Below are 239894 nucleotides of genomic sequence, written 5' to 3' on the forward strand. Positions count from 1 at the left end.
ATCAGCATCGGGAGCCGACTAAGAAGACAGGGAGCCTCGGTTAACTATTTATAGTCAACAAAGTGTATTTTTAATTCCCAAGGCAAAACATGCAAAATCACAAAAAAAATTTTTTTCTCTACTTAATATCCAAAGAACTTGAAGAATCCTGAGTTAGCTAACAGGTTATATACTATGAACAATGTTCTAATGACTGGCATGACTTAAGCTTATTGAGTGAATGGAATCTTTCCTTCATGTTTTTCCTAGTAAGGAATCAGACATGGATTTCAAAGATAAAAGTAGAAGGAAGGCGGGAGGGAGAATAGAAAGATTCCTGGAATCTTACTTCCCAGCAATAATAACTGGCAAAAAAATTTTTTTTATTGGATGGTAAATTAAAGTTATCTTTTCCATATCATTTTTTTTCTATTTTCGAAATACATCTTAAAATATTTCATATTGGGCTGGAGAGATAGCTCAGCAGTAAAGAGCACTGTCTGCTCTTCCAGAGGTCCTGAGTTCAATCCCCAGCAGCCACTTGGTGGCTCACAACCATTCATAATGCAATCCAATGCCCTCTTCTGGTACATGAAGACAGTGACAGTGTCCTCATGTACATTAAAAAAAAGTCTTGGTAAAAACATTTCATATTGATGAGGAAAACAGAGAGAGTGAAAAACAGTAGCAGTCAAGAGACCCTATGATGTCATACGAAGAACAACAAGGCATGAACACTGCAATCAAGTTCTCCATGCAGCGTGCTCCAGTTAATGCATAGTTTTGAAGATGAACCACTGTGGCAATACTCTAAACTAGGAGAAGAAAAGAAGCTGTAACCACAGATATGGAGTTGCTATTCACATTGTTGTTAATTGAGACCACAATTCTATATTGAATATATCCCTATGATTACATACTTCTTAATACATTCCACTCCATTTTCCCCATAGACCCAAGGAACATTTATTTTACTGAATAAAGTGAAATATATAGTTACCTTTTCAGATTTACTTTTATTGGGTATGTGTGTGTGTATGTGAGTGTGTGTGTGTGTGTGTGTGTGTGTGTGTGTGTGTGTACATGTATGCATGCATACCTGTGCATCCCTGTGGAGGCCAAAAGAAGACATTGGAACCCCTGAGGCCAGAGTTGCAGGCAGTTGTGAGCAACCTAATCTGAGTGCTAAGAACTTCTGAACTCAGGTCCTCTACGAGCATTCTCAACCGTGTGCCACCTTTCCAGACCCTACACAAAATCCTTAATCTGCAATAAAAGGGCGATCAGTGGAATTGTGCAAAGGCAAGAAAAAAATTGCTGCCACTTCAAGGGACCATTCCCACCCAAGCATTCTACATGTTGTTTTATCAGAATTCTCTGTTCACGTCTTCTTGTCCCACCAAAGGCATCTGTTGCTTCGGGCTTCTTCAGCTGTACCCTTCTCACAGTCTTCCTATATATTTGGCAATGGAAGATTGTCTGGATAAAATCTTGTATTGCTTTTCTGATTCCACAGAACGAAGTGCCTTTTGGATTGAAGTTCTATGGAATTTGTAGGTTTTTTTCCTTGTGAGAACTGGCTTGCCACTGAATCGATCCTTCCTGGGACATGTGGAGCATATCATCCCACTTCTTCTAGGCTTGCCTTCCCATCTGGTTTCCCCCATCTGTTAAGGCTTGCAACTGGGAGCTGAAGAAATGGCTCCATGGTAAAGAACACTTACTGCTCCTCCTCGGGGAGCCTGCGTTCAGTTCTCAGCATCTACACCAGAGGCTCACAACCACCTGTAACTCCAGCTTCAGGGGATCTGATCCCCTTTTCTGGCCTCTATAAGATCCTGCACACATGTACACATACTCATACACACAAATATACATACATAAGCATAAATAAGTATAAAATATTTTTGAAAAGATTTGTATTTGACAGTATTTGTTGGTGTTTCATATCTAAGTACTTTGTGATATCATAATTAAATGTGTATATATGTACCATGTACATGCATACATGCTCCTGTGCATATATACTTTAAAATTTGAGTTAGAATCATTTTTTTAACCTTCCAAAATTATATTTTAAATAAAAATGGATGTTAAATTTTGTTTAAAGACATGCTAATAACTTAAAGAAATAGCCATATGGCCTTTTCCTTTTGACTTATTAATATGCTGAATTAAATTCTTTACTTTTGCCTCATAAAACAACTATTACAACTTGGATAAATTTAACTTGTAATATATTTTAATACACAATTTCCTTCTACTTGTTAATAATTCTTTCAAATATTACCTAGTACTCTTCAAAACAATACTGTGTGCTTTTACTGTATTCAATTTGACATTATTCAGCAAATAATGATGTGATTGTAATATAATACATGATTTATTTCATTATTATAAAGGCATGTGCTTATTTTTCTTAAATTACATATGGTCTATTGAAACAAATGTTTTTGTTCAGCTCTGTGTGGAACTTTACACTTTCTCCCTGTAGGCAGATTTAGAAATGAGATTTATGGAACTAGAACTATAACTTTATGGTAGAGTGCAAGGTTCAAGTCCCAGCACTGTGGGGGCTTGAGCAGAAAATACCCAACGGTGCCCAATGCTCACATATAAATATAAAGTATAGAGTCTCATCTCACTTTTCACATACAATTTCAATTCTATTTTCATTACTTTGACCTTGGGTCATTTTATCTCTTATCATCTTGTGCATACACAGTCTGTCAGGTGCCCTGGAACCAGAAGAGCAGCCACAGGATCAGGCAGCACATGGACAGTGGGTTAAACAAGCCTCAGGAAACCAAGTCTATGGGCAGCATGTGAAGTCCACTGCTGTGCACAGATGAGCACACGCTCAGTGTGTGTCATACTTGATTCTGAAGAGTGTATCTCAGCCAGATACAGGGCAAAAGGAAGGTGTCTAAAGATGGGCCATGTTTGAAGGATTTGTTTCTGAGCAAAGTCTTCATGCCTCCATTTTCATTGTTTCTTGGTCAGATTCATCGGTTCCTACTTCCATTGCTGCCACACCATGCCAGTTTACTGATGGAGTTTCCTAAAATGGAGGAAGAAGAAAATATGAATTCACTAAACTAAACTAATTCACTAAAAGATTTAAGGGGGAAAGAAGACAAAATGAAAGAAAATATCATACATTTCCCCCATGGCCTCTCCATGGATATCGTCTGTACTTTGCATCTCTGCAACTAGAATCTGCTCTAAAGTCCCAGAGAGGCAGCCTCCTGCCAGCCCAGACATGGGAAGGAGCCTCCTAGCTGTGTAAAGCAGAGACAAGAAGGAGCACCTCATGCTCCAGAGGGATTTTCTTAGTCTGGACCTTAGGTCCTATCCCAGTCCTACCTGCAATAGTGAAGTTGTCGATTAAGATTATGCACAAGACAAAGTCGGACGGAAGCCTCCCACTGCTGAGTTCCTCTGGGATTCCAGGGTAAATCTCGTCTTTTCTATCAGCAGCCCCTCTGTAGGCATTTCAGTTTTATAACTTGGACTGGTCCTCATAACTACCACTTTCCACCATTTTATATGCACTCTCCATCATCTTCCCTCTCCATCTCCGGCCTTTCCAGTTTTGTTAGTCCTTTTGGGATAAAAGCATATTAGACAAATCCTTGTTTGTTTAATTCATGCTAAGGTCTGAATGCCCCTTCCAAGGTCCACATTGAGGCAGCAAAGCCCCTCAGGCTGAGAGGCTGAGGTGTTCTTTTCCTCCTGTGATCTGTAAAAGCAATCATTCCTTGTTGCGTTCTCTTGGCAGGCATGGTGACTGCTGTACACTTTCTATTGTCTTGAACTCTGATTTAAAATTTAAGTGCTTAGTTTTCTTTTAAAGGTGTTGAACTGTATTCCCAACGCAACGATATTAACGGTGTGGCTTAGGAGTGAAATTATGAGTTTTGACACCACAGGAAGGATTAAATACCCTTCTTTAAATTATCTTGCCTTCAACTTCGTGCCGTGGAATGGAAGTGTCCCCACAAGAGGATACAGAACTCAAGGTGACAGCTTAGAAACAGAGAAAGGACTTTCCCTGGACAAGGAACCCATGGACATCTTTTAGCCTAGAGAAATATGAGTCAACATCTGTTCTGTGTAAATTAGTTCATCTTTATCATTTTCTTACAACAGCAAAAGCAAACTAAGACAATCGGACTTAAGAGGCGGGTACCACTTTTGCTCTACAAAGAGTAAGCTGTAAAATGTGTAAGGGCAAGTTGGCCATGGAGACACTGTGCCAGGGATCAGAACGGAACAGGGAGCAACTCACAAACTTCACTATCAGGGACAGAGTTCTTTAGACCTGAAACCAGATCAAAGGTCATGAGATCCAAATCAAGTCTCGGTACTTCTGGAGTTTCCTGGGACCTTCCCTATGATTCTCTCCACGCCCTTAGATCTTACTCTAGAAGACAATCTTAGATCAGAAAAGTGCTTGGCTCCTCCTACCTCTATTTGTTATTAACAAGAGAACAATACAGATTAGGTCACAGTGAGCTGCTATAAAATAGTTAAGAAAAGGATTTGTGGTATATATATATACATACATATGTATATATATTTATTTACAGTTGAGACAACTTCATACTTGTATGAGACAATGTTCATTCACCATGTGCTCAGATTTTTCAGGAAATTATTCTTTAAGTGTTTTTAATGCCTCAGGCTCACACTCTGAACTATAAGACTCAGTCTCCATTTCTTGCACTATTCCATTATGCCTTGGACTATGTCTTTAATACACACTCTAGTCATAAGACCATTTTAAATTAACACGATGAAGTAAGAAATCAATTGGCATATCCACTCAATTTGGCAGGTGGCTTAATTTTTAAATAGCTACTGAGTTTACTATTTTGGAGAACCCACCACATGGCTAAAATTTAATCATCCCAGGGCTCTTCCTCCGAAGTTCTTTTTTTTTTTTTTAATTGGAAACCATAAACATACCTGTAAATACTAAAGGCCTGGGGAAAGGCTGACAAAGTCAGAGGGTATTATGTTTAAATGTCATGTCATTTTCAATTCATAACTATGTTTCCTTCTATACCAAGTGGCTTTCATTTCTAAGAACCCAGCCTCAGATCTGGGGCTGCTTCCCAACCCACTACTTGGAGTCCTGATTGTGGCACTCAGCTGAAACATGAGTTCAGTTACCAAATATAGCCGAGTAGAGTAAGAGAACAGATGAGAGTCTCAGGCCACAGTTGTCTCAATCCCACAGACCAAGCAGTCCTTAATGGACAGGCAAGGCAGACCTCCTCTCACCAGGAGAGAGAAGAAAAGCTCCTGGGAAATCCATCGCCCTTGCGAAGGCTTCAAACCAACCAAGCATTGAAAAGTTCTGTACACAGCTTAACACACTTACTGGTAAGACGACACTTTTAAGACTTTTAAACTTGGAAATATTTCAATAGCTTTGCCTGGCACTGTGATACTATTTGGAAAATGCTTGAGTTTCTTCCTTTCATGAGGATAAGAAATGTAATGTTAATTTTGTATTTTTCCCCCAAAACAGGTAACACATAAACTTTGCTGGATTTCTTTCTGCCCACACTGTCAGACAACTACCTTAGGTTTATAATCTTAGGTGTGCTAAATCATTCTGATCAACTCCAAAAGGGTTAAATAAGTTTGTGTTGGAGTCAAATTTGTCAAGAGGGTGTATGTGTTATATTTCATAGTAAATGAAACTGTAGCCATCTTGACTGTCATCCATGTTTAAGCTAAAAACTGATGGCTTAAAATAATAAACCTTGATCTAAAATAAATAAACATTAAGGTGTCAAAAAATAAACTTTAGGTTTTAAATATTTTGAGTTATTTATTATCTCTTGAAAGATTTGAAATTAACCAACAGGACATAAGTAAATTAGTTGGGCATAAAACCAGGTAATATAATTTTAATGGATACATGAATAAAACATTTTTGACTGTGGATATCTACAGTGCAGTCTGTCAAAGATCAATATCAAAACCCAGTCCTGTATTGTGCTGTTTTTAAGCTACTGAGGAAATTGTCTTGAATCCAACACATGATGTTGGTGAAGAATTATTTCAGTCTCATATTACTTTTTAGCATTTTCTAAAAATACTGATTAACTTCTAGTGTAAATACTACAGCCAAATACAAGGTCTATTACTTGGCAATAGAAAACCATTCAAAATCTGTTCCACTTCTCTGTCTATCAAAACCATGCCCTTTTTACACGATGAAGATACTATCCAACTTTTTTTCGCAAAGAAATTGAGTACTCTGCTCAAATATTCAGAACTTTGTAACTGCTAACTGAAGAGGAGGTCAGCGGTCCTATCTAGCCATAACCGGTTCTGTAACTACAGGATTGCACATTCCTGGTCCTGTTGCTCTGGCATTGGGTGTGGGCTGGGGTCCCTTTCTCTGGCTCTATGTCTGCTTTCTGACCAGTCTTCTTTGTTCTGCAGCTAAAAGTGGATATTTAAATTGCCACAGGTCACACTTCTTCTCACGAGAAGGAGTAAGGATCACTCTGGGAAGTTACCACCATTGTAACTTCTTGGCTTTGGCTTTGTTGGTTTTGTATTCTCATTTCTAAAGGTGCAAAGAGGAAATATTTGTGTGTGCAAAATAAGTTGGCCTAATTCTTTAACATAAAGTAACTGATAGTCATGCAAGGCCAGGACAAGAGTCCCCACTGCTTAAACAGGGTAGTCAGGGGCCTTTGAAGGACACTGTGATTCTGGAGTTCACCTATGAATCAAGTCCATGCAGAGTGAGTGGCCAGGGCCTGGTAAAATTCCAGCCAAGAAAACAAAAAATAATCAAAGCATTATGACAATAATTTGCAAGTGACACAGCATCATAGCAGAGACTATAGGAACATCTTGGGTAAACAATTTTACTACACACAGGAATAAAACCTTTTTGACTGGATATCTACAATGCAGTCTGTCAAATGTGATTTTTGAATGAAAGTGATAAATGAACAAATTACAAGTAAAAACTACAGTATTCCCAGTGGATTCAATATGAAGATGATAAAATGAAGAGGTTACCAGGAAAAAACCTTCAAGTCCTCCTCATTAAACACAGTCTATGGCTGTGTCATAACTGGATGAACTGTCAGCTTCCGTTTACAATTTAGATAAAATATCTTACTTTGACAGGGTGGATTGTGTATAAAATCACAGGGTGAATTTGAGATACCTTTTCACAATGGCAATTATCTGATGATCAAAAAGAAAAGAAGCTTGCACATTGTTAAACCATGACTTTATAACTAAAGTCATTTTGCATCAAACATAGGATTTTTGTGAATGTTTTCACATTTGGCTGTTGTTGCCCTACAGGGTTCTTTATAATGACCAGAAAAATTACTGAAATGAGGAAAGAGAAAACAGAGATTTAAAAAAAAAAAAGGAAGAAGGAAATAAGAAGCAAGAAATTAGTCTAAAATTAGCCATGATTCTAAAACAATAAACAAATAAGCAAACAAACTTCAAAGCCTCTGTTCTTAGCTTTGACCTTCATAGATAGGTTTTCTGAAAAACATCAGCAATATTGAATGGTTTAATCAAAAGCAATTAATCCTTTTTCTGTGACTATAAACAAACAAATGAGGGTGCTTAAATATCTAAGTCACTTACACTAGAAAATTTCCGCCTAAGCTTATGACTTGAATTTCCTATTTCCTATCTAAATCCCACCATAGAGCTGATTGGCTTACACTCTTCCAACACTTGACATTATTTATTCTTATGCATATGTGCATTTTCAGGGGACTATTGAACCATCTCTCCCTGTCTGAAACCTCCAAGGCACCAGAAGAGTGCTTCTTTCGCCCTAGTACACACGATTAAAGGATATAAGATTCCGTCTCCTTTCTAGCATCAGTTTTTCTTTCAGACTTCTAGCAGCTCTGTGGAATGTCTTGGCCATGGTGTTTCTTGACATATTCTACAGAAACCAATTATTCTCCTCTTTGCTAAACACTTCCAACGATTACCCATAGTACCAGCAGTGGGAAGAGAGAGCTCTGTAGTTACACACAAGCTTCGATGCTGAGTCTGCCAGCTCCGAATGCTACACATTGAGCCAAATATTTCGGCCTTTTTCTTTCAGTCTTGGATAATAGAAATACTAAAGTAGAAACATGATGTGTGCTCCATCAGGGTCCGATGATTTACTGTGAGAATGATTAACTCAGAGGCAGTCAGTCATAGGAAGCTTTGGTTTTACTCTGCTATTCTTATACTCTGCACTGGCTGTGTGTGTCAAGCTTGTCTTTCTTGCATTCTGTTAAGTTTAAGAAATAATTCTTAAGCTGAGTGTGGTGTCACATGCCTTTAGTCCCAGCACTCAGGAGGCAGAGGCAGGCAGATTTCTGTGAGGTCCAAGGCCAGCCTGCTCTACAGAGTGAGGCTAGGACAGCTAGGGCTGGTTATACTAAAAACTATGTCTCAAAAAAAAAAAAAACAGAAAAAAAAACAAGAAAAGAAAGAAGGGGGGAGAGATGGGGAGAGAGAGAGAGAAAGGGAAATAACTCTGGAAGGTTTCTCATAAGGTTTCATATGTGTGTGTGTGTGTGTGTGTGTATGTGTGTGTGTGTGTGTATATATATATATATATATATGCACATATATTTTACTCACAATATAGAGGATTCTCCTAAGTGTCATGAATGTAATTTTTCTGTGCATCAAAGTCAACAATTGTAAAAGTCACGGTTATTTATAACATATAGATGTGCCTATCTTTTTGCTGTTTTCATATTCATAAAGCATTGTGAAATATATATATATATATATATATATATATATATATATATATATATATTACAATTTCAGGACCTCAAAAATAAATGCTTCCCCAAATACTAGGATAGCAATACTAAGATTTCATTTTTGTTTTACTTTTTTTTAACTTTTTATAGATTCCTCATGACTTTCACACCATTTACTCCAGTTCCACTCATCTCCCTACCACCTCATAGTCACCCTTTGCCCTTACAACTTCCTCTCCAAAATAAAAAACACGAACAATCAAAGCACAGAGCGCACCTCGTCCTGAAAGCTGTAGTTTGTCACAGTGTGTACCGAAGTTCACACACCTTCTCTTGTAAACGTTCACTGCGATGAGTCATTGGTCTGGTTTGAGATCTCCGGCTTCTGTGACAATATTGGATCCTCACAGGGCCTCCTCCCATTTATCCTTTCATTGCTCTGTGTCATGGAGATTCTGCAGCTTCAGATAGCACGACTGGCCCTTTCATGTGTCCCAGCCATCTGCAGATGATTAGATGGTAGAGTGGCCAACTCAAAGCTGTGGACCTGGGCCTGGGTGGTGGCTGAGCTGGTCAGCCTGCCAGCTCTTCCCTACCCAAACTACCAAGGTGAGCCCTCCAGACTGCTCTGACTAGGCCATCCAATGTGGCCATCAACAGGAGGCAGAGTCCTGATCTCATTCCCTCACCTCCAGATGCTGACTCACCAACACTCATGCTTCCAGGGCCAGCTCCACTGTGCTTCCCAGTCAAGGCATGAGGCCCTCTCCCAAGTGCTGTAGCCTTGGATGGGCTGGACCACCTCTCCTGCTCTCACACCCTCAAGGCTCACTCACTTGAGCCTTCTCCATCAGGGCCAGCTCCACTGTGTTGCCCAGGTGAGCTGCAAGGTCTGCTCTCCCAGGTGTCATAGCCAGTGAGGGGGCAGGGCTATCGTGCCCTCAGGGCCAGCTCTCCCAACTACCATAGGTGGTGAGGAGGAGGCCATCAGTCCCACATCTAAGCCACCTCAGCTACCACAGGCTAGATGAGTGTTAGGGCCAGTTCTACTTTTCCCCCAGGATTGGCTCACCCTGTCCTCCTTGACCAAGTCCAGCCCTACTGTGTTGGTTCTCCTGAGGGCTGCAGGTAAGGGACAGAGCCAGCTCTCCTGCTCTCATGACCTCAAGGCCAGCTCTCCCCAGTGGCAGTGCCAGTTTTCCTGAGCTCTCACCCGGGGGACCGGGTTACTTGCACCCACTATCAGGGTCAGTCTTGCTGTGCTCTCCTCTCCAGAAAAGGTACAGGGTCAACACTAAAGTGCTGTGGCTGGTGAGGGACGTGGCTATGCTAAGATTTCTTATGTTAGGATGTATGATACATATACAAAATCCAAAATCTTCAATATAAACACCATATGCTCTTCATTTTATACTATAATTTCACAGAATTCAGATGATATTAACTCAAGAAGAAACTGTGAGCCATAAAATTACACATATAAAGAACCGACTAATTGAGGGGTATAAACTTTACAAAATGAGTGAAATATGCACAGAAAGTTAAGAAAATGTGTGATCATAGGAGTTTACACTTGGAAGCAATATCTGTTTAGAATAAGCAAGAATTCTGATAGGTTGTGTGCTCATATCTGGAGGTAGTTGAGCGTCTTGGTTACCTCGCGGTATTGGCTGACCCTCCCAAACCTTTGCAATACCAAATGTTTACTTATGAGCAGGAAATTGACAACATGAACACATGTCAAAATGTACCTGCAAGAATTTGCCTGCAAAGCACTGTGGGAAAATATCAGCAGCTTCTGTTTCTCTGGTAGTTTAAGGGAGACGAAAGCCTGAGCCCAATCTCAGTGTGTGGCAGTCATCACCCATCTCTCCAACAATTGAGAGGCTTCCAATCAATCATGGTCTATGGACGTCATTAAAAAAAAAAATGCCCAAAAGTCAGCCAATCCAGGAAGGATAAGAAGGCATTTAAGTATAAGAAATACAGAACCTGGAAATTATTTCTTAGTTTACTACTCTTACCTCTTCTATTAAATGTTAGATTGTAGATGTGAAGAGCTCAGTGGTGGGGCACTTAGTATGAGTTCTGAGCCCTAATTCTTGGACACAACAATGAGCAAAAAGTCAAAGGAATGCTGAGATGTTACTCCTTCAGAAGGTTATGTCCTTAGGCTTCAGAAGAGAAGCATAACTCATAGTAGGTACCTTTTTAACCATGTCCATATTACATGTCTCAAAGAGTTAGCAAACTTTACACAATTCTGTTGAATATCCTTTATGGGAAATGTTTAGAACCAAAGATGTCTCAGATATTACATTTTTTCAACATTTGTATATACATAATGGGGCACATAGGAGATGGGAGTCCAGACTTATTAAGCAAAACTGTTTTATATATACTTTACATATGAGGCCTGAAAGTATATTCTCAATGGTATTATTAATAATCACTTTTAACAATTTTCATGCAGACAACAGGACTCGATGGTGGAGAATTTTCTACTTGTGATGTCATATCAGCCAGTACTTTAAAAAGCCTAGGATTTTAGACCATTTGGGGATTTCCGGTTTTGGGATATGGGGGCTCAGCATGTACTAGAATTGCTGGCAAACAGAATGGGTGATTATTTTGCTTCTGATTTTTTCCCAAGACACTTTCCTTGGCTGTTGATAAGAAATGTAAAAGTCAGAATCATTAGAGATAAGTGTTTAATATGCTATCTTTTTTTTTCCTTTTTTTCTTTTTTCTTTTTTTTGGAGCTGGGGACCGAACCCAGGGCCTTGCGCTTGTTAGGCAAGCGCTCTACCACTGAGCTAAATCCCCAACCCCTTAATATGCTATCTTTAACGTTTCTAAATGAGCGAGTGGTGTACCTCTTCCTCGCAAATACCCGCGGTTCTGTCACGAGCAAGTCCACTGGTGGCATAGTTGGATGTGTTTTAGTCTTTCCAACATGTGGGAATTTATGAAATAACAAATGTACAAGCCAAACCAATTTCTCTGGCTTTAACTGAGAAAGCACTCCTGATTCCACTTAGTATTGATGGTCAATAGCAAACACAGATACTTTGAGTTTTCATTTCTTAGTGTTTGTTGGTTTGTTTGGGGCTGGGGCTTATGTGTGCCATAAGATGAGTGTGGAGGTCTGCATAGAGCTTTCGAAAGTTGGTTCTCATCTTGTGAAGGCGGCTCTCATTTCTCCTTCTGCACTGCATACTCCAGGCAAGCTGGGCTACAAGCTTCCAGGTGATTCTCCAGTCACTGCCTTCCATCTTGCCATGGGAATGCTGGCATTGTAGTGTGCAGCCGTCCATCCAGCTTTCTATGTGATTTTCAGGGATCAAATACAAGTCACCAGGCTGCGCAGTTAGTATTTAACCTCTGAGTCACTTCGACAGCCGCGCTGATCCCCAATCTTAATTACTACAATAATTGTTGGATCATGCATCATACTATATATGTGAGTATTGTGTACGTGTATTCTGCCATGTATGTGGGACACAATGGCTCTTATAAGAGGCTGAAGAGGCTACCCTGTTCAGAGGAACTACACTGAAAGTCAGGGCAGGAAGTTGATACAGATGCAAGGGGGATACTCTATAGAACTGGATCAGAACCGCAGGCACAGAACTGCTAAGAGTGCAGAGCTGTCAAATGCGGGTCTCAATGACAAGTAACTTTAAATGTCAGTTTCAAGTGGCCCATGTGTGTCAGAGGTGAGAAAAACTATTTGACCCGGAACCTGGAACAGGGGCAGAGGTCTTTTTCAGTAACATTTTTTCAGTGATGTAATAAGTGAGACAGCTCATTATGAGTAACCAGGACATGGGTTAATGTTCCTGTCCTATCTTAGTCTTGTGCCTATCACGCCTCCTTCTTTTCCCTGAATCCATGTTTCCCATGGAACTATTGCCAGATGACATACAGACCCAGTCTCTGGGCTTCTTTTCTAACTAGCATCTCCTGTGATTGGTTGTAACAATCTATGACCATGAGCTTACTCTCAGCAACTTGGTCTCAGTGGTGTATTGCTTGCTCTTAGAAAGCTGCTTCTTCAGGGATGGGCATAATTTGATGACTTTGATGGCATATGTGTATGACACAGACCCCTGTATATGATCCATGCACTGCTTAAAGATGAATAGAATTGCCCAGTAGTGGTGGTGGACGTCTTTAATCCCAGCACTCAGGAGGAAGAGGCAGGCAGATCTCTGTGAGATAGGCCAGCTTGGTCTATAGAGTGAGTTCCAGGACAGCCAGGGCTACACAGAGAAATCCTGTCTCAAAACAAACAAACAAACGAAACAAAATCTGAACATTATTCTGTGATGCCTGACCACCACAGAGGCATAACCATGGGTGCATCTGGATTTACCTTAAAGAAGTTGGGAGAAAGGGGATGCTCTTGAAATATCAGACTACTCTTGTTGTTTCTTTCTGAACAATATATTAGGAACAACCCTGGGTTTTGATTGTCCCCATGTTCTGAGACTGCAACAACACAGTAGCTACAGGCCCTGCAAATTCTGGACCTGGGTGCCATCCAGTGGTGAGATCCGGAAGTAATTATAGACGCATAGAAAATAGGCAGTTGACTTAGAATTCTTAGACGGACACACATAGCAGGTTAGGAAGACAAAAGTAATACTTAACCTTGAGACAGTATTGCATGACAAGCATCTTGAGTGTTGAAAAGAAAATCATCCCCTCACTGGATAATCAGAATGAGGTCAGGAAGCTTGTAGAATGAGGTGTCAGGCAGGAGTCAATGTGGGGAAGGTCTTAGAGAGGTTTTTTTTTCTTTTTTTTTTTTGGGGGGGGTGCTCATTGGGCTCGAAGAAATAATCATTTCAGTATTCTAAAAAGAAACCAAAAGACACAGAAGAACTTTTTGTAAAAAATAAAGCAGTAATTCTTGAGCTTCAAGCTACACTCAGTAAAATTTAAAGTGCAAAAGAGGCATCCACAGGGGGCAGGCGGTGGGAACAGCAAACAGGAGGAAAAATACAGCAAGAGGAATGGCTGCTCAAACATTTCCGGTTGGCATAAAGGAAACTGTGAGGAGTGACCTGTGTGGCTTTGGGTACAGTGCAGACAAAGGGCAGGCAGTTGTGTGGGTTCAAGGCAGACTTGAGAATGCCAAGGAAAGGAAATAAAATAACAGAAAACTTCATGAACTGAAGAAAGGTATGGATATATAGAAGGTCAGGGGTCACAAGTCAAATGTAAGTCAATGAGATCTACACCATGATGGGTTATAATGAAAGCATTTTAACATGATTCTCAAGGGTGAAAGAAAGTGAGCACTCAAGGATGTGAGAGAGGGGGACAGGTAATTATGTAAGTGAAGCCCAATTTACCTGACAACCAATTTCCCAACAAAATCAAATAGTCTAGAACAGTACATCTCAACCTGTGGGTTGCAAACCCTTTGGGGTTGAAGGACCACATATCAGATATTTACATTACAATTCATAACAGTAGAAAAATTGGAATTCTGAGGTAACAGCAAAGAAAATAATTTTATGGTTGGAGGTCTTCACAACATGAGGAACCCCACTAAAGGGTCAACAGTTTAGGGAGATGGAAAACCGCTGTTCTGAAAGAAAGTAGCATGAGTTTGTTTTTTCACAGTACTAAAGAAAAATTATCAAGAAATAATTCAGTGTTCCAAAAACCTATGCTTCGGAAATGGCAGAGACACTCCCAGACAAAGAAAAGCTGAGAAAAAAATTGTATTTTCAACACACTTACAAAACAAACTTACAAAGACATACAAAAGGAAGAACTACAAACTGGAGGAAAGGCCATGATAATAGCTAAGAAGAGAGCATAGAAAATCGCCAATAGAGTAATTACACAAATTCAGAATATGCTAATATTTAAACAAGATGCATAAGACATCCCTAATATGTGAAAGGCAACAGAGAAAGGAAAAATGGGGACTGGAGAGATGGAACAGTCAACTAAAGTGCTTGTCTCAAAATTATAGCGCCGATCCCCAGGATCTGTGTGTAAAAGAGGAGGCCCCTGGCGTACTCCTGGAATCTCAATGGTGTTAGAGGCAGAGACTGGAAGCTTGGCTATGTGGTCACTTCCACACCAATGAAAGACTTGTCTCAAAGGGAAGGAAGCGCCCAATCTTCACATATGCACTGTGTTGGGAGCTGGAGGGTAGGAGCATCCATGAGTTTACCAACAAGTCCCAACTCACCTGGAGGAAAAAATGCAAAATGAAACACTAAAATTCAAATTGTGGGAGAAATGAAGTAACATCGTATAATCATCTTCTATTAGCTCTTTGTTTAGCCTCTTCTTCTTCGTTTCCTTTTGTATCTCAATCAGCTTGTTAAGTTGCTGTTGGTAAAAAGTAGATTTCTATGAACAAAATATTTTTGCCTGTATTTGAGGTGCTATGCTCCCATGCATGAACATGGGTGTGTGTGTGTGTGTGTGTGTGTGTGTGTGTGTGTGTGTTCTGAAGCTGACATGGACTGTCTTCCTCTCCCTATCTCTACTTTTATTGATTGAGATTGGGGTCTCTTAATTGAATCCAGAACTCATCGATCAGCTAATATAACAAACCAGCTTACTCCAGTTATCTCTGTTTCTTGGGTGCTGGCTTCGAGGTGCCAGCCACCACACCTGCCTCACTTGTACCTGGGTCCTGAGAACCTAAACTCCTGTCCTCAAATTTGCACAGCAAGCATTTTATTTGCTGAGTCTTCACCCAGTCCCAGAAAGATATCTTTGGTAACCCTTAGGGTACTGACAAAGTAGTCTACTCTCAAGAAACAATCCAAGAAATCAAACCACACTAACACAGTGACTAACGTGGGCACCAAGGAACACTATGAAAGAGGGAGAAAGAAACCCTGGAAACATTAGGAAACAGGTTTAGCCTGATAAAAACATTAATCAATATATGAATATATCAAATATGAACTGGTATCTATTAAATGGGCATTTTTGTTTTATTTTGTTTTTATTTTTTTCAAGATAGGGTGTGGGTCTCCCTAGAGATGGTAGCCAATTTGGTCCAAGAAGGCAATGAGAACAGAGACAGCCAGCAAGGGTGTTGGGAAGCCCTGTGAATACATACAGCAAATGACCACCCAGAGACCAGCTATCAGGGGGCAGATCAACTTTACATGGGGGGACTCAAGATTTATAAAGTGTTGGGGGCCTGAGGGTAGGAACATCAAAGATAGGCAAAGGTCCTTTGTTGAGTGCTTAGGGTACCAATATGCCTCATTAGCACAGGGAAGCATCTCAGGATACTCAAGTGCTAGCTGAACAGGTTTTATCAGGATAAAAGACATTGATCCTGTAATCAAATTGAGGCTACATGACATTCTTCAGGTAGAGGCATAGGTGTGTGTGAATTCTCCAGACAAGGTCAGAGAAGAAGCCCTGCTAATGAAGAAGTCTCCCTTAATGCGCTGAGCCTAGATGCTATCTGGTCTTGGTGCACTTCCACCCTACCATAATTAGCAGTTTTCCCACAAACAGGACTTCTCTGAGCAACCTTGGCTGACCTGGAACTCACTCTGTAGTCCAGGTGGGCTTCCACCTCAGAGATCCACTTGCCTCTGCCTCCCAAGAGCTAAGTCAAAAAGCATGTGCCACCACTGCCTGGCTAAATGGACACATTTAATGTTTGTATATGATGTTGAAGTAAGTTTTTAGGCCCAGTGACTGGCTCGGTGTTCCAAGGCTGCTGATCTGTTTAATTCGCAGAACCCACATGGAGGAAACAGAAACTGACTCCCTCACACATACACACTTCACACTCCAATAAATAAATGCAGAAAAAAATCATGAATTCTTACAATTCAAGGTTGACAGCAGAACATTTCAGTGGAGAACATATATTTGAAATGCTACGGTGGGTCTCTGGTTCTGAGAGCAGGGGAGGTGATAACAGATTTCAGTTCCTACCTTTGTTTCTGTCACTCCATCTCCTGACAAGGCCTGAAAGAAAGTGCAAAACATGTTTACACTACTAGAGATTTCTGAGTATTTCTTTAGTACAGGCTGTGATCCAATGTGATAAGCAGTAACCATATAAGACTCCACTCACATCTCCTGCCTTCATGGTGCATACAGCTCAGTGGGGAAACAGTCTCCACGCACCCCCCAAATCTATATACATTTATTTGGGGCTAGGGTTTTAAATCACTGATAGAATGCTTCCTTAGCATGCCGAAGGCCCTAGGTCCAACACCTAGTGCTGAAAGAAAAAATAAATAAATATGTATTTTTAAAAAGATAACTGCATTGATAACATACTACTCAAAGGACTCAGAATCAAATTGCATTAACCAGGGAATTCTAGAAATTCTCCAAAGGAAGTGGACAGGTGAACTGGTTAGACAAGCAGGATGGAGAAAGACAAAAGGGGGCATTTTAGGCAAAACGGACAATATATGCAAAGTCATGAAAATCTAAAAGAACACAAAAGGTCTAAGGAACAGAGAGGCAGAACCTGGGTTGAGAGCAGTCTGTGTTTAAGAGGGTGTGCCGGAGAATTGTCAGATCGGCAAATTGTCTATAGGTAAACAACCCAGATAGGCCGTGAAGCTTTTCATACCAGTCAGGAAGTACAAGGAGGAGGCAGAAGGCATTGACCAGACTGTCTGTGTAAAAACGGTCTCACTTAAATTTTTGATCCCTAACTGTAAATTGCTTAAACTATATTAATGGCAGACAATTGCCATATTCCTCTGTATGGTTATTTCTTTATGTTTGATCAATCCCTAATATTGGACTATTAAAAATCACAGAAGAAAAACTACCTGACATACCTCATCTTCCGTGAACTTTCCTTTGCACTGGTACACAACTCTCATTAGCTGCATGCTCTACCATTCTATGACAGGAAGTGAAAAAGAGGATCATGAGGTTGACTTACATGGGCAGACCCAAGGAGCAGCCATTTCCCCTGGGGGAAGAAGCTAGAACCACACATATTCCAAGAATCAGAATTATGGCTTGAGGCAGTTTTAGGAGAGATGACATTTAAGCTAAACTGAACTGAGGAAAGATTAAAAAAAAAAAAAGGGTTTTCAGGCCACTCAAACTACTGGAGAGGAAGCAGTCAAAGATCAAAAGCTACAGAGGATCCCTCTATTCCTCAAGATGCTTGTGCTGCTTCCTGAAGGAGAAATATTTTCCTTCTGGCGAGTTGCATGTAGTTTTAAAAGCTTCTGTGTTTGCCAGGGTTCAACCATGCTCTGGCTCCTTCTGGCTTCCCTTTTGCTCTACTGGCCTTTGCTCTGGGAAGTGGACCATACTACCAGTCCCACCAGAGACCCTTGAATCCTCAGATAACACACACACACACACACACACACACACACACACACACACACACACACACACACACACTCACACACACACAAACACATTTCTTTACAATTTACCTCCTTGCCACAATTACTGGGCATTACTTTTTCTCTCCTAGAAAAGTGTGCCCTTACCAATTTATTATCTCTGTCTCTCCACCTTCCCCAAATCTTGGTGGCTAGTCCCACCTAACCCCTGCCAAACATCCTTGGCCACTCACTTGTAGCAGAGGCGGCAGGTCCTAGCTCCCCTCGAGACCTTACATGGTTGCTGCATTCTTACTCCTCCAATGCGTGGCAGGAAAGACCCTCTCCCATTCCTTCTCTGCCTCTGCCTTTTCCTCCTGGGACCCAGAAGTCCCACCCTGGCCTTCTTTACAATCAAGAACCAATTGGGGAACAGGACATTAGAATCACACTTCCCCTTACACTGTCATTTCTCTCATTCCTTCTTTACAGACCAAAAGCAAGATAAGTTGTACTTTTTTTTTGCTTCATAGTCCACATCTCTCACAGCATCATTAGATTAGAAAAAGCATGATTTAGCATCCAACAGGAAGTCTCAGGGAAATAATGGAGATGTTTGCAGTTGTGTATCATTCCTTTGGAAGACGGTCTTTTCATTTTTGAAGTGTTGACTGACACAAAAATCTCTGAAGCGCAATTTTCCAGTAACCTCAGGCCACCTAGAAACCTTCTTGTTCATCGCACATTGAGTGAGTGTTTTACTTAGCCTGCGTGCATGTTCCAGCAGCAATAACTGAGCTGAAAATTAAATCTAGAGCAGGTACGCAATCATGCTATTAATTCGCTTTTCACTGTGCAAGCAATTTTTAAACCTAATCCTGACGACTGAATCCTATAAGATGGCGCCTGTTGAAAAGCTAACACGTGAGTTAGTAAGCAGGTGAGACAATATATGCCTGCAGCAAACACTCCCAACTTAGCAGTAAGAATCGGCTGTTTCCCATCATTCACTTGGCTTAAGCTCCCTTATACAATGCTTTTCCTGAAGCTTTAAAACATATCATAGTATGTTCATCTTATACTAAATTATAAAGGAGTTAGTGATGTATTGAGCTTGTTTCTGATCTTGTTTTATTAATATGATGCATGGTTTAGGAATCTTGCTTGTAAAACTATAATGTAACAGTGCTAAAGTACATGGTTAAGACAACTATAGATTAACTGCCTGGACCTGAATCTTGGTTCTTCTCTGTGCGGAGGGTCTCACTGTGGACCCTGGCTTGCTGGGAGCTTTCTTCTTAGAACAGGCTACCTCCCAACACCTGGGTCCTGGATTATAGACATGTGTAACCATGCAGGGCTGAGTGTTTCCCAGATATACAATTTTTTTCTAGTGAAAATAATACTGACTTGGATTCTGTATGATTCCAAACACTGTATTTTATTGTTGTATAGATCTTAACCAGTTGTAAGTCTACCAAAAAATTTAAACACTCATAATCACTTACATATGTGTGCAGTCTTCAGTGCCTTCTTCGAAATGGGGTTGTAAACTCTTAAATGGTTTCATGATTAATTAGCTACATAAAATTTTATATGCATATTTGTTTTATAGTTGTTTACTTTTACCATGATTCTGGCATCTCAAAATTAGAGTTGAACTGCCTGTTGCTCATAAACAAAATATATTTACATATTAAAAGTGATCTGAGTACAAACTTCCTTCGTGAAGAGAACAATTAGGAAGGTTCCATGCTACAGAAGAGTCAAGACAAAGAAACTAGAGCAGCGGCTCTCAACCTTCCTAATGCTGTGACCCTTCAATACAGTTCCTCATGTTTCAGTGACCCCCGACCATAAAGTTATTTCATTGCCACTTCATAACTATAATTTTGCTAACATTACAAACTGGAGTATAATATCTAACAGAAGGATATCTGATGAACAATCCCTGTGAAGGGGTTGTTGGACCCCCAAAGAGGTTGTGACTACAGACTGAAAACCACTGAACTAGAGAACCATTGAGTTGATAAAGGTAAGTACGATGATAGGAACAGGACAGTGGAGCTCATCAAGCGTAGCTCATCAAGCTAGATAAGCAAGCAGTTCCAATGCCAAAAACCAGATGTTCTTAGATGGTAAACTGCTTCACTTGGTCCAATTGTCATACTTCTGGGGAATACCCCACCAGGTTACTACTGGCAGAATGTGTTGAAATTCACCATGTTCAATATCTTCCTTTGATGACTTCTAAATGCTATCTTGGGGACTTTCTAACTTTTCCTCCTATGATGCTGTAAACAACATCTAGTAAAAGAACACCACAACTAGAGTGACAGAAGACTCATTGCTTCAGTGAGCAAAAGGGGAGTTTAAACTGATGCCCAAATGATACTATCATTTGATTCCAATGATATTCACGGATAAATGTCCTTTACAGAACACCTAGCTGTCTTCTACATCCTTTAAGACAAGACTGCTCCTCCCCACATTGTTCCTATGGTTCCTATGCACTTTTCACATTCTTTTGACACTCTATCAGATGTTTAGATTACCTTCACGTCATTTGTTTAATGGCTCCAACTTCCCTATTTTATTACCCCATGTGGTGGCTTTTTAACCCTTGAATGGAAGGACTATGTCATGATTCTAGATCAGAAAGCAGTCAGCAAACATCATCCTCTGGAGTTAATCCATCCTATTGACATTTTATGTACAGAACTATGGATTTTTTTCCACTGCAAAAGAAAAACCCTTTAGGGCCTTGGCATATGACTCAGTGGTTAGGAATCTTTACTGCTCTTTTAAAAGACTAGTTGAGCACCAATATAGGGTGGTTCACAACTTCCTATATAACTCTAGCTCTAGGAAATATGACACCCTATTATAACAGGACTTTCTCAGACCTGTCAGTGGTATAAATAATGACACAAAGTCTTTTTAATATTTCAAAGCTTAGGCCTTTTAGTTAGGGCAGTCTCCCAGACAGCTATCTAGCTTGAACTGACTAATCCTGGCATTATGTCCCATCATGTGCCTAGTTCTACCTCTCTGCGACACTCTGGTCCCTCAGTTCACCTGTGTGTCTCCTGGTGAATCTTTGAGTCTCATTTCTTCTCCCAGCATCCCTCTTTCAGAAGTTCCGCCCTCTACTCTCTGTGCAGCTATTGGCTGTCAGATCTTTATTACAGCCAATCATATACCATTGTAGATTGCCTCTAGGCTAGTGAGGAATGACAATACCAAGATCCTCATGGCATTTAGCTTGCTGCCAGTAAAGAATGAACATCGAATATACAGAGACATACCTTCACATAGTGTACCCCAACACTCTAGTTCACCTATGAGGCCACCTGCATGTGCTCATAAACAAGTGTGTGCACATGTGTGCACACTGCACAGGTCTTTAATCCCAACTCCTTTCATAGACTGAGGCTAGAGAACTGCAAGTCCAAGGCCAAAGTCAACCCGAACTACATAGTTAGGCATGTTTCCAAATAAAAACAAAACAGGAATGCTATGACTTTTAAAAATTAACATTTAAGAATCGGTGTCCACAAAGTTTGTGGACATAGTCATGCTAATTAATTTATATCTCATTTATGGCTGGCTTCATGCTGACATACCAGTTAATAAATATAACAGGAATGCTTAAGCCGCAAAGTTAAAAACACAGTACATTTATACATCCTTTCTCTCAAGAGAGAGAACAGTTTGGAAATACTTAGTATGGAGTGCACATTTACTCTCAGCACCTGAAAGTTAATACGTGATTATTGCTAGCTGTTAGAATTATGTTGAATGAATGAATATACACGATGATGACTGCACACAAAGAAATGTTGAAACGGTTTATTAGAAACATAAATAAATAAATACATCATAACTCGTAAACACACAAATGCTTGATCTTTCTATTTATACTTATTAAATGGGTGAAATCTGAGATTATACATTTGCCCTTGGTGGATTCGAGCCATGTGAACAAAGTCAGTGTTCTATCAGAACACTGCCTTTGTCATCATGACACAAACCAGAGTCACCTGCAAAGAGCAACTCCAATCAAGAAATGGACTCCGTCAGATTGTCCTGTGGCCATGTCCAGGGTCATGTTCTTGTTTTATGATTGATGTGAGAAGACTGAGCCCACTCTGGACAGTGCTACCACTGGGCAGGTGCTCCGGAGTTGTATGAAAAAGTGAGCTGAGCACGGAGAGCAAGTCAGTAAGCAGCATCCCTCCACGGTCTCTGCTTTAGTTCCTGCCTCCAGGTTCTTGCATGAGGAAGCTTTGGCTTCCCTCCATGATGGACGGTAACCTATGAACCAAGTAAACTTTTTCCTCCCAAAGTTGCTTCTGCTCATAGTGTCGATCTCAGCAACAGAAACCAAACTAGGACAGTCAGAGTTACTAAAATTCTCAAGCACTTATCTGAAAATATTGCTGCATTGAGACGACTGGTAAACTCTGTGATGAGAGAGGAGAGGGCACGCAAAACGCCCCCTATGTGCCCACTGTGGACCTGCCCTGCCGAAGACATCCTCTCCTTGTATCATTTGTGAGTAGTTGCTCACTTACAGAGTGCATGTCAACCTGAAATTACAAACCATGCCAGACATTTTAATCCAACCTCTAGCTCTTAGATCTGGAAGCAGAGATAAGAAGATTATGTGTTCAAGGCCAGGCTGAGCTACATAGCAAGAGGTTACCTCGAAAACCTAAAATAAAAATTTAATGGATTGTAAGTTGTAAGCACACAAATATTTGGTCTTTCTTCCAATTTATAGAATAAAGAAGATTGCTATAGTGGCTCATCTTAAAGTTTCTTTCAATTTCTTGTTACTAATGATATGAAAAAAAATCAGGGGAAGGGTTATTAACACTGATGAAGATTCTGTGTTGTCTTTCAGAAAGCAAGAACACAGGTTTCCTGTGCCTCCAGCTTCCTGCTACAAGTAACAAGTGTGTGTAGACTGCTCAAATATGTCAGAGACTTCCTCCCACGACTCCTTCTATGATTCCTTATCAGACGTGCAGGAAGAGGGCAGAAGTGCTGACTTCTTCCCAGGCCTCTCTGCTTTCCTCAGCCAGGAAGAAATAAATAAAAGCCTTGACCTGGCACGCAGAGCTATAGACAACTCTGAAACTGAAGATTTTGACTCCGAAAAGGAGATCTCACAGATTTTCAGCAAGTCTCCTACGAGCCTCTGCGAAACTCCTTCCTATGAGGAGAAGAAATCAGGCGAGCAGACTTCCTCAGAAGGACCTCGGGATAATAGGCGAGCATCTGTCCAGCCTCTAGCAGAACAAGCTGAAAGGATCACTTCCCCGGTGGCTTCAAAGAGAAAACCTGGGGTATCACCCCTGCTGGCCAGCCCCAGCTACATCCGGAGCCTACGCAAGGCTGAAAAACGAGGTGCAAAAGTTCCCAATCCAAGTGCAAAGCCCAAGGCTGCCCAGCAAAGCAAGGCTGGCCCCCAGAGCCAACTGTGCGACAAGGCAGCTAGTTTCATCGAGGAACTGACATCCATATTTAGAGAGGCAGCCAAGCCAAGAAACAGAAGCCCTAATGGTGAGTCCTCGTCACCAGACAGTGGGTATCTGTCTCCTAAAAATCAGCCATCAACCCTGATGAGTGCCTCAGCCAGCCAGAGCCCCACTGCAGACCAGCTAGACCAACTCGAGATGGACGCAGAGGTCAAGCAACCCCAGGGCAGCCTTTGCTACCAGGCCCACAAGGCTCCAGAAGAGACCTTGCCACACACTCACATCCCGCACCCACAGCCCCAGAAAGCCCGCCACTTGCCATCGTCTGCACCTCGCTTCATCCAGAAGCTGAGGAGCCAAGAAGTTGCCGAAGGAAGCAGAGTTTATTTGGAGTGTAGAGTCACTGGAAACCCAGCTCCCAGAGTCAGGTAAGAACTCTTATTGTGAATGTAAAGCGACTTTGTTGACTTCTGGTGTTACTTCAAGGGAGAAGAGGAGAGATTTCTTGGGTTGTTTGTCCTCTGGTCTCTGCAGTAGAATTTTCTCAAAAACCTGCCAGACAAAAAGGAGGCCAAATAGCCAACACCACTAGGTACCCCAGGTGGGGCAGGTAAAGAGGCCATGAGAAATACCAGCAGGCTGTTATATAGGAGTGCAGATTTTACAGAGCCTAGGCAGTGTAAAATGCGTAAATGGTTTATCGGAAGTGAGGAGAAAGGTGTGTGGTTTTAATCCTGAGTCACTGAAGAAGGTAAAAAAAAAACTACCCCAAAGCTAGAGGTACAGAGATGACAGTGTACAGAGATCAAGTAGAGATAAACCCTAAAATAAACATCAGGCTTAAGGAATGGACCAGGTTGCCTTATTAATTAGAGAAAGACACACACCCACATCTCCCAAATGTGGCAGCCAGAGTAGGCAGAATTTCTGTGTCAAAGACCAATAAACCAAGTCCGTAGCACAGCAGGCTGGTTTCCTATGGTTAGCGACAGGACACAGCCAAAGATGAGACAGCGAATTGAGTGCAAACAGAGAGCCAAAGAAGAAGGCTACCTCTATGTCCATTGTAACTCCTATAAATTCTTCTTATTAAGCTACAGGGTGTATCCCTTCTGTGCAATAAAAGTTTAGGAGAGGGCCCTTAAATTCATATCGCGGGGCTTCCAATCAGGGATCTTCCTTGGACTCGCCTCTTAATTCAAGACACTTTTGGGACTTGGTGTCTTTAACCCTGAGATGAAAAGTGTAATAAGAAATCACATTCTGTTTTATAATGTCTGAATTGAATCGTATGTAAAAATAACAGCGCCTTACTGTGGCCTGTAGCTAGTGTTACCCAGGCTCCTTAGGGTGTCTGATTACTTAGTTGCGAGTCAGGTTTACACTATAAAGATGGGCATTTGTTCAGTTATTTGGAGGCTTCATCCCAACGATGCAAATGTTTAAAAGCAAACTCAAGTAATTTTTTTTTTTCGGAGCTGGGGACCGAACCCAGGGCCTTGTGCTTACTAGGCAAGCGCTCTACCACTGAGCTAAATCCCCAACCCCCAAACTCAAGTAATTTAACTTACAGAAAGAATGGAGTGGACAAAGTCAGCCACGTAAGTCAAAACAGCCGTTGTACGTGCAAGCTCACGCACGCGTCGCTGGCCTTGGTTTCTTACTTTACAATCATCGCTCAGAAGAAAGCATCGGGATGATTCACAAGCTCACCCTGTCAGTTTTTACTGTAATGTTTGATATTTTTAAGAAATGGACAGCAGGGGGCAGTAAAAACCTTCTTAATGGGTCTTTCAGCCGCTGTGTTCTTGTGTTCTACGATTATGTGTTTTCCATAAGAGTAATGGTTTCTTTCAGATTCTATTTTGTTTTTTTAAAACCCACGGATTTTAGGAGCAAATACTCGGTGAGAAATATATTCATATGCAAAACAGTGTTACTGATTTTGAAGCTTCGTGGTTCGATTTACATTTATGTGCAAAATAGCCTCTTCCAAGTGTAATTCAGTGGCGAATGCATAACTTGTCAAAACTGACCGAAAGCACTCCACTTAGCACCAAAGGACCCAATCAAATGAGCAGGCCAGGATCCCTTATTAAAGTTCAGTTAGTTGTCTGGTAACATAGGGAAGCATCAAAATCATGCTTGGGCTTCTTGGGGACAGTAGGTTTAGACATTTAGTTAGTAGCATAGTATTGTTAGTTATTTTCAAAGTACTAAAATCAATGACCGATGTTCGTTAGATATGGTAAACAGTCATTAAATCTTCGGTAAAAAATACTCCATTGTCCATTCTCTAGTTAACTGGCCATTTTGTATCCTTTAGGGTTCATTTTTGTTTTAATTTGCTTTAAGAAGAAGGATATAAATCTACCATGAGGCCAGGAGTTTTGTTTTCATTCCTGTTGAGGGATCTTGGTCACCTTGATCATACATTTGGAAGTACACCAAACTTCATGATCATTAAACTTTATTGACCACATGAGACATGTGATGGATGGTCCTAGTGGAGAATCTTCTGTGAAGACAATTTTGTGTCAGGAAGAAAACCTTTAATAAAACAGTGCTCACACGGGTACATGAGAAACTGGCTCAGCTTGCGTCAGTCCAGGGACACTGGCCTACACATTAGCGACACCTAGTTCATTGGCAGGATACCTTCTAAGGATCTAGAAGTCGTTGATTGTCTTAGGGAGAGGAAGGGAGTGTCAAGGAATCTGAAGCAATCAGTGGGCAAAAGCCCAAGAGATACTGCTTGGCAAACACAGAGACACATAGTATTGGGCGGTTGGCAGCTGTCCTAGGAAGGGGCAGGGTGTGGCTGGGTGGGGGGCAGACCAGAGAAAAGAATGCACTGTTGCAGGTATGGCAGCAGGTGGTGAGATCCTGAGGGACTAGAACACAGGGAGAAACTTCACTTGTCAATAGTATACGCAAGCAAGCAGCCAGACCAGGGTTCCAGGAGGACACAGGAAGAGCACAAGGAATTTGCATTCAGCTCTGATGAAATGAGGCCGACGTTTAGTGACTGCCTTTGTGCTGGAGCCAGGATGAACGAACAACTTCCTACAACAGCATGGCTAGGCTACTTACTGCTAGCTTAGAGATCCTTAAAGAAGGCCAAAACCGAGGCTGCTCCAAAGCCTCAGACCAGACTTGGTAGCACAAGCCTTTAATCCCAGCACTAGGAAGCAGATAGATCTCCTTTGAGTTCAAGGCCAGACTGGTCTACATAGTGAGCGGCAGGCCAGCCAGGGCTATATGGTGAGTCTCTGTCTTAAAAAGATCAAAACAGAAGAAAACCCTGGGTATCGTCAAACTAATAAATTAGATAAAGGAGCTCCAGTTAAAAGGAGGAGTGGGAGGAACAGTAATGAGAAGGCAGGCCAGTCATTTCATGGCATTCCTACTTTAAACACGCTGTTCCCACTGGTGCAATGTGAAAGCAATGTTCTTTCCTCCCTTTATTCTTACTTCTCCAGACAAAAATCTCAACCATTAAAGGAAAGAGAAGTTGTGTGTACGTAGCATTAGAATTGTATATAAGGGTCAGGAGAGATGGCTTAGAGGTTAAGAGCACTGACTGCTCTTCCAAAGGTCCTGAGTTCAATTCCTGAAACCACATGGTGGCTCACAACCATCTGTAATGGGATCCGATGCCCTGTACTGCTATGTCTGGAGAGAGAGGCAGTGTACTCATATACATTAAATAAATAAATCTTTAAAAAAATAAAGAAAAAATTGTATATACGTTATTTCTTAACAATTTTAGCTTAAAATTTTTCAAGATTTTTTTTATTTGTGATTGTGTTCTTATGCTGGTGAATGTGTGTCTCTGTAAGTGTATGTGCACATGTGTGTGCAGTTGCCCCCTGGGCCAAAAGACAGCATTAAAACCTTCTGGGCCATTTGATGGGATGTGAACTCTGGTCCTCCTGATTGAGCCGCAAATACTCCTAACCTCTGAGCTGTTTCTCCAGTCTCATACAAGTTGAATTGTTACATCATCTGTTTCTCCATTCTGTCCTGTCCTAATGGTGCTCCTTTCTCAGCCTTCAGAGGAGCATGGGGGCGGGGTACCGGACACCACTCACCATCCTTGGTCCTCTGCACTCTCGAGTGGATAACTAGTTCATAGAAGGTTGTGATATATACCTATAATCCTAGCACTGGGAGGATAGAGGCAGAATGATCTTGAGTTTTAGATCAGTCTGGACTAGATCTGAGTCTAAATTTAGTCCCAAAACAACATGACTTTGTTATTATAAAAGAAGTCTTCCTCCTCCTTCTCCTCTTCTTCTTCCTCTTCCTCCCCTCCTCTTATTTGTTCTTCTTCGACAGAGTGCCACTGTGTAACCCTGGCTGACCTGGAACTCACTATGCAGGGCTACATAGGACCAGACTGACCACAAACTCAGAGATTCATCTGTCTCTGCTTCCTTGGTGCTGGAATTGAAGCATATACCACCAGACCTGACCCAGTTTCTGCATTTAAAAATATTTTTAATGGAACTTGTATCTTTTAAACCACTTAAATTTAAGAGGCCCTAGATATGAAACTGTACAGTGATGTATCAAATAGTAAAAAAAAAAGTTAATTAATCACAGAGCCTAGAATGTAAGTCAGGTGGTTTTATTCCATATCATTCGGTCTGATCCATAAGAAGGTCCCGCCACTGTCCTTCTTACTGAACTGCTGTGTCTGGTTCAGTGGCAACCTCCAGAAGTAGAGAGGAGGAAATCATATTCCAAATACTTTCAAAGAGATGGTGGCGTGATATTTTCTACACAAAGAGATCCATAGTTCCTCATGATTGTGTCTCTTTCTCTTCAACCCATTAATGATCATCAGTCAGCACAAATGTTAAAAGAGCCTGCATATTCTCTGCATAATAGCTGTAAAGAAATCTAAGTCTTCTAGTTGTGAGCAGCGATCTACACACTTTCATATTCAGAAATAGTAAGGTGAATGCCTACATTTATGAAAGGGAAAATACTTTCAAATACTCAACTACTGAAGTAAAAAGGATCCAGCATACACTTTAATATTCCAGACACGGTTCCTCAAACAGATGCCTATTAGGCCATACTTACCAGTCTTGTAAAGTTTTATTTAATATATGTAATTGCAATTAATTAAATTCTTTTTATAATTAAAACTCAGCACCTTCAGTGCCTCCACATAGTTTACATGAGCAAGACCTTGATCCTCATCAAAACAAAGCAATGAGAGTGTCCATATGAAATCAATACAGCACTGTCTGTGGACATTTATGTTCCCTAAGGATAATCATAATAAATAAAACATACCATGGATATTTATCTTAGTAAGACCATCTGTATGGACTGTGGTGGTTTGGGACAATATGGCAGTCACACCAAAGCCAGTAGATTATAAATGTGAATATACACATGGCTTAGCCCAAGATTATTCCAAGAATAGCCAACATTGAGAACTCTACACGCCACCAGATTATCAAAATAAAAATAATCGACAATTACATTTGGTGTTACTACAATATGACACATGGTTATACGTAATTTGGAGCACAGTTTTAGGATAAGCAGTGCATTTAAGATGTACACACATGAAGCCTTTACATAACATCTCTGTAGAGATCTAATGTAAAGTGTCAAAACTTCCTTTCTAGAAGTTCTAGAAAAAATTATCGCAGTCACCCTTGAGTGTGCTTGTTCTCAACCCCATCTCTGGTCCATCCAACAATCTCCCTTTCAGATCTCCAAACTGGGATTCTTCATTCCGTCACCTCCAGTGTGCTCCCCTCCAAGCTTCAAGCTCTCTCTCAGATACTAGCACTGCCCTCTGATAGACTTCCTTGGGCCTACATTTGTTCATCCATGTCCCCATGACTCCCATCAGAGTCCTTTTCAGTGAACTGTCATCATAGCACTACATGCAGTGACTTTTTATATGGAATAAAGTGGAATAAAATACACTGTCCTAGCAGATCCTAATAAGGTCTCTTCTGTTTGATTTATCCCAGCTTCTTACCGCCGAAGAGTCCACATCAGCCTAAGGGACCTTACTGCACCTCCTTCATAGGGGCCCTCTGTGCCTTCTGCTCTTTCTCCGTGGAATGTTCTCTCTTCATATTTTTCCATAAAGTATCTTTGGGGTATGTCTTGCTATATCTACCCTATGTTAAAAGGGGGTGGAGAGAGGTCCTGCCCATACCGCACAATTGTAGTATCTGGCAGTTTTCTCCATAAACTTTTATGACATACTGTGGATTACTGGTTCAATTTTACTATCCATTTCCTTCAACAGAATTAAAAATCCTTGAGTATAAGGACCTACCTTTTTTTTTCATTTATTGGTGTCTGAGATCTAAAATGGCATCTGACATCTAATATGTGATCAATAAATACATGTTGAATAACTCTGGGAGTAAATTCCACTCCAAGGTGGAAGAAAATGTTGCCCTGGTGTTCTCAATAAAACTGGAAAAGCTATAAAAGTAAGTGAATAAATTAAATCAAGATATATACATAATGAATAAACCAGAGGTGAATTTATCAGATCTGAAACTCAAAAATAAAATACCAATTAAGAGTAAGCAAGTTAAAAAGAAGTGCACAGGGCTGGAGAGATGGCTCAGCCGTTAAAGGCTAGGCTCACACCCAAAAAAAGAAGTGCACAGTGGCTCAGTTAGCAAAGTGCTTGGTTAACATGCACAAAGCCCACGGTCTGATACCAAGCACCTGAAAATGAGCAAAGAAGCCAACAAACACTCGAACAGTGGAAGCAGGGGCCTTATCCATTCATAGCAAAAGGGGGATTGAGGACAGCCTGGCCTCGTGAATATACACAACTAGCATGAATAAATGGTTTTCTTAAAGTTACTTTCTAAAACAACACCATCTTAAGCCTACTGAGGTTGTCAGAATACAAACTAGTACACAAGAATGTCAAATGTTACATTAAATATGCCAGTAACCACAGAGACAAAGAACCAAGGGGCTTCGGTTGTGGTCACAGCATAACCTTAAAAGCATTGCCTTTTATCTTCCTTTACCATCTATACTATCTATGCACTGGTACTGTGCATAATTTAGTACAGAAAAACCACCCAGAAGAGCCAGGTGCATATAGCTCAGTGAAAAATCATCTGCCCAGCACATTCAAGGCCCTGGATTCAGTCCCCAGTACCAGAAGAAAACCATCATTAAAAACATCTTGACGTCTCTAGTAACATGAATTGAATAGGGTGGATCTTAGTCATTTTCCATTATAAGTTATTTGTTAACCACTTTTCTGGGTTGTGTCAGTGATATTTTAGGACTTTAAAAATCACTTTTTTGTTTTGATTTTGTTATGTTCCAATAAAATATTATGTTTTCAGTCTTATGGCAAAGACCTTTAATGAAATAGTCTACCCAGGTTTTTGGCTACAGAAGATACAAGAAAAAGTCAAAATGTAGACACTTGAATTCATGCACGTGTGTGGAGTTTCTTACTCTTTTGTTATTGAGTTCTTTTTTTCTTCTCCACATGGGCCTTTTTGTGTAACAAATGTCAAGAAATGTTCCCTAGAACAACAAATTACTGTTGAACTAGAAACCAAAAGATCTCAGCAATGGAGTAGTGCCCTTCGGTGATGTGGAAATGGAACCTTCTCTCTGCCTTCTCCGGACATACTTGTCTGTGCCCCACAGACTAAAAGTGTATGGTGGTCTGCTTGATGCTCTGTCTTCCTTCCCACACCTCTGTTCTTTCTCAATCCACTTGTCTCCAGTACCTGCCCACTTGGAATTCTTCCTTTAAAACACTGGGTTTATCTCTATGGTAGTTTAAACAGAAGGCTATCATTGATCAGACTGTTGAATCTTTTGCTTCAGATCTTGAGAAAATGGAGTTGCTCTGTACTGCTGACACAGGAGGTATCAGACCTGTTGGCTGGAATTGCTGTTTCATAGTTTGAACATTTACAGATGGCCAGTTGCTACCTCACCTCCTTTCCGGGTTTCATTTCCTCTTCCCGGGCAGCACCAGGGTGTGTGACAAGCACATTCATGATATCCACAATAAGGCTGCTCACAATGCTGTTTCAGGGAGTCAAGAAGCAAGCTTCAAGGCCTGGAAGATGGCTCGGAAGCAAAGGCATTTACTGTCAAGGTTGATGAGACCTAAATTCAACCCAAATGATGAAGCAGAGAACCAATGGCTACAGTTTGCCCATTGACTACCACATGAACAATGTGGTACATGTGCAGCTGTGCAGGCAAGGATCTTCACATGCACACAACACTATATAGATGATGATGATGATCATGAGGAGGAGGAGGAGAAGGAGGAGGAGAAGGAGGAGGAGGAAGATATAGATGATGGATGGATGGATGGATGGATGGATGGATGGATGGATAAGTAGGTAGGCAGGTAGATGATAGATAGATAGATAGATAGATAGATAGATAGATAGATAGATAGATAGAAAGAACATTAAATAAATAAAAAGCAACCTCTGTGTTCAAGAAGAAGAAGTAGTATTACTGCATTGAGGAATTTTTGTTGATGAAAACTGTCATTGGTATCAGTCATCAATAGTAGGAACCAAACTGGGAATTCATATCAATTTATCTCTCATTGGGCAAGTTTCCATTGTTGACAAGAAAACAAATAAACAAACAACCATTAAAGTAAATTCACCCAAGAAATAAAGACATGTATAGCGAATCCCTTCAGAATTAAAAATTGGCTTGAGAAAAAAAAACCTGTCAAAACAGCTGAGTACAGTAGATTGTAGAGTGAGAGAAATTCTGGTTATGCCATGTATCAGATAGGCAACTTGGTAAGTTTAAGCTTTCATGCCTCAATAGCCTTCCTAATAAAATAAAATAATGACCGTACATACTTATAGGGCAGTGTTTAGGTCAACCAAGACAGATAAAGAATTTAAAATTGTGTTGGACATGCAGTAATATGCTAACATATATTAACATCTCACTTGTAAAGTTATTTTTTAGTGGTTTCTTTGGAACTGGAGAGATGACTAATTGGTTAGTAGTGCGTGCCGTATAATCACAAGGACCAGAGTTTGGGCCCCAGCACCCATATGACAAGCCAGGAGTCCCACCAACACCTGTAGCTACAATTCTGATGAACTCAACACTGTGGGTACAGCATGTAAGTACATGCACATGTGCACACGCACACGTGCACACACACACACACACACACATGTGCACACATACAGAGAGAGAGAGAGAATAGACACACACACAAAATACAATAACATAATTTATTAAATAAATGTTTTAAAAAGTTCTTACTTTTATTACTGTTGATTTGGTATAAGATCCCCCATATTCTATCTGCTCAAAAGTCATTGTTCTTCTTTTCTGTCTTTAAAATCTTTGCACTTCAATTTCCATTTTTAAATCCTAAGCATGCACAACACTATGGGGATAATGGAAAGAAACTGCCTCCCTCAGCAGTATAGGACAAACAATGAGCTTGTAAGAATCACAAACGCATGCTTACAGGCATTTCCGTGTCTATTTCCTCAGAATCCTAGGTTTGCCTATCAGGGTCAGACTCCACTAAGAATTCCCTGGAGTCACTGTGTCGAGTCTCTGTATATTTCTACTTTCTAGCAACTTTTTACCTTACTTGGCCTTCAGTTTCTTTATGGCTGTGGGGGATGGGAATCAAGTCAAGAAAAAGGGATTTCTTCCAATCCCCCACACACACCTAATGGTCTCTCCATCCTCTTGCTCCATCCTTCAGAGCTGTGGAGGTCAGCCATGTATCGTGACTTACAGTCATTGTGGAAAACTTTCCTGACCCAGGCCTCTTGACTATTGTTTTCTTGAGGTTCTTTAAATTGTCCCTTCATTTCCTCAGCTTGTCTCAGAGGTACCCGTTAAATATTTGCTAAAGTCCATTGAAAGTAGCTTCCCAACACTTTGCTCCTTGTTTTTGTATTCCAATAATTTTAGCAGGAAAGAATCGTTAAATAATTTGAATAACAAATATACACTTTTCCCAAGCTGGCAGGTTGGCTTTGATTTTGTACTGTCTTGCTTAAGTATTAGAAAATACGGCAAAATGCTCACAAGGAAATGAGTGAGCCTCTGCACACTTAATGGTACAAAATCGTAGTTTCCCAAGAACCTGACTGTGAAGTTTCTGCTGCTTCCACAGCAAGAGCTGCTCATGCTTTCAAGTCTTTCCTATGACGCTGATTTCATTTCTTCGTGACCCGCTTCTTCATTTGCCTGGGGCAATGCCTCACTATGAAGCACGCAGTGTGTGCACGTATAATTACAGCTATTACAAGCTCTCTGTAAACACCACATTCTTTTGACTGTTAGGAATGACATTATAAATGTAACTGTGGCAAATAGAATTATGCCTGAAACCCACCATGGCTTGCTGCGTTTAAAGCAAGATGCAAAACTCTCCTTCTCGTTGCCGTATTCAAATGGCGTGTTGCTATAGGAATACTTTTCCTGCTTCATTTTAGTTCTTTGAGCCAAAATTTAGTGATATGTTGAATAATCTGCTGGAATAAAAGTGAACCACTAGCCACCTGTACACTGATAGGGAAACGTAACTGCCAGCATTCCATGACAGAAAAGTCACAAACGCACAGGAAGTCACTTTGTTCTCTTCTGTATGAGTCCCAACAGTGAAGGCTACCTCTGTATAGCTGCATATGCTCTCAGCAGCCAGTGTCTAGTGAGTCTGTAATCATCAGCCCCAAAGCATAACCAAGGACACCATAGGAAATAAGGTTTCTTCCTAAGGGGACGGCATTGAACCTTGGCTGCCAGAATTGGAAAAGTGTATCTTCTGAGAGAGAAAGAGCTTTGGGGAAAGGGTCTGACAGTTAATAGAGGAGAATGTTCCAAAAAGAAGGTAGAAGGACAAGGAAGAGAAAACAGGGAAAAGAAAAGAAAAATGTTAATAATAAAAAAGAAAACTCCCGTTATATTAAAATGGATTCTTTCTTTAAAAGAAAGAGTTTCAAAATCATTTTTTACCAGCATAGAGGTAATTCCAGTCTGCATGTTGATTGCTTCTCTAAAAGCAGGTGCCTATGGATGGCTTCCTTCCATTCCCCAAGGCAACATCAAGGAAACCCGAAAAAGAAGGGCACCATGATCAATGATTTCATGGTCCTCCTTAGAAAATGTCATACCGTGTGCACCCCTGGCCAACTCAGTATTGACACGAGGGAGCATCAACAACATTTTTACTGGTAGAATAAACACAGTTGATGCAGCTTTGGGGAGCAGAGCAATGGTGCCATGGGCCAGGCCTCGTTCGCTCGCTCTCTCACAAACAGAGAAGTAATGCCAAGAACAGAATAAATATGATTTGTAATCCAGCATGGTACTATTTAACTCTTATATTCCATTGCCAGCATTTTAATTAGGAACGCACTGGCCTGTGTTAGCCAGAACCCTGCTACATGGAATTACTCTGTGTGCCAAGGGTAAGGACAAGTCCTCATCACTGCCTGGAATACAGTTGGGAAGGGCCATTGCAACAATGACAGCATTTAGTTCCATGATTGTGGATAGGCTTTTGCTATGAAAGACCACTATGACTCCAACACAAGACGGTAGCTTTTACGACACAAATAACTTTAACCTTGGACAGGTAGCTATTGGAAGGAAGAGACAAGATTAAAGAAACTGTCTTCTGCACCATGTATGAGCATTGTTAACATGGGGAGTCACTGAGCATATCAAGACGATAGGTAACCTCCGAGTTGGCAGAAATAATGTCAGGTGCCATGGGGGAGTGGTCAGGTAAGCAAGGAGAGTCTCTCAAATGCTGTTGTGTCCCTCTGGGGACAATTTCACTAACTAGAAGTAGACACCAGTCCTTTGTACACAGTCAGCTTTGTGACATCCCAACCAAATCATGTCTACTCCAGATTTTAACATTTGGGTGAAATGTTTAATAGAAGTAGATTGGAGCCTATGGTGTGACTCTATTTTGCCATTTCTTAATGGAACCTACTAATGTACCACCTCATTAAAAAGTCACCAGTCTTACTTCTATAGGAAAAACAATAGTTTAAACATCAAGTACCCCACACAAAAAAGAACAAGTGTCATCCCTCCAGTGTGAGAGCTGTTGTATTTGGATTGATTTTTTTTCCAAACCCTAACAGGTTATGCAAGACAAATAATGAATCTGTTAACAAGGCGTGTCTGTCTTACTACAAATCAAAGCAATTTTATAAGCACTGTATCATCTATAATATATACCTGCAAGAGTTATGTTACCAATTAAAAAAAAAGCTTACTACATCCCTAGTCCCTTTCATCTTCAAGTCTGAAAATCTGAACATTGATTGGTCCATTGTACCATTGCACAATGCCTTTAGCTCCTTGGAATCTGAAGGTGCGTTTCCAACAAGGTCTAAACACGGCTCTCTGCCTTCCAGCTGCTTCCCACACAACCTCAGGTGTCCGGACACCATGTTCTCGAAAGACAAGGCTAGTTCTTAGCTACCTTAGGTTCAAACTGGGTTCTGTGGCCCCAGCAGCTTCTAGACTCTACATGGGGTCTTCCTCAAGTTCTCAACTGTCACACAGGTGTTTTTTCACTCCTTCCTTTGATAGGTTTCTGGCTGTCAGATTTTGATAAATCAGAAAAAGATTAAGCCCAACCAAAGCCTGTCTTTTATTACAGTTTGCTCTGGTTGAAGCATGCAATTTTCTCACTCATAGCCATGGAATTAGAATAAACTATGGTCCAAACTGTAAGAGCAGTTTGTTTTGCCTCCCCTCTCCTCATTGGCATTGTAACCAAGGCCTGTTTCCCTGACACTTATAATTTTCTTCCTCCTCTCCTCCTCCTCTTCCCCGTCCTCCTCCTCCTCCTGCTTCTGTTAGGCCTGCTTACACTCCAGGTATGTTTATAGAAACAGAACTTGGTTTTCATTTTCTTTATTCCAGCATGACATATATCTGAACTAATCATCTGTGCTTGAGATGACAAACATGAGAGGTAGTGACTAGGACGCTAGCACCTGACTGTGTTCTCAGGGCCTTCCCTACATGGATATATTTCATCAGTTGGATAGAGTAAATGTATCATAGATGATCAGAGTGGTAAGGGAGACACGAGTCGGAGGTTATGAAACTACAGGATACCACTGAAGGCTCCAAGAAGGGACTCAGAAAGAGACAAGGTAGAAGGTTAGAAGCAGATGACATGAAAAAGTGTTCTGAGAAGAAATGAAGAAGGCCAAGTTGGAAATGGCTGAGTGCTAGAGACCACAATGACATCTATATCCCAAGTGTTTCCAGACCAAACATGTCAGGAAAAGAAATCAGCAAGCGAGAGTTTCCCCCTTTGCCAGCCGCTCCTGGAATTAGTCTGAGCTACTCCTGCGCATGTGGTTATGCGACCACGATAACAAACATTTAATATTGACGTGACAGCAATCATTCTGAAGGGGCATGAGTCATGTTTTAAAAGATGCTAATAGGATTAGCGTAATGAACTCGGGATTGCTTCCTTATGATTCTGCAGATGGGTACTGCACGGAATGAAGAGAATGCCTAGTGGTGTCTCTTTCCGTTTGCCTTCATAAAGCCATTCATAACAGCTCAGAAAGAAAATTCAACAGAGATCCCTTTGGATCAGGCTGACACAACACTGTATTAGGATTATTAAATCCAAATCCAGCCGTATGTTATTTAATAATAGGGATGCACTCTAAGAAGCATGATGATTTTGGTATTACACAAGCATCTCAGTATGTTGGCACAGTTCAGATGGCATAGATCAATGCTGTGGTGTGGCCCTGATCTGTAGGGTCTAAAGGATGATCTACAGTGGCTGTCATCTTCTGGTTTGAAATGAATAGTATAGCACGTACATAAAAGCTAAAGTAACAATGAATATCAAGAGCTGGATAGATACCAAAATATTACCAAGTCAGGTGCTCAGAATATTCTGCAGAAATACTAAGAAACACTCTCTAAGGGAGCCAGCTGGAGTCCCTAGTAGAGAATCCTGGGCAAAGCAGGTGTCCCCTTGGTTGGGGCTCCCAAGTGAAAAAACTAATAACAGTGTGTAGAGGTAACACCATCAAACTGAGTGCTCGCAATGCCTAACACAAATGGACTGGGGAAACTGAGTCAGCCAGCTGGCCTTCCCCACTGAGGAGGTGCTCCCTACTCTTGCTAGTGAGCTTCCCAAGACTGAAGTGCTCATTCCTCTCTGCCATGCAGGCACGGGGACTGGGGTGAGCAGCCATAAGTTTTGTTAGGAATGCTTTCCTGTTCGGCTGTTTTCAACGATGATATGTTTCCACTTACGCTTCTTTTTTTTAACTTTTTGTCCTTCTGTCACACAATGAGGGGGACCAGCCCCAAACAATATGCTTGGAAGACATTTAGAATCAAACAGGATCAGATCTGAAACAGGGAAGGAAGCAACTCTAGTTTCCAGAACCACTTTCACAGTGGGTTTAAACAACACAGGGCAATTTATCTGTATATATTGCAGGCCTCTTGATGTAATTGTGAGATATGAGGCAGCTGACAACATAACATGGCATACTATTTTACAGGGAAGTTTTTTAAAAACTTAATTTTAAATTATGTGTGTGTGTATGTCTGTGTGTAGGTATGTGTGAGTACAAATGCCCGAAGAGTCATCAAGTCCTTTTGGCTAACTCTATAGTTATAAGCAGTTACAGCCACCTGACGGCACGGGTCCTGGGAACTGAACTTGGGTCCTCTGTAAGAGTAGTGTGCTCTCTTAATGACTGAGCCATCTCCCTAGCCCCACTGTGAACTTCTTATATGTACATATAAGAAGAAACTTGAAAAAGTGCCATAATGACCAGAAAGATGACCAGAAAGATGATGCATCTTGTACAGGCATTTACTGCCAACCTGATGACCTGAGTTCCATCCTTAGGAGTCACTGGTAGAAGGACAGAATGGACTCCCAAAAGATGTCCTTTGACCTATACATGGGCATAGCTGAACACACAAACAAACATAAAAATCCTGAGGTTGTAACATGTATTTATGACATTATCAAGTATTAGGATAAGTAAGTAATTCCGTGCGCTAGCTGTTCTTTGACGTGACAGGCAGAATGGTCATTTGTTTACACAGTGTCGTCACAAGCATGCCAGTATGCATGGTGCTGCATTATGACAACTGTAATTAGTGTCTTAGGGCCACAGAAGTTCGTAGCTGCATTACAAGTTTATAGAACCACCATTACATACAAGCAATCTGTTATCTAAGGAGATGTCATTGACAAGAGCATTACTGCACTTCATGGCTCACCTAGAACTAAGACAGGAGGGCTGCACAAGGTGAAAGTCATCCTAGCATTTGTGCTAAGTTCAAGGCACCCTCAAAACAAACAGACATATCCATCAACTAATCTGAGGATCCATACATTCTCTGTAACCACTTTTTCCTCCATGATACCCTGACTGATCGACTTTCACAGTCCTCTACAAAGTTGTCTCCACTCTTCTTGCCCTGAGAGGTTCTTCCGCCTAGACAACATCAGCAGACATCTGTAGGCCTGTGGTTGTGTGGAGCCCTTCAGACACTGAACAAACTAAAGGAAAGGGAACTTGGGATATTTAGTATATCACATTTTTTTATGGAAACGGCGTGTGTGCATACAGTTTATTCGGGGTGAACCAAGGGCTATATATATGAAGCCTGGAGAGCAGGAAGTGGTTCTTCTTAGGTTGGAGTTTCATTTGGTGAGGCTTATGATTCTGGAGATAGCTCATTTTCAGAGAAGCATTCCAGGAAGCTGAACCCAGAATCTCCCAAGGCTTACCTGAAATTCCCTAGGTAGGAGATTCAGGTTGGGCTCCCCAGATCAGGCAGAGAAGAGGAAGCCCTGCTAAGAAAATGGATTCCTTTTTTCACTGAGCTCAGGAAAGCTATCAACATGGTAGACTCAAGCTTTAGTAGCGGGTTCCTGAGATTGAACTCTGATTATGCGCCTTGGAAATAGGTGCCCTTTACCTGTTCAGCCACCTTACCAGGCCAGAAACCTGCATTTTAAAAGTTGGGTTTTGTGTGTGTGTGTGTGTGTGTGTGTGTGTGTGTGTGTGTGTGTGTGTGTAAGCATGCACCTATGTGTTTCTATGTGCTCAAGGAGGCCAGAAGAGGGAGAAGATCTTCTAAAACTGGAGTTACAGGCAGTTCTGAGCCACCTGACTGAGCACCAAACAGAATGGAAGCGAATGTTCTAGACTGCTGAGCCATCTCTACAACCCCAAGGTGTTCATAGCAGTATTTCCCACACTTGCATGTCCAAGTGTGATTTTTTTGTAACAGGGTCTCATGTAGCCCAAGCTGGCCTTGAACTTGCTATGTATATTACTTTCTTATGGATCCCCGACCCTCTTAGACAATACAGGTCTCCACTGTGCTTGCTAATTCACGACACTGCCGTCATCCTTTATCCTTCTAGAAGGAGCAATCTGCCTCAACCCGCAAAGTTGTCTCTAATCTCTTATGATTTTCATATGTTTTGAGGCCTTTACATTTAGTCAGCTGATTTCACCAAATCACTTGCTGTTTGAGACTTGCTCCTTCAGTCTGTCCTCAGGTTACACTTCTCTCAGCCATATGCTCCTAGCTCATCCTGTCTAATGACAACCTATTGCTCTCCCCCACCCCATTCTCTTCCTCTCCTTGTGCTCCCTACCTGTAAACCCCAGCCCCATAACCAAAGCTCCACCTACCTCTGTTCTTACCTGTAATTGGCTGTCAGTCACTTTTATATAACCAGTCAGAGAAGATTGTAGAGCAAAGTTTACATAACATTATTTTCTCATTATTCATGAGAAAGTGCTCCTCTGGACTGCAGCCAGATTTTGGGAGCCAGTATTTAACATTTGAATATATAGCAGCACCAGACCAGCCCCCGACAGATGTCATTTATGCAATAGCCTTACTCTTGAGTAGTCTGGCATCTTCTGTCAATGCGAAATAGGATGAATAATGCTCATTTTACACATGAAGAAACTAAGAATAGAAGGATACATTTACAGTGTTTGAATGAACATGTCCTTCATATGCTCATAGGATTGAATACTTGGATCTGAGTTGGTGGGACTCCTTGTTGGAGAGGGTGTGTCACCGGGGGTAGGCTTTAAGGTTTTAAAAGACTCACGCCATCCCCACTATGTCCTCAGGTGACTACTACTTGTGACTCAAGATGCGAACTCTCAGCTGTTCTTGCCACTGTGCAATTGCTCCACCATCACAGACCCTGAAACCATGATTCCAACTTCTCTGAGTAGCATTGATCGTAGTGTCTTCTCACAGCAATAGAAGAGTAACTTAGACATATAGTTAAGACTATATCTGAATTACCAACCCCAAAGTTTGTTTTTTGTTAATTTATGATCATTACTAAGGTATACATTTGAATAATTCCCAGTGGACAAATTTCCAATGTATTAATTTAATGCAATTTATTGTTTTCTGATCCTAATCTTTGGAGACTCTCCACCACAGCAACCCTCATAAGCATCTCCTTCTATCTAATATAGTCTTGGATGAAGAAATTTCTAATAAAGATAATGAATAGAGGATAGTGTGGAATGAATAGTGTAATGAAAAGGGTGATCGTTTGAGTTAAGTCAAAAAAGGGGGTAGGAAGACAAGTCCAGACTAAACGAAAGGAGAAAGTCCCTGGCATAATGTCAGAGGGACCATTAACAATCACGTTCTGCCCTTTAAGACCTGACGCCTTTCTTCAGCGTTGAGCCTGAGGAAGAGAGAAAAAGGTCTGTCTGTTAAGCACTCACTGTCATGGGATGAAGTTAAGAAAGGCAGAACCTTCGTTCATCACTACATGAAAGAGGGAAACAGGGACATTTTTATATCCAGGACCTTACGTTTTGTTTGCTTTACTAAAAATCAAGTACAATCATCTCATAATCAAAGCTTTGGCCGATTTTATTCTCAAACCCTGCCTAAAATCTAACTCAACTGTGGTTTCTCTAATAGAGCATCTTTATAGAGAGAAAAAGACTATCACAAAATTATATACAGTTGGTATAACTCTAATTCAAGTAGTTGCTTGCAAAAGTAGCAGTTACCGATATTTTTCAAAATGAATAGTAGGTTAAAATGAAAATAAAATGCTTAATGAAGCAATTCCTGAAGCTCAAGTAAAACACCTTCTTTCATCCCCTAAATTATTGGCCCATTTATTTTCATTTTATGTATATCTGGTATCTGTGCAAAAATGTAAAACCTCAAACTAGTTGCATAATTATCTATTATTTTTATAATCATATTTTATTACGTCATTGTAGCTGGCATTCAGGTTCTATGTACAAACAGTTTGTTATTACAAATAATTGAGAAGACATAAAAGTAGTTCAGTAGCCAAGTGCACTCACTGAGTAATCCTGAGAGTTAAGTTTGGATTCCAGGACCAATATAACAAGCCAGACATCTCACACATGCCTGAAGTACCAGCTTTGATGGATGAAGACAAGAGGATTTTCCGGAGCTTGATTTCTTCTAGCTTTGCTGAGGATGTGAATTCCAGGCTTAGGGAGACCCTGCCTCAAAAGCATAGCTGGAGAGGAATAAAGAAGGATAGTGATAAAGAGGCCTATTCTGACCTCTGTGCTTGTGCACAGGAATGCACACACATACATGTGCATACATCATATCAACACATATGCACACAAATAAAAAATATTTTGTAGAAAGTTGGAAGAAACCTGTGATGTCAACTAAGTCTCTAGAATTGGTAGAATAAGTAATTTGACAATAACAGGGTAACAGAAACTAAATCTCACTTATCTATTACAACTAGGAAAAGGACATGTGGCTAATTATAATTAATAATCTCAGCTTTCTCACTAAACAAAGTATTTTTTTACAAGTAGATTTATGAGATTTTCACTCATACTGTTTCTGTATACCAGCGGTGGAATTTTGAAATCTGTTGTTCATGTGATGAGATATTAGAGATATTAGAGAATACGAAGACGGTGCCAACCATTTCAGTGTGAACAGACAACATAGATATTTATAGTTAAAAGTCTCTGCCTCTCAAGACAGCAATGCAGTTATACCCTGCCCTTTTTTTAAAAAAATTAATAATAATGGCCATATGTTCAGAGACAATCGTTTGTCATTACAAAATAAAATATTGATATGTTATACTTTTTGATAGAGTGTGGCTAGTGCTACCATTATTCTAAGTATTGAAACTATAATGCAACGTGATGATTCTGGAAGAATATGTAAGTGCTCAATTTCTTTCCCGACTTCCGAAGAATTACATCCTGTCACTCAAATTTTTCCTTGCTCTCTTCCTCTCTAGTTGGTTGTGTTCAGGACAAACCAAGCTACTTTGCTTATAAATTATACAGGGCAATCCATGTAAGTATAACACATACTTTTTTAACTTATTTAAAATTAATATCTACTATTTTTATTCCAAAGAAAATGTGTTCAAGTAAAAGGAAGCAAGTTAAACACCAAAAGTGAAATTCATTAAATGCAGATATTCTCTGCTTTCTACAACATGTGTACTTAAGACACCTGAGACTTAGAGTATATTGACCTCGTGCAGTTTAGAATCTTAATATTTTTTATTTATTTAAACTGATCATTCAAATGCACCATGACGGCAACAACAGCCTAATGCCTTCCCTGTGTATGACCTGGACAAATAATCATAGTTATTCTGATTCCAGCTGTGCCCTGATCCCAGCTGTGCCCTGATTCAGGGAACTTGGTCAGAATTTTGGTTGTTGTAATCTCCCCAAATTATGAAATGTTAGTAGATTTATACTCAAAAATATTCTGATATAAAGCATTAGATTACGTTGAGTGGCCACCAGATGTCACCATTGTTCCACTTGAAAGACGTTTGAAACTTCCGAGAAGGGAGGCCCCAGGCATCCCATAGCAGTGACAGCAATGTTTAAGTCCTGTGGACCCACAAGCAAATCGCTACTGAGAAGGAAGCCCTTCCATGCTGAACAGGTCTTAAAGTACTGTTTTCTCTACCCACATTTCTGCTGTTTTTAGGATTTTGGCTTCCATAACAAAACTGTCATCAGGATTCTAATCGCCAGAAGTGAAATAGATCTAATGACCATAAGGAAACGTTACAAGGAGAGATTCGGAAAATCCCTCTTTCATGATATCAAAGTAAGTCTTCTCTTCATAATTGAATTTACCTCACATATTATTCTTTCTGAGCCGTAAATAAAAGCTTCAATTGAAACAACTTGCTGTGGGTATCTAAAAAGCTACATGTCTCACAAGGATGGTTGACTCGAAGAGCTTAGACAGCGTTCAGTGCTTTAACAAACATCAACCTGGAAAAGTCATTGCACCACAGAAATACTGATCTTTGCTTTTAAACAAAATTCTTTATGTAATTGTATAAAATATTCCCTTCCTATGACTGTGGTTCCAGGGTTCCCTTCTGATGTGAAAAGCACAGGACCAGCTGGGTGTGGCAGTTTGCCTGTGATTTCACCTGCAACCCCGACACTAGATCTACTGAGGTTGCAATAGGAGAACCGACACTTCAAGGTCTCCCTCAGCTCCAAAGCAACTTAGAGGCTAGGATCCACTTCTTGAACCCTCTCGAAACACAAGCAAGCAGACAAGCAAGCAAGCAAACAAACAAACAAAAACAAAAAAAAACAGTATTTTGCCACCGGAATGTATTAACTGCTGCCCAGCACCACTCCTCAAAGCCTCATAGAAAACAAGGCAGCCAGTCAAATAACATCAACTACCAATTTGGAGAAATTTATTACTGAATACGTAAAACTCTACATGACCAAACACTTCACCAATCAGAGGGCAAGGAAATAATTCAAAAACAAACAGGCCAATTTCTTATTCTGGTCTCCCTAAAACATTTTAAATGTCTTCTATAACTTGGCAAAAAAATGAAATATATGGTCCATCCATGTAATCTGTGGGTGCAGTATAAAATCATTATGTTTAGTTTCTTCAGCAAAGAAAACCAAAATGGTGTTCAGGATGGAGAGAGTAGAGCAGGAGAACACGCGCCATACTTGAGACTATGTCTCAATTTATACCTTGAAAACTCACATTGTTTTCAAGTGAAACTCCCAGTCCAAGCAAAAACAGTTCAGTTCCTTGTATTATTCAAGACATAACTCCCAGCACCTCAGAGATCGAAGCCATAAATTCCAGAGTGCTTTCGTAGCCTTTGTAGGAGCCAAAATGGCTCTAAGAAATTGATGCATCAGTTAAAATCAACTTTATGTTTTTTTTTAATCTGTGATAAAATGGTTTACTATGCCTTTCTCGAAAACCTAAAGCTGTTAGTGGTGATCAACTCGTACCACTGAGTCAGAACTCAATTTCTAAGTGAATAAGCTAGCTTGTTTATGCTCTTTGTAATTATTTCTAATCATATTGAAGACAAGTTAAAATAACGCGTTGCTAATCTGTGAGTCTTAATTACACAGCCTTATGTAAAGGAGCATTAATACAATAAATGGTTTTTATGAAGATGGATTCTATAATGACATTCGTTCAGCTACCTATTCTGGAATCTTTAGACCTGATGGAAGAAGATAAAAAGAAACATAGTTGCCCTGGTTCTCTACCACCAACACCTGGGAGTGAAATACCTAGAAAGGTCCTGCTGTGGCTGGAAAGCTTGTTTCTCCAGATTCCTACACTGAAACCCTAGCCCTAAGGGGATGGTGCTAGGAGATGGGCATCTGAGAGGTGCTAGGAGATGGGCATCTGAGAGTAAAGTCATGAAGATAGAGTCCACAAGTAGGGCTAGTCTCCTTGTTGGGAAGACAAAGCTCCAGGATGTTCCTTTGACCCTCCTGCCATATCAGGCTGGAGTCAATAAAGAAGTATTCACATAACGCTTTGTCACCTAGATTTCCCATCTGCCCTAACTTAGACATAAACTTCTGATATTTTAAGTCACCTCGATTGTGAAAGCCCCAGTGGACTAAGGTGGATCTTTTTTCACACAGACATAAACAATAACATTTTGCTACCAAAAGAAAGGATTTTATGAAAATAAGACATCCTTTTTATAAAGTACGTTGTGAAATAGAAAAACTGTCTCACATGATTGAATGCCTTTCATTGTTATATGTAACATTAAAGGGCAGATGTTGCTAGCATAAATCTGGTACTCATCCATAATTGATAATATTTTAAATGTATTTCCTGCTATAGGATTTACTGAATTAAACAGTATAAATATTTTCAAATCTTTTGAGACACATTGGCAGTGTCCAGAATCTACACTGATTTACTATAGTAGTGACATTAGTGTGTCAATTCCTAAAGCTGAAGAAAAGATTCACTGTAAAACATGTTATTAAACTTTCATCAGCTCTATACAAAGCATATCATTTCAACTACAGCACAGCACTATTTTAATAAGTTTCACTTCGAATAGTACTTAGAAAATCTTTAGACTAAAAATAATTTTAGTGAAGGCTAATGGTCCATGAATCTTTTATACTGCAATTATAAAATGTACAGTTGACTTTTAGAAACAGGGAGAGATTTGAGTTTTATGTGCCTTTATTTTTCTCTTTTCAGAATTTTGCTTCAGGACACTATAAGAAAGCATTGCTTGCCATCTGCGCCGGTGATGTGGAAGACTATTAAAAAGAGGGAGGGTTTGAAGATAATGGAATCTTCTTTATAGACACCAGATATAGACGGCTGAACGTGTGCTGTCATTGACACTGAAACAAAACCATAAAATCATATCTTCTTATATCTCTACAATTATTCTGAGACAAAAATAAATCTACTATTGAAAATATGTAATCCTGGATTTGTAGCCCTTATTCAATTAGTAACTAATTAAACTGTATATGGTGGGATAAGAAAAGCATTGCATTGGACTCGATTTTATTTAAATATGAACTGTCAGTTCCTACAATAAGAAAGTCTGATCATAACTGTCTTAATATCAGTTTGGAATCTATAAAATTGAAGCATCTGACCACTTTCAGTGTGAACACCCTCCATGTGTGACAACCCTCAATGTGTGTCCACCATCAGTGTGCGTCCACCGTCAGTGTGTGTCCACTCTCAGTGTGTGACCATCCTCAAAGGTATTTTCTGGACTCAGGCTATCCCACCATCAATGGAGGAGTGCTCCTCTTTCTCCACATCCTTGCCAACATGTGATATCACCTGAGGTTTTGATCTTAGCCATTCTGACTGGTGTAAGGTAGAATCTCAGGGTTGTTTTGATTTTCATTTCTCTGATCTAAGAAATTTGAACATTTCTTTAGTGCTTCTCAGCCATTTGAGATTCCTCTATTGTGAATTCTCGGTTTACTTCTATACCTCATTTTTTGACTGAGTTGTTTGATTTTTTGGTTGTAAACTTCTTGTGTTCTTTATATATTTTGGATATTAACCCTCTATCAGATGTGGGATCAGTGAAAAAATTTTCCCAATCCGTAGGATGCCAATTTGTCCTTTGCCTTACAGAAGCTTTCCAGTTTTGTGATGTCCCGTTTATCAATTCTTGATCTTAGAGTGTGAGCCATTGGAGTTCTGTTTAGGAAATTTTTGAATGTGACAATGAGTTCAAGGTTCTTTGCCACTTTCTCTTCTATTAGATTCAGTTAATCTGGTTTGTGCTGACGTCCTTGATCGACTTGGACTTAAGCTTTGTGCATTGTGATAAATACGAATCTATTTTCATTTTTCTACATGCAGACAGCCAGTTGGAACAGCACCATTTATTGAAGATGCTTTCTTTTTTCCATTGTATATTTTTGGCTTCTTTGTCAAAGATCAAGTGTGCATAAGTGTGCAGTTTTATATCTGGGTCTTCAATTCTATTCCATTGATCAACCTGTCTGTCTCTGTTCCAGTACCATGCAGTTTTTATCACTATTGCTCTGTAGTATAGCTTGAGGTCAGGGATGGTGATTCCCCCAATCATTCTTTTATTATTAAGAATTATTTTCACTATTCTGAGTTTTTTTCCATGTAAATTGAGAGTTGCTCTTTCCATGTCTTTGAAGAATTGTGTTGGAATATTGATGGAGACTGCATTGAACCTGCAGATCGATTTTGGTAGGATGGACATTTTTAGTATGTTAATTCTACAAATCGATGAACTTGGGAGATCTCTCCATTTTCTGAGGTCTTCTTTGACTTCCTTCTTGAAAAACTTAAAATTCTTGGCACACTGATCTTTCACTTGTTTAGTTAGTGTTACTCCAATACATTTTATATTATTACATCTCTTGTGAAGGGTGTTGTTTCCCTAATTTCTTTCTCAGCCCAGTTACATTTGTATAAAGGAAGGCTACTGATTTGTTGGAGTTAGTTTTATATCAGGCCACTTTGTTGAAGTTGTTTATCAGTGGTAGGTGTTCTCTGGTAGAATTTTGGGGGTTGCTTTTGCATATCGTCATATCATCTGCAAATAGTGATACCTTGACTTTTTCTTTGTCAATTTGTGTCCCCTTGATCTCATTTTGTTGTCTTATTGCTCTGACTAGAACATCAAGTACTATACAGAATAGATATGAGGAGATGTTGCTGTACAATTATAAAAAATGCTGTCTTTTACCCCCACTAGGTCCGGCACTGTAGTGCCCCAAGATATATGGTAGATATCTTCATCTCAGTCAGCAAAGCATCTCACCTGCTCTGCTCCATCCCATATCACACTGCCAAAGGCTTCTCTCTGAGACTGGCAACAATCTCTCTACCTATCTAGTTCCCAAGTCAGGTTGCCTCCATGCCAGAAATATACATCTCAATTCCATGCCAGTCCAGTGTCTCCATCACCACAAATTCTCTTAAATGTAAATTAATAAAGAGCCATAAGAAAGAACACACAGCACAATAACCTCTGATCCAATTGATAAGACATAATTGCCCACCTAAACATTAAAAGCCGTGTACACATCATCCCTTCAGAATATTCATGCCCACAGCTCCCTTCTCCAAAAACCGTGGGAGAGAGAGCTCATCACCCAGACATGTGGGCAATCCTGAGACTGCAGGGCAGGAGAGACCGCCACTTCTGCCCACCTTTGCCCACATCCCTGGCCCAAGAGGAATCTGTATAAGGCCTCTAGGCACAGGAAGATAGGGGCAGTCAAGCTTCAGGAGCTCTGTGGTCCAGACTGCACCCAGATCTGAACAGACCGGGTCAAACAGCTCCTTGCACCCAAATCTCGTGGGAGGAAGAGCTAGACCTTCAGAAGGACAGACATGTGGAAAGTCACGATAGCATTTGCCATTACAAGATGGCGCCGGCTTCCACTGTGCCCCACGTGGAAAGTCGCGATAGCATTTGCCATTTCAAGATGGTGCTGGCTTCTGCTGTGGACACAGCCCGACTTCCTTTCAGGAAACTAGCTGTGTGCGCATGTGCAAGAGTGTGTTCGCGCCAAGTCTTTGCCCACCCTGGGGCGTGCCAGTGAGACCATGGGTAAGCAACCAATCAGGCGTGGACATGCCGTGTTAGGGTTTTATAAGCAGCGCCTTTCTGGGCCCCGGCTCTCTCCTCTTCAAGATGCAATAAACGCTTTGCTGCAGAAGGATCCTGGTGTCCGCGCGTTGTTCTTGCTGGCGAGATGTTGGGCGTGCGATATTTGGTGCCGAAACCCGGGACAAACGCCTCACCATCGCCAGCGCCAAGGAGAGCCTCCGCTCACGAAGAGGGTCCAGAACTCCAGGTTGAGAGGTAAGCTCTGAGAGGCATGTTTGGTCTTGATATAACATGTCAGAAACAGAGCACGGTGAAAGCTTTAAGAAGGAAAGGTACACCTAAGAAAAAAGACCCTTCCAAGGACCTTGGATCCGAGGAAGCGAGTGATAAGGGAAAGGATGCCCTGGGAGAGAAACAGAGGAAGGAGAAGAAAACCCCGAAAAAAAACCTTTATCCGGTAGAGGAGTTAGAGGCTTTGGGGCTTGATAGTTCAGAAACAGACGAGCTTAGCCCCTCTGAGGAAGAGGATTTAGAAGATGAGGCAGCTCGCTATGAAGAAGAAAGATATGGGCCTAGGTGGAGAGCCACTGTGAAGAAACCGAAAGTTATGGATCCTTTGTGGGCAAGGCTGGTAATTTTGTTTATTTTTTTCTTTGTGTGGGAAGCCGTTACAGCCGTTAGGACAGGTCAGAGGGTCCTTGCAGAGCAACAGGAAAGTATGTCAGAGGGAGAAAAGGTCTCCAAAGAAAAAAAGAAAAGAAAAGGAGATAAAAGGAACACAGTATTTTGGGAGAAAAAATTTTGTCTTTGTGCTTGTAAAAGGTGTGCTTAGGCTCTGGAAACTTCACAGAGTCATACCGATCAGATTTGATAGAGGTAGACCGCCTGAAAAATTTATTCAGGAGAATCAAACAAAAAGATATCTCAATTCTATCTAAGGAAACAGGTCTAAATTGAGATAATATTTTTATGGAATTCTTACTCTAGAAACCAGGCTTCTAAAAGAATTTAGGGCAATGTCTCTTTGTTGAGGTATTGGAGACCGCACCATCATGCGTTCATATGTAGGTATTGGCAGTCAAACTTGGTAGCATGAAGGATAGACTTGGTGTTTTGGAGACTGGATTTTGGAGACTAGATTGTTGGAGGTTGAGTTTTGCTTTCCAATGTTGTGGTTTGCCCTGAAGTTATCTGTATTTTAATGCTAATTCCACTGCCCCAAGAACAGCTGCCTAGTCACGTACTCAGAACTCAGGTGACCTTGTGGTTGTGCTCTGGTGTTACAAGGAGAACTTAGGAATGTGATTAAGGATTGCCAGTGTTGCATTGACTAACTAAACTTATTTATAATTGAGAAAAAATCAAACAGGTAGAGATTGTTATAGGATTTACAAAGGATTGATGAGGTTTTAGAACTTGTGAGAGCATTACAGCCAGTTTGCTTACTCCAACTGCCATTTCAAGACAGATTTAGAAGATTGATTTTATACAATTTGTTTACGTCATAGCGATTGTGAGTTTTCATTTTGTGAGCTTGCTTATAATTTTAGAGAGCCCATGAAGTGATATCATTAATAATTTTTACAAAAGAATGGCTAATAGCCTTATATTATGTAATTTTGTTGCTTCTTCAATGTAAGAAGTTAGAACTTTGAATCTTTCAGTGTATATGGAAATTTTTACTGCAAATCTTTGCTCTCAAAATGAGCTTTAATATTTGGGGAGTAGCTGTTACACTACTCCAGAAAAGAATATTTGAAACTAATTTTAAGCTACTAAGGATATGTTAATAGGCTAAGTAACTCACCTTACCAGAGGACTTAGGTCTTTCTTTGCTATCCACATTGGAGATAAAGCTTCAGTTGTGTTAATACAGAATTGTAGGCTAGAGTCATGGAAGTATTTTAAAAAGAAACTGTATATTTGTGCATACAACCCATAGGAAATGTGCTTACTCTATTTATAGGTGGTTCATCTAATGAAAAGGCTACATGTATGATTCGATCACTTGTTTATTCTCTTGAGTTTCTGCTGCTTCAGCACAGATTATTAAATTTTGTGCTTTAGCCACTGGTTTTAAATCAAGCTTTCAATTCTTATACTGATAGCCAATGTGTGGCTTGTGGTTTACAATTGATTTCAATTACTTAATGCTTTACTAGAGACAAGTTTTCTACATGAAATCAGTGAGTGATGATTTCAGTATAAATGTCTGACAACTCACTGTCCTTTCAGTGCTCTGGCTCAGGCAACTAAACAAAACCATAGATCCAGCTCTTTGAAAATGGTAATGGAGTTGATAACACACCCTTATGAAAAGAGGAAGACTCCATTTGCTTACTTTAAATTCCCAGCCTCACCCTGCCAGCTCAGGGATTTCTAGTACAACTGAATCTGGACAATATTTACAGGATTTGGCATTTCTAATTAATGCTTATGTTTAGGTAAATAAAGTTTTTGAGGTGCTAGAGAGATGGCTTAGTGGTTAAGAACACTAAATACTGTTCCTTTGTAGGCCATTTGGGAACTCAAACTGGATTGCCTAGACCCCTTAACGAGGGAGGACAATGATACTAGACAGTTTATATCTTAATAAATAAAAAGGGGAAGTTATCCCTGTATGCTATACAATTATTTAATAATACTCTTTTTATTTCAATTTTAAAATTTGGATGCCAAGGTTTATGGCACCCTACAACTAGGCATACTTCTGCCTAGGTGAAATAGAAAGATCCACATATTGACATGATCCTGTCCAGATATTTTATATGGGGCAGAGGGAATGCTTGTGTTTTTTCTACAGGATGCTACAAGAGTATGCCAGCTGCCAGAGGTGGTTGCTGAGACTTGCTGATCCTGGGAGCATAAAGATTCAGCTCTCGTGGTTCGGGTCCCTGGAGTCATTCCTCTGCCCTGAGAGGAAGATGGAGGATTCCCCCTCATCTTTTCTCATCACAGAAATTCTGGCGTTGCTGCAGTCATTGTGTCCCGTCCCATCGCGGCCTGCGCTCCGACCCTCTGTGCACTGCTGCTTTCTGGAGAAGCTGGACTCCAGCTGTTACCCCTGCCCCCCTCATTCCCCTGGTGACTCTTGCTGCCTTAACTGGTGTTGTCATTTTGCAGTCTGTAGCTTCACAGAAATGTCACCTGTGTTAAGCTGCTGTGGACTGGGGAACTCTGCCCTGGTTGTGCAGATCTCAGACATGGTTCCATTGCCTGCTGGTTGTTCCAGAGAAGAATGACCGATCCTAAACTGTCCTGGGAAAGACATTGTTACTTTCGCTGCTATTGTGGCAGCCATTACTGCTGCAGCCATTGTGTCTGCAGTGTCTAGAGTTACCCTCCCCCAATCTATTGTTAGGCAAGCACAGTGGGTGAACTTTCTGGAGTAGTTGCTAACAATTGGGAATTCTAAATTTTATTATAGGAGTGGCTTGACTACGGCCCTTGGTGGTAGCAGCTGAGGAGAACCAGATGAGGTGCCCACTACTTATCGGGAGTGGCTCTGTTTGGTGCAGCCCTATGCTGTGGATTAGTGTTCATGCTATGGTTGGTTTGCAAACTCAGATCTCAACAGAAACGTGACAAGGTCGTTGTCACTCAAGCACTTGTGGCCATTGAACAAGGGGCCTCCCCTGGAATTTGGTTATCTATGCTCAGGAATTAGTCGGTATCTGAGTTCTCTGCTCTTGCACCCCATGGATTTGTGGATCCACTGTACTGGGATGATAGAGACTCAATGATTCTTTGATCAGTCCTTCTACATCGCTGAGGTTTCCTCATTGCATGCGATAGGCTGATCATGATTTCCCCACTAACTCATTTTCTGGCTGGCCTCTTTTGTAGAGTTCGCCCTAGGTCGTTTAGCAGTTACTGTCACACAGCACTGCGGTATCCAGAGACGGGCAACTTTCCTCATGCACAGACCAATCTAAGACATGGGGCCCTGTGGCGATAGGGTTACCCTACGACGGATAAGGCTGTGACATTAGAGGAACGACCTAAGACAGGAGCCACAGCAGATGGACGTAACTGCAGAGGCCTAGACCAGCCTCATTCTAGTAAAACAGAAAGGGGGAGATGTGGAAAGTCGTAATAGAATTCGCCATTACAAGATGGCGCTGGCTTCCACTGCGCCAGCCCGACTTCCTTTCAGGAAACAAGTTGTGTGCGCATGTGCAAGAGTGTGTTTGCGCCAAGTCTTTGCCCATCCCGGGGCGTGCCAGTGAGATCATGGGTAAGCAACCAATCAGGCGTGGATGCACCGTGCTAGGGTTTTATAAGCAGCGCCTTTCTGGGCCCCGGCTCTCTCCTCTTCAAGATGCAATAAACGCTTTGCTGCAGAAGGATCCTGGTGTCCGCGTGTTGTTCTTGCTGGCGAGACGTTGGGCGCGTGACACAGACACACCTGGGAAACTAGAGGAGACTACTCTCTGCCCAAATTTCTGACTATAGAGGAAAACAACTAGCACACAGGGACCCAGAGGTAGGGGCAAGCCCTTCAGGTTGCTACCCTCATGGAGAGCTGAAACCCAGCCCAGGAGCAACTTCAGGCCCGAGACCAGAGACTTATCTTACCAACGTTTCTGTCAAAAGTGACCTGCCTATTGGACTCAGGACACACGTCCAAAGGAACAGCTGAAAGCCAGTGGACAGAAACAACTACACATCTGAGAACAGAACACTCTGTTCCCATAATTGGCTAAAAGAAAACAGGAAAACAAGTCCACAGCACTCCTGACACACAGGACTATAATAGGAAGGTCAAGCCACTGTCAGAGCAAAACAAGGTAACACCAGAGACAACCTGATGGCGAAAGGCAAGCGCAAGAACCCAAGCAACAGAAAACAAGACTACATGACATCATAAGAGCCCAATTCTCCCACCAAAGCAAACACTGAATATCCAAACACACAAGAAAAGCAAGATCTAGATTTAAAATCACATTTGATCATGATGATGGAGGACATTAAGAAAGACATAAAGAACTCCCTTAGAGAAATGCAGGAAAATACAAGTACACAAGGGGAAGACCTTAGAGAGGAAACACAAAAATCATGGAAAGAATTACAGGAAAAGACAACAGGTGAACGAATACAAAATGGAAATAGAAACAAGAAAGAAAGCACAAAGGGAGACAACCATGAGTAGGGAAAACCAAAGGAAGAGACAAGGAGCCATAGATAAAAACATTACCAACAGAATAAAAAAGGAGAGAATCTCAGGAGCAGAAGATTCCATAGAAATCATCGACATAACTATCAATGATAATGTAAAAGGGAAAAATCTACTGGTACAAAACATACAGTAAATCCAGGACAGAATGAGAAGATCAAACCTAAGGATAATGAGTATAGAAGAGAGAGAAGACTCCCAACTCAAATGACCAGTAAAGATTTTCACCAAATCATAGAAGAAAACTTCCCTAACCTAAAGAAAGAGATGCCCATAAACATACAAGAAGCCTACAGAACTCCAAATAGATTGGACCAGAAAAGAAACTCCTCCCATCACTTAATAGTCAAAACACCAAATGCACAAAACAAAGAAAGAACATTAAAAGCAGTAAGGGAAAAAGGTAAAGTAACAAATAAAGGCAGACATATCAGAATCACACCAGACTTCTCACCAGAGACTATGAAAGCCAGAAGATCCTGGACAGATGTCATACAGACCCTAAGAGAACACAAATGTCAGCCCAGGTTACTGTATTCCGCAAAACTCTCAATTAACATAGATGGAAAAACCAAGATATTACATGACAAAAACAAATTTACACAATTTCTTTCTACAAAACCAGCCCGACAAAGGAAAATAAATGGTAAAGCCCAACACAAGGAGGCAAGCTACACCTGAGAAAAATCAAGAAACTAAATGTTTTGCAACAAAGCAAAGACAAGAAAGCACACAAACATAATCTCACCTCTAAATACGAAGATAACATGAAGCAACAATTACTATTCCTTAATATCTCTCAACATCGATAGACTCAATTCCCCAATAAAAAGACACAGATTAACAAACTGGATGCATAATGAGGACCCAGCATTTTGCTGCCTACAGGAAACACACCTCAGAGACAAAGACAGACACTACCTCAAAGTAAAAGGCTGAAAAACAGCTTTCCAAGCAAATGGTATGAAGCTGGAGTAGCCATTCTGATATCGAATAAAATTGATTTTCAACCAAAAGTCATCAAAAAAGATAAGGAAGGAAACTTCATGTTCATCAAAGGAAAAAATCCACCTAGATGAACTCTCAATCCTAAATATATATGCTCCAAATATAAGGGCACCTAAATACATAACAGAAACCTTACAAAAGCTCAAAGCACACAGTCCGCCTCACACAATAATAGTAGGAGACTTCAACACCCCACTCTCATCAATGTACAGATCATGGAAACAGAAATTAAACAGAGACATAGACAGACTAACAGAAGTTATGAACCAAATGGTCTTAACAGATATTTATCGAACAGTCTATCCTAAAGCAAAAGGATATACCTTCTTCTCACCACCTCATGGTACTTTCTCCAAAATTGACCATATAATTGGTCACAAAACAGGCCTCAACAGATACAGAAAGATAGAAATAATTCCATGTGTCCTATCACACCACCATGGACTAAAGGTGGTGTTCAATAACAATAAGGAAAGATCGCTCACATATACATGGAGGTTGAACAATGCTCTACTCAATGATAACCTGGTCAAGGAAGAAATAAAGACATTAAAGACTTCTTAGAATTTAATGAAAATGAAGGTACAACATACCCAAACTTATGGGACACATTGAAAGCTATGCTAAGAGGAAAACTCATAGCTCTGAGTGCCTGCAGAAAGAAACAGGAGAGAGCATATATCAGCAGCTTGACAGAACACCTAAAAGCTCTAGAACAAAAAGAAGCAAATATACACAGGAGGAGTAGAAGGCAGGAAATAATCAAACTCAGAGCTGAAATCAACCAAATAGAAACAAAAAGAACTATACAAAGAATCAACAGAACCAAAAGCTGGTTCTTTGAGAAAATCAACTGATTGATAAACCTTAGCCAGACTAACGAGAGGACACAGAGAGGGTGTACAAATTAACAAAATCAGAAATGAAAAGGGAGACATAACAACAGAATCAGAAGAAATTCAAAAAAAATCATCAGATACTACTGCAAAAGCCGGTATTCAACAAAACTTGAAAATCTGGAGGAAATGGACAATTTCCTTGACAGATAACACGTACCAAAGTTAAATTAGGAACAGATAAACCATTTACGCAACCACATAATTAATGACTGCTCCTAAAGAAATAGAAGCAGTCATTAAAAGTCTCCCGACCAAAAAGAGCCCAGGTCCAGATGGGTTCAGTGCAGATTTCTATCAGACCTTCATAGAAGACCTCATACCAATACTATCGAAACTATTCCACAAAATCTAAACAGACGTAGCACTACCGAATTCCTTCTATGAAGCCACAATTACTCTTATACCTAAACCACACAAAGACCCAACAAAGAAAGAGAACTTCAAACCAATTTCGCTCATGAATATTGACGTAAAAATACTCGATAAAATTCTTGCAAACCGAATCCAAGAACACATCAAAGCAATCATCCATCATGATCAAGCAGGCTTCATATCAGGGATGCAGGGATGGTTTAATATATGGAAAACCATGAATGTAATCCACTATATAAACAAACTGAAAGATAAGAACCACATGATCATTTCATTAGATGCCGATAAAGCATTTGACAAAATTCCACACCCCTTCATGATAAAAGTCCTGGAAAGAATAAGAATTCAAGGCCCATACCTAAACATAGTAAAATCCATATATACCAAACCAGTAGCTAACATTAAACTAAATGGAGAGAAACTTGAAGCAATCCCACCAAAAACAAGGGACTAGACAAGGCTGCTCACTCTCTTCCTAGTCATTCAGTATAGATCTCCAAGTCCTAGCCAAAGCAATCAGAACACAAAAGATCAAAGAGATACAGATGGGAAAGGAAGAAGTCAAAAAATATCACTATTTGCAGATGACATGATAGTATATTTAAGTGATCCCAAAAGTTCCACCAGAGAGCTACTAAGCCTGATAAACACCTTCAGCAAAGTGGCTCGGTATAAATTTAACTCAAATAAATCAGTAGCCTTCCTCTACACAAAAGAGAAATAAGCTGCGAAAGAAATTAGAGAAATGATACTCTTCATAATAGTCCCAAATAATATAACGTACCTTAGTGTGACTTTAACCAAGCATGTGAAAAATCTGTATGATAAGAACTTCAAGCCTCTGAAGAAAGAAATGGGAAGATCTCAGAAGTGGGAAAGATTTCCCATGCTCATGGATTGGCAGGATTAATATAGTAAAAATGGCCATCTTACCAAAAGCGATCTACAGATTCAATGCAATCCCCACCAATATTCCAATCCAATTCTTCATAGAGTTAGACAGAACAATTTGCAAATTCATCTGGAATAACAAAACACCCAGGATAGCTAAAACTATACTGAACAATAAAAGGACTTCTGGGGGGAATCACTATCCCTGAACTCAAGCAGTATTACAGAGCAATAGTGATAAAAAAAAAAAAACTGTATGATATTGGTACAGAGAGAGGCAGATAGACCAGTGGAATAGAATTGAAGACCCAGAAATGAACCCACACACCTATGGTCACTTGATTTTTGACAAAGGAGCCAAAACCATCCAGTGGAAAAAAGAAAGCATTTTCAGCAAATGGTGCTGGTTCAACTTGAGGTCAGCATGTAGAAAAATGCAGATCGCTCCATTCTTATCACCCTGTACAAAGCTTAAGTTCAAGTGAATCAAGGACCTCCACATCAAACAAGATACACTCAAACTATTAGAAGAAAAAGTGGGGAAGCATCTCGAACACATGGGCACTGGAGAAAATTTCCTGAAGAAAACACCAATGGCTTATGCTCTAAGATCAAGAATCGACAAATGGGATTTCATAAAAGTCCAAAGCTTCTATGAGGCAAAGCACACTGGCCTTAGGGAAAAAATGACAACCAACAGATTGGGAAAAGATCTTTATCAATCCTACATCTGATAGAGGGCTTATATCCAAAATATACAATGAAATCACAAAATTAGACTGCAGGAAGACAAATAACTCCATTAAAAACGGGGTTCAGAGCTAAACAAAGAATTCATAGGAGAGGAATGTCAAATGACTGAGAAGCACCTAAAGAAATGTTCAACATCTTTAGTCATGAGGGAAATGCAAATCAAAACAATCCTGAGATTTCACCTCACACCAGTGAGAATGGCTAAGATCAAAAACTCAGGTGACAGCAGATGCTGGCGAGGATGTGGAGAAAGAGGAACACTCCTCCATTGTTGGTGGGATTGCAGACTGGTACAACCATTCTGGAAATCAGTCTGGAGCTTCCTCAGAGAATTGGACATTCCACTACCTGAGGACCCAGCTATACCTCTCTTGGGCATATACCCAAAAGATGCCCCAACATATAAAAAAGACACGTGCTCCACTATGTTCACAGCAGCCTTATTTATAATAGCCAGAAGCTGGACAGAACCCAGATGCCCTTCAACAGAGGAATGGATACAGAAAATGTGGTACATCTACACAATGGAATACTACTCAGCTATCAAAAACAATGACTTTATGAAATTCGTAGGCAAATGGTTGGAACTGGAAAATATCATCCTGAGTGAGGTAACCCAATCACAGAAAAACACACATGGTATGCACTCATTGATAAGTGGCTATTAGCCCAAATGCTTGAATTACCCTAGATGCCTAGAACACATGAAACTCAAGAAGGATGATGAAAATATGGATGCTTCATTCCTTTAAAAGGGCAACAAGAATACCCTTAGGAGGGGGTAGGGAGCCAAAGTTTAGAACAGAGGCTGAAGGAACACCCATTCAGAGCCTGCCCCACATGTGGCCCATACATATACAGCTACCAAACTAGATAAGATGGATGAAGCAAAGATGTCCAGGCTGACAGGAACCGGATGTATATCTCTCCCAAGAATATGGCAAATACATAGGTGAAATCCATCAACAAACCACTGAACTGAGAACTGGACTGCCGTTGAAGGAATCAGAGAAAGGACTGAAAGAGCTGAAGGGGCTCGAGACCCCATATGAACAACAATGCCAACTGACCAGAGCTTCCAGGGACTAAGGCACTACCCAAAGGCTATACATGGACGTACCCTGGGCTCCTTATTCATAGGTAGCAATGAATAGCCTAGTAAGGGCACCAGTGGAAGGGGAAGCCCTTGGCCCTGCCAAGGTGAACCCCCAGTGAACGGGATTTTTGTGGGGAGGGCAGTAATGGGGGGAGCATCGGGAGGGGAACACCCACATCGAAGGGGAGGTGGAGAAGTCAGGGTGATATTGGCCTAGAAACAGGGAAAGGGAATAACATTTGAAATGTAAATAAGAAATACCCAATTTAATAGAGATGGAAATAAATGTTAACTTTAAAAGATGGGGAAAAGAATATTCCATTATGTTTTACCCTGGCGTTACTGATCTTCATAAAATTAATTCCTTTTGCTTTAGTTATGAATCTCCAAGTTTTTTCCTTTTGATTATCTTGCTCCTCAGTTTATAACTTATTTTCCATTCTTCAAGAATTGAGTTAGAAAATACTTCTACTTTCTTCCACTGGATGGATTTTAGTTTTAGATCCTCATTGTCAAAGATTATTTACCAATCAGTAAGTTGCCATGTTAGGGAAAGACCTTGTCTCAAAGCAAAGAGACAGAGAGTGATAGAGGACACAATAAATGTCTCATGTGCCACCTGCATGTGCTGGCATACATGCATACATGCAACACACACACACACACTGTCAATCTCTCCCTCATGCAGACACACTCATGTGCACACACACATACATTCACACACATACTCTCACAAATACACATAGACACACATAGATACACACAACACACAGACTCACAGCTACATACACACAATGACATGCACGTATATTCTCTCAAACACACATACTTACACTCACACATATATACTTACACACTTATACATTACTTATACATTTAAACACACACTCATATACAACTATATACATGCACACTTACATATAGGCTCACACACATGTACACACATACACACTCAACCACACACATTCACATGCAGTCTCTCATTCACACACACACTTAAACGCATACTCTTATACACAGTCTCTCTCTCTCTCTCTCTCTCTCTCTCTCTATCTATCTATCTCACACACACACACACACACACACTCACATACACACTCAACCACACAGATTCACATGCATACTCTCACACACACACATTCACACATGTGCACACACATGGATAAACACACTCTCAAATATGCATACACACACACACAGAAAAAGAAAAGTCAATTTCAAAATGTCTTTGATGTTGATTTTTAAAGCATGCAGATAAAGATCAATGAGAAATATCAGGACCAGTGGACAAACATTTTATTTTCCTCTCATCTTCTTCAGCTTCTACAGTTCATTGCTTTGTTGATCTGGGGCATTCTGACTGGGATAAGTTAGGTCTCAAAGTTGATTTCATTTGCATTTCACTAGTTGCTATTGATTGCAAACATATTTTAAGGTATTTCTTAGCCATTTTATTTTTTCTTTTAAGAACTCTCTGTTCAGACACCACCCAGTTGTTGAATGGATGCTTGCTTGGTTTTTGAATTATTTATATATTGTAAATATTAATTTTCTATCAGATGTACAACTAGCAAAGATTATCTTTCATTCTGTGGGCTTCTTTTTTAAAAATTTTTATTATATATTTCTTTATTTATATTTCGAAGGTTATTCTCCATCCAAGTTTCCTGTCCATAAGCCCCCATTCCCTCCCCTCCCCATCCCCCATACAGGTATTCCTCCTATACATCCCCCTTATTGTCCTCCCCCATATTCCCCTGCACTGGGGGTACAACTTGGCAAGACCAAGGGCTTTCCTTTCCACTGGTGCCCCAACAAGGCTATTCTCTGCTACACATGCAGTTGGAGCCCTGGGTCAGTCCATGTATTGTCTTTCGGTAGTGGTTTAACCCTGGAAGCTCTGGTTGGTGGGCATTGTTGTTTTAATGGGGTTGCAAGCTCCTTCAACTCTTTGAATACTTGCCCTATTTCCACCCAAGGGGTCCTGTTCTCAGTTTAGTGGTTGCTGCTATTATTGACCTCTGTATTTGACATGCTCTGGAGGTGTCTCTCAGGAGAGGTCTATATCCAGTCCCTTTCCACATGCATTTTTTAGCTTCATTGATCTTATCTAGTTTTAGTGGCTGTATATCTATGGGCCACATGTGAGTCAGTCTCTGAATGGCCATTCCTTGTGTCACTGCTCTAAATTTTGCTTCCATATCCCCTCCTATGATTATTTCCCCCCTTTTAAGAAGGAGTGGGAGCATCTGCATTTTGGTCATTCTTCTAAAACTTCCTGTGGTCTAGAAATTGCATCTTGGGAAATTTGATCTTTTTGTCTAATATCCACTTATCAGTGGGTGTATACCAAGTGTGTTTTTCTGTGATTGAGTAACCTCACTCAGGATGATATTTTCAAGTTCATTCCATTTGTCTATGAATTTCATGAAGGCATTGTTTTGATAGCTGAGTAGTACTCCATTGTGTAGATGTACCACATTTTTTTAATCCATTCCTCTGTTTAAGGGCATCTGGGTACTTTCTAGCTTCTGGCTATTATAAATCAGGCTGCTATGAACATAGTGGAGCATGTGTCTATGTTGTATGTTGGAGCATCTTTGGGTATATGCCCAAGAGAGGTATAGCTGGGTCCTCAGGTAGTGCAATGTCCAATTTTTCTGAGGAACCTCCAGACTGAATCCAGAATGGTTGTACCATTTTGCAATTTCACCAACAATGGAAGAGTGTTCCTCTTTCTCCACATCCTCGCCAGCATCTGCTGTCACCTGAGTTTTTGATCTTAGCCATTCTCACTGGTGTGAGGTGGAATCTCAGTGTTGTTTTGATTTGCATTTCCCTGATGAGTAAAGATGTTGAACATTTCTTTAGGTGCTTTTTTTGGCCATTTGATAATCCTCTGCTGAGAATGTTTTGTTTAGCTCTGTACTCCATTTTTTAATAGGATGATTTGGCTCCCTGAAGTCTAACTTCTTGAGTTCTTTGTATATTTTGGATATTAACCCTCTATCAGATGTAGGATTGGTAGAGATCTTTTCCCAATCTGTTCGTTGAGTTTTGTCCTAATGACAGTGTCTTTTGCTTTACAAAAGATTTGCAGTTTTATGAGATCCCATTTGTCGATTCTTGATCTTAGAACATAAGCCATTGGTGTTTTGTTCAGGAAACTTTTTCCAGTGCCCATGTGTTCAAGACTCTTCCCCACTTTTTCTTCTATTAGTTTGAGTGTATCTGGTTTGACGTGGAGGTCCTTTATTCACTTGAACTTAAGCTTTGTACAGGGTGATAAGAATGGATCGATTTGCATTCTTCTACATGCTGACCTCCAGTTGAACCACCACCATTTGTTGGAAATGCTCTCTTTCTTCCATTGGATGGTGTTAGCTCCTTTGTCAAATATCAGGTAGCTGTATGTGTGTGGGTTCATTTCTGGGTCTTCAATTCTGTTCCACTTATCTACCTGTCTGTCTCTGCACTAATACCATACAGGTTTTTTATGACTATTGATCTGTAATACTGCTTGAAGTCAGGGATGCTGATTCCCCCAGAAGTTCTTTTATTATTGTGTATAATTTTTGCTATTCTGGGTTTTTTGTTATTCCAAATGAATTTTCAAATTGCTCTTTCTATTTCTGTAAAGAATTGAGTAGAAATTTTGATGGGGATTGCATTGAATCTGTAGATTGCTTTTGGCAAAATGGCCGTCTTTACTATATTAATCCTGCCAATCCATGTTCATGGAAGATCTTTCCATCTTCTGAGAGCTTCCTCAATTTCTTTCTTCAGAGATTTGAAGTTCTTGTATACAGATCTTTCACTTGTGTGGTTAAGGTCACACCAAGATATTTTATGTTATTTGGAACTATTGTGAAGGGTGTCACTTACTTTATTTCTTTCTCAGCCTCTTTATTCTTTGAGTAGAGGAAGGCTACTGATTTGCTTGAGTTGATTTTATACCCCGACACTTTGCTGAAGTTGTTTATCAGGTTAAGTAGTTCTCTGGTGGAACTTTTGGGGTCGCTTTTGTATACTATAATATCACCTGGAAACAGTGATATTTTGATTTCTTCCCTTCCAATTTGTATCCCTTTGACCTCCTTTTGCTGTCTGATTGCTCTGGGTAGGATTTCGAGTACTATGTTGAATAAGTAGGGAGAGAGTGGGCAGCCTTGCCTTGTCCCTGATTTTAGTGGGATTGCTTCAACTTTCTCTCCATTTAGTTTGATGTTAGCTACTGGTTTGCTGTATATTGCTTTTACTATGTTTAGATATGGCCCTTGAATTTCTCATCTTTCCAGGACCTTTATCATGAAGAGGTGTTGAATTTTGTCAAATGCTTTCTCAACATCTAATGAAATGACCATGTGGTTCTTACCTTTGAGTTTGTTTATATAGTGGATTACATTGATGGATTTTCACATATTAAACCATCCCTGCATCCCTGGGATGAAGCCTACTTGATCATGATGAATGATAGTTTTGATGTGTTCTTGGATTCAATTTGCAAGAATTTTATTGTGTATTTTTATGTCAATATTCTTAAGGGAAGTTGGTCTGAAATTCTCTTTTTTGTTGGGTCTTTGTGTGATTTTGGTAGAAGAGTATTTGTGGCTTCATAGAAGGAATTCGTTAGTGCTGCATCTGTTCCAATTTTGTGAAATAGTTTGGACAGTATTGGTATGAGGTCTTCTATGAAGGTCTGATAGAATTCTGCACTGAACCCATCTGGACCTGGGCTCTTTTTGGTTGGGAGACCTTTTATAACTGCTTCTATTTCTTTAAGAGTTATGGAGTTGATTAAATGATTTATTTGCTCCTGATTTAACTTTGGTACCTGGTATATGTCTAGAAAATTATCCATTTGCTCCAGATTTTCCTGTTTTGTTGAATATAGGCTTTTGTAGTAGGATCAGATGTTTTTTAATTTCTTCAGATTCTGTTGTTATATCTCCCTTTTCATTTCTGATTTTCTTAATTTGGACACACTCTCTGAGACCCCTGGTTAGTCTGGCTAAGGGTTTATCTATCTTGTTGATTTTCTCAAAGAACCAATTCCTGCTTTTGTTGATTCTTTGTATTGTCCTTTTCTTTTTCACTTGGTTGATTTTAGCTCTGAGTTTGATTATTTCCTGCATTTTACTCCTCTTGGGTTTATTTATTTCTTTTTGTTCTAGAGCTTTAAGGTGTGCTGTCAAGCTCCTGAAATATGCTTGCTCCTGTTTCTTTTTGCAGGCACTCAGAGCTATGAGTTTTTCTCTTAGTACTGCTTTCATTGTGTCCCATAAGTTTGGGTATGTTGTATCTTCATTTTCATTAAATTCTAATTAGTCTTTAATTTCTTTCTTTATTTCTTCCTTGACAAAGTTGTCATTGGGTAGAGAATTGTTCAACTTCCATGTATATGTGGATTTCTCTCATTATTGTTGTTATTGAAGACCAGTCTTAGTGCGTGGTGATCTGATAGGATGCATGGGATGATTTCTATCTTCCTGTATCTGTTGAGGCCTCTTTTGTGACCAATTAAATGGTCAGTTTTGGAGAAGGTTCCATGAGGTGCTGAGAAGAAGGAATATCCTTTTGTTTTAGGATGGAATATTCTATAAATATCTGTTAAATCCAATTGGTTCATAACTTCTGTTAGTTTCTCTGTCTCTGTTTAATTTCTGTTTCCATAATCTGTCCAGTGATGAGAGTGGGGTGTTGAAATCTCCTACTATTATCGTGTGAGGTGCAATATGTGCTTTGAGCTTTAGTAAGGTTTCTTTTAGGAACATAGGTGCCCTTGTACTTGGAGCATAGATATTTAGTATTGAGAGTTCATGTTGGTGGATTTTTCCTTTGATGAATATGAATTGTATTTCCTTATCTTTTTTAATGGCTCTTGGCTGAAAGTCAATTTTATTTGATATTAGAATGGCAACTCCAGCTTGTTTCTTTGGGCCATTTGCTTGCAAAGTTGTTTCCCAGTAATTTACTCTGAGGTAGTGTCTGTCTTTTCCTCTGAGGTGTGTTTCCTGCATGCAGCAAAATGCTGGGTCCTCTTTACGTATCCAGTCCTTTAGTCTATGTCTTATTATTGGGGAATTGAGTCCGTTGATGTTGAGAGATATTAAGGAATAGTGATTGTTGCTTCCTTTTATTTTCTTTTTTAGAGGTGGAATTTTGTTTATTTGTCTCTCTTTTGGTTTCATTGCAAGGAAATTATATTCTGGCTTTCTGTATGGTGTAGTTTCTCTCCTTGTGTTGGTGTTTTCTATCTATTGTCCTTTGTATGGCTGGATTTGTAGAAATATTGTGTACATTTGGTTTTGTCATGGAATATCTTGGTTTCTCCATCTATGTTATTTGAAAGTTTTGCTGGATACAGTAACTTGGGCTGGCATTTGTCTTCTCTTAGGGTTTGTATGACTTCTGTCCAGGATCTTCTGACTTTCATAGTCTCTGGTGAGAAGTCTGGTGTAATTCTTCTAGGTCTGCCTTTAGATGTCACTTGACCTTTTTCCCTTACTGCTTTTAATATTCTTTATTTGTTTTGTGCACTTGGTGTTTTAACTATTATGTGACAGGAGGAATTTCTCTTCTGGTCCAAAATATTTGGAATTCTGTAGGCTTCTTGTATGTTTATGGACATCTATTTCTGTAGGTTAGGGAAGTTTTCTTCTATAATTTTGTTGAATATATTTACTGGCCCCTTAATTTGGGAGTCTTCACTTTCTTTTATACCTATTATTCTTAGGTTTGATCTTCTTATTGTGTCCTGGATTTCCTGTATGTTTTGGGCCAGGGGCTTTTTGCATTTTACATTATCTTTGACAGTTGTGTTGATGTTTTCTATGGGATCTTCTGCCCCCGAGATTCTCTCCTCTATCTCTTGTACTCTGTTGGTGATGCTTGTATCTACAGCTCCTGTCTCTTCCTCTAGTTTTCTAAGTCCAGGGTTGTCTCCCTTTGTGCTTTCTTTATTGTTTCTACTTCCATTTTCAATTCCTTCACATGTTTGGTTGTTTTTTCCTGTCATTCTTTCAGTGATTTTTGTGTTTCTTCTGTAAGGGCTTCTACTTGTTTACTTGTACTTTCCTGCATTTCTCTAAGGGAGTTCTTTCTTATAGTCCTCCATCACTATCAAAAATGTGATTTCAAATATAACTCTTGCTTTTCTGGTGTGTTTGGATATCCAGTATTTTCTTTGGTGAGAGAACTGGGCTCTGATGATGACAAGTAGTCTTGGTTTCTGATGATTAGGTTCCTGCGCTTGCCTCTAGCCATTGGGTTGTCTCTGGTGTTTGCTTGTCTTGCTGGTTCTGGGAATGAATTGACCCTGCTGTAGGCCTCTATATCAGCACTCCTGTAGAACTGTTTTCCTGTGTTCTTTCATCCTTTCCTGAGAAGAGGTGCTCTGCTCTCAGCTGTGGCAGCACTCCTGGAGACTTTCTTCCAGCCTTAGGCATGGGCAGGAATCAAAGGGTCCTGCCCCTGATTGCTTGTGTAGGTCCTTGTACCCAGCGGGCACAGTTGGCACTATGCAATTCCCTCTTGGGTCTGGACTGTGGGCAGAGGGTATTCTCCTCTGACTTCTCAGGAGTATCCACACTTCTGAGGTTCCAGCTCTCTCCTCCATGGGATTTGGGTGCAGGGAGCTGGCGGGATCAGTTCGGTCCTGGGTGCAGACCAAAAGCGTGGGTACTGGCGGCTGTCTGTTCCTATATCCCTCTGTCCAGAGGCACTGTGCAGTTTCCCCTTGGACCAGGGATGTAGTCCAAGGTGTACAGAGATAGCCGTCTGTCCTGCGACCTCAGGATTTCTGTCTGTGGACTTCTTAATTCAATAGTTTGTTTCTCTAGCTATAGAGAAGTTTTTGAGTTATATGAAGTCATGTCAATTGTCACCTCAATTCCTGGGTAAGTGGGGTCCTACTTAGCATGTCTTTTCCTACAGCTATACTATGTAGGGTGCTGCTGATGTTTTCTTCTAGTAGTTTTAGGCTTCACAGTTAGGTTTTGAGTCACTGGGAACTAGGTTTGTGCCTAGTGATAGATACAGGTCTAATTTCATTCTTCTACAGACATCCAGCTTTCCCAGAAACATTTCTTGAAGATACTTTCTCTTCTTTCATGTGTTTTTGGCATCTTTGTTGAATATTGGATGGCTATAGTTATGTATACCCATGTTTAGGTCTTTGATTTTATCCCATTGGCCTACATGTCTTTGTGTGTGTGTGTGTGTGTGTGTGTGTGTGTGTGTGTGTGTGTGTGTGTGTGTGTGTGTGCATTTGCAACATATTTGTTTTTATTACAATGACTCTGTAATATGTCTTGAAGTCTAGAATGTTATGGAGTCCCTCCAACATTGTTCTTGTTATAAAGAATCTTTTAGTTATCTTGGAGTTGATTGTAGTTCCAAGTGGATTTTAGAATAGTTTTTCTATTTCTCTGAAGCATAAGATTTGGATTTTCACTGGAGCTGCTTTGAATCTAAAAATGTCTTTTGGTAGAATGATCGTTTTCATAATATGAATTCTACCAATCTACTAGCATGGGATGTCTTTTCATGTTCTAGTGCTTTCTCTATATCTTCCTTGAGCAATTTAAAGTCCTTATTGTAGAAGTTTTTCTAGCATTTGGTTAGGTCTATTTCTACACATTTCTTTTTTGAGGTTATTGTTAGGGGTATCTATGACCTCTTTCTCTGTATATTTACTGTTGGTATATAGAAAGTTTATTTTATATCTCTCATTTATCTGTCTATATAGAAGATCTGTGTATAAGTATAAAAACTGCTAGGAGAAAACACAGGCAGTACCATACAGGATGTGGGTGTAGGAGAGGACTTTACAAATAGGACACCATTTGCTTGGGAATTTAGAGCAATGATCAATAGGTAAGCCTTCATAAAACTAAAAAGATTTTGTACAACTAAAGAAAACAATTAATTGAGTGAAGAGGTAGCCCAAGTTGGATGATTGCAAACTGGTCTAAGCATTTTGGAATTCAGTATGAAAAACCTTCAAAAGCTAAAAATAAATCTTCCATATGACCTAGTTATCCTACATCTCAGTATTTTCTCAAAGGATTGACATTGGACTCCACAATTACATGCTTAACTATGGTCAGTGCTACTCTATTCACAGTAGCTAGCAAATGGAAACTACTAAAAATCTTTCAAATGATATATGGAAAATGAAAATATATATGTGTGTGTGTGTGTGTGTGTGTGTGTGTGTGTGTATTATGGCTGCTTCTCAAAAGACTTCACAATCTGAAGGCCTTACAGGAGCTCTGTTGCATGCAGGGTAATAGGTAAGGGACCCTCCCAAACATAGCATCTGGGTATCTGGAAAAGCCCAGCCGACTTGGGACCTATCACCTCCCAAGCATACCCCCACCCCACATACACCCGATTACACCCCAACTCCTGATCTGCATCTTCTGCTGGGTCAAATCATCAGTATGTCTGCTCCTCTTCTGAAGGCCTCCCAATAATTCTGCTGCACACAGGGCAATAAATAAGGTACGCTCCTAAACAACCACAGCAGCTGGGAATGCTAAGAAACCCAGCAGACTCAGAACCCATCATCCCTTACCCCCAAATTCTATATCCCTTCTGGACTCTTCCTTCTACTGGGGCACATCACTAGATGTGGGCTCCTTTGAAGACACCAGAGTCTGAAGGTCTCCCAAGAGATCTGCTGCAACCAAGGCAGTGGGTTACTGGCATATATGCCCCTCAGCAGACCCCACAGCCTGAAGGCCTAACAGGAGGTCTGCTTTAGCGAGAGACACAGGCCAACCAAAAGACTTCCTGCAACCCAGTGACACAGGAGACAAGCTCCAGACAGAGTCACCCAGAGATAACACCACCAGCTAATACCAGAGATAACCAGGTGGTGAGAGGCAAGCACAAGACCATAAGCAACAGAAGCCAATACACTTTGGCATCATCAGAAACCAGTTATCTCACCAAAGCAAGCCCTGAATACACCAACACACCTGAAAATAAGAAAGCTGACCTAAAATCCTATCCCATGATGATAATAAAGTCCTATAAGTAAGATATAAATAACTCAATGAAAGAAATATAAGAAAACACAGGTAAACAGGGAGAAACCCTAAAAAAGGAAACAAAAAGCGTAAAGAAATACAGGAAAACACAATCAATCAAGTGAAGCAAATTGAACACAGCAGTCCAAGATAAAAGTGGAAGTATAAACAATAAAGAAAACACAAAAGGAGGAAATGGAAAACATAAGAAAGACGTCATAAATTATACATGTATAACCACAGAATACAAGAGATAGAAGTGAGAATCTCAGGTGTAGAAGATACCATAGAAGATATTGACACAACTATCAAAAATATTTAAAACATAAAAAACTCCTAACTCAAAACATCCAGGAAATTCAGGAAACAATGAAAAGACCAAATCTAAGAATAATAGGAATAGAAGAGAGGGAATATTCCATGCTCAAGGGACCCGAAAATGTCTTCAACAAAATCACAGAAGAAAGCTTCCATAGCCTAAAAAAAGTGATGGCCAAAAATATACAAGAAGCCTATAGAATATCACAGTCTGAAGGTCTCACACGAGATCTGCTGCAATCTATGTGTTACTGCCCATAGATTGGATCAGAAAAGAAAGTCATCTCATCATATGATAATCAAAACACTAAATGCATGGAACAAAGAAAGAATATTAAAAGCAGTAAGGGGAATAGGCCAAGTAACATATAAAGGCAGTCCTATCAGAATTCCATCAGACTTCTCAACAGAGACACTAAAGGTCAGAGAGTCTGGACAGAAGTCATGCAGACTTTAAGGGAAGACAATGCCAGCCCAGACTACTATACCCATCAAAACTCTCAATCAACATAGATGGAAAACCCAAGATATTCCAGGACAAAAACCACATTTACACAATATCTATCTACCAACCCAGCCCTATAGAGGATTCAAGAAGGAAAATTCCAACACAAGGAGGGTACCGCCACCAAAGAAAACACAAGATATTAATCATCTCACAACAAAGCAAGAAGGATAGAATCTCATGCATATAGTGCAACCTACAACAACAAACATAACTGAAACTAACCATCAACTGTCTTTAATATTTCTCAACACCAATGGACTCAATTCCCCAATAAAAAGACATAAACTAACAGATTGGATATGCAAAAAGGATCTAACATTTTGCTGTATACAAGATCACACCTCAATAACAAAGACAGACACTGTCTCAGAGTTAAAGTCTGGAAAAAAATTTCCAAGCAAATGGTTGCAAGAAACAAACTGGAGTTGACATTCTAATATCCAATAAAATAGACTTTTCAACCAAAAGTTATCAATCGAGATGAAGAAGGACACTTCATATTCACCAAAGGAGGAATCCATCAAGAGAGTGTCTCAATTTTGAACATCTATGCGCCAAATGAAAGGGCACCCACATTCATAAAAGAAACTTTACTAAATCTCCAAACACACGTTGAACCCCACACAATAATAGTGGGAGTCCTCAACACCACATTCCCATTAATAGACAGCTTATTCAAACAGACACTAAACAGAGACATGTTGAAACTAATAGAAGTTGCAAACCAAATGGATTTAACAAATATATACAAAACATTTCACTCAAAACCAAAAGAATAAATTCTTGCCAGCACCTCATGGTACCTTCACTAAAATTGACAATGCAATTGGTCACATAATAAGCTTCAACTGATACAAGCAGATAGAAATAATCCCATACTTCTTATCAGGTCACCTTGGACTAAGTTTAGACTTCAATAACAATGAAAACAACAGAAAATCCACATACCCATGGAAACTAAACAACTCACTACCCAATGATAACTTGGTCAGGGGAGAAAGAAAGAAAGAAATTACAGACTTCCTGGAATTCAGTGAAAATTATGACACAGCATACCCAAACTTATGGGATACAATGAAAGCAGTGCTAAGAGGAAAAATCATAGCACTAAGTGTCCTGGTAAGGAAATTGTAGAGATCCTACACGAACAACTTAACAGAATACTTGAGAGCTCTAGAAAAAAAGAAGCAAACAGACCCAAGAGGAGTAGAGGAAAAGAAATAGTCAAGCTCAGGGCCCAATTCAATCAAACAGGAACAAAGAGAACAATAAAAAGAACCAAGAAAACCAAAAGCTGCTTCTTTTGAGAAAATCAACAAGATAGATAAACCCCTAGCCAAACTAAATTAATGACCCAGAGACAGTATCCAAATTAACAAAATCAGAAATGAAAAGGGAGACATAACAACAGAAAGGGAAGAAATTTTTAAAAAATCATCAGATCTTACTATAAAAGCCTATACTTAACAAAACTGGAAAATCTAGATGAAATGGATGGTTTTCTAGAAAGATACCACATGTCAAAGTTAAATCAAGAGCAGGTAAACTAGCTAAACAGACCCGTATCCCCTAAGGAAATAGAAGAACTCATTAAAAATCTCCCAACCAAAAAAAGTCCAGGGTCAGATAGTTTTAGTTCAGAATTCTACCAGACCTTCAAAGAAGAGTCAATACCAACACTCCTTAAAATATTCCATAAAATAGAAAGAGAAGGAACAGTACTTAATTAATTCTATGAAGCCACAATTACTCTAACACCTAAATCACACGAGGACACAATCAAAAAAGAGAACTTCATACCAATTTCAGTTATGACTATTGATGCAAAAATACTCAGTAAAATTCACAAAAATCGAATTCAAGAACACATCAAAAAACCATTCACCACAGTCAAGTAAGCTTCATCCCAGAGATGCAAGGTTGGTTCAATATATGAAAATCCATTAATGCAATACACTATATAAGCAAACTCCAAGAGGAAAACAAATCACATGATGATCTCCTTAGATGCTGAAAAAGCATTTGACAAAATTTAACACTTCTTTATGTTAAAAGTATTGGAGAGATCAGGAATTCGAGGCCCATATCTAAATATGATAAAAGCAATACATAGCAAACCAACAGCCAATATCCAATTACATGGAGGGATACTTGAAGCAATCCTACTAAAATCAGGAACAAGACATTCTCCCTGTAGGATGATGTCATCACGCAGGTATAGGCAGGTACAAGATAAAACGAGGCCTGTCATTGGATGAGAATGAAGGATGGGCAGGAGAAAAGTATTAGAGGGAGCAGGAGACTAGAGTGAGTCAGAGAGGCAGAGAGATTATGGAGGTTGATGTTAAGATTCCTCTCTGCACATTTACAGGTTGTTATAAATATTCTTTTTTTCTTCATCTTCATAAAATGGGTATTTCTTGTTTACATTTCAAATGTTATTCCCTTTCCCAGTTTCCAGGCCAAAATTCCCTAAACCCCTCCACCTCCCCTCTATATGGTTGTTCCTCTCCTAATCCTCCCCCCCCCATTACTTCACTACCCCCAAGAATCCCATTCACTGGGGGTCCACCTTGGCAGGAACAAGGACTTCGCCCTCCAATGGTGCTCTTACTAGGCTATTTATTGCTACCTATGAGGTTGAAGCCCAGGGTCAGTCCATGTATAGTCTTTGGGTAGTGGCTTAGTCCCTGGAGCTCTGGTTGTTGGCATTGTTGTGCATATGTGGTCTCAAGCCCCTTCAGCTCTTTCAGTCCTTTCTCAGATTCCTTCAAAAGAGGTCCCATTCTCAATTCAGTGGTTTGCTGATGGCATTCGCCTATATATTGTCTGCATTCTGGCTGTGTCTCTCAGGAGAGATCTATATCCAGTTCCTGTCAGCCTGCACTTCTTTGCTTCATCCATCTTATCTAGTTTGGTGGCTTTATATGTATGGGCCACATGTGGGGCAAGCTCTGAATGGGCATTCCTTCAGCTTCTGTTCTAAACTTTACCTCCCTATGCCCTCCTAAGGGTATTCGTGTTCCCTTTTAAAGAAGGAATGAAACATTTGCATTTTGGTCATCCTTCTTGAGTTCCATGTGTTTTGTGCATCTAAGGTAATTCAACCATTTGGGCTAATATCCACTTATCATTCAGTGTTTTTCTGTGATTGGGTTACCTCACTCATGATGATATTTTCCAGTTCCATTCATTTGCCTATGAATTGCATTAAGTCATTGTTTTGGATAGCTGAGTAATATTCCATTGTGTAGATGTACCACATTTTCTGTATCCATTCCTCTGTTGAAGGGCATCTGGGTTCTTTCCAGCTTCTGGCTATTATAAGTAAGGCTGCTGTGAACATAGTGGAGCATGGGTCTTTGTTGTATTTTGGAACATCTTGGGGTATATGCCCAAGAGAGGTATAGCTGGGTCCTCAGGTAGTGCAATGTCCAATTTTCTGAGGAACCTCCAGACTGATTTCCAGAATGGTTGTACCAGTCTGCAATCCCACCAACAATGGAGGAGTGTTCCTCTTTCTCCACATCCTCAACAGCATCTGCTGTCCTTGGAGTTTTTGATTGTAACTATTCTGACTGGTGTGAGGTAGAATCTCAGGGTTGTTTTGATTTGCATTTCCCTTATAACTAATGTTGAACATTTCTTTAGGTGTTACACAGCCATTCGGCATTCCTCAGCTGTGAATTCTTTGTTTAGCTCTGAACCCCATTTTTTAATAGGGTTATTTGTCTCCCTGCGGTCTAACTTCTTGAGTTCTTTCTATGTTTTGGATATAAGCCCTCTATCTGTTGTAGGATTGGTAAAGATCTTTTCCCAATCTGTTGGTTGTCATTTTGTCCTAACCACAGTGTCCTTTGCCTTACAGAAGCTTTGCAGTTTTATGAGATCCCATTTGTCGATTCTTGATCTTAGAGCATAAGCCATTGGTGTTTTGTTCAGGAAATTTTCTCCAGTGCCCATGTGTTCGAGATGCTGCCCTAGTTTTTCTTCTATTAGTTTGAGTGTATCTGGTTTGATGTGGAGGCCCTTGATCCACTTGGACTTAAGCTTTGTACAGGGTGATAAGAATGGATGGATCTGCATTCTTCTACATGCTGACCTCCAGTTAAACCAGCACCATTTGCTAAAAATGCTTTCTTTTTTCCATTGGATGGTTTTGGCTCCTTTGTCAAAAATCAAGTGACCATAGGTGTGTGGGTTCACTTCTGAGTCTTCAATTCTATTCCACTGGTCTATGTACCTGTCACTGTACGAATACGATACAGTTTTTATCACTATTGCTCTGTAATACTGCTTGAATTCAGGGATAGTTATTCCCATGGAAGTCCTTTTATTGTTGAGTATAGTTTTAGCTATCCTGGGTTTTTTGTTATTCCAGATGAATTTGCAAATTGTTCTATCTAACTCTCTGAAGAATTGGATTGGTATTTTGATGGGGATTGCACTGAATCTGTAGATCGCTTTTGGTAAAATGGCCATTTTACTATATTAATCCTGCCAATCCATGAGCATGGGAGATCTTTCCATCTTTTGAGAACGTCTTCAATTTTTTCTTTCAACTTTTTTCAATTTCTTTCTTCAGAGTCTTGAAGTTCTTATTGTACAGATTTTTTACTTGCTTGGTTAAAGTCACACAGAGGTACTTTATATTATTTGGGACTATTATGAAGGGTGTCATTTCCCTAATTTCTTTCTCGGCTTGTTTCTCTTTTGTGTAGAGGAAGGCTACTGATTTATTTGAGTTAATTTTATACCCAGTCACGTTGCTGAAGGTGTTTATCAGGTTTAGTAGTTCTCTGGTGGAACTTTTGGGATCACTTAAATACACTATCATATCATCTGCAAATAGTGATATTTTGACTTCTTCTTTTCCAATCTGTATCCCTTTGATCTCCTTTTGTTGTCTGATTGCTCTGGCTAGAACTTCAAGATCTATATTGAATAAGTAGGGAGAGAGTTGGCAGCCTTGTCTAGTCCCTGATTTTAGTGGGATTACTACAAGTTTCTCTCCATTTAGTTTAATGTTAGCTCCAGGTTTGCTGTATATGGCTTTTACTATGTTTAGGTATGGGCCTTGAATTCCTGTTCTTCCCAGAACTTTTATCATGAAGGGGTATTGAATTTTGTCAAATGCTTTCTCAGCATCTAATGAAATGATCATGTGGTTTTTATCTTTCAGGCTGTTTATATAGTGGATTACATTGATGGTTTTCTGTATATTAAACCATCCATGCATTCCTGGGATGAAGCCTACTTGATCATGGTGGATGATTGTTTTGATGTGCTCTTGGATTCTGTTTGCCAGAATTTATTATGTATTTTTGCATCAGTATTCATAAGGGAAATTGGTTTGAAGTTCTCTTTCTTTGTTGGGTCTTTGTGTGGTTTAGGTATAAGAGTAATTGTGGCTTCATAGAAAGAATTCGGTAGCACTCCATCTGTTTCAATTTTGTGGAGTAGTTTGGATAGTATTGGAATGAAGTCTTCTATGAAGGTCTGATAGAATTCTGCACTGAACCCATCTGGACCTGGGCTCTTTTTGGTTGGGAGACCTTTAATGACTGCTTCTATTTCTTTAGGGTTTATGGGGTTGTTTAAATGGTTTATCTGTTCCTAATTTAATTTTGGTACCTGTTATCTGTCTAGGAAATTGTCCATTTCCTGCAGATTTTCAAGTTTTGTTGAATATAGGCTTTTGTAGTAGGATTTGTTTATTTTTTGAATTTCCTCTGATTCTGTAGTTATGTCTCCCTTTTCATTTCTGATTTTGTTAATTTGGACACACTCTCTGTGTCCTCTCATTACTCTGGCTAAGGGTTTATCTATCTTGTTGATTTTCTCAAAGAACCAACTTTTGGTTCTGTTGATTCTTTGTATCCTCCTTTTTGTTTCTACTTCTACTCAGGCTGATTTCAGCTCTGAGTTTGATTATTTCCTGCCTTCTACTCCTCCTGGGTGTATTTGCTTCTTTTTGTTCTAGAGCTTTTAGGTGTGCTGTCAAGCTGCTGATATATGCTCTCTCCTGTTTCTTTCTGCAGGCATTCAGAGCTACGAGTTTTCCTCTTAGCACAGCTTTCATTGTGTCCCATAAGTTTGGGTATGTTGTAGCTTTATTTTCGTTAAATTCTAAGAAGTCTTTAATTTCTTTCTTTATTTCTTCCTTGAGCAGGTTATCATTGAGTAGAGCATTGTTCAACTTCCATGTATATGTGTGTCTTCTTCCCTTATTGTTGTTGATGACCAGCTTTAGCCTGTGGTGGTGTGATAGGACACATGGGATTATTTCCATCTTTCTGTATCTGTTGAGGCCTGTTTTGTGACCAATTATATGGTCAATTTTGGAGAAAGTACCATGAGGTGGTGAGAAGAAGTTATATCCTTTTGTTTTAGGTTAGAATATTCTATAAATATCTGTTAAGTCCATTTGTTTCATGACTTCTCTTAGTCTGTCTATGCCTCTGTTAAATTTATTTTTCCATGATCTGTCCATTGATGAGAGTGGTGTGTTGGAATCTCCTATTATTATTGTGTGAGGTGCAATGTGTGCTTTGAGCTTTAGCAACATTTCTTTTATGTATGTAGGCGCCCTTGTATTTGGAACATATATATTTAGTATTGAGAGTTCATCTAGGTGGATTTTTCCTTTGATGAATATGAAGTGTCCTTCCTTAACTTTTTTGATGACTTTTAGTTGAAAATCGATTTTATTTGATATGAGAATGGGTATTCCAGCTTGCTTCTTCAGACCATTTGCTTGGCAAGTTGTTTTCCAGCCTTTCACTCTGACGTAGCATCTGTCTTTGTCTCTGAGGTGTGTTTTCTGTAGGCAGCAGAATGCAGGGTCCTCATTGCATATCAAGTTTTTTAATCTATGTATTTTTATTGGGGAGTTGAGTCCATTGATGTTGAGAGATATTAAGGAATAGTGATTGTTGCTTCCTGTTATTTTCGTGTTTGGATGTGAGATTATGTTTGTGCTTGTCTTTTCTTTGTTTTGCTGCAAAACGATTAGTTTCTTGATTTGTCTAGGTTGTAGCTTGCCTCCTTGTGTTAGATTTACCATTTATTATCCTTTGTAGGGCTGAATTCGTAGAAAGATATTGTGTAAATTTGGTTTTGTCATGGAATATCTTGGTTTCTCCATCTATGTTAATTGAGAGTTTTTCTGGATACAGTAATCTGGACTGGTATTTTTGTTCTCTTAATGTCTGTATGACATCTGTCCAGGATCTTCTGGCTTTCATAGTCTCTGGTGAGAAGTCTGGTGTAATTCTGATAGGTCTCCCTTTATATGTTACTTGACCTTTTTCCCTTACTGCTTTTAATATTCTTTCTTTGTTTTGTGCATTTGGTGTTTTGACTATTATGTGACGGGAGGAGTTTCTTTTCTGGTCCAATCTTTTTGGAGTTCTGTAGGCTTCTTATATGTTTATGGGCATCTCTTTCTTTAGATTATGGAAGTTTTCTTCTATGATTTTTTTATTTATTCATTTATTATATATAAGTACACTGTAGCTGTCTTCAGACACACCAGAAGAGGGCATCGGATCTCTTTACAGATGGTTGTGAGCCACTATGTGGTTGCTGGGAATTGAACTCAGGACCTCTGGAAGAGCAGTCAGTCCTCCTAACCGCTGAGCTATCTCTCCAGCCCATTCTTCTATGATTTTGTTGAAGATATTTACTGGTCCTTTGAGTTGGGAGTCTTCACCCTCTTCTATACCTATTATCCTTAGGTTTGATCTTCTCATTGAGTCCTGGATTTCCTATATGGTTTGGACCAGTGGCTTTTTCCCTTTTACATTATCTTTGACTGTTGTGTCAATGATTTATATGGATTCGTCTGCTCCTGAGATTCTTTCTTCTATCTCTTTTATTCTTGTCTCTTCCTTTGGTCTTCTATATCCAGGGTTGTCTCCCTTTGTGCTTTCTTTATTGTTTCTATTTCTGTTTTCAATTCCTTCACTTGTTTGATTGTGTTTTCCTGTAATTCTTGTGTTTCCTCTCTAAGGTATTCTACTTGTTTACTTGTCTTTTCCTGCATTTCTCTAAGGGAGTTCTTTATGTCTTTCTTAAAGTCCTCCATCATCATGATCAAATGTGATTTTAAATTTAGATCTTTCTTTTCTGGTGTGTTTGGATATCAGTGCTTGCTTTGGTGGGAGAATTGGGCTCCAATGATGCCATGTCATGTTAGTTTCTGTTGCTTGGGTTCCTCAGCTTCCCTCTGGCCATCAGGTTGTCTCTCCTGTTACTTGTTTTGCTATTTCTGACAGTAGCTTGACCTTCCTATAGGCCTGTATGTCAGGAGTGCTGTAGACATTTTTTTCCTGTTTTCTTTCAGCCAGTTATGGGAACAGTGTGTTCTGCTCTCAGATGTGTAGTCATTCCTGTCCACTGGCTTTCAGCTGTCCCTGAGGATGGGAACCAGAAGGGCCCGCTGCTACCTCTCCTTGATCCCTGTGCACAGTGGGCCCAGATTGCACTAGGTGTTTTCCTGTAGAGTCAGAAATGTGAGCAAATAGTAGTCTCCTCTGGTTTCCCAGGCGTGTCTGCCCCTCTGAAGGTATAGCTCTCCCTCTCACGAGATTTGGGTGTAGGGAGCTGTTTGACTGGGTCCCTTCAGATCCGGGCACGGTCTTGACCGTAGGGCTCCCGCCTCTTGACTGCTGCAATTTTCCTGTGTCCAGAGGCTCTATACAGTTTCCTCTTGGGCCAAGGATGTGGGCAAAGGTGGGCAGAAGTGGCTGTCTCTTCTGCCAATGTGGTTTTCAGTGGGATTGCCATGGTGATTAGTATGAGACAACAGTACAATTTCAAGTTTCCACATTGTGAATATTCAGTTTCCCCAAGATGTTCTATTGAAGCCACTGACTTTTCCACAAAGTATATTTTTGACAACTTTGTTGAATTGACTCAATGAATCATATATGTGTAGGCAGGTTTCTAAGTTTTCTGTCCTGTTCTTTTAGCCCATTCATGTATTCCTAGGCCTGTGCCATACTCTTTTCCTTGCTACAGCTTTATAGAATATATTGAAAGCAGGAAGTATAATGCCTTATGATTTGTTCACGTGTATATGTGTATGTGCATGTAAGTATGCATGCATATGGAGGTCAAAATTCAATGTCAAGTGTTTTCTTTCTCAGCTGCTTTCCACAGTATTTGGCAGCTCCCACTGGTGCTGGAGCTCCAATTTATCTAGACTGTCTGACCTATAAGCAGCAGCCATTTTCCTGTTTCTTCCTCCCCGGCATTGTGTTTACAAGAGTGTGCCTCCATGTCTCTCCTTTAGATTACGGTTCTAGAAGATCAAATAAAATCCTCTTGCTTGTACTGTAAGTACTTTACCAACTAAGCAATCTCCCAGCCTAGGCTTTTCTCTTTAAACTTAAAATTCAGTTGGGTTTCCATATAAACTTTAAGATTAATATTTAGGAAAAATATTATTAATTATTTTATTTGTTTACATCACAAATGCTACCCGCCCCTACTTCCTTGCACAGTTCTTCCCCTACCACCTCCTCTTAACCTCTGAGTGGGTACCCCTCTGGGGATCCCCCTCTGGGGCATCAAGTCTCTACAGGATTATTCACATTCTTTCCCACTGAAGCCAGACAAGGTATCTCTTTTCTACATAAGTGCTGTGTATATTCTTTGGTTGGTGGTTCTGGGAGCTCTCAAGGGTCCAGGTTAATTGATACTGTTGGTCTTCCTATAGAGTCTCCATCCCCTTCAGTTCCTTCAATCCTTTCCCTAACTCTTCCATAGGGGTCTCTAACCTTAGTCCAGTGCTTGGCTTTAAGTATTGAAAGTATCTGCATCTGTCTCAGTCAGCTGCTGGTAGAGCCTCTCAAGAGGACAGCCATGCTAGACTCCTGCCTGCAAGCATAACAGAGTATTATTAATAGTGTCAGGGATTGGTACCTGCCCATAGTATGGCTCCCAGGTTGGGTCTGTCACTTGTCAGCCATTCGTTCAGCCTCTGCTCCATTTTTGTCTCTGCATTTCTTTTATACAGGAACAATTTTGAGTCCAAAGTTAAGTGGGTTGATGTGCCTGTCCCTCCACTGGGATGAGGGGCTGTTTGACTACTATAGGGTGGTCTCTTCAGGTTTCATAACCCCCCATTGGGCATTTTATCTAATGTCACCCACATTGAGTCCTGGGAGCCTTCCCCATCCCAGGTCTCTGCGATTTTCCAGAGGCTCCATCCAACCCCTACCTGCCCCTGACAGTTGCATATTTCCATTTATTCTCCTGGCCCTCTGGAGCCTCTCTCCTTCACCCCATCAATTATTTGCAACCTTTAGATCCATTTGCATATCTTTAATATTTTTAAAAGTATTATTCTAATCTATTAGCATGGAATTCTTTTCCATATGTTTGTATCTATTTCAATATCTTGCATATTTTATGCTTTTCACCATAGAGATTCATTATTTCCTTCACTGAATTTATTGCTACTTGTTTTCATGGCTAACATGACAGAATTTTCTAGGCTTTTTTTTTAGCAGAACCTTAACATAAAGAAATGCCAGTGGATGGGGCTGGAGCAATAGCTCAGAAGTTAAAAGGACTTACTGTCATAGAAGAGGACCTAGATCTGGGTCTCAAAACCTTCATGACAGTTCAAAACTATAACTGCAGTCAAAGAAGATCCAACATACTTTTTTGTCCTCTGCAGGCACTTGGCACACATGTGGAATACATACAAACTTCAAGGCAGACAATTGTACACATAAAATAAAAATAAATATATTTTAGGAAAAGGAACATGCTGATGTTTTAAATGTAGTTTTTAACTGACACATGAACATAAATATAGAATACAGTGTGACATTCATTGCAATATGTCACAATCTGATGGGACAACTGGTGTGTCCATTATTAAGCATTTATCATTTCTTTGTAGTGGGAAAATTTAACATCATGCTTGCTATTTTGAAATATGTAATTAATTGACACCAATCACAGTCTTACCATGCTATAGAGCATTAGAAGATAATTGCTCCAAACAACTGCATCCTCTGTTAGTCCCATAGTCTCTGTGCTCTGCTTTGCAGATCCTTCCTATCCTCTAATAACCACTAATGGTTATTTTTCCATAACTCTCTCTACTTCTATGCAGTCATATGAATGCATTGGTGTGTGTGTGTGTGTGTGTGTGTGTGTGTGTGTGTGTGTGATTTGTTTAACACACTATCCTCCAGCTCCATTCTTTATTCCTACCTGTGACATATCCATTACCCAACACTTGATGTACTCTACATCTGGCTTATTGTGAGGAATGCTATAAGCAGCCTAAAGGTACAGATGCCTAACTTTCCAGCAGCTGAATCTGAGAGTGATATGATGAGTTTCTTCTTATTTTCCTTGAGAAAAATCTTTTTTTATAATAACTGTACTCATTTACATTTCCACCAAAAATGTACAAGATCCTTTTGTCTGAAATTCTGCAATATTGTATCTTACTTATTCTAGACATTTTAAACATAGCGAATTGGGATGGAATCATATGTCAGTGTAACCCTAATTTGCATTTTCTTAGCTGTTACTGGAGTTGAGTATTTTTTCATTTCCTTGGACACATTCCTTTGATAAATACCCATTGAGGTCATCCATTCCTTTTAAAATGATTGTTTATTTTTCTCTTTGAGGGCTTTTTTAGTTTCTCGTGTATTTTTTATTTTATCCTCTTTTCAGATATATAGTTTACAAGGGTTTTCTCTGTTGGTTGTTTACTATGCAGAACTTTAAAAAAGATATAATCTTGTCAATTTACAGTCTCGTTGCTTGTAGAATTACATCCAAACCTTCTTTGCCTAGAACAACACAGACACTGGCTCTACTTCCATGTATGGTGGTAGGAGTGAATGCTATGCACAGACCTGGGAGACATGGAATGCTTTTCTGCCTTGAACTCACTTTCTCCAGTGTAGAACCCACTTAAGCCTGGGGCATTTTTCTGTGTGTGAAAACTGCCAATTTGGAGGAACCAGCACCATGGGTTAAAGACCTGCATTTCTCTTACTGCCTGTTTGGAGTTTTTATTTTCTTCTCTGAGTCCAAGGAATCATCATAATTTCTACAATCCTCAAGTATTCTAAGTAGAAACCTTGGCAGCACATAGTTTTTATAGGCTTTCTGAGTAAGCAAATCAAGATACCAGCTTTACCCTTTCACAATGTATCTCTTCTAAACAAGGGTGTAATTGTTTGAATTTAATTTAATTGTTTAATTTAATTGTTGAGAAATTGTTTCTTAAGAAACTGTTCCTGCTACTGTAGAACTAGAGTTTTAAAAAGGTTACTCATTGTCAGAGTCTGGATGTGCAGGGCCGGACGTGCCTGAGGGAGAGCCAGAGATAGGACTTGCCAAACCAGCTATCAGCCCCAAGGACATTGACCATCTGTAGCCACTCCCTCCCCTTCCTTCACCCCCCTGAGTGAGATGAGCCACCCTACCTGCCTGCCGAGCTGCTAGAGAGCACGTACTCCTTGCTGATGTAATTTCACGCCGAAAGTAACTGTGCACCATTTGAATTGACCAATCATGTGTAACCGCAAGAATGCCCCTAACCTCCCCTATATAAACCCCCGAGTTTGGAGGCTCGGGGTTGATTCCTCTGTCTCCTGTGTGGGATACGTATCGACCCGGGATCCGGCTAATAGGGATCTCGTTAATAAAAGCTACCTCTTGCTATTACATCAAGACAGCTACTCGTGATTCCTGGGGGCACCCCACCCCGCGATTGGAGCGAGAGATGCGGCTCCCCCTTTAGGGGTACGCTCTTTCATTTGGGGGCTCGTCCGGGATCGGAGCGTGACCCCCCAGAACCCCGAATGCCCCTTGGAGGTACGTTAGTGTGAGTGCTGGAAAGCGGCCGCTGTGTGTGTGAGTGTGTGTAAATTAAGTCTTGTAGTCTGTGTTTTTTTGGTACCGGTTTAAGGTCTTAGTGCACTGTCTGGGCAGATGAAGGATTCCTGCCCTTTGCACGGGTGGAAGAAGGTTCCCCACCCCAAATAGGTGCCTGTGAGTAGATGAAGGATTCCTTCTCCGAATAGTCTTTTTCTTTCTTTTTTTCCTTTTTAGGAAGCGCACAGGGGGATGCCCCAATCGCGCAGGTTCTGGGACGTGTGAGAGACGTTCCGCGAGCCAGCCTTTGTCGGGAGGACCCGGCAATGGACAGTCAAAAAGATCTGACTGTGACTTGACTTTGGAGGTAGCGTTCGGCTGCCTATTTAAGTATAGGCACGGACAAGTGTGCTTAGATGTGTTAGTGTCTGTTGTCTGTATTCTGTTTCTGTGTTTGGTATCCCAGAAGCAGCTAAGGTTAAGCTGCAGTTTGGGCCAGGTACTGAAGGTACCAGGCATCTGTGGAAATTGATTATAGGATGCTTTGTCTTGGTCTTGTTTGTCTGGATTGTTTTCTGTGGTATTGTCCAGTGTCTTTTTGACTTTTGTTTCGTGTTTGAATTTGGACTGGCGACTGTGTTTAAAATCTTGGACCGACAACTGTGTTTGAAATCATGGAACTGTTTGCTTTGTTTGTCGAAGAGTTTTACTTGGTCCCCTTAGTGCTTAGTGGTAAGAAACTTAATCTTATGGACCCCGCTCTAGTGGCGGTGTGTTGGTTGATAGCCAAAGTTAATTTTTAAAGCATAGTGTTTTATCTGTGCTTGTGCTCGCAGCCAGCTGAGATAAGCTAGAGAAAGATTTAAATTTTGCTTGGGAGTAAGGAATCTTAAAGGCAGAATTTCAGCCGGTTTGACACTTAGTGCGTAGCTACCTAAAAGATCAGAAATGCTGTCAACAGGCTATAAAAAAAAAAAGGGACAGACAGGCTGTGTTAGAAATGCTACAGGAGGAACTATCTGAAAAGGCTGAGAGCAAGGTGGGAGAGGACTCTAAGGAAAACAAGAACAAGAAAGGAATTTCTGACATTTGCTCACAGAAGGAGAGTGCTCATTAAGAGAAGTTCTTTAAGGAAGCCTGCCTTATCTGCTGTCCTTATTCCAAGGGAGGAGCCAGTCTCCAGCATTAAATTACTTTTCTCGTTGATCATCATTAACATGGGGAGTGCCTTTGGTCCTATCCCCACAGCAGCCAGTTCCTGCCCCTATGGTTAAAATGCCCCAGGTTAGGGGACAAAAAGAGACCCTAAAATAGTTTCAAAGAATCTACAACAAGCTGTAAAAAACTTTGTTTTGTTTTGCCAGTCAAAATTTAGAATTCAGGCTTTGGCGGTGGCCAAGGTCAGGATTAATGTTTTCTTTTCCATGGGCCTTTAGCCCACTGAGACAGTTTGGTAAAGGGCTGCTACTAAAGTCCTGATAGCCCCAGGTGAACTGGTTACAATTCTTTTGTCAGCTGCTTAGTATCTAACACCCAGGTTCTAACCACCTCTCCATCTTTTGTTATTAGTTGTTACTAGAAGCCTAGTGTCATTTGGAGGCTGGTTCTCTTGAGAGACAAAGCCACGGAGCTGACACTGAAGAGAGATACTCCTTAAGGGAAAATCTAAGTCTAGAGAGACAGCTGATAACAGATAGGCTGCCACTCTGCTCACCTTTCTGTTTCATAGGCAAAGCTTGTGCTTATTTTTACAATGGCCTTTTTGTCCAAAAAAGGCCTCCTGGTTTAGCTGTGTGACTAAATGCTATTTGTCCTCTTCAGTGGACCTCTCTCCTTTAGATTACCTTCTTGTTTTCTCACCATCCCACTTGAGATGCTTGTTAGTAACTGTTACAGGTCTTCTTTACAACAGAGGAAAGACAGAATCCTACTAGAGGTCAGAAAGAATGTTCCAGACATGGATGGAAGGCCCTCACTCCTGACTGTTGACTTCAATACCCCTGAAGGTAGGGAGTGCTCCGGGTCTGCCCCCAGGCTCCAAGGGTGGGTCTCCTAGGGGCTGGAAAATGCCCCACCAATCTGGCTAAGATAAGGAAAAGATATGAAGAGAAAGTTACAGAAACTTGAAGGGTTAAGCTAAGTCACTGAGAGAGTTATTGTAAGTTGCAGAGAAAATAAGTTGTGTGGTTCAGGGTCTGTGCACAAAAGTGGACAGCACCTAATAGCTGTAGAAGAAAGAAAGAGGTAAAAAGAGCAGGAAGCTAGGGAAGAAAAGAGACAAAAAGAAGAGGAAGTTAGAGAGCTAAAGAGAGATAAAAGATGAGAGAGGAACATATACTGGCCACAGTAGTTAGGGAACCTAGGAAGACAGTACCTTGCAACAGAAGAGAATTCCTGGCTAAAGATCAGTGTGCCTAATGCAAAGAAAAAAGACACTGGGTCAGGGACTGCCCCAGAAAGAACAAGAGGGGACACTGGAGAGCCTCTTGGTCCTAGAATGCTGGCTATGCACAGAGATAGAAGGGAAGCCCGCCCAGTTGTTTTGTGGATACAAGAACCCAATACTCTGTGCTCCTATGCTCCAGTGGGCCAATATCCAAAGACTTTGAGTGCAAGGGGCTACTGGCAACGAACAATACTTATGGACTGCCTGAAGAATAGTGGACCTTGGCATGGGCCGGGTAACCCACTAGTTCATAGTCATCCCTGACTGCCCCTATCCCTTGCTCATGAGAAAATTGCTCTCCAAAATGGCTTGCGTGGGCTGAAATGGCTGGGTGAGGCCATGTTATGCATATCTACAGACTGTGTATGTGGAGCTTAAGACCTGTCTCAGTGCACCAGTACCTGATGCTGGGAGATGAATGGCTTAGCGCTGTTCTGCTTGGAACATATCACTCCTGCCAGCCGGGCACTAACAATTATCACCCAATCCAGGACTTAAACTGTGATAGAGTGGCAGATGTTTTGCCTTTGAATAGAGTGTCCCAAAAGATGGGACCACTGGCCAGCTGCCATGGACTAGATTCTCCACCGGTTGGGGACAATCTGGTCACCAATCCGGACCTGGAGCCACCACAGCACGAGTGACAAGCACTGGCAGAAGCCCATGGGTGGAGGAAAGACCTCTGCGACTGGTTGATTGACCCCTGCTGAAGGCCGAGGCTACCTTGTCTACAGACGGGAACAGTTCTCTTCATGAAGGTCAGAGATAAGTGGGTGCTGCCATGGTGGACAACACAATGTCATCTGGGATGGCTGAACATCAACCCCCCAGTACATCAGTGCCGCAGATGCCTTTACCATCTCTTGGATGCCCTGGTGAAGCCAACATCTGTGAGTACTATTCATTGCTCAGGATATCAGGAGGGAAGAGATTCAGTGGCATGGGGCAATAACGAAGCAGATCAAGTGGCTCGAAAAATGGCTATGCAGAAGCCTATCCTGGTTGCAGGCCTGCAAGAGACAGCCACTGAGAACTAGGATCAGACTAAGGGATGGCCTCACTTAGAAAAGGCCCAAATTGCTTAAAAGATAAAGGACAATGGCACACTTGAGGGGAAAGCTATACTCCCCAGAGAACAAAGAAAAGACTCACTTTGCCAAATACAGAAATGGACTCATTTAGGAGATAAGAAGTTTGTCCAAGTAGTTAAGGTGTATGTAATAGACTTTAAGATTTTAGCCAGAGAGACAGTAGAAAGTATAAGGTATGTCAATAAGTGAATGTTTAGCAAGCAAACAGGGCAAAGAGATCTAGAGAGTTTAGTGAAAAGTCGAAGTGAACTTCACTGAGATAAAACCAGAAAAATATAATCACAAGTATCTCCTAGTGCTTGTAGATACTTTTTCAGGAATAGATAGAAGCTTTCCTCACCAAATGAGAGACGGCCTCTGCAATCATCAAGAAGATACTGGAAGAAATCTTCCCCCGATTTGGAATGCCCAAGGTAATCTGTTCAGACTAAGGCCCTACTTTCGTTGCCAAGGTAAGCCAGGGTGTGGCCAAGTATTTAGAGGTCGATTGGAAATTACATTGTATCTACAGACCTCAAAGTTCAGGACAGGTAGAGTAAATAAATAGCACTCTAAAAGAGACCGTGACCAAATTGACCATGGAGATTGGCGCAGACTGGGTGACACTCCTACCCTCTTGCTCTCTTCAGAGCAAGAAATACCCCTTCCAGATTCAGCCTTACCCCCTTTGAGATCTTATATGGGGCCTCAGCTCCTCTGACTGTATTAGATGATGTTACTGAACCAACATGTCATAGTAATAACGATTTGTATGCCAGGCTAAAAGACCTACAGGTGATACAGAAAGAAATCTGCTCAGAGCTGGCAGCAGCCTATGTCCTGGGGACCCCCGAGACATTTCATCAGTTCCATCGGAGACTCGGCTACATACGATGGCACCGAACCCAGATACTCGAGCCTCACTGGAAAGGACTGTACCTGGTGCTGTGACCACCCTGACAGCCATCAATTCTCAGCCCTCACCAGCCATGTACTAGCTGTTGGGGCTGAGAGCTGGGACCTAGACGGAAACTCAGATCTTCAAAAAGCTCCCTAGACTTAATTTCATGTTTGCCCTGGGTTCTATCAAGATAGGTGTAGGGATAGGCTTGATTTCTATTATGAATGATGTAACATTACTTATGTTATATTTCTTGGGACTGTGCCTCAGGAATCACAGTCTGTATAAGTTTAGAAGTTCTAAAAGCTAGTCATGACCTTGGTGTATAGGCTTGGATAGTGTCCAGATTAGAATCCTCATGTTAAGACAACAATACCAAGCTGTTATGCTAGATGAAGCTGAGTTCTCCATGTAGTTCTAAGGTTAGAACTATTAACAAAAAAGGAAGGGAATGTAGAACTAGAGTTTTAAAAAGTTTGCTCATTGTCAGAGTCCGGATGTGCAGGGCCGGACGTGCCTGAGGGAGAGCCAGAGATAGGACTTGCCAAACCAGCTATCAGCCCCAAGGACATTGACCATCTGTAGCCACTCCCTCCCCTTCCTTCACCCCCCTGAGTGAGATGAGCCACCCTACCTGCCTGCCGAGCTGCTAGAGAGCACGTACTCCTTGCTGATGTAATTTCACGCCGAAAGTAACTGTGCACCATTTGAATTGACCAATCATGTGTAACCGCGAGAATGCCCCTAACCTCCCCTATATAAACCCCCGAGTTTGGAGGCTCGGGGTCAATTCCTCTGTCTCCTGTGTGGGATACGTATCGACCCGGGATCCGGCTAATAGGGATCTCGTTAATAAAAGCTACCTCTTGCTGTTACATCAAGACGGCTACTCGTGATTCCTGGGGGCACCCCACCCCACGATCGGAGCGAGAGACGCGGCTCCCCCTTTAGGGGTACGCTCTTTCACTACATTTCAGATTTAGCTAAAGATTAAAGAAACAGTGTACACCGACACAGTAGATTCACCTCAACAATGTTAGGTATAATTCTGCGCTTTTAAAAAGATTCCAGATGTCAAACAAACAACCTCAGCCTTGTAAAAACCTGGGAGCCAGATTAACTCTTGCATATCTATTGAGGTGGATTTTCACTTCCCATCTGATTCCTAAGTACAAGTTGAAACTAACATGATAAGACCTTTCACACTGTATAACATTCCATTAAGAGGTGCTAGACTGGGTCCGGTTATTCTAAGTGTTTTGGGGTTATAGCATTACTGTAGCATTTAAAGAATGGAAACACAGGCCAAGAGGTGGTGGTGCAGGCCTTTAATCCCAGCACTTGGAAGAAAGAGGCCAGTGGATCTCTGAGTTCAAGGGCAGCCTTGTCTACACAGTGAGTGCCCGCATAGCCAAGGCTACACTAACTCTGTCCCCTCAAACAAGAAGAATGGAAACAGTTGAAACTGCACCTCCATCACCAACAACAATGTAGAGATTTCTAACATGGAGCATGGAATGGTAAATCTTTTCCAGCAACTGGAATTTTTCTGCTTCCCAAATGAATGAACTATAACTGTTTTTAAAGCCACAAAACAAAACATAAAGTTTTAGTGAGATACCTGACTCATAGAAAAACCACATCCTTTGTTTTGAAGTTTAACCTCTGTAAGTTCAAGTTGAGAGCTTAAAATTCTAGAGCTGAGAATTATTGAGAATTCTAGGCTAAGAACTCAATTAGAGAATGATCCCATCTAAATAATTATATTGAATGAATGGCAGTGCGCAAGTGGATTAAGAGAAGAATATATTTCAAACAAATGAAACTAAAGACATCATTATTTCAACAGTCATTTACATGCAACTAAAATGAAGAAAAACATTAGCTACCTGTTTTCTTTTAAAGCATCACAAATACTAAATGAAAACATTCATTTTTTACAAGTAGGTTATTTATCAAGATATATTGTTTCAATAGCTACCTATCTAAGCAGTGAAATCCCTTTATGTTGATTGAGTAGATTATATTACACTTTCAGGATACTACAATCATTTTCTCTATCTTCAAAAACATTTTTACATATTAACAATGAAAATATTTAAAATGCAATGCTTTGGGTATCAAGGAACATAAAATCTGTCTTCAAACATACATATATGCAAGACCCTTGTATTTTTTTCATTCAGTTCTCAATAATTTGGAGAAATAAGTGTTTTTTGTCAACGTTTTGAGGAAAACACCAAGTATGTTGGCCAAGGGTGCTTAGAGGCAAACATAAGAAGTTTGATGGCAACTCTGTTTGTTCATTCCATTTCATCATGTATGATTGCTTGATCAAGACATAAGAGTAAAAATATGTAATTTACAAAGCTTCTGTAGTGATAGTTTAAGCGGTTTACATAGTTTTTCTTTTCACACTAATTCAAACTTCTCATGAAAAGACTTAGACAATTGTTCAAATGCTAAAACAACGTTGTCTTCTTCATTTTCACACAGTTCACGCAAGGAGACACTACAAATACAAAAATACAGATAAATAAATTATATATTCAATTAAGTGACATTGAATATTTTTCAAATGGTTGTTCTATAAAGTTATGTTCTATAAAGTTAGCAAATTATAAAAATGCTGGCAAGAAACAAATTTATTAACAAAATAATATTTATACAAAAAATAAGATGAGTGTCATTTATCAGGGCCATATCAGGGTTATTGAAAGAATTCCATGTACTTTGATCCTTGATCCTTTCAGCAGTACAACACAAATTTCGTTTCTCTACATATTTCATGGAGGCATTTTGTGGTTTTTCTGCTACTGTGTCTAGCGTATACTGAAAACTGCTATGGAGAAAGAAAGCTTCCTTTCTTTCTTTAGGTAGGAGAGAAAAAATGAAGGTGGGATGTTGTCAGCAGAATAAGAGTCCTCATCTAATTCAGATGACCTCACGTAAATCCCCAGAAACCTGGAATCATGTTAGGCTCCATGGCAAAGGGGAATTACCATCACAGATAAACCCACAGATGATAATCTTCAGTGGAGGTGATTATCCTGGATTCTCTCCTTAGGACTAATGGAATTCTCAAAGGTGCTTATGGGTGTGAGGAAGGTTAGGATGGGAGTCAGAGAGGTGAAATGTGGATATTTAATATATAACCTTGGATTATATCTCTCTATTGAACATTCCTGACCTCCAAGACAGAAGGAAACTTTGACCCAAAAATACAGACAACCTCTAAATTTGGGAAAGATCCAAGGTTTTCCCTTAGAACATCCAGACACCTAATTTTGTCCAGTGAAACACGCTTTGATGTTTGACCTCCGGAATGGTAAGATGATACATTTATATAGGTCCATATCATTGAGTGACAATTCGTTACAGCAGCATTAAGAAACTTGTGAATGGCTGGCCATAGTAGCTGACATCTGTGAGGTCCCTGCTAGAGAATTGGAGGTATGAAGACCCTTGGGGCTCTTTGGTCAGCCAGCCCATCCCAATTATCGAGACCTTGACACAAAAGAAGTAGATAGTGTTCCATAGGAAGGCTCCTGAGGATGTCCTCTGGTCTTCATGTGTACATGCCTACTCATATATGCCCAACTGTACACATACAACTTCCTGTCTTTATGCTTAGGTTTGATTGTTAAAAAAAAGGGGATGGGTTGGGTGGGGAACAATTGGGTAGAAATATGAACAAAACAGATATGAGTTAATGCCATAGCCTGAGGGGTGCCGGTCCTGTCTGTGGAACGGCCCCTTATCCTGGGTACTGGCAAGGCCTCCTTGGAATGAGGATCTTATGACTTATTAGATGAGAGCAGGTCAGAGACTTCTTCATGGTTAGAGACTAGGTAGGGAGAAAGGGAAAGGTTTAAGCAATAATTCTAGTTTTTATAGCTCGCTTTGGGGGAAAAATAGTTTCACTTTTTATGACTTGCTCTTGTCTGGGGAGGAGAGATTCTGCTTTGAATAGATTGCCCCAGAGAGATGGAGGGGCAAGAGAGCAGTGGGCAGAGAAAGACAGAGAGATCTTGACTTTGAGATTGCTTCCAGGCCCTCCAGTTCAATGTTCTCAGCGTGCCTAGTGCCCTGCTTTGGGGCATACATTTCCTGAGTCCCAACCTCTCAAAATCCTTTGTTATTCCTCTGCTTTGTACAATACCAGTGTGGAAGTAGCTATTTATTTTTTGAATGCATGCTGTATTTTTATCTTTAAAAAATCAAATCAGTAGAAAGAAAAGTATCAGGAGAAAAACTGAAAGAGGCACGAACAGGCAATTCGCAAAAGTACAAAGGAAACAAACTGTAAAACACAAATGCCCAATAAATATCTTTTAAAATGCTAGCTTTGCTGTTGACAAGAGCTTACAGATTAAATTTGCGAGGGGATAATGGTGATGCACTGTCTCTCATCTACCATTTGGCAAAGATGAAATAAATCACATTAAAATGAAAAGAAAAAAAAAGAAACTTGTGAACAAGCATGAAGAAAGGGAAAAGTGACCTTTCTATTAATGGGTCCCAGCATTACAAAGGTTGAGAGCCACTGCTATAGATGAACAAAGCTATTCCCTTTTGCTCTCATATGCTCAAATTAACTATGTATAAAATAACAAATAATAAAACTATATAAAAACAAATAAGTCAGATAAAAATAATAAAATAAATAATAAAGCTCTCTGTATAAAAAAAAAATCCGTATAGGTCTGATTCAGCTCTGATCAAGGAAATAAAGTAAGGAACTGTTTGTAAGGACCCTATAATGCTGAAATCTATGGTCACTTGAATACATATGTGACAATAATAAACACTGTTGAAGTGTTCAAATGCATATAGAGACAAGAGGTTAAGATGATAGTCGTTTAACTAGGTGACATATTTGGACAATGAAGCCTTAAGTTTGATATTGTTTTGTGAGCAACTGGCTTTGTTCCAGATCAGAATAGGAAGTGACTATGAATTTACAGTCAGACAAACCCTGAAAAAATATTGGCTGTAGCAGGAGACTCCAGAGGAAGCAAATGCTATAAACTGACCTGCTGGCACCTCAGAGAGAGTTCTGAAACATCATTTGCTCATTGAGAATATCTGGGACCAAGGATGCTCTGGAATAGTTTTGAGCTATGTGTACTGCCTGAGTCTGAGGCTCTATCTGGATGGAACTTAATGTCAAACATATTTTTGAATTAATTATATTACAGACCATGACCAGCAGGTTGTAGGGATGGCGAACTGAACAGACCTCTGAGAAATTGAAATGCATGGAATGTAACAGACTCAGTGATACTTTTACATACTTGGATCATGGGGGAAACTAATCTCAAAATTTCAAAATGACAATTAAATTTGAGAAAAATATGAAAGTAACATTTAGACATATAACATACCTGATAGATTTAATGGTAAGGTAAAAATCTTTCAACAGATTATATGCATCCCTTGGATGTATCCTGAGTGACAGAAAAAACAGAAATTAATGATACAAAAATTATTTACCATTGATGTTTATATCCACAAATTAGGGCTGATTCAAACATGGTCAAAAAACACTGTTGTTGTTGTTGTTGTTGTTGTTGTTGTTGTTGTTGTTGTTATAATGAGTGGCTCACAATTAATCAGACTACTTAGAGTAAGTGACTGCTGAGCACTGACACTTATATGGAATATCTGTGTCACCCCAACAAGACTCAGAGAAGATCACAAAAGAGGAGACAGAGAGAATTAAGAGCTAAATGTGAAGCAAGTCCTGTGAAATGCTGTCCTCTGGACCTGATGTGACTCCTGAGTCTGCGGCAGCTAAGGCTGCTTGCATGGGGTCTACACAAGGCTGGACCCATTAATATCACTCAAGGATGAGAGGCGGGGTCCTAAGAAACTAGTTCCCAAGGGAGGCAGGGGCCCTATGGGCTGAAAGAGCCATTTTTCTTCAGTATTGTTTTCAGTGTTTGAGTCTCCTGACTTTCAGGAGATGGCACCACACTCATGTAGACAGCCCTAGTAAAACTTAGTGAGGCTCAAAATGAAAACAACCCAAAATTTAAAGACAATGCAAAAATGGGAGGCTGACTTGCTGGGGTTAGGGGTTGAAACTAAGAAGATACACAAGAATATGTGGGCGTGGGGGATGTGGTCTTAGTGTGTTATACACAATTATGAAATTATCAACATACAACTTTTAAAAACAAACAAAAAGGGATTGGGTATTTAGCTCAGTGGTAGAGCTCTTGCCTAGCAAGCGCAAGGCCCTGGGTTTGGTCCCCAGCTCCGAAAAAAAAAAAAAAAAAGAAAGAAAATAATGTCTGATTCTATTTATATTTATAGAAATGGCTTCCCCAGCAACAAGCTTAAACAATAGTCTCAAACCCAAATATGTAAACTAGACACTATATTCTGTCAGGCACTAAAAAATACCAGGTTGCTATTATATATTTGTGTATATAGTTGTAGATAGATTTGCAATTATATCTAAAATACCAAATGATGCCTAAATAGAACTGTAATGTAAAGATAAATTTAATATATACAAAGACACATTTAGAGTATATATTTAGACCAACTGAGTTGGCCCAAATGCTAAAGTTTTGCTGCAAAACTAGAAATAATTGAATAGGATATATCATCATCTGTGCCATCAGTCTGGAAATGAAAGTGTAATATGCCTGTCAGAACTATTTTTGGAATTTTCAAGATAGAACATACCTATTGTCCTGGTCTAATCCAGCAAGGGATCCATACTTATAGAAATCAAGTGCATAGGCATCAAGTGGCATTTTTCTTCCTTGACTGTCCAATCTGTGTGGCCACAGCACTGGGGCTTGTGCATGATTGATACAAATTGTGTGTAGAGTGACCTAAAGAAATATAAGTTTTTGGTTATTCACACGGGCAGATGGTTATGACTTAGAACTTGGTATTGTTTGTAGAGAAATTTTAATCCAACAATATGGCTGATCTGGCAAGGGATTATATGGAAAGATCTTCTAGGTCAGTGTGATCCAGTGTGAATGCAGATCGTGGATTACAGCATGATCTGGCTAGAATACAGATATGCTCTTTGTATACACCTTTAATTCTTAACAATGAAGGTAGGATTAGCCTGTACAAGGAAGTAGCCATGTTTGAAAGTAACATCCAAGCAAGGGGCATACAAAGTGACAAATCAGAGAAATATTTGACAGAATGAGTTAGAGATAGGATATGCCCAACTCTCATGAAAACAGAGGAGACCTAAAAGAGCAGGTGAGAGAGAGATGGTGGAGGAGAGGGGAGGAGGAGGAGGAGGAAGGGGCACAGTTTCACAGAGATAGGTTGCAGGAGAAGACAGAATGAGGCAGAAAATGAGAAAGAGCCAGAAGATTAGAACATATTAAAAGTTATTATGAGGCCAAGTGGAGCAATTCAGTCAGAACCCCAAAGAAGCTTGGATCAGTCAGCTTGGAGAGGACTTCGGCCTGGAAGAGCTGAGTTGAACCTTCCAGCCCCAGTTCAGAAACAGTTAGATAGGGTGAACTTATTCAGCAGTAAGCCTCCAGAGCAACACTTAGAACAGGAAAATGAAAGTTACATTTACAGTTGTTCATTATCAGTGCCTTCAAGCACACTCTTGCCTTCTGCACACACTGAAGCAGTGTATCCTGGAGTATGGCTTAGCCCTGCTTGTGATGATGACTGAAGCAGCTGATGTCCAGGCTACCAGTCTTGCTGGAATATAGCAAGAAAGACTAGGAAAAAAGGCAAATGAAAAACTATAAAGTCTCCTTAACAATTCAGAATGGGATTTCAGGGGCAGGAGGATTCCCTATCATAAGAGATTATTCAACTGAAAAAAAAATCTAATGATCTTCAGAATAAACAACCAGAATAAAAAGAGTAGAGAGGAGATAGAACAAAAATCAGAATAATGAAGAAAGCAAATCAGTAGTTTTCTATGCCTGTTTGTTTTTGCATACTGCCTAGTGTCATCAACAGGAGCTCTGACGAGAAGGGTTAATGATGCTGAAAGATAGCCCAACTACCTTCTAGAGTGGGTTAAGAGTCATGGGTAATAGACTTGAATATTTTAATATCCCCATTTTCTTATGACCCAGAAAACCCACATTCAAGATAAAGTTGCGCACATGTAACAGACACCAGCCCTGATTGTAGCAACAAAGAACTAAAGCAGGCAAACATTGACAGAGTAATGGAGAGTTTTGTGTTATGAACTACTGTGGCACAGGAAAAACGAACTAGAGCTTCACGTCAAAACATGGATGGACCTTACAGGCATAAAACTAAACATAGGAAGAGATACTTTCATGAGACTACAACGAAACATCCCTTCACTTCTGTAGAAATAAAATGCTAGCATAATCAAAAGTCATGTGTAAAATGAAAATTTTTGGATGAATTTAAAAACTTAGGTCACTTTAGTGGAATACAAGGAAATGAAATAAAGGAGAGGCTTCTGAGGCCTCAGTTCATGGGTACTTACTATGTGACTACTCTTCATAAGCCATCTAGAAGCATTAGAATTAGATTCGATTAGATTGTAATTTAATCAGAACTAAACTGTAACAAGTAATATAAGGAAGTGAAATTTAGGTAGAGTGAATCATGTCAAGCAAAAACCAGACTATAATCAAGTAACATGAATCTAAATACTGATGACAGCTGCTTCAAAATGAAGGAAGGGAGAGCAAAAATTGCTAGAATTCTGTGGTCAGCAAGGGTGAGTAGGAATGTGTTTGTACACACACACCTGGGTACCTCCTAATTGGTGCTGATTTTACAATAACAAGAAACTTTCTAGTCTTTTCTCATTGTATTCATATCCCTCTGAATCCCCATGAAAACTTTACATGTAAAAAGGAAATAAAAGTGATGGTTATATTTTATAAATTCAATTAATTACATAATAAATGGAAAAGGAATTATTTTGCTCTCCTCCTCTTCCTCCTCCTTCTCTTTTTGAAAAAGGATTGTTGAAACTCTTTACATAATACTTAAATTTCTATCCATCCTCCTGTCTCAGCCTCTCCAGTGCTGGAATTGTAGGCATGAATCATCACGTCCAGCCTGGCAAAGGAAAACTATAATATGTAATAACTATGCTTTTTTTTCAATATACTTAACTACCAATTTCTTGGACATGTCCAATTAGTCACATATAGACATACAAACCAAAAAAAAAAAAAAAAGAAAGAAAGAAAGAAAGAAGGAAAGAAAGAAAGAAAAAGAAATCAAAAGTTTCAAAAATGATTATTTTTCTTTAAATGAAAAGCATAATTTTTTAATCTCGTGTATGTTAGCGTTTCACAGCTTCTACGGTAGTCTGATAACACACCACACATACTGGAGCAAAAGGCCCACGGAGGCTGACTAATAAGCATTACTTTTTACTTACATGATTTGGAACTCCCGGACTAAGCAAATCCACATCAAAGTTTCCAGACAAACAAACGAAGGGCGAAACCGCCATCCTTCCTTCCTTGCAGCTCATCAAGTGAGACACAAGTGGTGAATCCTCACATTCTTTACCTGCGAACTCTGAGCAGAATGAGTTGACATACAACCACTTTTATTTTAATTCTTGCTATTTTAATTTCTTATTTGCTTGCTTGCCTGTTTGAGATAAAGTCTCTATGCATCCCTAGATGCCCAGAACTCTCAGTGTTTGCCAGGCTGACCATAGAGATTCCCTGCCTCTGAATACTGGAAATTAAGGCAGGCCCTATCATGCCTGGAAGATTCATTTTTAAATGCAGCCACAGTGTTAGACCTCATGTCCTTGTATAAGAGCTAAACCATGCAAATATGGAAGGCACTGAACCTAGCAGGGTCCACACCATGGAGTAAGATTGAATTGGTACATACAGCCTAGACAGTGTGTGATGAAACCATTCATTAAAATAGACAATTTGTGCCAGAGGTACTATTGTAACTATGTACTATACTTTTGACAGTCAAAAGTTAATTAAACTAGAAAGTTGTCTAAATTAACTCTGACATTTATAACATTTTCCAAACTGAATTGAGATTTGGCCTTAGAATCTTCCCAGACACTAACCGTACTGAACTTTGCTTAGCTTTCCAGATCAGACAAGATTAAGCATGCATAGGGTGGCTTAAAAATAGACTCAATATGCTACTCTAAGTGTCCACTATCAGTAAGTGTGGAAATGGTTATGAGAACATGTTCATTATCCATCCTTGTTCATAGAAAACGCCAATGTGGGCCCTAGGGTGTCCCTGAAGCAGACCACGCTCCTGCTCCCACCGCACTTACCCCGAGAGGTACATGCCTATCGTTACCACCTGCTGTTGTCTTGGCCTCTACATTTATAGAGTCTAAGAGAGTACATACTCTACTTCTGTGAATTTCTCTAACTGAGGATATTAGGGTACCGCAAACCACAGACATTTCTCCCCACCTCAAAATGTTATATCTCAGTCACCCATTTATTCTGTTTATGCTCTTTTAGGAAGCTTCCATCTATTGGTAAGAACAACAAAAGTGAAACATTTGGTAATATGTTAAGCCCTCCTTCAGGGTATTTCTGTGCACTGATGATCTGAAACTAGCCTTTTGAAATGTACTAATGCAAAACAATACTCTTCTCTGTTTCCAGTGTCCATTGATAAAGCAAGGTCATGATTAGGGCATCACTTCTCCCAATTCCAGAGGTCAGAAGTAGCAGAGTCAGGGAATCTGACCAAGGTCTATGACAATCAGCAACAAGCCTGCCCTACAAATACTCATAGATTTCCTCTTGTCTTGGAGTCAGACTTCCTCAACTTTCTAGAACTCTCCCAGAGTCAGTGCTGAAAATGGTTTATAAAGAATAAAACTTGGTTTTAGTTTCATTCTCCACAGTCCTTTAACCACAAACTTCCATTTTTATTAGAAAGAATCCAATTGTTCTCAAGCAGGCTGACTTTTCTACCGTGTCAGCCTTCAGAGGTAAACATGGGAGACATGGAGCTCTACCACTGACCTAATCCCTAGGACCCACCTGACATGTCCTTGGGTGAGACTCTTATTAAGTTGACTCACAGTAGGACTAAAATATACTTGCCGATTTTCGACAAGGGGAGTTGATACTCCTGTTTCATATCCGCCAATCGGGACACAATGAGCAGAAAGGAAGCAAAGTCCCTAGTCACTTGCATGTTGTACTCAAGCAGGGCGTCACTGAAGTCCTGGGGGAGGTCATCAAGGAACACCTAAAAGCCAAAGTTTTCCAGAGAGAGTTGAATACCTTCCATAAAACACTGAATATCTACAGCAATGAAGGCAAAAGACCACATACTATAATTTATTGTTTTCAACAAAGCTGTACTTCTCTTCTTAGTTGAACTAGGGTATAAAAAATGATTCTTGTTCTTCTATGCTTGTGTAAAAAAATACTCTACTCACAACATTTAGTCTGATGCAACTTAATCAAAATGATAGGATGTTTGTAAAAATAGACGCATGCCCTCAAATGCCATTGGACTCATGAGTAATTTCAAAGGACCTAGGGATACATTTGGAGAGCCAAAAAGGTGAATCAGATTTTCAGGCAGGGAATCAACTGTGCCTGGTTGAGAAGTTTGGGAACCTTCACTTGTGTTCACTGTACTAACGCTGCTAATGACTTTTACCTGGACACATGAAAGTGCTTTGTATCTAATTTTGTTTTGTTTTGTTTCTCCTTTTTTTTGTGGTAGTTTTTAATAGTAAACAAGAACCTAAAAGCATGCACCCACAAAGCACCTTTGTTTAAGACTTCTGTACCTGAAGAGCTGGGAAGAAAAGGAATTCTGCCTCTGTCAGCCATGCCATAAAGGGTCCATCAGGAATATTATGGAGTAATATTACTTGAAGCATCAAAGAGTGGTAAGGGTGCTATAAATATGATCTCATGCACAAACATGCATGTTTAATTAATTCATATAACTGTTAATATTAATGAACAAATGCACCTCTTGACAAAGCAAGATGAAAATATTAAAATTGAAAAAAAAATGTTTCTAAGATTAAGACACTAGGAGTCAAAAGACAATTTCCCAGATAACTCTGCAACACTTCCTCAGAAACGGCACTGTGACATATGATCCTATCACAAGACACACATTCAGCAATGAGGGTAGCATTGGGATTTCAATATATAATTGCCTACATTGTGTGCATATGCACATGAATACACCTGTGGGTGCTCCCCGCCTTATTTTTTGAAGCAAGCTCTCCCACCATACCTGTCACTCTCCCAGTAGGCTCTCCTGCCCTAGCCAGGTCCAAGGAGCCATGCATTTTTGGCTCCCTAGCTCTGGGAATGCAATGCATGCCACTGTGCAAATCTCGTCATGTGGGTACTAGGAATCCAAATTCAACTCCTCATGCTTGCATGGCAAGAATTTCAACCAAGTCCCTTTTCATTAATGCTACATTTTGATGAAATCAACTAAAATGCTGAATGTGTGTTCCTGCTATTTATTCTCAAGGCATGTAAACTTTGAATAGAGATGCTTGGAGTAGCAGATAAATACAATAGTATTTCTGGAAAGAATAGATTAATATATAAAATACATTCATGGTCCCATATCCATAAAATCCAATTGCCTTTAAAACATTTCTGATAGAATCTGTGTACTATTATTAATTAATTTAGTCAGAAGATTTTTACCTTTGATTGATAAAACTTAGGGTGAGCCTCGTGGAACTTGGCTGGAATATATCTTCTTCCAAAAAGATTTGCTAATACTAAAACTAGCTTCTCCATTACATCTTCAGAAAAGCATTTTGAATCTGTTCAAAAGGAAGTCCATGTCATTCATTTATATATATATGAGTTAGGTTAAGTTGCTGCGTTTAAATTCTTATGTTTACTTCATAGCAACTGTAGACTAACTTTTCCTGCAGCTGCTTCTCTTCTGAGCTTTTGCATTCACACTTATTACCTTCATTAACATCCTTCTCTTTCCAGCTACGAATTACTTCATGGTCAGATTTACATTTTGCTCAATTTGGCCCATCTCCCAGTGAATGACCAAATTTATAACACTGTCTCTGTGTTGGTCAGTGTGCTGTGACCAAGAGACAAAATGACCATGGCAACTCATAAAAGAAATTGTAGCTGTCTACAGTTTTAGAGGTTTAGACCAACCCCAACATGGTAGGGAGCATGGTGACACTCAGGCAGACATAGTGCTGAAGAAGCAGTTAAGAGTTCAACATTTGAACGATCAGGCAACAGGAAGAGGGAGCCCGAAGGCCTGGCTTGAGACTTCAAAGCTCCAAAGCCTACTCCCAGTGAAATACTTCAATAATGATACACCTCCTGATCCCTCTCAAGTAGTGCCACTCCCGAATGACCATGCATTCAAATATACAAGCCTGTGGGAGCCATTCCTATTCAAGTCAGCACATAGATCCTGCTACTGCCACTTGCCAAGCTAATGAGGAGCAGCATCAGATCTATTAGTACATTTACTACATGCTAATCCCAGTAGTATCTTTCCCTTATGGATTCTAGAGAGTGCAATCCCTATAAAGTTCTTCAGGAACAACCTAAAATCCTGCTCACTATTCTTGGGGTCTCCAACACAATCCATGCTTCACCTTCAGAGGTTCATGTGATGGCCTGGATGAGCCTCTGTGTGGTAACACACCCCTGACACATGCCTGGCTTCAAGAGCTTTTCTTAGTCTCAGAGGTTCCACAATCTCTTTCTTGTATTCTTGACTTTAAAGCTGAGTTCTACTACCTGCTAGGGCTAGAACGTTGCCCTCTTCTAGAATTATGTCTGTGTTAGCTTCCAGCTGCTGTTGGTTCCCTTCACTGCTTAAGTGTCTCTTTAATTCCTTTTCACAAGTTAAAAGCTTGGCAGTGTAGAGTATTTCCCAGGGTTCACTGCTCCCTTTATCCCATTTAGCATCAGGCTTTTCTTTAAAGTCTTTATGTCATTGAGCACTAGATCTAGCTCCATTACACTTCCTGGTGCTCCTTTTCTCCTCAAACTGTTTATTTTGTCTTTCTCTTTGTGAAGCTTGCTCCTTTTCTTTATAGATCTGCAGAAAAATGAAAAAAAAACCACAAAATACAGTCAACGCTAGGTTGCACTGACATCTCTGCTAATGTCAGTAATCCAGAATTCTTCAATTTAGTCTCTGAAATATTTTTTTTGAATAAGAGCAGAAAATTCTTTGCCAACATATCACAAAAATGGTCTCCAGGCCACTAATATTTGTCTCCCCTGAAACTTCTTGAGCTGAGCTATTATAATCTACATTATTCTTAGCACCCCTGTCTCTCCCAGTCCTACTACTATGGCCTATTAAGGCCCACTTAAAATGCTACACAACTTTCCTAATCCAAAGTCCACAGCAATACCACACTCTGGTTCCCACTTCTGTCTTGGCTACTGTTTGATTGTTGCAAAGAGACATCATGACCATGGCAACTTTTATAAAAAGAAAGCATTTAATTGGTGCATGTTTGCAGTTTCAGAGGTTTAGGCCACTGTCATGATGTTGAGGAGCATGGTGGCACTCAGGCACACATGGCGTTGGAGATGTAGCTGAGGGTCCTACATCAGATTCACAGGCAGCGGGAAGGAGAAAGACTCTGGACTTGCCATGGGCTTTTGAAACCTCCAAGCCCATTCCCCACTGACATACTTCATATAACAAGGCTATACTTCCCAATTCTTTCAAATACTGCCACTCCCTGTGAGCCAGTATTCAGCATATGGGGGCCATTCTCATTCAAACCTTCTCAGCCTCTCTCCTCTTCAACAAACTCCTATGACATCGCAGTGCCTACCAACAAAATATCCAAAACTAAACCCACAGATAACCTTCCTCCACTCAAATGGAGCCACAGCTCACATGAGGCCCTGCACTCCAACCACACATGAACAGTGTGAGTGCTTAAAAAGTTGTGATGGTCCCAAAAACTTAGAGTCTAGCATCGGGTTAGTTATGTTTGAGTATTAGCTCGGACTTCTTTTTTTTTTTTTTTTTTTTTTTTTTTTTGGTTCTTTTTTTCGGAGCTGGGGACCGAACCAAGGGCCTTGAGCTTCCTAGGTAAGCGCTCTACCACTGAGCTAAATCCCCAGCCCCTAGCTCGGACTTCTTAAAGGGTAAGAACCAGTCTGTTTAACACCTCGATGCATCCTTTATAAAGTTATCTATTTTAGACCCCCCCCATCAACAACAATAAACACAACCACATTTCCGGTTGCCTGAAATGACTTCTTTAACAAATTTTTGGGGAACAGAACTTTCTGAGTGGTCACAACATGATACATTTTTTTAAAGCATAAAGACATTAAAAGTATTTCCATTACTTAGTGACAGAAACCAAAGTAAGAGACATTGAAGGGACCATTACACACATACAAGCACACATATTATGAAAGGGCAATATTTACTTCAAAGATGTATAAAAATTTTATTTTGAAATGTAGGATTCAAAGGTTTTTCATAAAACTTTATGGAATTCATTTTTAAAATTTTGTCCAATTTGAGAAAAAATTTAATATGTCTAAATTGACCTAGATCACATAATGAATTCAATATTAGTTATTGACCTACTATACAACTATATTCAAAGAAAATTGTGTCCCAAATAATGTTCACAGATATTAATAGTGATTATTTGTGGGTAGACTTTTGCGTTTTCTATTTTTTTTTCTTTTTTCTTTTTTTTTTCGGAGCTGGGGAACGAACCCAGGATCTTGCGTTTGCTAGGCAAGCGCTCTACCACTGAGCTAAATCCCCAACCCCTGCGTTTTCTATTTTTAACAATGCTTTCTTATATTGTTACTCAAAACTGATCATATATTATATTTAATTACAAGGAAATGCCTTATAATTATTATGTATCATTCAATATATTCTGAATCCTAGTGACAATGCACTTTTCAAGTTACATTTGTAGTACTGAGTACATTAAAATTATTGGCACAAAATGAAACCCCTACTAATATTTAGTTAACTTCACTTATCTTAATTTTGTAAGTCTATAATTTGTCTATAAAATTATCATTCTCATGTTCAACATCTTTAGTCATAAGGGAAATACAAATCAAAACAACCCTGAGATTTCACCTCACACCAGTGAGAATGGCTAAGATCAAAAACTCAGGTGACAGCAGATGCTGGCGAGGATGTGGAGAAAGAGGAACACTCCTCCATTTTTGGTGGGATTGCAGACTGGTACAACCATTCTGGAAATCAGTCTGTAGGTTCCTCAGAAAATTGGACATTGAACTGCCTGAGGATCCAGCTATACCTCTCTTGGGCATATACCCAAAAGATGCCCCAACATATAAAAAAGACAAGTGCTCCACTATGTTCATCGCAGCCTTATTTATAATAGCCAGAAGCTAGAAAGAACCCAGATGCCCTTCAACAGAGGAATGGAACAGAAAATGTGGTACATCTACACAATGGAATATTATTCAGCTATCAAAAACAATGACTTTATGAAATTCATAGGCAAATGGATGGAACTGGAAAATATCATCCTGAGTGAGGTAACCCAATCACAGAAAAACACACATGGTATGCACTCATTGCTAAGTGGATATTAGCTAAATGCTCAAATTACCCTAAATGCACAGAACACATGAAACTCAAGAAGGATGACCAAAATGCGAATGCTTCATTCCTTCTTTAAAATAGGAACAAGAATACCCTTGGCAGGGAATAGGGAGGCAAAGTTTAGAACAGAGGCAGAAGGATCACCCATTCAGAGCCTGCCCCACATGTGGCCCATACATATACAGCCACCAAACTAGATAAGATGGATGAAGCAAAAAGTGCAGGCCGACAGGAGCCGGATGTAGATCTCTCCTGAGAGACACAGCCAGAATACAGCAAATACATAGGCGAATGCCAGCAGCAAACCACTGAACTGAGAATGGGACCCCCGTTGAAGTAATCTTAGAAAGGACTGAAAGAGTTTGAGGGGCTTGAGACCCCATATGAACAACAATGCCAACCAACTAGAGCTTCCAGGGACTGAGCCACTACCCCAAGAGTATACATGGACTGACCCTGGGCTCCAACTGCATGGGTAGCAATGAATAGCCTAGTAAGAGCACCAGTGGAAGGGGAAGTCCTTGGTCCTGCCAAGATTGAACCCCCAGTGAACATGATTGTTGGCGGAGGGAGGTAATGGGGGGAGGATGGGAAGGGGAACACCCATAGAGAAGGGGACAGGGAGGGGTTAGGGGGATGTTGGCCTGGAAACTGGGAAAGGGAATAACAATTGAAATGTAAATAAGAAATAGCCAAGTTAATAAAGATGGAAAAAAAGAAAATACTTTAATAATGTATTTTAAAACTCACAACTACATGTATAGGAGCTCAATAAATATTCACTGAAGAAATAAAAGAAATTATCATTCTCTTTTATATCATTAAACTTTTACTTTAAATACACAATAATAAGACTCTCACACATACATCATTATTTTAAACTGGTGAACCCTTAAGTAACAGTTGAATAAACATTTTTCTGAAATATTTACCTTCCACAAATCAGAGAAGATTGTGTGTGTGTGTGTGTGTGTGTGTGTGTGTGTATGTGGTGTACCTATATGTACCATATTATATACTATTTGATATATACCCATATACTAATAAGATATATTATTTATATGCTAATGATATGACAACATTACTTTGATTCTACACTGACACACAGACAACACAGACCTCAAACTTACCTTTACTTGTTGGCTGACAAAGTTTATGGAAAAGGCCTTTTACAAGAAAACTGACGAACACAAGATTAGAAGGTTCATGGTAATGTAGATGTGTGACAAGGCCAGCAAACCCTGTAGGATTACCTTCTTGATCTATATGTCCCTAAAGAACAAAGATAATTTGTTAGCTTGGCTCAACTCACAGAACTAATAACAAGTCAATTACTCATTGTCAGTTTAAAATAGTTCATAATAATAGTTATATGCATGACAAGTAACAACAATTCAATGGGGTTAAAACCCCAAAATCTAGGGCTGGAGAGATGGCTCAGCAGTGAGGAGCACATTCTGCTCTTCCAGAGGACCTGACTCAGTTTTCCACATCAAGCTTCAGAGTTAGTTGTAAGTCCAGTTTGAGGCTTCTCATATCCCTCTTCTTGTGTCTACAGGCGCGTGCGCCACACACACACACACACACACACAAACACATTTTTAAAAAATAGATGTAAAAATCAAAGGTCTGCTGCTTAAAAAAAAATCTAGATAATAGCAAATCTATTACACACAGAGGATGGGGAGGGAGAAAGGCAGGGTCGGTCCATACCTCTTTCACCAGGAACTGCAAAGAATATAAAAAGTAAAGCTTTAACATGTCTGTGGCTCGGGGTTGTTTGAAGGATAACAACGAGTGTTTCAGCACTGACAGTGCCTACAAAAAAAAGCAATTTAATTTAGCAACATTAAGTGAATGAAATATCTTTAAAAAATAACATAGGCTAAGTTACACATATCACATATTCAAACACACAAACATTATATATCTATATATGTGTATATATCTATAAATATGTGTGTATATCTGTGTATATATTTGAATAATAAGATCTATACCTCTAGAGAACAGAGAAACATTGTGAGATCTCCTTTTTACTACTGTACTCCTTCAAATGTTGTCTCCCCCTGACTACAACACACAAGGAAAAAAGGATGTCCTTAAAGGCTCCTTTTTGTCCCCCTGTCCCCAACAGTATAGGATATGAATAATACCATGAAGCACAGCAGCAGTACACAAAATCCAACCAGATTTAGTACAATTTCCTTCATTCTACAGGACATTCTCAAACCCAGAATCTATTTCCTTGAACACACAAAAGACCAGCGTGGCGGTTTGAATGAGAATAGGCTCATGTACTTGGATGCTCACTCCCCAGGGCATGGAACTGCTTTGGAAGGAAGCTTTGAGTTTGTAAAAGCCCAGGACAATCACAGTTAGCTCTCTGTCTCTACCCTGTGATACTGTCTCAAGATGTGAGTTCTCCGCCATTCTCCGGTGCCATGCCTGCCTTCCTGCTGCCCTGCTCCTGCCATGATGGTCATAGACTCTGAAGTCCCCAGTAAACTACTGTCTTTCTATGACTTGCCTTCATCATGGTCCTATCACGTTGACAGAAAAGTGACTAAGACAAAACTGTCTCCAAACAGTATGAGCAGAAAAGACCATTTCAGAGCTTGCAGTGAGCAAGTTACGAGGGTTGAGTGGTGGGAGGAAGCTAGATATAATATTTTGTATCAGTAATATTCAAGTGCTTCATTTCAAGTGTCAAGCAGCATGGTGTGTGTGTGTGTGTGTGTGTGTGTGTGTGTGTGTGTGTGTGGTATTCAACTTCTCACTTAACTACCTGTGAAGTCAGAATAAAGGCCAAGGTTCTTAGCCTCAGTCAAATGCAAACCTGTCTGCCTTAGATTGGAGTTTCTAGAATACAGGAAGAAGCTCAGCTGTCCTTTGGTAAAACACACGCACACAACCACACACACACACACACACACACACACACACACACAAAACAAGAAAGAACTATTTTATTGGTCATCTTGTACATACATGTGTGTGGGACAGAGGGAGTACTGGAGGCAAAAGAAAGGTGTGAGCTCACCACCTGCTTGACAATGTGTTATGGAGGAAACCAAAGTTACCTCTATTCCCGCACCCTTCTCCATGTGTGCTGGAATCAGAGGAGCAACAAAGAACCAAGGGAGTGTTGGGAGAGGAACTGTGTTCACTGTGTCCATGGGCCTTATCATTAACATCATACTAGCATGACGCATTCATATTTTCACTGCTACCACAAAATACCTGAGCAGAGCAACTTAAATGAGGAGCAATTTATTTTTGGCACATGGTTTTAAAAGTGGATGCCTGGTTTGGTCTCAGTGGGAGAGGATACGCTTAATCCTGTTCTGGCTGGATGTTCTGGGGTAGAGTGGTACCCAATGGGGGCTTACCCTTCTCTGAGAAGGAGGGAGCGGGTAATGGGAAGAGAGATTGGGAGGCTGTGATTGGGATGTAAAGTGAAAAAATAAACTAATGAAGGAAAAAAGTAGTTTCAATGCATAGCTTGCTTCGCTCCATTACGCTGGGTCTGCAGTGATGAGGCTGCTCCCCTCACAGCAAGACTGCATTAAAAGTTTCCTCTTATTCTATCAAGAACCTCCGCATACTGGATGATGCCACCTGCATTTCAGAACATTACTGTTCTGTATGCTAATTTTCTCTGGGGAGGGCTCCTTGGATGCTCTCAGAAGTAAAATATAATCAGAATCTATGAGAGTGCTCCTAAAGAACAGAGTCGATCCAGACACGGTGGCACATGCTTATAATCCAAGCATACTCAGGAGGTGGAAGCAAGAGAATCAGGAGTTCAAATCTGAAGTGAGTTCAAAGCCAGCTTAGACTACATGAGACCCTTCCACAAACAATGACAATAAAATAAATAGAATTGACAATATAAAGATCTAAATTAGTAATCCAAAAGTCAAATGTTATGTTCTCTCATAATAAAAAAGTAATTGAGGAAAAAGGGAACCAGAACTTCATATATATATATATATATATATATATATACACACATATATACATATGTATATATAATATATAATGACTTACTGAAAAAGAACCTGAATAAAATGAGGCCATTGACAAACATATAATCTGAGAGCTTTGTAGTCCAAAAACTACTTGAAAATAGTTAGGAAAAGGTTACATATATTCTCCACATTGACCCCATTGTACGTAAAATTCAGTAGTGAAGAACATATGTAACCGACTCACTGTAAAACCAACTGCAGAGCCAGACAGAACCGTATCATCCAAAGCAGCTAAGTAGTCATGTATAAATTACTTTTCAGGAAGTAGAGCTTGGGGAAAGAAATAAGCCAAAACAGAAGACTCGCATTACTATGTAGGCAGGAAGAAAACAGACAAATTAGCCGTGTGAGGAAGGAGACTAGCCTGATGGCCACAGCTAGGAGATGGACCACATGTCCTCTAGGACACACCCAACCCTAAGGGCTAAGACGTAGCCAAAGCAGCACAAGAGATGCTTCCTCTTAGTGAGTCTCTAGATTTAAACATGTATGTGTGTGGCAGTCAAAGAGAGTGTTTACGATGGGAAGGAGACCAAGCAGTGGTAGGAAATTGAGGTATACAACAGACAAATGGAGAGAGTATGTAGTCAAAGCACATGACACACACAGTCATGAAATACCATGATAAAAGGATACATAGTTTAGAAAGCATGGTCTGAAGAGATTATGTCCACGCTTAAAAGTGGGCGCAAGCAAGCACAGACTTCACGTCAGACTTTTCAAAATTGCCAAGGCACAGAAAATGCACCCTCCCCAATAATTGTCTGAAAAATAATAAGGGGTCAGAGAGATTGCTCAGTGGGTAAAGGGCTTGTGTACAAGCCTAGAGATGAGCGTTCAATCTCTTGAATCCAGGTGAAAGCCATGAGCCTCTGAACTCCACGAGGGCTCTCGGACATCTGTGTGACAGTTACATGTATACACACAATCATACATATACTATAAAAATAAGTAAAATAAAATATTTTACTTTATAATAAGTAAATGAGTGAAATAAAACATTCTGTAATATTAAACTATTATTAAATTAATAATATGTCTTATTAGAAGATGTTTTTTAGAACCGAAAAACAGGCCAATATGGTGGCTCAGTGGGTAAAGGCACTTGTGTCCAAGATGTACAACCAGTTAGATATCCAGGACTGGGGGTCCCAGAAGGAAAGAGGAAAACAGGTTCCTTCCTGCAAATTGTCCTCTGCTTGTTCTCTGGCCTGCCATGTCTGTGCCTTGACATGCACACACACACACACACACACACATGAGGGGGGAGGGAGAAAAAGGGGAAGGAGGGAAGGAGGGAGGGAGGGAGGGAGGGAAAGAAGACATTTTAAAAAACACAAAAATGAAGAAACTTTCCAAAACAACGCTTTGCAAAACCAGCAGACCCTTTGGGAATATCCAGGAATTCTTAGTCCCATAAGCAATCTCTGACTAAACTGGTTATAATATTTCATACACAGAATTAGGAAGTACAGGTCCTGCTGTGGCTTGAATGTGGTCCCTAGATCATGATGAAATCTACTCTCTGTGCTGGCTACATATTGAGAGCTGGGACTTAGGAGGTAAATAAAAATCAGAGGAAGTCTTAAGATTAGAGGGCTCCCATGTTGAAATCCTCATGATTTTTCTAGAGTTAGAACAGGGGCTGGGGAGAGGGGAGCAAAGAGGCCTGCATGCTTCCTGTTTAGTATGTAATATTTTGTGACTTGGGATACTTCAAACAAAATGAATTTCAGTAGATGCCACCCTTCAGCATCAAACCCCCAGAATCATGAACTAAAACAGACCTCTCTTCATAATTCACTCCACGTGTGGTATTGTTTCAGCCAACAGAAAATGAGCACACGTCCTTTAGCAGTGCCTTGTTACTAAAGTGGAAATCAAATCATCTAATTGTGAGTTTCCAATTCACAGTCTCAGACTCTCTGTTACCTGACCCTAAAGCATCAAGACAATGTTCTGATAATATTTTGATGTCCACTGCCTTATAATATGTGTGATCATGACTTTGAAAAATGTCTGTAAATCAAGAACAACAAAATAATAATCAGGGGACCATTTGGTAGAACCAGGCATGGGATCTTTTGTTTTCTTTCCTTTTTTTTTTTAGTTTTCTATATTTCCTAAACATTCTGAATGAATTGGAATTTTGTGTTATAAAAAAATCTGTTACTTTACACTTATCAAAAAAAAAGAATCTTTCTTGCTTCTGAACAGCAGAAACAGATCATAGCTGGAGTCCTTCGGTACAACGTAATGGTGTCTATCATACATGAAGAGACTGACCATGGCCAAATCTTTGTGCCCACCCGGTCATAAACTTTGTCTGATCATGGAAACACACAGAATTTGTCACTCTGCTCCCCAGTTTCCCCCACTCCCCTCTAGAGAACGCTGAAGGCATGGAAAGCCAAATAAAAGCACAGTCGAGCTGATTTCAGCCAGGCCAGCAGTGAAGACAGAGGCCCAAGCAGGGGACACAGAACCTTTGCCTTGCCATCCTCTAGGTCATCTGCCTTGGTAGCCAGCAGCATGAGTCTTAGGATGAGTGTGATACTGAGAGGAAACTGTCCTCTCAGGTCAGGAACTTTGGATTTTATGAGTTTTCCTATTTTGGGCAGTGGAATATCAAAGAAGTAGACGTCACCCAGCAGGTCTTGCCCTCGTCTTCCGGCCCGGCCAGACATCTGGAAATATAGCAGAATCATGTTGTGAGAATCACCTGAGTATTTTTCCTACGAGGGTGTAAAGAGATTAAGCCTTTTACATTCCTTTTGAGCCAAGTATGCTGCTTATGGAGGTTAACTATGAATAACCCATTTTAAACCTGAGAAATTCATCAAATCTGAAGCAGAGCTATTTTACATAATATATCTGTCATCCCGTGCATCATTAATCATACCATATATTTGTATAATGCTGTACAGAACTATATCTATTTATAAGATTATATATCTAATACAATGGATATATCATATGGTGTATAATAGATATAATTGCTACTTTCTGGCAATTACTTGATACAGTATTCTATGATATATAATATGTTCTCTAACATTATATAACAGTATATGAGAATGTATTGTTAACAATAATGTTACACACACACACACACACACACACATATGTTATATACAATTTGAATGTTAGGGGATATCTCTAAATTTCAGTATTGAAGAACAAGACTTTGTAGTGAAAGAAAATGCATGGGGAGCTGAGGAAGCCCTGAGGGAAATAAACAAAGTCCTATGTGAATATATACCATTGATGTAGGAACAGATATGTCAAAGATACTCAATGCCTCAGCCCCGTGGGAATGGCAAAGCTCCCTTTATTCCATAACAGGGATTGAAAATCCTTCTTCGGGTTTCTGTTTGGATGTTGATAGTGTGTCAGAAATGGTCTACTCTAGCTTTCTCCTTCCACACAGTTATGCCTGTAGACTGCTTTCCTAAAGAGACTGTTCCTAAGGAGATCAGTTAAAGCTGCCTGCTCATTCAGCTATATGCAATAACCATATTTCCCTGTTCAGCTATATATAATAAACACATTGTGCTTCCAAGTCATACAGCTTCGCCATCAAAAAAGGCAAGTCTACCTGACCCCAGCTCTTCTGTGTGTCTGTGTATCTGTCCTTTCTTACTACCTTGCTTCCCTAGTTAGGTCAGTCCCTGGAGCTAGTCAAAGTGTGGCAATAATGGGTTGTGTGCAAATTGTAGAGCAACCAGGGAGTGTGGAAGATGGTTTGGAAATAGAGTGTGTATCAAGAGTCCAGAAAAGTATTAAAGAGAGATCTAGACTAGAAAACCCATGCTCAGTTGTCCTGAAAGTAAATCATCTTCAACATGGAACCTCTTTTAAAAATCACTTTATTTAGTTTGGGATGTTGTTATGTGGTAGAGATGGTCACCCACATTCTGCGGATAGGAGAGGAGATTGGATATCATAGCCAAGATCACACACATACTTGCAACACTCACATAATCTCACAGCCCTGAGATTCCTCAATACCAGACAAGTAGCCTACAGTGCTCTCCAGAAACTGGAGCATGTTAGGAAACTAGTGACAAACTAACTTTTTTACTATTTCATGGCTATATAGTATTACTATATTGAGTAAGTTAATATATTATAATACCTGTCTATAATTTAAAGCATCCAGATAGACCGAGTTTTGAGCAAAAACCACAGATTTACAGGGCATGTTGATTCCCAAAGAGAGTGTTCTAGTAGCTGTCACCACCTAAAAAGGAACAAAACAGTGGTTCCTCATGCTAGCATTTTGGTAGAATGCAGGTATTTCCATGTGATTGCTAAAAACTGCTTGAGATACCAATTAAATTACAATGGGCAAACTAGGGAACAAGACACACAGTGTTTCTTCCTATTCTGTAATTACAAACGGCACATTTTCTAATGGAGTCCATTATAATACTAGTTGCTTTGCAAGAAATTATATATATATATATGTATATATATATATATATATATATCTTAGTTGTTCTGGGTCACATCTAAAATAATTATCTTCTCCCATCCCCAACTATCTCTCTGGATTTGTACCTCAGTGTCCCTCAATATTGTGTTTTTTTTAACCTTTCCAATATAGAAGGGCAAGCATCATTTACAGTTATCTCCAGGGTCACATAGAACATCCAGAACAGGATAAGTATCGCAGTAAAGATTGTAAGTAGAATATGAGAAGAAAGATTTCTCTGTGAGAGGGCAATAAATCTTTTATAAACTTACTTCCTGGCAAGTATTTGATCTACCAAAGTTCATTGAGAAATTATATAAATAAAGTGCGTTCTCTTTTCCTGCTGTGAAATAAGAAACAGATGAGAATGCGAAGTTCATTCATACCATGTAACGTCTTGTTCATGTCTTCCTGATGTAGTTAACATTTGCTGACTTGTGCTGTCTCTTTATGCTGAACGCTGTTTTGCTAAGGTTTCTGATGATACTCAAAGGTATAAAGTGATGTTTTCTAATTGTTTTGTAACCGAGGCTTACACGTGTCAAAACAAAACACGCTACTTATTAAATGTATCTTTTCAAATCCCTTTACCAAGCACACACATTGAAAGAGTAGAAGCTTAGCATGTAGAAAAGGAACAGCCTTAGATACCTTCCTAAACTGTGCTCGCTGATGAAGCTACATTTCCCTAGTATCTTTCCTAAATCTGTTTAGTTATTCATCTCTTTATTAGTGACTAAGAAGTTACTGATCAATATTATTTTAGCCAGGCCTCTTTCTCTCTTTCTCTCCCTTCCATTCTCCCTTTCATTTACTCTATGCCACACAAAATTTAAAGTGGATATTTTGTAGAAGTCAGGATCAATGTTTAAGTACTAGTCAAGATTCAGATTAAGTTAATAATGATCTAAAGGCCTTCTGTATACTTGTCTGGATCATTGTCATGAGCCTCCCTAGGATGTATTGAAAGGATGTGGACTGAAACTTATTTATGTCCACCTTCCTCTTGTCCCTCATCAGTAACAGGAGAAACATCAGTAGCTATTGCCATACCCACAAGCTCTGCTGGGATAAGCTGAAGCCCCGAGGAGGCAGATATCTGTGCTCTTATTTTGGCTACCACGTTAGAAAGGATCTGCCCCAAACCTGTATATAAATCTCCCCCAACTAGCAAGACCACATCAACCAACCTTCCACACGATAACTAAAAAGTAAGACACAGCGCTAAGACCAGCATGGAGATACTTTCCCAATTAAGTGATACAGGGCATGTGCAAAAACATCACATTCAGGAAACCAAATCTACAGTCCAAGAGACATAGCTACATGAGAAAAAATATAAAGGGATAGCTGTATTTCCTTGTTTCATTAATATTCTGCTTTATATAATCACATTCTCAACTTTTACAATGAAAAATTGACCCACCCTGATGAATCCTTTCCTAAAGAGAATTTCGACCAACTGTTTTTCTTTGTTAGTCATGGAGCTGTGATGATAGCCAATGCCCCTTCTTGCCAACTTCTTCAACGTGTCACCTTTTCTTTCATATTTCACTCGCTTAAACACCATCTGCAATGCCTAAAAGAAATCAAAGATTTACAGTATTGCTTCTCAGATTCTAAAACAACCCAACATTTAATGAAAACAGTAGACATATTATATAATAACTTGCCCAAATTATGTAACCATTGGGCCTTTCTTCTATACAACAACAACACTTTGCAGTAACAACAGTCACCATAAGAAAAATATTTCAGGTCTTGGCATGGACCAGCCCAGTCTCACCTCGGTTTTGGGACTGAAAATTTGCCAAAGTAGTAGACCAAAACTCCAAGGGAAGTATAAGAGGGGTCCACTCCCACCTGAATAAGATCAAATGACTATGGAATTTTTCTAAAGGTTCCCCCCAAAAGTAAAGCAAAACCTTTATAGAATAAGGTCACATAATGCCTTCCTTCCAATGTTGACTTTTTAAATAACCATGTCTCAAGCACCAATCCCTGACACTATTAATGATACTCTGTTCTGCTTGCAGGCAACAGCTTGCATGGCAGACTTCTGAGAGGCTCCACCCAGCAGCTGACTCAGACAGATGCAGACACCCACAGCCTAACAGTGGTTGGAGCTTGGGGACTTATGGAAGAATGGGATGAAGGATGGCAAACCTCAGAGGGGATAGGAACTCCACAGAAAGACCAACAGAGTCAACTAGACAGGACTCTTGGGGCTCTCAGAGTCTGAACCATCAACCAAAGAATATATACGGGCTAGACCTAGGCCTCCATGCATGTATGTAGCAGATATACAGGTTAGTCTTCATGTGTGTCCTGAACACATGGGTTGGGGGGTAATCCCAAAAGCTGTTGCCTGTATAGAAGATATGTTTTTCTAGCCAGGCTGCCTTGCTTGGCCTCAGTGGGAGAGGATGAGTCTAAGCTCCCAGATATTTAATGTGCCAGGATGGGGGACTACCCATGGGACCCCCCTGCTCAGAGGAGAGGGGAGGGGGAAAGGATTTTGGGAAGAGTTAATGGGGAGGAGGTAATAAGCAGGATGTAAAGTGAATAAATATTTTTTTTTAAAATACCCATATCCTAAGGAGGAAACCCAGTTGTGTCCAGTGTTACAATAAATATAAAGATCAATACCCAGAGAGAAGGGAGAAGCTTAAGTCTCTAAAAGTAAAAAGCTATACCTAGTAATTTTGATTATATAGTTCCTATAAGACAGAATATCAAGGATCGATTAAAACAGTGGTACATACACTTGGTCGTGAAAATAAATTATGAAGCTAACAAATTCATGATACAATGAACACATGTAAATGTGTGTGTGTGTTTGTATACGTGTGCACGCGCACACAGGTGCGCGCGTGTGCCATTGCTGTTATTGAAAGTGGTTGTGCTGTCAAGTATGTCATTTATAAACAATAGCTCAAAGGGCAAAAAGTTTAAAGATAATGGGGCAAACCAATTTTAGATATTTTAGCAATACTTTGAAAATTTTTAGCTGAAATATAGAAAGACTCTAGTTTTAAGAAATGCTATGAGGATCTAAATATATTGTTTTACAGGGATCTAAGTTTTCAATGGGGTATAAGACACTAAAGTATAGAATTCTGACTACAATATACAGACTTTTATACATGACATAATGCAAAAACAGACATGGTTTAGAACCCAAGACACAAATCAACCAACAAGTTCTATGCCTATCCTTCCTGAGTGTAGATTATAAGGTCTTTGAGAGCAGTATGAAGCACAGTGTACTTCCTGATACATTTCCAGGTCACAAGGACTTCCTGTCAAGATTGCATGCAATGTAGCCAACACTGCCTGCCTAGGAGAGGCTTTTCTGATGATCAACACACTCTCCAGGAGCAGTGGTCCCTCCTAGGTACTGACCTCTTCATCTATTGCCTTCTGATCAGCATACGTGCAGTCCTTGGGAATCTCTAGATTCTTCTCCAGACTCTTCAGGAGGTAATCGTGTTCAGCTTCATACATAATGCTTTGATCCAATCTTCTGGAAGATTTCTGACCCTTTTCATCTCTATAAAAATACAGTTTTAGGAAATCAATATTTGTATCCAACCGCTACAGGAAGCCCATACTAAGTCCTGCTTATCAACCAGAATCACAGTTTTGAGCATTTGTATTACCATGACCACAATGTGCTTGCTTGTCAGTCTGGAGACCATCCCTCCATAATGGATCACTTAAGATAAATCATTATGAATGTGATTTTTTTTCCTCCACTCATTGCCTTTCCCCAGATGAGCCTTGTTCCTCTTACTAATGCAGCAGTAGTTTTCTCTCCTTTAGCCTGTCTGACTCTCAATTTGGAGGTAATGTGTTCTTCCCAGTCTGCTTTGCCAGTTCAGGCCATTCTCCTTCCTCCTTGAGGTGGACACTGGAGCTGCTCTAAAAGTTCCCTAAAGGTGCTTAGCTGTGCTATTCTTTAGAGAATTAGCCTCAGTTGATGGAAGCTCTTCTGAAAGATTGCCTGCTGTGAAGCATAACCATCAGCTGGGAAGGGATGGGAACCCTCTGGAGCTCTCAAAGGAAACAAGTTCAGTCTTTCTTCTAATAGAAGCTACATTTTAATTGTGCTTTCCTGTCTCCCTCCTGTTCTTCCTGGACTCTGACCTCATAGGTAGCAATGAATATCCTAGTAAGAGCACCAGTGGAAGGGGAAGCCCTGGGTCCTGCTAAAACTGAACCCCCAGTGAACTAGACTATGGGGGGGAGGGCGGCAATGGGGGGAGGGTTGGGAGGGGAACACCCATAAGGAAGGGGAGGGGGGAGGGGGATGTTTGCCCGGAAACCGGGAAAGGGAATAACACTCGAAATGTATATAAGAAATACTCAAGTTAATAAAAAAAAAAGAACTATAAACAAACAAAAAAAAAAAGAACACATTCCTTCATAAAGGCATGTACAGCCCTTCTCAGCATATGCTATGAGGGAATCTAGCCTAGGACAGACCTCCATAAACCTGGCTGACACCCTTAAATAATCCTATTCCCCAGGATCCCTGAATGTGCCAGGTGTTTACATTCCCTAGGGCCATGTACACTTCCTTCACAGTCTTTGTCTCTTAAATATGTAAAAAAGACATATCTGAATATAAGAAGATGAGGTTGCTTGCATTCTTACCACACTGTAGTATATGTCATACACCCAGAGTGTACCACCTCCAGCTTGCATTTAACAAGAAGGAAACGGCATGACAATTTAAAGGCCCAGCCATATGGTTTCAAAACATCTGCTAAAGTATTTACAAGGAAATATAGGTTACTGTCTAGCTCTAATTTTAAACTATTAAATAAAATAATTGTGTTAATAAAAACTGCTAAAGAAAATAGCCAAAATGTCATTCCAAGCTCAACAAACATGACCCCCCCCCCTCCCTGTAAAAGTGAGCTCTTGGTGTGCATGTTTCTTTAGGGGTTCCCACTGTTATAGAAAAGGATGCAGATAGAGAAGAATCAGAATGTTAGTTTCCAATGCACGGGGCCTGAATCAGGCTACACATCCTCCTTACAATGAGAGTGTTGAAGACAGCAAACACCTTTCATTTGACACAGAGCTATCCTAAAAAGGATCATTTATCAAGAAATCTTATACTCCCTGCATATATTCCCCTTGGAGTTCACTGCCTACAAAAAATTATACTGCTCAGAAAACAGCAGAACATGAAGAGGCATTATGCATAAAAGGATATGCAGCAAATTTTAGCTTGCTCTAGAATTTGGAATATTTTTGAGTGAGAGATTCTCTAAAAGTTTGTTTCAACTTCAAAGTGAATCTGATGTCCTTACTTAAAATTATCTCTAGACCTCCCTAGGTAGTGGCTTTCATAGCACTTGAAGGTGCTACACAAGCTGTTAAGGAAACAAAGCAATGGAGAGATTTGCCCAGCTGTCAAGCCTACAAACTGCAACAGTAGCATAGCAATATATCCCCAAGGGTGCAACAGTGGCAGTTACCTTTATGGGATAATTAACAACAACTCATTAGACCTAAGGATATACTCAAGGGAAATTCATAGCTGGTTCTGTAAACCCAGAAAATGACATGTGACTGGTGAAATAACAGGTCATGGGGAGACATGACTACCAGTATAACCAACCACTAACTGCCTTTGAAATTCTTACTCTTACATACACTGATACATATAGCTCTCAACTTCACCGAAGAAGCTTCTTTTTGCAATAGACAGAGCCTATCACAGAGATCATCAGCTCGCCAAAATGCAGAGAACTAACCATGGGGTGCATATCCCCACTTGACACATCTACAATACAACTCCTAAGACTCAAGGAACACTGAGGAAATGGGGCATACAATCTGTAAAAGCCAGAAGACCAAGACATCTGCTACCAGACAGTGCCTTCTATACACAACAGGGAATCTACATCCAGGAAATCTTTGCAATATGGTCACCCAGATGCACAAATGACAATGCCAGCTGATAACAAGCATAGATGAGGAAAGTCTCATAAAGACCCACCCCTAGATAAAGAGCTATAGGCAATTAATTTTCTGAGAAAAGAGGGATACTCGGTAGTAGCCTTCTGATAGGTTACCCAATCACAAGTAGTCATAACTAAACATGTATTCATATAACCATATTAAATAGAACTGATAGGATATATTCATATTCTTGTAGTGTGTGTGTGTGTGTGTGTGTGTGTGTGTTTAACTAATTCAAAAGGAAGAGATCATGATTTGAGAGAGAAGGAACAAGAAAGGAGCCAGAGGAGAAAGAATGTGGGGATGAATGACACAAACTCATGCATAAATTTTCCAACCACCACCACCACCACCACCACCACCACCACAATAGTTTTAAAGTAAAAATCCCTGGAACAACAATCCTCTGATAGACTATGGAGATATAAAGAAGGAAATAAATGTATGCCTCTTGTTGCAAAGAAGCTCAAAATTTAGAGAAACTGAGAAAGACTTAGCAACACTGATCCAAAGTGCTTGGGAACCAAATTTCACCTTTAGGATTTTGAAATACTAGCCATTAAATAACAGCATACCTTGAGATGGCACTGAAGTCTAAACAAGAAATTTTATTTAGGTTTTATCTGTACTACCACCTACATATAGCCTGAAGGCAATTTTTATACATATTTGAAATAAATTTATACACAAAACAAAGTTTTATCAAGTAAAAAATTCTATATAGAGTGTCACATGAGCACCCAGAAGTAGAGATTTTAAATGATTTTGGATTTTGGATTTCTCAGATAAAGGATGCTCAGTGTGGAAATTTTTTTAAAATACAGATTAATTTCCTAACTAACCAAACTAGAACATGCAAGAAAGTATAAATCTAAGCTGAGGAATCAGTATAAGATTCAGAGACTAGATAATGAATTTATTAGTATCCACTTTGGGAGCAATGAGGGGGATGGTAAGGAAGAAGCAGCTAGTGGGGCTCAGGAAAAGAAAGAGATGGAAGAATGAGTGAAATGAAAAGAGCCATAAACATCCTAAAAGAAAGTTATGGAGAATGAGTGGGAAAAATAAAAACAAAAATGAAACTTGTTACTAGAAGTTAGCCTCCATCCACAAATAACCCTATTAAAAAATGGGGTTCAGAGCTAAACAAAGAACTCACAGCTGAGGAATGCCGAATGGCTGATAAACACTTAAAGAAATGTTCAACATCTTTAGTCATAAGGGAAATGCAAATCAAAACAACCCTGAGATTTCACTTCACATCAGTGAGAATGGCTAAGATCAAAAACTCAGGTGACAGCAGATGCTGGCGAGGATGTGGAGAAAGAGGAACACTCCTCCATTTTTGGTGGGATTGCAGACTGGTACAACCATTCTGGAAATCAGTTTGAGGTTCCTCAGAAAATTATATGTTGAACTACCTAAGGACCCAGTTATACCTCTCTTGGGCATGTACCCAAAAGATGCCCCAACATATAAAAAAGACACGTGCTCCACTATGTTCATAGCAGCCTTATTTATAAGAGCCAGAAGCTAGAAAGAACCCAGATGCCCTTCAACAGAGGAATGGATACAGAAAATGTGGTACATCTACACAGGGGAATACTACTCAGCTATCAAAAACAATGACTTTATGAAATTCTTAGGCAAATGGATGGAACTGGAAAATATCATCCTGAGTGAGGTAACCCAATCACAGAAAAACACACATGGTATGCACTCATTGATACGTGGATATTAGCCCAAATGCTTCAATTACCCTAAATGCACAGAACACATGAAACTCAAGAAGGATGACCAAAATGCGAATGCTTCATTCCTTCTTTAAAAGAGGAACAAGAATACCTTGGGAGGGAATAGGGAGGCAACGTTTAGAACAGAGGCTGAAGGAACACCCATTCAGAGCCTGCCACACATGTGGCCCATACATATACAGCCACCAAACTAGATAAGATGGATGAACAAAAAAGTACAGGTTGACAGGAACCGTATGTAGATCTCTCCTGAAAGACACAGCCAGAATACAGGAAATACATAGGCAAATGCCAGGAGCAAACCACTGAACTGAGAATCCCCGTTGAAGGAATCAGAGAAAGGACTGAAAGAGCTTGAAGGGGTTTGAGACCCCATATGACCAACAATGCCAACCAGAGCTTCCAGGGACTACTATACATGGACTGACCCTGGGCTCCAACTGCACAGGTAGCAATGAATAGTCTAGTAAGGGCACCAGTGGAAGGGGAAGCCCTTGGTCCTGCCAAGACTGAACCCCCAGTGAACATGATTGTTGTGGGGAGGGTGGTAATGGGGGAAGGATGAGGAGGGGAATACTCATGTAGAAGGGGAAGGGGAGGAGTTAGGTGGACGTTGGCCTCAAAACTGGAAAAGGGAATAACAATTGAAATGTAAATAAGAAATACCCAATTTAATAAAGATGGAGGAAAAAAAAGAAGTTAGCCTCCATCCACCGGGCAATAGAAAAAGAATGCCTAGCACGTGGTGTAATCTAACCAGTTTCAAAGTTTATAAGCATCTATCAGTTAGGTTGGAGAGGAGTGAACCTGGAGACTCTTCAGTTAATAAAGACCTGCGAAAAATATGGCAAGTTTTCAACCCTCACAATCACCGAAGGTGGAGAGGAACAAAAAGAGAACATCATCATCATCATTATCATCATCATCATCATCATCATCATCATCATCATTGTCGTCGTCGTCGTCGTCATCGTCATCGTCATCATTATCTCATCATCATCATCAACAACAACATCAATCATCATCAATCATCATCATCACCATCAATCATAACCATCATCATTAGTCTTTGGCCCTAGAGTTGACAAAATGACATGCTAAGAGCACTGAGCTTCCAGGTGTGAAATTAGAATTGTCATCCAGTCCCAAACACACTCTATGACTCGCCTGGCAGTAGTATGTCATGAATCAAGACAAAGTGCCTGGACACCATCGGATGATCGAGTCAAGTTCTGCAATACACAAAGACTGATAGACTCTGGACCTGCTTCTAACCATCATAAATTTAAATGATCTAAGTAGGTAAAGAATACGTAATGCTTGTCACTTGTCTTCACCCAATTCTCCCACTGAAATTTAAAAACGAGAACAGTCCAAGCATTAATGAGAACTTCATTACAGAGCATTTGCAATGTATGCTTCCTACTAGGACATTTATGTTGTATGAACCCATATGTTGCCAATTTGCCTGGCAAAATACTTACATTTTTTGTTTCTCCAGAGATTTTTTAACTTTTCGAAGTTTGTTAGTCATGGTATAAGCTACTTTATCAGCTTTGGGAGGTCTTTTCTCCTCCTGTTTTTCCTCTAGGAATTCACAAACACTTTCAGCGCATTCTTCTACAGTATCTAAACTAAATCTGGAAGCAAATGAACATGTATTAAAATTATCATAAGATTAGGTCTCTCTGTTCTGGTTGTGTGTTACATTTCTCATGGTTGTGAGCAAATGCCTGACAAGAAGCAATTACAGAAGTGTTTAAACTGATTTACAGTTTGAAAGGATACACACTTCCTTATACAGGGACAGGAATAAACATGGTAGCAAAAGTAAGAAGTGACTAGTCACACTGTGTCTATAATCAGGAAGCAAAGAAAAACAGGAAATAGAGCTGGGTATAAAACTTCTAGGCTTGACCCCAGTGACCCAGTGTGGTAGTCTGAAAGAGAATGGCCCCCATCAGCTCATGTATCTGAATACTTAATCTGCAGTTAGTGAAACTATTTGGGAAGGATTAGAAGGCTTAGGCTTGCTGGAGGAGGTATGCCACTGGGGTCAGGTTTCTGACTATATGATGTGGAAGTTCCTGAAGAAGAATCTATCATACCTTGTGAAATACAGTCATTTCCATCAGAGTGTGACTTTTTAAAACATCTACATCACTTGGAAACAACTGTGCCTCCTAAGTCTCTCTGAACTACATATATTGAAAGTGACCTTGAAATTCCACATTAGCTATTAATACTTTATAGCACTGGATTACACACTCATGACTTTTGGATTTTAGTCCTATGTATGATCACACAGTCATTAAGTGGTTGTCAACCTAAAGAAGAGAAAAGTAGAATTTATGCTTAGGCCTAGCCTTGAAATGCAAGACCTTAAACACGTATCAACATTTCTTACCTTTGAACGTGTTCTACACACTCTTCCCCACTCAGGGTACAGAAAGTTGGGGCTATTACAATTAATGTGGTAAGTAAGCTCTGACCGGTAAAGCTTGGTCCCAGACCAATCTTTGATCTCTTTATGATCTGGTGCTAATAAAGACAAAGACAGGACCCCCATTGGAGGAATTAGAGAAAGGATTGAAAGAACTGAATGGGCTTGAAACCCTATAAGAACAACAATGCCAACAAACCAGAGCTCCCAGGGACTAAACCACTACCCAAAGACTACACATGGACTGATCCATGGCTCCAGTTGCATATGTAGCAGAGGACGGCCTTGTTGGGCACTGATAGAAGGAGAAGCCCTTGGACCTGCCAAGGTCAGACCCCCCAGTGCAGGGGAACATCGGAAAATGGGAAAGGGGGAGTGGATGGAGAAGGGGAACACCCTTACAGAAGAAGGGGAGGGGGTAGGAAAGGGAGCTTATGTTCAGGCAACCAGGAAAGAAAATAACATTTGAAATGAAATCTAAATTAAAAAAATATAACCAATAAAAAAAGAAAAAAAAAGACAAAGATGCACACTGCATGTAAGAAAGGATTTTCACAGTTTGTCTTACAGATAACCCATTACTCATTTAAAAGGTTCCAAGATGGAGATCCCTGAGTAGAAGACTGACTATGATATTTATTAATACTACCTGTTTCAGATACCTTTGGAACTCACAGTTCAGAACATGCCACCCGTAAACCAGAAGGAGAATGGCCTTCTTTTATTAAGGATGAGAAGTGGGAATAAGAAACATCTGCACAAGCCTGTCCTTCCCAGCCATTTTTCCTCTTTGTTAACTCGATGGCATGTGCCCATTTACTGTGTCACAGATTTACGTCTTGCTGTTCTGTTCCATTCAGGATTTATCCACTAACTAAATTATCACATCACATTTTATCAGAACTGGATCCATTAAACTAGTATGCTCAATTTTAAACTACTGCATTCTACCTGAATTTGGCAAGATATCACTGGCTCTGGGTCATATTTCTATTTACAATGAATATGAAAGACCAAAGTATTTTACATATATAAATTATAGCATATTATTAAAATTTAAATTCTGGGGAGGAAGGCAACATTGATGGATAATGCGGAAAAAATCAAGATCTGTACTGCAAATTACTAGTAAGACCTAAAAGAAACAAAAATGACAGTTTATAGTAAAAAATGAGAATCAAAATTAATGAGGAAAAATTTAATAGGACACTAAAAATATTTTTAAGAATATATCTAAAACTGGGCATAATGATGGACGCCTATCTCTAATCCCAGCACGAAGGAGACTGAAGCAGGAAGACAGCCTGGGACACATATCAGGATTCTGTTGTCTCAAGCAAACAGAAGCAGGACAACAAAAAATTGAACTAGAAAATTTTATGACTTAAATAAGCCATAAGATCTTTACAAATGAATGAGCATCTGGAGTAATAATCAACACTAGATCATAGCAATAAAGTCTCTATGACTTCCTCTACCTTAAAGGAATAGCCTAACACAAGTTACCTCACAAAGTTAAATAACTTACAAAAAGAATACTGCAGGCAACTTCTCCATCTTCCTTAGCTTCTCAACGAGACATGGGAAAAAGTCCAGCATCTGCCCTGAGTAGTCATGGTAATCAGGACTCAGGTTTTTCAGTACAAGTCGGGCCTGTGAGAGCGAAGGACAAGCATTTCTACTAAATTCTTCATAGCACTGAAAGGAATGGGCATTCTGACTCAAAGACTTCCACGGTCATCATCCTTTAAAATAAAGTCCCATGAGAATATGCCACAGGACTGTGTTAAGCACAAGGGCACATACACACCACACACTTGATAACAGACTTCTAGTGTATTGTATGCACACACCTGCACTTGTCAGAGACAGTGTGAGCCCAGCAGAAAAAGGGTGACTCAGTCATTGGTGCTGTTTCCATGGCAGCAGGAGAAAGGAGCCCTCTCTATGCCTCATCAGAAATAAGACTCTAACCTGACTAAGAGGTTTTAAGGGACAAGGGGGGATGGGTAGGGGAATACAACTTTACTATGTTGTTTCCAAATGAAATAAAGACAAATCAAGGTACAAAGTGAGAGAGGGGGAAATCACATGGTAAAAATATAATGCATACTAGCAGTTTTGAATCTGTGGGTCACAACCCTTTTTGGTTGCATATTAGCCTGCATGTTGGGTATTTACATTACAATTCACGACAGTAGCAAAATAACAGTTATGAAGTAACAATAAAAATGATTTTATGGTCAGCACAACATAAGGTACTGTATTAAAGGGTCGCAAAATTAGGGAATCCTTTAAAATACAGTCCTATGAGATTATGCCACAAGGCTATGCTAAGCACATGGGCACATACACACCACACACTTGATAACGAACTTCCAGTGTATTTCCTAAAAATAGAAATCAGGAATCACAATTTTTCATGACAAAATAAGACCGTAAGATGTGTAAGCATGTAGTAAGAATGAAGTACTTAAATAGTTCTTACAATTGAAAATATATTTAGAACCTTGAAGAATAAAACCCCAGGGACTGTTGCAAACCAGCGTCTCTAGATACGACAGGGACACTGAAGCCATGAACTTACAGCCCCTGTGGGTGGGGGTGCTCATAAGGTCAAGCCTTACAGATTTCAGCCTGAATGAGGAAGGGCTATGAAGTCTCACTCTTGGCTGGGGAACTGTTGCCACATGATGGTTGATGTAGGAGGGAAAACAGCAGTGTCCTTACTGATAAGGTGGCCCAGTGGATAACCCCACACCCTGGCACACACTGGTGGCACAGACTGAGCACATGAAGTTAGAAGGAGAACATGGTAGAGAAGGGATATGGAAGAAATTGGAGGGGGAGGATTCAGGAGTGGATTTGAAAACACATTACACATACGAACATGATATCCTCAAACAATAATTTAAAAAAAATTTTTTTAAATCTCCAAAACTACAAAAGAAAAGTAAAATTTGTTTCAGCTACTTGAGTCACATATCTATGCTGCTCCCCACCCCCACCCCTAAATCAATAATTCCAAACATGAACTCCATGTTCTCCCTTGTCCATCATCAAATCCATGAGGAACTGGTAGACTCTTCCCTATGTTTTAGGAGACACTGTAGAGAAGAATTTTAAAAGTCAAGTTTCATTATTCCTTCCTTCCTTTCTTTCTTTTTTTTTGTTCTAGCTCAGAATCACTGCACATCAAGTCAAGCTTAAAAATCAAAGGTGACCTTCCTGGTTGCTGCCGCAGCGGAGAGCTCATAAGCAACACCCCACGAGCAAACTTGAGCCTCGGGACCACAAGTAAGAGCAAATTTTCTGCTGCGAGTGACCTGCCTGGTGAACTCAAGACACAGGCCCACAGGAACAGCTGAAGACCTGTAGATAGGAAAAACTACACGCCCGAAAACAGAACACTCTGTCCCCATAACTGGCTGAAAGAAAACAGGAAAAGAGGTCTACAGCACTCCTGACACACAGGCTAGCCACTGTCAGAAATAGCAGAACAAACTAACACTAGAGATAATCTGATGGTGAGAGGCAAGCACAGGAACCCAAGCAACAGAAACCAAGACTACATAGCATCTTTGGAGCCCAATTCTCCCAACAAAGCAAACACGGAATATCCAAACACACCAGAAAAGCAAGATCTAGTTTCAAAATCATATTTGATCATGATGCTGGAAGACTTCAAGAAAGACGTGAACAACTCCCTTAGAGAAACACAGGAAATCATTAATAAACAAGTAGAAGCCTACAGAGAGGAATCGCAAAAATCCCTGAAAAAATTCCAGGAAAACATAAATAAACAAGTAGGAGCCCATAGAGAGGAGTCACAAAAATCCCTGAAAGAATTCAGGAAAACACAATCAAACAGTTGAAGGAATTAAAAATGGAAATAGAAGCAATCAAGAAAGAACACATGGAAACAAACCTGGATATAGAAAACCAAAATAAGCTGTACTCCTCTGTACAAGGAGCTGTAGATACGAGCCTCACCAACAGAATACAAGATATGACAACAGAATGTCAAAGATAATGTAAAGCAGAAAAGGCTACTGGTCCAAAACATACAGGAAATCCAGGACTCAATGAGAAGATCAAACCTAAGGATAATAGGTGTAGAAGAGAATGAAGACTCCCAGCTCAAAGGACCAGTAAATATCTTCAACAAAATCATAGAAGAAAACTTCCCTAACCTAAAAAAAGAGATACCCATAGACATACAAGAAGCCCACGGAACTCAAATAGATTGGACCAGAAAGGAAACACCTCATGTCACATAATAGTCAAAACACCAAACGCACAAAAAAAGAAAGAATATTAAAAGCATTAAGGGAAAAAGGTCAAGTAACATATAAAGGCAGACCTATCAGAATCACACCAGAGTTTTCACCAGAAACTATGAAAGCCAGAAGATCCTGGACAGTATCCTGCAAAACTCTCAATTAACATAGATGGAGAAACCAAGATATTCCATGACAAAACCAAATTTACACAATATCTTTCTACAAATCCAGCACTACAAAGGATAATAAATGGTAAAGCCCAACATAAGGAGGCAAGCTACACCCTAGAAGAAGCAAGAAACTAATCATCTTGGCAACAAAACAAAGAGAAGAAAAGCACACAAACATAACCTCACATCCAAATATGAATATAACAGGAAGCAATAATCACTATTCCTTAATATTTCTCAACATCAATGGTCTCAACTCCCCAATAAAAAGACATAGATTAACAAACTGGATAAGCAACAAGGACCCTGCATTCTGTTGCCTACAGGAAAACAGCTCAGAGACAAAGACAGACACTACCTCAGAGTGAAAGGCTGGAAAACAACGTTCCAAGCAAATGGTCGGAAGAAGCAAGCTGGAGTAGACATTCTAATATCAAATAGAATCAATTTTCAACTAAAAGTCATCAAAAAAGATAAGGAAGGACACTTCATATTCATCAAAGGAAAAATCAACCAAGATGAACTCTCAATCCTAAATATCTATACCCCAAATACAAGGGCATCTACATACGTAAAAGGAACCTTACTAAAGCTCAAAACACACATTGCACCTCACACAATAATAGTAGGAGATTTTAACACCCCACTCTCATCAATGGACAGATCATGGAAACAGAAATTAAACACCGACATAGACAGACTAAGAGAAGTCATGAACCAAATGGACTTAACAGATATTTATAGAACATTCTACCCTAAAGCAAAAGGATATACATTCTTCTCAGCTCCTCATGGTACTTTCTCCAAAATTGACCATATAATTGGTCAAAAAACGGGCCTCAACAGGTACAGAAAGATAGAAATAATCCCAGGCGTGCTATCGGACGACCACGGCCTAAAACTGGTCTTCAATAACACTAAGGGAAGAATGCCCACATATACGTGGAAGTTGAACAATGCTCTACTAAACGATAACCTGGTCAAGGAAGAAATAAAGAAAGAAATTAAAGACTTTTTAGAATTTAAAGAAAATGAAGGTACAACATACCCAAACTTATGGGACACAATGAAAACTGTGCTAAGAGGAAAACTCATAGCGCTGAGTGCCTGCAGAAAGAAACAGGAAAGAGCATATGTCAGCAGCTTGACAGCACGCCAAAAAGCTCTAGAACAAAAAGAAGCAAATACACCCAGGAGGAGTAGAAGGCAGGAAATAATCAAACTCAGAGCTGAAATCAGCCAAGTAGAAACAAAAAGGACCATAGAAAGAATCAACAGAACTAAAAGTTGGTTCTTTAAGAAAATCAACAAGATAGATAAACCCTTAGCCAGACTAACGAGAGGACACAGAGAGTGTGTCCAAATTAACAAAATCAGAAATGAAAAGGGAGACATAACTACAGATTCAGAGGAAATTCAAAAAATCATCAGATCTTACTATAAAAGCATATATTCAACAGAACTTGAAAATCTGCAGGAAATGGACAATTTCCTAGCAGATACCAGGTACCGAAGTTAAATCAGGAACAGATAAACCAGTTAAACAATCCCATAACTCCTAAGGAAATAGAAGCAGTCATTAAAGGTCTCCCAACCAAAAAGAGCCCAGGTCCAGACGGGTTTAGTGCAGAAATCTATCAAACCTTCATAGAAGACCTCATACCAATATTATCCAAACTATTCCACAAAATTGAAACAGATGGAGCACTACCGAATTCCTTCTATGAAGCCACAATTACTCTTATACCTAAACCACACAAAGACACAACAAAGAAAGAGAACTTCAGACCAATTTCCCTCATGAATATCAACGCAAAAATACTCAATAAAATTCTGGCAAACCGAATCCTAGAGCACATCAAAACAATCATCCACCATGATCAAGTAGGCTTCATCCCAGGCATGCAGGGATGGTTTAATATACAGGAAACTATCAACGTGATCCATTATATAAACAAACTGAAAGAACAAAACCACATGATCATTTCATTAGATGCTGAGAAAGCATTTGACAAAATTCAACACCCCTTCATGATAAAAGTCCTGGAAGGAATAGGAATTCAAGGCCCATACCTAAACATAGTAAAAGCCATATACAGCAAACCAGTTGCTAACATTAAACTAAATGGAGAGAAACTTGTAGCAATCCCACTAAAATCAGGGACTAGACAAGGCTGCCCACTCTCTTCCTACTTATTCAATATAGTTCTTGAAGTTCTAGCCAGAGCAATCAGACAACAAAAGGAGGTCAAGGGGATACAGATCGGAATAGAAGAAGTCAAAATATCACTATTTGCAGATGATATGATAGTATATTTAAGTGATCCCAAAAGTTCCACCAAAGAACTACTAAAGCTGATAAACAACTTCAGCAAAGTGGCTGGGTATAAAATTAACTCAAATAAATCAGTAGCCTTCCTCTACACAAAAGAAAAACAAGCCGAGAAAGAAATTAGGGAAACGACACCCTTCATAATAGACCCAAATAATATAAAGTACCTCGGTGTGACTTTAACCAAGCAAGTAAAAGATTTGTACAATAAGAACTTCAAGACTCTGAAGAAAGAAATTGAAGAAGACCTCAGAAGATGGAACGATCTCCCATGCTCATGGATTGGCAGGATTAATATAGTAAAAATGGCCATTTTACCAAAAGCAATCTACAGATTCAATGCAATCCCCATCAAAATACCAATCTAATTCTTCAAAGAGTTAGACAGAACAATTTGCAAATTCATCTGGAATAACAAAAAAACCCAGGATAGCTAAAACTATCCTCAACAATAAAAGGACTTCAGGGGGAATCACTATCCCTGAACTCAAGCAGTATTACAGAGCAATACAGAGTGATAAAAACTGCATGGTATTGGTACAGAGACAGACAGATAGACCAATGGAACAGAATTGAAGACCCAGAAATGAACCCACACACCTATGGGCACTTGATTTTTGACAAAGGAGCCAAAACCATCCAATGGAAAAAAGATAGCATTTTCAGCAAATGGTGCTGGTTCAACTGGAGGTCAACATGTAGAAGAATGCAGATCGATCCATGCTTATCACCCTGTACAAAGCTTAAGTCCAAGTGGATCAAGGACCTCCACATCAAACCAGATACACTCAAACTAATAGAAAAAAAACTAGGGCAGCATCTCGAACACATGGGCACTGGAAAAAATTGCCTGAACAAAACACCAATGGCTTATGCTCTAAGATCAAGAATCGACAAATGGGATCTCATAAAACTGCAAAGCTTCTGTAAGGCAAAGGACACTGTGGTTAGGACAAAACGGCAACCAACAGATTGGGGAAAGATCTTTACCAATCCTACAACAGATAGAGGGCTTATATCCAAAATATACAAAGAACTCAAGAAGTTAGACTGCAGGGAGACAAATAACCCTATTAAAAAATGGCGTTCAGATCTAAACAAAGAATTCACAGCTGATGAATGCCGAATGGCTGAGAAACACATAAAGAAATGTTCAACATCTTTAGTCATAAGGGAAATGCACATCAAAACAACCCTGAGATTTCACCTCACACCAGTGAGAATGGCTAAGATCAAAAACTCAGGTGACAGCAGATGCTGGCGCGGATGTGGAGAAAGAGGAACACTCCTCCATTGTTGGTGGGATTGCAGACTGGTGGAACCATTCTGGAAATCAGTCTGGAGGTTCCTCAGAAAATTGGACATTGAACTGCCTGAAGATTCAGCTATACCTCTCCTGGGCATATACCCAAAAGATGCCCCAACATATAAAAAAGACACGTGCTCCACTATGTTCATCGCAGCCTTATTTATTATAGCCAGAAGCTAGAAAGAACCCAGATGCCCTTCAACAGAGGAATGGATACAGAAAATGTGTTACATCTACACAATGGAATATTACTCAGCTATCAAAAACAATGACTTTATGAAGTTCATAGGCAAATGGTTGGAACTGGAAAATATCATCCTGAGTGAGGATCCCAATCACAGAAAAACACACATGGTATGCACTCATTGATAAGTGCCTATTAGCCCAAATGCTTGAATTACCCTAGATGCCTAGAACAAATGAAACTCAAGACAGATGATCAAAATGTGAATGCTTCACTCCTTCTTTAAAAGGGGAACAAGAATACCCTTGGCAGGGAATAGAGAGGCAAAGATTAGAACAGAGACAGAAGGAACACCCATTCAGAGCTTGCCCCACATGTGGCCCATACATACAGTCATCCAATTAACAAGATGGATGAAGCAAAGAAGTGCAGGCCAACAGGAGCCGGATGTAGATCGCTCCTGAGAGACACAGCTAGAATTCAGTAAATACAGAGGCGAATGCCAGCAGCAAACCACTGAACTGAAAATAGGACCCCCGTTGAAGGAATCAGAGAAAGAACTGGAAGAGCTTGAAGGGGCTCGAGACTCCATATAAACAACAATGCCAAGCAACCAGAGCTTCCAGGGACTAAGCCACTACCTAAAGACTATACATGGTCTGATCCTGGACTCTGACCTCATAGGTAGCAATGAATATCCTAGTAAGAGCACCAGTGGAAAGGGAAGCCCTTGGTCCTGCTAAGACTGAACACTCAGTGAACTAGATTGTTGGGGGGAGGGCGGCAATGGGGGGAGGATGGGGAGGGGGATAAAGAAGGGGAGGGGAATGGGTTAGGGGGATGTTTGCCCGGAAACCGCGAAAGGGAATAACACTCGAAATTTATATAAGAAATACTCAAGTTAATAAAAAAAAATCAAAGGTGAAAACTAAAAACTGAAAAGAAAAGAAATGGTATGATTGATTGAACAATACAACTCAAGGAGATAATACAGAATGATTGTGGAAATTACCTCCTTCTCGTTCCCATTTTTAACCCAATTTGTGAATTCTTCCTTTAAGCTCTCTTCATATTTTCTAGCATCCAGCATTTTAATGACTATTTTATTCTTAAATTGAGTGAAGTTCTCTGGACATAGGTTCTGGGAAAGGAAAATCATGCAAGTAATGAGAGATAAACTAAAGATATTTCTCAATTATAGTTTTCATTGACAGTTTGATAGGCTCTTATGGTTGGAGATGTTTAGACTTCTTATCCTTCCCTAAACCTTTTTTAATATAAAACTATAGAGGAACTCTCCAAAGGCAAGCAGACAGAGGAAGCAGACCTCTGAGATGAGCAAACAGTACTGAGGATACAGAGTAATGGAGAGGAAAAGAAACTGAGGACTAAGATTCCAGGATGGGAAAGGAGACCCAGATACCACAGTGTCTAGAGAAAGATAGGCCATTTTCAGACATTGGCATAACACGTCATTTCTAGCCCATTAAAGTTCCTTTTGGGAAATGTCTGCTAGTCTTTTACTACTGGTCATTTTATTTATTTACATTTCAAATGTTGCCCCCCTCCCCGGTCTCTCCTCCGAACACACCTCCCATCCCCTTCCCCATCCCCTTTGCTTCTAAGAGGCTGCTCCCACCAAACCTAAGTGGTGTTGACAGTGTGTTTCTGACCAGCAATGGTGGGCTCTAGCAAAATGGCACAAAATCCATGAAGATTCTTTACCTGGGCCTGAGGCCAACTCTTCCAGACCTGGCACATAGTGTCATATAGCTGAATGCTTTCTCGGGGTGACAAGGCAAGATCAGAAGGAAATCCATACTTTTCAATCTACGATTAAAGTAACATCAAACTTCTTAATATTTTATTTTATCTATAGGATAAAACATTTACTAGAAATGGTTACTTTGAGCATTAAAAGGTGGGAAAATGATGAAGTTTGCATTGCACCTACTGTCTTTTGAAAAGGAATTTTTGAAACTTTGTGTATGTACAGGAGATTCTGTCCCCCAGATGACAAAAGAGGGCCACAGGTCTGCTATCTAAGTTCTTGTGAACCAACCAGCATGAGTGCTAGAAAATGAAATCAGATCTTTTTGGGGCCTTCTTAACTGCAGACACAGATCTGCTCCATTTCCCAGTGTTAGCTCTGTGTTCTCCCTTGAATTATCATTTGAGAGTGTTTTTTTTTTCAGCCAAACTACAATGAAACAAAAGCAAGTCCAATAATCCCCATAAATTCTATAACACAAATCTTCTGTTCAAGTCACAGACTTGGGATTTCTTAAGTCTCCGACCCTTTTTAACATGCTCAATTTTCTTGTTTCTAAAAATAAAATAATTAGTGCTGTCCATGCCGTTAATTTATTGTGCAAAATCAATTAGATAATAGATACGAGTCTTGGCCAAATGCCTGGCACACCATTGGTGCATGACCCACCAATCTGCTTTATCAATTAATAAGTTCATACTTCATAACTTTCGAGGAATAACAATTCTGTGGCCCAAGATGGGATTCAATCTAGTTGTTTTCCACTACAAACTGGCAAACTGCTAAAACTTGGACCACTCTAGGCAGAGAAGGAAGAGAAGCAACACTGAGTCACTGTACCATGGTATATGTTATTTTGCAAATGCAAGTGTCCCTACTCCCACAGACCACATTAAAAATCAATCCACGCTGAGCAAGAGATAGCATTTCTTTCAAGTGTTTCCCGGGGCTGACAGCTCTCCAGACAGCACCAGCTGTGCCTAGATGGCTTGATAATTGATGACAAAGGTCAAACATTTACCAGAAACAAGACATATAAGACCGAGGACAGTCCCTCACTGGTGATCCCTTGCTTCTGTTGGGTTAAGACCAGCTTGTTTGTACTCTCCCATGATTGCCCTTTGGGAATTGTTTCTCTGAGATAGCCATAAAGGAAACAGCTACTTAGATGATTCTTCCTTTTCTATGTTGCTAAAATTGGTCAAGTTTGGAGGAGTTCTTAAAGCACTCAGCTCTTTGATTTAGTCTAAGTATACTAAACAATGTTTAGAATTATTTACTCATTTAGAAGTTCCACTCATTTTGATACTTCTTTAGGAAACGGCCTATGTGAGTACATGCCATACAAGTGGTGGTAACAATACCCAAGCCAGCCTTTGCTATGTATCCTTGCTACTAAGTTCTAAAAGTCCCAAGAGACGTAGGACAGCATGACCTTTTCAGAAGTCACACAGGGTTAGAACACACAGGGACTATTCTCCGGCTTTTCGGCTACTCCATTAATAGCAGCAGAGAGGAGAGCGAAGGCACCTGGAGCACCACAGAACCAGAGACTGTTTAAAGATAACCTGCCTTGATCACTTTACACAAAACAAATAATTTTTAAAGTACTATGTCATTTTTAAAGATACTGGATCATGTTGAAAATGTCTGACATTCTGAGGATATCAGAAAGGGCGTGGGACTAGGGGAGGGGATCAGGAAGGGAAAGGAGGAAAGGAAGAAAGACGGGTAGGAAACAAAAGGATTTCTTTATTAAAGAAAATCCCATATTCAGTTTCATTTCATCACTTTAGGAAGTCATTGCAATATACAGCCAAATCTTGCCACATGGTGCTGACTCATTCATATAGATGGCAGGCAAATCTTTCAGATCAACATGGAGTCAAGCAGTGGGTCTGAATCCTTTACTCAGTACTGTAGTAGTGAGTTGGCTGTCTATGTCTCAATTCTATTACTTACGAAGAAAAACTGCAGTAGTACCACCACCATACAATTCTTGTGATGCTCAAAAGAAAGGAAATGGGTGAAATATTTTAAAAATGCAATTCCAATCAGCTATCCTCTAGAAACAGCCAGTAAACAATGGAGTTCACACAGCAGTGGCTAGTAACTGTAAACATGTAAAACTCACCTACAAGTGGTTATTTCTGAACACTCAAAGACACATGTGTGAACGTTCAGGGGTGATCAGACTTTGCTAGCACTTAAACACAAAGTGCTATGGAGAAGTTTACAAAACAGTTCAGGAAGCCACAGAAGGGTTATAAATAAGGCTTCACATGATAAGACCTTCAAAAGAAACATCAAGGTCCAAGGCACTACCATTTGGCATTTGGAACCAATGAGGTGTATCATGACGGCCTCCAAGTAAAACACATTCATTCAGCACATGCAAAGTAGGACAAGCTCCTGGAAGACTTTAGTTGTTAAGGGCTGTATATTTACCTATTTCAAAGAAGTCCAATAAAGCCTTTTAAAGACTAGAATTATAATTAACAAACCATAATATAGAATCAGAATGTTGAATTTTTCAGGTCTTGGAAGGAAGAAAAAGGAGTGACTGTCACTTTGAGGGCCAGTGGGAGTTTAAATGAACCTTTCAAGGGAGTGGAAGGAGAAAGAGAGATAGATGCAGGGAGTATTTAAAGGACTATCCCCTCTAACCACTCAGCAGCCCAGCTGCATTGTTTCAAAGTCTCTACTCTGCAGAGTCCCTATCAAAGGGTCATACCTTGATTGGTACAGAGACTGAGAGCCTGTGTTCCTGGCTTAAGAGCATACACATTAGCCTTGTCCTCATGTATGAGCAGGAACCACACAAAGGTGCACAGAGAGGAGAGATTAAAGCCTGTCCTCAACACTTCATTACTGGTGCAGAAGTGAGCTAGTTAAGAGATACATGCAGACATAGGTCCTTCACAGAGAAGGTGGATGGAAAATGGCAGAAATAACGTCCCCAAATAATACAGTCATCAAGTTAAAATATTTAGTAGTTTTTAAGCTTTGACGACCCTGGTAACATCCTAACATTGAGAAATTAAGGAATAGAACATTTCCATTCCTTAGAAAATCCAACTTGTAGTGTTTCCTCTGCATTCCAGCATCAGGCTGCGCTCTGGCTTCATTCTGCATAGTATTATATTCTTGGTTATAAGCCAAACAATGCCGTTACTTGGAACAGCTGTGAAAGCCATTGCTACTTACGTGATCTGTGGTTAGTGCAGCGCATGGGTGAAAATGATCAAAGCAAACATCGCCCTGTCTCACAGAACACAAATACTTCTCTAGATCATTATATCTCTCTTCATAGAGCACTGGAAGGAGAAGAACGAGATTGTCCAAATGATCAGAGATGTAGTGAGTAGCTTAATTTTAAAGCAAGTAACAAAACCAAACAAAAACATGGCAGTAGAAGTACACAGAGCATACATACCAAGTCTAACTTTGTAGGACTGTCTGGCTTGCACTCGGTCTTTGTGATAGCTGCTACACGTGGCAGCATTTCTTTGGGAAACAGATCCTTGTTCCATGGTACTGTCTATTTGTTTCCAGTACCTCTTTACTGACTGGAGCCACCTTAAGGGAAAACAGACAATATTTCTGATTTTAACCAGCAATAGCTATGACATTTCATGTTTTGAGTGTGTGGTCCCCAGTCTTTGGTATTACTTTGAACTCTGTGGAGCCATTAAAAAGTGGGAATGGCATAGCACAGGTCAACCACTAGCAATGGAACTTTGTAAATGACAATCAATATGAGCCATTGCAAAGTTTATACTCGCCATTGTTTCTTACCTGTGCTCTCTATTTCTTGTCTGTTGCCATGTGAACAAGCTCCCCCCCAGGCTCCCACTTCCACGAATGAATCTTCTCATCCCTGCCTTCCCCACTCTGATGAGTAGAAATCTTTCTAAAACCATAAATCTAGGAGCTCCCTGCCTCCAGCTCACTGCTCCCAAACCCCGTGGGAGAGAGAGCTCACCACCACAACAGGTGGGCACTCCTGAGACTGCAGAGCAGAAGAGACCACCAACACTGCCCACCCCTGCCCACATCTCTGGCCCAAGAGGAAACTGTATACGGCCTCTGGGTTCCCTTGGATAAGGGCACAGGAGCAGGAAATCCACTGCGCCTGAGACACCACTGGAACCTGAAGGGACCGACCAGATAAACAGTTCTCTGCACCCAAATCCCATGGGAGGGAGAGCTAAACCTTCAGAGAGGCAGACACGCCTGGGAAACCAGAAGAGACTGCACTCTGCACACATCTCTGACGCCAGAGGAAAACACCAAACGCCATCTGGAACCCTGGTGCACGGAAGCTCCCGGAAAGGTTGGCGCAGATCTTCCTGGTTGCTGCCCCCTCGGAGAGCTCATAAGCAACACCCCACGAGCAAACTTGAGCCTCGGGACCACAAGTAAGAGCAAATTTTCTGCTGCGAGTGACCTGCCTGGTGAACTCAAGACACAGGCCCACAGGAACAGCTGAAGACCTGTAGATAGGAAAAACTACACGCCCGAAAGCAGAACACTCTGTCCCCAAAACTGGCTGAAAGAAAACAGGAAAAGAGGTCTACAGCACTCCTGACACACAGGCTTATACGACAGTCTAGCCACTGTCAGAAATAGCAGAACAAACTAACACTAGAGATAATCTGATGGCGAGAGGCAAGCACAGGAACCCAAGCAACAGAAACCAAGACTACATGGCATCATTGGAGCCCAATTCTCCCAACAAAACAAACACGGAATATCCAAACACACCAGAAAAGCAAGATCTAGTTTCAAAATAGTATTTGATCATGATGCTGGAGGATTTCAAGAAAGACATGAAGAACTCCCTTAGAGAAACACAGGAAAACATAAATAAACAAGTAGAAGCCTACAGAGAGGAATCACAAAAATCCCTGAAAGAATTCCAGGAAAACATAAATAAACAAGTAGGAGCCTATAGAGAGGAATCACAAAAATCCCTGAAAGAATTCCAGGAAAACACAATCAAACAATTGAAGGAATTAAAAATGGAAATCGAAGCAATCAAGAAAGAACACATGGAAACAACCCTGGATATAGAAAACCAAAGGAAGAGACAGGGAGCCATAGATATGAGCTTCACCAACAGAATACAAGAGATGGAAGAGAGAATCTCAGGAGCAGAAGATTCCATAGAAATCATTGACTCAATTGTCAAAGATAATGTAAAGCAGAAAAGGCTACTGGTCCAAAACATACAGGAAATCCAGGACTCAATGAGAAGATCAAACCTAAGGATAATAGGTATAGCAGAGAGTGAAGACTCCCAGATCAAAGGACCAGTAAATATATTCAACAAAATCATAGAAGAAAACTTCCCTAACCTAAAAAAAGAGATGCCCATAGGCATACAAGAAGCCTACGGAACTCCAAATAGATTGGACCAGAAAAGAAACACCTCCCGTCACATAATAGTCAAAACACCAAATGCACAAAATAAAGAAAGAATATTAAAAGCAGTAAGGGAAAAAGGTCAAGTAACATATAAAGGCAGACCTATTGGAATCACACCAGACTTTTTGCCAGAGACTATGAAAGCCAGAAGATCCTGGACAGATGCCATACAGACCCTAAGAGAATACAAATGCCAGCCCAGGTTACTGTATCCTGCAAAACTCTCAATTAACATAGATGGAGAAACCAAGATATTCCATGACAAAACCAAATTTACACAACATCTTTCTACAAATCCAGCACTACAAAGGATAATAAATGGTAAAACCCAACATAAGGAGGCAAGCTACACCCTAGAAAAAGCAAGAAACTAATCATCTTGGCAACAAAACAAAGAGAAGAAAAGCACACAAACATAACCACATCCAAATATGAATATAACAGGAAGCAATAATCACTATTCCTTAATATCTCTCAACATCAATGGTCTCAACTCCCCAATAAAAAGGTATAGATTAACAAACTGGATAAGCAATGAGGACCCTGCATTCTGCAGCCTACAGGAAACACACCTCAGAGACAAAGACAGACACTACCTGGAAGTGTGGAAGGCTGGAAAACAACTTTCCAAGCTAATGGTCGGAAAAAGCAAGCTGGAGTAGCCATTCTAATATCAAATAAAATCAATTTTCAACTAAAAGTCATCAAAAAAGATAAGGAAGGACACTTCATATTCATCAAAGGAAAAATCAACCAAGATGAACTCTCAATCCTAAATATCTATACCCCAAATACAAGGGCACCTACATATGTAAAAGGAACCTTACTAAAGCTCAAAACACACATTGCACCTCACACAATAATAGTAGGAGATTTTAACACCCCACTCTCATCAATGGACAGATCATGGAAACAGAAATTAAACACCGACATAGACTTAGCCACAGAACTTTCTGCACTATGAATGCCCTACCTTTCAATCCCTCTTGCTCTCTCTCTCTCTCTCTCTCTCTCTCTCTCTCTCTCTCTCTCTCTCTGAAAGCATCCTCTTCTCTGTTGTTTTATGTACTGTAATATAGAAAAGAACTTACTTTGATGATCGGGGGTCTTGGCGACTTGCCATATACCCTGAAGAAAAGAGGTGTGTGTGTGTGTGCACCTGCATTCTACATAAACTCACCCCCAACACTAGGCCACTGCCGAACTGTCCTCTTTAAGTGCCCTGGATTCTGCTGCTCTGAAATAATGTCAAGTTTCTCAACAGTCAAGAGCCGTTACTCAGGGCAGTCTCTTGCCCTTGGAGTATCACCCTATCAGAAAAACCACCAAAAAAGAAATGGCTGGAAAGTGGCAGCTGATCTTCAGGCTCAGGGAAGAAGATGTAACAACTTGGTTTCCTGTTTGTTCATGTGCTGGTTATCCAGGAGTGCCGTCTTGCCATAGACTGCGGGTCTGGCCAGCTGACCTATTTCATCCCACCATTCCACATTCCACATGGCTCATGGTCTTTCCTTCCATTTAAGGAAAGCGTTGGAAGGAAAAACCAACTCAGGCTCTGAGCTCAACTTTTAATCTTCTGTGGAAAGTTTCGAAGCTGGAAAAGCATACCTCTGATCAAGAAAATGGTGAACACATTTTATAGAACTCATTTCCTTTGGGTCCATCATCCTTTTCTGGGACAGAAAATAACCAAAGTGATTTATGGAACAGCCAAATATTTTCTTTCACCTTAGAGTTCTTAGAGAAATGTATTTTTCTACAACTCCTAGCTTTTAGACCTGAGCAACTAGCATGATAAAGCTGCCATTTCCTGAGATGGGAGTGCTCCCAGGGCAAGTTACTGTACCCAAAGCTAAGCTACATTTCCTACATTTTTCCCTCTAGATCTGTCCACTGTTGTATGGACTGATAGCCTCATGAGTATGCTACAGTTCTAGGTTAGGGGTGGTCAAAGTAAAACCCAGTGAGATCTGGAAGGCAGAATTGGAGCATCAGCTGTTACACCTTGAAGATTTATGCCAGGTACCAGGCACTGCTGCAGTTCACACACACTGTTGCTGACCTGGTACCTCGCCCTGTTAGTCTCCAGTGATGATGCCAAACACAGATAGCTATAACATCAGCTCTCACTGGATCTCTTTCCCTCAGCTTTCCTGAATCCAGGGCCAGGTTTCTTTCCAGCTCAGTGAGAAGGGAATTAGAACCTTCTGTATGTTACCTCTGTCATCCAGGTTCAAGGCAGTGAGCCCCAGACAGGATAATCCTCACTGGTTCCATTAAACTTTGTGATTCTTGATTTCTTTTTCTTCATCCTCTACTTTTCTTGCTTTCTTATCCTGCTAAACCACCATGAATCAGGCTCACTCTCTGAAACAGAAGCAACACCCCCCCAATCAATCCCAGTAACTTCCCTTAGTGATTCCTGATGAATAATGACTTTGCTCTTTTCCCTCAAATGTTTTCTCCCACACCCTACTTCCCTAGCCTCTGCCATGATTGTATGGAGCCTGATTCCTATAAATAAATGGTATTCCATAGCACAAAAAAAAAAAAGTTCTGTGGCTTAGTCTGTGACACAGACTAAGAGGAGTCATGAACCAAATGGACTTAACAGATATTTATAGAACATTCTACCCTAAAGCAAAAGGATATACATTCTTCTCAGCTCCTCATGGTACTTTCTCCAAAATTGATCATATAATTGGTCAAAATACGGGTCTCAACAGGTACAGAAAGATAGAAATAATCCCATGCGTGCTATCAGACCACCATGGCCTAAAGCTGGTCTTCAATAATAATAAGGGAAGAACGCCCACATATACATGGAAGTTGAACAATGCTCAACTCAATGATAACCTGGTCAAGGAAGAAATAAAGAAAGAAATTAAAGACTTCTTAGAATTCAATGAAAATGAAGGTACAACATACCCAAACTTATGGGACACAATGAAAGCTGTGCTAAGAGGAAAACTCATAGCGCTGAGTGCCTGCAGAAAGAAACAGCATATGTCAGCAGCTTGACAGCACACCAAAAAGCTCTAGAACAAAAAGAAGCAAATACACCCAGGAGGAGTAGAAGGCAGGAAATAATCAAACTCAGAGATAAAATCAGCCTGAGTAGAAGTAGAAACAAAAAGGACCATAGAAAGAATCAACAGAACCAAAAGTTGGTTCTTTAAGAAAATCAACAAGATAGATAAACCCTTATTAGCCAGACTAACGAGAGGACACAGAGAGTGTGTCCAAATTAACAAAATCAGAAATGAACAGGGAGACATAACTACAGATTCAGAGGAAATTCAAAAAATCATCAGATCTTACTATAAAAGCCTATATTCAACAAAACTTGAAAATCTGCAGGAAATGAACAATTTCCTAGACAGATACCAGGTACCGAAGTTAAATCAGGAACAGATAAACCAGTTAAACAACCCCGTAACTCCTAAGGAAATAGAAGCAGTCATTAAAGGTCTCCCAACCAAAAAGAGCCCAGGTCCAGACGGGTTTAGTGCAGAATTCTACCAGACCTTCATAGAAGACCTCATACCAATACTATTCAAACTATTCCACAAAATTGAAACAGATGGAGCACTACCGAATTCCTTCTATGAAGCCACAATTACTCTTATACCTAAACCACACAAAGACCCAACAAAGAAAGAGAACTTCAGACAAATTTCCCTTATGAATATTGACACAAAGATACTCAATAAAATTCTGGCAAACCGAATCCTAGAGCACATCAAAACAATCATCCACCATGATCAAGTAGGCATCATCCCAGGCATGCAGGGATGGTTTAATATACAGAAAACCATCAACGTGATCCATTATATAAACAAACTGAAAGAACAAAACCACATGATCATTTCATTAGATGCTGAGAAAGCATTTGACAAAATTCAACACCCCTTCATGATAAAAGTCCTGGAAAGAATAGGAATTCAAGGCCCATACCTAAACATAGTAAAAGCTATATAAAGCAAACCAGTTGCTAACATTAAACCAAATGGAGAGAAATGTGAAGCAATCCCACTAAAATCAGGGACTAAACAAGGCTGCCCACTCTCTCCCTACTTATTCAATTTAGTTCTTGAAGTTCTACCCAGAGCATTCAGACAACAAAAGGAGATCAAAGGGATACAGATTAGAAAAGAAAAAGTCAAAACATCACTATTTGCAGATGATATGATAATATATTTAAGTTATCCCAAAAGTTCCACCAAAGAACTACTAAAGCTGATAAACAACTTCAGCAAAGTGGCTGGGTATAAAATTAACTCAAATAAATCAGTAGCCTTCCTCTACACAAAAGAGAAACAAGCCGAGAAAGAAATTAGGGAAACGACACCCTTCATAATAGATCCAAACAATATAAAGTCCCTCGGTGTGACTTTAACCAAGCAAGTAAAAGATTTGTACAATAAGAACTTCAAGACTCTGAAGAAAGAAATTGAAGAAGACCTCAGAAGATGGAAAGATCTCCCATGCTCATGGATTGGAAGGATTAATATAGTAAAAATGGCCATTTTACCAAAAGCAATCTACAGATTCAATGCAATCCCCATCAAAATACTTCAAATTCTTCCCCATCCAATTCTTCAAAGAGTTAGACAGAACAATTTGCAAATTCATCTGGAATAACAAAAAACCCAGGATAGCTAAAACTATCCTCAACAATAAAAGGACTTCAGGGGGAATCACTATCCCTGAACTCAAGCAGTATTACAGAGCAATACAGAGTGATAAAAACTGCATGGTATTGGTACAGAGATAAACAGATACACCAGTGGAACATAATTGAAGACCCAGAAATGAACCCACACACCTATGGGCACTTGATTTTTGACAAAGGAGCCAAAACCATCCAATGGAAAAAAGATAGCATTTTCAGCAAATGGTGCTGGTTCAACTGGAGGTCAACATGTAGAAGAATGCAGATCTATCCATGCCTATCACCCTGTACAAAGCTTAAGTCCAAGTGGATCAAGGACCTCCACATCAAACCAGATACACTCAAACTAATAGAAAAAAAACTAGGGCAGCATCTCGAACACATGGGCACTGGAAAAAATTGCCTGAACAAAACACCAATGGCTTATGCTCTAAGATCAAGAATCGACAAATGGGATCTCATAAAACTGCAAAGCTTCTGTAAGGCAGCAAAGGACACTGTGGTTAGGACAAAACGGCAACCAACAGATTGGGAAAAGATCTTTACCAATCCTACAACAGATAGAGGGCTTATATCCAAAATATACAAAGAACTCAAGAAGTTAGACCGCAGGGAGACAAATAACCCTACTAAAAAATAGGGTTCAGAGCTAAACAAAGAATTCACAGCTGAGGAATGCCGAATGGCTGAGAAACACCTAAAGAAATGTTCAACATCTTTAGTCATAAGGGAAATGCAAATCAAAACAACCCTGAGATTTCACCTCACACCAGTGAGAATGGCTAAGATCAAAAACTCAGGTGACAACTAGTGCTGGCGAGGATGCAGAGAAAGAGGAACACTCCTCCATTGTTGGTGGGATTGCAGACTGGTGGAACCATTCTGGAAATCAGTCTGGAGGTTCCTCAGAAAATTGGACATTGAACTGCCTGAGGATCCAGCTATACCTCTCTTGGGCATATACCCACAAGATGCCCCAACATATAAAAAAGACACGTGCTCCACTATGTTCATAGTAGCCTTATTTATAATAGCCAGAAGATGGAAATAACCCAGATGCCCTTCTACAGAGAAATAGATACAGAAAATATGTTACATCTACACAATGGAATATTACTCAGCTATCAAAAACAATGCCTTTATGAAATTCATAGGCAAATGGTTGGAACTGGAAAATATCATCCTGAGTGAGGTAACCCAATCACAGAAAAACACACATGGTATGCACTCATTGATAAGTGCCTATTAGCCCAAATGCTTGAATTACCCTAAATGCATAGAACACATGAAACTCAAGATGGATGATCAAAATATAAATGCTTCACTCCTTCTTTAAAAGGGGAACAAGAATACCCTTGGCAGGGAATAGAGAGGCAAAGATTAAAACAGACACAGAAGGAATACCCATTCAGAGCCTGCCCCACATGTGGCCCATACATATACAGCCATCCAATTAGACAAGGTGGATGAAGCAAAGAAGTACAGGCCGACAGGAGCCGGATGTAGATCGCTCCTGAGAGACACAGCCAGAATACAGCAAATACAGTGGCGAATGCCAGCAGCAAACCACTGAACTGAAAATAGGACCCCCGTTGAAGGAATCAGAGAAAGAACTGGAAGATCTTGAAGGGGCTCGAGACCCCTTATGAACAACAATGCCAAGCAACCAGAGCTTCCAGGGACTAAGCCACTACCTAAAGACTATACATGGACTGACCCTGGACTCTGACCTCATAGGTAGCAATGAATATCCTAGTAAGATCACCAGTGGAAGGGGAAGCCCTTGGTCCTGCTAAGATTGAACCGCCAGTGAATGTTATTGTTGGGGGAAGGGCGGCAATGGGGGGAGGATGGGGAGGGGAACACCCATAAAGAAGGGGAGGGGGAGGGATTAGGGGGATGTTGGCCCGGAAACCAGGAAAGGCAATAATATTCGAAATGTAAATAAGAAATACTCAAGTTACTAAAAAAAAAAATAAAATAAAACCATAAATCTAAATAAAGGTATAACTCTCTGAAGGTATATTTTGGTCACATCAATACAAATTAACTCATACTAGTTAAGCAGAAAATAAACATAAGCTACATGAAATTAAATAACCAAATTTATTGTTATTTATTTAATTAAATAATCAAAAAGAAAATTTTGCCTGTCTTAAAATTTTCACATAAGGGAATTACTTCCAGAGTCACATAACCTGAAATAAAATTCTAGCTGCCTCACTATTAACTCTGAATCCTACATGAATCTTTAATATTTCTGTGCCTTGACTTTCATGTTTAAAAATTAATATAACAGTAAAAGTACTATTATCTAGGGATGACAATAGAAATACTAGTGCATCAAATACAAATAAATAAGCCATAAAGGATGTATGAAATTGAGACTTTCAAAATAGATCCAAAATGGAACCAAAGTCATACTCAGTGAGATGCTGAGGGTTACTAATGGTAGCTGAAAGGGCCAAAAAGGGACATCGGATCATGACAAGGAGATGCTCCCAGATTTCTGCTCTAATTTCTCCACCAATACAATGGACCTATAAGAGAAAAGAATGAGTTAGTTTTAAGAATGGCAAATGAAAGTAACATATGGAATCTTAAACTGGTCATGAGTATTTTTTAATCACCTTTAATGGACCATGCAAGCTTAAATAATTATTGGGAAAAAAAAGATGTAAGGCATCTTGGCATTTGAATTTCCCTTAATATTTTTGACCAGTCACCTGGGACTCCTTTTATTTTGTTTCCACTGTCTTTCAGACATATGTATTCCTTGCCATGTCTACTGCCGATAAGGCCTTCTGCATCTCAATCACAATTCAAAACCTTTGTGACCACTGCCTTAACTGGACATCTATACTCTTGATGTCACAGACAAAATGATATGCTTCAAAGACAAGCTATATCTAGTTGAGTCACTAGTCAACAGTTTCCCATTGATTGTAGAATAAATTTGAGCATTTAATGGGATCCATAACGCTTGGCACAGTTGGTCCATGTCTGCCCAGCTGCATCCGAAGTCACCCATCCCCAGTCTTACTGAGACCCATACACATCAGCCATTTCTCTGTTCCTCAGCACACACACTTCCTGCCCCAGAGCTTTCACATGGCTGTGTCTCCTGTATAAATATTCTCACCAACAAAATTAAAAGCCAACAAATAAAACCACAGCCTCTTAATCTGTGAAGCCCATCTCGCTGTCACTAGTTTTCAAAGATTTCCAGAGTATCCATTCCGAGTGGTCCTCAAGCCTGCCTTCTGCCACTGTTGCAATTTTGATTGACACTCTGGATCTCACTGGAAGCACTAATGTCAATTTATAAGCATTTGTGTTTTATCTGCCTTATCTAATCTTTCTCGCTTCATCTGTGTCTTCCAATCTGCATTATTCTAGCATTGACACCAAGCCTATCTCTAGGGCAGCATTTCTCAAAGGAGACTGAATAAATGAATGCATGGGCAAGTTAAGATACAAGAAAGATTCTTGGACATGATCTTAAATAAACAAGCTACATTTGACACCTGAAAGATATCAATTAGGCAGTTTTCCAGATATGTGCCGAGAGTTGTATATACATATTTTCTTCTGCCCATCTGACTTCGTCTTGGTCAAGTGGCTAACCTGCTAAATATTAACTTTAAGCTTTGCAATATTTAACAATTTTACCTGACTCTGGCAGAATAGATGCTAACCTTCAAATCCTTTAGTGGTTTCCCTCATATAAACATAATTGGAACAATCGAGGTGTTCAGTGTTATATCATTAAAGAGTTTGGTAGCCAAGCTAAAACTAGGTATGATAGATTGCCTTGTACTTTCAAAGTTTTAAATTTTCATAGGTATGAATGTTTTACCTACATGCAGGTATGGCTTTATATTATTTAAATAAGACCATCCAAAGCCCCCAGGATACAAAATATACAGGTTAACTAAAAGTAAACATAACAAATCAGTGTTGAATAAATAAAAAAAACCCAGCTTGTTTGGTATTTTCGAGTTTATAATATGGAGGGAAAGCCTGGGGGTGTAGATCAGCAGTGGACTCCTTCCAAGACCCGAAACCTCAAATTGTTGTTGTTGTTGTTGAAACATAGTAAAGATAAGGTAAATAAGGGCTTCTTTTTTCTTTTCACTTTAAAGTCCAGGAATCAAAGAATCTATTTTTTTCTGTGAAGCCTTAAGTCCCTATGCTTAGGTATACTGAAAGATGCTGCCATCTACATTGATTGGGTTTTACCCGACTCTTTCTGCCCAAGGAAACTGAACCACAGATAGTATTGCAGTGGGACTCCCATATTCTCTGGATCTCTAGATTTGGCCAACATATTCCATTGGCTACAGCTCAGAAGAGGAGGGAACACATCGAGATCAGTTTCCCGTTGGCCCCTCCCAGGTAGCCTGAGCCAGCACTGTACCTCAGCAAAGGCTCACTCCTTGAAATGTAGCCCATTTGATCAGACTCTCCTTTGGAACCTGAAGTAAATACTTCCTTATCTCGTCTCTTTAAGACTAGTAATAGGTCCCTCTCTCTGGATTTCCTCACATATGTCTTTTTAAAAACATGCTTAAACCATACTTTGAATAGGTCATTTGTTTTCCTTAGGGATTGTGATGGACAACATTGTTTGTACAATTGGCATCACTTGCTGGAGCATAAAAGCCTTTCCTTTCACTAGCCCCTGGGTCATGAGAACTGGAGAGCCGTCCCTACTCCTCTGCTGCTACAGCATTCAGGAGAGCAGGCCCTGGGTATGGTCTGAATGAGCATCCAAGAGGGCATGAGAGGAGCAGGAAAGCTGTCTCTGCCCCTTGCTGACTGCAGTACTGGATGGGGCAGCTGGGGTAAGGCAGGAGTGCTGATGGTGAGGGTGTGGGAGAACTGGCAGACTAACCAGCTCAGACACCTCTCAGGCCCAGATCCAGGGCTTTAAATTGGCCCATCCCAGCATCAGTGAACTACTGGAGTGTATAAAGGGGCTGGCCCTACAGATCTAAAACTACAAGACCTCCACAACACAGGGCAACAACAGAATACCTATGAGGAGCCCCAGTTGGCTTCCAGTATCAATAGTGTAGCAGAAGTCAGAGGCCTCAAACCAGACCAACAACTCATTGCAACGAACATTTGCAGGCTAAGAAGTGTGAACAGACAGGCATACTGTGGGACACACTGTGACACACTACAGCTTCTACAAGATTTTCTTCCTCTTTTTAGGGGGAGGTTGAAAGGCTGGACGGCAGGTATGAGGGGACAGGGAGATGAGTGGGATTGTGTTGTATGATGTGAAATTTAAAAAGAATATTACAAGTTAGAAAAATCTTTTTTTAGAGATCAAGTTGGATTGTCTATCAAGGGAAACTTGGGTTATGAAAGGCTAATTCATTCCTCTCCACAACAGCATCCCCAGTGAAGACCCATTCCTCACACCAATATACACTGTTTGGGTTACAACAGAAGAAGCAAGCCCAAATGATCATTCAGCTGGGGTAAATGCTTGGAAGAAAATTGCCTCCCAATTTGAACTTCATCCAAGGAACAGATGTCCCAAAGCTGCGAAGATCTTCATATAGTTATAAACACTAGGAAGTTAGTCTGAGAAGTGATACCAAACATACCTCATCAAATATAACGTATCTGATCCTCTTCACCCAGTTTTGCCGATGAGGAGCTAGTAGCAGAATTTCAAAGCAGGCAGGCATGGTAATAAGCACCTGAAAGTAACAATACCATGTGACATCATCCTTAGTATGTGCACAGGTATAAAGCCAGCTGAAGTAAAGCTACTGAGTCCTGAATATATCTCCTACTAACCAAAATGCTGATGCTACTTCTACGAATTGGATTCGTTACCCGTGTGATGTGTTTACCAGTTTACCACATGAAACTTCTATTTTCATGGGACCAAACTGTAAAATATAAAATCCAAATGGCATATTCTTGTTTATGAGTATTTTAACTGTGTCTAGCACTAAATGCAACGTCTATGTTAATGTCTTTCCTAACCCCTTCGGGAACCATGAGAAATGGAGATGGAAAGTGTAGAGTATTGTGAACTGCTGCTGTCTTCTGACCGAGACACGGCAGTTCCACTCATGAGCCCCCAGTCACTGTGATCATCTGTGTAAGAGCTGCAGAACATCAAACCAGTTGAAATTCCAGCAGGAAGCAGCTCACAAGGCCCCACCCGAGTAGAGGAGTCTAGGGCAGCTCATGGTTGCTGGGAAAGAGAGGTTGGGGGAAGAACAGGGAGGGAGGGAGACGTGGAAAATGGAAGTGAGTGGACAGGGTTGTCATACATCTCAAGCATGTATGAAGTTAGCAAAGAAGACATAAAATATTTTAACTAAATAAATATTTCAAAATAAGTATAAGAGTCACTTCCTCTTATACTTGTTGATTGTTCCTCTTATACTTATAGATGTTGATTCCTTCAAATCTAACACTAACAGAGCTCATATTGGAAGATGCTTCTTTGAAAGGCAATCCAGGCACCATATCACCATGCATACTACATAACGCTCTAAAAACATGTCTTGGTTGATTTTTTTTTCATTTTATCCTAATCACTGATCTGAAAATTCAATAAGAAAACAGTAACTTCATTAACACTAGGTTTGCTTGCTACAACACATTTTTAGCTAAAAGAGTGTCTTTAACAAGAGGAAGTAATTATGATTCTAACTGCTATTCACTTAGTATTTGTAGCTTGTAAAGATCTGAGGGTCATTGTGAATCCCATTGTAAAGCAATACAATGAGTGAGCTATAAACCAACAATTTAAATCAAAAGCATCTTTACAGAAAACGACCTTGATTTATCACATTCTTTAACACATGTAACAAAATTATATTTTCTCGGAAGCGGTTTTTGTCTCTCACAAATTCAAGGAAAATATTTTCACGGGCCTTTTGAAGATGCTAGATTTCTAGTCAAAAGAGTAAAATAATGTTGTATAATTTGATAACAATTTTATTAAATAGTATATCAAACCTGAGAGTTGAGGGCTTCATGATGATAATCGCTAGTAAAAACACCACAGAGAACTTCACCAGCTGGCATATTTTTGGTGTAACGATTTTGAACTGTTGCTGCCACTTGATTAACAAGAGCCTGATTGACAGGGAAACAGATGTGTCAGTTACCTCATAAAGTGCAATTCTATTTGTACTCTGTAAAGAAATTTTAATGGAATGACAGAGATGTCAAAAACTGTTTTGCTATGAATACAGAAAACAAAGCCTTTCCTCCAAGCACTGCACACAAACAAGCTCTCCCTTTGAGCAACTGAACTAAAATTCTGAACCTCTTGATCAACAATGGCCCAAAATAAGATAGAAATGGCACACATTCATCTGAAAGTAAAATGGCAAACGTATCCTTCACAGCAAAAAACTTAACATGCATAGCACAACAACTGGAGAATCACCACTAATAACCTGAGTCTCACAAGGACGCTCAAACAGGATGCTGTGACGCTGAGTCACAGAAGGATGCTCAAACAGAACCTCTCCCAGGTGTCAGAAGTTTGAATACATACGTAATTCCATACAGTCTCAGTTCATAGGTCCAGCAGGTAGTCTGGTCAGTGGATTCTATAAACCTTCAAGCATCTATTTCATGCTTTTTTTAACCCCGCCCAATGGAAACACCATACAGATGAAAATGCAAAATTTATAATATAACCATGAATATATTTTCAAGTAACATTTCAGCCATTTAAATGTATCTGAAGACACAACCCTTTTGTGCTGGCTAGTTTTACATCAGCTTGACCAACTAAAGTGTGAGTCCTTTGGGAAAAGGAAACCTCAATGGAAAAACTGTTCCCATCAGATTGGTCTGTGGTGCATTTTCTAAGTCGATGCTTGATGTGGGGGGAGTGCAGTTCACTGCGGACAAGGCCATTTCTGGACGAGTGGTCCTGGCTGCTATAACAAAGCAGGATGAGCAAGACATGAGGAGGATAACCCGTATCCAGCACCATCCATGGCCTCTGAATCAATTCCTGTGGCCAGGCTCCTACCCAGTTTGAGCTCCTACCCCGATTCCCTCAGTGACAGACTGTGTCATGTAAACATAAACTGAAGTCATTCCTTTCCTCCTCAGGTTTCTTTTCGTTGGTCAGAGTATTTATCCCTGCAATGGGAACACTCAGGAACAAAGTCTCCAAATGAAAATGAGGAAAGTAGTGATTATACAAAGATTTAATATTAGCATTGGACTTAATAACCTTAATAAGTTAAAAATATGATCCATGGATATATATTTTCTTGTGGGTCAGAAAAAGATATATGTATATTATGAATTATACATATTTTGATGAACAATAAAAAGACCAACTCCTCCATTATAGAAGTAGACATGTGTATCCTCCAGTAGATCATGAATAAAGAAAAACTATAGATCAAAAGTCTATGTATATCAATGCATATCAATATTACCCAACTCACTAATCAGAGAAGCATACATCTAAATACAGACAGATGTCACCTCTGAGTGTAGCAGATACTCACTGAATAACAGCAGAAACACTGAGAAAGATTTGAGATTCCATCTCATTTGAATTAGAATAGTTAAATGAAGAAAACAAAACTAACATATGGGGAAGTATGTGGAAAGAGGAACCCTTAATCACTACTGGTGAAAATATAAACTGGGATACCCACTATAGAAACCATTATTGAAATTTCACAAAATAATTTTTTAAAAAAAACCAACCTCAGGATATAGCTATATCACTCCTGAGTATATGCCAAAGGTCTTCCCATCTTACTATAGAGATACTTATACATCCATGTCCATATTTTCACTATTCTAATAGCTAAGAAATTGAAGCAGCCTCTACATCCATCAGCAAATTAATAGATAAAGAAAATGAAGGACCAGGAAAATTGTAAGTTAGTCAGTTCAGTGACTCTATTCCAGGAACTTGACTGACTATAAAACTGATAATTATACCAGCCAGTTCGACAACTCTCTCCCAGGAACTAACTGACCATAAAGTTAGATTAAAATCTTAAAGAACAATCTTGAGAAGCAGGAAGCTTCTCCCAGGAACAGGCACACCATAAAGTTAAACAATCTTGAGAAACAGAAAGCTTCTCCTTGTGATTTTTCACTGGTATTCTCGACATTTTCCAATGATGCCCTCCCTATCCCCTTGGGTTGTGGTTTCTTCCTTTAAATTCCCCTTCTCTTAGCTACTGGTGGTCGAACTCCTCTGCCCCTGCGTAGGATATGAATGTTGACCCCAGTGCACTGGTTCCTATCAATAAACCTCATGTAAATTACAGCAAGGACGGTCTTATGTGAGTTCTTGGGGGGTCATGTCATCCCAAGACTTCAGTGAGGTCTCCCCGCTCTGGGGGTCTTTCAAAAATATTGTACAAATATAAGATTCTATTCAAATATAAAGAAAAATTGTTCACAGAAAATGAATGGAACTGGGAATTATTGTATTAAGCAAGGTAACATAGATTCAGAAGGATAAATAGGACATATCTTCTCTCATACTTGGGTCATAAATTTTATTTTTATGTATATATGTATGTGCATGTACTGTATGTTTATGTGTATGTGTACTGTGTACATTTGTATCTGTATGTTTACTGTGTGTATATACATATGAATGTGTACTGTGTATATGTGTATGTGTATATTATGCATACTGTGTGTATATGTATGTGTACTGTGTGTATGTGTATATGTATGTGTACTGTATGTATGTGTATATGTATTATCCTGTGTGTATGTGTATATATTCGTTTACTGTCTGTATATGTATGTGTATGTGTATTATATGTACGTGTATGTACATATGTATGTGTACTGTGTATATGTGTATGTGTACATGTACTGTTGGTATAAGTATGTACATGTGTATTCTGTGTATATGTATGTGCACTATATGTGTATATGTTTGTATACTGTGTATATGTATATGTGTATATGTATGTGTACTCTTTGTATATGTATGTATACATGTACTGTGTATATGTATATATACTGTTTGTATGTATATACATATGTATATGTATACTATGAGTATATGTCTGTGTACTGTATGTAAATGTATGTATATGTATACTGTGTGTATATGTCTGTGTATGTGTACTATGTGTAAATATATGTATATATATAGTATGTATGTGTACTATGTGTATGTAAATGTGCATATATATGTGTACTATGTGCATGTGCATGAATACATGTACTGTCTGCATATGTATGTGTACTATGTGTATATGTATGTGAACTGTGTGTATGTGTACTGACTGTGTATATATATATGTGTGTGTGTACATGTATGTGTATGTATATTGTATGTATGTGCACTGTGTGTATATGTATGTATGCATGTATATGTGTATATGATAGATACTATGTGTGTATTGTACTGAGTGTATGTGTATGTATATATGTATGTGTATGAATACTGTATGTATGTTTATTGTGTGTATATATATGTGTACTATGTACATATGTATAAATGTATGATACTGTGTATGCGTAGTGAGTGAATGTATATGTGTATATGTATGTGTATGTATACTGTGTGTATGTGTATTGTGTGTATATGTATGTGTACTATGTATACGTGTATAAATGTATGATACTGTGTGTATGCATAGTGAGTGAATGTATATGTGTATATGTATGTGTATGTATACTGTGTGTATGTGTATTGTGTGTATATGTATGTGTACTATGTATACGTGTATAAATGTATGATACTGTGTGTATGTGTAGTGAGTGAATGTATATATGTATGTGTATGTATACTGTGTGTATGTATATTGTGTGTATGTGTATGTGCACTGTGTATATGTGTGTATATGTATGTGTATATTATGTATATGTATACATATGTGGGTATAGGTACTCTAACATAAGGTAACAAAATACGTGTGACAGGAAAGTGGAATGGAGGCTACAAGAGAGCAAAGGGGAGCAGGTGAGGGGGACGATGGCATAGGCGAGAGAAGCAGTGATGGAGAGTCAGAACCTCAAAATACCTTGATGAAGCCCATTATTTATGTTGATTTCTAACTAGTGAAAATAAGTAAGGGAAACTAGATCTACCACACAACCATGTCTAGTATTTTTGAGTAATTTCTACCATGAAGAATAATACATTTGCCACATCCCTACCTTTGTTGGTGCAACATACACAACCACGCCTTCATTACTCTCCTTCAGCACTTTTTCCATGCAGTAGTAGGAAGCATAAGTTTTGCCAGACGATGTTGGGGCGACAATCACTGCAGACTCATAGTTATCCACCACATCCAGGAGCTCTCGCTGCAGGGATTGGAGCATGATTTGTGTCAATCAGACAAGCCATGTTACCAAGACAGACAGGTCAGTCTTTTTCCCTTGTGATTTTTCTGAACCTCAATAAGGGAGAGCCACAGACACACAGAAAATGTAAAAGAAAAATCTAATGCACTATTCATTCTCTCAAATGGTGTGACTTGTTTGTTTTCTGAGTAGCTGAGAGATGAGTTTTATGTATGAAAATGGAGTATAAAGACTAAAAATAACTTTACAGAGAAAAGAGACTATTCAGGAAAAAGGAGCTATTGACGAGGTCAAGGAATCACATGTGTATATTGATGGAAATGTGGCCAAAGTATGCAACATACATGGAGGAAAAGACCACCCTGAAACCTGTTGATTTGTACAGTGGATATATAATAAAAAAGAGAAATCACTCAAAAGAGTGTCAGAATAATATTATTAGGAAGGTTGTTTTAAATAGTTTGGAAAACAGAGTGTCTTTGTTGGAACCAGCCCATCCCTATTTTTCCAACGGTAAGCAAAATGATGAAGGGCAGAAATAACATTTCTTCATTTTGCTTCTTACCCTCTATAGGGACTATATGGGGTATTATCTTTGTATCCTATGATTTTATTCATCAAGATGCTGACTAGTCAAAAGAAGGGAAAAACCTATATGAAGTACAGAAGATATCAAGTACTCCCAAATCCCAACCTGCCCACCGCAAGAATCTAGTCCTCCCCACAAGCCACACTTCAATGTGAAAAGAAAATGAAAGAATTCAGGGATGCATGGAAATTAGGAGAGAATTTGACTGCCCTGTGTTGAAAGCCCAGAGGTGGAAGGCAAACAAACCTCTTTATGTTAAAGCAAGGCTGCCTCAAGTTTTTCATTACATTAATGAAAAGTGGCTTGCCTAGTCAGAGGGAACCTACGAAATTTCACTTGTAAATGGAGATAATGCTCTTGGTCAATGTGTGCAGAAGTGGTTACTTCCAAATTTTGTAGCCATCAATATGTATATGTATATGTATATGTGTATGTGTATGTGTATGTGTATGTGTATGTGTATGTGTATGTGTATGTGTATGTGTATGTGTATGTGTATGTGTATGTGTATGTGTATGTGTATGTGTATGTGTATGTGTATGTGTATGTGTATGTGTATGTGTATGTGTATGTGTATATGTATATGTATATGTATATGTATATGTATGTATATGTATATATATAGTGTGTGTATGTATGTGTGTATGTGTGTGTGTATGTATGTGTGTGTATGTGTGTGTGTATGTGTGTGTGTGTGTGTGAGTGTTACAGAAAAATATGTAGAATGGTAACATGTGCAGTCTGTAAACATATAAACAGTTTCCCATTGTTTGAACTACCCAAACGTCCTGGTGAATATTTACATTGTTTACATACGACATTCAAATGACAGAAAGAAAACCTGGAGCCTGGTACGAAATGGTAATAGCTGCATAGCACAGACATCTCTAAGCTTTGACTCTCTGTATATGAATCCATCCAATATCTCACCAAGGAAATACTCTACATAGTAAATGAATTCTTAAATGTCTTTAAATGGAAAAAAATTAGTCAAACAGTAAAGTGCTTTAAGTGAAATGATTTTGAATTGAAGTAACTGAATATTATGCAGTTCCGTGATAAGGGCAAATATGAACATACCAGCACATGCGAAGAGAGGCAACTGTAACACTAAAAGCTCCTGCACTCATACACGACTACAAAATATAATCATTCTTCTTATTCATGTTTTTACCTGCCACGTGTCAGGAATAAAGTCTTGGACCCTGGGGTCTGGGTCTTTCCTTTCTTCTCGTATCAGATAGTGACCCATATACTGTAGTTGGAACCGAGCTGGCCCAATCCCAACTGAGTATTTCTTTTTCGTCATCTTTACGTCATCTGCTGCTTCCTGCATTGTTTTAAAAGATTACTTTGAAAGCAATTTGAATAGTTGAAATATTTACGACTGAATTCTTCTCTATGGAAACTACCTTTTAAACATCATGAAGACCTTACCACTTTCCTGAAGTACAAATAAAGCAGTGGATTTCAAGATTTTCAAATGGTTATGCTAATATTTGTGGCTACAACCTGACATATCTAAAATAAGTAAACAACCATTATAGATTTGAGTTGTTTTGCTAGTATTAAGTATAAGGTTAATCTTTAAAGTCTGCATAAATCATCTGACATTTAGTGTGCATAGCCAAGTTGTATAAAACATTTCTAATTCTTGATTAATTCAACTTTTTGGCACTTGGATTAACTAAGACGCTACTCTCTATTAAAAACAAACCTAAACGAGATGACTGTATTTAAAAGATGCTTTGTGCTAGGTCTGGCATGGCTCTTAGTAAGGGTGGAATGACATAGTTCCTGCCCCTGGATCCGGACCAACAATAAGGATGAAATATGAATTACATGAGGGGCTCCATAGATCTAAAGGAACAGAAGCAGCTACACTATGAGCCAGCTTGTCAGAAAGATACTGAGGAAGGATATAAAGAGATTTAAGGAGTTATGATCCCAAGGCAAGATTCCACTGTGCTGAGTTCTTTTGGTTTATGCTTACAAAGGCAGACAGATTCCTGAGTTCAGATCAGACTGGAACAAAGGGAATTTAGGTCCAGGCACAGGTATAGTAGAAAAGGTGGTATCAGGGTGAGGTCTCCCCCACTCAGCTATCCTATTGTCTGTACTTGTGCTTGCTATCTTTTCCTAAGAATCAAGGGGCTACGATCATGGAATGCTACTGAATCACGGGAGGGTCAAAAGGGAACCTGGAGTAAATGACTGAGCTGTTATATAAATAAAAAAACGGGACATTTGGTCTGCATGATATGAGCTAGGAGAAAGCAATAGCAGCTCTCTTTTAGAATTTTTCTCTAGTGAAAGCTGAGCTTTCTAGAGATCCCTGGAGAGTAAACACAGCTCTCCAAGAATTTTTTTCTAACAGAATTTCTGATTTTAGTAGGAAGATTCGTGGAGAGCATATACAGTTCTTTTAGAACTTTCTATAGCTCTTTTAGAGTTTTTTTCTAATAAGATTTCTAACCTTGGTCGAAAATCCCAAGAATTACTTAGAGATCGAAGAAAACCCTTCTTAGAATGTTTATAAGAAGCTATCTAGAGAAGGCTGTTTGAAAAGCAAACACAGTTCTTTTAGAATTTTTTTCTGACTTTGTTCAGAAAACACATGAGTTACCCAGAGAGCTTTTAGAACTTTTACTAGCAGAAAGCTAGCTGTCTCACAGAGAGTTTTTTAGAAGAGCAAGGGAAAGCTGTCTAGAGCAGAGCACAACACAATGAGACAGTGGTCTGGAAAGCTGTCTCGAGCGCACTACAGAGCCAAAAGCTATGTACAGAGAGCTGTCTAGGAAGCCGTCTCCGGCAGAACACATGCCACCAGCCTGGACCCACAATTTGACTAAGACTTAGAGTTTTGTTTTCTCTACTCCCAGACACCCCTCCTCTCAAAACACCTCCCCAAGACAAGGCTGTTCCTTGGAAGCTTTGCATACAGCAAATAACAGTTCAGTAAAAATGAAGCTATCACAAAATATTACCTGGGTTGGACATAAAGAATCTGCAAGCTCATAAAACCCTAAATACGTAAGACATCTGGCTATAAGTTTTTGATCTGCTTCTTGCAGAAGTTCAGAGTGTTTTTCCAACAAGGAGTGGATCCTCTTCATCATGTTGACAGCTATGTTGAAGTCTTTTGTGGCTTCACCTTGGTACAAAATATATAATAAAATTGTTATAAAAGCCATCAAAATAACAAATGTTAATTAATGGAGCTCATGCATCAACCTATCAGTCCTCTACACCTAAGGACACTCACTCTCTTACTCACCATTAATAGATATTTTGGAATAGAAAGGACTAGATAAAAATCTTACCATTCAAAATTAAAGTATGGTTAAAATGTGATGTGTATAGAACTTTATAGTGAATTACACATCCTTTCTCTGTCTTATAGTGCCAAGTCTCCTCTGCTCAAGAAAAAAATTTTTTAAATATAATATTATAATCTTGGCAACATCCATTTAGCCCTATTGTAATCTACCAGCAATCCTGGATATAAGCCCTGAATCCCTTCTTTCAGTGCAATTCATCTCTTCCAGCTATCATATCCAGACTCTGAAAACCTGTCCACTTCTCTAGCATTGTATACACTGTTTATTTCTCCCCTCTGCTAACCTTTCCATTCTCACCTCGACTGTCCTGGTTCTGCTCTTCTTTTAGTTAGTGTACACTCCCGCCTATTTACCAAGTATTACCAATCCCATACTGAAAGCTGCTATCCAAGACTCTACCAAGCCAACGTAATAGAGGTCGTACCCTCCGGGATCATCCGGTTCACTTACAGAATATATGATATGTGATTGGCTCACATGGAGCATTAGAAACTACAGGTGTTAGGAGTCAGACTCCCGAGAAAGCATTTATGGAAATACATTTCATGAACTGGATGCGGAGGGTAAGTAAAACTTGGTTGTACGAAAAATAAGGACAAGGACATCTGTGCCAGTTACTACTCTTAGTTTCTCTATCTACCATGGATTTACAAAGATTTCTTATGTCTCTATGCCATTACTAATTCTACATACCTGGGGGGAAGTATGTTTACAGGTACCCCTAGTGGTTCAAGTGGCCTATGACTAAGTTCTGACTCATGATATCTGAGTAAAAGATTTTGGTACCCAGGAACGTACACGGAAGGAGGGCTAGGGAGCGGGAGAGACAGCTCCATGGTAAGAACAGCTGCCTCTCTTACAAAGTTGGATTCTCAGCCATAGTGTCAGAATTCTCATAATGACCTGGAACCCCAGCTTCAGGGAATCTGATGCCTTCTTATACATCAGTGGTCATCACGCACACGCGCACACGCACATGCGCAAATAAAAACTTTAGTGTGCACATGGAGACTAAGCGGGAGCTATGTAATTGACTTATAAAAGGTCACAACTCTGGGCATGGAAATAAGAATGTTGAATTTCTGATATCTCCTTAACAGCCTGCCTCTGCTTCTACCAAGAACCATGGGTCCTGCCCAATTTCTTGTTACTGGACAGAAGAACCTGGAAATTCCAGAAGGAACTTTGTTTTAAATTTAAAGTACCTACAGGTGATCTCTAAATGAAATAAAGCATTATATTGTTTAAGCCACCAATTTCTGTTGGTGGCATCTAACTACAAATCCTGGTTCAGTGTCTTGGTTAGCAAGAAAGATAAATATACACTAAGGTAAAGCACACAACTTTAACCAGTTTGCAAAACTCTATCTACTCAGTCCTACTTTATCCTCCTCTTCTTATCTCTGTGTCTTCTCCTGTTTCTGTAAAGGACCATACATGACACCCTTGTTGACCTTGGAAGAAGTCTGTATAGTAGGTGTAATTAGTGTTGAAGTCTGCAAGCTCGGCGTTGACGGTAAATCTTATAAGATCTAGAGGGCCTCTGAAAATGCTTCTAAGAGATTACCTCTATTAGCCTAATTGACACAGGAAACCCTATCTTAACTGTGAGTGGAACTGTGCCCTCTGCAGAAATCTTGGCCTGTATAGAAATGGAACACTGAGGTAAGCACACATTTATCCATACCTCTCTGCCTTCCTATTGTGGATATGATATGACCAGTAATTCAGCTCCTGCTACTTTGATACATGCCACCTCGTGATGAACCCTATATCCTGGAGCTGACAGACAGAATATCATCTTTCTCCATTAAGTTGTTTTTATCAAAGTATTTTATCATAGCAACCAAGTGGAAACTAAGTTAGGCAAACACACACCAACTTATCCAGGAAGAAAATGTTTATATATCAGAACTCAAAATGGAGTGATGGGTTCTTCCCTCTGTGCCTGACTGTTATTGGGTTTGTTAACCGTGCTCTCTACTCAGTCAGCAGTGAGTTTAAACCTATTGTTAACTGTGCTTAGCAATGTTCTATGTCTTCACTGTTGGCCAACTCACTGAGATTTCAGTGCTCACTGATTACAGAGGCTGTAATCCTTTGTAAGTCTTACTATGCAGATTTCTCATTAACAAGTGACAAAACACCATCTCTGCTTCTCTATGACCTCTCTAGTTCAAGGGAAGCCAAGGGTTATACACCACATACCTTCAGCTCGGCAGTGTTCCTTCCAGGCTTTCAAGCAAGCCTGTAGCCCAACCCTCTCAGCCTGAGTTTTCACTGAGCTACTTTTACATGATTTCAAGAACTCTTCCAGCTTCTTTATTCCAGAATTTAAATTCCTTCTCATCTCCTCCTCGATAGAAAATGACAGGGCACTCCATTTTTGCCCTTCTTTTTGTTCTTCCTCAACAATTAATCTCTTTTTATTCTCTCTTACAATTAATTCAGCCTTGGTTTCCTGTCCAAATGGAAAAAAACCACATCTCATAATGAGAAATAACTATTTCTAATGGACATTTCTTGAATTAAATGATATTTTAAGTATGCACTTATGATTTTGACCAACATCCTATAGTTGAATAATCATAATATATGCTTTTTTAATTAAGACACTGTTGATTGAAACCATAATATTTTATTTTTTTTTGAATTTAGAGAATACTTTATTAGTTTTTGTAATCAAACCCACGTAGATAAGACCTTACATATTTAATACAGTGTGTTACCCCTGTACAAATGGAAAAAACTTAAGTTCAACATTTCTAGACCAATATGGCTGTTAATTTCTGTACAGTGCCAACTCAACACAGTAAACGGGGATACTTTTTTCCAAAGTTGACAGCACAGCTAAAGTTTCAAAAAATTCAAATTATATATCTGTATATATATATTTATATTTATATAAAAAGACCAATAATAGCAGTGTGTTATGCATCAACAGCAGCAACAGCTTTTCCAGGTTCTGCAGTCATCTGAACAAAACTGTAGAGACATCCAGCACACTCCATTAAAAAAAAAAAAGTAAAAAAAACAAGACCCGAGAAAACAGCACAGTTCGGTTACTCTTGTGGTACCTGGCACCATTTTTTTTTAATTAGCTTCTCAATCATCATCTGGAAAGAAAACATTCTGAGCAACATCATTAAAAACAGCTCTGATAAAGCACGGTCACTACTACGTATCATAAAGCAGGTACAAGCTATTTTACATCCACAGAGGTATGATACAGTACTGTCCTACATCTATAATACTAGAGGATACAATTTAAAAGGCATTATTTGAGACCTGATTCTACTTTTCCAGCAGAGGGCCCAAAGGATGGTGTGACACAGCTTTGTAAAGAAACATACTCTAGACAGGATTTCCTTTCACTAGTGGCACAGTTCTAAGGATTCATTCTCTCCATCAATGTCAGCTAAAACCGTTATTAAAAAAATGAAATATCCCTAAAACAAAACCGTATAACCACAGGATTCACATGAAGATGACCTAGTGGAGACAAGCTGGACCTCACCTTACCAACAAGCTATCAAATCTGTTATGTTTAAACAGTGAGACCTCCAAGGAAGGAGATGCCAAGTCGTGCTTCAAAGCTTTGGACCACAATCAAACACAGCATCCTTTTCAACAGAAGCAGAAGCTCATCTGAATATGCTCAAGGATGCTAACATCAACATTTAATCATCTCCTCACTCATCCAGGAAGAAGGGGAGATCAGTTACTACTGTACTTTATTGTGTTCAACCAAATCACCATGTTACAAAAATAGCAAGCTGCCATAATAAAAAATAAGGCTCCTCTATCCAGCACCAGATAGCATCATTTTACTTTCAAGCCTAGAAATTGCACACTTGTATATAAACCAACCGAAGATGAGGATTGAGAGTTCATCTTGGTGGATTTTTCCTTTGATGAATATGAAGTGTCCTTCCTTATCTTTTTTGATGACTTTTAATTGAAAATTGATTTTATTTGATATTAGAATGGCTACTCCAGCTTGCTTTTTCTGACCATTTGCTTGGAAAGTTGTTTTCCAGCCTTTCACTCTGAGGTAGTGTCTGTCTTTGTCTCTGAGGTGTGTTTCCTGTAGGCAGCAGAATGCAGGGTCCTCATTGCGTATCCAGTTTGTTAATCTATGTCTTTTTATTGGGGAGTTGAGGCCATTGATGTTGAGAGATATTAAGGAATAGTGATTATTGCTTCCTGTTATATTCATATTTGGATGTGAGGTTATGTTTGTGTTCTTTTCTTCTCTTTGTTTTGTTGCCAAGATGATTAGTTTCTTGCTTCTTCTAGGGTATAGCTTGCCTCCTTATGTTGGGCTTTACCCTTTATTATCCTTTGTAGTGCTGGATTTGTAGAAAGATATTGTGTAAATTTGGTTTTGTCATGGAATATCTTGGTTTCTCCATCTATGTTAATTGAGAGTTTTGCAGGATACAGTAACCTGGGCTGGCATTTGTGTTCTCTTAGGGTCTGTATGACATCTGTCCAGGATCTTCTGGCCTTCATAGTTTCTGGCGAAAAGTCTGGTGGGATTCTGATAGGTCTGCCTTTATATGTTACTTGACCTTTTTCCCTTACTGCTTTTAATATTCTTTCTTTATTTTGTGCGTTTGGTGTTTTGACTATTATGTGACGGGAGGTGTTTCTTTTCTGGTCCAATCTATTTGGAGTTCTGTAGGCTTCTTGTATGCCTATGGGTATCTCTTTTTTTAGGTTAGGGAAGTTTTCTTCTATGATTTTGTTGAAGATATTTACTGGTCCTTTGAGCTGGGAGTCTTCACTCTCTTCTATACCTATTATCCTTAGGTTTGGTCTTCTCATTGAGTCCTGAATTTCCTGTATGTTTTGGACCAGTAGCTTTTTCTGCTTTACATTATCTTTGACAGTTGAGTCAATGATTTCTATGGAATCTTCTGCTCCCGAGATTCTCTCTTCCATCTCTTGTATTCTGTTGGTGAAGCTTGTATCTACAGCTCCTTGTCTTTTCTTTTGATTTTCTATGCCCAGGGTTGTTTCCATGTGTTCTTTCTTGATTGCTTCTATTTCCATTTTTAATTCCTTCAACTGTTTGATTGTGTTTTCCTGGAATTCTTTCAGGGATTTTTTGTGTCTCCTCTCTATGGGTTTCTACTTGTTTATTTATGTTTTCCTGGAATTCTTTCAGGGATTTTTGCAATTCCTCTCTGTAGGCTTCTACTTGTTCTCTAAGGGAGTTCTCCACGTCTTTCTTGAAGTCCTCCAGCATCATGATCAAATACGATTTTGAAACTAGATCTTGCTTTTCTGGTGTGTTTGGATATTCCATGTTTATTTTGGTGGGAGAATTGGGCTCCGATGATGCCATGTAGTCTTGGTTTCTGTTGCTTGGGTTCCTGCGCTTGCCTCTCGCCATCAGATTATCTCTAGTGTTACTTTGTTCTGCTATTTCTGACCGTGGCTAGACTGTCCTATAAGCCTGTGTGTCAGGAGTGCTGTAGACCTGTTTTCCTGTTTTCTTTCAGCCAGTTATGGAGACAGAGTGTTCTGCTTTTGGGCGTGTAGTTTTTCCTCTCTACAGGTCTTCAGCTGTTCCTGTGGGCCTGTGTCTTGAGTTCACCAGGCAGGTTTCTTGCAGGGGAAAACTTGGTCCTACCTGTGGTTCCAAGGCTCAAGTTTGCTCGTGGGGTACTGCCTAAGTCCTCTCCTCAGCGGCAGCAACCGGGAAGATCTGCACTGCTCTTTCCGGGAGCCTCCGTGCACCAGGGTTCCAGATGACATTTGGTGTTTTCCTCTGGCATCTGGATGTGCGCAGAGTGCAGTCTCTTCTGGTTTCCCAGGCTTGTCTGCCTCTCTGAAGGTTTAGCTCTCCCTCCCACGGGATTTGGGTGCAGAGAACTGTTTATCCGGTCTGTTTCCTTCAGGTTCCTGCGGTGTCTCAGGCGCAGGGGTCCTGCCGCTCCTGGGCCCTCCCCTACGGGAACCCAGAGGCCTTATACAGTTGCCTCTTGGGCCAGGGATGTGTGCAGGGGTGGGCAGTGTTGGTGGTCTCCTCCTCTCTGCAGCCTCAGGAGTGCCCACCTGATCAGGCGGTGAGGTCTCTCTCCCACGGGGTTTTCGAAACCATAATATTTTAAATCAGTGAATATAAAGACTTGCTGTGGATAATTTCTTAAATGTCTAGGTAGTTTTAAAAATAAAAGAGTAAAAGTAATAAAATCAAAGACATTTTGCAACAAGTCCTTCATGTCTCTCTCTATGCAATGATAGCTGCTTTTCTCTCTAGGATTTTTTCTGGGACTTTCTGCTGCCTTTTCTACCAAGTCACCTTTCTATTCCCTACATGATTGTGATATTTCTATTGTGATTTCTTTCTGACCCTATATATCATTCCTTTGCCAAGGATCTATCTAACTTCTCAAGGTTTACTACATCCACACATACATGCATAATTCTTCCTTTTTAGACTACTACCTTGATACATGCCACCTCATGATGAACCCTATATCCTTGAGCTGGCAAAAAGAATATCGTCTTTCTCCATTAAGTTGTTTTTATCAAAGTATTTTATCATAGCAACCAACTGGAAACTAAGTTAGGCAGACACACACCAACTTATCCAAGAGATCCTTGAGATAAAATTGCACCAAAGTTGCCTGGATTGCTTAAGCCAAAGGCATTTAGGCCTTAATGTTTAATGAGTAAATAAGAGAAGAGGGCTGAAAGCAAGGAATGCATAGGGATTTTATGCAAACATATGTATGCATATGTGTATGTGTATAATGTATATGTATATGCACATAATACATATACACATATAATTTGACTTAAATAAATATTTTCAACTGATTTAAGGACAATATGTACCAACTTTTATTATGGCTTTGTAGACCTGTTTAATTTCACTTTACATAGACACATTAGAGGGCCAGTGACATGGTTCAGCAAGTAAACGTGATTGTCTTGCAAGCCTGATGCTCAAGTCCAATTCCAAGAATCTATGTAAATGTGCAAGGAGAGGACTCCACAAATCTTTCTTCTGACTTCCATATACATATACTGGCACATACACACCATGGCATCTCCCCCCATTGCCCTCCATATACACAGTACAGCATCTCCCCATTGCCCTCCATATACACACCATGGCATCTCCCCATTGATGCTCACATACATATCATGACATTCTCTTCACTGATTTTCACATATACAGGATAGCATTCCCTCTCATTTACCTTGATATACATACCATGACACCCCCCACATTCATAATATGAACACACTGAAACAATAAATAAAAAATAATTTTTAAAAGACAAATTAGAGAATTATGTTAGCAAAAGAATTCTGACAAGAAAGTCAATTATTCAGGTTAGTCATGGCAGTAATACTTAAACATGCACCTATAATAAGGTCATATTTAGCTGCTACTTTCTCAAACTAAGTCCAATCAATAATATTTTAGGTTTCCCATCACTTAAACTTGCAAGTAAGTGTTTGCAAATGTAAGTCCATTTGCCTCAGTTTTTCTACTTAAGACAATGGACAGCCTTAGACTTTTGTCAAGCACAGAGCTCTCTTTGTCTCAGATGTGAAGACTCATTACCCTGTTGGTCATAGAGGACATCTACAAAGAGTTAATGGTGTGGAATATCTTGGATGGCTCATTTCATTTTTAAGATTGGGAATGGTGAAACTTATACTTCTTTTCAGTCTGCTTGTGCTGTGTGGTGAGAGAATTTGCCAGCTTGTTACTTTATAACAGAGAAGACAACCAGAGAGAGAAGAAAGAGGAGGAAGAAGAGGAGAAGGAACAGAAGGAAAAAGAATACTCTTCCTTCCCTCCTCCTTCTCCTCCTCCTCCTGCTCCTATATGAACAGGGAAAGAATTCATTGATTTAGGTATGAAACTGAAAAGGTCCCAACCATGAGAAAGAGGCAATGATGGTAGGCAGGAACTTGTTAGACTTGCTTTTGAGGAGCCAGGGTGGGAGGACGGGGTAGGGGGAGGAGAAAGGAGGATGAGCCAGTCACCTCAGTGGATCTGTGAAGCAGTTCAAGAAGAGAAGACTCCCCCTGGCATTAACATGAGGTACTCTGCAATGCTGTGTGTTTATTCTAACTATTATATGAGAGAACTCTTGTTAGTCCCCTAAATGGGCTGCCCTTAAGAGCTGTGAAAGTTGAACTTCCTGCCTATTAATTAGTTGCATACCTGGCAAAGAAATAGCACTTGCTGTTGCTTTTCTCCAAAACATAAGCCACCAGAAATGAAAAGTTTAAAAACCCCCTTTGTAGGGGCTGGGGATTTAGCTCAGTGGTAGAGCGCTTACCTAGGAAGCGCAAGGCCCTGGGTTCGGTCCCCAGCTCCGAAAAAAAAAAAAAAAAAAAAAAAGAACAAAAAAAAAAAAACCCTTTGTGCTCTTTGTGGGGGCTCTTCACAGGCTTCGCTTCTGATGGCTTTACCACACTAACTGCCTCTGGTAAGGTTGACCTATCACAATTCCTCCCCGACTGGGTTCTCTACAATGTATCAAAACGACCAGTACTAAAACCATTCCCATGAAATAAACACCTTCTGAGCTTTGGCGCCCACTAAAGGCTAAGGAGTTTAATTTATAAAAAATGATTTTCATCTAAAGTCATCAAATTAGTTAAATCCAGTTTTAAAAAATAATCTTGCATAGCAATATGGTCATAAATACTAACATATAATTTTCAAACATGATCTTAGTACATTAGTATAGAAATAAATTGAGGTTTTATCCCCTGTACTTTATCCTCAATTAGGGCCTTTGGATACTGAGAGAAAGAGTTTAAATTAGCTCAAAACTCAGCAACAGGATCTGACTCAGGAAGACAGATTGTTAAAAATGCAGGAGAACTGGTACAGACTCACTGACACTTCGCTTATCACCGGATGTGCGTAAATGAGTAATGTGTTCCGGTCTTCCCCCTTGATGTTTGTTCAAGCCCCCATTGTGCCCTCCAGCCATTGTGTCCTGCAGAGAGTATTAGCCAAGCCTAACCAGATGTGTTTCAGATGCAGATGCCTCATCAACTCTGACAAACATTTACCATAAACAACAATCAAGATCTGTTCTCAGGAGAATGAGAGCTTGACCTTTCCCCTCATTTAAACCGTAGACTCTTAAGAACAATCCTATGACTTTGAGAGTTTCCCCTAGTGACATTTTTGGTATTTCCTTTTGACATTCCCTCATCCCCTGGAGCTTGTGACTTCTTCCTTTAAAAAGACCTTCTCCCAGCCACTTGGGGTCAACACCTCTGTCTCCTGTGTGGGATACGTGTTGGCCCGGAGATCTCCGTAATAGATCTCCGTAATAAACCTCGCCTTTGCGTATTACATCCAAAATGGTCTCTCTGTGTCTGGGGTCTGAGATTTCCCGAGACTTGAGTAAGGGTCTCCCTTCAGGGATCTTTCAATACAAAAATGACAGAAAATGACAATAGTAAGGTAAGTGGAAAAAGGATGCAACCTGTACAGGAAAAGGAAATAAACAACCTTAACTTTGAACCTGAAAAACAGGGTATTTAAATACTTTGGAAAAGATGCAGAAATGTTATGTAATTCAAGCAAAGAAACCTATGTGTTTCGTGTTTAGTTTTGCTACATTTGTAAAAACCTTCTGATTCTAATTAGCTAATAAACTATATCTTAATGTCATTGCAAACTTTTAAACCAAGCCTTTAGTCACCTAACATTCTATTTGCTTCTCTAAATACAGATATATCATTACATAGAGAAGATATATCATTACATAGAGAGGATATATCATTACATAGAGAGGATATATAATTACATAGAGAGGATTATACATAATAATTTCTATACATATTAGACTTTCTAAGCAGGTATGATAATACTTTTTGTGTTTGTTACTTTTCTGTATTGCAATAAAACACCATGACCAAGATAACTTGTTGATGAAAGAGGCTATTTTTGCTTATGATTCCAGAGGAATAAGGACCCATTATGGCAGTGCAGAAGCAGGGCATCTGGAGCTAGAAGCTGAAAGTTTACATCTTAAACTGCAAGCAGAGAGCCAACTCAAAGAGCAATTCTACAAATGCTCAAAGCCCGCCTCCAGTGACATGCTGTCTCCAGCAAGGACTGCCTCCTGAGCCTGTCCAACTGGGCTGCCAACTGAGGGCCACACATTCAAACGCTAAGGCTGTGGGAGACATCACATTCAAACCACTACAGCCATACAACTAAGAAAGGAAGACATCTATGGAGAGATTTTTATAATAATAAAATTGACAGAAACATACATGCGCCTTTGTTCTCTTAGACTTAATACAATCCTTCTTTGGCTTAGGGCCTTCAGTGATGATGGTCTTTGAAGTGATTGATTCTAATGAGCTCCCATAAAATCGTTGAAAATAATGATACTTCTGCAAACCTCTAAGATAGCGGGGGTCTCTTTTGTCTGAAAAAAAGGAAAAAATTTGAATAAAATTTCTATGATTTCTTAGTAGCATCTCTCTAAACCTTCACACCATTCTATACTCAGGCAGTATTCATTCTATTATAGAACAGTAATGTTACATAATCAGTTTTGTCAGAGAAGGTATCTTAAATTAGGCAATCTCATCCATATAACTTTTAACATATCTACAAAAGTGACACTTTTTAAACTTCTTTCTTTTTGTCTATGGAATTATACCTAGTAGTCCACGCACACAGGTTAAGGGCTCTACCACTGGCCAACAACTCACAGCAACTCTAACACTTCCAAGACAAGTTTTCATTGCCTACTTCCAAAAGAAATACCAAGAATTTTTTTTAATTTTATTGATCAAATGTGCTTTCTGACAATTTGTATATTATATAATTCATATATTATGTACTCTAATTACTTACTGTCTTAGTTAGGGTTTCCATTGCTGTGAAGAGATCCCATCATCAAGTCAAATCTTATAAAAGACATTTAATTGGGGCTGGCTTAAAGATTCAGAGGTTCAGCCCATTATCATCAAGGCAGGAAGCATGGCAGCATCCAGGCAGGCATGGTGCAGAAGGAGCTTAGAGTTCTATGTCCTTCTCTGACTGCATTCAGAAGAAGACTGGCTCCAGGCAGCAAGGAAAAAAGTCTCAAAGCCCACCCCAAAAGTAACACACTTCTTCCAAGGCTTTACCTCCTAATAGTGCTGTTTCCTGAGTCATATTCAAACCGACACATTCCACTTTCTGGCACCCATAGGCTTGTTTAAATACATGAGTCTGTGGGGGTCATACCTAGCATCATGCAAAGTACATTTAGTCCAACTTCAAATGTTCCATAGTATATAACAGTTTCAACAATGTTAAAAGTTGAAAGTTCAAAAGCTCTTCTGAGATTTATCTAATCACTTAACTGTAATCCCATATAAAGTCAAAAATCAAAAAGCAGATCACATACCTCCAACTTCACAGGATATACATGATAATTCCAAAACATCATAGTGAGGAAATATTGGACTAAAGCAAGACCTAAAAACAGCTGGGCAAATTCTAAACTTTGCATCTTCATGTTCTCCGCCTTTACATGTTCTTGTTCCAATGTCTGGGATCCACACAAAATCTTCAAGGCTTCTCCAAGAGGCTCACATCACTTCTCCAGCTCTGCCCTCTGTAGCACTCTAAGCTCAGGTTGATCCACTCCACTGCCGCTGCTCTTCTTGGTGATCATCCATGGTACTGACATCTCCAAAACTCTGGGGTCTTCAACTGCTTCAACAATAGCCTCTCATAAACTCCCTTTACAATGCTAAGCCTCAACTTCTTTGCATGACTCCTTCAGTCCTGGGCCATCAACTGCAACTGAGGCTTCACCTTCACCAATGGCCTCTTCTGGCCTCTAATAGTGACAAGTCTCAGCTGCTCTCCATGACCCCTTCGTGCCTTCAAAACCAGTGCCATCTGGGTGATTCTTACACATTACCAAGTCCAGCTGCAGCACCCATATAACCTTCCCAATCTCTGGAACAGAACTTCTTCATGCTCTCAGAAAACACTTCCCAGAGGACTGCACTTCAGTGATGCTGGACTCTTCTTAATCACCACTGACTTCTTAGCTCCAGCTGACCACCATCAACTGTCCCAGTTATCCCTTCTATTCTTGACTCTAAAGCCAAAACCACATGGCCAAAGCTGCCGAGTTCTGCTGCTTGTTGGAGCTGGAACTTGGCCCCCTTCTTTTATTGCATTATTACCAGCTTTCTGTTTTCCAACTCCTCTACTGCCTAAGCTTGGCTCACCTGGAACTTACTCTGTAAATTGACCTTGAACTCAGAGATCTGCATGGTTCTGTCTCCTGAAGGCTGAGAATAAAAGTAAGATTCACTATGTCTGGATTAAATTTTTTTTTTCATCTAGAACTTGCTCTGTCCCTGGCAGGCCTTGAACTCAGAGATCTGCTTGCCATTGTCTCTGGAGATTAAACTGTGTACTAGCATGGCTAGACCTAAGCTTTTCATTGCTGAGCCCTGCAAAGCCCTGGTGGGGACAAAGTGACCTGGACCTGCCCATGGTATAATGTATATAATGTACATATTTTCACATTCCTCCAAGGAATGTCCTCACTGTTAACATTAATGACTCCAAGATAATCAGAGAGTGTGTAAATCCACGAGTCAAAGGTATAGCTAATGTCTCAGCAAAATTACTAGGACCTTCAGGATAGCCCTTAAGGCTATGGGAAAGAGCTCTGGATACACACATGAGCTTGAAAATATATACTTTCTCAACTATGCAAAACTGTAAGGATGCATTATGAATTATATGGGGGGCTTCATGAATCTAAAGAAACAAAAACAGCTGTATTAATGAGCCAACTTGTCAGAAAGATACAAAGGCAGGAAGACACAAAGCAGACAGATTCCTGAGTAAAAGGTCAACCTGGGACACAGCAAGGTTAGGCCCATGTGTGGTAGAAATGGTAATTTCAGTACAGAGTCCCACCCAGCTAGTTTATCCTCTGTTCTTAACAGAGACAGGAAGATCTCTGAATTCTTTTGCAATGTTAAAAGAAAATGTGTGCTTTCTATTTCCTACGAATCAAAGGGTTGGGGTCACAGGATGCTGATTCATAAAATCATTAAAAGGGAACCTGAAATAAATAACTGAACTGATATGTAAATAAAAAATTGGGCTTTTGGTCTGCATGAGATGAGCTAGCAGAAAAGCAATAGCAGAATAGCAGTTCTTTAGAATTTTTCTCTAGCAAGAGCTGAACTGTCTGGAGAGCAAAACAGCTCTTTAAGAATTTTTTTCTTAACAAGATTTCTGACTTGGTCAAAAGATCCAATAATTTTTTTATAGCAGCGTTTCTGACTTTGGTAAGAAAACCCATGAACTATCCAAATAGCTTTTAGAATTCTTCTAGCAGAGACAGCTGTCTTAACCAGAAAGTAAATAGCAAAAAAAGAAAAGAAAAACAAAACAAAACAAAAAACAAACCTATCTAGAGGAGAGCAGAATGCACACAGAGAGAGGGGGGAGGGGATATGGTAGTCATCTCATCAGAACCTAGGTTGCCAGCTTGGATCCCCAATTTGACTTCCTGTCATTCTTTTCTCTGTTCCAGATACCCCTTCTCTCAGAAGCCCTATCAATGTTGAGGCTGTCATGACCACTATTCCTCAAGATCCAGATCAAAAGACTGTGTCTTCCAGCCTTAAGATCTGGATTACAAGTGTGCCCTCCATTTCTGGATTGTAGTTCATTCCAAATGAAAACAATAACCAGGTGATAACACCTGACATGATATAACTATTCCTTGTTCAACTGAAAACACTAACAATAAGCTCAGCTGGGTGGGATCCTGCCCCGAGATCACCACTCCCTTAATCTGTTTATCTCCTTGAACATGGGATTCAGTTCAATTTTACTTCCTGGTGCCCCTTTATTACTTGAACAATACATTTTGTACTTTTTTGTTTTAAGCTTACTGTGCTTGATCAAAATGTTTTTCATGAGAGTAAACCAGAAAACAAAGTCTATTCTGGGCATTTGTGAGACATCCTTTGTCCATGCAATTAATCTGAGACGCTTCACCTTAGTCTCAGACAGACTCTTCAGACAGGGGCAGAAGCAGCAACATTTTTCACCAAAATATCATAAGGATGATCTCCAGAGTTCAAATCACCCTCAGCACCAATGTCTTCCATATTCCTACTAGGATGACCGTTAAGTCTCACTTAAAGCATTCCATGGCTTTCCAAATCTAAAGTCCCCAAATCCACATTCCTTCAAACAAAAACATGGTCAGGCTTATCACAGCCATACCTGACTCCTGGTATAAACTTCTTAGTTAGGGTTTCCATTGCTGTAGACAGACACTCTGACCAATTAAATGTTACAGCTTCAGAGGTTCAGTGCATTATCCTCAAGGCAGGGGCATGGCAGCATCCAAGCAGGCATGGCACTGGAGGAGTTGAGAGTTCTACATCTTGTTCTGAAGACATTCAGAAGGCTGGCTTCCCAGCAGCTAGGGAAGTATCTCAAACCTCAGTCCCAAAGTGACAAACTTCCTCCAACAAAACCACACTTACTCCAATAAGGACACACTCCTTAATGGTGCCACACCCTGGGCCAAGCATATTCAAACTACTACATTTACCCTATTCTCTTTTATATTCCCTTTACTCTGTTATCTCTCCCATCTTCCTAAAAGTCTCTTTTCCAAACGTATATCTTTTTGTTTTGATTCATGACCCGTTCATTTTAATCATGACTATTGGTTTGTCTGTGGGTTTGAACAACTAGCAATGGTATACAACTGAAGATAATGACTGTCTTTTCTCCAGAATGTCAATATTCAATAGTTCAGCAGTGATGAGTAGGGCTCGATGCGTAAACTCTAGGTGGTTGATTTTTGTTTTTATTTTTGTTTTTTAATACATACTGTAAGCATCCCCAGTGTGTACCCTGAGAATAAGCTAAAGAAGGCAGAACCAAGAAGGACACCATCTAAGATATTCTGGTTCCTTGAATTACTGGGTAGGAAAATATAAAGCCGTTATCCTGGGCAATAAATCAGTCATAGAGCTGTATGCTTAATCTCCATATATTAGATTTCAAAGAACATTCAGATTCCTTAAACAACAAACCATCTTTTCTTAACACAGTGACAAGCTCATGAGACAAAGTTCACATATGTAATCCTCTCCTTAAGATACCTACAAGCTCCGTATAAACAACCAACAACCAGGAAACAAAGTGATAATTCTCTATTAACATTCTCCCTCTTATACATCTGAATATCTCATTGACTGTTCTTCCTCAAAACTTTTCATTTATGTTTATAATGCACTTCCTTTTGAAAGAAAGATCAGAGTGAAGTAGATTTAAATTCTTTCAGCTGAACCAGCAAGCTCACCATCAAAAGTGACCTTTCTCCTGTCATAATCATCACTCAGGGGTCTGTGGGAATGCCAGTGCACAAGTTCATCAAATTCCTTATGCTTAACCAGTGACGTAACAATGGGGTCATCACTGTAAGAGAAAAAGAAAAATGTATTTCAAACCCATGCCTCCAAATCCAACACCTTGTAAAACTTTGAAAACCATAATTCCTTTTCCTCTTCCTGGAATACAACGTGTGTGATAGAACCCAAAGAGAGTTCTATTAGAACTTTCAGGAACCAGGACCTCTTCATGTCTCCAACAACCTCAACCATCAGTTGTTTCAATAATTTATCATAATGATGAGGTGCTTCATTAGCCAAATAAAATCATACAGATATCATAAAGAAAGTCAACAGGCAATATGTTACACATATAAACTACCATTTTAGATGTGTCGTGTTTCTGAAGTTTATTCAGGAAAGATTTTCTCAAAGAACTTTAATAAGTAACTTATCCATTCCAAACAGGTATTTATTAAAATATATTTAGGCCTTACCTCTTTAGGAAAGGCAAGTCTTTCAAAATGTCTCTAGTAAACTCATCAACTAAATTACATGATATTGGAATGAAACCTAAATTTGGCATCATCTCCTGGGAACTTTCTGTAAATACAAAAATTGCCATAAATTTAAATGTGAAATTTTCAGACAGGAAGACAATAATTGTTTTTCAAATTTTCACATTTAAAAACATTTTATATTTACTTTATTTATATTTTATATTCTAATCACAATCCTGTGCATAAAGCTATTTCCCACACTGAGTCTTTTGGAACATAGTAGAAAATAAACAAACAAATAAGTAAATAGGTCAGTAGATTAAATAAGTAGACAACTGGGTGACTAAACAGAAAAAGATAGAAGGTAGATACATGATGATGATGAAGATGACAGATTATTAATAGAAGATAAGGAGATAAATAGTAGATAGATAATTGCTGTGGCACTTATTTTCAAATGTTTAATCCTTTCATCATTGTCTACTAAGAGATAAGGAATCTAAAGATAGCAATTTGAGGGATCACATACACAGAGTCAAAAAATGAAATTGAAAAGAGTGAAAGACAAAAGTTATGTGATTGGTATTATTACAGAAGCCTTTTGAACTTCCTTTGGTTTATAAACAAACATATGCAATAACAGATAGATAAATGACAAAAATGATAAGACAGGCAGATAGATGATAGATGAATAAAAAGATAAATGTGCAGATGAGAAATAGATATATGAATAAAAAGAGATGTATGGATGATAGATAGATAGATAGATAGATAGATAGATAGATAGATAGATGATAGATAGATAGATGATAGATAGATAGATAGATAGATAGATAGATAGATAGATAGATAGATAGAAAATAAATAGATCAGAAGCATTCAATGGCTGTTATAATTGACTAATGAATACTCTTTATTTAACAAAATCATAATTCTCCTGATGCTCTCTGTTCCTGTGTTTGCCCAGACACCTTTTGTAAAAATTGGTTTAGTACTTTTCTCCTTATCATTCACAAAGATTAAGCCAGAAGCAAGGGAATAGCCCTCACTCAGTCCAATTCAAAATAGGAACTAGGGAATACCCTAGCTCTCTTGTTCCTCACTAAAGATGCTTCCAAACTAGTGTGTACTCCATCCCAAGATTCCAAACTCACATCCACCTCCTGTCTTCCAAAGTAGAGAACTCAAGAGTAATTTATTATGCTGCAGACCCAGTATGACTCTTTTTCACTTCTGTTCATTACAGGCTGGTCTAGGGGGAGCTAACCTTTGACTTATGTCCTTATAAGCCTGGGTGGTGTGAAGACTGAGTTCCATCACCACCTGGCTCTGGCCTTGGCTCCTGTGGCTGCTCCCAGGGAAGATACAACAATCTTTACATCTGTGGCTTGCAGTGATTTAGGCAAAAGCTTTCTAAAGTGATTGCTGGCTTCTTTCTATTCTTCAGGTTCTCATTCTTCCCCGCCTCCCAACGCACATCTACAGGTTACTTTTGTTGCTACATAAGGCAGATGCTGAGTATGGAGTCACACTGGACTCTCAACTGGTTTAGGTGGTTCTCCTCTTCCCCAGAGTTACCTTGCTGATGTCGCCCACGCTATTGCTGTAAGTGGAACTACCATTATATAAGAGAATATGAGAGTCTTCCATCCACCATTTTTACACAAAGAAAATTTTCAGTTGACAGAGGTTGTATTGCTAGAAATAGAATTTACTCAAATCTGTTTTTTATTTTTAAATTGGCAAACTTATTTACAAGAAAAATGTTTTCAACATTAGTGAAATCACACACCACCACATGAACATGACAACTATATAAAACACATAAATGCTAGAAAATCATTTTTACTTGGAGCTTTAAATTTTGTTCCTCAAAATTAAGTTGGCAATAAATTACCTTTGATTGGCGACAGTGTCTTTTCAATAAAATGAACTTTTGTTGTTCTCAGAGGAATTGGTTTTCCCACATCAAACTTTTTGACTAACTTTGACACAGTGTCCCAGAGATGTATATACTCTTTCATGATGACATCTCCTACTTTCAAATCCAGGCCTAGATCATAATTAAAAATATTGAGTATTAAGAAGCATTGACTTATGTCTAGAACCACATACATGTACCTCCCAATGTGCGTGCGCGCGCGCGCGCGCGCGCGCACACACACACACACCTTCACTCAAGTAACCATGCTTGGAAATATAAGGCAAACAGTGGAATTTTCAATAGGCTTCAGACTGAATCTAAATGAAAATGATCACTCTGTAGATAATGTCCCTGACATACCTTAAAACCAATCTTGCTTTTCTGTTTGACACCTTAATATTAAAAACTGTCTTAACTAATAATAACCAACAATAAAGATTTAATTATTTTTAAGAGAATAAAATATTATACAACACATAACCTTGTACCCAGTAACACTAACTAAAACTAAAATAAAAATTAGCAAAGAATCATTAGTTTATAAGAAGCTAATTTATTCCAATGCATAATGATGGAATAATATAAAGGAAACAAATCTTGATGTAAAAGACATTTCAATAACACTCAAGTTCTATTCCTCAAAATGTGTCTTATTGTTCACTGACTATAAAAACATGAGAAAAATTATTCAAACAACAACAAAAAATGTACACAAAGAAAGTGTAGAGATTGTCCCTTATCTCTTGGAAAGACAAAAATCTCTAAATATCTAATAATAGTGAGATGTTTTATTAATGAGAGTGATTTTATAATAATCATTATACACCATGTGTGAAAATGAACTGTTATGAAATGTCAAACACATGCTTTTCACAAAAATACTTACGAAATAATATTAAGTTGAAAAATATTTGGATTACTATATTCTGATTACCACTAAATAAAATTTTAAACAAAGACTGGGAAACTGGAAAGTAATTACTATTTATACAACAGACATTATAAAATGGTTTGACAGAGACCCACAGCTAAACATTAGATGGAGCTTGGGAATCTTATGAAGAGTTGGGGAAAGGATTGTGGGTCTCAAAGAGAACAGGTACTCCATAGGAAGACCAACAGAGTCAACTAACCTGGACCCTTCATGGCTTTTGAATCACAAAGGGAGCAAGCACAGGCTGGACCTAAACCCCACCCCATCCCACCCTCCCCTCTTTCACATATGTAAAGTAGATGTGCATCTGGATCTTTATGTGCCTCCCCCAACCACTGGAGTGGTATGTTGCCTGAATCTGTTGCCTGCATGTGGATCCCGTTCCTCTAACTGGGCTACCTTGTCAGGCTCAGTGAGAGAGGATGCATTTAGTTCCACAGTGGGGAGTAGTGAGTGGTAATACCCTGAGGGGGCTCCCACTTCTTAGGGGAGAAGGAGAGGGAGGAATGGAGGAAGATCTTCATGAGGGGGTAATGGAGGGGACTGATATTGGAATATAAAGTAAATAAATAATTTTTAGAAAAATAAATGGTTTTGAAGCTTTAAATCCTTTATGAATTTTCTCTTTAAAGGAAGGTGATATTTATCATATAGTTTATTGATACCTCCTTTATTTTCATATTCATAGTAAAAAGCAATATTCTTCAACAAAGGCTCATCACTTAAGTCAGAAACGTGAAGTAAATCGAGGCTCCAAAATTCAAATATATCCACATTACTTAGGGTGAAATACTCGCACCACTTTTTCTGAAAATCAAAAGTAAAACAAAGTTATTGACAGCTTTTATGGCCACAGTAGTATATAGAATGACTCCATTCGCCCTATAATCCTAATGATGTCAAATGCAACGGCTACCATAACTGTCATTAACAATGTAAACCCATTTAAGCTGAATAAGAATTACAGTAAAATCTGATTTAAAATGAATTTAAAGTGGATGCGGCCATTCTGTGATCCTAGCACCTAAGAGACTAAGGCAGGAGGCTTGCTACAAGGTGGTGGCCAGTGTATATTACATAGTCAGTTTCAAAACAAACTCAGCTACACAGTAAGACCTTGTCTCAAAAAAAAATGAATAAATAAATAAAATAAAATTCTTTTTCTTTTCAATGTGCCTTTTTACTTAGGCTTCCTAGTTCACTTTTGGGCTGTCAAGAGTTGGGCTGCCAAGGATTCTAGAAAGTACTAAACCTTTCAAACTCATATACTCCCATCTACCCACACTGATGGCTATTCACCCGACTTAGGTTTGTGCAGTGATGTTCCACTTTAACACAGACAGAATGGCCACAGAAAGAGTACTCACTTCTGGGCACGGCAGACAAGTCTTCTTCAGTTATATAGTTTACGGAGTTAAAATGAGAGCCTCCTGGTTGAGGTCTCCTCACCTACTCTGCCTCTGATGAAAACTTAATTGAGATCCATTCCATGTGAGAGAGTCAAGCCCTAACAATATTAATGATACTCTGTTATGCTTACAGACAGGAATGTAGAATAATTATCTCCTGAGAGGCTTCATGCATCTGATAAAAGCAGATGCAGAGACCTTCAACCAAACATCATGCAGAGCCTGGGAATCTTGTGGAAGAGTGAGATAGAAGTGAGCAATTCAGAGGGGTCAAGGACACTACAAGAATACACACTGAATCAACTAACTCAGAGCCTGGGCCACCAACAGAGAACATGCAGGAGTTGGACCTAAACCTCTACACATGTGTAGCAAATGTGCAGCTAAGTGTTCATGTGGTTCTCCTAACAAGTAGAACAGGGTGCTCTCTCAGTCTCTGTTCCCTGCTATCAGACCCCATCCCTCCCTACTTGGACAGCCTGGTTTAGCATACGTGGGAGTGGATATATTAAGACATGCTGGGACTACATGCCTCAGGATGGAGTGGTACTCTAGAGAAGCTTCCCATCTCTTGGAAAAAGAGGTAGAGGCAATGGGGGTAAGGGAGCTACAAGTGGAAATAGAAACAATAAAGAAATCACGAAAGAAGACAGATCTGGAGATAGAAAGCCTAGGATAGAGATCAGGAGTCACAGATGCAAGCTTCACAAACAGAATACAAGAGAATGAAGAGGGAATTTCAGGGACAGAAGATAACAAAGAAAACACTGACACAACAGTGAAAGAAAATGCAAAATGCAAAAAGCTCCTAACCCAAAACCTTCAGGAAATTCAAGACACAATGAGAAGGCCAAACCTAAGGATAAATAGGTATAGAACAGAGTGAAGATTCACAACTTAAAGGCCAGTAAATATCTTCAGCAAAGTTATAGAAGAAAATTTCCCTAACCTAAAGATAGAGAGGCCCATGAACATGCAAGAAGCCTACAGAACTCCAAATAGATTGGACCAGAAAAGAAATGCCTCCCATTATATAATAGTCAAAACACCAAATGAACAAAACCAAGAAAGAATATTAAAAGCAGTAAGGGAAAATGGTCGAGTAACACATAAAGGTAGACCTATCAGAATTACATCAGATTTCTTACAGAGACTATGTAAACTAGAAGATCCCAAGCAGATGTCATACAGATCCTTAGAGAGTACAAATGCCAGCCCGGGCTATATCCAGCAAACCTTTCAATTAACATAGATGGAGAAACCAAGATATTCCATGAAAAAACCAAATTTACACAATATCTTTCTACAAATCCAGCCCTACAAAGGATGATAGATGGAAAACTCCAACACAAGGAGGGAAACTATATCCTAGAAAAAGCAGGAAAGTAATCTTCTTGCAACAAACCAAAAGACGAGAGCCACAAAAACATGATTCCACCTCTAACAACATTCAAAAATAAAAACAACCACTATTCCTTAATATCTCTTAACATCTATGGGCTCAATTCCCCCAATAAAAAGACAAAGACTGACAGGCTGGATGTGTAACAGGACCCAGCATTTTGCTGCATACATGAAATGCCTCTCAGTGACAAAGACAAATACTACCTCAGAGTAAAAGACTTGAAAAAAAGTTTCTAAGCAAATGGTTCCAATAAAAAATGTTGCATCTACACACCATTTGATCCTAAAACAGAAGAATATACCTTCTGCTCAACCCCTCATGGTACCGTCTCAAAAATTGACCATGTAATCACTCACAAAACAGGCCTCAACAAATACAAGAAGACTGAAATAATCCCATGCATCCTATCAGAGCACAATGGACTAATGCTGGACTTCAATAACAATAAAAGCAACAGAAAGCCCATATATGCTTGGAAGCTGAACAATATTTCACTCAATGATGAGTTGAACAAGGAAGAAATAAAGAAAGAAGTTAAATACTTTTTAGAATTTAAAGAAAATGAAGGCACAACATACCCAAACTTATGGGAAACAATGAAAGCAGTGCTAAGAGGAAAAAAAATTATAGCTATGAGTGCCTCCAAAAAGAAACTGGAGGAAGCATACACTAGCAGCTTGACAGCACACCTGAAAGCTTTAGAACAAAAAGAAGCAAATACACGAAAGAGGAATAGAAGGCAGGAAATAATAAAACTCAGGGCTGAAATCAACCAAGTAGAAACAAAAAGGACTATACAAAGAATCAACAGAACCAGTAGGTGGTTCATTGAGAAAATCAACAAGATAGATAAACCCTTAGCCAGTCTAACCAGAGGGCACAGAGACTGTATCCAAATTAATAAAATCAGAAATGAAAAGGGAGACATAACAACAGAATCTGAGGAAATGCAAAAAATTATCCAATCCCACTACAAAAGTCTATACTCAACAAAAATGGAAAATCTGGAAGAAATGGACAATTTTCTAGACACATACAAGGTACCAAAGTTAAATCAGGATCAGCTAAACCATCTAAACAGCCCCATAATCCCAAAGAAATAGAAACAGTCATTAAAAAGTCTCCCAACCAAAAAAAGCCCAGAACCAGATGGGTTTAGTGCAGACCTTCAAAGAAGACCTAATACCAATATTCTTCAAACTTTTCCAAAAGATAGAAATAAAAGGAACACTACCCAATTCGATCTTTGAAGCTACAAATATGATTATACCTAACCAACCGAAGACCTTACAAAGAAAGAGAATTTCAGACCAAATTCCCTCATGAAAAAAAACCTCAGTAAAATTCTCGAATCCAAGAACACATCAAAATGATCATGCAACATGGTCAAGTAGGCTTTATCCCAAGAATGCAGAATGGTTCAGTATATGGAAATCCACATAATCCACTATATAAACAAACTCAAAGAAAAAACATATTATCATCTCATTAGAGGCTGAGAAAGGATTTGAAAAATTCAACACCCCTTCATGATAAGTCTTGGAAAGATCAGGAATTCGAGGTCCATACTTAAACATACTAAAAGCAATATACAGCAAACCAGTAGCCAACATCAAACTAAATGGAGATAAATCTGAAGCAATTCCACTAAATTAAAGGACTAGAGAAAGCCGCTCACTCTCTTCCTACTCAATATGGTACTTGAAGTCCTAGTCAGAGCAATTAGACAACAAAAAGAAGTCAAAGCAAGACAAATTAAAAAGAAAGAAGTCAAAATACCACTATTTGCAGATGATATGATAGTATACTTAAGTGAACCCAAAAATTTCACCAGAGAACTACTGAACAACTCCAGCAAAGTAGCAGGATATGAAATTAACTCAAATCAGTAGCCTTTCTCTACCTGAAGGATAAACAGACTGAGAAAGAAATGACCTGAAATGATACCTTTCGCAATACACACACATAATATAATATAACTTCATGTGACTCTAACCAAGCAAGAGGATCTGTATGACAAGAACTTCAGGTCTCTAAAGAAAGAAAATGAAGAAGATCTCAGAAAATGGAAAGACCTCCCATGCTCATGGATTGGCAAGATTAATACAGTAAAAATGGCCATCTTGCCAAAAGCAATCTACAGATTCAATGCAATCCGCATCAAAATTCCAACTCAATTCTTCATGGAGTTAGAAAGAACAATTTGCAAGTTCATTTACAATAACAAAAAAGGTCAGGATAGCGAAAAATATTTTTTACAATTAAAGAACTTCTGGGGGGAACTACTAAAGCTGATAAACAACTTCAGCAAAGTGGCTGGGTATAAAATTAACTCAAATAAATCAGTTGCCTTCCGCTACACAAAAGGGAAACAAGCCGAGAAAGAAATTAGGGAAATGACACCCTTCATAATAGACCCAAACAATATAAAGTACCTCGGTGTGACTTTAACCAAGCAAGTAAAAGATCTGTACAATAAGAACTTCAAGACTTTGAAGAAAGAAATTGAAGAAGACCTCAGAAGATGGAAAGATCTCCCATGCTCATGGATTGGCAGGATTAATATAGTAAAAATGGCCATTTTACCAAAAGCGATCTACATATTCAATGCAATCCCCATCAAAATACCAATCCAATTCTTCAAAGAGTTAGACAGAACAATTTGCAAATTCATCTGGAATAACAAAAAACCCAGGATAGCTAAAGCTATCCTCAACAATAAAAGGACTTCAGGGGGAATCACTATCCCTGAACTCAAGCAATATTACAGAGCAATAGTGATAAAAACTGCATGGTATTGGTACAGAGACAGACAGATAGACCAATGGAACAGAATTGAAGACCCAGAAATGAACCCACACACCTATGGGCACCTGACCATTCAATGGAAAAAAGATACCATTTTCAGCAAATGGTGCTGGTTCAACTGGAGGTCAACATGCAGAAGAATGCAGATCGATCCATGCTTATCACCCTGTACAAAGCTTAAGTCCAAGTGGATCAAGGACCTCCACATCAAACCAGATACACTCAAACTAATAGAAGAAAAACTAGGGCAGCATCTCGAACACATGGGCACTGGAAAAAATTGCCTGAACAAAACACCAATGGCTTATGATCTAAGATCAAGAAACGACAAATGGGATCTCATAAAACTGCAAAGCTTCTGTAAGGCAAAGGACACTGTGGTTAGGACAAAACAGCAACCAACAGATTGGGAAAAGATCTTTACCAATCCTACAACAGATAGAGGGCTTATATCCAAAATATACAAAGAACTCAACAAGTTAGACCGCAGGGAGTCAAATAACCCTATTAAAAAATGGGGTTCATGGGGTTGGGGATTTAGCTCAGTGGTTAGAGCGCTTGCCTAGGAAGCACAAGGCCCTGGGTTCGGTCCCCAACTCCGAAAAAAAAGAACCAAAGAAAAAAAATGGGGTTCAGAGCTAAACAAAGAATTCACAGCTGAGGAATGCCGAATGGCTGAGAAACACCTAAAGAAATGTTCAACATCTTTAGTCATAAGGGAAATGCAAATCAAAACAACCCTTAGATTTCACCTCACACCAGTGAGAATGGCTAAGATCAAAAACTCAGGTGACAGCAAATGCTGGCGAGGATGCGGAGAAAGAGGAACACTCCTCCATTGTCGGTGGGATTGCAGACTGGTAAAACCATTCTGGAAATCAGTTTGGAGGTTCCTCAGAAAATTGGACATTGAACTGCCTGAGGATCCAGCTATACGTCTCTTGGGCATATACCCACAAGGTGCCCCAACACATAAAAAAGACACATGCTCCACTATGTTCATAGCAGCCTTATTTATAATAGCCAGAAGCTGGAAAGAACCCAGATGCCCTTCAACAAAGGAATGGATACAGAAAATGTGGTACATCTACACAATGGAATATTACTCAGCTATCAAAAACAATGCCTTTATGACATTCATAGGCAAATGGTTGGAACTGGAAAATATCATCCTGAGTGAGGTAACCCAATTACAGAAAAACACACATGGTATGCACTCATTGATAAGTTCCTATTAGCCCAAATGCTTGAATTACCCTAGATGCATAGAACACATGAAACTCAAGACGGATGATCAAAATGTGAATGCTTCACTCCTTCTTTAAAAGGGGGAACAAGAATACCCTTGGTAAGGAATAGAGAAGCAAAGATTAAAACAGAGACAGAAGGAACACCCATTCAGAGTCTGCCCCACATGTGGCCCATACTTATACAGCCATCCAAATAACAAGATGGATGAAGCAAAGAAGTGCAGACCGACAGGAGCCGGATGTAGATCGCTCCTGAGAGACACAGCCAGAATACAGCAAATACAGAGGCGAATGCCAGCAGCAAACCACTGAACTGAGAATAGGACCCCCGTTGAAGGAATCAGAGAAAGAACTGGAAGAGCTTGAAGGGGCTCGTGACCCCTTATGAACAACAATGCCAAGCAACCAGAGCTTCCAGGGACTAAGCCACTACCTAAAGACTATACATGGATTGACCCTGGACTCTGACCTCATAGGTAGCAATGAATATCCTAGTAAGATCACCAGTGGAAGGGGAAGCCCTTGGTCCTGCTAAGACTGAACCCCCAGTGAACGTGATTGTTGGGGGGAGGGCGGCAATGGGGGGGAGAGTGGGGAGGGGAACACCCATAAAGAAGGGGAGGGGGAGGGATTAGGGGGTTGTTTGCCCAGAAACCGGGAAAGGGAATAACGTTCGAAATGTAAATAAGAAATACTCAAGTTAATAAAAAAAAAAAAAAAAAAAAAAAAAAGAACTTCTGGGGGAAATCGCCATCCCTGACCTCAAACTGTATTACTGAGCAATCGGGATAAAAAGTGCATGGTATTGGTACAGAGACAGGTAGGTAGATCAGTGCAATAGAATTGAAGACCCAGAAATTAACCCACAAACCTATGGTCACTTGATCTTTGACACAGATGCTATAACCATCCAGTAGAAAAAAGACAACATTTTCAACAAATGGTGCTGATTCAACTGGAAATCAGCATGTAGAAGAATGCAAATTGACCCATTCTTATCTCCTTGTATACAGCTCAAGTCCAAGTGGATCAAGGACCTCCACATAAAACCAGATACACTGAAACTAATAGAAGAGAAAGTGGACAAGAGCCTTGAACACATAGGGGGAAATTTTCTGAACAGAACACCAATGGCTTATGCTCTAAGATCAAGAATTGACAAATGGGACCTCATAAAATTGCCTTCTGTAAGGCAAAAGACACTGTTAATAGGACAACACAGCAACCAACAGATTGGGAAAAGATCTTTTCCAATCCTACATCTGATAGAGGTCTAATATATAACATATATAAAGAATTCAAAAGTTAGATTTTAGAGAACCAAATAATCCTATTAAAAAATGGGGTACAGAGCTAAACAAAGAATTCTCAACTGAGGAATACCAAATGGCTGAGAAACACCTAAAAATGTTCAACATCTTAGTCATCAGAGAAATGCAAATCAAAGCAACCTTGAGATTCCACTTCACACCAGTCAGAATGGCTAAGATCAAAAACTCAGGGGACAACAGATGCTGGCGAGGATGTGGAGAAAGAGGAACACTTCTCCATTGTTACTGGAATTGCAAACTGGTACAACCACTCTGGAAGTCAGTCTGGAGGTTCCTCAGAAAATTGGACATAGTACTACCTGAGGACCCAGCGATACCATTCCTGGCCATATACCCAAAAGATACTCCAACATATAACAAGGACATATGTCCCACTATGTTCATAGCAGCCTTATTTATAATAGCCAGAAGCTGGAAAGAACCCAGATGCCCTTCAACAGAGGAATGGATACAGAAAATGTGGTACATCTACACAATGGAATATTACTCAGCTATCAAAAACAATTACTTTATGAAATTCATAGGCAAATGGATGGAACTGGAAAGTATCATCCTGAGTGAGGTAACCCAGTCACAAAAGAACTCACATGGTATGTCCCCACTGATAAGTGAATATTAGCCCCAAAGCTCAGAAAACCCAACAAATAATTCACAAACCATATGAAGCTCAAAAAGGAAGACCAAAATGTGGATGCTTCAGTCTTAGAAAAGGGAACAAAATACTCATGGGAGGAAATACAGGTACAAAGAGTGGAACAGGACTGAAGGAAAGGCCATCTAGATACTGCCCCACCTGGGAATCCATCCCATGTGCAGCCACCAAACCCAGTCACAATTGCTGACACCACGAAGCACTTGTTCACAGGAGCCTGATATGGATATCTCCTGAGAGGCTCTGCCTGAGCCTTACTTATACAGATGAGGATGCTTGCAGCTAACCATCAGACTGAGCACAGGGATCCCAGTAAAGGAGTTAGAGAAAGGACTGAAGGAGCTGAAGGGGTTTGCAATCCCATAGGGAGAACAACAATATCAACCAACCAGACGCCCCCCAGTGCTCCCAGGGACTAAACCACCAACCAATGAGTACACATGGTGGGACCCATGACTCCAGCTGCATATGTAACTAAGGATGGCATTGTCAGGCATCAATAGGAGAAGAAGCCCTTAGTCCTGTGAAGGTTTGTTTCCCCAGTGTGGAGAATGCCAGGGTGTTGAGGTGGGAATGGGTGGTGGGAATGGGAGCATTCTCAGAGAAGCAAGGGGGAGTGAGAAGGGGGATGGGACAGGGAGGAAAGGGGATAACATGTGAAATGTAAATACATACAATATCCAATTAAAAAAGAAGAAAGCAAGAAAAATGTAAAAATTCTTCACAAATAATAGTTATAAATAGGAGGCATCCGTTCAAGTCTGTATTTCACGTACATCATTCATACCGGCTCCAGATTTCAATTACAGAACAATCAATTTAAATGAGAAATGAGTTTATAACAAAAGCCAAAGTATAATATTATTTCCACAATGTTTACTCTAATTACAGACATTAGTAGATATATTAACCTAAAATGACACATAATAAAGTGTTTAAAAGAAAATAAGATCCAGAAGTTAAGACTTCCTGCCTTTCATCAATCTGCTTGCTGCCTCCTAAGGGTCTAACAGAGCATCTAGAAAAATGTCTACCTATGGGGTTGGGGATATAGTGTTTTCTTTCAAGAATCTAAACTATCTGCACAGAGCCATCTTTACCATATATGGTATTTATTGCCCCACAGAACTCTAAAAATTCTATTATAGCAGCTGTGAGTGTTCACCAGTGCAGATATTCAATATATCCTGACACTCTTTTGTATAGACATTGGTATGGTCTGGGTGTGTGCAGGTGTGTGCAGGTGTGAATGCAACAGAATGACGTCAGGAGTCATTTTCCTGGTATATTGTGCTTTATGTACGTGACAGGGTCTCTCCTTGGCCTAGAACTTGACCAAGTAGGCTCGATGGCCAAAAGCAGTCTTTCCATCTACCTATCCTGAGCAATACAAGTGAGCATCACTGCACCTGATTGGATTTTTTCATGGTTCTATGCTGGAGATCAAAGTTAGGCTCTTGGGCTTTTGAAGCAAGTGCTTTACCAACTGAACCATCACTCTTGTACCCTATACCTGACCTTCAGTTTTCAACCCCAGTCAAATTATGCTAAGACAGTAAATGTAATGCAAGCAATATTAAGTAAATGTAATGTAACTTAATCACTTCTTTACTCACACTCAAATCAATACACTTCATGAATTTTCCCCACACCTCCTATGCCAGATTTGGGCAGGACCCATTTTGCAAGGGGACACTCACCATGCAGCCAAGCTGCCTTCATTATGCCTAAGTCACTTCTCAGAATGCTATAGAAGAAACATACTCAGAGACTCAAGGGTAGAGTTCCTCTCCTAGTCTCTAACACCATCAAAAGTTATGTTGCCAAGTAGTCCCCTAATTCCCCCCAAATCCAGTTTTTTATCTATACTATGTGATCTACATTACACGGCAAAAGCACTTTTCTAAAAAAGGAAAGTGCCATTAGCGTGCTTAAAACCATTTAGTAGTTGCCCAATGACCTTACGATGAGTGTATGTATCCTGACCTGTCGGATGCCATGTAACTTGTCTCTCTTCATCACCTACTCCATATTCTTTTTATCCCTGATACACTTGATGGACCTCAGTTCCATGGCAATGCTATCTTCAGGACAATCACACAGTCTGTTTCTTCTCTAAGAATATGGTTTCTGTTCTCTACACTGCTAATTCCTCCCCATCCTTTGGTATTTGAACCATGTAACTTCTTAAGAGAAACCTTTGCAAACTTGGTTAGACCTTTTCACTATCAGATTCTAAAATACTTCTTCTGTCGTGGTAATTATTCAATGGGCCTTCTCTATGAAATGTAGCTGTCTGAAAGAGTTGGGTGTGGATAATGAAGAGTGGTTTCCTCACTCTATCTCTATGTTGGATGAGCACATTTCCTAATTCCATTGGGCATAAGACACTTTCCTTTACTATCACAAGATCCTAAAAAAGTATAAATGGCTAATCTACGTGTGTGTGTGTGTGTGTGTGTGTGTGTGTGTGTGTGTGTATACACATATATTTATACAGAGAGTTGTAACAAGTAGCCTTAAAGATGATATCATACAATATTGGAGTGAAAACATGAAAATGTATAAAGAAAAACATTTATATGAATATCTTTAGCAACCCTGCTCTTAACAGCCCAAAAGTGAACAAGGAAACCTAAGTAACGAATGGAGGCACATGGAAAGATGAAGAACTATGTAGGTTTTGAGATTTTGGACCACAATGGGAGGAAACAGTCAATAGATATTCCTTTAACTCATAAGAAAAAGAAAGACACTGAGCCATCAACCAGGCAGCAGACACATATACAGCAGAGGACTGCCTGATCTGGTCCCAGTGAGAGAAGATGCACCTAACCCTTGAGAGACTTGAGGCCCCAGGGAATGGGTAGGTTCGGTGGGATGGGGTAGGGGGACATCCTCTCAGAGACAGGGGAGGAGGAATGGGATGAAGAACAATCAGAGGGCAGACTGGGAGGAGGATAATGACTAGACTGTAAAAATAGATTAAATAGGAAGAAGAATAGAATAATAGAAACTTGAAAAAAAGACAAAGAACTTTTCTTTCACAAAGTCTCACTATGTAGCCCAGGTTGTTCTGAGACTGTGTAACATCCTCTGGCCTCCACTTTGCAGTGATTCTCTTGCCTTAGCCTTCCTCGTGCCGGGATTACAGCAAGGCCGCATCCACTTTAAATTCATTTCTGAATCAGTTTTCATTTTATGCAATGTTTCAGTTTTCCAGCAGAAAAATCCGTGCATTTAAAATGAAGAAGGTAAACTGAAGGGTTAACAGGTTCTAACACAAGATTTGCAGGGAAGACTCTAGAGTAAGTCTTGTTTTCACTTTTCCTAAGGTCTCTGTATTCTCTCTACCCATAATCTGTAATGGAAAAAATTAAAGCATCATCTTATTGTCCTTGGTTCCGTCTCAATGTATAACGTGTTGGTCACTGGGAACTTCCTAGTTAATGACAAAACCTTGATCCTGACAAGAATTTTAGGAAGGAAAATGTCTAGGAGCTGCTCCTGGGGTTGGATACATGTCATGACGCTGGCGATTGCTACATAATATAGTTGTTAAAAGTAGTCCACGTGACTGATTTAAGCGAGCCGACCTTTGAAGATCTCAACATTTAACACTACTGTATAAATCTGTCTCAAAAGTTATTGTACTTTTATGTACCACGTAGTAAAAACAGAAGTATGAGTGAATGAAGATTAGATTTACCATTTTTAAGACAGTCTCGAGGTCCTGAATCCAATTCGAAGTGATGAATCTTGAGCGAGCTCTCTGGGAGAGAGGTAAATGGAGCTGAAAAGCCACACTGAGGCAATGTAGCTTACAAAAGTCTTCCACGTCCTTCAGGGTTAAGCAATTATCTGGTTTCTGAAGGAAATAAAGATTGGGAGCTGAGAAATGCAGGCTGGGAGACTTCACACTCAATCTTCAGAAGTACAAACTCTGTAACCAAGCTCTCTTGGGAAGTCTCTGGGAGAGTTCCACAGCCACACATTCTCTAATTCGGAGTCAGCATGTGCCCAGAAACTAGGCTGCAGTTTAAACATGCTTGAGATAAAGGAGAAAAGAAGCTTCTGGCTTTGTAGCAGTAGGTGTGTGGCATGATTCAGTATTTCAGGGACACCGTGTTTAAGCTAATAAACCAGATGATAAAGGAAAAGAATCACAGGACGTTGACTGGTTGGGACTACATGATAAGTACCCTCGTCTATCCACATATTATATTCTAAGGCAATACTATGAACTACCAGCATGAGGTCAGCAGGCTTGTGATGAAGCTAAAAGGTGTAACTGCAGAATGACAACCAGGAGAAATAAGTAGACATACTTAGCCTCGTGGGAAAAGGATATTGTTGCTATTGCCAAATGTTTTTGGCTCATTCTGGGGAGTAAGAAGACCTCATTGGGACATCTATAGGATGACAGAGAGGGTCTAATGGTTAGAAGTTCCAATGAGAAATGTTTGACTTACTATCGTGATTTTGGGATGATTTAAAATAGGGTGTCTAATCGTGTAGAAAGGTTTCATTAAAAATTATATTTAAGGAGATACTGCAAAGCAAAATATTAAAAATGTGTCCTTGTCCATTTCTGAAATCAAGGTTAATAGGATTCTTCAGCTGAGATTCCGTAGTACTCGGATTACACATAGCATGGTATGTGCACCTGTGTGTTTACCTATGTGCCCATGAGCACACACATGCAGAGGCGAATGTTTACTCACACCTAAATTTCAACTGGCCACCAGATTCTTGATCCTTTTTGCAATAAAGACACATAAGAATAGCAGTCTCTCCCCAACTAGCAGGGCACCGAGACACCACAATGTGCAAGTATATTTTAAAGTTAGTGAGAACTTTCCACAAGATAAATCTGAATTCAGTCTACATTATTATTATTTAATACCTTCAGTTGGAGGACTGCTACTCTCAAAAGCCTAAAGTCAGTTCTTTACAATGTGGACTAGAAATAACAATGCCTATCTTGCAAAGCTTTTCTGAGCATTTCATGTACTGTACACAGAAAAAGCCCAAAGCATGTAATAGGTAGTTTCTCCTTTGCTTGCCTGTGGGTGTCTTAGGCTATACAGATCCTACATGAAAGACCTATATACTCTAGATCATTGAACAGCATAATTCTTTATAACAGGAATTGTAGGGATTTTCCTATTTTGGAAGTCCATATAAACAAGAGAAAATGCCAGTAACACATGGGGAAAATGGTAGATAAAAGTAATAAAAGGCAGCAGTATAAATCAATAGCGTATCCCCGTGTGACAACCTGTATCCCAGTGTAACAACCTGTATCCCTGTGTACCCACCACACCTGTGTGACTTCGGATGTCTCTGTGGATGCTCTCTTCTCTCTGTTTTCTAAGTAGCTGTGGTACATTTCCAAGAAGAGAGAACATGAGGTGACACAAAAGACACGTTGGATGTCAGATCCTTCTGGCCAGAGTTGCTTCAGCAAAGATACAATTTCAGATACCTGGCACAGTAGGCAATGGTAACAGGTCATGGCATGTAGAAAACTATATTCATCAGGGATTGTATAGTAAGAAATGGGTTGATGTGGAAACTGCAGCTATTTCCACTAAAAAATAAAATAAATTACAATCGAAAATTTTGAGTGATAAATTATTTTAAATTTTTTAACAAAACTGTTAATGCATGCACATAAAAATACCCATAAATCAACAGAAAATCCATGACTCTTTAAATACTTATTCTCTAATGAAACACAAATAATGAGAACATGGGAAAAAAATCAAATTCTTTAGTAATATAACAACTGAAGGGTTTTTTTATTTTCACGTTATCAAGTGCTTTTTCATCCTTTAATACTTTATTAACAGTTTCAGTAATTAAGGTATGCTACTCCTCATGTTTCAGTAATAAATAAAAAAGGTGCACATCACTACCTCTTCTGTGCCTACTGTTCCTCACTTCCTCTCCCAGGCTCCCTCTGACCCAGGCAGTCCACGTTTCAGTGCAGCACCCTGCCCAGCTGCTCTGTCCTCACTCATAGTTCCCTTGGCAGGTTGCCACTATGCCATGCATACACGTCCCAATTCCATGGTGGGCCCGCCACCACACACTCTCTTGAACTCAATTAAGTCTCCATATGAAAGAACACACCACACAATAACCTCTGACCCAATTGATAAGATATAATTTGCCCATCTAGACAGCACAAAATCCTGTACACACCCATCCCTTAAAAATAGTCATAACAACCTGTAACTATTCGCAGAGAAGAATCTTAACATCTGCCGCCATGTTCTCTCAGCGCCTCATACTCGCTCCCACCACCTCTCTCTGTATCTCCCTCCCTTCTAAAACCTTTGTTCCCTCCTCCCTTCCTTCTCATCCAATGACAGGCCTCATTTTACCTTGTCTGCCTTTACCTGCATAATGGCATCAACCTACACTTATATGCTTTCCTAATGAGGTTATAAGCAGGCAAAAGTTTAGGTAAGGGCATATGACAATACATTAATTTGTCATTCAATATACTAATATTTCTCATTTAAGTTCTAAAGAACTAAACTAAATGAACAATCCAAAATCTGCCCAAAGACATATGCATGAAGGTGTTCATAACAGAATGATTTATAAAAGCAAACTCTCAAACCATTTAAATGTTTGGCATTCAAGAAATATGACCATATGTCCACAAAATAACACTGGTAAGAATTGTAATGAGGTCACAAAATGTGCATGCCATAATATAGAAAAGTAACAAAAAGGGTGTACATCACCATAACCTGACTACTGTAAAATACACTGATATTACTTAAAAGATATAGTTAAAAAGTATGAGTCTTGTCTCTAAGTGAAGACACTCTACACGGCCCAGACATAATAATAAGGAAAGGTATTCAGAATATCAAGACCGTCACATTCTTGAATCTCTATGCTACACTTCTGTTGATGAATTTAAAGATACACTGTATTCCCATGTGAACAAAGGCACTGGGTTACTCACAAAAGTTATTATGCATTCTAGACTTTGCTTTTTTTTCATTATTTTATGGTTATGAATATTTGTCCATATGTATATATGTGAACCATGAGTGTTCTGGGTGCCCATGTAAGTCAGAAACGGATTTCCTGGGACTGAAGTTCAAGTAGGCTGTGAGCTGCTATGTGGGTACTAGACACAGACCCTGAATCTTCTGCAAAAGAGTTAGTTCTCTTATCACTGAGCCAAACTCTCCAGACATTTTCTTAAAACACATAGCAGGGTGGGTAATCCACATGATTAGAACAACACATATCATAGCAATCATCTTTCTGAAAGTCCTGAGTGCTTTTATGGGTATTCTGCACAAAATCACCTCTTCTGCATTAGTTAAAAAAAGAAAATGGTAGTCCTAGAAAACAACAATGCAGACTATGTATAAGGAGAAATCGGATAGTCCAGGTGAAGAAGATGTCCAGTTCCCTGTCACATTTGTCCCACCTCAAGACATTGTAGTGACCAAGAAGAGATTCCAAAACTTTGCAAGAATAAAACGGGTTAAAGAGTGAACTGGAACAATTCACAAGAAATAATGAATCTGCCCTTAGATATGCAAGTGTCATTTTTAAAGAAATGTTTTCATCAGGAATATTTAATTTTTTTTATTTTTAGATTTATTCATTCAATTTTAAGTGTGAGGGTAGTGCCAGCACATGTGTGTTCTTGATGCCCATTAATATCAGAAAGGGGCATCAGAGCCCCTGTAACTGGAGTTACAGATGATGGTGAACCACCATGTGGATGCTGGGAATCGAACCCAGGTCCTATACAAGAGCAGCTACTGCTTTTAACCACTGTCCCACCACTCCTGTCTCAGATTTTAAATTTTCTATTAAGAGATTCATGTGAATAAAAGACAGACTGAATTTATGTAATTCCTTTAAAAATTATAATAAAACCAGTAAATATCATAGACTATGGAATACGGTGAAAATTGTTGTCTCAATCTCAAAATCTATGTGATACAATGGAAGCAGTGTTCAGAAAAAAAGTCACAACGCTGAACAATATTTAACAGCAAAACTGAGAAGATGCTCTGCTCAAAAGAAATGGATGAAAGAAACAAGAAAATCCAAAATAAAAGACAAAATCATAACCTCAGAGAATAAAAGTATATATATACATACATGTATATGTATATACATATATATTTCAACTCAAGCTGAAATTAGAGAAACATGATTAAACTAATAAGAGAAATCACAAATGTATGAAATAAAGTAGGAGAGAGAATAACACTGAGTCAGAAAACAACTGCAAAGTTTTTCAAGAGTCAACTTCAAAAGTTTTGATGGAAACAAACTTGAGAGAGTGAAGTTGCGAATTTCCTGGAACAGAGTATAAAACTGAGTCTCTTAGAATTAGTTGGTAGGCTTAAGTAAACCATTATGCCTGAGGTGCACATAATGACTAAGAAACCACCCAGACAAATATACACCAAGAGTCAAATAGAGAATTTCAAAGAAGCCTGAAGAACGGCAGTGATCTAGACAGTATTTCAGTGTATTGAAAAGGAAGTTCCGACATTCTCATATTTTCCATGAGGCATATAAAACCTTACAAATAAGTACTAGAAATACAAAGGGTAAAAATGAAAGTACTGCAATGGCAACCAAGGCAAGAGTCAATCAGGAAATACAGCAACCACAACCCAAGACCAGATTAACAAAACAATACACCATGATGAAGTATATGTACACTAGGAATGCATATTAAAACATGTGTTAAGGCAACATGACAAACAGAAAGCTAAGGGATTGTGGGACTGTAGGACTGTGCTGAATCTACACTAATACGTTCATGATATTAACAACGGGAGAAGCTCAGAGTCATATTCCTTACATCAGAGTCTAGACATATCTATATCTTAGTCCCACTTAAACCGGGAGACATTTCTACACTGAGCAGGAACAGGAGAAAGGTGGCTACTATTTCTCCTACTCTCCAATAGGCCTATTACTGTATCCATTAGACCAAAGAAAACCCTGGAAGCATGCTGGTCTGGATCAAGGTGAAATGGTAGGAGTTATACACGATACATTCTGACCTTCATACACACAGCACATGTGCCTGTGAATGGGCACACACACACACACACACACACACACACACACACACACACACACACTTTTAAAAAAATAGTTCAACTTAAAAGTATTTTTTCAAGTTCTATTACCTCTTTTTCCATATCATTGAATTTTAAATCTCCAAACAGAGGTGTTAAAGCCCTATCTCTGTATTTTTCCAACTGTTCAATCAGGGCTTTGTAAACATTCATAATCGTTCCTTCATTCTGCAAAACAAAGTATGAAAATTGTCATAAATAAAATTATTACTTCCCATTGACAAAACTCAGAAATTTAAGATACAGTCCTGTTACAATGCAGTTCTCAATGCAAAGTTTACACTAATGTAATTGAGGATGGTCAGCAATTTACATACATTTCCAGGCAATACTTGTTTATCTTTCCTTTTAAAATAGCACCATATCTTAGCAATTTCACAAAGGTATAAATAATATACCTTTAAATGTACCTTTTAATGTTCCTTTAAATGTACAGCTCAGTGACTTAGAAAATTGGCCATTATAATGTAATGTATTTGCAAACCTCCCACCCGAAACAATTCATTGCTTCACTAGGATAAATTTCAACCAAGCACCTAAGAAGAGACTAGAAACTCTCTCCATAGACATCAGTGGCACTGGGAAGAGGTTTGGCCAACAGTTTCAATGGCATTGTATTTTAAATTCTATTTCAGTAGGCCTCAAATTGGCTAATGTGGCAGGGTATTTGTTCACACCATGAACCCTAAGATTGTATTGTTTATTGAAAAAAACTTTCTTTTTCCCATTACTTTATTTTTTATTTATTAATTTTTTCTTTTATTGGATCTTTTTATTTACATTTTAAATGTTATCCCCTTTCCTGGTTTCCCCTCCAGAAACCCTCTATCCCATCCTCCCTCCCCCTGCTTCTATGAGGGTGTTCCCTCCCACCTCCAGTCCCTGACATTCCCCTACACTGGGGCATCGAGCCTCGACAGGACCAAGGGTCTCTTCTTGATGCCCAACAAGACCATCCTCTGCTACATATGTGAGTGGAGCCATAGGTCCATCCCTATGTTCTTTTGGGATGGTGGTTTAGTCCCTGGGAGATCTGGGTGGCGGATTCTGGTTGGTTGATATTGTTGTTCTTGTGAGGATGCAAATTCCTTCAGCTCCTTTATCCTTTCTCCATGTCCTCCATTCATGGTGTGGCTCAACCTTAGCATACACCTTTAATCCTCTACTGAAGCATAACTATGCGCTTAGTACATAGTTTTAATCCTAAACGATGAAGGTAAAATTAGTTCATAGGAGGATGCACCCACGTTTGAAAGTGATGTCTAATTGAGTGGCAGACAAAGTGACAAATCAGAGAAATCTCTGACAGAATAGGATATGCCCTACTTTCATGAGGAGAGGAATGGAAAGATACTTGAAGGGCAGTGCAGAAGGAGAGAGAGACAGTTTGGGGCAGTTGTACAGAGACAGGTGTCAGAGAGAGAACAAGCTAGACACAGATAAAGACAGAATGAGCCGGATCAGAAGGAACCAGATTAGAACAAATTCAGAGTTAGTTTGAGTCCACTCAGAGCAATTCAGGAAAATCAGAGAAAAGCCAGATTGAATCAGTCAGCTTGGAGAGGGGTTTGTGCCAGAACAGCTGAATCTAATCAGTCAGCCAGAGCTCAGAAAGAACTAAGAAGGGGTGATCTTATAAGACTCAGAGGCTGAAAACATATGGGGCTTGAAGCTTCCAGGACTAGGCTCAGGATAGCAGACAGGCAGAAAGCCTACAAGACATGACAACAATTATTACAGGTGAATAAAAGTTACTTGTCCAGGTTAATGTTAAAAAAAAACTTCTTTAAAGTGAATGAATGTTAATGAATCATGAAAATTATTTTATAAATAAAACCCTCCATTAAAATTTATTCTAGGCAGAATTTTTGCAAGTTTTCTCAGAGAGCAGATTCAGAAACTGCTGTCAACAGAATACTATAAGGTATTCTGGGCTGGGTATTCAGGCTGGGTATGGTGACACATGCCTTTAATCCCAGCACTCAGGGACACAGAGGAAAGGATCCTCGAGAGTTCCAAGCCAGCCTGAGCTACACAGTGAGACCCAGTCTATGAAAATAAAAAGGAACTACAATGTAAATTCTGTATTTAATACTTCCCCAAGGTATAAAAATAGAGCTCAAGACTGTTAACCGCTCACAGTTAGCAGTCAGAGTTTGGAATACTTTAATGATAGGAATCGTAACAAAAGCAAAATAAACTACCCCATCACGTTACGAAAATCATTTGCGTGTATGCGGATGTGAGATGATGAATTTGATGTAATTCTTATAGAGGGACACATGTTAACTGGTTCTAAAGCTACTTGGATAAGACATGGAATAATAGCCATATGCAGAATTCACCTTACCTAGTGAGCAAACCAGATTTATTTAAAATGTCTGCCCATATGCTTTACTCTTAAATTTTTAACAAATTAGTTCTCAAATATACCAATTTAGAAAAATAATACCATGGTGGAGTTTGAAATCTGATTGTTTCTTAAGCAAATGATTTATTGATGTTGGTTATTTATAAAGAAATGAATCCATTTCTGCCTTTCCTTCTTTAGGTTGCCCCAGAGTATTCTCATTAAAGGTAACCACATAAGCTAGCGTCTCACTAGTAGATCTCAGCAACAGAGACACACCTTGACCTCCAATTTCATGTTTTTCTGACCTTCATTAACATGTATTTCACATACCACACAATGTTAGGAGACACAGGACAGAGTGACATTGCTTCTCGTAACATTTATATTCTAGTCTACTATTCATTTGGTGTTGATTTTGAACAGGCTACTTATTCAAGCGTCTACTTCATTATCTTCAAATGTAGATGACTCTTATGCTTGCCTTAAGGGATTTTGGTGGCAGTTAAATGTAAATAATCCATGACAAGGAGTACTTGACAAATTTCTATATGTTGTCAGTATTAATTCATTGTTAATGCTATTAAACTGTATATATTTCTATTAAATCTGTAATAGTTTATTGCAGGTAGAATCAACACTGAATCAAGAGAGTTATTTTTTCAAGACTTATTTAAGTTCTAGTTGTATGTGTGTGTGTCCATCGGTCTGTGGTCTGTCTGTCTGTAGGTATGTGCATGTAAGCGCAGTGCACACAGAGGCCAGACCTGGAGCTACAGCCAGCTGTGAACTATCCAACACGGGTGCAAGACTAATATGCACTCTTAATCACTTAACCATCTTTCCTGAGTAAATATAGAAATGCTAACAAAATTCTAGAACATAGTCTTTTAGATATACATTACCTTCTTGAAAAACATCTGTTTTTTGTACGAGCTTTGCATAAAGTATGCGTAAAGACGAAGGATGTCAGATGTTTGCCCTGAGAAGAGCACAACATTGACCTTTGCTGCCCAAGCCTGAATGACTACAAAGTTTAAAAGATGCGTTTGCAGGTAGTCTAGGCCTTCGTCAGCCACTATCAAGAAATATGGGCAGCTCTGATTCAAGCAAATACTCCACTCTTCTGACAAGCAGTTAGAAAACGTAGTCCAAACTTCAATGGTGGTATTCTTCTGAAGATGCAGAATTAAAGAAGTTCTCAGTGTAAGAAGTTCTGGGACACTGAAGTATGCATATTCAGCATCCTATGGTGGAGGAGGTAAAGTATGTTAATTGAGAAGGATCATTTAGTATTTTACTAGTTTACTCACAAGACCATAGTATTAAGGTCACTGAAGGAAATACAATACAGCCGTTTGTTGTGTGCAGGGGGGTGGGGGTGGGGGAGTTCCTGTTCTATAGTCATGAAATCGACCCTGGAATTTGACTGTATCACAAATGTATTCTATAAATCACACTTTGGACTTGAGAGCTTGGGTACCCTGAAAACAACATGGCACTCAGAGTGCATCACACTTTGCCTTCCTGTGTTATAATTATTCTCCCATCCTACCACACTTCAAGAAGACAAAGTACAGAAAAACTATGAAAATAGTAATTTGCAATTATAAATTTTCTGAAATTGGGAGTGGAAGGAGAATGTGCTACTCTAGAGAATAATTCCAGACTGCAGCAACATTTCTTAAACAGCATGAGTTTTTCTCCGCAGACAAAAATTTGTACACCTAACCGTAAACATAGAGCAGAACACTTGCTCCTTGTGCAAAATTCTGCTGGCCAGGAATGCTCAGAAATATACACTAACATGAGTTCCCAACTGAACAAACCATGCCGAACCTTTGTGTAGACTGTTAGCTGTTCTAACTATAGGAATAGAAAGATATGGTAGCAATTTCAAATACCTGTATTTGAAATTGTCCAAATTGTATTAATTAAACCACATATGGTACTTATGACAGAGCATACAATACCAAAGTAGTGTTAGTTAGTTAGTTTGTGTGGGCTCAAATACACCCAACAACGTACTCTAATAAATTGCTTGCTGAGTTTGGAAGGCAGAATGGTTCTCAGATGGAGGACTAGAATTGAGGTTGGTGGGGCCACTGTTGAGCATTTCACCCATTCTTGTGACTTTGGGTCTGTTCAACAAACACTACAAAAAGCTCATCACACATTACAAAATCATCTAATTGCATTTATTCTTGAACACTGCAATGCTAGGTCATTGTTTGATTTTTCTCTTCTTCCCTGACTTATTTGTTTTGTTCTTGGTTGGTTTTTGTTGTTTTGTTTTGTCTTGTTTCTTTTTGGTGCTGGAAATTGAACCAACAGTCTTGCATGCACTAGGCAAATCCTCTACCACTAAGCTGCATTTCCAGATTTTTTTTTCTTTTAAGAAGGTTTTTTCAAAGTGGGCTCATTGCATGAGCTTCAGGCAGGCTTCAAACTTTAATCCTCCTGGCTTTAACCTCCAAATCATTTTTTTTGCACTTTAAAGAATACTTGGAAATCAGAGGTGAAAATATTTACAAAGTTTTATAAAACCAATTTTAGCTGTAGCCGGCTGTGGTAGTGCATCCCTGAAATCTTTTCACTTGGGAAGTAGAGGCAAAAGGCTTGTTGAGTCCTAGGCCAGCTTCAGCAACAAGAAACTGTGTCTCTAATTAATTAAGTGAATTCTGGTTTTAGCCTTCAGAGAATAAAAAAAACCCAGCTGATCTGTGTTACCTTGAAGAAAACGATGGCAAATTGCCCTCCTTTGCTCGTAACATCCAGCAGGTAGCGTTCAACCAGGTAGAAGAAATGGAGACTCTGTCCTGGCTCAAGTGACATCTCACACACGCATGTGAGGAGCAAGGAGTCACCATCAATCAGAAAGAACTCAGATTCAACAAAATCATTGAGTAAGCTGGAATAGCTAAAACAACACAATTGAATTATAACAAAGTCCAAGTGGATGGCATAGACCCCCAAACAGGTGTGGTGCTGTTATGTCATCATCATTAATCTACATTATTGAACACATAGTTGCACATAATTACATGTCTCTATCCATAGAGACAGATACAAATTAAAATAACCATATAAGGCTAAATAACTCTACAGGAAGGGGGAATATTACCCATGACTTCAAAACTATTGATTACTGTAAAAAATACTTACGCAGCTCTTGGTATATTTTCCAAGATTAATTGTGACATTATTTCTAAAAACATTGTGCATTGTTTTTCTAAAATAAAAAAGAGAGAGAATGAATTTATTTTAGTCAGTCATTTTTAAGAGAACTCATTCTTATTATTTGAGAAATAAGAAACAGTGATGCAGTTATTTTAATATGTAAACTATTTAACTGATGCACCATATATTTTATAATGCTATAAATAATATTTTGAATAAAAAAATTACCCATTCTTGCTGCTATCTGTGCTTCCAACCTGACCTGGGAAAAATTAAAAATGTAAATATCCTTTACTGTGTTTCCTCTCAATGGTCATTAATAATGAAACAGCATATCTGCAAAGAAAGAGAAAAACTCATCAACTTTCCTATCAGCAGAAGTGTCCAGAATGACCATATTTCTAACAGAACAATAAGCAGCAGAAATACAGAATGAGCCCAATCAATGTGCGCTCTGTTCTCCAGGAACAAAAACCAAGAAAACAACCATTAATCACATAATTGCATATGCAATGGAAAACTTACAAAGGAGACCAAGTTAAAGGTGGGAGACATTTCCCTAAAATATCAATGCCCAAGAAGAGGTCTAAAGGATTAAACATGAATTAGGCAAAACAAAGGAAAGTAACAGTCTAGGCAGGGAAGAGAAGAACATTGTATGTTAGATATGTAACGGCCTGTGGCATGAAGGAATGAACCCAGAATCAGGGCTGTAAGGAGCCAGGAGGCTGGAGTGGAGAGTGGGAGAAAGTGTTTGATGTTCAAGAGATAGGGCTTGAGAGACATCAAGTCGGCAGATCCTTCGAGCATGCGTTATAGTTAGCTACTAAGGATCTGAAAGTAGTGTGAAGGCAATGCATTCTGAAGAGATTACTCCAGCACAGTATAGGGGTGAGAATAATGGGCAAAGTAACAATGGCAGCTTGGTGTAATCACAGGTTAATGGGAGGCTGAGGTAATAAAAGGTGCGAGTTTATTTGAAGACTGTAAAAAGGTAAGTATGGCATAGATTGGCAACGAATCAAATTAGAGTGGAGAAGTGGGCTGTCAAGGAGGACTCTGAAGATTCTGACTCAGGGATGAGAGATGCTTACATAGTTAGAATGCTCCTTATGCAAGCATGAGGTACTGAGTTCAAAACACCAGCACCCATGTAAAAATCCCAGGCATGGCTGCATATTTCTGTAACTGGCATTAGGGGATGAAGACAGGCAGCTATCAGGAGCCCGCTGACTAGTGAGTCTAGCTCAAATAGCGAGCTCCTACTTACAAGGTAGAGCCTAGCTGAAGGCAATAAAAAAAAAAGAATAGAGAAAAACACTCTCACCTCCTTGGTTCTCCAAATGAATATGCAGAGCACACAGATGCACTTACAGACACACATGCATCACACATACAGTAAGAGAGAAAGAGAGACAGAGAGAGAGAGAGAGAGAGAGAGAGAGAGAGAGAGAGAGAGAGAGAATTGTAGTTCATGCAACAAGGTAGATTATTAAGGCTTTCTCTGATCCCAGAACCCTGGAATAAGTCTACAAGTCAAGCAAATGTCATTAACTTATTTGTGGTCCACCTTAATTTGACAATTTGATTGGCTTTGAGATTTACAATAAGCCATGTAATGTAGATTCTTAAATGTGAAAGACTAGAAGTCAAACACAAGGTCCCAACTATATCTGTGCACGCGCACACACACACACACACACACACACACACACACACACACACACACACACACACTATTTAACCAATAAGAAGAAAAATGGCAAGATCCTGGTTCTCAATAAACTTTTGGTTTAAGGTTAAGCTCATTCATGGAACCCTTGCCTTGGGTTCGATTGCAATACTACAAGTTGAAAATATCAAAGAATAAAATGAGCCTGCTATAATCTCAAGTTGTTAACCTGGATACCAGGTTAACCTGGATACTTAGGTTGTCTGTTACCACAAACACTAATGAAAAGAACAAATGAATGCATAAGTTAGGATTTATTAAGAGAGGTAGTGATCTGAGGAGAGAGCTTGTTCTCACCATAAAAGCAATGTGCCTTCTGCCTCACCTCTAGCCAGCAGGCCTTATAGAAAGGACAAAAGCAGGCCATCCTTCCAGAGCTCAGGTCTGCCACTCTAATTAGGCAACCACACTTCTTAGACGTGCGGTATGTGCATCTCTTTAGTTTATTCTATTTGACTTGCATCCATTCTCCTCTAGCTGAACCAAGAGTTCAGCTGCTTTTTATAACACTCACTCTAATTTGTATCTGCCAGTATCGATCCTATTTGAACAGGAGGGGGGTCAACTCAGAACAAGCAAATCATAGCAGTGCATACATGCTAAGCTGTTAAGAACATGTATACAGAGACTGCTTTCTCCTATATGGAACACACCAGGGCCTGTGTCATCTGAAGAAGAAACTGGCTGTACCTATCCACACATACCCATCATCCTCCACTGTTGATGATAACACTGTCATCTGTAATGTCTGCTTCTTAGGAAAGATGGAAAACTGCCAGTGTGCCCCCTAGTCAACTGTCACCACGTCTTATTACCAGTAAGAAAATTTTCCAGTGCATCTCTAGGCCTATCTCGGAGTACCATATGTACCAACAGTTATAGCCAAAGACGATACCAGTAGAAGGGCTGGGGAGGCTTCCCTGAGGGATATTAGACACAGAAGCCAGGGGATAAAGGACAAATAGAAACTGAACTGACCCTCTCTTTTCTTTGCACCAGAAGCAATCTTATGAACATGTGTAGCTTGATGTTGTATGTAAATAATTATTAGCAAATCCTATTAAGTTTCTCCTCTCCTGGGAAGGCCAAGGTGGTTAATATTTCTAGTCTGCCCTGTTCTTATCTCTGGACAATTTCCCATGGAGACATTGTTTATTAGCCATCTGATTATTTAATTCCTACTACCCCTGATACTTTGATGACATCTCTCCTGATTGGTCGGACTAATAAGACCTCTTTGTGTGGGGGTGAGGGTAATGAATGTTGAGAATTCGGTGCCAATAAAACCCCTTTTAACTGTTTCAAATGTCGACAGCTGAAAGATCCAGATGGCTGAAGTGCACTCCTAAGTTTAACTGTGTCTGTCCTGTGTGTAATAGCCTAAATCTTCCAAGTGCAGGCCAGGTTATTCTCATAGGGACATAGAAAGTCAACAGACAGCAAACGCAAAGATTGAGAAGGAGAACACAAAGTAAACCAATAAAGTATTTCGTAAAAAACTAATTTAGAAGAAATATTTATCAGCAATGTATCATCTATCGTGTGTAGTAATAGCCAAAACTGAATGACAAAAGATGTAGAGGGAATCTTTGGTACAGTGTATGAAAGTATCACCTGTCAATAACAACAACAACAACAAAAACATACGGCCAATGAGCTGAAGCAGAATTAGAAAGTGGAGCGAGCATTCAGCAGAGAGCGAGAGAATACTGGGATAGAGCCAGGTATAGAACAGGAGATTTTCCCCCCAGAACGCTGAAGGAGAAGGTCACATGGACCTGAGGGGAAGTAAACTCCATATGGCAGGACTTAGAATAGAAACCAGGATAATTGACACAAGCTAGTTCAGGAACGAGCCCTGGCTTTTGACCTAGGCAGTTATTCATAGTAATTAAGTCTCAGAGTCGCGATTTCATGAACTTGGGTATGGGTAGCAAAGTTCACAGTTATAGATTTAGAAGAGCCATTAGTTTTGCAAGAAGCTTAATAACTGGCAAAGTAATATACTTATCCTTATCTAGAGTAACACTAAAATAGTTTTTTATAAAGTGGCATTTCAGAGAATTTTTGAAAATTTTTATTTCATTTCCTTTTTTTTCTTGCTATAAAGTACAACATTTAATTGGTCCTGGTGTATAGGTTCAGAGGTTTAGTTCATTGTTATTATGGTAAGAAGTATGGCAGCACGCAGGCAGACATGGTGTTAGAGAAAGAGAGAGCTGAGAGTTCTGCATCTTGATCCAACGGTAGCTAGGAGAACATGGATTTTGACCAGACTTGAGCATAAATGAGACTTCAAAGCCCCACCCCAACTCCCCAATGATACACTACTCCAACAAGGCCATACTTCCTAATAATGTCATTTCCTGGGCCAAGCATATTCAAACCACCACAATAGCCATCTCTTCCGAAAGTAACCAAACTTGTACACACACACACACACACACACACACACACACACACATACACACACACACACACACTACTCTATAGATCCAGGTATCACAACTGATCATTATATTACACACAAAGGAAAAAGTTATAATCATATTCACCCTGTCTTGGAAGATCATGAAGGAAGACATCTTACTAATACAGTCCAGTAATCAGAGAATAATTACAACACAAAAACGAGACAAAGACATTATGGTACAAATGAATATCCCTCATGAACTCGGACACAAAGCATCCTTGATAAAACTAAGCAAGCCAAATAAAACAGATACAAATATACTTACAACTTATGAAAATGTATATAACACTTGCATTTATAGTCTATAATTATCTTTTTTATTGATTTTAAGTGTGTATGCATATGTGCCCACATAAATGTGGAGGTTGGGGGACAGTTTCTGGAGTCAGCGATCTTCTTCCACATGTGGGTCCCAGAGGTAAAACTCAGGTTTTCTCAGACTTGGCAACTAGTTATCTGCTCAGCCACTTCATTGGCCTCATTTAAAAGTTTCTACACAGATCACTGACTAAGCTTGTCTTCTTTAAAGTCATTTTCCTAAGATTTCTGACAACCAAAAACAAAAGTGTGATATATTTCAACCAGTTGTTAGCAGAGCAGATCAGTACTTAACCTAATTTTAAGCAGAGGACTGGTTCCAAGTTTTGTAAGAATGGACTAAGCTGTGACCTTAGGAGTCTTTAACGTGGTTTTTGAGGATTTCACATATTAATGACAGATTCCCACCACTTTCCCTCTTCCTCTCCTTCCAGTTCTCCTCTGTCCCTTCCACTCCCTCTCAAATACATTGGCTTCTAACTCTTCAATTACAGTTCTTGCATACATGAATGTAAGGCTATACACGATACTAATTAATAACCTTCAATAGTCATTCCATGCATCCTGCTTCCTCCTGCTCCAAGACTTTGCGGCTCCTTTGGCTGACTCCTGTGAAGCTAGAGACCCTCCTGGCCCTGCGCTCTCTCTCCTCTCCCATCTTGGAATAATCTAGTCTTTGCCCCAGGACAAGATCTGATTGTACTTTTTGCCAAAATATTCTTTATTAAAAAAAATAATCCTCTTTTATTTTGACCTGTTTTTTAATTGGAAAGTGAGCCCACTTCATGCTCCATCTTCTCTCGCCTAATTATTATTTCCTTCTTATTTTACTTCCTTAATTCCATGAGAAAAACAACCTAACAAGAAAATTTGCAAAATATATTAAAGTAGGAGTGGGCCTGAATTTCACTTACGAGATAATATAAAAAATTAAGAATATCAACCACAGGACAAGGCTGTTGTTAGCCCTACGCAAGGCTTCTGGGGTTTTGAAAGACTCTTACTCATTTAATCTTCCTTAGGCTCCCACGAGACTGAGAGTTATAGAATGTTTCACTTGAGCAAAAGCAGCCCAAGATAACAAAGCTTCCAATGACCTTGTACAAGCAAGAAAGGAGAAGGAAAGAGATACGCAGAGAACCAAAAAGTCTTTTATGTTAACCCTATAGTTGCAGTTCTGGACACAAAAGACATCTATTCCTCTGAAGATCTGGAGGAATCGAACCTAACAAAATAAAGCAAGAGGGTATCCTGTAGTACAAGATTGGCAGGAGGTATTCAGTCTAGTAATGGAAGGCTGGACCTGGAGCAATGGTATATTAATTTTAAAAGTTAACGTATACAGCCATGCCAGCCAGGGAACAGCTTGACAATCGTCAGCCCTTTACTCTCAATCTTCTGCTCCATCCAATCCCCCAATCTCATACCCAGCTCTGTAGCACACTGCTGGATGTCACCTCTCCTTCCTCTCTGTCTCCATTTCCTAGGCAACTACGAAGACCTTACTGGCACACCCTGTTTTCTTCTCTCCGGTGGGCCCCATTAGCCTCTTCCCCGGCCCATTCCCATCCCGAAGTGTCAACTCCCAATGCCAAAGAAAACATATTCTAACATGAGCCCCCAATGCCATACCAGCAAGATCTCAGAAGCATTCACTGTCAGGTAACACAGCCATTACCCAGAATAGCAACAGAGTACTAGAAACGAAGCATATACCCAACAAAGACAAGAACAGATATCAGCACCTAGAATTACAATCTTCCCAAACTGTCTGGGTTGCCAGTGTAAAAAGCATAAACAATAACAACGAGGATAATAAGTCTCTACTAGAGCCCATCAGTCCTACTACAGCAGCCCCAAGAAATGCAATATAGCTGAGGCACAAGACAAGGACTTGCAAACAGCCTTTATGAATGTGTTAGAAGTCCTTAAAGAAATGTATAAATTGACTAAAGAAATCTTTGAAAATACAGACAGCTTTAGGAAATCTAAAACAAACAAACGTTCAAGACATATGATAGAAATAGAATCAGTAAAGAAAACTCAAACTGAGGAAAAACTGGAATTGGAAAATTTAGCACTCAAACAGGAACCTCAGGACTAGGATCACCAACATAACATGAGAGATGGGACAGAGAATCACAGTCACTAAAGACAAAATAGAAGAAATGGATATTCAGTCAAAACAATGCAAAACCTAATGGAATCTAGGCACAAAGCATCCAGGAAATCTGGGACACTGTAAAAATTCAAAATCTATGCATAATGGGAATAAAGGAAGGAAAAAGAACTCAGGTCCAAAGTACAGAAAATACTTTCAACAAAATTATATAAGAAAAATTTCCCAACCTAAAGAAGGTGGTCCTTATCAAGGTATAAGAAGCATACAGAACACCAAGTATACTGGACAAGAAAAGAACTTCCCCCTGTCACAGAATAATTACAACATATAGAACAAAAAAAGAATAGTAAAAGGTAGAAGGGGAAAGACTAAATAACATAGAAAGAAAAACCTCCTAGAAAAAAAACCTGCTTCTTAATGGAAACTCTCAAAGCCAGAAGGATCTGGACAGATGTACAAACTTTAAGAGACCACGGATGCCAGCCCAAACTATAGCCATCAAACTTTTAGTCACAATACGCGGGAAAAAACATACATTCCAGAATAAAGACAAATTTTAACAATATTTATCTACAAATCCAGCCATATAGAAGGTGAGAGAAACATGGCCAAGAAAACACAAGTAATAAATAGAGTCAGACCAAAATATCAAATAAAGAAGAAAAAAGAAAATCCACAGCACAGCAATAAAGTAACTGGAGTCAACAAACAGGACCACAGCAAAAAAAAAAAAATAAATAAAAATAAAAAAAATCAATGGTTTCTTTCACTTTCCCCATAAAAAGACACAGAATGGTCTTAAATTCAGGACTGAAATGAAAATAGAAACAAACAAGCACCTTCAACAGATAGTGATGGTCAAATTGGAGAGCTACATGTAGAAAAATCTAAATAGATGCATCACCCCCACAAAATACTCAATTCCAAATGGATCAAAGACCTCAACATAAATCCAGAGACACTGAACATAATCGAAGAGAAAGTAGAGATTCATTGGTGCAGAAAAAGGACGTTTTAGTAACACAGACATTAAGAACTATTAATAAATGGGACCTCATGAAATGTAAAAGTTTCTGTATGGCAAAGGATGCCATCATTCAGAGTGGCAGCCTACAGAATGGAAAAAAATTTTAAACAACTACACATCCAATAGAGAGCTAATATCCAATATTTATATAAACTCGAGAAACTGAACATTAAAAAAACAGAAATTAAAAATGGGAACAGATCTAGACAGAGAATTCTTCACAAGAGAGGAAATTCGGATAGCTGAGAAACTCTTAAAGAAATGTTCAAAGGCCTTAATCATTGGGGAAACTCATAATAAAACTACTTTGAGATTTCATCTTGCATCAATCAGGATGGTCAAGACCAATTTAAAAAGTTACAGCTCGGTTTAGCAAAGATGTAGAAAAAGGGGAACACTCATCCATTGCTGGTAGGAGCGAAAACTTGTACAGCCACTATGGAAACCAAGGTGGCAGTTCCTCAGAAAGCTAGGCATCAATATACCTCAAGATCCAGCTATACTCCAAGGACATTTCATCCTACCATGAGGACAATTGCTCAACCATGCTTGTTGCTGCTCTATTCATAATAGCCAGAAATTGAAAAAAATTAGACTGATGATAAACATCCTTTATCACTGTGATATTTTGCATATGCTCATCCCCAGGAAGGTGTGGTGTTGTTGGAGGAAGTGTATCACTGTGGGGGTGGCTTGGAGATCTTCCTCATAGCTACCTAAGGATGCCCAGTATGTTCCTGTCTTCCTTCGGATGATGATGTTGAACTCTCAGTTCCTCCTACACCATGCCTGCCTGGATGCTGTATGCTCCTGCCTTGATGATAATGAACTGAAACCTCTGAACCTGGAAGCCAGCCCCAATTAAATGCTGTCCTTTATAAGATTTGCCTTGGTCATGGTGTCTGTGCACAGCAGTAAAACCCTAAGTAAGATAATCATCAATGGCTGGATAAAGAAAATGCTATGCAGTTACATGATGGGCTATTACTCCACTGTTAAAAATATGAAGCCATGAAATCCACAGGTAAGTGGATGGAATTAGAAAAAAATATCATCCTGAGTGAGGTAACTCAGACTCAAAAAGACAAATATGGTATGCATTCACTTATGTGGATGCTAGCTGTTAAGTCATTGATATGCAAGTTACATGCTGTATAGCTACAGGGATTAAGGATAGTGTGAATGACCTCTAAACAACTCATTGAACAGGCAGAAGTCAAGTTGATCCCACTACAGAGCCTTCGCACCGTGGAAGAGCAGCCATAGTTCTGTAAGTTCCTCTGCAAGCTATCAACGGAGGAAGATAAACAAACCAGTTACAAACCCTTCATTCTTACAAGCCTGACCTACCTAAACAAGGGTGTCAGTCCACCCAACAGAAGGGAGTTATGCAAGGCCAGTGGCAAAGCAAAGTGGCAGAGAGATTGTAAAAACAAAAAAAATTGTCCTAAGTGTGTTTGGTAAGCCATTCAAAAGAATGAAAAGAAGTAATATTTCTGGATACTTTTATGAGGGAAAAAAAGTTTTTAAATTTCTAAAGGAAAATACCTTGACGCCAGAATTCTGCATCAAACAAACATTTTAGTTTGTTGAGAATGCAAAAAGATATAACCTGTCATTAAAAAGTGAGAAATTCCACCAACTCTGCATCTTGAATTATATAATTCTATTTAAAGGAAGAGGGGGAATGAAAAAGAATAATCAGAAAACAGAAAAACTGTGGAAAGATAAAAAGATTCACTGGAGCTATGCACATAGTTTACATGTAGTAAGAATCTATTTCCAGTGCTAGCCACAGTAATATAGGACTATATTTTTCAACCAAAACATGCAGACTGCGTCTATAGTGAATAATATTTACATAATGAGGCCAATAAAATTGCTTAGTGGGGAAAGGTGCCACCCAGCTTGATGACCTGTGTTCCATCCCTGAGACCTACGTGAGAGAGGAAGAGAACACACCCCTGCGAGTGGTCCTTGACCCCACAGACACATTGTATCTTTAGGTTCAATGCCTCAGTGTAAGGGAATGCCAGGGTGGAGAGGCAGGAGGGTGTGGGTGTGTGGGTGTGTGTGCCTCATGGAGGCAGGGGGTGGGGAGATAAAATAGGGGGGTTCTGGAGGGGAAACCAGGAAGGGGGATAATATTTGAAATGTAAATAAAGAAAATATCCGATAAAGAAAAGACAAAAAACAAGTATGTACATATAAGGGGCAGAAAGGTGGCAGATGATACAGTAATTAAGACTGTACTGCTATTGTAGAGGACCAAGTTCTGTTCCTAGATACAGAGGCTCACAACAGCCTGTGACTGCAGCAAGAGATCCAATGACTCTGAACTCCTAGTACATTTGCACTCAAATGCATATTCCCATACATACATACACACACACACACACACACACACACACAAAACAAATCTAAAAACTATTTACTGGTTTCTTATTTTCTTTACTCACTATGAAAACAAATCAGAAGAATTATCACAAAATCCTGCAAAACATGATAGATACATATACTTGATACATACACTTACACAAATTTATGTGAATATGTATATATGTATGTGTATATGTATATACATATATGTATGTATAGGTATATATACATATATGTGTTTATATGTATGTATATGTGAGTGTGTGAGTGTGTGAATGTGTGTGTGTGAGTGTGTGAGTTTGTGTGAGTGTGTGAATGTGTGAGTGTGTGTGAGTGTGTGTGTGTGAGTGGGGGGTGAGTGTGTGTGTGAGTGCCTGAGTGTGTGAGTGTGTGTGTGAGTGTGTATGTGAGTGTGTGTGTGTGAGAGTGTGTGTGTGTGAGTGTGGGGGGTGAGTGTGTGTGTGAGTGCCTGAGTGTGTGAGTGTGAGTGTGTGTGTGAGTGTGTGTGTGTGTAAAGCAAATACAGAGAAGAATGTCTGCACCCTGACTGATGTGAGTATCCTACCCACCTTCTCCCCACCTCAAATCAGTCAAAATCCAAACCTGACCAGATTATGGCTTAGAGGGCGTGTAGGAGTGTGGGCATATTAAGGACACAGGAGGAGATGTCTACAGGATAAAAGACACGTAACTCCGGTTCTATACATTACAATTTGATGGACTGGGAAATTCAAGTCATATCCTCTGAACTCAGTATTGTCAGAATATCTTTGGATTGTGCCTGAAGAAATCTTTTGTAAAATAAGAGGTCGGAAATGCGGAAGAGGAAAGGTGAGGGAAGGGGATGCAGAAAAGTGAGGACCATCGTGGATATTGGAACACGTGTGAGTTGCTGAGAGAAGGACTGAGTTCCGACAAAGGCGCCTGGAGAAGAGGCGATTCGTCCCGTGCGCCAAATCTTAAGAAGCTCATCATCCCTCCGCCACTTTGCTCTGCCACTGGCCTTGCACAGCTTCCTTCTGTTGGGCGGACTGACGTCCTTATTTAACAGGACAGTCTCTCTGGTAATTAGGCTACCAGCATGCGCGTTAAGACAGAAAGCTTCCTATGTCCTTGGAAGATACCGCCACCTGTAAGAAGTAACCCGGAGTGTGACGATGCTAGGAATTAGACTCTGGGTCTAGTTAACGAACAACTTGCAAGAAATCAGAAAACTCCAGGCTTCTTACTGACCTCAACCAACCAAAATGAGCACCCAGGGCCTGGCTCAGCCCTGGCAGACACCTTGAGTTCAGGCAGATGCTATGCTGGGCTTTGCAAAAACACCTAGCCTGTGTCTAAACAGAATCTGTGAAATAAAACACCCATTGAGTTTAAAGCAATTAATTTCTTAAGAAGAAACAGAAAACCAGTACCTGCTTCTTACATGTGAATACATTAAATCTTAGGTGATTAAAACAGGGAGACTGAGGTAGTAGGGTTACTCCAAGTTCAAGGCCAGCCTGGTCCATCGGAGTACCAGGAAGCACAGGGAGACTACTAGGGGAAACAGCACAGAGACTGGAGTGAGGGGGCGGTTCCACAGTAAAGAATATACTGTCTTAGCCACTGAAAGTTAAGGGTAACTATAATTCTTCACATTCAGCTTTCTAGCTCAGCAAGTCTGGAGTAGGGACCCGATACGGCACCTAGGAGAAAAAACTATTGATGCGGATGCCCAACTTTTATTGGCTGTGCACACCTCTCAATGTTCCTACTTATTGATCCCTATCCCAGATCCCTTTACAAAGAATCCTCAAGAGACTGAGTCAGACATCTTTTTTCCTCTCTTTCACCACTCAGGCCCCTTCCCTCAGTGGTCCACCAAGTGCTGGCCGCTGGGGTAGGCAGGTAGTGCTCCACTACCCATAGAAGGCTACCTCTTAGTCCTGTCCCTTCAGCTCCGCTCCAGCCCCTCTTCCCGGATACTCTGACCTTGGCACGCCCTGCAATACACTGGCGAGCCCAGAAACACCCGCTGGCCTCACCGGGAAGCCCAGATTGGGAACTGGGACCTGCTGGTTGCAGAGCCGCTGGTCTGTGCTGCAGGTACCAAGTGCGCGCAGAATCGCCCGCGGGAGACCTGAGTTAGCTCGCTCCCTATAGCGGAAGCTTCGGAGTCACCCAGGCAGCCTTTTATATATGAAGGAGAGTTTCAGTTTCTCTTCTGCTCCCAGAAGCTTTAAGTTTCAGTTTCCATTCATCTCTAATCAAAGTAGATTTGGGGACTGTGGCTTTGAACATCCTTCTGTAAAAGTTAGTACTGTTAAGATTGGGAAAACGGAGACTTTGGGATTCTTGAGGTAAGGAAGGGAATCTTGGCAGGGAAATCTGGCGACATCTAAGCAAGGCAACCTTGGAGAGGCTGTAGCAGCAGAACTCCTGGTGCTGTGCCTGTTGCTCCCACAGGTATGCTAATGACAGCACAGCGGGGGTAGGTAGGAATTTGAGATTACATGAATTTATTATTGAAGCCTGTGATTAGTCCATGTGGGATCTTCTTTGGCCAAATGGCACCACCAAACAAGCTGATAGTGGAGCCTACGTTTATGTCTAACTTAATAATTTTTCCTTTTCTTTGTTTTTGTTTTGTTTTGTTTTGTTTATTATTACCTGTAATTCAGGTTTGAAAGCTCAATTGCTTAGTATCCTGTGCTCACCTTACCTTAGAAAGGCTTTGAATATGAAAATGTATTGGAATTTTAGAAAATGGGGGCATCTTGCATTTGGGTGATCTTAACAACAGTGGGACCAAAAGCTATTTTGTCTGGAACTGGCAGAACTCTATTCCATAGAGCAACAGTGTTGAGGTAACTTGACAAACAACCATTGTTTTGAAGGCCATCAGGATGGCTCCCTTCCTCACGCTCAGCTTCCAACCTGCCTCCTGTTTCCTTGGTAACATTAAGGAAGGGTCCCATCCTTTCTGTCCTCCTTTACATTAAAATACCACCTGAAAAGGTGGAGGTGTCTAGACTTTGTTGGAGCCTATGCACAGAAAGCTTTGTCCTTGTGGTGAGAAAATACCCTTTCCTGTTTCTTCCAATAGAGGTCAGTGTCCTAATTCCCTGAGACTATGGTGACTGTGGTAATAGATACTGCACAAAGAGCCTAAACCAAGGAGCATGGCATAAAGCTGGATTATCCCAGGTGGGCTCAAAATAATCATCATCAGGGTCTTAGCACGGGGGGTGGGGGGGGTGGAGGTAGACATCCAGGCTGGTAATGTGATTACATATGGAGTCTAGCAAGACTCTGTGAAGATGATGGAAAAACCACAAGCCAAGGAATGAAATTGAAATAGTCTACTCCAGGTTACAAATCCCCGTACTTACTAAGCTAACTGTGAGCACTGTGAATTCTTTACACAGCCAGCTGACCAAGAGTAAGCTAGCACCTCAGGAAAGCGCTTGGTAGAAAAAACAGGGTAGGGCTTTTCAAGTCAAAAGGCTATAATCATAGCATACAGGATATAGGCTGAGAGTATTTACAATGTATCCTTCCATGACGGGGAGGGAAGGACCCTTGGATCTGTAAAACAGCATACAAGAAGGAACCTTTGGGATATATCCACATCCACCAGCAGTGAAGGAGGAACCCCTTCATTTAGAAGATAGGAGATGACATTTGTTTACATTCTGATTTTGGCTATCCAACTATTAAAACAAGATATCAAGAAATTAGATTTGCTCCAAGGGATTTCCAAAGGTTTATACTTTATAAGATAAGACCCTGTAGAAGAGGCAGTTTGCAGGCAGGAGAAAGAGTAGAAAGGTCCAGGAACTATGCCATGGCCAAACTGCTTGGTTAAGTATTATCTCTTGCTTTCTATTTAAACCTTACTCCCACAGGAGGACCCTGGAGATGTACTTGGAGGCTCACTGGCTCTTTTTGTCAGTCTTTCCATTGTGGCCTTATTGGATAAACCTTATTTTTCTGCTTTTCATTCTTTATTTGACTCTTTTAAGTGACTTATAGATGAAAAAAATTCCTATGTTAGAAGATGGGAGATATAAACCTGAGTTTCTGGGATAGCCAGAAATCAACTTAAATTATATACATATACATATACATATACATATACATATACATATACATATACATATACATATACATATACATATACATATACATATACATATACATATACATATACATATACATATACATATACATATACATATACATATACATATACATATACATATACATATACATATACATATACATATACATATAAAATGTTTGATCATAATTTAATTTCCTCTTAATTCTTTCCCCTCCCACTAAACCCTTTTCTTCTTCCCAAGTCCCCAATCTGTTTTTATGTCTTTTTCTTATTATTGTTCCTGTTCCACAGAATTTAACTAAGGTTGCTTAGCCTGAGCATAGATGGCTATTATTTACTGAAGCAAGGACAAATTTGTGGCTACCATTGAGATATATGACTCCCCAGCAAACATTAACTGCTCGCTGGTCCTCAGAAAAAGGGGAGATCTCGGAAGCTCCTTTCTCATCCGTGGTGGGACATGGGTGAGCCTTGTCGTGTGCAGGTAGACATTGTCACTATGAATTCACAGGTATAACAGCCATGTGGTGTAGTGTTTCGCAGCACCCTCCCATTTGAGGCTCTTACACTCTTTCCTCACTCTTCCCAATAATGTTCTGTGAGCTTTGGAGGAGAAGATATCAGTGTCTCATTTTAGGGTGAGCACCCAGCTGCCCCTTATTCACTGGTTAACTCTGCATGAACCATCACCCGCTCCAAACAGAAGCTTCTCCGATCAATGCTGAGAGCTGCACAAATCTATGAAATATACACATGCACAAATATACTATAAATATTTAGCAGGCAGTTTGACATCAATCCATATAACACATCAACAGAAGCAGTTCCCCTTTGGAGCCTCTAACTTCCCCAGCCATGGGCTGTGAACTAGGTTTACAATGTCAGGCATGAGTTGGTCCTGTAGAAGAGATCTAAAATCAGAGCATGGTTGGTTATCTCCACATCAATCACACCACTGCTGCGGCAATGGACACATCCTGTCTGACCGATTAGTATTACAGAAAATGTGTTCCTTTCTGGACATTCTAGAAACCACTCCCGATGGCACCTGGATTTGAGCCCAGTGAAACCTTCAGAACTAAGAATAAGTCTGTCCTGCTGTAAGCGACTAAGTGTAGGGATAATTCATTACAGGAGCCAAAAAAAAAAAAAAAAGGTGAATGAACAAACAAAATGTAATACAGCCATGTTAGCGAATGTAGTAGAAAAACCAGGACATGTTTGCTAGTAGCAGAAGTAAAACCTATACAACACAGAAGGCTACATACAGTGATTGGGAATTCCCTTGTAGTTATCATACTGTTCCACATGCGTACAAGATGGAGACTTGTGTGTCGCCCTCTTGATGAGCTAAGTAAGGATTAAAGCGATGTAGAGACAGTCAGTGGTGCCATGATTCAAAACTTCTATAAACCAAAAGGCTGCTTACAGGATTTTCAATTACACGATCTCTGACAAAATTCTTCCAGTCTGTAGACCATTTGTTTTATTTTGGTTTGTATTTTGAGTAAACTTGTGGGTGGTAGTTATCATTTTTGGGTTGTCCTTGTGGGCACTTTCAGGGTAGGTGAACTCTGTGGTGCTCCTGGCTGTTTTGACGTTCAATGACTTCAGATTTTTCAGTGAATAACTTAATAAGCTTTGATTCATCCTCCTCGATTATCGAGTCTTAGTCTGTGTCATGTTACTAGAATAACATGACATAGCCTGGGTAATTTATAAAGAAAAGTGCATTTATTGTAGTTTTGGAAAGTTTGAAATCCAGAGTGCCAGGATTCGACAAGTCCTCATTGGTAGCATCTATAACAGCAGTTCTCAACCTTCCTAATGCTGGGGCACTCTTTCAATACCATTCCTCATGTTGTGCTGACCCCTACCATTAAATTATTTTGGTTGCCACTTCATAATTGTAATTTTGCTAGTGTTTTGAGCCATAATATAAATATCTGCTATGCAGGATATCTGGTAGGCAACCCCTGTGAAAGGGTCGTTTGGTCCCCACAGGGTCGGGGCCCACAGGTTGAGAACCCATGGTGTGGCGCAGTGGAAACCCGACTCACAGCCCTTTAGTTGCTACTAATCCACTTGTGAAGGTAAAGCCTTTATAAATTCGTCAAAGACCTGCCGTTGATGTCCCTCACTCCCACTTGATCAAACTGACGATGGCGTTTATAAGACATAATTCTAGGTAACACATTTAAACCACATCATAGCCCATAGTACTTAAACACCCCTGAACAGCTGAGGATTACGTTTTATGCTATGGTGTTTGGGGCTTCTGTTTGGTTTTCTCCACCTCTACTATCTGCTCCTGTACCACACCCTGCCCTTTCCCAGGCGTTTGATAAGAACACATTCCTTTTCCACGTTATCTTCTGTCCTGCACTTTAGCCTCTCTGAGTCCTTGAGTGAGGGTGAGTTACCTAAGTTAACATTTCAACCTTCCTCTACCTAACGTATTTAACACTTCTGTCTTATGCCTTCCCTCTGTACTTACCTCCAGTTTGGTACTCTGGGTAAGGTCAATACCTGACCATTGAGGAAAGTGACCTCGTTTATAGTCCATCAAATTAATTGTTCCTAGTCTCACAGTCAAGTGGGTACAGAAGGTGCCACATTTGTCCAGGGGTACCCAGGACGTTAGCAACTGATGTCTCTCAGGAACGTGTAACACTTAGCTATCAACGGCCATATATTGTATGGCAGCCCACGCTTGCATCCTGGCATATTCAGTGAACCCTCGGAGGAAGCTGTGCGTGGCAGTACAATGATAGACTCTCAGAAGGTACCAATCTGAGTGCTCACTGGTTTCAGTTTAAATGGTCTTCTGGCATTTGTTTGGACAGGGCCCCACATTTAACTTGTTCTAGTTTCTAATTATCAGTAACAAATAAGGTAAAATTTGCAAATATGAAACATAGTATCTCCAAGCCTTGAACAACCCAACAGTGCTTGACTTTTCACACTGTGGGTCCCAGTGCGGACACTGTTAGATTTTCAGGGTGTCAGATGAAATAGCCTCCACTACAGGAACCGTTAGCCAGTTTGGCAGGACCTTGCGCTTACGTGTTGTGTGGGTTAGTTGTATATCAACTTGACACAATCTGAGAGGAGGAAACTTCAACTGAGAAAATGCCTCCATAGGATCTGACTCTAGACTAGCCTATAGACTTCTAAATTAGTGATAGATGAGGAAAGCCCAGCCCATTGTGGGTGGTGCCATCCCTGGGCTGGTGGTCCTGGGTGTAGTAAGAAAACTGGCTGAGCAAGCCATAAGGAGCTGCCAGTCAGGAGGCAGCGCTAGTCGTGGCCTCTGCATCAGCTCCTGCCTCCAGGTTCCTACGCTGACTGCCTTTGATGCTAAATTTTGATTAGGAAGCAGACATGAAATAAACTTTTTCCTCTTGAAGTTGTTTTGGTCAAGCCATTTCATCACAGCCACAGAAACCCCAACTAAGACATATGTGAAACATGGCCCCTTGTAAGTATATTTGTAGATATTTATGTGTCCTTTATGAGTGTTTCTAATTGATGTCCATAAAGGATGAAGTCATTGGTGCAATCGTGTCTGCTTACAGAGAAGGGTGGATACAGTAATGTTGCCGGAGCATCTGTTAAAGGTGATTATTATGTCCCTTAAGAGGTAGCACATTCTACCCTGATTGGTCCCAGAAGCCTGACTAGAGACGGCAAGGAAATGAAGAAAGGACAGATACACAGAAACAGGTGCAGAAAAGCTGCAATCAGGTGAACCATGCAGTAATGCAGAACTCACTGTATTTATTGGGTACATTGCAGGAGTTATAACTTTGTCTTGGTAGGTTGGTAGAAGGTCTCTGTAGGTGAGCAGTCTCAGGCTATAAACAATGGAAAGAAGGAAATTGCAGTTGTAGATTTTGCACGTGGTGGTCCATTGTTTGTAACTACTTCTACTTGCACATTTTGTCAGCAGTGACACTCTGGCTTGGGGGTTGCCATTCTCATAGAAGACAATAATAGCCTTGGAGAACAAGGCTAATGAGAACAGAACACCATCACTTGTCTGCTTTTTACACATTTAGTCACAGCTTCTTTGGCTCCCTATACAGATAAAGCAAACAAAACATGGAGACGCTAACATCGGGCAAGAGATCTGATTATACAGAGCAAGTATTTTAAAAATATTGACTATTAATCATAAGGACTTAGCATTAAAGTGTTGATAATACACTGTGGGGAGCAATAGCCTCTTCAAGATTCAGAGCTTGTCAGGTTATCTATTAAATGGAGACACTGTGAGGAAGACCACATCCGAATCCATTGGTCACAACCACTAAAGAGCTTAATAACCTCCTATCAGATTGTACCACATTTACTTTTTTTTTTCAGACTCTGAACTGATCACCATTTCACAAGCTTATTTTGCATGTGCTGTTGTTAAAATAAAAAAAAAAAGGTAATACTATTTAATTTTGCACCGGTAACAAGTTTTCAGAAAACCATGATAGCTTCGTGCCTGGTTCACATTAATGTATGTCAACATCTGTTCTTCCAGAGAGACCCCATTCTCTATGAAAACTCTGTAGGTTTGAATTGTATCATAGTTTCAATATGCAACAAAAATCAGAGAAGAGTCTGTGGTCACAGTGCACCCATATGTGTACCTACGGAAAGGCTACTGCATCCACACTGTATTTGCCTCTCTTATTTTCCTGCAGAAACCGATAAAAGACTTCCTTGTTTAAGAAGCAATACATTCAAACTCTGCTGCCCAAGCAGGTGTAAAATTAGAACAACAGAGAGGTCTGGACTATTTCTGCCACCAGCTCTTTGACACCTGTTGACCAATCATTCAGAGGAAACCTTGGGAGTCGAAGATACTCCAGTTCCGAGGACATTCCTTCCCGAAATAGTTTTTATCAAATTGCTGTGGCAAAAGAAGCCCCAGGGTGGGTGGACCTCCCAGCTGTGTGGCTCTGCAACTGTTCCTAACGGTTGGCACTTTGTCAGTGCCTAAATCTTCTGTTGCTGCAACAGCTGATTTTCTCCTTTGACCCACTCTTCCTTTCTGGTTTCCTAGGGAGTGACAGCCACAGACTTCCCAGGCCACTTTGAAAGCAGCCACCTAAATGGACACACAGCTGTCTGCAGTTGTCTGACAGTGACCACCATATTCAAGAATTAGATATCCCCTCCCCGAATCCATCCATGAGGCAACCGAAAAGCAAACTGGAAAAGAAAGAAAACTGTTAGTTTTAATTTAAGAAAGGAAGAGCCAACGCCCCTTCTAAATATCCACTCGCCTTGGTAGATTTATGCTTCTCCTCTAATGAAGAAAAATAAAGAAAATCAAAGTATCCCCTTCAATACATTCCTTACTTTTATATCCACTCAATTTTAAACATTAAAGCTTCAGCCATAAAAATGATGTTGACCTTTTGGAAGGAATGCATTCATTGTGTAAGTACAAATAAGACCATTCTGCTTGGCCTGTGAGCTCCCAGTGAATTCTCTGGTCTCTGCTTCCTGACTTGCTGTAAGAGTGCTGAGAACTTACGTCCCACTTCGTTTGGGTTGTACAAGGGTTCTGAGGAACTAAACATGGGTCATGTTAATGCCACCAGGCAAGAATACGAGTTTGAGCCAAATTTAAAGCAAGCTTGATTTTGATTAGGGTGTACCTGAGAGCTGACCAGTTGCCGCCTCCTAGGTATTGTTAAAGAGAGCAAACCTGAGTCTGTTTCTTGGGGCCCTTTTAAGAAGTAAAACCAGGGGTAGTGGCTAAGCAGGTTTACAGAAGACAATGGAGCAGTAAGTGCAGAAAAGTCTCAAGAAAAAAAAAAAAAAAACCCAACACCCATTATCCTGTGGCCACCATGTGATTAGAAAGCCGGAGGATGCTGGATTCTTACAGTAAATACCCCTCTCTGTAAGTTTATCTGGCATTGTCTGCCACACTGCCCATGAGTGAAACTGTGTGCAGAGATCTCTGAGAGCTTGTGGAAAAACTCCAAATAAGCAGGAGGAATATCTGTTCTTCTATAACATGGGTCATTCTTGAAAAGTGCTTCCCTGCTTCTCCTGGGTGTAAATAGGAATGTAAATAGTAAATATTCAAAGTCGTTCCCAAGAATGAGTTGCCCTCCTGACTGTTTACAGCCTGAACGCATGTGACCTTGCCCTTGTGGCTCTATACAGCTTGAACTAAAGTGAACCTTGCTGATGTGACTTTGCCTAATATTCAGAAAACCCACAGAGAAAAGTTTTCTGGTTTCCTGAATAAAGATGAGTATTGCGTAAGAGTCTCTGCCTCATGTTTCGACTCCAAGCTCCAAGGTCCATACCTCCAATTAGAGTAGTAACAATGAGGACAGAAAAAAAATTCAACAAAATTATTCTTAATGATATTCTAGTATACTCATAGATCAATTCCTAGCTGAAGAGCCATCTTCCAGCAGCTGATGGAAACAGATACATGGGGCCACAGTCAAACATTAAGGAGAAAGAGAGCTCAAATTGGAGGCTGTCTCTTGAAGCTCCAGGAGCCTCATGAAGAGAGGGAGAAAAAAAATTGTAGGAGCCAGAGGGTCAAGGACACCAGAAGAAAATGGTCCACAGAATCAACTAAGCAGGGTTCACGGGGGCTCACAGAGACTGAATCGAGCTGCCTGGGTCTTCACTAGGTCCTCTGTATAATGTTATAGCTTGGTGATCTTGTGGGGATCCTAAGAGTGGGAGGGGGTGTGTGTGACTCTTTTGCCTGATCTTAGGATGTTTTTCCTCCCATTGGCTTGCACTAACCAGCCCTGATATGAGGGTTTGTGCCTAGTGTTATTGTACTTTGTTATGCCACATTTGGTTGATATTTCTGGGAGGCCTGTTCTTTTCTGAAGGGAAATGAAGGAGTGGATCTAGGGGAGAGGGAAGGTGGAGAGGGAAAGGGGAGGAGTGCAGTGAGAGAAAACTACAGTTGGGATGTATTTATGAGAGAAGGATAAATTTTAAAAAGTAAAGCATAAAAAAAGACTTATAGAAAGAACTCATTGCATAAATTATCCAATGATAAAATTATAGAAACCTCACTAAATTATTCCAATTGTAAATGAAGGGGAGAAATGCATTTGGCTAACAAACCTATTGGTCACATTCCCTAGATTCTGGAATTTCTTACCTGACACCAAAACCAGCTCAAGTACGAATTTAGAAAATAAGATCTTAATTAATTCAACTTCATTATAGAAATCTTCTTTTCAGTTTTCCAGCCAACTGGGTGTTTGCAAATAAATTATTTTAAAAGTACAATAGGCCAACAAGGTACCTCAGTAGGTTAAGTGTTTGCTACCAAGCCCGATACCTAATTTGACCCTCCGAGCACACGTGGTGGGGGAAAACTGACTCCTACAACATATGCTCCGACCTCCACATGCTATGGCATGTGTGCCTGCACAAATGTTCACACACATATGCGCACACACACGTGCACACACACACACACACACACACTAAATAAACATTTCAAAAGATTTAAGTGTACTAGATTTTTTTAAACAATAATGACTCATATTTAGGTCTAGGAATATAGCAGAATCATTAGGGGAAAGAAAGAAAGAAAATAATGTTCCAACACAAAATCCACAGCCTTCCCATGTTACCTTTCATCCCTTAAGAGCCGGTCTTTGCCTGCAGCCCCAATAGCCTGATAGTCACAGTGCTGTCTGTCTTTGTCACATGTATGTCCGTCATCTGCTCTGTGAGACATGGTCCTTCATCAGACAAAAACCCTCCCCCTTTTGCTCACAATTACTAATCCCTTCTCCTCTTCACTCAGACAGAGGTCCAGCCCTTCTTATGGGAAGAGCTGCTGCTCAGGCTCTGGAGAAGGTATTTAGGAGAATTTGTGAATAGTGTAAAGGACAAGGAAGTGATTCCAGTATTGTTCTGGGCTAAATGCCTTTATCGTTAGCTAATCTGCTTAAATGCTAACCTGAAGAAAACGATGCTGGGAGTGGGCAGTCTTTAAAGGGTGATTGGTGCATGTGTAATTACTTCCTCTGACTCAGGGAAGTATCATAGTTCAGCAGGCTCAGAAATCTCACCGAACAGAAAAGACTCCCAACCCTAGCGCTGGCCTATGTCCTATGTATGCCCTAAGCAACTGCTGGGGAGAAGAAGGAGGAATGGGGACAGCAGGGAGTCGCACAGAGCACTCCAGGGTACAGCACGCGCTCACCCAGGCTGAAGTGGGCTTTTAGTAATGTAGATGGATGTGTGGTGGGGACCTTCCAGAGAAGAGAGAGCATCACTTGGACACAGGTTCAAGCCAATAGAAAGTCTTATTAGTTACTCAGTGACAATACTGCGTGTTTGGGGTCCCAGTGCCATCCCAAGACTTTCTTCAGGTGAGCTTTTAAGCACAGAACCTGTAGAGGGCACAGAAGTCCTTATGCCCACAGACAAGCACTTTGGGAAACCAGGGATGTTAGACACCTTTTCTCTTCAAAAGACATGTGTAGGCTTAGATTCCTCAAAACCTACTTTAATAAGGTTCTTAAATGTTTCAGCCTCCCTTCTAGCCCATCAACCAAACGTAGGAGAGCTAGATGGTCAGTGGGACAAGGAGGATGTAGACCTCTTTAGAAGTAGTTCTTTGGGGCAATTCCAAACGCAAATCAGTAATGGCAGTCAAGTCCAAACACCAAACACACAACTCAATCCCTGAGGCTCTGCCAAATTGGTACTAATCTGCCAATGTGGCAAGAAGTAGTGAGAATACTATGAGAAGCTCTCTGACACGTTTCTCTCAATGGAGTCACAACGCAGATCAGTGAAGCCCAGCAAAGCGTTGCAAGACTTACCAATGCAAGAGTGTTCCCTCATTGTCTGTGGCATTATATTTAAATTCTTTCTAAACACCACAAGACCCTCTCAAGTGTCTGTGTCAGCAAAACATCCCATTTCCTCTCACAAGACAGCTTTCAGAAAAACACCACATGTCTGTTCTCAACAAAATAGCCTCTCGTAAGACAGTTTCCAGAAAACCACCACATGACACAACTGAATCTCCCAAGAAACTAGAAATATCCACTTCAGAGATATATTTTCTCTTTTCACCTACAGTGCTGGAAGTAGATGTGGTCAATAGCCTAATGACCTCTGCACTGTCTGCATGGCTAGGGGTTCCCCAGATGTACAAACAGGACCAGAAGTGGTTAATAGCAAGGGTAACCACAGACCATACCAGATCCCCCAGGCCTATAAGGCAACACACATTTATGTATGTATGTATGTATGTATGTATGTATGTATGTATGTATACATACACACACATATATACATATATTCACATATACATAAATCCATTTTCATGGAAGAAGTGATACATTCTCTAAAAAAGAGTTTTAATGTAGTTATGTCTTAATTGTAATTGTCCATACAGGATTGTGTACGCCAGAAACAGTTTTCCAACTTGCTTTGTATTTAAACATGCCTAAAATAGACCAGCTAGTGCCAAACTCCAGAGTTTGAACCCACACTGGCTACTGAATCATGTTAAACTGGACTTCCTTCTTGATTCATACAGATCATTACTCTGCTGGGCATGTGGTTTACAGGCACATACATACAAACATACATACATACATACATACATACATACATACATACATACATACAAACATCAACAACAAAAAATACCCTGGGTTGGCACACCTCAGTTAGCAAGAATAGTTAGCCAGAAACAGAACTACCGAAGCCAAAAAACAAAGTTAGTACATTTAGGGAGTTTCCCAGAACAATAGTCTTTGATGGATTAGGTCCTTGTTCTTGTTTTTGGCTGGTGGTTCTGCCTACATGCTGGGTTCCATGGCCTGAGTAGTCCTTCCATCATGCCATCTGTTGTGTCTAGTTATGAGGAAGGGGTGCTGTTACAGCCGTTTGAGTTACTCACTTTCCTTGTCAGTGACCCCCTTACCCACAATCCTGTAAGTAATCCAATAATCTTATTATTCCACCAACCTAGCCACTAGAATTGTTTATTTGGACTCTTGCCAGTGCCTCATCTGGGGAACAGAGGCATTTATTTAGTCACCTCTCCCCAAAGAGTCACACGGCAGCTGGAGCCCATGTGAATGAGATCAGTGCCTTTAAGAAGAAAGAACCTTCAAGAAGGGAGTCCTTCGGTGCTTCCACTATGAAAGGCACAGAAGATAGCCATTTACGAACTGGACGGTGGACCTTCCCCAAACCTCAAGTCTGTCAGTGCCCTGCAGCAGAACTCCACATCCTCCAAAACTATGAGAAGTAAATTTGTGCTGTTTATGAGCGATTTTGGTCTAGTGTACTTTGTTAAGTTGGCCTGAGCACACTGTAACAAATGTTGGGGCAAGGTTCAGTTATTCTCTCTATGAGTATTTGTAGAGCACTGCCACCTGCCAGAAAACATACTAGCACCGAGGACATGGGAAGAAATGGGCTCAGGTCTAATCGTGGGACCTCATTGCTGAAGCTGAAGCCTGCACAACTACAGTCTGGTGGTGTAAAGGAGTCCAGTGTTGCAGTGTTCTAAGTGGACTGAAGATGAAAGGAAACAGGCAACAAGCTACCTGGGGGAATTCACTACACACGGCAGGGTGGACACAGATTCTGAACTGACAAATCCGGAGTTGGCTGCCTGTGCCAGGAGAAAGCCCAGCCCTAGGAAATGCAATGTTCCCTTGGTAAATTCAAGGAGAAGGGATCTCTCGAAGGGTGAAAAACTCTAACAGATCAAGTCTTATCAGAGGGATTGGGGACTGCATTAGCTTTACAAGGTAATTAGGAAGTGAGAGTTTTATGAACATGAAACTTTAATGGAATATACCGTTATGTTAGAAGTATCATAGCAGCAGCTGTGACAATCACATTGGAGAAAATAAAACTGGGACAGGAAACATAGCACAAAATCACAAAAAAAAAAAAAATACCAAGGACAAGTATAGTTTTTAAACAAAATCTCAATTGTTCAATTTTACCAATGAAGACTTGAGAGCCAGATGCTAGGTTAAAACCCTGTTAGCTAAGAGGCAGACAAAGCACCCAGTTGACCTTCCTCTTCAGACAGTATCCCAGCAGTAACGCCCCCTCTCCCAGCATCTCAAAATACCTCCTTCAAACAAAAGGCCCCTCCCTTCTACTGCCTGTGCATCTCTCTATCCTTCTGACTCCTCCCACTCGCTGTGGTTTTTTTTCTTCATAATCCTATGTTCACTTCCTGTCAACTGCTTAATTGCTCTGCCTCTTGACCTATCATTGACTTTATCTAATCCTGTTTACAATATTAAAGCAGAAACTCTTGGACTAAAGGTGTCTGCTAAGGCTGAGCCACAACCACAACCAAAAACAGATTTCTCCAGTAATTAACACAATCTCCAGGTTCACACTATGATTAAATATCCTGCAACGGACAGAGAACCAAGGCAGAGTCAGTGTCTCAGTTAGGGTTTCTATTGCCATGAAGAGAGACTATGACCTCAACAATTTTTATAAAGGAAAGCATTTCATTGGGGCTGTAAGAGGTTTAGTCTATTACCATCATGGCGAGAAGCATGGCAGTGTGCATGCAGACCTGTTGCTGGAGAAGGAGTTGAGAGTTCTACATGGGGATCAGCTGGCAATAGGAAGAGAGAGTAACGCTGGGTGTAGCTGGAGCTTCTGTAAACTTAAAGTCCACCCCCAGTAACACACTTCCTCCAATAAGGCCACACCTACTCCAACAAGGACATACAAGCAATCATGTCATGCCCTATGAGTCTATGGGAGTCATTTTCATTCAGTACACTACATTTTACTCCCTGGCTTCCATAGAATTTAGCCATATCATCTAGCCCAACTTCAAAAGTCCTCATAGTCTATAATAGTGTCAGCCATTTTAAAGGTACAAAGTCTCTTCTGAGACTCATGGAGATCTCTTAACTGAACCCCCCTGTAAAATCAAATAAACAATAGATGACATAGTTCCAACATACAATGGCACAAGATCGAAATTATTATTCTAAAAGGGAGGAAAGAGAACATAGTGAGAAAATACTGGACCAAATTAAATCCAAGAACCATCTGGGCAAACTCTAAACTCTGCACCTCATGTATGATGTCAAAATGATTTTTAGATCTGCAACTCCTTTCTGCTTTGTTGACTGCAACACACTTCATCCTCTTGGGCTGTTTTTACTCCCTGTTACCAGCTTTCCTTGACAGGTATCCCACTGCTCTCTCATCTCTAGCATCTGAGGGTCTCCATAGCAACCCGGCTTCACCTTCATACCTTCCCACAATGGCCTCTCTAGGCCTCCATGAAAGGACACCCCACACACATTCCTGGCCCCAGAGACTTTCCTTAGTCAAGGAGGGAGATTCCATAACTCCTTTCTTGTATCCCTGACTCTAAAGCCAGGATTGTGTGGCCAAAGCAGCCAGGTTCTGCTCCTTGCTGGGCCTGAAACATGGCCCACTTGTTCAAATACATTTTCACCAGATTTCCGGTTTTGATGGTTTCCTTCACTGCCTAACTGGGCTGTCCTGAAACTTACTCTGTAGACCAGGCAGGAAGATAGACTGGCATACTGAGCCTAGCTCGAGCTTCTGTAACCTCAAAGCCTCCACGACATGCTTTCTTCAATAAGGACACATCTACTCCAAACAGAACACACCTCAAACATCTCATTTAAGTCCATGTCTTTATTCCTTTCTGAAAACGCTTTATGGAATATTTTGAGCTCTTAAAGGCCAACTTAGTTAAATAAATACTTATATTTATTTTCTTTAAAAGATTTTTACATTTTTAATCTGTGACATAGGCACAGCACTTAGTGTAGGCATGATGATTTTCTTTTCCGGAAAAGGGCACATACTTACTAGCTTGTCTTTTTCATGGCTCCCTCTGCCGGGATGGGGGGAGTGAATGACGTTGGATGGGAAGGAGGATCTGGAAGGAATTGTGAAGAGAAAATGTGAACAAAATGTATTACATGAAAAAAATGTATTTAGGCATGTTTAATATAATCTGATTAAGTCACTCCTAGAGCAGGCTCAGTTTGTTTATTTGAATGATACCCGTGGAGGGTTTGTGTAAATGCATATCTTATAAATTTAGTCAGTTGTTTACGTATTTAGAAAACCATGTCCTAGTGTCTGACCCCAGGCACACAAGAGCAAAGGTTCTACTAGAATTGCAGCAGTGTAGCGGTAGGTGTCATCCCAGGTCAGGACACACTGTGTGGCTTTGCTGCTTTCCAGTTACTCCATTAATAGCTACTGGGAATGGAAAAAGCACATGACCCAAAATGATGATTTCATCAAGTCCTCTGAGCTACTGTACTCTTACTACTTAGAGACAACTTGACTTCAGCCACCCTAAGCAGAGTCAACCATATAAAGGGATCGGCCATCGTATGCAGTAAAACTCCCGGAAATCCTGTTCTGCACATAACAGAATATCATTGAAAGTCCTAAAATTAAGCAGTGTCTGTTCAATGTCTATATTTTAGGCATAGGGTTGGGAGTGGAGAGAGGCCTAGGTAATGTGTTTTATTTCAGGTGGTATGTATGCATTGTTAAGAAGGAAAGAAAAAGGCTACATAATAAAATAGTGTTTTAACATTTCCAGAAAAATCACTTCTATATGAATTTTATATAACCTCAATCATCAGAGGTCCACATCTGTGATAGTATCCCCATTCAGCCCTTCACCCATGCATGAAGTCCTTCACTCATGCATGCAGTTCTTCACCCGTGCAATTAGTCTTTCACCCATGCATGCAGTCTTTAATTCATACATTCAGTCCTCCACCCATGCATTAAGTATTTAACCCATGCATTTTGTCCACAAGCAACTCAGTATTAACAGTGGTTAGAAGCATCAGGCTTCACTTGTAGAATATTTTCTGTCATGTAGAGAATATTGATTTATATGCATATATGACATGACAGAAGACCTGAGTTGAGACAAAGAAGTCTAAATAAAGGGTGGCAGTAGGTGGCAACAGGAGGAAGAAAGACAAATATCGATTGAAGTTTTCTTTTATGCAGTCTAGAGGAAAGAAACCTACAGGAATGAAGGAGGAGGGATGAAGGGTAGTAGCGGTGAACAAGAACAAGATAAAGAAATTCTTGTATTTAAAAGGTCACATTAGACATTATTTTACACTACAACAACAACAACAATAAAACAAAGAGCATCAGGTTCTGGTGTCAGGCCCTCTTAATTTATATCTTAGCCTGACAATGACTAATGACTCCTTTGGAGAGTTAAAATACCTTCCTATCCCTCTTCCAATCCACAGATTGGGGATAATCATAGTATCTATTCCACAGATACTGTAATGATTAAGGTTCATGGTCTGTGCTGACACCTGAAGTCATGTTGATGGCCATGGGCTGTGCTGCCTTCTGAAGTCCCATTGATGTCTCTGGTCTGTGTTGCTGCTAGAGGCCATGCTGATGTCTATGGCCTGTGCTGTCACAAAGGGCCATGTTGGTGTCTGTGATCTGTGATGCAGCTTTGGGCTGTGCTGATGTCCATGGACTGTGCTGCTGCCAAGTCCCTGCTGTCCCCTGAAACCATGTGCGGGAAGACTATGATCCATACTGCTGCTGACTGTGAAGGGCAAAAACTTCCTTCACGGTGGCATCACCCACTGCTGACTCATGGTTGAGAATGAGAGACATAGAAGGCTTCTGTCACAATCTCTGTCCCCCACCCACATCCCACCCCCTTAAAAGGAAAGAGTCTAGACAGGAAGCCATTGAAGAGAACTCTCTAAAAATTGTGATAAGGATCCTCAACTGTCACTCATCATAATTGATAGCTTCGGGTGGGCAAGCAGGTGGGGATGGGGATGAGGGAGGACTCAGTTTTCTTTAAGAGAATGGTCACTAGGAGTTTGGCCATGTTCCAGTGAGGATATGGGCAACACATATTGGACTTGGCTTTCTTCTTCTTCTTCTTCTTCTTCTCCTTCTTCTTCTTCTTCTTCTTCTTCTTCTTCTTCCTCTTCTTCTTCTTCTTCTTCTTCTTCTTCTCCTTCTCCTTCTCCTTCTCCTCCTTCTCCTTCCTCTTCCTCTTCCTCTTCCTCTTCTTCTCCTCCTTCTCCTCCTCTTCCTCCTCCTTCTCCTCTTCCTCCCCCTCCTCCTCCTCCTTCTCCTTGGAAAGAACACAGGGATGGGGGCTGGACCTGGAAACTCTAGGACAGGAATGTCATATGGGCACATAGTGTGAAATTCCCAAACAATTAACAAAAATATTATGTTGGAAAAACTAAAAACAGAGAAAAATTAATACAAATGATAAATAAGTTTTCATAGATAAATGCTTGACATGTCTTGATTTCATGTATACTTATTAAGTAATATTTATGTCTGCAGCAATCCAGGGATCAAAAAGCACAAAGCTATTTATTAATTTGAAAATATAATGAAAAGATAAAACCTGTAAACAAAGCATTGTGACAGCCAGATGGCCACTGTTTCATAGAAACTATAAATGACAAGTAATAAATTATATGATAAGAAGACAACCTTCACTTCATGTGGAAATGACAGAAGGACTTTAGAAGAGTCATGGGAGGCTAATGGAAGCTCAAATCCAGATCAAATATTTCATCTAGAAGGAAATATTCCTGCTCCAACATTCAACATTTGGAAAGGACAGTGAGCCCAGACTCTGGGATACCCTGATTACTAAATTCAAAAGCTGAACATTGCTTGCTTCCAATGAGGAGCTATTAAAGAAGAAGACAGAGAGAGGGATATATATATAAAATGAAAGGAATTTTAAAGATAAGATGTAAAGAAGACCATACTTGCTGTATGCCTTTTGAAAGCTCTGAGATCCTGTTATAAAAATAGGATGACAAAAGAGAGATAAGCAAGAGAGCTCAGTAAATCATCCCACACTCACTATCCAATTCTCAACTGAGATCGCAATCTACTGGGGGAGAGGGAGGTGTTCTGTTATCCACTTCTTCCCCTGGGGTGTCCTGACACTTCTGCAGACCAGCTGGTAAGGACAAATTGGAGTCTGCAACAGGTGGGTCAATAGGATCCCTGCATAGAATGAATGCTGCGGGAGAAGGCCTTCTCAAAGGATTTTAGTGTTACAGCTCTCTTAGATATTATTCAATGAAGCAGCTCTTTTAGACCAGGTTCGATGAAACAGCTTTTGTGCATTTTCTGCATATACTTTATTCAGGCTTAATCAAAGGATATGTAAATATATATATATATATAATATATGTATATGTTGTAAATTATATTAAATAAAACAGTATTTTACCCACTCTAGGTCCAGCACCTCAGTACCCCAAGATATCTGCTAGGTATCTTGCCTGAAATTCATATCCCAACTCCGTGGCGACCCCTCTGCCACCACACACTCTCTCAAACTCAATTCTCCACAAGAAAGAACACAAAACATATAACCTTTGACCTAATTGATAAGATATAATTCCCCACCTAAGCATACAAAGCTCTATACGCATCCATTCCTTAAGAACATTCATAACAACCTGCAAATACACAGAGTGGAATCTTAACGTCAGCCTCCATGTTCTCTCTGCCATGGCTTTTCCTGTCCCTCCTGTCTCTTCCTCTTTTCCCTTCCAGTCTCCTCCCCGTCTCTCAAACTTTTCTCCTGCCCATCCTTCCTTCTTGTCCAATGACAGGCCTCATTCTATCTTGTACCTGCCTCACCTGTGACATCATCCCACATATATACCTTGGAGAGTAGGGAAGGGTTATTCTTTTTAAATTCAATTTTGTTTTTTACTTATTCACTTAGTATCCCACCCACTGTCACCCTCCTCGTCACCCCACAATCCTTTCCGCATCCCCCTTCTCTTCTCTTCTGAAAGGGTTGGGTTCCCCTTAGGTATCCCCCCACCTTGGTACTTCAAGCCTCGATGAGGATAGACACATCCTCTCCCATTGAGGCCAGATAAGGCAGCCCAGCTAGAAGGACATACCCTATGTAGAGACAACAGCTCTGGGGATAGCCTCTGTTCCAGTTGTTCAGGACCCACATGAAGACCAGGCTGCACATCTGCTACATATGTGCAGAGAGGCTTAGGTCCAGCCCAAGTCTGTTCTTTGGTTAGTGGTTTAGACTGAGAGCCCCCAGGGTTCAGGTCAGTTGACTCTCTTGGTGGGAAGAGGTTATTCTTAGGGTGATATTTCATTGGCTGAGGTTTAAGGTTCTGCAGATACCTCATTTGCACATAGACACCTTCCAGGAAGTGGAACCTGTAATTTTGCCCAAAATTACTTGATATTCCTCAGGTAGAAAATGAGGGGTCTGACTCCTCAGATCAGATAGAGAAGATGAAGCTCCACTAAGAAAAGGGAGTCCTAACACATGAAACTCAAGAAGGATGACCAAAATGTGAATGCTTCACTCCTTCTTTAAAAGGGAAGCAAGAATACCCTTGGCAGGGAATAGGGAGGCAAAGTTTAGAACAGAGGCAGAAGGAACGGCCATTCAGAGCCTGCCCCACATGTGGCCCATACATATACAGTCACCAAACTAGATAAGATGGATGAAGCAAAGAAGTGTAGGCCGACAGGAACCGGATGTAGATCGCTCCTGAGAGACACAGCCAGAATACAGCAAATACATAGGCGAATCCCAGCAGCAAACCACTGAACTGAGAATGGGACCCCCGTTGAAGGAATCAGAGAAAGGACTGGAAGAACTTGAAGGGGCTCAAGACCCCATATGAACAGCAATGCCAACCAACCAGAGCTTCCGGGGACTAAGCCACTACCCAAAGACTATACATGGACTGACCCTGGGTTCCAACCTCATAGGTAGCAATGAATAGCCTAGTAAGAGCACCAGTGGAAGGGGAAGCCCAAGAAGTCCTGCCAAGACCGAACCCCCAGTGAACGTGATTGTTGGGGGAGGGTGGTAATGGGGGAGGATGGGGAGGGGCAGCCCATATAAAAGGGAAGGGGGAGGGGTTAGGAGGATGTTGGCCTGGAAACCGGGAAGAGGAATAACAATCGAAATGTAAATAAGAAATACTCAAGTTAATAAAGATAAAAAAAAAAAACAAAAACAAAAACAGACTTACTTCAAGCCTTACAACACTCTCATAGAAGAAGGGGGAGAGGGCACAGGATGGAGGTTTATGAATGGGAAACTGGGAAAGGGGATTATTCTTGAAATGTAAATAAAAAATATCCAATTAAAAAAAACATGAAGAAAAAAAAAAAAAGAAAAGAAAAGGGAGTCCTCCATTTTGCACTGAGCTCATGAAAGCTGTCCAGACATGACGGACTACAACCTTAGTAACAAGGTACAACAGAGTTAGGGAAAAGACATGGAGAGATTTTTCTGGTAGTCGGAAAATGTTTCTTCCTTGGTTAGATTAGTTGCTGGAAAGTAAATTATGACAGGAGTAAGGGTGTCTAGCTTAGTGGTAGCTGCCTCATTAGTGCCAAAGAAATGGAAGTGAGAGATGATGCTAAGAAATAGGTTGGCATGGAAATAAAGGAAACAAAGGAAAAGAATAAACAATTACAATTCTCTGTTACTTCTTCCCAAGGGTTATTATAGAATAACATAAAAAATATAATTTTCACTTTTTTTTTTTGAAACAGGATTTTACTGTGTAGCCCTAGCTGGTCTGGAATCTCCATGTATACTAAGGTGGCCTTGAACTTAGAGTTATGCCTGCCTCTGCCTTCCACCCAATCTCACCTCTTAATGGTATTTTATATGTCCTATTTAAAAACTCCACTCTAAGCATAAGTACTCCATCTTCCAGTTTGAATGATTTGATTTTTCTTCCTCTGTTTGATTATTTTACTCCCTAAAGATTTTTTTACTGAAGTAGATGAAAGCACAGTGAAATTTGATCGCCTGCACTCAAACTCGCTTTCCCCCTCAGAAAAAAATAATCTTTAGGGTCAAAATGGAGGAAGAGGAAATGATGAGATTGGAAGAGGGAGGAGCCAAGCCTAAAATGGAAAGAATTTTTAAATAGGACAAGTCAAATACCACTAGGAAGTGAGAGAGCTTGGGAAGAAGAGATAGGCATAGCTCTGAATGAAAGACCAACTTGGTCTACATAGTGATTCCAGTCCACATAGTGAGACCCTACTCCTACGTAAATACATAAAAGATGGGTGGATGGATGAATGGATGGATGGATGGATGGATGGATGGATAGATGATAGATGGTTGGATGGATGAATAGATAGATAGATAGATAGATAGACATACAGACAGACAGACAGATAGTAAAATAGGGTTAGTTCTCGAAAATGCTGCAAGACTACTAAGTAAGAAAGAGAAGTAAGTAGAGAACCTAACAGCTATTGTGTATCTGCTATGGGCTATGGGGTTGTGCTTGCTGATTAGTCATACCATGAGGACAAGAACAGTCTGCCACACTCAGATAATGTATATCCCAGAAGGAAAAGTGTTACTGAAACAGAAGATATCCCCAAGAAACAGACCTTTCAGATTAAACCCATGTGGTTAAGAACAGAACAGCCTGGCAAAACCCTCAAGTCTACACATGCAAAGCACTGGAGTAGAGCAAGGCTTGGTGTGCTCTAACAAGGTAGGCTGTGCAGTATAAAGGATGCGCTACAGTACCCACATTTCCAGCTTTGCATAAATCAGCTTAGTGAGTTTACAGGAAGCCAAAGGAAAAGGATAACTGCAAGTCACAGAAAGATGGCAGAATATCGTCAAAGTAGGAACATAAACCATGCAGCAAAAATCAGCTAGGGAAGTCTGCTCTAAAGCCAGCAGCTGGCATGCCCAACAGGAAGAGTCTCCAGGCAGAGAGGAGTGTCCCGTGGGGTGATCTTCCAAGTGAAAGTAACAAATAACAACAGGTAGAGATCACATCCTCTAACGGGGTGCTCAGAGCATCCAGTAGAAAACCACAGCCGGACTTCCCATGAGCTCTGTCTTCATGGCTGAGCCTCCAAAGGCTAAGTGTCCTATGAGTGAACTCCCTACTTCTCCTATATGCTGCAAACACCTTTTGATTTTTAAATCTTTCAATTCTATCCGTGGGCGTGTTGGCCTGCTTGTCTAAGTATTCACCGTACGTGTGCAGTGCCTGCGGAGGTCAGAAATGGGCTCCATAGCCTTTGGAAACGGAGTTAAAGTTGTTGGTGAGCTTTCTGGTATTTTTGGTATTAAGGGTAGGAATTAAACTGGGACCTCTGCAAGTCCAGCAAATGCTCCTAACTGCTGAGCCGTCTCTCCATCCCTTGCAGGTTCTTTAATTTCATGCAGTAAACAATGTGATGTTAGTGATGTCAGAAACAGTTTACCTTCTAGATCTCCGAAAGGCACAACATCTTTATCGGTTAGACTTTTTCCTCTCCCTGCCACAGAGTTTGAGGGACCAGCTTGACCTCAGGCAAAGGGTCCCTGGAGGATATTTTGAGATGAGCATACTTGGCTTTGAGAAGGGGAATGCGCACACCTTTACTGGTAGGGTCAGCTTCTCAGCCTACACCACACATGACAGTTTGGCAATATACAGTGATATACGTCCTTGGGAATTAAGAACTTAAAAAATTGTAAGGGCTGGAAGTTAACTCAGCAGTTAAGAAAGCTTGCTACTCTCCCAGAGGCTCCAGTACCCACCTCAGACGGCTCACGACCCTCTGTAACCCAGCTCCAGGAGATCCAGTGCCCTAGCCTGCACATAGACCTGCACTTAAACACACAGACCCACTCACAGACAGACACAAAGACATACACATAATTTAAAATGATTCTTAAACTTTATTTTTAAGGAATGAAAGTGTGAATCATTGGAAATGACAAGTCACAAAGCACCAACAAAATCAGACATCGCAAACCTTTAAAGAATGATATTTGCAGATAAACCATAAACTGCCTTAAAAGGGATTGTGCCTGTAGACTGACTCTCAGATCTCCATCCTTGGAGGGGCAGGAAAGGAGCTTGCAGGAGAGAGGAGAAGAGAGACTACAATCCAGATAACAAGATACTGAAGGACAATTAACGAGAGATCTGGTGCATTGTTCAAAGGCAGAAAGCTAAGCCCAGGAAGAGCTCTGGAAGCACGCAACCAGGATTGGAAGAGGAAATGGAAAGACTTCAGAGCTGGAAGTCAGCCAACTTAGACTAAAACAATAAGGCAACAGAACTGCAAGACGTATATTTGAACCCCTGAAGATCTGCATCAAATACAAATGATCTGGGTAGAATGTACTTCTTTATCTGCTTCCCTAATCTGACCCAAAGGGGACAGCTTTGCTATAGGTCTCTGCCTAAGGACACCCCTCACTTCAACAACCCCAAAATGTGACTTATAAGCACTAATTCTCTCTCTCTCTCTTTCTCTCTCTCTCTCTCTCTCTCTCTCTCTCTCTCTCTCTCTCTCTCTCTCACACACACACACACACACACACACACACACACACACACACACACACACCATTCCTCACTTGGGAGCTTGGGAGTTCAGATCCTAGACCTATACATGAGGGAGTGGAGAAGACAGGACAGAGTTCAGAGCTCAAGAAGGATGTTTGTGGAGATGCCGGACCTTGGAATCCACCTGTCAGAGCTTCCAGCACGGCAGCTTCTGCACATATAGGATGAGTTTCAGTTTCTTTTCTCCTCCTTGTCACCCTTCTGGTTTCCCTTTCCCCAGTGTATAGGAGACAGAATATCCGTTCAGGACTGGTGTGTCCGAGAACTTTAATGAGTCAACATCAGATGCACAGAAGTGGATAGGACAGAGAACAGACTGGTAGGACTCTAGAGAAATGGAACACTGAAAATAAGTGCAGTATACTATGTACTGGGAAATTGTAAGGTGAGATGTGTTTTCTTTTGTCTGGGAGGCACTGGAGAATACAAAAACAAAGTAAAGGAAGGCACAGGCTTCAACTCATTTCTGTGAAAAATGTCTGTCAGCAATTCTACACTGTGGACATTGGAAACACCAGCCTTCCTCCAGAAAGCACTTCCACTGAGAGAAAAGCGGATCTTCAGTTGTATCCTTGTTCCTGTTGTTAATTTCCTTTAGATGCCAGTTGTATCATCTCAGTGCAGTAGTCAATTCATATACCAAAAATAATATATACTATTACCAAATGCAGAACCACAGAACAACAATGATCTTGAAGTGATTGACTTAGCATTTATTCTGCGGAAAGCCTCCTTGATTAAAAAGGATCCACCCGACAACACTACAGTCACAGCCCACAGATGTCAAAGGAGCACACTGGGTCTGTGATATTTCTGCCACAGCCTTTTTCGACACCTGTTGATCATTCAATCAGAGGAAACCTCGGAGCTGAAGATATGCCAACTCTGTGGAAATTCCTTCCCAAAATAGCAAGAGCTGAGCAAATTGCTGGGCAGGCAAGTCCTGGTGGGCGGGGCTCGGGGCTGTTTGCCGTTCAGCAACTGTCTTTCGGGATTGGCATTTTTGCACTGTCTAAATCCTCCGCTGGTCCAACAGCTGATGTCCTCCTTTGTCCTGCTCTTCCTTTCTGATTTCCTGGGGAGTGGCAGCCATGTCCTTCAACAGGCCAGTTCTTTGGAAGCAGCCACTGAAATGGTCACACAGCTGTCTGCAGTTGTCTGACAGTGACCTCTGCACTGGAGTTTGCTGTTCCCTCACTAAGCCTATGAGCTGTCAAAAAAGCAAACTTTGGGAGAAATAAAACACTGAGGTCTAGCTCTAAGTCAAATGATGTGCTAAAGCCATTTCTAAACATTTGCTGGGTTTGTCTTTCTCTTCCTATGAACAAAACTGGAGGTGGGGGGGGGTGTCGGGGACTCAAAATCCTAGGGAAGTCTTTATATTTCAAAACAATGTTTTAAACTGTGTGCTTGAAGTGTAACCGTGTAAAGATTCGTTATGCTTATGTTTCATATTCAATCCACAATTTTTGTGTTACCTTTTAAAATAAATAGCTCGAGAAAAACCACATTTTATGGTTACAAAATTTTATGAGTTTACTAAGCCATTCCGTAAAATACACATGTACTTTTGGGGGAGGGTGTTCTTATAAATTTTTAAATAAGGGTCTCTTTTAATAAGGAATGTGTCCTCAGTAGGTCTAGGATAGAGTAGGTCAAAGGATATGACATTTCCAAGGTAGCCAAATGAAGGTAGATCTTCATATTGCAGACTGTGGTCCAGTGGTGACTGACCAATCAGCATCGGGAGCCGACTAAGAAGACAGGGAGTCTCGGTTAACTATTTATAGTCAACAAAGTTTATTTTTAATTCCCAAGGCAAAACATGCAAAATCACAAAAAAAAAATTTTTTTTCTCTACTTAATATCCAAAGAACTTGAAGAATCCTGAGTTAGCTAACAGGTTATATACTATGAACAATGTTCTAATGACTGGCATGATTTAAGCTTATTGAGTGAATGGAATCTTTCCTTCATGTTTTTCCTAGTAAGGAATCAGACATGGATTTCAAAGATAAAAGTAGAAGGAAGGCGGGAGGGAGGATAGAAAGATTCCTGGAATCTTACTTCCCAGCAATAATAACTGGCAAAAAAAAATTTTTTTAATTGGATGGTAAATTAAAGTTATCTTTTCCATATCATTTTTTTCTATTTTCGAAATACATCTTAAAATATTTCATATTGGGCTGGAGAGATAGCTCAGCAGTAAAGAGCACTGTCTGCTCTTCCAGAGGTCCTGAGTTCAATCCCCAGCAGCCAATTGGTGGCTCACAACCATTCATAATGCAATCCAATGCCCTCTTCTGGTACATGAAGACAGTGACAGTGTCCTCATGTACATTAAAAAAAAGTCTTGGTAAAAACATTTCATATTGATGAGGAAAACAGAGAGAGTGAAAAACAGTAGCAGTCAAGAGACCCTATGATGTCATACGAAGAACAACAAGGCATGAACACTGCAATCAAGTTCTCCATGCAGCGTGCTCCAGTTAATGCATAGTTTTGAAGATGAACCACTGTGGCAATACTCTAAACTAGGAGAAGAAAAGAAGCTGTAACCACAGATATGGAGTTGCTATTCACATTGTTAATTGAGACCACAATTCTATATTGAATATATCCCTATGACTACATACTTCTTAATACATTCCACTCCATTTTCCTCATAGACCCAAGGAACATTTATTTTACTGAATAAAGTGAAATATATAGTTCCCTTTTCAGATTTACTTTTATTGGGTATGTGTGTGTGTATGTGAGTGTGTGTGTGTGTGTGTGTGTGTGTACATGTATGCACGCATACATGTGCATCCCTGTGGAGGCCAAAAGAAGACATTGGAACCCCTGAGGCCAGAGTTGCAGGCAGTTGTGAGCAACCTAATCTGAGTGCTAAGAACTTCTGAACTCAGGTCCTCTACGAGCATTCTCAACCGTGTGCCACCTTTCCAGACCCTATACAAAATCCTTAATCTGCAATAAAAGGGCGATCAGTGGAATTGTGCAAAGGCAAGAAAAAAATTGCTGCCACTTCAAGGGACCATTCCCACCCAAGCATTCTACATGTTGTTTTATCAGAATTCTCTGTTCACGTCTTCTTGTCCCACCAAAGGCATCTGTTGCTTCGGGCTTCTTCAGCTGTACCCTTCTCACAGTCTTCCTATATATTTGGCAATGGAAGATTGTCTGGATAAAATCTTGTATTGCTTTTCTGATTCCACAGAACGAAGTGCCTTTTGGATTGAAGTTCTATGGAATTTGTAGGTTTTTTTTCCTTGTGAGAACTGGCTTGCCACTGAATCGATCCTTCCTGGGACATGTGGAACATATCATCCCACTTCTTCTAGGGTTGCCTTCCCATCTGGTTTCCCCCATCTGTTAAGGCTTGCAACTGGGAGCTGGAGAAATGGCTCCATGGTAAAGAACACTTACTGCTCCTCCTCGGGGAGCCTGCGTTCAGTTCTCAGCATCTACACCAGAGGCTCACAACCACCTGTAACTCCAGCTTCAGGGGATCTGATCCCCTTTTCTGGCCTCTATAAGATCCTGCACACATGTACACATACTCATACACACAAATATACATACATAAGCATAAATAAGTATAAAATATTTTTGAAAAGATTTGTATTTGACAGTATTTGTTGGTGTTTCATATCTAAGTACTTTGTGATATCATAATTAAATGTGTATATATGTACCATGTACATGCATACATGCTCCTGTGCATATATACTTTAAAATTTGAGTTAGAATCATTTTTTTCACCTTCCAAAATTATATTTTAAATAAAAATGGATGTTAAATTTTGTTTAAAGACATGCTAATAACTTAAAGAAATAGCCATATGGCCTTTTCCTTTTGACTTATTAATATGCTGAATTAAATTCTTTACTTTTGCCTCATAAAACAACTATTACAACTTGGATAAATTTAACTTGTAATATATTTTAATACACAATTTCCTTCTACTTGTTAATAATTCTTTCAAATATTACCT

General features: G+C 39.9%; 2 protein-coding genes, 1 long non-coding RNA gene and 1 other non-coding gene across 15 annotated transcripts; 2 read left to right on the forward strand and 2 right to left on the reverse strand.

Annotated features, from left to right (window-relative positions):
• Nucleotides 1-5190: 5190 nt before the first annotated feature.
• On the forward strand, nucleotides 5191-46447 carry LOC134478835 (palladin-like). Of its 4 annotated transcripts, none has more exons than XM_063275855.1 (5): nucleotides 5191-5370; nucleotides 22989-23993; nucleotides 29571-42960; nucleotides 43615-43737; nucleotides 46150-46166. In XM_063275855.1, exons 2-3 carry the CDS (start codon nucleotides 23062-23064, stop codon nucleotides 29794-29796), a joined length of 1158 nt encoding a protein of 385 aa, XP_063131925.1. In that variant the 5' UTR covers nucleotides 5191-5370; nucleotides 22989-23061; the 3' UTR covers nucleotides 29797-42960; nucleotides 43615-43737; nucleotides 46150-46166. The 4 variants fall into 4 exon arrangements, with proteins under 4 accessions (XP_063131925.1, XP_063131927.1, XP_063131928.1 ...); XM_063275857.1 differs by having other exon boundaries at nucleotides 42902-42960; XM_063275858.1 differs by lacking the exon at nucleotides 43615-43737 and having other exon boundaries at nucleotides 42902-42960; nucleotides 46150-46447.
• Trnat-agu16 (transfer RNA threonine (anticodon AGU) 16) lies at nucleotides 25036-25117 on the reverse strand. The gene has a single exon. It is a non-coding gene; the product is annotated as a tRNA-Thr (tRNA).
• A 42702-nt stretch (nucleotides 46448-89149) lies between the features above and the next one.
• LOC134478918 (probable ATP-dependent RNA helicase DDX60) lies at nucleotides 89150-212516 on the reverse strand. 8 transcript variants are annotated; one of them, XM_063275961.1, is made up of 39 exons: nucleotides 212377-212515; nucleotides 211765-211888; nucleotides 200527-200634; nucleotides 200284-200350; nucleotides 199849-200038; nucleotides 198024-198365; nucleotides 194820-194936; nucleotides 190946-191107; nucleotides 189329-189487; nucleotides 177430-177571; nucleotides 175804-175959; nucleotides 173904-174009; nucleotides 173379-173494; nucleotides 168289-168446; nucleotides 160216-160468; nucleotides 157654-157820; nucleotides 155841-155996; nucleotides 153928-154077; nucleotides 149767-149886; nucleotides 148392-148487; nucleotides 145195-145310; nucleotides 136102-136244; nucleotides 135873-135982; nucleotides 132620-132724; nucleotides 131907-132035; nucleotides 124145-124269; nucleotides 121658-121813; nucleotides 115846-115993; nucleotides 113867-114019; nucleotides 112102-112206; nucleotides 110450-110650; nucleotides 105643-105747; nucleotides 105060-105201; nucleotides 100008-100129; nucleotides 98418-98565; nucleotides 96746-96888; nucleotides 94060-94211; nucleotides 92748-92810; nucleotides 89150-89872 (listed from the first exon to the last, which is right to left on the reverse strand). In XM_063275961.1, the coding sequence occupies exons 3-39, from the start codon at nucleotides 200528-200530 to the stop codon at nucleotides 89773-89775; spliced, it is 5127 nt and encodes a 1708-aa protein (XP_063132031.1). In that variant the 5' UTR covers nucleotides 200531-200634; nucleotides 211765-211888; nucleotides 212377-212515; the 3' UTR covers nucleotides 89150-89772. The 8 variants fall into 8 exon arrangements, with proteins under 8 accessions (XP_063132031.1, XP_063132030.1, XP_063132032.1 ...); XM_063275960.1 differs by lacking the exon at nucleotides 211765-211888 and having other exon boundaries at nucleotides 212377-212516; XM_063275962.1 differs by lacking the exon at nucleotides 211765-211888 and having other exon boundaries at nucleotides 212269-212408.
• Nucleotides 212517-212546: 30 nt separating this feature from the next.
• Nucleotides 212547-224756, forward strand: LOC134482493 (uncharacterized). Of its 2 annotated transcripts, none has more exons than XR_010058662.1 (2): nucleotides 212547-212691; nucleotides 219517-224756. It is a non-coding gene; the product is annotated as an uncharacterized LOC134482493 (long non-coding RNA). The 2 variants fall into 2 exon arrangements; XR_010058663.1 differs by having other exon boundaries at nucleotides 212665-212797.
• Nucleotides 224757-239894: the final 15138 nt, after the last annotated feature.

Source organism: Rattus norvegicus, chromosome 16 (genome assembly GCF_036323735.1).
Source record: "Rattus norvegicus strain BN/NHsdMcwi chromosome 16, GRCr8, whole genome shotgun sequence".
NCBI classification, from domain to species: Eukaryota; Metazoa; Chordata; class Mammalia; order Rodentia; family Muridae; genus Rattus; species Rattus norvegicus.

What these genes read in the sequence shown, in the direction of transcription:
- LOC134478835 (XM_063275855.1), top strand. Translation starts at nt 23,062, where the DNA reads ATGTCAGAGACTTCCTCCCACGACTCCTTCTATGATTCCTTATCAGAC. An exon ending in AACCCAGCTCCCAGAGTCAG is followed by an intron (nt 23,994 to 29,570) that starts GTAAGAACTCTT and finishes GATTTATCCCAG; the next exon opens with CTTCTTACCGCCGAAGAGTC.
- LOC134478918 (XM_063275960.1), bottom strand. An exon ending in TGAATATGAAAATAAAGGAG is followed by an intron (nt 175,960 to 177,429) that starts GTATCAATAAAC and finishes ATTATGATCTAG; the next exon opens with GCCTGGATTTGAAAGTAGGA. An exon ending in TTAGGAAAGGATTCATCAGG is followed by an intron (nt 112,207 to 113,866) that starts GTGGGTCAATTT and finishes GTTCCTTTTTAG; the next exon opens with GTGGTGACAGCTACTAGAAC.